This window comes from Balaenoptera musculus, chromosome 13, assembly GCF_009873245.2.
Source record: "Balaenoptera musculus isolate JJ_BM4_2016_0621 chromosome 13, mBalMus1.pri.v3, whole genome shotgun sequence".
Taxonomy (NCBI): Eukaryota; Metazoa; Chordata; class Mammalia; order Artiodactyla; family Balaenopteridae; genus Balaenoptera; species Balaenoptera musculus.
Window position 1 is genome coordinate 82,247,291 of NC_045797.1, and position 208,679 is coordinate 82,455,969.

General features: G+C 47.1%; 3 protein-coding genes across 4 annotated transcripts; 2 read left to right on the plus strand and 1 right to left on the minus strand.

Annotated features, from left to right (window-relative positions):
• Positions 1-6,572: 6,572 nt before the first annotated feature.
• On the plus strand, positions 6,573-15,690 carry NTSR2 (neurotensin receptor 2). Its single transcript, XM_036873483.1, has 4 exons — positions 6,573-7,204; positions 12,248-12,498; positions 14,115-14,204; positions 15,191-15,690. The coding sequence occupies exons 1-3, from the start codon at positions 6,581-6,583 to the stop codon at positions 14,143-14,145; spliced, it is 906 nt and encodes a 301-aa protein (XP_036729378.1). The 5' UTR covers positions 6,573-6,580; the 3' UTR covers positions 14,146-14,204; positions 15,191-15,690.
• Positions 15,691-24,764: 9,074 nt separating this feature from the next.
• Positions 24,765-106,528, minus strand: GREB1 (growth regulating estrogen receptor binding 1). The gene is given in 34 exon segments (XM_036874090.1): positions 24,765-26,346; positions 27,497-27,635; positions 28,067-28,267; positions 29,483-29,618; positions 30,923-31,141; positions 32,755-32,929; positions 33,809-34,013; positions 36,437-36,598; positions 38,824-38,966; positions 40,321-40,479; positions 42,734-42,791; positions 42,793-42,837; positions 45,620-46,242; positions 49,105-49,194; positions 50,789-50,988; positions 52,286-52,401; positions 54,021-54,360; positions 60,118-60,254; positions 61,707-61,902; positions 63,278-63,458; positions 64,183-64,380; positions 65,050-65,178; positions 65,890-66,018; positions 67,097-67,447; positions 70,062-70,247; positions 72,820-72,963; positions 73,441-73,554; positions 77,235-77,363; positions 78,765-78,908; positions 81,202-81,384; positions 86,762-86,938; positions 89,359-89,475; positions 94,186-94,342; positions 106,429-106,528. Coding segments are annotated over 33 exon segments (5,847 nt in total). The 5' UTR covers positions 106,429-106,528; the 3' UTR covers positions 24,765-26,182.
• A 62,588-nt stretch (positions 106,529-169,116) lies between these two features.
• On the plus strand, positions 169,117-189,237 carry E2F6 (E2F transcription factor 6). Of its 2 annotated transcripts, none has more exons than XM_036873172.1 (7): positions 169,117-169,483; positions 177,956-178,010; positions 180,842-181,055; positions 182,925-183,080; positions 184,161-184,275; positions 186,616-186,769; positions 187,231-189,237. In XM_036873172.1, exons 1-7 carry the CDS (start codon positions 169,376-169,378, stop codon positions 187,278-187,280), a joined length of 852 nt encoding a protein of 283 aa, XP_036729067.1. In that variant the 5' UTR covers positions 169,117-169,375; the 3' UTR covers positions 187,281-189,237. The 2 variants fall into 2 exon arrangements, with proteins under 2 accessions (XP_036729067.1, XP_036729066.1); XM_036873171.1 differs by having other exon boundaries at positions 169,119-169,483; positions 180,839-181,055.
• Positions 189,238-208,679: the final 19,442 nt, after the last annotated feature.

Consider the following 208,679-nt stretch of genomic DNA (forward strand, 5'->3'; position numbering starts at 1 on the left):
GATGGGTATAATGACCTCCCTTTACAGGCTGGGGCCAGTGGCTGTCCCGGCGCTGCATCTAGGAGGGAGCAGGGCGGTCCTCAGCCCCCGGCTTCCGCACTCCCAGGTCACCACGCTCCTGGCCACACTGTACCGCTGGCCCTCCTCCCACTGGGGAAGAGCAGAAAAGGTAGGGAGACCCCCACCAGCCCAGCCCTGGAATGGCTCCCACATGTCCTCAACGGAAGGGAGAAGGTAACACTTTAAGACATCTATACTGAGCTGGGTCCCCACCACTCTTACTAGTTTTAATTCATCCTGTGGGGATATTTTGAAAACTTCATGACTGACGAGGGATAAGACCGTAATTACACCTGGTCGCAGTGAACATTTAGCCTAGATGCACACAGCCACACAGGAGCAGTCACTCTGCACACAGCACACCGGCGTCACTGCATCCATCCTGAGGCGCCGTCACGTGGCGCCTCGGGATGAACAAGGCGGGAGAGGCGTGGTCCTCGGGGCTCTGGGCCCAGGCGGGTGTCTCAACCCGGCTGGCAGGGAGGTCAGGCTGATGGGTGTCCTGCTGCTATGTCAGGCCGCTGACAGCCAACACTGGCTTGGCTGGCGTGCCTAGAGATGGGGACGTGAGTGTTGACGTGGCTCCCGGAAGCTCCATGTGATGACTGAACCTCATCACCTGAGTCACACAGACCTGGGCCCTGGGGCTGACTCGGCCCCTGGAAGCTGTTCTGACTCAGGCCTTTAAGAACCTTTGTTTCCTTATCTGGGAAACACAGGGATAAAGATAGTCTCTCCACCATAGGGCTGTTGTGGGGATACTGAGTCCAGGCACGGAGAGCCCTTGACACAACGCCTGGCGCGTATCAGACCCTCAAAAAGCCGTAACAACTATTAATCCTCACAGTAACTTTGAGGTGGGTATTAATAGCTCCATTTTACAGGTAAAGAAGTGGAGGCTCTGTTTTATTTTGTACTTCTGTTGGCCACACTCTCCAACAACTTGTCCTCCACTGGAGCTTCTGAGGACTCCCTCGCTGCCCCAAGGGACCACGGCCAGGACCATGCTGGACTGCCCCTGAAACACTGCCCCTGCATGCTCCTGGCTGCAGGAATCCACAGGGCACTCCTTTCTCCCAGACTGCCAGGCCCAGGGTCTGGGAGTCTCCTGCGAGGCCCCACAAGAGCACCTTGGATGTTCCCATTGCTAAACCTTAGCTCGTGCTATGACCCCTTCCTGGAATGCCTTTCCAAAAGTGTCCACTTTCTAGGCCCAGGTCAAACTGAATTCTTCCTCCACGGAGCCTTCCCTGATCTCTCCACTCCATAAGGACGTTTCCATGCTCTGACCTTCGAGATAAAGGATGCAAGGTCGGGACTGACATTTCAAGCATCTTCCATGAGCCAAGTGCTTTCCTCACACGTATCATCTCGAAGTCCCAGGGTTAGGTGTTGTCATTTCCCAGATGAAACAGACTCAGAGGGGCTCACCTGGCCAGGAAGAGGTGGAGCTCAGAATTCTCACCATCCACTCCCCTTATCCGACACTTAGCGTGTGCTGGGGCAGGTGAGTTACCTGTGAGTTTATGTCTCATTATCTCAACCACTGTAGGCACAGGGTCCAGGCCTGACTCATCTTTAGCTCCACTAGTACCTCACACAGTAGGGTGACACAGCATGTGAAAAAGTCACATCTGCTTTTTTTAAATTAATAAACAATTTTTTAGAGCGGTTTAGGTTCACAGCAAAATTGAGCTGAAAATACAGTTTCCATGTAGTCCCTGTTCCCACACATGTACAACCTTCCCCACTATCAAAATCCCACACCAGGGGGGTACATTTTTTACAATCAGCGAACCTGTACTGACAGATCATTATCCCTCAAAGTCCATAAGTTACATTAAGGTTCACTCCTGGTATTTCACATTCTATGGTTTTGACAAATGTCTAATGACATGTATCCACCACTGGAATCATACAGAGGAGTTTCACTGCCATGAATGTCCTCTGTCCTCAGCTGTCACCTCTCCCTCCCTCCATGTCTTTTCATGACTTGAGAGTTCTTTTATTTTTAGTGCTGCATAATATTCCAGTGTCTGGATGTACCACAGTTTATCCACTCACCTACTGAAGGTCATCTTGGTTGCTTCTAAGTTTTGCAACTATAAATAAAGCTTCTATAAACATCTCTGTGAGGGTTTTTGTGTGGACACAAATTTTCAGCTCCTTTGGATAAATGCCAAGGAGCACAATTGCTGGCTTGTATGGTAGGAGGAAGTTTAGTTTTGTAAGAAACCACCAAACTGTCTTCCAAAGTGGCTGCACCATTTTGCATTTCCCACGAGCAATGAATGAGCATTCCCGTTGCTCCACACCCTCACCAGCATTTGGTGTTGTCAGTGTCCCAGATTTTGGCCTTTCTAATAGGTGTCTGATGGTAGCTCATGTTTGTTTTCACTTGCATTTCCCTGATGACACATGATGTGGAGCAACTTTTTATGTTTATTTGCCATCTGTATATCTTCTTTGGTGAGGTGTCTGTTGAGGTCTTTGGCGCATTTTTAATCTAACTGAGCGTTAAGAATTCTGTGTATATTTTGGATAACAGTCTTTTATCATGCACATACACTAGATTTGTCAAGGTCGTAGCTGAGAACAGATGGGAGACTGGAGCTGGGTCAAGGCCTGACAAGGCAGCTGTTTACAAGGATATGGGGAGGGGTGAAGAAGACTGGCAGGGGGTGGTGGCGGGACCTAGGCCAGCCAGGGGAGGGGCTGAGGCCAGGCTTGGGTTGAGGCGAAAAGAGGGGAGTCAGTGACCTGAGGTGTATGAGGCAGGATATCGGCCTCCAAAGTGTCCAGGTCCTAATCCCCCAAACCTGCGGATATGTCACACTACACAGGATATGTTACATCTTCTGCCTCCCTCTCTCTCTCTCTGTCCCTGTCTCTCTGTATCTCTCTGTCTCTCTGTGTCGCTCTCTCTCTCATAGACACACACACACACACACACACACACACACACACAATGACTCTCTGTTGTTCTCATGAAAGTAAACTCTGTTTCTCTGAGTCAGAAAACCCCACCATGACTCACTCCTGGAGTGAGGGAAACAGGGAATTAACTGTCTTTTTTTCAAGGTTGAAGCAGCAAATAATCTCTCCGGGTTATTTGTTGGCATCAATAACCATCAGGTTATTTGTCGGCTGATTAGGGATCGGAAATTGTCTTAGTCGGCTCAAGCTACAGAACAGCGTACCATAGGCTGGGTGGCTTAAACAGCAGAAATTTATTTTCTCACAGTACTGGAGGCTGCAAGTCCAAGATTTAGGTGCCAACAGATTTGGCTCCTGGTGCGAGCTCTCTTCCTGGCTTGCAGAATATCTCCTCCTCACTGTGTCCTCATGTGGCAGAAAGACAGAAAGAGACAGAGAGAGAGGGAGGGAGGCAGCTCTCTGATGTCTCCTCTTATACGGACACTAATCACCCTCATGACCTCGTTTAACCCTAATTACTTCCTCACTCCACATACAGTCACTAAGGCTTCAACAATTGGGGAGGGGCGACACAGTTCAATCCATAGCAGAAGCCCCCAGGATGGGATCCTACAAGCAACAGGCAAGAAAGTCAGGAACCTGAGCACACAAAGCAAGCAGAAAACCCCGATTCCTGGCCTCAGAGACCCCCTTGCCTGGCCAGGAAGCCTTGTCAATACTTGACACTACTGCCCGGACAGCCCAAAGCAGGGCAACATTCCACCTCTGGCATCCCTGCACTCAGAACTGCTGCCCTTCCATAACTGCCCACCCCTGGCAGCGCCCTCCAGCTCTGAGTGGTTCTGAATTATTTGCTGCACAATTAGAGATGGAGGAATTTAGCCTGGTCTGTGGCTAAACAGGAAAGCCAAGATTTTGATTCTTTTTTTTTTTTTTTTAAGTCAGCAGGGAGCTTTCTTTTATTTATTTTTATTTTTTATTTATTTATTTTTGGCTGCGTTGGGTCTTCGTTGCTGCGCGCGGGCTTTCTCTAGTTGTGGCGATCGGGGGCTGCTCTTCGTTGCGGTGCGTGGGCTTCTCGTGGCGGTGGCTTCTCTTGTTGTGGATCACGGGTTCTAGGCACGCGGGCTTCAGCAGTTGTAGCTCACGGGCTCTAGAGCGCAGGCTCAGTAGTTGTGGCACACGGGCTTAGTTGCTCCGCAGCATGTGGGATCTTCCCAGACCAGGGCTCGAACCCGTGTCCCCTGCATTGGCAGGCGGATTCTTAACCACTGCGCCACCAGGGAAGCCCCAAGATTTTGATTCTAACATAGACAGTGGGGGTTATCAAGGATCAGAGTCTTCCAATACAGGCTGAAACCAATCTTGACACAAGTGATGTTTGTATTCAGAGGCAAAAGTAAGTTCTTGTGGGTATTGAAGAAGCAAGCGCTAGTCTCAGAGCATCTATGCACAGATACACTCTCTAGGAAGAGTTTCAGGTTAGCGGGACCATGCATGAGATTTACAACCAGAGGGCACATCAGTCATTCTCCTCTGTCCCCCTGGGTGAAGATAGAAACTCCAAGTCCTCTGCACACATCTGTAAGGGGAACCGACTGGGTGCGTCATTGGTGCTGAATCTTCCTCCTCACTCAGTAACTGCATTTCACTATCCTCCTCTGACCTGGCTGGAGAGGCCCAACCACAGAAGATACAAAGGAAATTCTCCTCTTTCTACATGACACAGGATGCTTACTGTCCTTAAAAGGCAACAATACCTCTTCATGTCTTTGATGGTGTGTCCTGGAGAATGGACTCACCCCCAATAGCACCACAAATGAAAAACCAGAGACTGCCCCCTTTTTGTTGGAGCTTCTCTACCTCAAAAGTGTTAAGAATTTAACTCCTTGAAGTGACAGCCTGGGAACTCCAGCCCTGAAGATTCCTATCTGCTCTGTGCTCTAACCCAAAGAGGTAAGAAAAACAGATCATAGTATTTTTCATTCCTCATTTTCAGAGAGTAAACTAGGCTAAGAGAGATAGGTGGCCTGTCCAAGACACACAACCAGTGAACAGCAGAGATGAGACTTGGACCCACCTCTTCCAACTCCACCCCGGGGTCTCTCCACTCTTCCAGACTAGACCTTGGGAGACTAAGACCTTGGAGAATTCGTCCAAAGGGAAGCAGGAACTTGCCCGTTCTCAGGTCCTACAGGCCTGATTGAGCTACGTGAAACCCAGTAAAAAGTTAAAAATTTATTAATATTGGTTAGTTGCTTTAAAGAAAATTTGTCTAAAACTCATATGTATGGAATCCTTGTGATGGACTGAATTGTGTCCACTCAAAACATATATGTTGGGACTTCCCTGGTGGCACAGTGGATAAGACTCGTGCTCCCAATGCAGGGGACCTGGGTTCGATCCCTGGTCAGGGAACTAGATCCCACATGCATGCCATAACTAAGAGTTCTCATGCCACAACTAAGGAGCCACATGCTGCAATTAAGGAGCTGGTGAGCTGCAACTAAGCAGCCGTGGAGCTGCAACTAAGGAGCCCACCTGCCACAACTAAGACCCCATGCAACCAAATAAATAAATATTTTAAAAATTTAAAATATATATATATATATATATATATATATATATATATATATATATATATGTTGAAGCCCTAGCCCCCAAAGTGACTGTAAGGTTATATATCCAAATGGAAGAATCAAATATCACTGGGCCATAACAACTTTGCTGAAGACAAAAAATCAGGAGACCTGGTTCTGGCCCTAAATGTCCGGGGATCTAAGGGTGAGATAAGAAAGCCTCCACAAGGCCCTTTCAGTTCTAAAGTTCTGGTGTTCTGGAAGGGCTTAGGAAAGAGACCAATGGAAGGTTTTGAAACATGCTAAACATACTTCTTTTCCCTTCCTGACACTGCTCCATGAGAATACATTCTTGAAGGACCGGGGAAGCGTGATATCATGAGGAGGCATCTGACAGTGACAAAGGAGTCCTTGAGGTTATTAGTGTGGCACTGAAACAGCCTTTAACAAGAAGATGAAAGAGTGCTTTAGCAAGAAGAATGACAGCTGCAAAATGCTGAACTGCAGGCAAGTTCTTGATCAGTTGTCCTTGGGACTATACACACAGACAGTAGCACAGCACAGGGGCACGCAGTGCATGTGGGATGCCTACTTATGCTGCAGTGCAGAGTTTCACACAGATTCACCCACTTCATCTTCACAGAGATTCTGCAATGTAGATAATATTTTTTAAATGCAGAAATGGATTGAGAGAGGGTTAAAAAATAACTTGCCCAAGGTCACACAGCTAGTACGTGAAGGCGTCTGGCCCAACGCATGTCTCTCAGGTCCCAAAAGGAGCCGACCGTCCACCCAGCGCGTGTTTCCCTGCGTGGAACTGAACTGAGAAACGTGAGCGCAGCTACCGGGCCTACCCTCGCGGTCCTGCGCTGGCGCAGGGGCGCCCTTCGCGGGGCGTGTCCTCCCGTTCCGGAGGTTCCCAGAGAGGAGGCGGCGCTGGCTCACGGGGCAGCTCGCCCAGTCTCCGGGCAGGGAGAGGGAGGGAGTGCGGCCGCGGGAGCGGGATGGAGACCAGCAGCCCGCGGCCCCCGGGGCCCAGCCCCAGCCCCGCGCCGGGCCTGGACGCCCGGCTGGGCGTGGACACGCGCCTCTGGGCCAAGGTGCTCTTCAGCGCGCTCTACTCGCTCATCTTCGCGCTGGGCACGGCGGGCAATGCGCTGTCCGTGCACGTGGTGCTGAAGGCGCGGGCCGGGCCCCCCGGGCGCCTGCGCTGCCACGTGCTCAGCCTGGCGCTCTCCGCCCTGCTGCTGCTGCTGGTCGGCGTGCCCATGGAGCTCTACAACTTTGTGTGGTTCCACTACCCCTGGGTCTTCGGCGACCTGGGCTGCCGCGCCTACTATTTCGTGCGCGAGCTGTGCGCCTACGCCACGGTGCTCAGCGTGGCCAGCCTGAGCGCCGAGCGCTGCCTGGCCGTCTGCCAGCCGCTGCGCGCCCGAAGCCTGCTGACGCCGCGCAGGACCCGCCGCCTGCTGTCCCTCGTCTGGGCCGCCTCGCTCGGCCTGGCCCTGCCCACGGCAATCGTCATGGGGCAGAAGCACGAGCTGGAGACGGCCGGCGGGCAGCCGGAGCCCGCCTCGCGCGTGTGCACCGTGCTGGTTAGCCGTACCACGCTGCAGGTCTTCATCCAGGTAAGCGGGAGGGGCGACCCTACAGCCTGTGTTTTCATCTCTCATACTGGAGACCAGTCAGAAAGTTGGGTCTCATTGCCCCATTTTACAAAGAACTTGTGGAGAGACTCGGCTAAAGTGAAACACTAAGAGAAGTCCAAACAAGAATGAAATGTTGCCATTTGCAGCAACATGGATGGACCTAGAGATTATCACACTAAATGAAGTAAGTCAGAGAAAGACAAATATTATATGGTATCGCTTATACGTGGAATCTAAAACATAATACAAATGAATATATATACAAAACAGAAACAGACTCTCAGACATAGAAAACAAATTTATGGTTACCAAAGGGGAAAGGGAGGGGAGAGGGATAAATTAGGAGTATGCAATTAACAGATAAAAACTACTATATATAAAATAGGTAAGCAACAAGGATTTGCTGTATAGCACAGGGAACTATATTCAACATCTTGTAATAACCTATATGGAAAATAAAAAAATATATGTATGTATAACTGAATCACTTTGCTGTATACCTCAAACTAACACAGTATTGTAAATCAACTATACCTCAATAAAAAAAATAATGAAGAGAAGTCCAGATTTGAATTCAAAATTAACTCTGAAGTCTTCCCACTCTTGCAGGAGTGGTGAGCAAATGTGACGGGGTATAAGAATTACCCTGAGAGCAGGTAAAAATATAGATTTCAGGACCCACCCTAGGCTTCTGCTTTTTTATTATCAGCAAAACTAGTCATCTTTAGCCCCATGACAAGAACATGAAAGAACAACTAGTTTATTGGGACGTTGTGCAGATATAAGAAGAGGCCTGAACATTCAACATTAATGAAGGGTTTCAAAAGAAATACACATATCCACTGCAGCCTTACTGAGAATATGGAAAAATGTGAAGTTAAACCCAATAAGAAAACATTCCACTTCCTTTCAAAGTGGCTTACTATGGTCCCTATAAGGAGAATAACTCAAAGCTGGCTAGGCAGGATCCCTAATTTTTAGAAAATCCACTTCCTATATCAGACATTTTTGCAAGTTGTCCAATTCCTTACCCCAGTCTGGACCTGATGATAAAGGAGACCAAAACAACAAACACCAAAACCCACCAACAGTAACCATACTAATGGAACTGGTCCTGCAGGGAATCAAGGCAGCCGTCAGAATAAGGGAGCCCACTGACAACAGTGGGAGTGGCTCCTCCTAGCGCTGCACCAGGTGGACTAATTGTGACCTCAGACCTCAGCGGTCTGCCCACATGCTGCCTGCCCCAGCCCTGGCCCAAGCACCTCCTGGCCACAGGGCAGCACGGGGCAGCACTCATCTACCTCCCAGCAGCTCAGCTGCCTCCGGATTGTGAGCTGCAGGGAATCAGTCAGCAGAACAGTCAGTGCACTACTGCTCCTGCCCGAGGCCTGACCGCCCGGCTCCCGCTGCACACTGCTGTGGCCCCGCCAATGGACTAACAGCCCCAGGCTCAAAAGACCTGGTTGTCAAGTTCCACCACGCTTCACAGACTGGGGCAGTGGCTTCCAGGCTGTACTTATTTTGGAGTTAGGCCTGAGAGAGGAAAAAGTGTCAAGCAATGTTTGTGCTGCAGATATGCTACTTTCAACGTTTACTTTACTGGTACGGACCAACCAATGAGATGAAAGCCATGAAGTGTTCGTGGGCCAAGCTTTTGACATTATATGTAGTGAATTCTTTCAGTGTACCAGTGTTGTTTGACAAATGGTATATGTCAAAAATGTTTCACTTGAGATGTACAGTCTGTGTTAACGAAATAACCAGACTCAAATTATTTTGGCCCACCTTTCTTTTTAGTGTCTTATCAGTGAGTTGATTCATTATCCACATGAATCAATGCTTTTTGACCAAGGAAACTGCTCAGAGTTTTTGAAAGTAGAAAAAGCTGCAAGGGCATACCTTGTTTTACTGCTCTTAGCTTTACTGTGTTTTTTTACAAATTGAAGGTTTGTGGCAACCCTGAGTTGAGCAAGTCTATCAGCACCATTCTTCCAGCAGCGTTTGCTCATTTCATGTCTGTGTCATATTTTGGTAATTCTCGCAATATTTCAAATAAAGGTTACAACAGCAATAAAGATTATGACACACTGAAGGCTCAGGTAATGGTTAGCAATTTTTAGCAACAGAGTGTTTTTACATTAATGTATGTACATTGGTTTTTTTAGACATAATGCTATTCCACACTTAATAGACTACAGTATAGGGTAAACATAACTTTCATATGCACTAGGAAACAAAAAAATTCGTGTGACTTGAATTTATTGCAATATTCACTTTATTGCAGTGGTCTGGAACCAAACCCGCAATATCTCCAGGTATGCCTTGATAGTTCTTCTAGAAAGATCTCAAAGGTCCCAAAGATTAATTACTAACTTATGAATATATGTTTTACCTTCAATTTCTGTCTTGACTGGTACTAAAGTTACAGCTTGATAGTAAGTATATTGTCAATAAAAACCTGTTTGGTTCCACAACAAACTTAAAATGATCGTCATGTACAGTGTTTTATTTTTCTCTAGGTGTTGCTGACTTGTGAGCGTGCATTAAGATGAAAAAAGCCTGAATGATAACTCCTTACAAAGGTGCAGCACCCAACTGAGACATTTTGTGATGAATTTTTTTTTTTGTCGTGGCCATACACTTGCGGGATCTTAGTTCCCTGATCGGGATGGAACCCATGCCCCCTGCGGTGGAAGCGCAGAGTCCTAACCGCTGGACTGCCAGGGAAGTCCCCATTTTTTTTGCACTGATTTTAAAGTGCTATTAAAATGTTTCATTTTTTTTCAGTGTTTGCAGAGGGAAAGAACTGAGGAGGAGAAAACCCTATAACACATGTATTTTGAATTTGAAAAATTAAACATTTAAAACACAAGGTATATAAACTTGTTTTTCATAAATCAAACAACATCAAATAATAACACAAGACCTATACTGTACAACGGCTGCTCCCTCCCTGCTCCTCCCTGCTCTGACTTCTAGTCTCTGCCTATACTGTAAAACGGCTGCTCCCTCCCTGCTCCTCCCTGCTCTGACTTCTAGCCTCTGCCTATACTGTACAACGGCTGCTCCCTCCCTGCTCCTCCCTGCTCCTCCCTGCTCCTCCCTGCTCCCTCCCTGCTCCTCCCTGCTCCTCCCTGCTCTGACTTCTAGTCTCTGCCTATACTGTACAACGGCTGCTCCCTCCCTGCTCCCTCCCTGCTCCCTCCCTGCTCCTCCCTGCTCCCTCCCTGCTCCTCCCTGCTCCTCCCTGCTCTGACTTCTAGTCTCTGCCTATACTGTACAACGGCTGCTCCCTCCCTGCTCCTCCCTGCTCCCTCCCTGCTCCCTCCCTGCTCCTCCCTGCTCCCTCCCTGCTCCTCCCTGCTTCCTCCCTGCTCCTCCCTGCTCCCTCCCTGCTCCTCCCTGCTCCTCCCTGCTCCCTCCCTGCTCCTCCCCGCTCCTCCCTGCTCCTCCCCGCTCCCTCCCTGCTCCTCCCTGCTCCTCCCCGCTCCCTCCCTGCTCCTCCCTGCTCCTCCCTGCTCCCTCCCTGCTCCTCCCTGCTCCTCCCTGCTCCCTCCCTGCTCCTCCCTGCTCCCTCCCTGCTCCTCCCTGCTCCTCCCTGCTCTGACTTCTAGCCTCTGGTCTGGAGGCACCGTCCACTCTGACGTAACTCCCGCTACCTTTTGCCTACATCTTCCAAAGAATACGCCTGCTTTATCTGTCAGCCTTAAATTTATCCACTGACTTCTACCTGTAGAAAATGAATACGTCATTCTTTTACATTCCCATCCCTGCCCTCCACACCCCACATTCACACACACTTCCTCTCACCGTCCTTTCAGTATAATTATGTCATGGTATTTGGTTAGATTCATGGTCAATATTTATTTTATTGTGACTATGTAAAATTCTTCACTGATGAGCCAGGTTGTATATTTTTGGGTTTTGCCCTTTCCGATATTACAATATTATCTCCAGTATTCGTTTTCCTTGCAGTTAATGATGAATAGCCTTTTTTCCCTCTCATTTGCTTAGTTTCCTATCTATTGCTAACTCATTTTTCCTTCTCTACCAGAAGTATAAATACTATTTCAATATGTTCAGACCCATGAGGTAATCTACCAGCTTCATCTTGTATTCTTCAGTCATCCCTGGAGCCCTATCTTCTGCTCCAGCCTCACTGGGTGCACAGCTGGCACCTTGCCAATGCCACCCCATCTCTCTGCTCCTCTGTGGGACACTGATTTGGGGATCCCAGCTCTCCCTCTGTATTTGTTCATAACCTTATTTTGATGGAACATATGCTCTTGTAACCTCCTGCGACCTGAGAGAAAGTTCATAGAGGGTAAAAAAATTTTTAAGAATTTGCATGTCTGAAAATGTTTCATTTTATCCTTGCGTTTCTCATAATATGGCTGGGCAGAAAGTTATAAGATGGAAATCATTTTCCTCACACATTGTGAAGCATCACTATTATTTTCTAGCTTCTTCCACTGTTGCTTTGAGTGAGTCTAATGCCATTCTGGTTCCCCATCCTTTGTATGTGCCATCTTATCCCTTTGGAAGCTTTCAAGACTTTCTCTTTGTCTCCAGGTGCTAAAATTCATAAGAACATGCCTTGACGTGGATTTATTTTCATTCATTGTTCTGAGTAGCCAAGCGCTTTTCAGTCTAGAAGCTCATATTCCTCCATTTTGGGAAATCTTTCTTAAACGTGGTTTTGGTTGTGTGTTTTTTTGTTGTTGTTATAATTTCCTCCCCCCTGTTTTCTCTATTCTTTTTCTTTCTAGAATGGCTATTATTTAGATGGTGAGCATCCTAAACATTCCAAATTTTCTTATCTTTTCTATTTTCATTGCTCTCTCCTTACTTTCTGAGAATTTTCTTGACTTCCTCTTGTAAACCTGCTGTCACCACACCCCTGCCACACACCCCCTCTCCTGCTGCTACAGATTCCTGGGCCCTTGAGCCCGGCCTGATGACCAGAGTATCACTGAGCCTTGGTGATACCTCCATAACCTTTGGAATTACCTTTTCCAGGTGAATGTGCTGGTGTCCTTTGTGCTCCCCTTGGCATTAACTGCTTTCCTCAGCGGGGTCACCGTGAGCCACCTGGAGGCCCTGTGCTCCCAGGGGCCATCCCCTTCTGCCCCCGGCAGCTCTGCCCCCAGCCACCTGAAGCTAATGAGCAAGGAGAGGAGGACACTGGCCCTGGGAGGCCAGGCCGCCCTGGTGAGACACAAGGACTCCGGCCGGACCCGTGGCCTCCGGCGCAGCATCCAAGTTCTCAGTTAAGTGCCCGGTAACACCGCCCAGAGAGGGAGGGCCAGATCCAGGGCTGCCTCCACCAATACCTGGCCACGTGACCTTGAGCAAGTTACTGCCTCCCTCTAGCACTCAGTTTTCTCTTTGCCCCGGGGAGTTATATAGTCACCAATAGGCTTCTGTGAGGTACAGCAGTAGAATTAAAGGAAAGAATGGGAATTGTGCACGTGAACCCCCCATCTGCTCCAGGGAGTGGCGCACAGAGACAAGCAGATGCCTGGCTGCTTTTCAGGGCGTCTGGCCATACAGATGGACGCAAGGAGCAAATGTAGTTAAGGACCCACAGACCAGCAACAGTGGACTCAGACCAGCTGGGTCTCCAAATCCAGCTCTCCACTAACTCTCTACTGTTCCTAAAGTGACATCGATCAGTGTGTTTGCTTTTCTAAGTATCTGGGCAAACTTGGCTTTGTAAGGGCAACTTTAAAGGCACAGGAAAACAGAGGTCTTTCCAAGCACCTGCTGTGACCCAGGAACTCACGACGGTCTGGGAGGATGGAGTAAGGGAGAGGGTCTCCTCTGTCATCAATGCCACGGTCTTGTGGGCAGGACCAAAATATAAGAGCCAAGTGCAATGTGATGTGACAAGTAACAAAGGCAGCACATGAAGGGCCTGGATTTCCTTCCATAGACAACGGGCTGTCATGGAAAGAGCTGGTGTCCAGAATTGCTCTTGAGATATATGTGCTCAGCAGTCTTAGAGGACAGGCTATCCAAGTTTGAGAAGTTTGCTTCTCAAACTTCTGTGTGCACAAGAATGATGTGAACAGTTGTAAGACGCAGACCACTGGCCCCCAGCCCAGAGATTCTGATTCAGCCGGTCTGAGATGTGCCTGAGATTTTACGTTTCTAACAAGCTCCCCGCTGAGGTGGACACTGCTGGTCCAGGGGCCACAGTGGAGTAGAGAGAGAATGGGTTTGCCACTCAGGGTAGGAGTAGAAGAAAGGAAGGGAAGAGGGAGAAGGTTGGGGACACTGGGGCCACTTAGGAGACTGCTGTCAGAGTCCAGTGGAGGGAAGACACGGGCCCCTTAGGGTGGGCACAGGGGAAGTGAGGAGGAAGGAATGGAGAGGGAGATGTTAGGGAGAAGCTGTTTAATAGATTGGATCTTGGGGGTAATGGAAAAAGAAGAAGACTCTGTGGCTTATGACGTGAGTGCCAGTTGGATGGTGGTGCCATCAGTCAATCAGGAAAAGGGATAGAAGAGGGAGGGGCCTTATAAGGCGGAAGGACATTTGAGTTCTGTTGTCCACGCAGTCAGACAACCAAGTGGGAATATCTAGCCCTGAGTTGGGAGTATTTTCTAGTGGCCAGGAGCTTATAGATATTGTAGCAGTTTCTAGAAGCATGTCAGTGGACAGGTCAGGATTAAAGACATTCACTCAGAGGACAGGGTAACACCAGGTTGGGGGACAGAGCCAGGTAAGGGTGTGTCAGATAACCTCAAAGTCCCCTTCCAACCCCTAGACTCCAGGAGCAAGTTCAAGGGAAATGCTCTCGTCACCTTGGGCAGCTTCCTCCCCAGAGATGGCATAACTGCTACGTGCTTCCTGTCTGTCTGTCTCTCCCCGGTCATGCGGCAGCCGTCCTGGCTGTGCATGTCGTCTGCTAGATGCCGTACCGTGCCCGCAGGCTCATGTACCGCTATGTCCCCGACAACGGGTGGACAGAGTGAGTGAGGGGAGGAGCCCCGGCACACAGGGAGGGGCCGCCGGGCGGGGCCAGGGCTGCCTCTGCTCTCCGCAGGGACCCCCAGTTGCTGGGTTCCCCAGAACTCTGGCCTCCTTTCTATCTGGTCCTGCCCAGTCTGTTATCCCAAAGGCTCCCAGCTCAGGGTGGGGAACAGAGCATGATCCAGAAACCTCTCTGAACTGGTCAGGCCACGTGAGTGGTAGTCAGGGTTATGGGCATCCTGACTTCAGGACGGAGAGCGGCCTACAGGTAGGGAGTGGGGGAAAGGCCATGTTCGTACAAGGAGAGAGGGAAGAAGCCTCAGAGCTGTGATTCCATGAGCTAACAGAGGCCCCTTAGAGACCAGACCATGCACACCCTTTTTACGACACGACTGGAGAAAAGCAAAGCAGAGAATCCCTTATCTTCCTTTTGGAAATCACTATGCCTCGATCATAAGGGAAAGTCAAACATCTGAGAGGACAGCGATCCCATGTGGCCTCCAAGGAGATAGCTGTGTCAACAGATGGCTCCTTCTCGAGAGCTGCTAGTGTCCCCCCCCGACCCCCACGTGCACACACATGCACACACGCAGCCGCTCCCACGGCGACAAGGGGCGCAGCTTCTCAGAAGGACTTTCTCCTCTTAGTGAAGCCGCATCTCCTTGACCGCACCCAGCAGCACGAGGCTCCCAGTGTCTCAGCGGGCCGGCCAGTGGCCCCCGTCCACCAGCAGGTGTGCCCTTCACTGTGCAGGTGACCGGGCCGGGCGGCCAGGAACAGGGACTCAAAGGCTGGGCGGAGCAAGTCAGCCAAGGGCAGCTGGTGTGATGGAACGTCTCTTGCATTCACACTGAGCTTCCCGATAGCAGGAAGCAGGCCTTCCTCACCCAGCCGTGTGGAAGGGGAGACACTCCCAGCAGGAAGGGGAGGATGCCACGGGCAGGCGGCAGGCCCCCTAACCTGCCTTCCGGGTTTCTCTTCCAGCAAGCTCTACGATTTCTATCACTACTTCTACCTGGTGACAAACACGCTTTTCTACGTCAGCTCGGCGGTGACCCCTGTGCTGTACAATGCTGTGTCCTCCTCCTTCAGAAAACTCTTCCTGGAAGCCCTCAGCTCCCTGTATCGAGAGCACCAGCCCATGAAGCCATTCCCCCCGGGGGCCCCGGAGCCCCGCCCTAGTGGACACAGCCTCCGGCTCTGGGGCTCCCCCAGGAACCCTGGCCTGGATGAAATCGAAGAATGAGCAGAGTAACACTGGCTGCACCGCCATCTAGCATTCAGATGAGCAATTCCATCACTAATAACTCAAGCCCTGCCGTCAGGCGGACCTGCAGGGACCCCCAGCTCTGCCACTTACCAGCTGCATACCTGCAGGCAAGTCACTTACACCTCTCAGCCTCAGTCTCCTCATCTGTATGATGGAAATGAACAGTACCCATCTTTCCTGTTGTCTGAAGATTAAACGCTTAGCACAGTGCCTGGTGCATAATAAAGAATATATTTTCACTGGCATTATTTTTGTTGCTATTGTTATTACTATTATTACTATAGTTATTGCTGTTTTTCTGCTCTCCTGAATTTCCGCAAATGACAAATCAACAGTGCCCAGAGCTGACTGCCTTGTTAGATCACATGAGCTGTAGTAAAATCGTCCAGTCGCTCCAAGTAAGGGAGCAGCCGTTCACCCCAGCAGGAGCGTTCTGTGGGCTCTAGAGAGCCTGGAGTCACCAGCTGCCCTCTCTGGCCTCGGGCCTGTGTGTCTGCCTGACGTGAGGCGGCCGGTGCAGCCGTGGGACGACGGCAGGGCTGCCTGCTCTGGAGAACAGCCCCACAGACGTGCTCTGGCCAGCAGTGTTCGGAAAGGTTGCATTTCCATTCTTCTTGTCAGAGCAGGCTCCCTCCATTTCCCCGCAGGCCTCAGACCCTCTCCTGCCTGCACAGGGCCCAGTCCTGCTTGACGCGGCCGGCCTTGCCCCCGAAGGCTTGTGAGGCCTGAGCCCAGAGAGAAAGGGTGGTTTTCCTGTCTGTTGCCATTGAAGCCACAGATCTGCAAAGGGGCAGGAAGAGAAAAGTGAAGCGCAGAGCAGAAGGGCCAAGAAAAGGTTTCTGGGGCTTCCCTGGTGGCGCAGTGGTTAAGAATCCGCCTGCCAATGCAGGGGACACGGGTTCGAGCCCTGGTCTGGGAAGATCCCACATGCTGCGGAGCAACTAAGCCCGTGCGCCACAGCTACTGAGCCTGCGCTCTAGAGCCCGCGAGACACAACTACTGAAGCCCGCAAGCCACAACTACTGAAGCCCATGCGCCTAGAGCCCGTGCTCCGCAACAAGAGAAGCCACCGCCATGAGAAGCCCGCGCATCGCAACGAAGAGCAGCCCCCGCTCACCACAACTAGAGAAAAGTCCGCGCCGCAGCAACGAAGACCCAATGCAGCCAAAAATAAATAAATAAATAAAATTTAAAAAGATAAAAAGATTCTTTCTGATTAACTGTGCTGACGTTTCCCTGAACTCCGCCCATCACTCACCCTGGTCCCCAGTCCTGGAACCAGCACCTGTGCACACACATCACAGGCAAACGTCACACAGATACATCCCACACACATCACGCACACACACATACACGCACACGTATCACACCACACACCTCACGCACACTACACGCACACACGCCTGGGCGAGTACCCTGTTGGAGGTGGAAGCTAGAGCAGGCAAAGGAAGACAGGAAAGGTGGCCAGGAGGAAGGCCCAGCCCGGGCACACGGCCTGGGGTGCTGTGCAGTGGCCACTGCATGACCGGGAGGTGACCGTCCCGGCCCCCAGCCCCCAAGCCCTTGAGAAAAGGCCAGAGGCGATGACAACACACTTCAGAGAGAGCCTACACAGAGCCCACCACCCTCCTTGTCAGGGAGAGGAAGGGCCACCTGGAAAGAAGGAGCCACACCGTGCTGGTCTTGGGAACCTCTCGTCAGGCGGCTCTGAGGGTCGGGCACGAGATCGCCCGGTGGATGGAAGAGGACGGACTCCAGACCGACACGTGGAGGGTGGGCGCCCCTTCTCTGCCCCGTGTGCCTGGGCTCCGCCGCACTGGCTGAGGATCCCTGTGGGCTGACCTTAAAGGCCCATCTCTGGAGCTCCTTAGTGAAGGCGGGGGAGGGCACCCTCCTTCATTCTAGCGAAAGCTCACAGAGCACCGTGAAGTAGGAAAGAGCAATAAGCGGCTCAAAATACAAACTTTGGTGCAGCTCCATTAGGGGGTACAGAAGCAATTGAATCAGCAGGGTCCAGTCGGCCCAGGACTCGGGCCCCGGCCTGGGGCAGACCTGGTTTGGGGCCTGGCCTCATCACTTGGATGAGCCCACCCTGGGCAGAGGAATTTCCCTGAGCCTGTTTTTTCATCTATAAAACTGGTGGAGCAAAAGCCCTTAAATCCAGTTTTTAAAAATAATTTAGATCAGCAAAAACTGACTTGGATTTGAAGCAATGTGCAGCCCTTAGTTATCCTTCTTCATAGAAGTATATGTACATTTTGCTGCAGAAACGTGAATGTGTCTGATTACGGGATGCTCCCAGTTCCTGCGTGTCAGCTCGGGCTGCCATCACCAAACAACACAGACTGGGGGACTTACACAACAGACGTTTATTTTCTCCCAGCTTTGGAGGCTGCAAAGATCAAGGTGCTGACAAGTTTATATTTCATTCTGAGGCTTCTCCTGGCTAGTGGGCAGCGGCCATCTCGCTGTGTGTCCACATGACCTTTGTGCGTGTGTCGGGGGAGAGAGAGAGCCCTCAGGCGTCTCTTCTTACAAGGACACTAATCCTGCTGGATCAGGGCCCCATCTTTATGACCTCATTATGATGAACTTACTTCATCAGTAATAAACCTGAATTACTTCCTTAGAGGCCCCATGTCCAGATACAGCCATAGTGGGGGTTATGCCTTCAACATATGAATTTTGAGGGATGCCAACATTAAGTCCATAACACCCTGTTCGGGTTGCTGTGGTCAGTGGTATATGAACCATGTTACTTTTCAAAAAGTCAAATACTCTGAATTGCAAAATATTGATACATCTGATCCCAAGGGTTTCAGATCAGAGATTATGCATATATAGTACCTAATAATCAATTCGTAATGATGAAATGAGAAAGAATGAAAAGCTCCAATCACAGTGCCTGGCATACAGTAAATGCCCAATAAATACTAGTTGTCACTATTGTCATTGTCATCACTCTAGACCTCAAACTGGGTAAAACCTGGTAACTGGGTAAACCCTTACAGGAGGCCCTGTGAATAGCAAAGAACAGCAGGACCAAAATTTAAAGAAAAACATATCGAGAAAACAATTTAAGAAAACATGAACGATACATAAGGAGTGACTTTACATGTTATCCAAAGATCTCATGCAAATCATTAAGGAAAACACCAAGACCTCAAAGGCCAAGAAACACAACAGAGGAAATACGTTCAGCCTCAAAAGTTCCTAAAGAAACAACGATCTAAACAATAGTGATGCAACATTTTATGGCGAATACATTCATTTCAAAATGTCAATGACAACAGCCCATATTGCCACCAGAAACCAGGTGTGACCGATGTGCTCAGACAGTGGAGGGAGAGAAAATCAGAGTGCCCTCCTAGAAAGGAAACAGACAAGAAACTTTGGAAGCTAGAGAAATGTTCAAAAACTTAGAGCCTATGTTTCACCTGCTGGAATTTTCCTTTAAGGCAGTTTGCCAAGGAAGAAAAGCCCCTCTGTGGGCACACAGGTGTGTTGCCATGCTCTTCATGGGGCATTTACCAGCAGGCTCTGGACCAAGCAGGTTAATCACTCATGATGCCTGCCCCTTACATCCTGCCTGGAAACGCTGTTATTACTTTTGTCATTTCACATGTGGGGAAATGGAAGCAAAGAGAGGTTAAGACAAGTCTTGCCCCATTACTTGGAAACTCAGACTCAGGACAGGTACGCCCCGCTGCATCACACTGCTTCCCAAGAGTCTGATGACAAAAGATGATAAGAAACTAAAGGCTCAGCCTTAAGGAATCGAATGATTCATGATCATCTATTCAAACAAATCCTATGTGTTAGGCCACCATAAACAAATAATAAGACGTACTTAGCAATATAAACATATTGTGGTTTTACTATTAACTAAACAGGGAAACAGAATGCAAAATTATAGTATGCACAAGTCACTCCGATTCAGAGAAAAGGTCCAGAATGAGGCACTTAGAAGATGGTGAGCTTGCTATGGAGGCATGAGTGACCTAAGAATAAGGGTGGTTTCTGCCACCTTCATCCCAGGATCTGAGTTTAGTGCCTGGCACGCAGCAGACACTCAGAAATGTCTGGTAGAAAAAGGACTATAAAACTTTTTTTTTTTTTTCCTAATTTGTTGGCATAATGTTGTTTGTATAATATCTAAATAACAAATTTCAAATAGAAATCAAATTCCCCTTGCTGGGGCCCCAGGTAGAAGCACTGGGCATTGACTAAAGCACCTGCAGTCCAGGCTCACACAGGCCTGGAGATGAATCCTGCCTCTGTCACTTGTCAGCAAATTCCTTCACCTGCTGGGGCCTCCTGCCCACATCTGTGAAACAGACATGATAACAACTATCCTCTGGATGTGAAGAATTAAATGACATCAAACATATGAAAAAATGCTTGGAAAAGTGTGTACGTAGCACTTAAAGAGCTCAATGGGTAGTAGCCGTTATTAATATAAAGGGAAGCTCTTGGCTCCTGAATGCAGCCTATCTTTACAATCCTGTATTTTTTAAATTTATTTATTTAACTTATTTATTTTTGGCTGCGTTGGGTCTTCGTTGCTGCACGCGGGCTTTCTCTAGTTGCGGTGAGGAGGGGCTACTCTTCGTTGCAGTGCGCGGGCTTCTCACTGCGGTGGCTTCTCTTGTTGTGGAGCGTGGGCTCTAGGCGCGTGGGCTTCAGTAGTTGCAGCACGGAGGCTCAGTAGTTGTGGCTCGTGGGCTCTAGAGCACAGGCTCAGTAGTTGTGGCGCATGGGCTTAGTTGCTCCGCGTCATGTGGGATCTTCCCGGACGAGGGATTGAACCCGTGTCCCCTGCATTGGCGGGCGGATTCTTAACCACTGCGCCCCCAACCAGGGAAGTCCTACAATTCTGTGTTTTAAAAAAATAAGCTATATCTATTTGTGTGGTTGTTTGGTCTACTTGTTTGCCTGCTTGGCCAAGATCAAGAGACCCCAAAAGTGTTCCTTTCCTAAGTCTTAGTCTTATAGCCACGACAACCTCATACCAGGATCCTAGGAAGCCTTTGCCAAACTTTGCCAAACTTTGAAAGATGAAGTATGCATTGCCCACCTGTGTTGATTTCCTAGGGCTTGCATGTAACAAAGTGCCACAAGGTAGTGGGCTTAAAACAACAGAAATTTATCCTCTCACAGTTCTGGAAGCTACAAGCTCAATATCAAGGTGTCAGCCGGCTATGCCCTCCTAAGGCTCTAGTGAAGAATCCTTCCTTGTCTCCCAGCTTCTGTTGGTTCCCAGCAATCCCTGGAATTCTTTAGTTTGTAGATTGATCACTCCAGTCTCTGTCTCCACGGCCCCATGGCGTTCTCCCTCTGTTTCTCTTTATTGTCTTCTTATAAAGACACCAGTCACACTGGATTAGGGCCCCACTTCACTCCAATATGACCTCATCTCAACTAATTACATCACAACAACCCTATTTCCAATTAAACTCACATTCTGAACGACTGGGGGTTACAACTTCAGTATATCTTTTTGGGGGACACAATTCAACTCACAACACCACCCAAAGCCCACCCTTCTTGGTAGGGTGGATTGCCACCCCTAGGAAACACCCTTTCATAGAGCAAAAGATCCTAAGAGAGAAAAATTGGTGCTCGCCTGAGTTCTAGAATTGAAAGGCAAAAGGAAACTGGGACAGTCTATTCGGTGAATGACAAATGCAGTCTTAGAATTTCTGTTTCTTCCCTAGACCTGAAGGGCTTGACAACTCTGCACTGGCCTTCCCAACTGGTTTGCTAATTAAAATGCTAATTCCTTCTGAGCTGGAAGTCTGCCTAAGCAAGTAGACTGAAAAAGAAACAGCAGCCGTAGACACTGGACTTGCCCTTGGTTCATGGTTTTCCCTTAAAGAAGAGCTGTCTGCAGAATCTGAAGCCAGACGTGGGAGGTTTGATGCAAACCTCTTTATTGAAAGTGGTTTCTAAACCTTAATGCTGGGATTGCCTAGACTCTGGATGGCACATAATGTGGTGCATTTGGTACATGCTTGAATCCAGCACCACATTCAACAGGCAACCCAGTGAGAAAATTCTGGATCAGTATTTTTTATTGCACACAGAGTCTTAGGAGCCAACAGTGCCTTGTAATATACAGCATTTGGGGGAAGTAAATAACTCAAGATAGCACACAGCTGTGATGTTAGTGAAACCATCCTTACACCTGCAGGCATGAATCTAGATTTGTTCGGTCACTTGAGAGGTGTGTGATCTCAGACAAGTCACTTAGCCTCTCTGAGCCCTAGTTTCTTACTCTGTAAAATGATACCAGTGATATCGACTTCAAGTGTGACTGTGACGACTAAATGAAATAACGGACAAGTAGCCATCTGGTAAAACGCCTAACCATAGTAGATGCTCAACAAAGTTTGCTACTCACTGTTGCTGACTTCACAGCTAACATAGTCTCCAGGGAGCTGGATGACTTGGCAAAGGAGCCAAGGCATGAACCCAAGTCTCCCGATTTCAGATTCCGTGCGCTCTGCCACATCCTGCGTCAAGAACTCAGACATCCATATAAATGTTGCTCTTGTAGCATGATTTCTCCTCCTTTGCTGCAAGAGTCGTAAATTGCTGAAAGTTTTCAGGAAAAAAAGAATCAGTTTTTTGGTGTGTACTTATTATTCTTATCTGGTTTTGGGGTGACTGTTATATCTGGCCTTTCAGAAGTACAGGATTCCATATTTCCCAGTGTTCTGGGAGAGTTTTTATTTTATGGCGGTAAAATACACATACAATTGGCTGTTAGTGACATGTAGCACATTCACTGTTATGCAACCCTCACTGCTATCTAGCTCCAGTCCATTTTCTGGAATTTTTATTACACAAGAATTCTCTCCTCTTTGAAGGTGAATTACTTTAGACCAAACATATTACTGTGTCAACCAACTCTCATTTCTGTGGGTCTTCTTTGTCTGCTTCTGCGACAGACATACTAGTCTCCATTTATGACTACACAGTTTACCCACCTTCTCGTGTTTCTCACAGTTCTTTATATTTCATAGCGATGTTGGCATGTCTACAACATGTCGGGACAGTCGCACCCCTCTGGGTAGAACTTTGAATTTTAACTTAAAATATCTCGTTGCCTATTTTTTTTTTTTTAAACCTGGCTTAATAAAAGACAGGTTGTTTGTTTATTTATTTATGGCTGTGTTGGGTCTTCATTTCTGCGCAAGGGCTTTCTCCAGTTGCGGCGAGCGGGGGCCACTCTTCATCGCAGTGCGCGGGCCTCTCACTGTTACGGCCTCTCTTGTTGCGGAGCACAGGCTCCAGACGCGCAGGCTGAGTAGTTGTGGCTCACGGGCCCAGTTGCTCCGCGGCATGTGGGATCCTCCCAGACCAGGGCTCGAACCCGTGTCCCCTGCATTGGCAGGCAGATTCTCAACCACTGTGCCACCAGGGAAGCCCCCACCTATTTAATTTTTAAACATGGAGTCCTAGTCTGATTAGCTTTCTTGACCCAATCTGAGAGCCTCATCTGTTGTTAGGTGACTTTAATTCATTTATAATTATTTTGATTATTGATAGGTTTGGATGTGTTTCCTATTTACCAAGCTTTCTTGCTGTTTATCCCCTCCCCAGCCTGCTCTTACCTCATACACTTGTCAGTGCTACCTTTCCCTTTAATGTTTTAGATATTGGACATCCTGTTTTTTCCTTCTAGCAGCTTCTCTAAAAGTTTTTAACACATATATTTAAATATTCCTTTTCCATTAACATGTTAATCACTTCTGCCCCATTAAACCAGGAATTTTTGCTCAATTTCACTCATTTTATCAGCTCCTCCATCACTGACCACTCCCATGTTGGGATCAGGTAAGATAGAAGAGATTCATTCGTTCATTCAATGGGCATCTCACGGTCCCTACAGTTTGCTGGGCATCATCAAGGCTCTGGGAACAGAGCAGTGGAATTGTCTCATAAAATTCCTGCTTTGGTGGGGAAAGACCAAAAAAACAAAAGACAGCTAAACAAACTGTGTTCTGTTAGTAGGTACTCTCAATCAGGGATGACCTCACTGAGGAGGTGGCCTTTGAGTAGTAAGGACCCAGTGGAAGCGAGGGAGGGACCCAAGCGGATGTGAGGGGGAGGAGCGCTCCGGGCAGAGGTGGGTGCTGGCCTGGCAGTGGCCAAGGTGGTCCAGGAGGGCCAGGCAGCTGACATGCAGTAAGCAAAGGGAGAAGTTAAGGGTCAGCAGAGATCAGGAACATCCCTTTGTACTGCCGTCTTAAAGACTTTCTCAACTGCACCTTCCAGCTGTCTCTTTCGCTCTTGAGCTGGTCTATTTCATCCGCCTACTGAGGTTTGAATTTCCAAGATCTGTACCTGATCTTGTTTTGTTCTGGATGCAATATATTCTTTTTCCCTGAACTTAATTACACTTGGTTGATGGGATTCCGTCTGCTGTATTGACTCTTCATGGAGCTCATCACCTCTCCCTCTATAACATTTCCTGTATTTTTGTTATGAGTTTTAGTTGTGCGTTTATTTCCGTACTAGGGAGCTCCTGTTTGCTATTTACTGCCTCAAGTGACTGTGGGGACAGGACACTGCGGTGGCGACAGGGTGCCGACAGCTTGGCTTCACAAAGGCCTGGGGACCCGCCCCCTGCTTGGGGCTCCACACTCCGGGCCTGAGCCTCAACCAATCCGCTGCTCAGCCCAGGTTGGTTGCGGGGTGGGGAGCGCGGCAGGGAGGGCTGGGAGGCGACTTCCCCTGTGAACGACCCTGCCAAGCGCCCAGGCCCGCTGCCTGCTTCTTTAGTCACTCGGAAGCTCAGGGCGCCCCTGAAAGCATCCTCCTGTGTGGCAGGCTTCTCTGCACGCTTTGGGCCACTGTTTCTTCCATTTCTGTCTGTCTTTTCTCTTTCAGGGATTCCTCCACATCTTAATATACCCTTATTTTTATGGATTTGTTCTTCTTTCCTTTCCAAAACTGTCCTCCCGTCATTCATTGAGATTTTAAGCAGGTATTAGCCCCCCAGGACCACTGGCCACACACACTACTTCCTCCCAAAACAAGGCAACTCATTCCCAGCAAAGAAACAATCCATGCATCACAGATTCTATTTGTAAGGCTGGAGCAAATACAAATACTCGTTTGGTTTTTTTTCCCCAAGTTTAAATTAACCAATAAAATGGGGAAAGCAGCCCAGAAGCCGCCAGAAGCCACCATTTATAAAAGACAAGTAGAACTAAAGAAGGTAAGTTTTTATTCCAAGATAGGAATAATGACATATACAAAGTGATCATTTTAGAAACACTGATCTAAATCTTTTATACTCATGGACTTTTTTTCTTAGGGAAGAAAAGATTGACGTTAACTCTTTGGCATCATCTCTGAAAAGAATTTCTTCTCGGATTGTTATCCATTAGAGTGCTTTAAACGTCTAAGATGGATGGATGAGAGTGCATCCTGCTGATTCATTTCTGACGACCTTTAAACTCTTCCTTTGGTTACGGGCCACTCCATAAGCAATGTGGTGGGGACATGGACCCCAGAGTCTGCCTCTGCTTCTCTCCGGCTGTGTGATCTTGGTGAGATGCGCTCTCTACATCTCAACTGTCTCATCTTTGAAATGGGAAGAATAATTCCACGCACGTGGGCTGCTGGAAGGGTTAAGCAAGATCGTAACTGTGAAAGCACCTGGCCCAAGGCCCAGCCTCTAGGGGGCCCTCTAACACGCTGGTTTAAAAAACATCCCAGCACAAGCGAGAGCGTGGGCATCACAGAACATCGCTGCTGCCTTGTCTGTCCCCCTTCCTCTCCTGTCAGGGACCAAACATTCGTAAGAGAAGACAAGCGATTCAAGGAACTAAAAACTGAGCTTCAATAAATTAGAGTCAGAAGTCTAGTTCTTATCAACAATTTTCTACATCGCTTTAGTTGTTCTCATTGTTTGTTTCAAGTAAGCCATTTGGTCCTCTTTCCTTTGTAAGGCAAATTCTATTTCTCAAGGTCAATCTCTGTAACCCTAATTTCCTTCCTGAAACCCCTGTAGTTTTTAAAAGTTTCTTTTCACTTTTGCCCTTTCTAAGAGGTAGGGTATTTACCCTATACTATTTTAATAGAATCGTATCTGCTCTGAAGTGAAACTATTTGTTTTACTTTATTAAAGTCGATGCCTTTGGGCTAGCTTCTAAAAGAGTAAACTTACATAATTCTTATGAAGTGAACCTATTTCATTTTTTCTTGTCTCCAGCCTTTACAGTTAAAAGGTTCTTTTGGAATATTACTCTGTAGTAGGTTATAGAGAAACCTACAGAGCCAACATCATATCCATCATCTGAAATGCTGGCACCTGTACAAGATAAGCCAAGGGGGGATCCTTCAGAGCTAAGAGAAAAGTCAAGTCTGTCCATGGAAGCATACGGATGATGTGACAGCAGGCAAAACTTTGTTCTTCACATGATGGACTTTGACACAGGCCAAGGCAATGGGGTCTGCGCCGGAACCTAGGGGCCTTTGGTTTGAGTTCCTGCTCACTGCCCACTCATCCCCGTCGGTCTCAGTAAGTCTCGGTCCATCTCTGGGCCTCGGTTCCCTGGCACCTACCATGAGGGGGTGGCCAACAGACACCTCTGGGTCCCGTCCCAGTCCAGACACTCCGTGGTTCCTATTCTTCCTTTAGCCTCAGCAGCCTGAGGTTCTGAAGACCCCCCCCCTCAGATATGTCTCCCTCAGATGTGTCGTCCGGTCAGAAAGAAGAGGGGTCGGTCCTCCTTGGCATTGGCAGTCTGGAATTCATCTCGCAGCCGAAACTGCCACTCATCTTCCAGCTCCAGGCGGACAACCGTCTGGCGGAGTGAGTTGCGGTCCTGACAGATCACACACAAGGTGGCACCTGTGTGGACAACAGCAGAGGTATGTGAAGAAAACAGGGGAGTTTCTCCAAAGGAAAGGTACCGCCTGGCTGCTATTTGCAAGAACAAAATATGCTGCTGCTTGCAAGGGAAGGACTGATGTCCGCGTGAGCTCTTGTTTCCTTGGGGATGCTTCTTAATTCTTAGCAAGACAGTGAGATTGTGATTTGGCAGGTCTGGCAGATGAGACAACATGGAACCAAGAAACACTGGCAAAGAAGTGAGCAGAGGGGGAGAAGGAGACAGACTCGCAGGATCACAAACCAACATCCTTGGCTCCAGCCCCTGCCGGGAAGCGCCCCACCCTGCCCCTCCAGCCCAACCCTCCCTCTGCACCCATCCCAGCCGGCCACCCGCCCAGGCTCCACGCACCTCCTGACTCTCCCTCTGCTGAGGCAACGTGGATTCTCCCGCCTCTCGACGCCTAGCGTTCATCAGTAATCATGCGCGCTCGTTCTCGCTACCTACCTCCCTACCTACACGTCCTATCCTCCTATTAGACGAAATGTTTCCCAAGAGCAGAGAATGTTGTGGAAACCTCTGACTATTTCCCCAAAGCTTATGCAACGTTGGTGCTCACTAAACACCTGGTAGAGAGGAAGGTCAGAGTCAAGGCCAACCAAGGAAAAGTGAAGCTCGATTAGGGATCCCAGCTGGATTGGAAAGAATGTGTTTAAGTCACACAGAATGAATGTTTCTCACTCTCAACCACTCTAGCACGAAAACACCTACAGAGGGAGAAAGATTAGAAGAAAAGTAAAGATGCATGTGGCATCCCAAGACAAGGAAGAAGAACTCATCCACCAAGAAGGAAAAACGTCTGAGGGGATTTGCATGCTTAGGCTAAGAGCCTGGCTTGAAAAGCAACAGAAAAGTTGAAAATATCTGCTAGTCACCAAAAAGAAAGGGGCTGTGTCTTGTCTCTATGCAAACAGGTAGAGGGGGAAAGAGCTGCCCTGGGATCCCATCCCAGCCTTCTTGTGCTCCCCTGGATGGTCGGGGAAGTCACGCACCCTGAGCCTCAGTTTACCCGTTGGCAAGAAGGACTAGGGCCAGAGGTCACCTCCGCAGAGGTGCCAGGTGACGACAGCCATTCAAGTCAAGATCCACGGTAAGAGTACGGGAAGTTACCTTTCAGAAAATGAAACTTTTTCAAAAAGCCAGCTCCCACAAAAGAGTCACAGAGGTACAGCAGAAGTCCACTAAACAGGAAGTCGGAGCAGCTGATGTTTAAAGAGTGGGGCCTGGAGCTCACATAACACACAGAGATCTGAAAAGAAAGGAACCCAAGAGAAAATGTCATTTTCCATGAAATACTCCATGACATTGTGTTAGGGCTTTGCATCTAGCAAATACTAACTGCCAGGTCAGGCTCAGACTTGGAGGAACAGAAACAATATTTAACGTTATTTCCAAATCTAGATCCTAACACTCAACTCCAAGACTTATCCAGATTTATCTATTCATTAATTCATTTGAGAATCAGAAATGTTTAGCATCAGAAGTGGGTTTGATTCTTAACTTCTTATATCGGGGCCAAACCACTTCGGTCCTCTCAGCCTTTATCTTACCAGCTGTAAAGTGGGGTCATACCGGAGCCGAAGTAGTGGAGTGGTTCTAATTCCAAGTCCTGGGTTCTGACGCACGTGTTTAGGAACTTCCCGGATTTGTGGACTCGACAGCGCCCCCTCTGACAGTTACCTGAGACCCCAGGTTAAGGTAGCCGTCGACGGACAGCACGGGGTGGCCGTGATTCCTCAGGGAGAGCGGGAAGAAGCGGTGGCTGTGGTGCTGCAGGAACTTCTCCAGCAGGAGCTGCGCGGGGGCCGCGAGGAGCGTGTGCTTGCTGTCGGGGGCGCAGATGTACTGGGCCGGCACGATGGCCATGGGGCTGTCAGACACCTGCGCGGGGAAGGGCGGGTGTCAGCCACTCCCAGCCACCCTGAGCAGGGACCCGGGGCGGGTGGCCCCGTCGTGGAAGGCTGTGCCGTGGAGCAGCGATGTGAGAACACATGACTTCCACGGTGAAGTTCTCCATTAAGAAAAATTAGGTTTAACCGAAGTGGGACGTGTGAAAACTGATCACGTGATTGATCAGAATCGTAGACACTGACCATTCCACGCCGAATATTGGCTGCCTGGTCTAGAAAAAAATAAGGGAATCCATGGACCTTGGGAACGTTCCCCCAAATCCAGGGATGCAAACCTCTGGGAACGACCAATCTCCCCTTGACCCCCAGACCCTATCTGCCTCCTGTCCAGCCACATGGCCCCTGCTCTCCACGGCCCAGCCATCTGGGCCCGCCATCTCTCGTTCCATCACCAACATACTTCCCATGCTACAGCCAGAGAGACTGTGGATGTAAATCATGCTAATCAAACCCTCTGCTGGATACCCTTCAGTGGGTTCTTGTTACTCCTACAGAAAAGTCTAGAACCTTCCCACAGCGGATAAGGTCCTGCCTACTTCTCCAGCTCATCTCTGACACTCTGCCCCATGGATCGGAGGGACCTTCAAGGCAGGGGTGTGCCAGCTCCGTATGGGTTCCTGGAAGACACAGATCTCCGAAGGCTCGCTGTGACTTTGCATCTGAAATGCCCAGGTCTGCCCTGCCAGGACCGAAACAATCAGATCACGTCTCTGCCCATCTGGAGGCCGGCTCCAGGACAGATGGCACAGCCACCAAGCTAGCCCGTCAGTGCCATTCAGACAGTGTTTGGCAGCACTGTCCCAGGGGCTCCGAGAAGAGCACGGTACCACACCTGCCCCCCAAGGGGCTCTGTTGGGCAGAAAAGCCGGACAAGTGAACAGCAAAGATGGTGACAGAGATGAGCTCAGGAAACCAATGGGGAGAGAGAGTGCGGGCAGGCAAGGGCGCACAGGAGGGCTGGTGGCGCGTGTGCGCTGGGGGGGACACACGGGAAACCAGTTAGAGTCGGAGATCAGAAGGGAAACCTCACGGAGTCTTTCCCTTCCCAGGGCTCCCAGCCGGAAACCTTTCCTAATACTTCCCAGCAGTCAAGCCCACCCCACTGACTCAAAGGCGCCCGGGTGGCCTCCCTGCCAGCTTTCCCACCACGGACAGCAGCCCCCTCTAGGCACACGGCCACACCCACCTTGGACGTGATGTGGAAGGACCTGTGCCCGCCCACCGCAATCTGCTTCTTCATCACACTGAAGCGGTTGAACCGGCAGAGCAGGAGGCCGGCGCTGTGCACCCGCAGGTTGAAGTCCACATCATCACACATGAACCTGCCCAGAACCAGAGGAGGGGGCGGGTCGGACTGGAGGCAGCTCACACACCCCCAGTCACGCCCCTACCAGACACGTGGAGTGTGCACCCCTGTACTGGGGGCTGGGAAGGCGGAGCAGGCTCGCTCCTGCCCCAAAGACCTTCCTCTGGGAGGCACAGAAGGCAAACCGAGAAGGAAAGCAGGACAAGCTGTGATGCGCCTGCACCAGGAAAGCAGGGTGCACCCCAGGCTTACACTACAGAAGCACTGCCACCTGTGGACCAGGCACGACATGCCAGGCACCGTGAGGGGGACTTGACAAACACCACTTCATCTATTTGCTGAAAAGAAAACAACCGACCTCCCAAAGTAAAAATATTAGCCACTTTTTACAGCTGAAGAAGACAAGACTCAGAGATGGCAAGTCATCTGCCTAAATTGCAAAGCTGACAAGTGGCAGAACCCAAATTCCTAGCAGGTCAGTCTGGCTCCAGAATGGACACTCCTGTCTGGGCCCTCTCGGGGGTGTGCCCACTGCCTGGCAGGTAGAGGGCTCAATAAACATTAGTGATTAGATTCTTCTCGTGATGTGAGCATTTCTGCATACATCTGTAGAGAGTGACACAGGGAAATTACAGTTTCCTTCAGTGCTAACGCTCCTAAAAAGTGATGTGTTCAGAGAAGGAGCCAAAAAAGCAAGAGAGACAACACCCAGTAGCATTTAAGTCATTAAATAAGGTACCATGTGAATTGAGGAAGGAAGTTGAATGGTCTTAGGCAAATCTGCCCTAAAATTATACAACAAAAATACCAAAAAAAAACCATGAGGGGGCTTCCCTGGTGGCGCAGTGGTTGAGAATCTGCCTGCCAATGCAGGGGACACGGGTTCGAGCCCTGGTCTGGGAAGATCCCACATGCTGCGGAGCAACTAGGCCCGTGAGCCACAACTACTGAGCCTGCGCGTCTGGAGCCTGTGCTCCGCAATAAGAGAGGCCGTGACAGTGAGAGGCCCACGCACCGCGATGAAGAGTGGCCCCCGCTTGCCGCAACTGGAGAAAGTCTTCGCACAGAAACGAAGACCCAACGCAGCCAAAAATAAATAAATAAATAAATAAATAATTCCCATTTAAAAAAAAAACACAAAACCCATAAGGGCTGCAAGCAAGGGACCAGGCCAATGCTACGTACGGGTGAAAAGGCTCTGGTTTCGTTGGCCCTGGAGGGCAAGGATGGAGCAGCTACCCGCCAGGAGTAAGGCTGCCCCTCACGGAGGGCCCTGGGACCGTGGGCTGAGCTGACAGCCAAGGTGGCGCAGGAGCTCACCGATTCTGGTTGTACTGCACGTTCTGGGTCAAGTCCACGTTCAGGATGACGAAGTCGTGCACGTGGCAGCGGGAGAAGGGCTCGCGCACCTCGTGGCTCCCGGTCTTGCTGGACCACTTGCGCATGCCGATCAGGGCGTAGTGAGTGATGTTGGGGGAAGTCTCAATGTGCTGCATGATGTGCTTCAGGGAAACATTTCTTTCCGACCAGGAAAATTCCCTGTTCGAAGGAAGGAGACGGACATCCCTCGGTTGGCATGCAGACAACAGCAAGGCCCTCTGGACCAGGCTGGCCAGGATGCTGCTTTGCCCTGAACGTGCCGGGCGGGGTGGTGCAGAAGGAACCCCTCACAACCACCAGGCACCGTGCCCAGCACTTCAGATTCACTGTCATCGATCCTCGCAGCAATCCTATGACACAGGCATATCATCCCCATTTTACAGATGAGGAAAAAGAGGCTCTGGATAACTTGCCCAGTGTCACGTGACAGAGCTTGGCTTGAACGGTGTTGTCTGTCTCCGGAGCCCACAATCTCTGCGTCTGCCAAACCACCTCGCGTTTCCAGTGTCAATTCCAAGTGAGGTGGGGGGAGGGAAGGAGGCAGCGTGTAAACACCTCCCACCCCACCCTGCCGGTGACTGAAGTCCGTGAAGACAGTGAGGGCCACCCGACGACCAGGGAGGGCTGCTGAAGGGGGCAACCCCAGGGCTGGGAGCTGGGGTGACAAGAGCTCTGTCTGTGAGACCCAGGGAAGTGGCTCAACTTCTCTGCATCTCAGCTTCCTTTTCCCCAACTGAGGGGCTTCAACGAAACTCTCTAAGGCCCCAGCCAGCTCTGACACGCCAGGACTTGAACGGCTGCTGCAGAACGAAATTCAGAAAGGCAGAGGGAAAAGCTCGGTTCTCTTCCACATCGCTGCCCTAGCCGAGCTCTTGCCCTCGGACGCGTGACAGTGAGAATACTGAAAGCACGGTGACTGCCGTCCTCATGCGTGTGCAGCTCTATCAGACAGAAAACATTTTTTTCTAGAAGAGCAGTGGTGTTAATGGTAATTGTTACATTAGAACTCACTAACACAGAAGAGGTGGACCAACCTCAAAAGTTGCCTCTCAAAAAAACAAGCCAAAAAATCAAGCTGTTTCTCAAAAAAAAAAAAAAAAAAAAAATCAAGCCAAAAATAAAGGCTAAGTTGCAACACTCATGGTAAAACCACACAGAAATATTTTGCCAATGATGTTCAGATGCAGCTGGATCTCCTGAGCCTTTCCTACACTGTGCTGCTCCACTGCCCACGACCGGGCACACAGTTCATGGTTTAATTAATCCTTGTAACAAACTTCTAGCACAAGTTTAAGTGCCCCTTTGAAAGACGAGGAATCTAGAACCCCAAAACGAGTCATTTCCCTAATGTCACACAACAAATAAAAATAGAGCTTCACGTTAGGAGGCGGCTGGGGGGAGGGAGGAGGGACGGGAAGGTTCTGGGGTGCCAGTGCTGGTCGTTTCTTCATCAGGGAGTTTGTCAGGTGTGTGTGTTCTGTTTGTGAAAATACCTGGGTATGTATTATTCTTTCCTTTTCGCATATATTTGATGTTGAATATATATTGCATTATTTTCTGTATGTATTACACCTCAGTAACGTTTTTTAAATTAAGAACTCAAAGTAAAGCTTGGAACGTGAGCCCACCACACGCAGGGCTCTGTCCACTGCACACCACACCTTCCAGCATGAGGCGCCCTCTGGGGTCCTCGAAGGGCGGACGAGAACCCCCCACCGAGAAGAGAGCGCGTGCACTTGTCTTACTGGTGGGGTGAGCGTGTGGGCTCTCACCTGCTTCTCTCCCCAGCACCGTCGACGTCCACCACGTTCCACATCACGCAGGAGTCATCAGAAATCACGATGAAAGGCCAGATGTCCTGCGGCTTGATCCCCAGCTCCTCCTGCCGGTTCCGTTCCAGCTCCAGGTTGTGGTAAGACAGCTCCTTGATCAGGAAATGGGCGGCGCCTGACACGGGCAAACGACCCCGACTCAGGTCAGTCCCAGGCCGACGACCAGCCAGGACAAAGCCCCAGTGAGGAGAGAACGTGACGGAAGCCCATCGAGGCCCCCGCCCCGCCAGCTCCTGGGGGTCCTGACCTGTAGCCCTCACCCACCCACTGTAGGCTGTTGACTTGGCAGAATTCTAGGGCAGAAAACACTCCTCTCCAATTTGCACACACATCGCCTTCTCCTTGCTTTTCTAACAGCTGAGAACATGAATAAATCAATAACCAAGCATCGAGGACAAAAAGAATAGTCACATCAAAATAGCTTTAAACGCCAAAAAGCTTAATGAGAAAGGTCTTTCATCTCTACGCGGACAAAAACTGTCTCTCGCCATCTGCCTGTACGAGGGTGCGGTCAGCAGCCACGGCGGTCGCTGACCTTCAGCACACGCTGAAGGGAGTTCAGGGTGGCGATCAGGAAGGAGGCAGTCTGTGCTCTGGGAAAAACTGGCAGAACAGGCCTTCAGAGAGTTAGGTATTTTTCAGGAGGCGATTTTATGAGCCCAATTTCTTGCCTCGTCTCCCATGTAGAAAAGCACGAAAACCACTAACAGAGATATCTGCTCCCAGTGACCAGCGGCGTTCCTCTGCCAACAGGCGTGCCTGGCTGCGTGCATCTCCCTTCATCAAAACCCCATATACACTGACCTCCCCCCTTATCTCATTGGAGCAGTTCCTCAGAGCTATCTGACAGGCCGTCTCCCAAGCTCTAGTCTTCATTTTGCCCCAAATAAAACTTAACTCACGACTCTCCCATTGTGCATCGACATCTAGAACATTCTCTCAAGTCTCCATTCACAGAAAGTTTACAGAGTGGGGCACGTTTAAAAAGGCCTACCAACTCCAGCGCTGTTGAAGATACTCGGAAGCACCAGCATGATGTGGTTGGGCCAGTATTTCTTATAAATCGCCATTTCGTACTCCTTGACAACTAGCACGTGCAAATGGTTGGCACCATCCATCGCGTGGTACAGGTTAAAGAGCCCGTGCTCGTGACGGCCAGTTGTGGGAGTGAACGTCGGGCTTTTTATGTATTCGTGACTCTGCAGAGCACGGGCATAAAGAAGCAAGTGTTTGTCAGCATGGCCACAATTATTCCCCTCCCTTTAAAATGTGACTTTGCGGGGCTTCCCTTGTGGCGCAGTGGTTGAGAATCTGCCTGCCAATGCAGGGGACACGGGTTCGATCCCTGGTCCGGGAAGATCCCACATGCCGCGGAGCAACTAAGCCCGTGCACCACAACTACTGAGCCTGCACTCTAGAACCCGTAAGCCACAACTACTGAGCCCGCGGGCCGCAACTACTGAAGCCCGCGCGCCTAGGGCCCGTGCTCCACAACGAGAGAAGCCACCGCAATGAGAAACCCGTGCACTGCAACAAAGAGTAGCCCCCGCTCGCCACAACTCGAGAAAGCCTGTGTGCAGCAACGAAGACCCAACACAGCCAAAAACAAATAAATAAATTAAAAAAAAAAATGTGACTTTGCAGCCTCTTCCATCAAAAGATGGCATCTATTTCCACACTCCTTGCATCTGGCTTAGCCTTGGGACTTGCTTTTATGGATAAGATGCAGTAAAAATGACAGCGTGCCAGTTCCAAGCCTGGCCTCCAGAGGCCTGACACATTCTGCCTTCTCTCTGAACCCTCCCAGGAAGAAGCCCGGGCTAGCCTGCTGGAGAAGGAGAGGCCGCAGGGAACAGACACGGGCATCCCTAGCCCAGCCAGCCCCCCGCCAACCTGGTAACTAACCTCGGACACAAGTGAGAGCAAGCCACCCCAGGATAACCACCCAGCAGAACTGAGTCCAAACTGCTGGCCCACAGAATCAGAAGCTAAGTACATGCTTGTTCGGAAATGGTTTGTTAGGTGAGCAAAACTAACAGGTATATATCGATTACCCAAATTCATTAACCTCTCCTATTAGCACCCAACATCGTGCTCTGAGTACACGTTATTCCTGTATGACTTAAATCCCTCTATTGTAGCCATACAGCCTAGCTACTCATACACTCAGGCTATGAATCTTTTATATAAATAACTGTGTTTTCTTTCACTCTTTTCTCAGCAATAGGTTCCGCTGGCCAAGCTTCCAGCTAGGTCTTCCGTTCCTTCTCGATTCCTCAAAGTACTTGCTACAAAGCTGTGCATACAGCTGATGCTCATAACCAGTTCTTTTTTTTTTTGTAAAGTTATTTATTTATTTATGGCTGTGTTGGGTCTTCATCGCTGCGCGCGGGCTTTCTCTAGTTGCGGTGAGCGGGGGCTGCTCTTCATCGCAGTGCGCGGGCTTCTCATTGCGGTGGCTCATCTTATCGCGGAGCACGGGCTCTAGGCGTGCGGGCTTCAGTAGTTGTGGCATGCGGGCTCAGTAGTTGTGGCATGCGGGCTCAGTAGTTGTGGCTCATGGGCTTAGTTGCTCCGCGGCATGTGGGATCTTCCCTGACCAGGGCTCGAACCTGTGTCCCCTGCATTGGCAGGCGGATTCTTAACCACTGCGCCACCAGGGAAGTCCCTCGTAACCAGTTCTGATGGGAACCACCTGGAAAAGCTAGTGGAGTAACTGATAAAGGCTCAAGCACCTTATAGTAAAGGCCTCACTGCCACTTTACAAATGTTTTCATTCTTGATAATAGCCTGCTGGGTCTGCAAGGCTGGGTTCAGCTCTGGGCATGCCTGGCCCTCTGGAGAAGGAACAGCAGAGCTGTACACAAGGTCCTTGGGGCTGGGGCTGGGGCTGGGGAAGGGGCGGCAGGTTGACTCTGAGGTTGTCAGGCTGGAACTGTCAAACCAAGCGCCCCTAAGAATGGCGGCCAGAGAGACGATGGATTATTAGGAACAATCTCCTCGGAAGAGAGATTTCTCCTTTAGAGATATACGTTGAAATATTTACAAATGAAATGACGCAATGTCTGAGATTCGCTTCCAAGTAACACAGGAAGGCAGGTGAAGAGAGATGGCTTGATGAAGCAAGACTGGCCTTGAGTGAATAACCGCTGAGGTTGGGTAATCAGCCCTGGGGGAATCATTATACTATTCCGCCATCTTAGCCTGTTTCAAATGTTCCACAAGAGACAGCATGAAAGAAAAGATAGTGGAAGGGACGAACATTTACTGGCCCTTGTTATCTTCCAGGTACTGTGCTGGTGCCTGACGTTGTTTATTCCATACAATTCTCACCACAAGCTTTTGCAAGAGTTATTATTGCCCAAAGCTTACAGATGAGGAAACTGAGGCTGAGAGACATCAAGTGACAGCATGACGTCAAACGTGACTCAAATTTGACTCTGAGTGACCACAAAGCCCATGTGCTCCCCAGCCGCCTCCAAGTTCAGTCACCATGTTCGTCTCTCCCCGCCACACCCCACCCCATGTGCCCGACTCATCAAGAACCACAGTCTCTGGGTCTCCAGCTCAGAGGTCCCTTGCAGCCACTTTGATCTGACCCCCGGGGACTCGAAGCCAGTACCTTGTCCGTGACGAGGGGCAGCCGCATGCTCTCCAGCTGGCCTCCGGGTTGGCTGAAGACAAAGTGGTGCTCCTTGGACTTGGGGATGATGAAGTGGAGCTGGATCTCCTCTCCTAGCATGGAGTAAGAGAAGGCAAAGGCGTGCAGGGTGGACTCATAGAGCTGAGGTGCGAGGGGGAAAGCACAGAGCTTGCCATCAGAGTCTGGCCTGACTTCCCAGAAGAACCCAGGCCCGCCGTGGCCATGACTACACAGAGGTCGCTGCCACCTCTGCCCCAGGCTGACGCCAGGACACGGTGTGGACGCCCAGGTCTCGCGAGGGGACAAACACACCTGAGGCCACACCCACTCGGCCAGCGGCTGCTCCCGTCCTGGTGCTGACCGTGCTTCACCCAGCAACGCCACCTCTGCCGCCCAGCCCTACCCGACGCTGGATTCGACCCAGAGGTGCGCTGGGTTACCAACTAAAGCATTCACGTGCCAGATCACATTTTTAATTGTAACAAAGGTTACCTTCCCACCATAGGTAATATGTGTAACAGCATAGTAATAAGACAGTAACTGTGAACTTGTGCGCGTCTATCTCACGCACCACGTCCAGGCCCCCTCCCGTCTCCTTGGCGTTAAAATTAACAATCTATGAAGCAATTAACAACCCTATGTCCTCACCCGCCCTTGGTGGACATGGAAACTGACACCCACGGGTCTTGGGCTCACTCCGATCCCCAGTCTAGCCTCACCTCTAGTCACTTTGTCCAAGGAGCCCTCCCCTCACCCAGTCACCGTGCCCGCACTGCTCTCTGGTGCGACCCCCCAGCCCAGCTTTTCCCAGGCCACGCTTATGCCTCCTTCAGTTCTCAGCTCAGGCGTCCACAGAGGGGTCTTCCCTGACCCTCAGCCTCCATCTGACAGCCCCTCCTGCAGACGTGCAGCTAGCCTGTGCTGTGCCCTCCCAGGAACCACGGGGGCCAGGGGAGGGCCAATGCGGGCTGGGACACACCGGCTGTGAAGTCCTACTGTGGCTCTACTTTGAGAGCAGAGATGAGGGAGAAACAGATTCTGACCTGGGGAGGGAACACAGAGGGTCGTAACTGAGGAATCTCCTAAGACTTCCTCTCAGGGAGCCTTGAGCGATGAAGGAAGAAGAAGAGAACAAGCAGAGGCAGGGAAATGCCAGCAGGGGGCCAGCGTGTACCCCTCAGTGCTCCTCACAGGGCCTGGTTTCATGTCCCCTGAAAGTGTGGCCCTCCAGACCCAAGCGCTTGCACACAGACCTGGCTCGCCGGCCAGAGCTCAAACCCACCCTCGTCCTTCTCCCTCATGCTTCATTCATTCCTTCACTGCAGACCCTGAAGTGACCAGGGACTGAATGAACCCTTTGAGTCTCTCCAGGTCTTTAAATTTCAAAATCAAGACAATGTTTTTCACTTATATGTTTCTCTGCCTTGAAAGAAAAGCTTCATCTCCGAGGGAAAAAATGTTAGGAGAATTATTCTGCAGCAAATAGGATTTCTGATTATTTTAATCCTTTGAAAAACCGCTCATATGTATTTTCTAATTTCGTCTACAGTAAAATTACATCGTTTAAAAAAATCTGTGCTAAAAGAAGACGGGTGCTACTTCAGTGGAAGCTGAGCTCAAGGTCGAGCAGATTCGGGAAAATTAAAGCTACTGTCTGCTGTTTCCCTCTGTAAAGGGGACAGACAGAGCAGGCCAATGCTCTTGCCACCTTTGGGCCTTTCTGGGGCATCCACTCATGTATATATGAGTATGTAAGTCGTATAGAGAAGTATAAATTAACTCATGCTGTGATAGCTATCAGTGTAGGTAAAACAATGTTGTTATCTTTTTGTTATTTCTTGGATGATTATTCATTTGGGTGTAAATCCTGACAGCAGTGGAAGGCCTCCTACTGATAGGACAATAGTGAGAATAAGGGTTGTGATGATGGGTATTTTATTTCATGCGTGTGATAGTGATAATATGGTGCTGGCTGAACCGTAAATAAATCATTATGATATGCATACTGACTGGAATTGATTTGACTTAATGAGCTATGTACAATTAATAAATATATGTACTATGTAATACCAATGATTTAATGTAAATGCTTATAAGCATGGGGTAAATAAAGTACGATTATACATATTATGTATTGTGTACCATATGATGTATATGTACTTGTATACGTGAATATACATATAATGCATGAAGTACGTAACAATTTATGGGGGAAAAGTATGTAAAAACAAAGTTTGCCGCACAGGTGTCTGACTGGCTCCCATCAGCTGCTGCCCCCTCCTCCTCTTTCCCCAATTGGGTCTGAGATGAAAAGAAATACTAAGTGTAAAATGGGAGGTGCCGCTGGAGCGGGGGCTCCGTCCTACCTGGTAGCGGGGGTGGAAGCCCATATACTGGTGGCACTGCTCGCAGTGGTGGTACGTGTTGTATGCCGCGTACTTGGAGAGCCTCATCCGCGCCGTCTGGCGCCGCACGTAGAGGTCCTCCGGCTTCCGGTGTGTCCCTCTGTCTGCACGAAATCCCCAGCATTAAAGAACAGCAGGAGGCACAGCCCACGTTCTCTCCCCTGCTTACTCACAGGGAACCACGGTAACAGGACTTTGTGCGATCACCTCTCACCTATCTGCCCCAAGGTGACTCAGCTGGTCAGAAAGGACAGAGTCTCAGTGGGATAAACTGAAGGCTACGTTCACATGGCGTCTTATGCATGCGCCTATGCATGGTTCATAAACATATTCAAGGATTCGCTACGTGACAATGTAAATCGATCGCCAACATAATATGCAAATACAGTAAACACATGAATCACCTCCAGGTTTTCAAATGACTTAGCAAAATTAAGATTTTAACAGTCAACCTCCATTTGAGAAGGTCTGCTATGTGAAGAAACCTTCAGTAAAAGTGATCTGCTTGGGCTTCCCTGGTGGCGCAGTGGTTAAGAATCCGCCTGCCAATGCAGGGGACATGGGTTTGAGCCCTGGTCCGGGAGGATCCCACATGCCACGGAGCAACTAAGCCCGTGTGCCACAACTACTGAGCCTGCGCTCTCGAGCCCGTGAGCCACAACTACTGAAGCCCGTGTGCCACAACTACTGAAGCCTGCGTGCCTAGAGCCTGTGCTCCACAACAAGAGAAGCCACTGCAATGAAAAACCCTTGCACCGCAACGAAGAGTAGCCCCTGCTTGCTGCAACTAGAGAAAGCCAGCGCACAGCACGGAAGACCCAACGCAGCCAATAAAATAATAAATAAATAAATAATAAATAAAATAATCTTTAAAAAAAAAAGTGATCTGCTCTGAGAACAACGAAGATAAATGGTTGGTTTGACAAGGAGACCGGTGAGTATTTTCCTCTCACGCTGCATTCACCAAACTTCCCTAGTCAGTGCTTATAATCACACCGGCCACTCATGTCCGATGTTTCCTGCCAGTGACCCTGAAACCCAGCAGGGTCATAATACTGTGGAAGTTAGCAGTCCCTGAAGAAGGAGCGAGAAAATGAGAGACCAAGGGCAGAAAGGGAAATAGGTGCATTTTGTTACAATCCAAATTCATAGAGAAACATACAAGTCTTTTTCCTCTATTGACCAGAACCTTCAGAATACTCCGATCATGATAAACCACCAAGAGGGTCCTCACCGTTATTCAGCACCAACCGAGCCGTGAGTCTCCCCTCGTGAGGTCCGTGAAGAGCCCTTCCTGCCAGGTGAGGTGGTGACCTCAGCTCTCCACCAGGCACTGTCGGTTCACTCACCACCACCAGATAGATAAGTTCATCACTAACAAAATTCAGCTCATCCCTTTAAGAGGTTATTCCCACGTGCTCTGGAAGAAGGTGGCAGCAAGAGATTTAAAAATCTGACCTTCGTTCTTTATGCTCTGATGGTGTGAACAGATCAGACTGGCATCCTCATACTTCGGGTCGTGAATAATGTAGTCAAAAGGCAACTTCTTGAACAGCTCCAGGTCCGGCCAGGGGTCACTGAGCTGGAGGTAATGCCAATCTGATTCTTCTCTGAGGTCTACAGGATCAGTAGAAACACAGATATATGACAAAACAGGAAGTGAGAAGGATTTATGTCAAATGTGCACAAGGATGATGGTAGGAGTGGAATTGATACTGAGTCTACAGGTTACCAGGGGAACTCCACTGGATCTCAAATACTCTGACACCCGTCCCATTTTTCAGGATTGTTCTAATTCGCAAGAAGGTGCATTCAGATCTATCTCTATCCAGACAAACAGCCTTATGCTGTGTTTCCTATGGGATGGGGTTGCTCTTCTAACTTACACTGACTTCCACTCCTGGCAGTATACCTACCCCTGGGCTCTGGGCTTCTCCCCAGCACCATCCCCCAAATATACCACACTGGTCCCCACCGCTGGCAGAACTTAATGTAGTTCTCTCTCTTGCTCTTATATCTAAATGCTACCCAGCCAGTAAGGCCCAACTCCTATCACTTCACCTCTAGAAAGCCTCTCCTGAATGCTCAGGTACACTGGTTTCTCCCTTCTGAATGCCACCACTACTCATGGCCCAATCCACATTTTCACATTTGCAGTGTATCACCCTACATTAGAATTGGTGTAGTCTACAGTGCTCACTGAATGCTTGTTGGCTAAAAGGTAAAAAAAATCTAGTTGGTCCAACTCAAACTTATGTAACATATTGATTTACATCAATTGATCAACATCATTTACATCATATTGATTTTACATATTTGATATGACATATATATAGTATAGATGATATTGATATATATCTATATATCTATATCAATGTATCCTACTATATATATATATATATGGGCAGAGTATATGTCCATAAGAAACGGAAAAAATAAGGAAAGAAGAGGGAGAGGAACATTTATTCTGTATTTAATAGGTGCTCAGTGCTTCATATGTGTAACATCCGTTAATCTTCACAACATCCTGTAAAACAGAAATTACACACATTTTGCCAAGGAGAAACCCAAGGCAATAAGAGAGTATTTAAGAAAATGAGGCTTTGAAGTTTAACAAACTGGATTCAAATCCTCTTTATCATTGGTATATCCAACAAAATGAGGAGACAGAAATTCAGACCTGTTGACTTTCATTTGTAAAATGGTTTCAGACTGTGGGGAAACGGTGGAAAGCTCAGAGTTTCGATGAAGAGCCTCTTTGCCTTCTCCTTCAAAGGAAAGAACAAGGACTGGATGGGCTTCCTTGGTTCTAAATTTTCTCCAAGTCAAACACAGCAAGCGTATCTAAAAAAGTTCTGTGTATCCAAATGACAGGATTTCCTTCTTTGTCAAGGCTGAATACATTGCCAGTATATACTCCATCGTTATCCACTCAACTGCTGATGGACTTCTGTTCATTAATGGACAACATATGGTTGTTTCTATATCTTGGCTGTTGTGAATAACGCTGCTGAACACAGTAACTATGTGAGGTGATGAATATGTTCATTAGCGTGATTGCGGTGATTACTTCACAAGGTATACGTGTATCAAATCATCCAGCTGTACAGCTTAAACGTACATAATACAAGTTGCTGTTACAAGCTTACTGGGGCCCCTTCTCTAACACACGACTCCTTACACAAATCTTCATCCCCAAAGCAATGGATTCCTTTACCAGACCAAGTTTCTGAGCCACTGGAGGGGCGTTGGAAGAGGAATGGAGGAGGTATTCTACAATAAGCATGAACAGCTGTTCAAAGAGTCTTACCTTAATCAGGGTAAATTCTGTTCTGTGAATGAGAAGAAAAGGCTATTCCCTGCATAGCATATGTTTCCATTTTGCCCCAAGATGTTGACCTATGCGCTCAGGAGCCTGAGAGGGAAACGTTCCCCTGATGGACAACCCCGCTTTCTAGAGGCAGCAATGAAATCTAGTTTGGTTCCAGCTCTGCCACCTCCCAGCTGGACCCCTGAACATGTTATTCCGGAACCGAATAACAGTATCCATCTCGTGGTGTGGCATAGGAAACGAAACGTGGTGATTTACGTAAACCATCTAGCACAGTGGTTGACGTTTGTAAGGTGCGCAGTAAACAGCAGGTATTTTTAGTATCGTAATTTTATCTCCCACCAAGGCCTCCCAGGCTCTATTCTAGGACTGAGCAAAATGGCTACAAGGTTAAGATAAAAGCAGCCCTACAAGGCCCTTGGGAGGAGTCAGATCATTAATCTGAGAATTCCATCTTCAAAGTAAAAGATACAGCGGAAGTCACTTGAGAAACCGACTAAAGATGATTCCAAGCCCAAGCCTCATCAGCAGGTAACTCACTGATATTGATCTCTTCTTCATCGTAAACATCCACTTCCGTCAGCCGAATGAGCATTCTGGGACAAAATGCTGAGGAATTGCAGGTAGGCGCCTGTCTTCCCGATCTGTAGAGACGGCAAAACAGGAGCCAGCCTCAGTAAGCCCTGCCTACGTGCAGGTGCTGACTGAGCACCTCACATGCCTCCACTCCTCCACCTCTTTTAACCATCTCACCTAATGAAAGGAGGCTGGGGGGATGCAAAGTCATTTGAGGGAAAATGTGGCCTGAAGAAGCATGGCAGGCAGACAGATGAACTCCGTGGGCAGGAGACCCACCTGCTTATAAATCATTGCAAATGTCTTTCCAGATTTTAACTGGCCACGTTGTTTAAGCTGTTAGAAGTAGGACTCCATCAGGAGCCGAACAAAGGTTGCTTCAAAAAAAAATGAACTGACATTTCAATAATGTCTTAAAAGAGTCTTGCGTAATTGCAAATTGCTATCTTATATTAACTGATATAGCTATAGTAAGACAACAAAATTCACTGTGCGGGACATAAAAGGCTGGCATCACACTTCTCTCCTCCTAAGGCCAGGAAAAGAAATAAAATGATTTTTCTCTTCTTCCTTCTCTTTCTTCTTGTTTTAGACAGTCCCCTGCCCCCTCAAGCCCAGCACCAGGCCCGTATACTATTGGTCTGAGTTCACTGAGTTCACAACTGGTTACGTGGGTACCTGTGGGCTATCCTCGCCTCCCTCCACCCTGGTGCGCTAAGAATGTGCTCTCCAAGTTCTTAGCTCAACGCCTGGTTCACAGCAAGTATTCGACAAATGCTGATGAATGTAAATAACTATTTTTATTTTTTTGGCGGTGCGCATGGCATGTGGGATCTTAGCTCCCTGACCAGGGATGGAACCCACACCCCCGGCAGTGGAAGTGCGGAGTCTTAACCACTGGACTGCTAGGGAAGTCCCGGAAATAACTAACCCGTTTAAAAATAAAATATGAAACACAACTGGGGGAGCTTTAGAGAAAATATATGCAATACATATAATTGACAAAGGATTAAAATTTATAATCTAAAGAACAAAGCCAAAGAAGAAGAGTCAAATGGACTGGGCTTCCCTGGTGGCTCAGTGGTTAAGAATCTGCCTGCCAATGCAGGGGACACGGGTTCGAGCCCTGGTCTGGGAGGATCCCACAAGCCACAGAGCAACTAGGCCCGTGAGCCACAACTACTGAGCCTGCGCACCTGGAGACTGTGCTCCGCAACAAGAGAGGCCGAGACAGTGAGAGGCCCGCGCACCACGATGAAGAGGGGCCCCCACTCGCCGCAACTAGAGAAAGCCCTCGCACAGAAACGAAGACCCAACACGGCCATAAATTAATTAATTAATTTAAAAAAAAAAAAGTCAAATGGACTAAAGGAAAAATAAGAGAAACAAAACCAGAAAGTCACTGTAAAAGAAGTACCAATGACCAATAAATATATTAAAATATATTCACCCTTACTATTATACTAGAAATATACTATTTCTCCCCTATCAAAAAGGCAAAAATTTTTAAAGATTGATAACATTCAGTAATGTGAGGGGTATGGAGAAACCAGGAATCCTTTTTAAAAAACATTTTATTTTTTCCTATTTTTTTAACTTACGAAAAGCACTATATACTCATTTAAAAGTTCAAGAAATACAGATCAATAAAAAAGTAGAATGGTCACAAATTCCAGTCCCCCCCGCCCCCAAGCTCTCCTATCAGGGATTTTTTAGATATTTTCACACACGCAGACACATACACACACTGATTTTTTTCATAATTGATATGACACCATGTATATATTATTCTGCAACTTGATCTTTAAAATGTAAATATCTTAGAGAAATTTCAGTGTCAGTATATAAAGATCTACTGAATAGTTCAAACTTTCTGTGGCTGAATTGCATGATATCGTTGTGTTCAAATATATTCAACCAAACTTGACCAATGCAACTTAAGTTGCTTCCAGTCTGTTTTTTAACTACTGTAAACAATATAAAAATGAGCATTCTTATACATATTTTTGTGGGTTTGTGTTTCTTGGGGTAGGTACCTGGCAGGGGAATGAACATTCGGTGTGAAAAGGAAACATGTCCTGAATTGGGACAGTGATGATGGTGGCGACAGTAACAATGCTTTCCAGGGGTCAGGCCACGTTCCAGGTGCCCTACAATTATCCTCTTGTTTAGCACTCCTGTTTTTGTGATAGAGGGGCTATCATCTTCCTCCTTCTCAGATGAGGACAGTGAGGCAGAGAGAAGGCTGGAACCGGCCCAGGGCTCCGGTGATGTTTTAGTCCGAATCCAAGCCCAGGCAGTTCACTGTAGGGCACACCCTCCAGCCCTGCCCTGTCTGGCCGAGCCCCCTCCCAAGACCCCAAACCAACCTCGTGCGTCCTCCTTACACGCTCACGACACCCGACACTCACACCGCCCAGGTTTCTCCACGGTTGACAGGTGAAACGGTCTTTTGTTGTCAGAAAAACACAAAGAGCTGGGAGGTGGAGACAGGTTTTCCTCACCTCCCTGTTCAGTTTCACCAAAATCTTGCAGGGCAGAAACAGGCGTTGGCCTCCATTGTCAGAGTGGGAGGGAACCGCAGACTGGCCATGAGGACCGAATGCAATCACGTGGGAAATGCAGAATCGTTGTCTGAAGGAGCAAGAAGCACCCGCAGAGAACTCCTCCACCCACACACCACGCAGAAGGAAACTGGGGTCAGACGATGGAGGTCACCCAGCCGTCCACCTGCCCACTTAGGGCCATCCGAGATTCTACCGCGGGAAGGCAGGTGTGAATAAGCCCCAAACCTGCCTCTGGGCGCGAACACAAGCCCCGCGGAGCCCGGGCGCACGGGGCGGCACCCACCTGGGGGGGCCCGCTGAGCAGCAGCCGGCGCGGGTGGAAGCCGTCCACGCGGCCCTCGGCGCGGCTGCCGTAGTCCATGTGGCTGGGCCGGGGCACCGTCCACTGCCGGTAGTACAGTGACTGCTCTGTGGACGTCATGGTCTTGCTGAGCAGGGGCCGGAACGAGCTGGCCCACATGACCGAGTGCGAGGGCAGGAGCGAGGAGGCCTTGGGAAGGCCGCTGCCGTCGGTGGACGTGACCATGTCGTACACCAGCTTGGGCAGGAAGACCACAGGCGGCCGCCGGCAGGCCTTGCTCGCGGAGCACTGGGCGGCCTGCAGGACGAGCGGGCCGGCGGCGGGCATCGCGGACGAGGAGGGCGAGCCCGAGGAGGACGATGAGGGCGCTGACACCTGGATGCTCCACTGGCCGGTCTTGAGGCCGGGGGCCGGCTGGGGGCCCGGCCCGGGGCTGCGCCTGCTGATGACCGCCGGCGGCCCCCGCCCGGCCCGGAGCCACTGTCTCTCTCCCGGGGCCCTGCCCTCCTCCGCGGGGCCGCAGGGCTGAGGCGATCGGGCCCGGTCCCCCCGCGAGGGCCCCGCCGGCTGAGCCTGAGCCGGGGACTCGCCGCACCGCGCTGAGCCTGGGGAGAGAGGGTCCCGTCAGTCAGGGCCCCGGACCCGCCGCTCCTGCTTCTGCAGCACTAACTCCCGTTTACCTGCAACGACTGGGAATTTCCGTCAATGCCGTCCCACCTCTGGTTAAATACAGACTCTGTCCTTCTGACAAAGCCAAGAGGCACCGCGGGGAGACAGCCAGCACGGCTCCCTGGCCCCGTACACGTCGCAAAGGCCTCTCCTCTGCACCCCCCGCCCGATCTGTTCCAGAACCCTCACCTGCAGCGCCCAGCCTACACTCCCGCTTCTGTGCAGGTGGGTCCTGGAGCTCCGATCTCCCCTCTGCACAGCACAGTGGTGCTTCTGGTTCAAAGCAGCAAAACTCACAGGACTGAAAAGGCTTGACTCTAACGCTACAACCACTTAACTTCTAGAAGAACTCAAGACGGAAAATGCAGTACGCACAGCCGCTACCCAAACACGGGGTTTCTTTTGCCCTTTTCCCCACGTGGACCATGTTGAAAGGCAAGATGAGTGTGGGTCCCCGGACACCGAGGAGCAGCGTTGTCTTTTGTATCAATCCAGCCACATCTGCCTGGGGCACGCGTGCCAGCTCCGAGCAACCCCGAGGACCTCAGGCGCCACGGGAACCACATCTCTGTCTTAGCTCTGCTGTTTTCCCGGAGACGAGGGGAGCTGCCTCCCAGGCCACCCTCCCCAGACCCCGCCCCACGACACTTGCTTCAGCCTGCCTGCTGCGCACCACACCGCTCAGCCAACCTCCCCACTGGATCCCAGCTCCCCAGCAAGGCTCTGACTCAGCCCCGCGGCCTGCGTCTTGCTTGGTTACAGGCTGCTCGTGGACAGAGGAAATGCAGCAGCGGCCTGTCCCCCTAGGCTAAAGGCCTGACTCCTGCTAAAATGCCTCTTCCCCGGCCAAGCCACCCGAGGTGATCAGCTCAGAGGCAGCGGACGAGCTAAGGACCAGGGTCGGGGAGGCTATGAGGACCTGGGCATCTGGCCCGGGGGAGGGACAGGTGGCCACAAAGGACGTGAAAGGGGCATGAGGTTCCAAAAGTAGACCACGGGGACCCAAATGTTTTCACCCACGTGCTAGGTTGTGAGGCCCAGACTGGGAGGACCCGGAGGACGGAGATCCACAATGATGCTTCTCTCCGTCCACCGGCCCTGACCTCAGTCATTCTGCCCCGGTTGAGTCCAGGGGGACTGTCAGTCTATAAAAGAGCGACCCAGCCCCTCCCAGGCTGACTCGTCTGACCCCGCCCCCCGCTCTTGACTCCTGTGGCCAAGGCTCCCCTCCCTGGACCTCCTGAAATGTGGGAGTTACACCGAAGGCCACAGGAAGCATCTCATCAGCGACACGGGAAGCATCTCATCAGAGACACAGGAAGCATCTCATCAGAGACACGGGAAGCATCTCATCAGAGACCCCTAAGATCCCAGGACCCTCTGAGGAATTATAAAAAGTCACCTCACCGGAAGGGAAGGCTGGCTGGCAGCCTGGGCAATCTACTCCACCTGAAGACACTGCACAGACCTGCGTGTGCCAGAACCTTCTAGAAAGCTGTCAGCCCAGGATCAGAGAAGAACAAAGCACCACATCTCTCTATTCTAACGGCACAGATCATCCACTCCTCAGGTGCCCCCCTGGTACCCTGGGCTCCCTCTAGTGCTTGGGGCAGAAGGATAACAAGCTGCAGCATTTGGCTTTTCTGACCGACTCTAGCCTGTAAATCAGACCTTTCTTCTACCACAGAGACCAGGCTCATGTTAAGGAGGCCTCGTCTCACTCCCTCTGTGCACACCTGTGAGGGAGAGCCCCACCACCGGCCCACTGTTATCCGTGGGCAGGTGGGGAGGGGGAAGGAGAAAGGAAACCAAAGAAGGCCCCAAGCCAAACGCCCGGATGTGCTCCGACCTTTGCAGCCACGCCCTGACCCTGAGCTGTAACCCTGGGACCACTCACTGCACCCAAGCACCACACACGCCTTCAGGCCCCAAGCCTCCTCTACCTGTGAAGTCTCCTCCACCTGGAATACCTTCTCCTGCACTGGAAAGCCTTCTCCTGCAAGGCCCAAAGGCCAGCTGCTCTCTGAAACCTGCAGAGATCACACCCTACCCCTAAATCTGCCCCACCTGAGACAAAATTAATTACTTCCTCATATGCATAACCGTAACACCTCACGGGTGTGAATATGCGTGCAGAAAAAATACAGCAGCCCCTACTGCAACATAACCTGGTCCAAAGGAACAATGGTTTCCTTGAGAGCAGGTCCATATCTAATTGGTCTCTCAATGCCCTGAGCCAGGTAGAGAGTAGGTTCTCCGTAAATGCTTGTGGTGGGAAGACATGCGATATGTCTCACGTGTGCCCGTCCTGACTGCTCCTGAGGCCGAGGCATCCCTCAGAGCAGAGGCCTGGAGCGCTTCATCCACATTCCCCGCTCCCTCCACCAAAGTGTGGTCCAGGTCCAGGGGTCAGTGACACTTGCTAACTTTTGTTATTTCTCCCCCAGTGAAGTCTTCTGTGTCCACTTCTCTCCGCCCTCAGACTCGACAAGAACACTCACCCAGCTCCTCTCCCCTGATTCCCCAAACCAACAGCTGCCTGTAGAGCACAGAGGGAGGGCCCTCTGACACCACCCGGCACAGGCCCTGCGGGGGCAGAGGCCACGACCTCCTCCTGGGAAGGACCTCCCACTCCCCGCCCAAGTCCAGAAAGACGCGTACTCTCTAGAAAGGCCAGTTCTTCGTAGATCCCTTCTCTTTCCAGTTCTCGTAGAAAATAAAGGATCTCTTTTCATTCTTTGAAATCTCAAAAAACTAAAATGGTCCAATTGTGGGATCTTTACCCCTTGGAGACTTACTGGATGCCTTAGAGGAGAGGGATGAAGACGCGGAGTCATGGGAGCAGGAGCGTTCTCTCTTCACGGGGCTCTTCTTCTCTGATGTGGAGCCTGGTTCAAAACACACACACTGAAGAGGCCTCGTAATCACGGTCCTGTACATTCCCCCAGCACTTCACAGTTTACAAAGTGCATTCACACATATCATCTCTGATCTGTCCACCCACCACCCAACCACCCATCCATCCCTCCATCCATCCATCCCTCCATCCATCCCTCCCTCCATCCATCCCTCCATCTGTCCATCCCTCCCTCCATCCCTCCATCCCTCCGTCCATCCCTCCATCCATCCCTCCATCCGTCCATCCGTCCATCCCTCCATCCCTCCCTCCATCCATCCATCCCTCCATCCATCCATCCCTCCACCCATCCCTCCATCCGTCCATCCCTCCATCCGTCCGTCCCTCCCTCCATCTCTCCATCCGTCCATCCCTCCATCCCTCCCTCCATCCATCCATCCATCCCTCCATCCATCCATCCATCCATCCATCCACGTTCCCAGGCATCCTCCTCTGAGGCAGTGCTGAGGAGACAGGTGTACAACACAGAGCAGGCCAGTGAGGCACTGGTGGGTCAGTGAGGCTCCTGCCCAGGGGTCACAGCTACAGGACAGAGTAAGGAGAGCAAAGAGGGAGGAGCCCAGGGGCCAGGTGCCCACCCAGCAGGGAGAAGCAGGAGCAGGGAAACATCCTGGGAAAGGTGACCCTGATCCCGGTTCTGAAGGGCCGGCAGGGATTTCCAGGTGAAGCACGGAGCAGAGGGAACTCGAGTGGCCGGGAGAACGCCTGTGTGGCCCAGAGGTGACAGAGCAGGGCACATTCATGAGATGAGTGTGGCCAAGAGCCCGGGGTGCGGCGTAGGGGCCGGAAGCCAAGAGGAACGAATGGGGAAAGGACGGAGGTGGGTCGGGAGATTCCAGGAGTGTGGATTCACTCCACGGGCAGTTTCATGTCAGGGTCCCATTCACGTCCGTGAAAGGTTCCTACAGCACCAGGCGGGTCTTTCCACCCCACTTTACAGACGAGTCATCTGAGGCTTGGAGAGGTGACGTGACCTGTCCAAAGCCACACAGCCAGAGATGGAGGGGGAAGAGCGTCCTCATCTTCCAGCTCTCCATCTCTCTCTCTGCTACACCAAACCCCACGAATCCCTTGCATATTTGTAGTAGCAGCTTTTTATTTTCTCTCGCTATCCTGTTGACTACAGCCAAATGCCTTGCATTGCTCCGATTTATGTGTCCTATTAAAATACATGGCGTTGAACTCTGATGTCTGCAAACGAAACTAGCCTGTTTTCATAAATCTCAATAAGGGACAGATCCTGTTAATTCACATACAGGAAACAAGCGAGTGAACCTTAAACCAGGCAGTAATTCCGCCAGCAATTCAAACAAGGCATGAACTTAAAGCCTAGGAAATCTCCATTTTTCTTCCTACTCTTTAAGAATTCTAGAGCTACAAAGAACCTGTTGGGATTTCCATCTTCTCACATCACCAAAAATGAGGGGGAGAAAGCAAAATCTGAAATCGTTGAGGGATTTCCCCCAAAGACGTGTCCAGATGGCTCTCATCGGGAGCTGCTGACCAGTAGACGGGCCCAGGGCCGCGCTGCGTGCGGGACAGGTGTCTAGACCGGCCCTCCCCACCTTCCGTCACCAGCTCCTCATCCTCGTTGTCTGTGCTGCTCAGCTTTTCAGCGTCGCTCTCCAAGGCCTCACTCCGGGCCCCCTTCTCCAGGGGAGCCTCGCTGCTCACAAAGTAAGCGGCCAGGCCCAGCTCCTGCTCCAATGCCGTCCTCACCAGGCAGGAGGAGTTTATGAGCCGCAGGTCACAGTACCGCAGAGACCTGGGAGGAAACGGAAGAAGGGCTCGACTGCCTTCTACAGAGGAGGTACCGCTTGCACTGGGGACCAGCACCCTGCCTTCCTCATTAGGCCCCTAGGACTCGTGCAAACGGAGAAGCAAACAGCATCACTGGAACCCCTGAGCAACAACGTCTGTTTGACTGCAAGTCTCTGGGGGCCCCTGCCGTGGATCTAGCCCCGTGCTGCTTGGAATCAAAGGAACACTGACTTTCAGGTCAGACAAAAATGAGGCTTGAACCCCTGCCCTGCCACTTCCTGGTGACAGACCCTCGACAAGCTGGGCACCTTCTTGGAGGCTCAGATGTTTTTCAAACGAAAGATGGCCATGAATATTAATAACCATCTCCGTGCACTGCTGGGAGAAATATATGTAATAAGTGGGTATTTGATTATTCCATCAACATTTAAAATGTGCCCAAGACTATGCCTCATGCAAGGGAGAGGATGGTGATCAAGTCATCGCCATACTGGAAACGAGAGTCTGCCTGGGAAGACATGCCAATGAGTCACGACACACGTGGAGGTGTGGGCACAGAGGGCAGGCTGGGGCAGGGCTCGCAGCTGTGCGGGGGAAACAGCAGAGGGCTTGGAGACAGGCAGATGCGGGGTGCAGTTAGGCTTTTACTAAAGCAAATGACCTTTCATTTGCTCATCTATAAAACAGGGGAGTAATACTATGGTCGTAGGTGCAAATGCTAGATTAAAAGTCTAGCCCAGTGCCTGATACAAAAAGTAAATGCTTGCTCAATGTTAAGAGAGACTAAGACATTGTCTTAGTCCTTATGGAGCTGAGGAATAGAAGACTTGATCCGTGACACGGCAACAACCGAGGTTGAACCCTGTGCGGACACTTTTACCCGGCCTGTGAGTACGCGGCGCGAGGTGGCCCTTGCGTAAGTGTCATGTGGCCAAGCGGCAAGAAGCCGGGCGGCCCTGGAGTCCGCCATGCGGCGCACTGGCTTAATCTCTGTAAGCCTCAGCTTCCTCATCGGCTACAGGGCCTCCACCCACGGAGCCCGGCAAGAGTCCCCACATCCCCCACCACGAGCCTGGGGGGTGCCTGTCTGAGAATTAGGAAAAGCTGCCCAGGCCTCAGACGCATTTCACTGACATTTGCTAGAAAACGGTCACCATAAAGATACACATCTATGATGACTTTGATGTGAAGGCATTCCCAAGAGTCGGGCAGGGGAAGCTTGACCTGGCAAAGCCCCCAGCGGCGAGCCCGGGCAACTGGCTCCTCAGAGACCCCCAGGCGCACAGTCCCTCCCCACTCACCTCGGTAAGGACTCCCCATGTGGGTCCATCCCACTGAAGATCAGGATGCAAGGCAGGCCCTCCAACTCCAAGTATGTCTGAGGCCTCCACTCCGCATCCTCAATTTTCTGCCACATCTGCAGGTAATTAAAAAGAAAGCTGTAAGACTTCTTACTTTCCAACCAGCCCAGCTCCAAGGGAACCTTGATATCCTTCTGCTGATTTAAAGCTCTTGCAATGCCTCGCTGGATTTTTATCAAATTTAAACTGCAAACAAGCATACCATTGGCTTCACCACGGGACTCCCAGCCACACAGAACACTGCCTGGCACTTATCAACTGTCAAGAAATATCTGCCAACTGACTGCCTGATTCTTTGCGAGACAGTGTATATCCTCAACTGTCTAACATTTGGTACTATGTTCTCTCCATTGTGGGGCTGTGCCTTCACAGTTCCTTCCCAATTATTCTCTCAGTATTCTTACCCTAACCCTTTTGCATCCTCCGTCACCTGTACGTTTAGTGAAAGGCGATTACGGTCCAGGCACTGTGCTAGTTTGGGGGGCTGAGATGTGTGGGGCTGTCCTTGCCCTTCTCTGCTGGGGGAGGAGCCAGATGACAGGCAGGTAAAACAGAACTTGCCCCAGGTTGGGGGGGTGCGGGGGGACAAGTAGGGGGAAGGGCAGCTTCCTGAAAGAAGAAAAGACGCTGGGGACTTCCCTGGGGGTGCAGTGGTTAAGAATCCTCCTGCCAGTGCAGGGGACACGGGTTCGAGCCCTGGTCCAGGAAGATCCCACATGCCGTGGAGCAACTAAGCCCGTGTGCCACAACTACTGAGCCTGCGCTCTAGAGCCCATGAGCCACAACTACTGAGCCCACATGCCACAACTACTGAGCCCGCGAGCCACAACTACTGAGCCCGTGAGCCACAACTACTGAAGCCTGCATGCCTAGAGCCCACGCACTGCAACAAAGAGTAGCCCCTGCTCACCGCAACTAGAGAAAGCCCACGCGCAGCAACGAAGACCCAACGCAGTCAAAAATAAATAAATTTTAAAAAATTTAAAAAAAAAAGACACTGAGTTGAATTCTGCAGATTGATAGGCATCAGCTAAATAAACAAGAAGAAGAAGAAATGAGGGCTTCCCTGGTGGCGCAGTGGTTGAGAATCTGCCTGCCAATGCAGGGGACACGGGTTTGAGCCCTGGTCTGGGAAGATGCCACATGCCCGTGGAGCGGCTGGGCCTGTGAGCCACGGCTACTGAGCCTGCGCATCTGGAGCCTGTGCTCCGCAACAGGAGAGGCCGTGACAGTGGGAGGCCCGCGCACCACGATGAAGAGTGGCCCCCCGCTCGCCGCAACTGGCGAAAGCCCTCGCACAGAAACGAAGACCCAACGCACCCAATAAATAAATAAAGAAATAAATTTATAAAAAAAAAAAAAAAAAGAAGAAGAAGAAATGAATCCCCAGAAAGAAATAAAATCAAGCTACAACCCAGAAGTTTGAAAGAGCAGTGTGTTTTGGGGGGGGTGCAGCTTTTATAAGTAATGTGGTACAGCTGCACTGAAAGCTGCAGGTAGGCACGTGGCAAGAGAGGCAGCTGGAGGGGTGGGCCGGTATGCAGAGGCCACGATGGACCGATGGACCGCGATGGGACCTTAAGGAGTTTGTCGCCACCCCACTCCCTCTCCTCCCTTCCCCCTGGTGGTCCCGCCCCACCGCCCTCCCAGGAGTCTCTCCCCACTCCTGTCCCACCTTGAGCTGCTTCAAGAAGTGCTTCCCGATGGTGATGCCAGAGCTGGGGTTGCCCAGGATGATCTCAAAGTGCTCCTCCAGGGCCAGCTGCGCCCGCACGTGGGCCAGCCGTTCGTAGGCCACGGCCGCCAGCGGGGAGCAGGGCACCCGCAGCAGGACCATGAGCCCGTGGCCGCAGGGGCACTGCTTCGGGGAGTTGATGAGGTTCTGCGTGATCTCCAGCGTCTCCACCGATGTGTAGTTCTTCATCTGAGAGAGGCCACTCACGGCCATCATCGCGGCCGTGTAGTGCTGCACGAGAACAAAGGTCCTGATCACCGCGCTGTGCAGGCGGGGGAACCTGCAAGGAACAGAGAGAGACCACGTCGTGACCCAGGGCTGCCACCCCCAAGGATGCCCAGAGAGCTCCGAGAGAGAAAGGCCTTTCCGGGGCAAACAAGTAACCCAGACACCTGCCATCTCGGGCACAGGCAACTCCTGGATCACAAACAAGTGGTGTTGCCTTTTGAAGCTGGTTGTTTACAACCTGAAATTGAAGTCTTCCTTAGAAGTCAAGTCAAAAACTGCTTTATCATTTCCAGCTGAGAAACAAGCAAAGTTTTGCTGTTGCTGCTGGCGCATACTAGCTGCTCAATAAACATCTGTTCAATGACTAGATGAATGAGTAAAATAAATGCCCATCATCAGCTTAATTTATGTTTCCATGAGTTAGGTAATTTGCTCCAGGTTCCCACTGGCAATAAGAGAACCATCAGTAATCAGTATGTAAGTGCAGCTACCACGTACCCCAGATCTGGGGGGGACCATCCTAAAGGCATATCATTCATTTCATGTACAGTGAGTTATTAGAAATGTAACTAATGTGATTTTAATTTGACAGATGAATTACAAATCCAAACACAGGCAGTCAAACCAAGAATCCTAGTTTTTGTTTCAGAAGCTGTGGTCACACGAAGGGGGAGACCCCTCCCACAACCACGTGCACTGCCAGAGCAGCTCTGACCCCTGTGCCAGAGACAGACCCCAGAACACCACGAGAAAAACCCAAGTCACTGTATGTCACTCTGCGTTTCTCAGTAGGAATAGACAAATTGATGTTCCGTTTATAGGCAATGCTCTTGGGAGTTTATTTAGATGGAATGAGTCCCCTGACTCAGTGGCTTTTTGGAGCAAAGATAAAGTAGTTTCTTGACCTACAAAGATAGGAACCTTCCCACGGCCATGTCACCCTGTGAGTTCTATCAGGGCAGCCAGCTCACCTTCCAACAGCATCTCTGATATCTTCTCCTGCCCATCGTTATACTTCTGTTCATTCTTTCGCCTTAGCACTCAACTACTTTATGGCTTCTATGAACAGAAGAGTTGGCCTGGCAAACTTGCCAATACCAGTGCTGTCTTGGGAAGGCATTAAGGGTCTGCAGGTTCTGGCACAAAGGGGACCAGTGGCCCAAGCACTGCTTTACCCTGCCCCTGGTGCACTGGCCAAGTAGTGCCCAGGAAGAAAGAGAGCAGAGTGGAAAATGCATTGTCTCCACTCTCTACAGCACTACCCCAGCTGTGGTGGCCCCTTGTCACCTTGAGCAAGGTAAGAAGAGCAAGATGTCACTTAGGGAGAAGCACACTCTTCTCCCCACCTCCAACATCTGCTTTCAACTCTGCTCAAAGGACAAGCAGAGACTTCTGCTTCTGGCCAAGACAGAGTAACAGGGACTAGATTTATTTTTCCATCAGAAATAACTAAAAATCTGGATAAATAGAAGAACCAACAGTGTTTCAAGACACTGAGCAATGAAAGACAGTGATCCTTCGAAATGGAAAAGAAATTAGGTGAGCCTCCCGTTTCTACCTGGAAAGAGTTCCCAGGATTGCTCGGGAAGGAGGAACCCAGGCAAGCCCCAGTGTCTCCCTGAGTTGAGGAAAGATCTGGAGTCCAGGGAAACCAAGGCAGCCAGAGTTCATGGGGGAAATTACCAAAGAGGAGAGAACTGCACAGATAGAGAACTCAGGAGAGCGGCAGAGGGTCCCATTCAAATCCACAGCTAAGTAGTGATCAGTGCATATATGTGAGAAAACTACCCAAAGCCAAGAAAACGACCATCCAAAAGGATTAGAGGGAACAATACTTCAAACTCACATAGGGCTTGGAATAGTTCCTGTTCCCATCACCAGTGTGGAAGACATCAAAATTCATGAAATATTGTAGAGTACTTAGAGGGTTTCACTTCAGTAGTGAACAAAATTAGCCCTAGACTAAAAACTGCTCAGGTCCTGCCTAACAAAGTTTAAAAGCAAAACCTGAAAGAATTAAACTGTTTCCAAGGAACTTAACTGTATCTCAGAACAAAGCTTAAGAAGATTTATAGGAATACAAATATATCCAGCACCCAATGAGGTAAAATTCACAATGTCTGGCATCCTCTCAAAAATTACCAGATATGTAAAGAAGCAGAAAAACACAACCCTTAATAAGGAGGGGGGAAAATCAACCAATAGAAACTGACCCAGAAACAACACAGATGACAGTATTAGTAGAGAAGAACATTAAAACAATTATTATAACTATATTCCATATGTTTAAGAAGATACAGGAAAAATCGAGCATTTTAAATGGAAACATAAAAAAGACTCAGATTCTAGAGATGAAAACTAAAATGTCTGAGACAGAAAAAAAACTGGATCCTGAATTCTCATGGGAGCTACCATCTTGGTATTTGGCCCAGCCCTGCCAGCTACAATGGATCAGTTCAGGAATGGCTACCTGACCCAGGATGGGTCATCAGGCTTTTCTTGGGATTTTTCAAACTATTTATAAGAATCAGTCCCCTTCTAGAACCTGGACAATATGAAGTTCAGCAGCAGCTAGGGATGATGTTGTCAGCACATGGAAGAAACCAGTGTGTGATGAGATACAATAAAGCTAACACAGAGAAAAATACCAAAGACAAGACAACACAGTCTTGGCAGTGTTTAATACCTAACTTAAGTTGTTCCTGAAACCAGCTGCATCTAGTTCTGTGGTTTATTTATTCAACCTCTCCTTTTATTTCATGACAGTGCATTCCTCTCCCTTTCCTAAAGTAGTTCAAGTTGGGTTTCAGTCACTTGCAAGGAACAGTCCTGATTAATAAACAAACACAAGTAACAATTTATTATCAATTTGTCAGTGTGTACATTCATGGATGTGCTACCTGAAATTGCCTTTCTTCTTCTCTTAGGAACTTTGTTATATGACTATTTTGCTTTTGTGAAAAATAAAAATATAAATATAAATAAACTGGATGTGACTGACAGCAGAAAAAAAACACTAGTAAACTTGAAATCATAACAATAGAAATGATCTAAAATGAAACAGAGGGAAACAGAAAATAATGACTATAGCATCGGAGAGCTATGGAACAACTTCAAGTAGGCTAATATATGTACAGTTGGATTACTCTAAAAGGGGAAAGGAGAGATGTAGAAAAAAATTTTTGAGGAAATAATGACTAAAATTTTTTCGTATTTGATGAAAATTCAATTAACTCAAGAAACATGAAGAAAACCACACCAAGGCCTATCTTAATCAAATTGCTTAAAATCAGTGATAAATTTAAAACATTTTGAAGTAGCCGGGGTTGGGAGGGAGTGGTGGGGAAGAGAGGTCATTACACAGAGAGAAACAAAGGCGATGATGACAGCAGACTTCTGGTTTGAAACAATGTATGTCAGAAGATAGTAGAGCAACATCTTTAATACTTTGAAAGAAAAAAGTCAACCTAAATTTTATACCCAGGGAAAATATCTTTCAAAAATGAGGCAAAATAAAGACTTTTAAAGACATATAAAAGCTGAAAGAATTCATCACCAGCAGACCTTCCTGCCAAGAAATGTTAAGGAATGTCCTTTGGACAGAAGGAAAATGATGCCGGACAAAAATCTGGATCTACACAAATGAATGAAGAGCACTGGAAGTATTAACTATGTGCATAAATAAAAAAGGAGGTTTTAAAAAATATTCTTATTTAAATATCTTTAAAAGATGATCGACTGCCTAAAGCAAATGTGATTTATTGGGAAGTTTATAACATATATAAGTAAAATGTATGATAACAAAAGCACAAAGCCTAGGAGGAGAGAAATGGAAACATACTATTGTAAGAATCTTATACAGTAAGTGGTACAATATCACTTGAAAGTAGACTGTTCAGGCAGGTTCCATGATTTGCCTAAAGTTAAAACTAATAAAGAGTAGAGCCAGGATGTATGGTGCCATGATCACTCTGGCCTTCTACCAGCTGTGAGAGCTCGCTCCATACAGTTTAGTAGGTCTACTGTTTTGGACTTAAGTGACCAGGATTTGGTCTGGCTTCACTACAAACACCCCACATGACTTTGGGCAAGTGACCTAACCCAAGTCGTTGTTTCTTTCTCTATCAAATGGGGGAATAACAGTGTCTCCTATCTCACTGTGCCATTGTGAGGATTATTTTAGGCAATAAATGGAAAATACTGGCCCAACGTCTACAGATCCCTAAGCGCTCAGCACATGTCTGCTGCACGAGGAGAAGCCGGGGAGCCGGGCAGAGAAGCAGAGGCGGGACAAAGGTCAGTTCTCACAGCCTTAGTGTAAAATCTTGGAGCGTGTCTTCCCTCCGCAAGGTTCTGAGAGCTCGGCTGACAGTCCACGAGTTGGAGAAGTGGCCTGACTAAACCCACCAGCATCAGAGCTGAAAGGGATTCAGTTCCCCAAAGGGTGCTCTGGGGAACACTAATCCCATGAGACAATGGAGATGCCACACGCTCTAGCCGTCTCTTGGAGATTTATAGCACACGTGGCACATTGAAGGCTTTGAGAACTCTCATTGGGAGAAGAATCCTTTGTTAAACGTAAGGTTTATCAGACACACATGACCATGGAACCTCTCGTGACGTAACAACTATTAGCATCCAGCAGTGTAGCTTGGGAAGTACATGTCTAATTCAATCCCTTTGTCAGCAAGTGACACAAATGAGGTGCCATGAGGGGAGATGGCAGAGCTCAGTTCAACACCCACAATTGGCGGCAGAGCCATTCATTTTGTTTTGTATTAGACAGTCTGTAAAGCTTGGCCTGGCTTTTCCACGTATAAACGGTGTGGATGTCGGCACTTAACCTCCCTGAGCCTCAGTTTCCTCATCTGTAAAATGGCAGCGCTGATATCCACCTCAGGGGTCTGCTGTGACAGGGTTGAAAAGGTAGCACTGACTCTGGGTTCACACCCAGTTCTGTCACTTGCTAGACGTGTGGCCTGAGAAAGTCATGGGGTCTCCCTGAGTCTCAGTTTATTTGCAAAATGGGAATAAAAATAGCAACTGGGGCTTCCCTGGTGGCGCAGTGGTTGAGAATCTGCCTGCTAATGCAGGGGACACGGGTTTGAGCCCTGGTCTGGGAAGATCCCACATGCCACAGAGCGGCTGGGCCCGTGAGCCACAACTACTGAGCCTGCGCGTCTGGAGCCTGTGCCCCGCAACGGGAGGGGCCACGATAGTGAAAGGCCCGCGCACCGCGATGAAGAGCGGTCCCCGCACCGCGACAAAGAGTGGCCCCCACTTGCCGCAACTAGAGGAAGCCCTCGCACGAACCGAAGACCCAGCACAGCCAAAAATAAATAAATAAATAAAAATAAAAGTAGCTATAAAAAAAAAAAAATAGCAACTGGCTCAGAGAGGTCGGGAGGACTAAATAACATGATGAATGTAAGAAGAGTGACTGGCACAAAATAAGCACACCGTAGATGACATGCAAAGGAAATAAAGACAAAGCCAACTGACCGCCACTCTCTCTTCCTTTACACCTTTTGCTATCTTATCTCCCATTTTCTTGCTCTCCCTTGAGTCTCAGACATGCAATCCCACATTCTAGCATATTTCTGCCCATTCTCATCTCTCAAATTTTCTGGAACAACATCACCGGCCCAAAAAGGCAAGACGAGAAATAAACCAGGATCCCTTTAATGGAGGGACTGAGTCACCCAGGAAGGGAGAGAGGTGGCCCCCTCCCTGGAATTCCCTGGCTGCACATTCCTCACCTTGCACTTGACTACGGAGCATTTTTAGTAACTTCAAGAGAGACGGGTACCTTTTTCCCAATGCGGTGACCATGGCCTCAAAGGAGCTGTCATATCTCAGCAAGGGGAGGCTGTGTCCTGAGAGGGTGGACTCAATGAACTCGGACAGCCCGAAGTACTTCTTATTCTCAGGATACAAGTCCACTCCCTAAAACAGAAGCGCATCGGTCACGCAAACATTGCCTTTGTGGGGACTGAAAGGGTCACACTCCAGGCGCACAGATGACCTGGACGGGCATCTTGATCTGAACCGTGCTGACTGCAATCCCCTGGATGACGTTTTATAATTGTCTTTCCTCTGCGGCCCCAGAGCACGGCGCACTCCACGCGTAAGGGCCGGCGTCTCCCCATCGGTCAAGACTTTTCCATTCAGCTGACCCCAGTGCCTTTGCCAAGAAGAAAATCAGCCTCTTTTTTTTTTTTTAAACACACAACTTCCTTTGTTAAAATTGCTTCTTTCCAACAATTTTCGCTGGTTTTAGGAATAGACAAATCAACTGTTTTGCATTCAGCTGCTATTAAATCAGCAGAAAGAAATGCATTCATCCAACCAATTTTACCCACACTGATATAAAATTCCTCCCAAACTAACATCAGAGCTCATCAAACTTCAGAGCACAGCAAAGTTGGGGGGGGGGGATGCTAAAATTACAAAGGCATGAATTTCATCCTTAAGTAGCACAGCGGTTAAACATGAGGGCCGTGGATTTCACTGGACTGGGTCATATCCTGGCTCCAGAACCTTCTAGCTGCATGGCTTTAGGCAAGCGGCTTCACCCCTCCCCTCTGCCTCATTTTCCCCATTTGTAAATCGGAAATCATCCTAGCACATGTGTCTTATCTGAGTTCATACGATAAAGCACTTGGAACAGTGCCTGCCTGGCTCACGGGAAGCGCTACATAAAAACAAATGCCGTTGCTACCTCTGATTCTGAATCGGCGGGAAGGAAGCCAAGCATCAGCACCTTTAGAAGTTCCTCGGATGATTCCGAGACACTCCGAAAAAGTCCGCAACTTGATGTCTACTTATTGCTTGTGTAATTAGGTGGAATCCAACCACCAGATTTCTCAAATTACCAGAATGACTTCTGTCTTCTATTTTGATGAGAAAATGGCAGGTGATAAGCTGAAATAAAACTCACCAGGGTTTGTGGACATGTGTTCAGTTTGAGGAAGGAGATTTTGAACCTTGCTGCTGAAGGATGCAGGGGTAGGAAAGCCAAGAACATTTCCAGGGCTTCTAGACAAACTTAGGAGTTACCCCATGTGGAGTCCAAATCCCCACAGCCCTAGAGGGCTGTACGTCCAACACCAGGAGAGCAGGTGTTCAGAACGCTGCTCAGAGAGCTTCAGTCGCCAGAGAAACAGTAAACCAACTGTGTTGCATTACATGCTCTAAGACAGGGAGCCAACAAATGCACACAGGAAGGTTTCTAAAGACCAAGAAGGGTTTAAATCTAATCCTGGGGAGAATCAAAGATCCAAGGAGCTGGAACCCACTGACCCTCAACTGGGCTAGTCAGTCAAGTCTTTAGGTGAACGGGATCTCTCCCAACGCAAGGTCATTGCTACAGTGGGCCCAGCAGCCTGGGACACTCACATTACTGTAGGAGGCCGGCCAGTGTATCTCGTTGTAAGGGCTGATGAGGGTGTGCTGCGTCTGCAGTGCGTACGGGAAGGAGGTCACGTGGAGCGTCACGATGTTGGGGGCCTCCTTCACCTCCTTGCAGTTGAGCAATCTGTCCACCAGCCCCACGGACGGGTCACTCTGGGAGTAGAGGTCGTGAACAGCGCTACTGAGGGAGCAAAAGGGGGAGAAGAAACGATAAGCAGAATGGCAAGCACTGTCCTGTCATTTGATGACAATCAAGCAGTTGGATCAATTGACAGTGAGCCTCCCAACGCTGGCAACAATCGAAGCTTAGGGCTCTGCCCATGACTAGGAAAATGAAATCTTTAAATATGACTGCACTTCAGGTACCCTTCAGGGACTCCCCTGAATACTCATGACTTATTAAAAGCTTGGCTGGGGGAACAGTGTCTACAGAGGATTGCTGGCGAGATACACAATCCACCTGCTTCTCTAGCACAGGGATGCTCAGCCAGGAGTTGTCAATGAGTCGCCTTTTCTCCCTTGGCCCCATCTGACTGTACACCTGCCTCCTTAAATTCTTTTCTCCAACAGTCCTACTGATCTTGAAATGACCCAAAGAGGACATAACATGGTAAATTCTATACTAAATTTTAAAGTATAGGATCAGGAATGGGAAGCATTTTGGACAAGGGGCCGAGGAGACAAGTGCGTCTCAGCCTTTCTCAGTGGGTCAATGGTCTCAGCATTCTTGTCTGTAAATCTAGGGGGACAGGAAAAAAATCAGTGCTTCACCTTTTGGGTGGCAGGTAGCCACTCTGAGAAACCTACCCACCAAATGGATATGTACAATTTAGCTTTTTATATACTTCAGAATGTTCAAATTCCCCCACGCCCATACATGGACGCGAGAATGTAAACCCTTTAACTGGGTGAAATTTAAGGCTCTGGCCAGCCCTGAGCTTCTGCCCCTGCGCTAAATCAAAGCCTTCCTCCGATACCCGACCCACAATCTTCTTTCCCACCTCATCCACGTCAGCGGCAGTGTCTAAACACACAACCCCAAGGCCAGTCTCACGGAGATGACCAATCCTGGTAAACACCCAGGAATCCTGCCAGACTCCAGACTTGACACCATCTGAAATTCATCTAGATTTATGTTCATTTGAATTGAGAAAGTAACATCTCCCCTGGGAAGGGCACCAGCTGTGACCCATGGTGTCCAGAGCCAATGGGGCTCCATCAGGAAGGGGCCTGGGCAGAGCTACTCCCATCCGGATCCCTTCCCGGCACCTGTTGCTCTGCCACTGATACCCTCCCTCCCCCACCCCAGCCTGCGACATTGAGCGAGATGCTTCTCTTCTCTAGTTTCCATAATGGTACCTTTCAGAGGCTGCACTAGATGATCCCTCAGGTAACTTCCGGTCCTAAGGTCTGAAATACACCCACAGCATCTGCCTACAAATGCCAAGCCCCCAACACCATTCATCTTTTTAACACTTATACCCACAGTATCATCCATACATATTCATTCAAAGAAGGGAAATGCCAGCCCTGCCATGTGCCGACACCAGGCTAACCTCACGAGATCCCAGTGGGCGTGGTCGTGGATGAGGACGAAGAGCGTGTGTGGATTCTGAAAGGAGTTTTGCAGAAAGGCCTTGAATTTTGTCTGCGCCTCGGCATCTAGCTTCAAAACATACTGCTCGACCCTCTGCTTGGTCATGTGCTCCTTTTCCAAGCCAAGCTCCAGCAAAACCCCTGCAACACAGTGAAAATGCATCCGTAACTCCAAAGATGGTCATGAGTTCTTCACGCAGCAACAGACACTTGAGGAGCATCTCGCATACGGCAGGCTCCTTGCTGGGACCGGAGGCTGCGGGGATGCAGGAGGAACGTGTGAGTCAGGCAGGCCGATGCCCGTGCAAGCGACTGTCGTGTCACCGCCTGCAGGAGCAGGGCCTGGAGGTGGGCCTGCTCCCCAGCGCGGTATGTACACAGCCCACCCAGGGGCACAGCAGAGCTGCCTCCGTGAAGCAGCCGAGCCCAGCATGGGTGACTGAAGGAAAGGGAAAGGTCCCCTCTCACCCACCAAAATCATCTCCAGCCTGAATGCCACCAGGTCTTAGGTTAGAGCACTCAGAGTGAACCCTCCGAGTGAAGACACTGACTCTCTGTGTGGTTCATGTTTAATCCCCTTGAAAGCACAAGGAAAATACATTAAGTTGAAGCCAGATATCGGGACATACTTCACTGACCTGAGTGGGACAGAGGGAACATTCAAGTCATGTTCTACCTTTAACAGATTATAAAATAGTGGACAAGTCGCTTCCTCTGGGCATGAGTTTCATGAGCTATGAAACCGGGGTGTTAATACGGCACCCTCTACTTTAGAAGTAAAGACGGTGTTAGAATCCAAATCTGAATGCAAACAGATCAAAGCTTCTCCACACAGACCTCACACTTGCCCCTGAAAGGCCCGTACCTGAATGCCAGACGTGGAACAGGGTCTGCTGGTAGGTCACTTCTGAGGGTGGAATACAAATCAGAAAGTCCACCTTCTCAAAGGATCCTAAGTCCAGATTCTGGGTGCTGGAATCTGCGATTGAACACACGTGGGAGAGGAGCTTCTGGGCCACGGCCAGCTGGAAGGGCCAGATGCGGTGAGGTTCCAGATGGTAACCTGGAACCAGAGCCCCCATCAAGGTGAGGTGCACGCCAGCAGATGGCTACGGCCCTGGACCTCTGCTAGGGGATCAAGCAGGCGGCCCCCGTCTGGCACACAAAGTGACGAGGGGCCCCCGTCTGGCACACAAAGTGATGAGGGAACGGGGAAAACACCAATACTGACTGAGCGCCTGCTCCGGGCTACCCACCGTGATGGTCATTTCACACCCTTTTCCTAATTTAAAAATAAAAGGATGAATAGCACTCGGGGAGCACAGAGGCTGTGACCTGCTCCACCTGGACGGGACAAGGATGGCATCCCAGGGAAGCTGATGCTGAGATTGGATTTTGGAAGAGGCTACAGGTTCTCTGGAAGAGGAGGAGACCATCACAGCCCTTCAGGAACTCAGAATGAATGAAGTATTTCAACAATGCATCGACAAACTGGAAATCAACAGAGAAATGTGCCGTCTCAGGAAAACTGTACAGATGTACGTTTCAGGGTAAAATGAGACTGTTATCATCAAAGACTAAAATTAAAATTAGACATTAGGTCTACTGGATTCTAAGGAGATGCCCTGCCCGCCGGAGGTGCCTCTACCTTTGCTTCCTTGCAGCCCCTGGGGGCCCTGGAGGCTGCCTCAGCAGCCCAGAGCTTGGCCACCAGCGCCCCGGCGTCACTCACTTGTGCATACTGGTGTCCCGCCGACGTCTAGGGATGCTGATTTGGTGACAGAGGAGGCAGTAAGTGAGGAAGAAATCTGGCCTTGATTTTCCTGATGAAATTTGTCCAGCAAAATATCAATGTCGCCCTCTGCCCAAAACGGAGAGAATAACAGAAATGGGTTTTCCGTCTCAGTGAAACTCGGCAAGCATCTATGGAACACCCCCTGTGTATCAGGCACTGTCCTGGGCCTGGGGCACCAGAGATAGGGTGGCCCATCCTGTCAAGGAGCCCACAGCCCAGGAAGGCAGATGTGCTAAAGAAAATTACATTATGACCCAGAAGGTGCCAGGACAGAAAGAAAGAAGAGCGAGATGCCAAAGGTCAGGAGGTAGGGGTCTGAGCACATCTTGGAGAAGGAGGGGCCGGCAAGAGTTTCTGGGAGGAAATGGGGTGAGTCTGGTAGGGTGAGCGGCCAGGAAAAGAAGGGAGACGGGCACTCAAGGCACAGGACACACAGAATGAGGCACAGAGAATACACTTCTCCAGTGAGAAGCTTTAAGCAACACAGAGCGGGAGGCAGGAGGGTGATGGACAGAGCCGGAGAGGTACGGAGAACCAGGCACAAGGCCCTTGTGTGCCCCCAAAGGACGAAACCACAAAGCCGCCACCTAGAGAACCCACAGCCAGAGCAGGAAACAGCCAGCCAGAGACCCCACAGCTGGAAGGGCCGCCCACACATGTAAACCCAGGCCAGCCTCAGCAGGTCACGGGGGGTGGGCTCCATCCCCCGAGATGACCTTGCCCTTGGTGTCTTTCTCATCAATTTATGAATTTTCACCTGTCTCACTACAAGCCTACCTGGACAGAGGGTGCTAAAAAAGGCTCCCAGAGAGTCCACTTTCCCCGTAACCAGCTCATAATTGACTTCTTTCTGGTACTCGGCTGGGGTGAGAAGGCTCTCAGAAAGAATCCGGGCTTGGTATTTTCCTGGAAAACAAACAACAGTTTGGACTGGGCCCTCCGCTTAGAATTAGCACGTGAGCTCCTCAATGGCAGGGTCTGTGCCTGAATCTCTTTCTCCCTCCATCCCGCAAGCCCAGCGCCATGCCTGGCTAACAGCAGGGCTTCCTGCTGGTGAAATGAATAAAGGGTACACACCCCCCCGGGCCCAGTTTAGTAGTTGGGATAATAAGAGGGAAATCCCTGAGTATGGGCTTTGGAACCTGACTCTCTCCCCACTTAACTCGCTGTGTAACCTAGGCTGACCCAGTTTCCTCATCTGGAATTCGTGGCTAAAAGTATCATCTACTTCACAGGACTATTGTGAGGATAAAACAAGACAATGTTTATAAAATATTCAGCCCAATGCCTGACACAGCAGGGGCTCGAGGTTTATTACTAAAGATATTACTGAAATCAATGGAAAGAATTTATTAAAAACACAGGTGTTTAAGATGAAGGAATGCCAAGAGATCACTGGGACCCTGCATAGTTACTGCAATCCTCCATCCCTCCCCCCTCCCCCCGGGACATTCTGCGCTGTTTGGTGTCTGTCTCCCCACCAGAACGCACGCTCCAGGAAAGCAGGGACATCACTCCTGCGTCCCCAGCCCCCAGAACAGTGACTGCACATAGTAGGGCTTCAATACACGTTTTTATAATTAGCTAATTGGCTCATTAACCCACACAACACAAGAAGGCCATTATTTATTTTTTTTCATCTCCATTAGGTGGTTGAAGAAGCTGAGGGCCAGAGTCATTAAACCACAGACCAGCAGGTGCACGGGGGACCCAGGTTTTCCCTGCATCTATCCAGATCCAAACCTGCCCCCAGTCTCTCTAGAGAAAGGGGAACGGCTCACCTTCTATGCCAGGAGGGATGGAATTTTTCCCGAAGCACACTATTCAGGGCACACCAGGGGCTACTGTGCGCTAACGGCTGTTACTAACCAGCGCAGCTGCAAACCCGGGGCCACGAGAGGCAAAAGGGGGCAACGGCAAAGGAGGGCTTCTGGGCATCACCAGACTGCTCTCCCGGCAGCCCAGCGGCGGGGCCCAGCCTCACCGGTGACGGCGATGCAGGAGTCGATGGCGGCGCTCCGGCAGGCGCAGATGATCACCACGTAGTTGGTCTTGGCCAGCTTGCCCTCGATGAGCAGGCGGAACATCTCAGAGAGGCCCTCGGCCAGGGAGTAGGTGCACTCGATGATGTGCACGCTGTCGTTGCAGGAGCTGGCGGCCAGGCCGGCCAGCCAGGGCAGCTGCGCTGAGGTGACGGGCGCCACGGCCCCAGGCGCCGGCGGGACGGGCTGCGGTGGCACCTGCTGGTACTGCCGGATCTCCGTCAGGTGCGACTCCCGCCAGGAGCGCAGGAAGATCTGCTCCAGGTCCTCCATCAGGGGCACCTGGTCCGCCGCTGGCAATGACAAGGCGGGCGGAAGGGGCCTCAGCACCTGCCCCATGCGGCAGCTTCACACCAACATAACCGGGCCGTGCTGGGGAAATGCGTGTAAACGAACTCTCAAATAACACAACCTAAGTGATTAACGTTAAATGGCATGCGAGACAGCTGGGAAATAGAGGGAGGTGATAAAAGCAGCCCTCATCTCACCATCCTAACAGAACCACTACTATTTTTGTATGTTTCTCCATCTTTTTTTTTCCACGTGCGGGTTTTACATCGTTATAATGCTTGCGGGCCTATGACTTCAAGGCGTGTCTGCCTTCCTCACCATCACGCCACAGTCACGCTTGCATGATGTTTACGGCCTTCATCAACAGCACTGTTAACGGGCACTGGTAACGTGGAGGCACCATCACGGACTGAGCAATGCTGATGTACTGTTGACCCCTGTACTGCTTCCAAATAAGCACATTTATAAATACTTCTGCAATACACAGCTTTATGTATAGGACATTCCTTAGCCTAAATGCTCTAAATTGGGCTTACAGAGCCAACTAATACATATCATCAGACTGTCTCCAGATGGTTTGAATGTCTCAACGTTCCATGACACTAATGACACACGATAACACTGGTTCTCCTGCACCCTTAGCTCCACTGGACAGCATCGTTTGGGTTGTCACCATCAGGTTAGTTGAGAAAAGCACCACTTGTTTCATGTGTTAATTTTGTATCTCTTTGATGACTAGTGAGATTGAGTACCTTCAATGTTTTCTTCCCTACGGGTATTTTCTGGTTGATGTGTCAAAATTTCATATTTGGGTGAGCTGGAGGAAAGAGCACCACGCTTCGATTTAGAAGATGTGTCTCCATCCAGCTCCACCCAGCACCAGCTGTGCAGCCTTGAGCTGTCTTAGCTTGAGCAAGAGTGGTACCCTGGGCAAGGGAGGTGGTGGTGATGGAGAAGGTGGGCGAGGTTGGATTCAGGACGAAGCCGGGCTTACTGATGGATTGGATGTGGATTGCAAGAGTGAGAAAGAGAAACACATCCACATTTTCCCAGATTCCGGACAGCCCTAAGCAGCACGCTCGAGGGTTCCTCCCTACCTGCTCCATCTCTGTCTCCTCCGGGTCCCTGAATGCTGAGTGTCCCAGGGCTCAAACCTTGGCACTTTCCTCCATCCACCACCCCTCCCAGTCTCTCATCCAGCCTCACAGCTCTAATATAGATCATCACTGAGCCCGTGTTTCCTAAATTTGTATCTATAGCTGCAACCTCTCCCTGGGGCTCAAGACCCGCACATCCAAATCCTTGACTTGGCCCACCTGGCTGCCCCATCAGCAGCTCAAACTTGAAATTGCCGAGACAGGACTTCCGCTCATCCTCCAGCGCCACGGCTCACCGGGTTGCTCAGGCCAAAATGCAAGTGCCATCTCTCCCTCACGTCCCTCAGACAGACAGCCCACCATCCTGACCTTCAGAATCTCTCCCCTGTGGCCGTCAGTGGTCCAAGCCACCACCTGCCTTCACTGGGACGACTGCACCATCTGGCCACACATGGCAGCCCATGTGGTCTTCTTGAAATGAAAGTCAGATCATATCTGTCCCCTGCCTAAAACATTGCAGTGGTGCTATGGACTGAATTGTGTCTCCCCCCAAATTCGTATGTTTAAGTATTAGCCCCCAATACGACTTATTTAGTGATAGGGCCTTTAAAGAAGTAGCTAAGTGAGGTCAGAAGGGTGGGGCCCTAAGCCAGTAGGACTGGTGGCCCTGTAAGAAGAGGAGGCGACACCAGAGCTCACCCTCTGTCCCCACACACATGCACAGAGGAGGATACAGGGAGAAGGCAGCCGTCTGCAAGCCAGGAAGAGAGGCCTCACCAGAACCCAACCTTGCTGCCACCCTCATCTTGGATTTCCAGCCTCCAGAACTGTGAGAAGATAAATTTCTGAGGTTTAATCACACAGTCTGTAGCATTTTGTTATGGCAGCCTGAGCAGACAAATACAAAGTGTTTCTCAGTGTGTCTAAAATATGAACCCTTGACCTTAGCCTGAGGCCCTACCCCCTCTCTGACAGCACCCTCACTGTCATGCTCTCACTCTGCAGCCGCCCTGGCTCCCACTGACCTGGGGCTCCATGCTCCAGCCCCGCCTGCCGCCCACCCATCCTCCCCGCTCTGCCTCCCTCAGATCTTCATAAGGCTGGATCCTTCTCATCACTCGGGTCTCGACCCAAACGCCATCTCCTCACGGAGGCCTTTTCTGACAACCTGAAACAACCCCACAATCACATACCCCACCTCCCTCTGCTTACTTTCCACTTGTTTACTGTTTCTCTCTCCCACTAGGATACAGTCTCCTTGAGGGCAAAGCCATTGTTTTATTCCTGCTGTATCTCTGCGCCTAGAAGGGCAGGGAAATCATTTTTGAATTCCCACTGTAGATTTTGACCTACTTTAAGGCCTTTCCAGCCCCTCGGGGTAGAGACCACTGCAGTGACCTGATAGCAGAGGCGGTCTTCACAAGGGTTCCAAGAGAGGGTCAGCGATCAAGGCTTGTGTGGTTCCCGCCTTTAGCGATTATTCCACCAGTGGTTCCCACGAAATGGGAGGGAGACTCACCCAGCTGGACGAGATAGTAGACGGTCAGCAGGAGCTGCATCTCCTCTGAGATGGGCTGTATCGTGGAGGCCCCATACTGTCCATATGCTCTGGAGATAGACTGGGAGTTCTGGTAGCACGTGTACAGGAGAGGGCTCACGACGACATCATTCAGGTTCCCACAGAGGTAAGGGAAGTGCCCGTGGCCTGGGGGAGGAGAAACAGCACCCGCTTGGCCCCTGGCCTCGGGCACAAGGCGTGGTCCCCACATGTGGGGGGATCTCTGAATGCGAGGGCGTGAAAACAGGCAGGCCAGTTGCACCTGGGGTAACTCAAGTGCTCCTTTCCAGGAAATCTTGAACCCCCAGCCCTTGCTGATTTGTGCACCTGCTCTGAGAACAGACAGGGGCTGTAGCATTTGCTTGTTCATTTAGTCCAATCCCCTATTTTACAGCCAAGCAAGCCCAGGCCCAGAGGGAACTGCCAAAGCTGAACAGCCATCGCCTGTGCTGCTCCTTTGGCTCTGACTCTAGAAATTTCACGCAGGCAACACCTACCAGATCTTTGCCAGGCCTGCGCCAGCCCGAGCCTCCCCAACTCCCCGTGTTGGATTCTGCCTCCCAGTCCCCCAGAACTCTCTGACAAGCTGAGTTAGGAAAATAAATCACTGTACAAACCAGAGACTCCAAATACTGACAGAACTTGACAAATGCTTTAGCGAATGTTACAAGATTAATTCTGATGGCAACTCTCAGAGGTGGGACAGCCCAGGCCAGTTCCAAACCGCCTCTGCACCATTTATTAACTATGTGACCCTCAGCAAGAAGCTTAACTTCCCTAAGCCTCAGTCTCCACCTCTGTAGAACAGGGTGGAGAAAATCGAGCCCTCGTGTGGTTGCTGAGATGATCAAGTGTGGTTAAGCGTGTGCGTGGCATCTTGTGTTCAGAAGGTCTCCATTTATTCACCCAACACACACTTGGTGGACGCCTGCCGTGTGCTGTGTACGGGCCTCACACTCGGCTCTGGGGGAAGATCTGGTGACTGGGGCACAGTTCATGTCCTCCAGGAAATTGATTCCCAGACTTGAGGGTGCATGAGGGTCCCCTGAAGGCTTCCTAAAACACAGGTTGCTGGGCCCCACCACAGAGCTTCTGATTCGGATTCCGGGATGGGCCTGGGAATTCACACCTCTACTGAGGTCCCAGGTGATGCTGGTTTTGCTGGTCCAGGGACCACAATTTGGGTAGCATTGTTCACAAACATTATGGTTTATAAGAGGCAATGAAAAGAATTACTATTAAAAGAAGGATGTGAAATTTGTCATGAAAGAGGCACAGAGAAGCTACAACGGGGCCCAGATAAAAGGGAATCTGAGGGGCTTCCCTGGTGGTGCAGTGGTTAAGAATCCGCCTGCCAATGCAGGGGACACGGGTTTGATCTCTGGTCCAGGAAGATCCCACATGCTGTGGAACAACTAAGCCCGTGAGCCACAACTACTGAGCCCGTGTGCCGCAACTACTGAAGCCCACACGCCTAGAGCCCGTGCTCTGCAACAAGAGGAGCCACCACAATGAGAAGCCTGCACACTGCAACAAAGAGTAGCCCCCGCTTGCTGCAACTAGCCTCACGCCCAGTTCAAAACCCAGACCTGCACCCTTCTTCCTGAATACCCTGTCCATTTTTTTTTTAGGATAAAGAAAGGAGTACCCGCTCCTATTTCATAATTAAGAGTAAGATACCTCCCCACTTTCCTACCACCCTCTCTCCTCTGGTCCTACAAACATGATACCAAATAGTGTTCACTCTACTCAATACTATGTAATGGCCTATATGAGAAAAGAATCTAAAAAAGAGTGGATATATGTATACGTACAACTGATTCACTTCGCTGTACACCTAAAACTAACACAACATTGTAAATCAACTATACTCCTATAAACATTTTTTAAAGTTTATGCCATCTAATAATAACAGAAAAAATAAAAATTAAAAAATGAAAAATAAAATAAAAAAATGAAAAAAACCCCACAGTGCGCAGTTATTTAAGAAGGACCTGAATGTGTGAGTGTGTGTGTGTGTGTGAGTGTGTGTGTGTGTGTGTGTGTGTGTGTGTGTGTGAGACTCCGTGCCAGCCCACGGAACTGGCCAGGACCATCATCAAACAAGCCCTGCCGAATCCTCACGTTTCAAGGGCTCCCGCTTCATTAGGAAGGAATTTCCTTAGTTGAGCCACAAATTGACCTCCAACCACGTACATAAGCCCACAGAATAGAGGTCAAATCTGGTCTTGTTTCATGCTTCTGCCTGGTGACCATGGCTATCTTTGCCCAAAGTCAGATTTCATGGCCCAAAAATACTAGCGGTCACAGGACAACCCGCCAGACCAGGGGCCTGACAAATCGGCAAGGGGCTGATGGCCCATCTCTCACCCACGGTGCTCAGCCCTGGGCCTGGTACCATGGCAGGAGCCGAGTGAGGCTGAGAGAGGGACTGATTGAAGGAACAAATGAATAAGCAAACGGTCGTCACGGAACAGGATCGCCTCACTTGGGCTCATTGTAGAAAACCGTGACAAGCTCTGAAACTCTGGGGCCTGATCAGGGGCTACCCCAGGGACCGGGCTGCTTGGTTCTCTCATTGCCCCGGAAAGGATTTGAGAGTTTTCCCAGGAGGACCCCTTGGTGTGGAGCCAGACTGGGAGCACGTGTCATGTTGCCTGTTTCTCGTGCGCCCCCTGGGCTCCCCGACTTCCACCACTCGTCACACTGCTGTACTTGCCTTTAAAGATCACTGGCTTGGCCTTGCATATTTTCAGCAAGTTGTCGGGAATGGACACTGGTTCTCCGGAGGCCACAACGGGAAAGGTGACTGAAGCCGGTCCCACCAAGCCAACCTGGGGCATGCAGGTCACGCCTGTGCTCTCTAGGGACACGCCGAGAGCGTTAGGAAGACACGTCAGACAAATCATCCACCTCTGGCAGACCTGCCGTCAGGCTGGCCAACACGTCTGCTACAGCTTGACCAGTTCTCTGCTTATGGGAGCATCCAAGTCCGGGAATCACAGATTCCTGAGGTCAAAGCATCTTAAAGGTCACTGGGTCCCCCTTCCCCACCAAACAACCCAGTCTCCTCCTCTCGATATCCCTGCCAAGTGACAGGCAAGCCTTTTAAAAAATTCCTCTAGGATCAGAGAACTCAGTACTGTACATGGATCCTGGGCTTTGTTAAGCAAGTCTAATATACGAGAAAGAGAATCTTTTGTTATACCCAAGTCTGCCTCCCTAGAACTTTCTCACCAATACACACAAAAGCACATGTAAACGCACACACACACCACCAGCAGCACCACCACCGCGAGTACCCAAGCCTTGGACTTGGGGCAAGGATTTCGTCACTTACCATACTTAGCTCTGCTCCCACCACCCTGGGGGTAACCACCATCCGCAGCTGATGGAGATTCTGGAGACCATCCTTTGTGGCGTTTTTTGGGGGGCCCGGAGTTTGATAAGATACCTAGACAACATTCAGAGCATGGATTAGGCTGTCACTAGGGATGGGCTTCAATACAACGTTCCCCTGAACTGGAGCACGCTTACTTGTAATTTTTTAAATCACAGTTTCACAATGGGTTTTAGCATCTAGTGAAGTATCTAGGCATAAGGAAATATCCCATCGACCTTCGTAAACGTTTTATCCCAAAGCTGTGCAAGTGTCTAAGCTTTAGCTCTCCGAGCATTACCTCCTTCATCTTTACAGTGGGATAATAAAACCTACTCTGAAAGGTGGTTTGATCAGGACTAAAGAGAATATATGTAAAGCACAGAGTTTGGGTCCAATAAATGATGGCCACCAAGACCCACATCACCATCATCATCTACACATTCCAGTAAATTAATACGTGTTTCTGTAGACAAGCTGCAGCCGCATTCAACTTACCGCCACAGTTTCACCACTTGGGGGCAGTACTGATCCACCTGTGCACCTCTCCCCACCCCCGGCCTCGAAAGCTAATTTCAGACTAACAAAATGATGGGGGACAGAAGCTGGTACCCACTGCTGTTAATGAGTCATCCCGGCCCACGGCAGGGAACAGCATGAGCATGCCTCATGCTCTGTTCTTGGATTATTCAAAATATCAAGAATTGGTTACCGTATTTTTTGGGACCCATCCAACACAAAATTTCCCCTACATTTAAGAGCTCCGCGTTCAACCATGATACATTAAAGTTTAAATTTTAAAACTCTCTATTCCCAGATGCAACCCCATCCCAAGGAAACCAGAACCCCAGCATGTCCAGATGCCTTCTGATGACCCACGAGCTCCTGGTGATTCTAAACCACAACCAGGGTTGAGAACCACCGGTTTAGAGCAATGTTTCTCCAAGTCTGGCCTGAGACAAAGCTGGACAGAACCAGTGGGAGCTTGTTCAAAGTGTCTGCTCCTGGACACCCCTCAACCTACAGAAGCAGACCTCTGGAAGTGAAAGAAAACACTTCGTTCGCAAGCACCCTGGTTATGCTGAGGCGCACTGCAGTCTGAGAACCATTCCTTTAGTCTTTTAAAAGTAATCCAAGGTTATTTTCACCTCTTCTTTAGACCGACTGAAAATGAATGAAATGAAGTGAATAAAATGTTAAAAACGTGAAGTTCTTTGTTTGCAAAGAGCTTTCCAGCAGGTGGGCTCCTCTGATCCCCGCGACCTCTGAGGCAGCTCCTGCTATGTTTGTTCCATTTAGAATCACATCTTCACCTCCCCGAACATCTGTCCTCAAGAGCCGGTAGAAGAGCTCCCACAAAGACTGAGATGCCAGCTCCTCTAAAAACCACGTTAAACTACCAAAGCAGGGAGGGCAGTGGGATTGGGCCTCGGTACTAAGGATGGAAGATCTGCAGGTATTTTCTCCCTTTGGGATGCTAACGCTGTCTCTAGGTGGACTCTGAGCTCATGACCTCTGCCAAAATGATGTCACCAGGAGCCGCCCCTGTGGACCATCTATTTCTGGCCATGTGTCCTGGTAGTGGGGAGGGGGACCCTATTTGGCACTTCGGGGGAGACAAGCCTTCATCATATAGCCCACTTCCTGCAGGCACTGCACATCCGGACCCTGAGCTGGGACAACCAAAGAAAGGATCCTGCACATTTCCTAACTCCCTCCCCCACCCTACCACCCCCCCCAATCCCGCAGGCGCAGCACTTCCGCCGCGAACCACTGAGCGACAGCCCCCAAGCCCTGGTTAAACACTCCTTGTAGCTTCAGAAGCAGTTTCTTAAAACTGATTCCAGCTCTCCCCAGAGCAGGCGTGAGGCACAGGACCTCCGATGCTCCAGCTGTGCCCTTAATGGTGCAACCACACTCCGCCAGCATCCATGGCGCCCTCCGGACCAGGCTCTGCGGAGTATCTGGGCTCCCGGAAAACATGATGACGGCCCTGCTCCCAGGAACTTCATAGGCCCGACAGACACAAATGGCCGCGGAACAGAGCCTGACACCTGAGGGTCACAAGGAGGGAGCGCTCCTACGAGGAGGAGGTGACACCTGAGCTAAGCTCTGAAGGGCAGGTATAGAAGGTGGGTGGTGAGAGCCCTTCAAGGGCATGGATGTGTGACCAGGGCATAGAGACAGGATGCGGAGGCCACTGAGCTGTACCCAATGCAGCCAGGGTACGAGTACTTAAGTAGAAAGAGTGGGGAATGAGCGAGTTCAAAAGGTTGGTTGGGGCCAGATTCCGGAAGTTTCCAGCATCACGCTAGGGAACTGGGGCTCTATTTCCCATGCCCCTCCAAGGAAACACATTCATTCACCACAGAAGGAGCCTCAGGTTGGGTCCCCAGAGCCAACCTCGTAGGGCCCAGGCCGAAGGATGTCCTCTGTCCCTGCTGCCCGGGGCGGATGCACCCAGGCCTCGGTGCAGGGGGGGGAGGTACCAGCAGCACAGTCTCCCGTCACCGTCCCCAGAGGCCCAGTCCTCAGCCACTGGCCGCCCTAAATTTAGCACCTCACCGAGAAGAAACAGTCTTGGGAGGAAAAGTGGGTGCCTGCCTGGGGTTCCTCACACTGGGGAAGTTACGGGGATTTGACTCCAGAATGGACACTCTGGTCAGGACTGGGAAGGCTCAGATCCAAGTCAGAAAAGATATCGTTCCTTCAACTAAGAGGGAGACAATTCCCCCACCAGGGGAGTCCTCCGCCAGCCATGTCACGGAAGCGGGGAAGCCTGTCAAGCAGGCTGGTGTCTCTCTGGGCCACACTTTCCTTCTCTGTAAGGCAGGTCGGACTAGACGGCTTCTGGGCCCTCTTCCAGCGATGCCCTCGGGTCCTAATATTCCATTTAGCTGTGTGCACGCAGGAGGGAGGAGAGAGGTAAGACTGGCCTATCAAATGGCTCCAGGTAAGCACGGAGGGAGAGCGCCGAACGTGGGGTCCCCGGACTGCTCCGACTCTTCCTCAACCCACAGCCTCCACTCCAGCAGGAGGCCTGCTTCACCCCTTCACTCGCTTTTCTCACTCGGACCCTCACCTCCTCATCCCTCTTCCTCACTTCCTCCCATACCGTCTCTAATTAATGCTTCCCCAACTGTCAGCCGCAGCTCAGCTGTCACCTCCGCCAGGAAGCCCTCCCTGAAAAGACCAGCTCAGTGATGGTGTTGATGCAGGTGGCAATAATGGCGCCCCTTAGTGAGCTGCCAGTTGTGCCCTGAATTTCCATACAGCGCCTCATCTAACCTCCTCAACTGCCCTCAGAGCAGAATTCTCATCTCCTGATGAGAGAATGTTTAGCCAGGAGACTTGATCCCCTGACAGAGCTGGGTTTTGAATTCTTGTTCATCTGATTCTGGAGCCCCTGTCTTCCCATGACACCACGTGGCCCCATTTCTCCAGAACTCTCCAGCCCTCACGGCGGGCGGCCCACAATGCGACAGGTCACCCGCCCATACGGGGCTCCCACTGTGTCTTGGCAGACACACCCACCACCCAAGTCGGGGGCCGAAGCCAGGGCCCCCCAGCGCCAGGGCCTGAGCACAGCGCCGTGGACTCAGGAGGTACCTGCTGGCCTGGCCTGACTCTCCTTCCAAGCCCCCCAATTCCAGGAGGCTCAGGGGCCTCAGCACGGGGGCTCCCCCATCCTCCCACCCCGCCACCGTCTCGACCCAGAGCAGAGTAAGGCCCCCGAACGGGACGGGCAAGGCTACCTAAGGCCGAGGGACGCGGCACGGCGGACAGGCTGTGCTTCACCAGCGGCTGGTGCTTCGGGGAATCTTTGCCGTTGAAAACAGCCAGACCCACGGCTGCGGTTAGCGAGGCGTGATCGGAGGCTGGTCCTGACAGCAGAGAGAAAGAGGGGAGAGGGCAGGGCACTCTGTGAGCCCAGCAAGCAGGAAATGACTCTTCCTCCAGTTTACAAATTAGCCTTTCACTGACGCGGCCCATCGGGGGTCAGAACTCTTGCCAGAGTGATTCTGCCCCCCGGAGAAAGCACAGACACACACGGACAGGCACACACGCATATGTGCACACACAGGCACACACACTCCTGCGCGTGCTTTACTGAGCACGCCCAGTGAGAGAAGGGCCAGCGGGGCCCCTGGATTCCGGGAGCACCCCTGCACCTGCTCCACCCCCCTTCCACCTTCTCGCTCACCCTCCTGAGTTCAGGGTCATGTCAAACATGCTCAGGAAAGCAGTCAGGTTTGCCATCGCCCAGATCCAGGCTGCCCACAGGGCCTGGGGCTCCCCGGGCCCGAGGAGAATTCTGGGGGCAACTGGGGGCTGTGGTCTTCTAAGTCACCCACATCAGCCAGAATGATCTGGAAGGTACTCCAGACTCAGGAGTAGCACAAAACGTCTCCTGTGTTGAGGCGGCATGGTGAGGGAGTTAAGGGTGGGTTCTGAAGCCAGACGACCTGTGACTGAGCCCCAGCTCTGCTGCGTACTTGCTGTGCAACCTTCCTTAACTTACGTCACCTCCCATTGTTCTCATCTAGACAATGGAGGTAATAACAGAGCCACTGTGAGGACGACATGAGTTAACAGAAGGTCATAAGCACAAAGTATTTGCTATTACTATCATCACACTCAATTCTCACAATCACCCTGCAAATTAGACAGAAAAGATTTTCTCCATCTGTACGGATGAGGAAATGGAGATTCAAAGAGTTAAAATGAGTGGCCCCAAATCACTTGGCTAGCAGGCAGCAGTGCTGGAACTCACACCAAGGTGTTGTGACAACAAAAACAGTGATCCCTCCAGCTGCCAAGGTGTGACAGGCCCCAGGTGGCCCGGGCACAGTGAGGACAACAGCAGACACCACGTGGAAGGGGGGACACGGTGCCTCTGGAGGAGAGCGTTTTCCCAGCCCAGGTGCAGCCTCTTCGCTATGGATTGTGAGTCACATGGGGCAAGGGCCCGGGTCCCCTCGACAGAGCCCCTGGGCAGGAGGAATAACAACCACCAACCCACCAGAGGGCTTGGGAAGGAGGCTGCTATCTCCTTGATAACAGCTGTCGTGCTTATCAGGTCTGTTCAGCGTGGCAAATGCAGAGTTCATGAACCAGAAATGCCTGTATCGAATCCTACTGCCCGTGAGATCCTATGCAAGCATCTTTGTGCCTCAATTTCCAAGTCAGAACACTGGGGAAACTAAAGCCCACTCCTGGCACCTCCGGCATTGAGGAAACTAAAGCCCACTCCTGGCACCTCCGGCGCTGCCCCATCACCTCACCTGCCTGCGGTGCTCCCAGGGGGATGCTCGGGGTCGTCCCCGGACCAGGCTCGCTGGGGAAGGGAGCTGGCGGCCCAGAGCTCTCCAGCGGTGGGAACAGAGAGCTGGAACACGCACTGGCGGAGGCCTGCCGGCTTCTGAACTCTGCGGGGAAGATGCACACGTGAAAACCAACCCACTGCTCCTCCCCAACAGTGTGAGATGACTTCCTAGACCGGAATCTGTCCTGTAGGAGAGCCAGGTACAGAGACGATCACAATGGTGCCAAGGCCATCCTAGTCTCTTCTTTGCTGTAGCCAGGGGGAAGGAGGGGGTGCGACGTGCCCCAGGCTCAGTGCCAAAGGCAGGGGATCCATCTGAGGGACAGCTCTTCTGCCAGGAGCAGGAGTGATAGTGACCATTTGGGAAAAAGACAGAAACACATGATACAAACAAGACCTTCCATCGCCGCCCTTCAAGTGCAAGGGAAGAACAGAGCCTTACTCAAGGTAAAGGAACAGCTAATACCGTCCTCCAGCCCCTAAATCACTCTCTGTCCGGAAGATTAACTCCCAGGAGTACTTGGTCACAGCAAGTGATCAAAGACTCTTATCTGGTCCCACAAGGGGAAGAAGAACCACTGCCTCCCCAGGACGTAGAAAATGACAGGCATGTACGCAGTAGGAGCTCAAGAAATATTTACTGAGCCATGCAAGAACAGGAGAGGGGCGGGGAGAGGAGTGATGGGAGGGGACAGGGGAAGAACGTCCAGAGCCAGCCCCTCCTGAAGCCCTCTGCTCTACTTGCAGAAGCTGGCTGGGAGATTCCAGGTGACCAGAGTGAACCTACGCAGACAAGTGAGGGACAACAGTCTGGCTCTCCCGGGCACCTCGCGGAGACCGCTCCTAGGACACGTCCCTCCCCAGCTGTTTGTGGGGGGGTGGGGGGGATCTCAGAGAGTACCTGGGCCTGGGAAATCCAGCCCCTCCCTCTGCGCCTATAGCTGACTGCAGCCATGAGAACACGGGGAGACAGAGAAGGGCGGAGTGTGGCCCTTCCCTAAAGCGGGAGCCCACTCACTTCTGCGAGGACCAGCACCGGGAAGCTGGTCTTTCTCTTCACAGTCAACAGGCTGTGGGGCGGGAAGGGGGCCTATTTGAGCTGAATTTTCTCTAAGTCAGGGTTTCTCAACTTTGGCGCCATTGACTCTGGGTTGCACACTTCTTTGGAGGGGTGCTGCCCCGGGCACTGCACAATTTAGCAGCGTCCCTGGCCCCACCCACGAGATGCCAGCGGCCCTCAGCACTCATGATGATCAACAGTGTCTCCACACATTGCCAAATATCCCCTGGGGGACAAAACCACCCCCGGCTGAGAACCTTGCCCCAAATACTTGCCACGAGAAGGCACAGCACAGTGTGGCCCTGTGTCAGCTTTGAAGGCTCCCATAAATTAGGCTGATACTATAAACTAGATGCCCGTAGTGCAAAGTCACGTTGTAATTTCCCAGGACTGTAGCATCTAGTTTATAGTGTCAGCCTAATTGTATGGGCGCTTTCAAGGCTGACACAGGGCCACACTGTGCTGTGCCTTCTTGTGGCAAGTATTTGGGGCAAGGTTCTCAGCCGGGGGTGGTTCTGTCCCCCGGGGTATATTTGGCAATGTCTGGAGACACTGTTGATCATCAGGAGCGCTGAGAGCCGCTGGCATCTCGTGGTTGGGGGCCAGGGATGCTGTTAAATCGTGCAGTGCCCTATTGAGAACAGTACGGAGGGTCCTTAAAAAACTAAAAGTAGAATTACCATATGACCCAGCAATCCCACTACTGGGCATATACCCAGAGAAAACCATAATTCAAAAAGACACTTGCACCCCGATGTTCATTGCAGCACTATTTGCAATAGCCAGGTCATGGAAACAACCTAGATGCCCATTGACAGACGAATGGATAAAGAAGATGTGGTACATATATACAATGGAATATTACTCAGCCATAAAAAGGAAAGAAATTGGGTCATTTGTAGAGACGTGGCTGGATCTAGAGACTGTCATACAGAGTGAAGTAAGTCAGAAAGAGAAAAACAAATATCGTATATTAACACATATGTGGAATCTAGAAAAATGGTACAGATGAACCGTTTTGCAGGGCAGAAATAGAGACACAGATGTAGAGAACAAACGTATGGACACCAAGGGGGGAAAGCAGGCGGAGGGGGGATGGGATGAATTGGGAGACTGGGATTGACACATATACACTAATATGTATAAAATAGATAACTAATAAGAACGTGCTGCATAAAAAAATAAAATTCAAAACAAAAAAAATTTTAACAGGGCTGACGTGTTGCCCGAAACCACGCCCACTGCAGAGCAGTCTCGGCCCAGAGTCCTGCCGACAGGCCCCTGGCTCGCTTGGAGGCGCCCCCTTCTCACGCCCCACCCCCTTAGAGCTGTTCACCTGAGCCTTTCCAGCAAATGAGAGGCCCTTTGGTCAGAGTTCCTTGTGCGTTGCGGATCAGGTAATATTTCAAGTGTTTCTGCTTCTTGGGCTGGGTGGTCACCTTCAGGTTCATGTGACTGGAGAACTCTGTGAAGTAACAGAAGCCTTTCTTCCCACAGCCAACGCAGTTCCCAGAGAAACCTGGGGAGGAAAAAACCATGACCATCCCCATCTTACACCAAAGTCCCTCCAAGTGGTACATCGTCCACTAGGCATTCACAATCTATACCACACCAGCAGGGAAGTCCACGGGGCAAAGGTCCCTGTCAGCTCCTGGTGGCCCAGGGGTCAAGATGACCTTGATGCAAACAGGAGGACCAAGTGGACTTGGTCGTAGAGCTGAGCCCAGGCAAGCTTGGAAGACTGAACTCGCTTAGGGGCCTATTTAAAGCCTCTGCGTCCTATGGCACAGGACAAGAACTGTCCCATTCAACTGTCTACACTGACCGAGCACCTGCAATAATTTGCTGTGTCCGCATCTCCTTCAAGGCTGGCCACAGAATCTCAAAGCAATCAGACCCCTGAGACTGGATGCATTGGGAGTCCTCTTCAGAGTCCAAAGTTCCCTCTGGGAATCAAGTAAGTTGATCCCACGAGTTGCAGAGAAGAAATCAAGAGCTCCACCAGGGCGCTCTTGATGCAAGAGCCAGGGCGGTGGTGAGTGAAATCTATGGCCCCAGCAGCCGCGGAGTGGAGACACTCGGCTAAAACGTGGTGGTCTATGTCAGCGTCCTGCTGCCTGAGGCCAGAGGGGGCCTTTCTGGGAGATGACAGAGTTCAGCTCTGAGGCTCTGGGAAGGCTGGCTTTATAGAGGCAATGACAAAACCACCTCCCGTGAACTATTAAAATCCAGAGAACGTGCTTGAAAGACCTTTACATACTGTAAAGTCTATTCAAACTGGACTCAACAGAACTGTTGGTTAACACCAGAGAAATGTGATGATTTAGGTTTTCTATCTGGTGACCCTTCTGGTTTAAGTTCGCTATCTCACAAAGGCCTTCCCTATGACCTTGCCTCGTCCACTGGTACATCTGGTTTCTAAGGAGCAAGGTCCTTTGGCAGGAGAGACCCTGAAGCTGAGACTAACTTATTTTATCGTATGCTCTGGCTGACAAGTTTACAAAGGGCATTTCAACTTAGGCCAGGAGGACCATGGGGTTCTGTGCGTAAGCTCTGCTTTTAAAGGGGATAATCCAGAGGCCTCTGGCTACTGTCCAAAATAACATCAGTTTGTGAAGGTTCAAAACATCTCTCCACAGAGAAAGAAGACGTCTATATTACAGAAACCTTCTGGATTCTCTGACTGATTTTAAGCAAATTTAATATTCCTTAAAAGGCATTAGAAATAAAGACAAATCTCTTGGTCTAAGAAGGCAGGCACAGGTTAGTTTATCCTTCCAAACTCCTATCCCCTCTGTACCAGAGAAACAGATAAGGTACCGAAGAAATGCCAACACCATGCTCTATGTTTACTTGTTGTTAAAGGGACAGGGAGGAAACTGCCATGCAGAGAAAACCAACAGCCTTCTTGCCATTTACGGTCACCCAGACAGGGCACTCAGCTTAACTGACACAACCACCAGTCAGTCAGGACAGCAAAAGCTTCTTTTGGGAAATGAGAACCAGAGAGGTTAAGTAGTTGTCCAGTGTAGATCCAGAAAGCGATGCACGAATTCTAGCATGAGAATGGAGTGTAGACCCAGAAGCATGGCCTTCAAGGCTGCACCCCAATGGCCCCCATCCTCGCCTCCTGCTTTACCTCCCGTTCCTCCTACTATTGTGCCGAACTCCCAACTGGACTTTATATTGCTGACGGTTCTTATAACTTCTCCCTTAGTGTTAGAGTTACTGAAATTTGTGTATTTTCCTCCATAAATATCGCCATGCTTCCAAAGGACCGGGAGCACGGTATGTCTGTGGGGAGGCATGGGTCGTGTCTGTGTGTGTAAGTGTGTGTATACAAACTAGTGCCTGACACAGGAGAGGCAGCAAATATTGGGAGGGAAGGAGGAGAGAGGAAACAAGATAACTGTCAAAGTGAACACTTAGCATCTCCGCATACATTTTGATAGGCTTTTGTTTTCTAATGTTTTAATGTTTCTAATGTTTTCTAACTTTATCATCTAATGTTTTTATTTATTCTTTGGTCTCCAACCTGGGCACCTTGAGATAAACAGCTCAACTGCCATCTAAGAATGAGGCCCTGAGAAAACCTCCACGCTCCCTGGAAGGGATTCTGACCCTGAGGGTTGAAAAGATGATGAACAAGAAACAGAACTGCACAACCAAGGATGCTCAGAGCACTTCACCAAGGCCAGCACTGCCATCCCTTTCCAGAAATAGTTGAATAGCTTACAGGCCTTTGTCCTATGACAACTGTGGACTGTGGGACCATGGCTCCATTCCAGAAGCAGGGAGGGGGCCACAGACGAGAAGGGGCTCCTCCTTGTGGTTCAGAAATAAAAGTGGAGACCCCGGCCCTTCCAGGACAGTAAGGACAGGCACACCTCGTTCTACTGCCCGTGCCTCTGCTTCTTCATATCTAAATGCTAGGTAGTAACACCTCGCTCACCTAACTCATTTTAACTAGGACACTTTCTCGCACATGAGAAGTGCTCTTACTGTAGCCGCTGTCAGGTTCATTTGCTGCTGCTGCTGCTGTCTTTCTCCAACTGGCAATCCACCCATTTTTCATGACCCAACTCCATCACCACATACTCTGAGATACTCTCCCATCCCTGGGAGTCCGTATGTCCTTTGGGATCCTCTAGCGCCTTAAGCCCTAGGCTGGGACCTGCTGCACAGAGATTTCTGTGGCCATGGGTGCGGATCTCCGAGCTGAGTCCTGGTTGGCCTGTGTCCTCCCACAGGCCCTGAGCTCCCAGGAAGGACCAGGTCCCACTTGGCTTTGGGGCCCTGGGCTGAATTTAAAGTCCACCTTCAGTTTGGGGTTATACATTCCATAAATGCTTAATTATTTGCATTCTGGATGCACAAAGAGCTTGTTTACTCCCATGTCGGAAATGAACAATCTAGCTAGATGTTTTCTTCTCCTATGTCTTAGCTATCAGCCAATTTCGAAGAATTACTATCAGAAAACTGAAACACCCACCTAGGTTTTCATTTTTTCACTTTCTCAGACCAAATCCCTCAGTTGATTCAAACTCACTAAAACAACGCTCCCTTCATTATAAATTATGGGGCGGAGAGGCACCGAAAGCTGTTGCTTCCCCCAAGATATTCCATGGCCTCCACTTTATAGGTCACTAAACAGCGCTGAGCCCCGGCCCCCAGAGGGCTGCAGGGCCACCTTCTCCTGTGCAGCCATCAGGGTTAATTGCAGGAAACCTAAACAGCGCTAAGTGTGCAAGCTGAGAGCATAAAGTTATTTTAAGAGAAGAAAGCGACGGTTATTACCAGCCGGCCCTTGTTACCCACCTCCGATGGCTTTTTGGCAAGCAATTAACAAAGACCCCACTTCCTCTAAGCTCCCCGCCTGAGGGGTTGAAGCTGTTCCTGGGCTGGTGGTGAATGAACTGAAAGATTCTTGTCTCCACATTTCGAGACCCAGAGCCTCCTTGATTTACTACGCTCGCAATTCCTTTACAGTCACAAAGGGGAGGAATTCAGGCAAACCCCCAGCCACGGCCAGATCAAACACGAACCAAGGCACCCGGCCATCTTCCCCACTCATTTTGTCCTAAGCGGCCTTGATAAGCAAATTAAATCTGAGACGCAATGACTGTGGGTTTCCTTGGTAGAGTGAATTTTCTGGATTATTCTTGCTTTCAAAAACTAGTTACGATATCTATTTTACACATGGTAGGGTAGATAGCTAGTGGGAACCTGCTGTATAGCACAGGGAGATCAGCTCCGTGCTCTGTGGTGACCTAGATGGGTGGGATGGGTGGGGGGGAGGGAGGTCCCAGAGGGAGGGTATATATATATATATACATAGAGCTGATTCACTTCATTGTACAGCAGGAACTAACACAACATTGTAAAGCAATTATACTCCAATTAAAAAAAAAAAACAAACCAGTTACGATACAGGCCATTACAGAGTACTGAGTAGAGTTCCCTGTGCTATACAGCAGGTCCTTATTAGTTATCTATTTTATACATAGTAGTGTGTGTATGTCAGTCCCAATCTCCCAATTTATCCCTCCTCCACCTTAAGAATCTAAAAAACAAAAAAAAGAGTGGATATGTGTACATGTATAACTGATTCACTTTGCTGTACACCTGAAACTAACACAACACTGTAAATCAACTATACTCCAATGAAAATTTTAAAAAAACAAAAACCAGTTACGATAAGCCCATGGAGCTGCCTTAAGAGAGTACTGGCCACAACTTTCTCTCCCCCTGGTCGCTGCCCCAGAGCCATGTCCGTCCCTCCAGTGAGCGTCCGTCTGCCGTGTTTCAGAGTTTACGCACCACTGTGTCCCCGCGGCCCTCGTGGCAGGAACCGCTTCTGTTTCTTCTCTGGGTCAATCCTCGCTCTCCCCTCCCCACCTCCACCCTTCGGTCCTTCGCACAGAGCTTCAGACATAATACCTCCTCAATAAATATCCACCGCGGTACGTTTACCTACCCAGCTTTGGGGGCCGTATCAAGCACAAAAGTGAGGTTTAAATGTCTGTACACATGGAAAGTGCAGAAGGAACTGGGGAGCAGGGCGAGCCAGCTTGCTGGGCTCTCGGTCCAAACCTCACGTCTCCCCTGATTTTGCTCCACGAATGGGGGAGTGAGCTGAGCACAGGGCCAGGCACACAGAAGGAGCTCAATAAAAGCCTGAGCAAAGGGGAGCCGGGCTTCATAAGGCTTGCCCTCAACTCTGCACTGCAGCTGGGACCCCCTGGGCCAGCGGTGGCTCCAAAGATCAAAGCCACAGCTTCCCTAGGCTGACCTCGACCAGGTACGGGACCGTGGGGTGCGGTAGTTAGAGGGTACAATCTGGAACCAGGAAGACCTGAGTTTGAATCCTGACGCTGTTCCTTTACTTGTGCGCCCTTGGGCAAGTGCATTAACAGGTCCAAGCACACCTATTAAGCCAGGATAAGAATGACGGGCTGGTGAGAGGTAAAGTGAAGGAGAGAACGGTAGAGGGTGCCCGGCCGTTCCCCAGGACGTGACTGTCCAGGAGGTAGGGCCACGTGCTCGGGCTTCTTCTCCTCCTGCCTCGTGTCTGCTGGCTTCCAAGAGCATCTAGGACAGGGTTTGGATCGCATTCCTGACACAGTAGGCACTTAGGAAAGGTCTGACGAATACGTGTACAAGAAGAATTAGTGCTGATGGGCTTTCTACAGGAAGGTAGTCAGGTTTTCAAAATAACTCTCATCTGCATTCTATTCCACAAAGAAATAGCCCACAGAATGACGAATAAACAGGGTTGTGTGCCATGCTGATGAAGAGGCTCAAAGGTGGCCTGTCCCCCAAGGGGACCAACGGCCCTCCTTGTGCCCACCCGCCATGCGGCCGGAGCCGCAGAGAGGAGCAGGGGAGAAACTCACCAAGAAGGGCGTTGTGTCCATCGTCATCCGGCAAGAACCTCTTGTCAACGGCACACACCAGGAGATGGTCCGGCAGGCTGGGGGACTTGGCGCCCACCAGGAGGAAGCCCGCAGGGACATCGATCGGCTCGCTGGAGATGGAGACGAGACGCAGGTCCTTCCCTGCCTGGCAGAACCCTAGGAGGGACGGACAGGCTCACACGCTGCCCAGCGAGGGGCTCCCACGGAACCAGGATCCACGCGGGCAAAGGGGTGACAAGAGTCTGGACTCGTAATCAGCCACTCTGCCGCTGGGCCTGGCTGACTTTCAGGTTAATTCTGAGAACGCTCTGAAGTACATTACCCTTACATACTTTTCACTTGCCAATCACAACCATTCACAACAATCAAGTGATTGGGAAGAATAAAAAATTTTAAAAATTAATTCATTACTCATGACGCTTAACCACATGCTGTTTTTATGACTCTCGGTGTCACCGTATAATACACATTAATGTAAAATGAAGCTCAGCAGGAAAGAAGGGTAGACCAGTGATGGTAAATTAAAATGTAGACAAGATAAATCCGTAAGGGACTGTAAGCTGATGTCTTCTCCACCCTATATTTTATGTGTATGAGGCAGGGGCACATGGCAGGAATACAGGCTGAGGACCGGGTGACGCTGGTGGCCTCAGAGGGGCCTCATCAGCAGAGGGAGACTTTCACTCTACACACATGAACTTTTGTACTTCAGAGCTTTTAAATATATTTCCTATTTAAAAATTAAGTGTCCAAAAATATTTAGGAAAAAAATGAAGAAGAGGGAAACAGCTGAGATTTATTTGGATGGGCCCTTTCTGGGAATCTCTCTCCCTGAAGGCACACTGAGCCGGATGCCCTCTGGTTTTCCATCTTTAGTTATCGATAGGGACGATGAGAGTTAACGTGAACCCTGATGATCCCAAGGCCTTCCCTGCAAAACTCTATGGTACTTTAAGAAGACTCCCCTCTGGTGTATCTGCTTTACCGTTTACAAGGCACTAGCTCCGAGTTCTCGCATCTGCCCCTGGGCGAAGCAGGAAGAGGCACCCACTGTGTACAGCACCAGGTGGGAGAAGCCCTGGAAAGTTCTCATTTGAGAGGTCAAGTCATTTGCTCACAGCTGCTGGGAGGGGGGGGGTCAGGATGGAGCTTGGGGTGGTTCCCCTGCGTCATCTTGGGGAAGTTAAACCAATTCCCACAGGTGAGGTCAAGGGCCCAGCAGGTCTTTACCTCCATGACCCAGGCCCCTCCCAGTCTGCACAGCATCCCCTTCCTTCTGAAGAGCTGGAGGAAAAAAGGCCGTGGGCAGTCAATGTTCACTGTGTTCACCTGGAAATTCTTTGAAAATCACGGTAGTGACCACCGGAGAGTTTGCCATTCTCTTATTTAATTAGGCGGCCTTTTAGCTCTTGGACACCAGAAGTCCTACATCATGAAGAGCTACTGTATCTGTTTCCCTTTTCCTGGAAGAGCAGCCCCAGGGAGGGCTGACTCCCTCCCCTGCCGGCCATCGTGCACAAGGTCAAGTCCAGGCCCCCAGGCAGGGTGCATGGGGCCTCCACGGCCCGTCTCATCACTTATCCAAGGCCTGCCTGGCCACCCCTCAGGCCCCTACCTACATAAACTAGTAGCAGTTCCCCAGACGGGCGGCGTTCCCACTCCTCTAAGCCTTTGCACCTGCTGTTCCTCTGTCGGGAATATCCCACTCCCCCAGCCCTCCCTCGGTCTCCTGGCTAACTCCTACCGATCCTCCAAAACCCACATAAAGGGCCAGCTCCTCCAGGAGGCCTTTCCCCAAACCCTCCACCAGCATTGGGAGCATCTCCCGTGCTCCCACGGACCCCTGCTGGCCCAGACCACCCCAACCTCCCAGCACTTTCTACACTGGGTGCAGAGGGTCTGCTCACATAGCTTCGCTACACTGGGAGCTCTTGGACCTTTTATCTCCATATTTTCAGAGCAGGGGCTCAATAATTATTTTAATCAATTAACTGACCAACTAAGTAGTGACACCTCTTGACTGGTATGGTGACGGGACAGGTGAACTTCCAACCAGCCAGCGCGTTTGCCAGGCAGGGGAGGAGCAGAACCAAAAGTGCCCTCCAAGACCCTCAAGCGCAGAGCACAGGCTCCCATCGCTGAACAAAGGTGCCACCGCACCCGGCATCTCCAAGCCTCGGGTCCTCAACGGCCAAATGAGGATAATCTTACGGACTGTACAGCGTTCCTGAGACAACGTACTGATATATCTGCCTTTTCAACAGTAAAGTAGCCACAGATGTGAAAGATTATTCCTACTCATCAATGCTGATATAAATACACGGTGGAAGCCGACCTCAGCTGGGATATTCTACTTTTTAAACGGCCGATGGAGAAAAATTAACTTTTGGATCTGAATGCATTTGTAACGGTGAGGCTGTCCCAAGAGTGACTGAGGATGGTCAGCCTGACGGGGCCCCACGCGGTGTAGCCAGTGCTGCTGGGACGGGAGGGCCCGCCTGGCCACGACATGTTGGCGACGCGGGCACGGCTCACACCTCGGGGCCCCTCGGCGCGCAGCCTGGCGGGCATCTCACCGTCCGTGGTGCAACATCCTTCGGGCGGGGGGTGCATCTGGTAGGGGTTTGGGGGGCAGCTCTGTTCCAGCCCCCCTTCCCCCTCCTCTTCTTCTTCATTGTCCACTCGGCTTCCACCTAGACGCGGGAAAGGAGAGCAATGAGCAGGGCGGAAGTGAGTACACAGCCAGTCTCGGCTCGCTGGTAACTAACCAGTCCTCACAGACACGCTATTTAAGGAGGGCGTTACCACCCTTCTTTACTCGCGGTGAAGGCCAAGGCTCACTCAGGCTGGAAGTCCTTCCCAAGGTCACAGACTCGGGCTCCAAGCCTGGCCTTGTGACTCCAAATGCAGGTCCACGTCACCTCCCAGCCCCCAGAGCCACACACGTCTGCGCGAGCAGCAGGGCTCAGTACGGACATTGCTGTCAACAAGGACTGAGCATGAAGCCTGCACACGGTAGGCGCTCCAAAACCATCTGTGCGGGAGGAACCACGGCGTAACATAAGGCCCATTTTGCAGCTAAGGAAACTGAGGTTCAGAGAGACCCAGTGATGCAACAAGCCGTTAAGCAGCACAGCCGGAATGTTCCCAGTTATACCCAACGCCCAAGCTGCTCTTCTTGCCACTAACTGCATCGCTTGGTTTAGAACCCAAAGTCCAGTGTGAACAGCCTTTACATTGAATAAGAGAGGAGTGAAGCTCTATGCTGTTATTTATCCCCAAGGGAAAACTGGATGTATACAAACCAGAAATGCGAACACCCGAACGTACCACACTCACCAAAAAAAGCCATCCCAGAGCAGGCCAAGTGACTTTAAGACTTTAGGAAACTTTTTTTAAGTGAAATAGTATTTTAGGAGCAATGGCAAATGTGGAAACGGCCAGGAGAGCCAGGAATTGGCCAGGAAAATCCCACTCCCCCTGTGTGTGACCTTCATCACAGCAATAAAAGAGTTGGTCTTCCCCACAGGCTCTCAGCTCCTGGAGAGTATGGGCCCTGCCCTTATTCTGTAACCCAGGCACCCAACAGAATGCCTCGCACGGGAAACTACTTCCCAACTGGTCTGAGCACACACAGTTATACCTTATTTACCCAGCCTGCTAGAGAAAGAGGGTTTCACATCAACAAATTTACAAACTCCTTCTAACTTCTTTTAACTTCTTTGGGTAAAAAAATCCTTCTATCTTTAAATGTCATTTAATAAATAGAATCCAGATTTCCTCATGGAATAGGGTCGTTACAAGCATCCTTAGATACACTAGGCCAGGAGACGGTTGCTTCTTCCTGTTTTGTTTCTCTGTATCCTCCTCTAGTGCTGACCCCTTTGCTGCCATTCCTTCTACTCTCATCTTAGTTGGCTCTCACACTCTCCATCCATCCAGTGGGTTACGTGGCTTTAGGTTAATGATGAAATTGTGTGCAGCAGAAAAAGATCGACTAGGAATCTGGGAACTCGAGTTTTAGTCCTTGGGTCTGCCATTGTCTGGGTGGCCACAGAAAAGTTACTTAACCTCTCTGTGCGTCAGATCCTGCATCTTTAAAATGAGGTGGTCATAGAAGGTCACTTTGAGCTGTGACAGTCTATGTGGGGATATATGGCTCTCAGAGTTGCACAGAACATTCCAGGTGTGATTTAATCAGTACAGGGTGCTGGGAGCATAACCTCAGGGTGGTCACCATTCTAAAGGTGCCGGAAGGACAAGAGGCAGAAGAAACTAACATCTTAGGCCGGCCCAGGCCCATGGACCTTGGGGAGGTCACGGCAGGAAGTGAGCAAGAATTCCTAGTGTCTCCATCCCTCCAGGACCAGAGGACACAGAGGTGGCGGGGAGGCTGTAAAAAGATTACCCAGGAAAAACACAAAGGGAGTTGGAGGGATAAACTCCAGAGCCTCCTTCAGACGCTTCCTTCCTGCCATTAAATGCAGGCAGGGATGGTTTCAGCAGAAGGTAGAGTCACGCCCAGACCCCAGGTGCCAGCCATGCAGCTCGGGTCCCCACAGGGACTCAAATCATCCTTTGGCCGTCTATGGAGTACGTGGCTTACAAGGCTGCCTGCCAAATCAAGACTAGTCTGTAAGCCAGAGACTCGGCTCCAGGGGCTCAGGGCGGGGGGACAGCAAAGCACCAACAATTAGAGTGAAAGGGGGAGAGAAAGCCCGGGACTTCGGAGCTCTGAGGGCACACACAGGAATGTCTGCCCGTTATTCCGTTCAACCAAAAAGAAGAGGAATCCAGACTCTCCGAAAGAATGAAAGAAGAGGGTCTTAAGCCTCTGAAAGTCAAAGAAAGGGCTCAAAATCCAGTCGCTGCCAAGAAAGCAGGATTAAAGGTCAAAGGTCTACATCAGACATTCCAGGGTCTTTGATGGAATCCTTCAGTCAGCATCAAGCCCAAGGAGACTTCCTAACCAGGGCCAGACTAAACCAGACTGTTTACCAAGGTCTCCTGGCAGGATGAGAGCTTTATAATGGCCCGAGACAAAACCAACCGGACTGGGAGCTCAGGACCTTAAAACTCAACCACAGGAATCCAGAGGTTCCACAGCTGCACTGCACCCCATACAGTATGAGGGTATTTGTTTTAATGTTTAGAGTAAATTTTGTTTTCTTTCCATGAGAAGAAACCGTATGACATTCTGAGTGGGTGGGATTACAGGAATTTACCTGCATCTTGTTTAATAAATAAATACTTAGCCCCAAATACTGGGTTTGTATTTGTTTTGTTTGGTTGGCCTTCCTTTAAAAAAAAAATAACATGTAAAAGATATTTCCCCTAGAAAGAGGGGGTAATACCCCTAATTCGTAGAACAAAGTAACAAGGGCCCTCTGAATCGCCCTCACAAATACAGAAAATGTTAACAGATCAAGACGTGTTTGGGGTACCAGCACCCTGGTCATTAAAAGCATCCTTAATGTTACTGTCTGAGGAAGGACAGCAGTAAGATAAGAGACCTGATAGAGAGACAGACTGACAAAACAAGCCCTCTGCACCACGTTCTATGATGCAGAAACCAGAGGCTCAAGCCTAGTGCTTGGTTGATGGTGACATTTAGCAAATCGACAAGAGTCTCCCCCTTTTCACCAACCCCCTCCTCCATCCTCCCAGTACTAGAGAAACAAAATCTCGGAGGATTTCTCTATGCTGTTTGCCAGACATATGGGAAAATCATAGAGAGGGCCTGCTCTGGTTTTCATACCAACATGAGGGGCTGACCAAGCCGGCTGACAGCTGGCAGGGAGGCTTTGGCACTCAACATGGGGTCCCAGGCCACTAAAGCCTCCAAGCTGTCCCTGGAAAGCGCCACGTGATGAGGGCAGATGAGGGCATCCCAAGGAATCAATGTTCGGGATGTAGCCTCCCGTTTAGAGGCCAGCAAAGGTTGTCTATAGAGAGCTTCGACCCCAGGAAAAGCTGACTGGGTAACTCCAGGGCTTTCTCCCCACCTGTCCCTAGGTGAACATCCTTCAAAACGTCAAATCCATCTTCCATCTTCCCAAATCATGGGATTTAATTACCGGTGGAGGTAAAAGCACTTTGTTGATTTTAAGGTGCCATTCGAATGTACTAAATTATTTATCATTATATTGTTCACTTATCATTAGCAACAAAGCCTTTCAATACTATAAGAAGTTAAGGATGACCATTTAATACGTATTTCACAAAAGTCTTTCAGCTAGCTGAAAACACAGTCTACAAGAGATCCCCCAGTTATTTCTCAAATGCCCCCAATGTCACAGTAATGCTTCCTGTGCCGGAAAACCTTGGTACTTTCGACGTGAATACCAGAGAATTCTTGGGCTTCCTAATTCGTGCTTTTGATCACAATCTACTTTCACCCAGACCCAGATCCAGTTCCTTTAGGTCCTTAGCGATTGCTATTTGCAAGCTTAATTTTGTAAGGACGTTTTAAATAGTGACACAAGGAATGCCTCCCTGCTAGAAAAAGGGACTATCAGACATCACACGAGGCCCTCTGAGCCTCATTTTCCCTTATGTGCAACCGTCCCCAGCCCACCATCCCCGCCCTGCACGCACACACATATCATGATCACCCCAAGACAGGACCCGGCATACTGCATGCTTCGTTAATTAGTTAACTTTTGTTTTAAACCACAGCCCTCTTTCACTTCAAAAGCTAAGAGAAGCGTGCAGGTAACTTCGTGTGAAAGACAAAGTGACAAAAAGAACTTCCTTTAGCAACAACTCTCATACTTTGGATTGCTGTGGGTTACTTTTGACATGAAAATACATGACTACAAAAAATACAAAGGAAAGATTGAAAAATACAACCAGTTTATTCTCTGGATAATTAAGTAAACCCTAAACTTAACCCCATGCCTGAAGATAATTTATTCCCGGCACATGTTAAATCTATAAGGGTTTGTTCTTGGTTTTTAACAGTTTCTAGAGGGCTCTTGTAACTGCTATGACAAAGAAAAACTACCTGCACTCCTTTACAAAGATATGGCCACAAATCACAAAGAGAAAAAATATATAACTGAGGGTCAAAAGCATGTTAAAATGTCTTACTTATCCAAGTGAGACCATCAAACCTTTTAATACGAGTATAAGTAACAAGCAATTCAGAACAGGCTAACACGGCTCTTTCTTTCTCCTACTAGTCCAATGAATCATTTTATTCCTTGCAACTTCATGGCTGAAACTTATTTTCGTTTTAGCCAAGTAAGGATGGGATGCACGTGCAACGTTCTCTTTCCTAATAATTCTGTGCTTCCAGACCCAACAGTTTCTACAGTTTCCTCAGAAGAGGAAAGAGTTTTCCAGTGCCACTGCTAACATTCTCACACACGGTAAGAGAAAGGCAAGAACGCATCTCCTACCTTCTAGAGCGGAAAGCTGCTGCTCTGCTTCCAAGTACAACTGGGAGAAGACGGGCCTGGGTACCAGGCTGTTGGAACGCAGTGAGGCCTCGATGGAGTTGTGCAGGACCTCCTCAAACCGCGTGGTCTTCAGCTGTCCAGCGTAAGAGTTTCCCATCTCCAAGAGAGGCGAAGCAGTCTTCTGTTTAAAATGGCATTTCAGTTTCAGTTAAAAAGACAGACCCCGAGCATGAAGCCCAAAGGTAGAAAGGATCCCCACTGCAAGGAGGGGAGAGGGCCGCGTGTCCCCCGCTCAGCCAAGACGAGGAGCAGGCAGCTCTCAGCTACAGCTCCTGCCGGGCAATTACAGGAAGTTATATAAGTAACAGCTTTCTCTAATATAGCACTCAGAGAGCAGAGCCTGACACCTCTTAGGAGATTTTACTAGAAACTGGCTCTTAGTCATCTGCAGGTTTCACAGACCCCCCAGCTTTTCCCTGAGTGGTGATCCTGCTTTTTGAGAGACCCCAGACAAATGACGCTTTCTTTTCCTTGACTTGAAGAAGAATAGCCCTGCGCCACTTGATGTGTGTGACGGCGGCTGACAATGCAGCGACCCATGACAACCAGTCCCCAATTTCAGGATTACGGGACTCGGCCTCCCCTCACCTTCTCAGGAGGAAGGCTAGCAAGCAGATTTCCCCTCATTGCCTCCTCTGCTAAAAGGCCAATCGTGAACACTTCCTCTAAAATGTTTTTAGTTTATTATGTTTCCATTAGACAAGTGATGCAGAATTACATCTGGGAATCTGGAAATTACAGAAGAGGGTGGAAAAGCAGGAGGAAAATCACTATGTCCATCCCCCAAGATAACCACTGTGATTTTTTTTTTTTTGGTAGCAGCTTAAGATCTAATTCACATAACACCCCATTCATCCACTATATGTAAAAGAGATAAACAACAAGGTCCTACTGTATAGCATAGGGAACTATATCCTATATCTTGTAATAACCTATAATGGAAAAGAATACAAAAAAGAAGATATATATGTATAACTGAATCACTTTGCTGTACACTAGAAACTAATACATGGTAAATCAACTATGCCTCAATTTTTTAAAAAAAGGTACAACTCAGTGGTTTTTAGTATATTCCCATCACACAATTGATTTTAGAACATCTGTCATCACCCCCAAAAGAAATCTCATACCCTTTGGCCGTCACCCCTAAGTCCCCAATCCTGCAGCCATAGGCAGCCACTGATTTACTTTATGTCTATAGACATGTTAACAGAATCATACAGTATGTGGTCCTTCCTTCCGTTAGCGCAACGTCTTTACCACTCCTCTGTGTTAAGCGCGCGTCAGTACTCCATTCTCTCTGACACTTTGATGCATTCTTTCCAGACTTAATTCTCTGGGGGGCAGGAGGGAGCTGGGAGACTGTATCCACATGGTTCTAATCCCTTTATGATACAATTTTTGATTCTGCTCTTTTCATCTGACATAAACATTTCACCCAAACCTCTTACAAATGCTGTTAGAACCATTTTAATGGCTGCATCGCATTCCATTGAGCGAAGGTTCAGGTATTTGCTAAGACATTTCTCTGGGATCAGACATACGGTTAAATCCCTATATTTAGTGCTTCCTAAGAACTGGCATTTAAATGTATATTCCTTCCTAACGTTTGCTGTTTATTTTCTATTTCATTTCGTTTTTTGTTTAGATCTCCCTTTTTTTATTTCCTTTTGGTTTAATTTGTTGTACTTTTACCAAACTTCTTAAAATGACTACTTTATCATCATCTTTATTTTCCATCTTACTGCTTTGATAACGAAGATATTTAGGGCTATACATTTTCCTCTGGGTACCTCTTGTGCTGTGGCCCCTAGGTTTAGTGTGAAGTGTTCCCCTTTCCATCTCTTTTTAGACAGTTTATGATCTCCCTTTTGAGTAGGTTTAATTTCTAAATAGTCAGAATTTGGGAGGAAGAAGGATTAGCCTTATATTATTTATTTATTTCTAATTTGTATTGGATAATCACGACTGTGGCGTTTAAAAACTCTACTTTTAAAATTTGTTAAGGGTTTCTTTTTGACAGGTGCCAGATGGATTTTTACAAATATGCTGTCATATGAGAAAAGATTAAACTCTCTTCAAGGTATGAAAGTAGACTATTCAACTTTTCTACATCCTCATATATTTCATGCCTCCTCTACTATTAATGCCCAAAGTGGCATTTGACTTCAAAATAGCACAAGGTGGGGAATTCCCTGGTGGTCCAGAGGTTAGGACTCCACGCTTCCACTGTAGGGGGCCCAGGTTCAATCCCTGGTCGGGGAACTAAGATCCTGCAAGTTGCATGGCGCAGCCAAAAAAAAAAAACAAAAATAGCACAAATGCCATCCTCGACATGACCACAGGACACTGGCTTCCTGCTTCATTACAGTGACACACACACACTCGGTCACCCAAGTTGTGAGACTGGCTTCACATCCCAGGCACCTCCTTACACATCACTTTGACTTAAGATGTATATAAGAAATTCCCCTTGTCCTTGTTCTGTAGGTGGCTAAGCAATTTCAAGATGGGACCGTTGGTGCCCTAAGGAGCTCTGGTTTCCCTCCTGAGGGTAAAATGGGCCGGTGTCATCAGGTTGATTTTCTGCCTTCTGTTGTAAGAAAGGTTCAGAAGGTTCAGGCTTCCTTCTTCCAACTAAAAGTAAATGGAAACCATTAAACACTTCCTGCTTGGGGCAATAACTCCTGAGCACAGGGCCTCCCCTCGGTCAGCCCCTGCTTACAGCCTGGGGAAATGAGCTGGTGGGAGGATTGCTTCAGGAATTAGCCCAAACAAAAAGAAAGCGCTCCTGAAAGGGAGAGGGGAGCGGCTGGAGCCACCTAATAGCCTGAGTCAGAGGCGGCTCCCGGGCCCTCTGCCTTTTCTCTTGACCCACAGCCTCCTTCAGTACATAAATGAGGGATTACGGGCCACACGTGGGGACGCCTGTGTCCGTTTCCATTCAGGGTGGTCCATGGAAAGCTGCCGCCAATTAATAACATCACGAATGCCTCCTGTTTCTATAGATCTTTGTCTGAAGAGCTTAACGCACACAGGAAGCAGCTTTACTTCTGGCCCATTTTACCTGGAGCCCCTGCAGAATGATGCTCAGTGGTTGAAAGAAATGCTCAGGGCATCCAGACCCTCCCTTCCCAAGGTCCTGGGCCGCTCACCTGGCAGCTGATGGGCACCCTGAGCCCAGAGGACTCCAGCGGTTAAGGCAGAGCAATGCCTGGTGTGGACAGAGCAGTAAAGAGGAAGAAAGAAAACAAATATCGTCCGGCTCCCGTGTGCCAGGCACCTTGCTCAATACACTTGGTAGCCGCGTGAGGGATATTATGAAGCCCATCATAAGGATGGCAAATCCAAGTCTCAGAGATGATAAGTAACCTGAAAGAACTCTTGTTGAAAGAAAATAGAATTGGGGGTGGGGGGAAGGAGAAGGGGAAGGGGAGGGAAAGAGGGAAGGAGGGAAGGAGAAACACAGAAGGGACAAGGGCGTAGATAGAAGAATGCTCACACTCAAAAAACTGGAAATTGTATTTTACAACCCTAAGCAAACATCAAAGCTTTAATGCCTAGAAGCAAATAGTGAGAGAGACAGTGACCCCACTCCCGATCTAATGAGGCATTTGAAATCCTAAGTAAATGCTGGTAACTGAGGATGGGGAAGGAAACTGAGAATCATATGACAATGCTCTGGCCCTTGTTGTTAGTCCTACTGGACCACAATCGAATGGTGTGGAAAATTCCTACCTACACCTGGCAGTGCACCAGCTCACAGACAAGACCACCTGCCAGTGAGGAGTTAGGGCTCAGGGGGCAGACAGAGCAGGCTGAGATGGAGGCCCAGCTGGGGCTCGCTGGCGTGCTAGGATCCCACAACTGTCACACGGGGAACTAAAGAGCCAGAGAGAGGACAGCCTCGCTCAGGGTCAAACACCAAAGCCAAACTCCTCCCCAAAGCCTCGTGGATCCAGGGCGACACCTGTGACCTCCCGGGACTGGGTTCTACCACTCGCTCCCTGGGAACGGCCTCTTTGCTCGTCTCCTGTTGCAGTTACTCAAGTCTGCAAACTGCGGGGATTCCTTTCCCACCCTGACACGTCACACTCTGCTGCCTGCCTTCCAAGGCCTGGCCCAGCCCCTCCCAATGCTGGTGTGTGATGCTCTTCAACCACAGAATCTGAAGCAGTGCCCATCACCGCAGCGACGACGGTCAAACCACGGGCTTCACCTTAATGCACAGGAGACTGGTATAGTAGACGAAGAGAGCATGTGTGGCTCACCGGGCCTCAGTATTCTCATCTGTAAAATGGGCTCTTTGAAGGACTCACTGGTCATCACAGACAGCAGAAGACACAGAGTGTGAAAGTGCCTAGCAGAGCACCTGGTAGTCAGTGCATGACCATTCATTTCTAGCTAAATCTGAACAGGCATGTGAAAAGATAAGAACTTCAAATCATAAGTGACAAGGGACAAAAAGTGCTATAGTCCATAATTCCTACAACGTAAGGTGGGGGCAGGGGTCTTGGGGAGAATCAGTGAGAACTCAGGCGGTCCAAAGGGGCTGGTACCCAAAGTGGGCCAAAAAGGAAGAGTAGGATATTTTTGGCCAAAAATTGGGACTAGCATTTGGGAAAGAAACAGGAGGGTACACAGGCAGGAAAGCTCCACGAATACACACATGCTCTAGAAAAAGAAAATAAGTGCATTTGATGAGTAGTAAAGGTGGCACCATGATAGGAAAAAAACCAAAGCTGAGTGTAAAAATTAGACATTGTTTTAGTAGGCAACAGCCCTGAAGCTTCAGAACTAGGGATTTATGTTGATAAAGGTGATGTTTTAAGCAGGTCAGCTGGACAGGGATGTTTGGAAGAAAATTGGAGGGAAGACCCGGAGGCAGGAGGCCTGGTGGAGATAAATTAGGAGCTTGGGATTAACATACACACACTACTGTATATAAAAGAGACAAATAACAAGGACCTACTGCAGAGCACAGGGAACTCGATAGTCAATATCTCGTAATAACCTATGATGGAAAAGAATCTGAAAAGAATAGATATATATAAATATGTATAACTGAATCACTTTGCTGTACACTTGAAACAACATTGTACATTAACTATACTTCAATAAAGAAATAAAAATAAAAACAGCCTTTGCTCACTTCCTGTCTCTGTGTCACATGTTGGTAATTCTCACTATATTTCCAACCCTCCGCCAGCAAAAATATTATGACTCACTGAAGGCTCAGATGATGGTTCGCATTTTTTAGCAATAAAGTACTTTTTAATTGGGGTACATACATTGTTTTAGACACAATGCTATTGCACACTTAATAGACTACAGTATAAACATAACATTTATATGCACTAAGGAACCAAAAAATTCATGTGATTCACTTTATTGCAGTGGCCTGGAACTGAACCTGCAATATCTCCAAGGTGTGCCTATAACTATTTTGGAAGATGGGGAAAGGAAAAAGGTGGGTACACACATGTGTTTGGCGGGGAGGAGGAAAGAGGTGTGAGAACCCTCAGTTCTCATTCCATGGTAAGAATGAAAAGATGGTCGAGGAATAATCAAGAAAGTGCAACATCAGTTATTATTTGTAAATAAAGCGGTAAATTCCAGAAAATTAAAGAAAAAGAAAGAATTAAGAGATGGTTGCCTCTAGGTAGCAGGAATTGGAGTGGAAATAGGTGAGAAGGAGATCACTGGTTTTCAGTTTAAAGTTTATAACATTTAACTTTTTAGACTGTGTGCATTTTTACGTTTATTAAAAGCTGAAGGTTACATTTTTTAAAATTAGTGAAATGCAGGCTTTATGTATATCCATTTTTATAATGGATGATGGGCATTGCACAGCACCTCAGTAGGAGAGCAACTGAAGATCTTGGTGAACTACAGACCTACAGCAAAGGCAGGCCACCCTGCTAAGCATCTCCACAAGCATCACTGAATTTAATCCTAGCAACAATCCTTTCTGGTCATTATTTCTCTCCCTACTTGTATCCCTATTTTACAGATGAAGAAACTAAGGCTCAGGGAGGTTGGGAGACCTGTCTAATGACACACAGCTAGTGCCTGGTCTGGAATTAAAAGCCCATCTCCAAGAATCTCTTCCATGAAAAGTAGTATTTAAGAAGTTTGAACTAGCAGAATTGAAAAATCTCAGACATCCTCAGTTTAAAGGTTATAAACTTGTATTACCATTACCTTCTAGTGTTTTTTTCCAGTCGTGTCAAGACATTTCCCAGTTTTACAGAATGCTATGGCATTCCTCAAAACTTCTAGAGGCTAGCACTGGAGAGTCGGTCTCACGACACTAAGCATGCACACACATCCAGAACTGGACATCCTTCCAGGCTGTGTTCTCGTTGGTACTCTGGGAGCCCATAAAACCCTGTAATTATTCATAGGAGAAGGTTCTTCCTATACTCACTGAACCCCATGACCGACCTTATAAAAGTCCCGATTATAGTACTTACATACATAGTACAGCATTACATCCAAAGTGAACAAAAAAAGAAAATATAAAAACCTCTGTTCATATCTATTTTACCTAATCATTATATTATTTTTCAGTGTATGTTTTATAATGTAAATAATATACAGGATATACTGCAGTCCACGTATGCAATTTATAAATCAACAGACAGATATATACATATATATGAGGGGCAACCCGAGTTTGAATGAAAGAATAAGAAAACCAATATTTGTTTAGTATCTCTTTTGCGCCAGCAGTTCTGTGACAAAAGTACTATTGTCTTCATTTTGCAGGTGAAGAGACTGTGTCTGGGATTTAAAAGCATTTATTGTCTTCACATCTTTATTATTTCCTTTAGCAACAGAAACCCCAAGAACATTTTAAGTAATAATCAAAATAATAGTCATCATAACTTACTAGGGCCACTTTGTGCAGACACCTTTCTTAGTTTACATTTATCACTTATTCCATCTTCACCATGGCCCTAAAATGCACATAGCATGGTTCTCATTTTATATATTAGGAAACTGAGGCAGGATGAGATTAAGTGACTTGTGCAAGGTCTCACATTTGGGACAATTTTAGAATGTCGAATGATGGCCCAAAGCAAGGGAATCTTTGCTTTCAATGACATCGGTGACTTCAGAAAAGGGAGCATTTTTTAAAGTTCTTGTTTTTGTTTTTTTAATGGTGTCCACTTGTCCAGCCATGCCAAAACTTTTGATTAGAAGAGGACTGCCTTAGGTTCTTCCTTAGTGGTACTCTACCAAGAGGGGAGCTGCCATGACGAGAAAACACAGCATCAGCAGCTGAAAGGCCCCATTTAAAAAGACACATTTCTAGCCAGACAAAGAAACCCAAGAGCATTCTAAGAATGCTACCTGAAGACAGGTCTCCCCGAGGGAGAAGGGCGAGCAGGCTCGGTGCTGCTTCAAGACACAGGCAGAACAAACAAGTAATCAGCGGGCCGGCCAGCCAGGGCCTGGACAGTGTCCGCCTCTCTGACAGCCCGAATGGCCCTTTCCTGGAGATTAAAGCAGGGATTAAACTAGACTCCAGTCCTTTCAAAGAAAAACATTCTCGTTCCGGCCTCTCCTTGAAGTGACCTTTTTCCTTTTCCTTTCTTTTTTTTAAAGAATAGACTATCAAAAGTTTTGGGGAATACCCTGGCGGTCCAGTGGTTAGGACTCCGCGCTTCCACTGCAGGGGGCACAGGTTCCATCCCTGGTCGGGGAACGAAGATCCCACAAGCCGCGCAGTGTGGCAAAAAAAAAAAAGAACATCAAAAGTTTTGCCCAAGAGACAGAAAATCCATTTCACTTAAAAAGCTCACTGACACTTACTGGGAACCCTGAAGAGCTTCCGTGTCCAGCTAAACTCTGGGTCCACAAAGATTTGCCTGTTCCTTTCTGAGCACCTTTCCACTTTGCCTTTTGTCAGTCAAGTAACGAGGCACCTCTGCTTAAGCCCAGAGCTCGCACCTGTCAACAACAGTTATTGGCTCCTGGAATGGCTGGAACTCACTTCCTAAGGATGACACCCAGCTCTGTGCACCCCTGGCTACTGCACACTGGTCATTCTGCTCATAAAAATAAAGCTACCACCTCCCCCTGCTGCTCGCCCATCGGGGCCGGCTCTCCCCCTTCCCCAGAGGGATCCTCACCCTCATCCCGTTTCCTCCAGACGTCCAGAGGCGCACATCGTCGGCTGGGTCCCTCTGTGTGTGGAGACTGAGGCCAGCGATGTGCTGGGGGAAAGCTCTTGGGTTCTCAGCCATGGTGTCGACTTAGATCAAAACCAGCAGGACTCTCAGAGAGGGCCCTGCAGGTCCCTTTGAGTTATAAGATAATAAACCCCTCAGTAAAGTTGGACTTTACCAACTTCAAACAATTTTTCAAACGCAAAAGCGTTCATAATCTGCCTGCTGGATAGTAAAAAGCATGTACTTTGGAATAAGGCCACCAGGGGCTTCATTTATGACTATGCTTCTTTTGAGCTGTGTGGCCTTGGGCAAGTTACCTAACCTCTCTGAACCTCCATTTCTTCATTTGTAAAATGAGGATAATACGAACCACCTCCCAGAGTTGTAATGAGGGTTAAATGAACTAACATATATAGAGTTGTTGGCACATAGTAGGTGTTAATAAATTCTAGTTTTCTCTCTTAAATTGGAATTAACTGCTCCTAATTCTAATTTCTAGATGCTAACCAGAGATCTTAACTTGATTCACTGTACTCCGATAGCAATAATTAAACTGGCTTCCTTTAGGGGTACACCAATTGCAATGTGCCTATGCAAGTAGATGGCATTTCCACACTGCTTATCCCCCTTCCTCTCAAGACTTGAAGCCACTTGACAACAGAAACTATGCTAGTCAATTCTTTATTTCCCATAAATACTGCAGGTCCCGGATAATAACTCCTAAAAGGAGGCAGAGGGAGACGGAAAGGGAGAGGGAGACCACCTGTTCAAGGTTATAGTGAGGACGGCAAAGAAACGGAGCGTGGTCCTGTGTGAGAGCATCACATGGAGACTCAGAAGCCCCAGGTGTACCAAGCAGACGCATCTGAGGTTTTCATTTCAGACCCCAGGATGCCATCACTGTTACAGTTCCAGAAAGTGTATTAGCTAATGCCTCCCTGCCTGTTCAGGTACTACCTGAACTCACCTGATTGTTTTCCATCCCAAGCAGGGTCAGAGGGGAGCCCTTCCCGTGAGCATCAAAGTTCAAGATGTGCACTTCTGTTCTTTCCTCATGAACACTCTGCTACCCCATGGGCCCTGTTTGTGCCTGTTCTTCCCCGGGCTCACACTGCGGCCAGCATTCATGGCTTCCTCTCCTCCACCCCCAGCACTCTGCACACACCTCACCTCACTGGGCTCCGGGTTTCTCCCCCTAAAGCCACACAGAGTGTGTCTGCGTTTCCCCCGCCTCCTCGGGGGCTTGAACTGCTGGATGGAGCAACCAAGCTCACTCATTCCCCACGGAGCCCAGAACAGTTTCTTTGGAGCAGATCTGGCAAAGGATCAGCTATTGACTCTGCTCATTACCCCAGGCGGCCAGAGACCCCACTCGCCCTCCACCCGGGCCACCCCAGGCTCAAAGAGAAGACACAGCTGGAGGCCTTCAAGGTCTCAGAACCAAGTTCAGACAGCCAGGTCTGTCCTAAGCCACAAATCGACAACGCCGAGCCTGTTCTCTGCTTCATGAGAAACAGTGAGCCTTCCCCTTAGATTCATGGTTTTGCCCTAAAGTTAAATGCTTAAATAGTCTAATTTGGATACATGGCAGTCATATTTCATTCCTACTTGGAGCTAAGGGTGAAAGTGAAAGACACAGAGTCCCTGACCTGGAGAAACTCACGGGTAGGGAGGAAGTGCAGGTAAACAAGGCAGTGTGACCGTTGCCTTAGCAGGGATTTAGGCAAGAGGGCAGCTCAAAAGGAAACAGAGATGGGCATGGAAGGTTCTATCTCAAGTCAATCTCAGGGTAACTCCCAGAAAAGCTGAATCTGGGGGATAAGCACAGGTTTGCCAGCTGAATATAAGAAAGGGCATTCGGGCAGGAGGAGGGCAACACACCCAGGCTTGACCCGGGGGTGACACCCACGTGTGATTGGGGAACACAGGTCCTTCCAGATGCTGCAGCGTGGTAGGGAGCGGGGGGGGGGGGGGGGGGGCGGGGTATAGAAGGGTGATGAGGGCCAGTCTAGACTAAGCCCTGTGAACACACATTCAGATTTAACCCTGTAGAGTCAGGCAAGGACTTTAAGCTGGCTGGATCAGACTGTGAGAGAGATTACCTAGGCTTCCTAAGGAGGAATATAGGAGAATATTGCAATACACTGAGACTCAAGGAGGACACAAAGACTGGCTCATGTGGAGGCTGAGGAAGAGGGGAGACTAGGCTTTAGAAAGAGGAGGAAGTCGGTGGTGTCACCATTGCAATGCAGAAGGACAGGGGCCGCGGGAGGTCTGAGGAGCCCAGGGCGCCAGGTGTTCAGGACCCTCCAGCCATCCCCTTGCTTGCGATCTGTTCCCTCACAAGCATCTGCTGAGCTACGTGCAAAATGGGGCTGGTACCCACTTGTCTTTGTCCTCTGTCTCCTCTCAGCCTCGCCTGGAGAGGTGACCAAGGGCAGAGAAGAAAGCGTCCGTGCCCTGGAGTCAAAGCCGGAGTTCAAGTCCATGAAAGAGAAGACCCATCCACAGCCGCCGTCAGGCCTCTCTTCCCCTCCCTTTGCCATCTGCCTCCGTTCTGAATCACATCCAAAACACACCTGTGGTCCTCAGACCCTCTCACCTGTCCCTCTCTGGAGACAGCCCTCCCCCGGAATCCCTGCTGACCTCAGGGCCTCCCGGAAGGTAACCATCAATGCCCCAAATTCCAGCTCAGATCTGAGCTGCCACTAACCCCTGTTCCTTCCTTCTCCCACATCCCTACAGCAAAAGTTAAGAATTCTTCAGCCAGGGCTTCCCTGGTGGCGCAGTGGTTGAGAATCTGCCTGCCAATGCAGGGGACACAGGTTCGAGCCCTGGTCTGGGAAGATCCCACATGCCGCGGAGCAACTAGGCCCGTGAGCCACAACTACTGAGCCTGTGTGTCTGGAGCCTGTGCTCCGCAACAAGAGAGGCTGCGACAGTGAGAGGCCCGCGCACCGCGATGAAGAGTGGCCCCCGTTCTCCGCAACTGGAGAAAGCCCTCGCACAGAAACGAAGACCCAACACAGCCAAAAATAAATAAATAATTAATTAATTTTAAAAAAAAGAATCCTTCAGCCGACACACAAGTATGGTGATTTATTTCTTATGAGACCAAAGTTTCGGAAAACAAAACAAAAGCAAAGCCCTCTCAAGACTGCATTTCCAACCTCCTCCTGTACCTCCCGCGGCACGGTGGGCCCTCGCGCATGAGGAATGGCTGTGATGCTCTAGGAGAGGAGGAAGAGTCAGCCCCGAATATACGATGTGGCCATAAACGCATCCAGACGGCAGGATGGTCTCCTACAAACTCTTTGAGGTCCTCCTGGCAGGAAACAGCATTCTAATGTAGATTTCTGCGATTTTCCCTGGAGGAACTCATAAACTCCGCAGGTGCTGTTTGATGACCAAAAGCCGGGCTAAGGGCTTGACTGCTGTCTAATCTGCTTGTCTCTCTGACCGGGACTGTCCTGTCTCCGCCGCCAGAGCAGCACGCCACCCAGACATCTGTCCACACAAGGTCAGATGGCGCCTTCCTCTGGGACCCTGCTTCAGCTCTCTGGAATGGAACGACAAAGCAAACGCGATGTCCCCACCCCCAGTTGCAGGGAGAACGGAATGGGAGAGAAGCAGCTTCTGAATAAAGCCAGGGAAGATTCTCAGGGAAGAAGAAACCATGGAAAAACTTCTCTCCAGAACCCACCAGGCAGGATCTGGAGAGTATTTCCTTAGCACATCATTTATAACTAGACTCGCCGCTGCTTGGTGTCTACCTTGTGCAAAACTAATTAGTTCTAACCCCTTTAGATACCATTTTCAACAGCAAAATCAGGAAATGAGTTCATTAGGTGGATTCCACTCGGCTTACTGAAAAGGCAAATGCTTTGCCGTTATTCCACTTGACACGGGCCAGTGCCGTCTCTATCATCAGCCAAAACGCCAACGCCAACCTCTCCAACCCCCCAAAGCGGGTGCTCCGCTCCCCACGTCGAGCACACCGTACCTTACAAGAAGCTGGTCATTTCAGGCAGCCAGAAGCCAACCAGGCAGGAGCAGGCTGAGCCCAGTGAAGGGCGAGCGCTTGCTGAGCCCCTGCCTCCCGGGCTGTGCCTTTGATCGTGCGGGGAGCCCTTAATGCCCCCAAGAACCGTGCCAAGCGCTCGGTCAGCCTGACACCCTGGCTCCGTGGCCCCCGCCCTGGGAGGCAGTGGCAGTCAAGCCAGCCAGGGGAAAGGTTTCAAAGGCAGTATCTGCTCCCGAGGCTACAACAACAACCAGGAGGGAAAGAAAAAAAAAAAAAAAAAAAAAAAACAAGCCAGCAGCAGACTTTCCAAGCTGAGCTCCCTCTGCCCCAGGCTCCTGCTGGGTCAGACGGCAAATGCCATGGTTTTTCCATCTTCTTAGCGCTGAAGTGTTTTACTGGGTCAAAGTGCTCACCATGCAGGTACATACCAATCTGTCGGTCTAACCACCAGCAGTTAAACCGAGTCTTTTCAAACATGAAAGTTCTGTACTTGGCCTGGAACCCGCGTCCTCTTGAGCAGAGAACAAAGGGTCAGGGAAGAGCACGGGCTTTGCCATGGGAATCGGGCAGTCCGCTTGGCCACGGGAGGACCGCAGGTGTGGCACTGACCCCGAGAAGCACGTGCCCCTCCAAACAACCGCCTCCGTGAATAGCGAGGAACACAACCCGGCCAGGAGAAGTCCCCTGAGGGTCACAGTGGCTCGTTCTTAAACTTATTGTATTTAAGTCATTTCCACCACGCTGGAAATCATGAAAACACCAGCTCTTGTCCGGACCTTCCTACACATCCCTGTTGCAACTAACATTTGGAAATCCAGGAATCCTGCTCAAATCCTAACTGAAAAAGGGAAGACAAGAAATCATGGGAGCCCCCTTCTTTTGTGCTAAATCCCTCTAACTTTGATTTTTATCTTCTTTCCACGGTCTTTTATTTGCCCACCAAGAGGACATGGATAGGACCCAGGGGGATCCATGTCATCTGCCTTTTGTGCCAAAGCCCAAAGGACTGTATTATTCTTGTTGGTGCCCCAGTCAGCAAAGAGAGTTCTCAGCTGTTTCGAGGCCCCGTCCTCAAAACCACCATGCGGTGGAAGGAAGAGCCCCATGTCTCGGACCTACTCCTCCCCAGGCTGAGCCCCATCTCCCTAGCAAGGCAAGTGGAGACCCCACCTGCCCCCAGGCCTTCACAGAGGGGCAGGGCCACGCCCCCTGGTGGCTCTGCTTGAATGAGGCTGCAGGAGTCGAAGCAAAGCCTGGCGCGGCTTCACTCACGGCAGGGGGGGGAGCAGCTCAGGTCTGAGGACGCTTGGGGACTGGAGAGGGGGTGACCCTGCATGGAGTGCCTACCACCGTCCACCGCTCAGAGCACTGTCTGTAATGGTGGGAAACTGGACACCCCAGACATGTCCAACAGGAAAGGGAGGTTTAATGCAGCCTCTGATATCCACATGCATGTGGCTTTGTGCATGAAGTTTTTAAACCATATGGATATCCTTAGGGTACAACATGCAGCAAGAAAAAGATTTTAACTTGTTATAGAAATATAAAGAGAGGAATACATGTATACACATACATGTAATACAATGTACTGATAAATGATATCTTATTATATAGAGATCCATCAAGAGAGATATATCCTGGGTCTGGCCCAGGCTTGGGTTTGAATCCTGAGTTACTGGACATTTTACCCTGAGCAACTTACCTAACCTTTATGTGCCTCAGTTTCCCCGATCTGATAAAAGGGATAAAAGTACCTGTTTCTTAGTGTTGTTGTGTGGATTCCATGAATGAATATGCAGAGGGTACTTGGAACACTGAATGGCACATATACAATACTTACTATATAGGCCATGATAATAGTAACAACTATTATCATTGCTAAGCTTTCGGCCTGTAAATAAATAAATAAAATGCTTAAGAGAGATTGAAAAAAAAATGTCTACAGTGGTTGCCTCTAAGTGAAAGAATTCAAGATTTTTTAATGCTTCTTTAATCTTTTCCATAGTTTGCTAATTTTAAATTGCCATAAATTATCATCATCACGAGGAGAAAATGAGCAAAGAAAGAACTGCCTTCATCAGGCCTGTATTACAATACCTTTGAACTGACCGTGCTTTCCCATTGCTGTCAAAATAGGCTTCGGATGTGAAAATAACATTGGGGTGCCTGCACAGGAGAGAGAGCTCGCCCCAGTGGCAGCTCTGATGGTGTTTCTGGTGTGAGTCTTCCTGCTGAATTTACATCTGCAAATCTGTGCTCAATGCCAATATATCTCCTTGCCATATATATCTATCTCCCTCTCTTCTGTTCCATATCAAATGCTGTTCTCCCCCACCCACCCCTCGGCCAAGTCCCTTCCACCTTCCATGACGTGACAAGCATGGACAGATTCACTGTACCAGCAGCCAACTGTGTTGGCTTTTTCTCTGTGACCACAAAGGCTTGAAGCGATTACCTTCAAAAAGCAAAAACTCTCTACCTGTCCAACAAAGTGTCCTGGAGACTGTGATAACCACCATTAACAAACAGATAGGCCTTGGCTTTTACAAAATGTTTCCCTGAGAGTTTTTCAGATCACTTTAGGTCTCCTTTACTTGTACAGACTGTGAGGGGCTGGTTCTGCCCGATGCCGATTGCTCATGCCTCCGGTGCTTTGTGCAGGCTGTGTGTTCTGTCTGCCTGGGAAGCCCTTACCCCTCATTCATGATATGAACTCCTATTCATACTTCAAAACCTAGTTCATACATCTCTTCTGTTGTGTGATGGACCTGACTTCCCTAAACAGACCTGAGCACTTCTGCCTTTGTTCAGGTTTAACGAAACTCCAGAAGCCAGACTAAAGAGAGGACTTGTGGCTAATACAAGGCAAGTAACTAGAGGAAGCCAGTCGGCCCTACAGAAACCCAGACTCGGGCCTCTGGCATGTGTTAGTTGAAAACAGGGGACTTCTTTGAAATATTGTGTACAGAGCATTTGACCCCTCCACCTCCCACCCGACGGCCACATGCAGCGTTCCAGGACTCAGGTGTGCACCACTGGCAAAACACATGAAATCAATTAAATTGAATCAACAGAGAAGAACTAGGGCCACTAACATAGACACAGTCTGGCATTTAGAGACCTCCAAAATACGAGTTGATGCTGTCCTGAGCACCCAAAAAGCAACACCTATGGACACAAAACTCCCAGCCGACTGTCTCTTTCTTAAACCCACATGAAAATCCAAGGGTCACCTGGCATCTGAAGAAGGACTGAAGCATGAAAGAACATCCAGGAGAAGGAACGATACTAAAGCAACCTGAGAAAAAAACAAGGCTACATAAAGAATTTTTTTAAAAACTCTAATTATTATCCTCTGAGAGACTGGGGGGAGACACACTGTGTCACCGAGTCCATTCACTGAGAGACCCAAAAATCACAGAGGAAGAGTTCTTAGAGATACCCCAGTCCATCCTCTGGTTTAGAGCTGACGGACAGTCTTAGTCCACTCAGGCTGCTGTAACAAAAATACCGCAGACTGCATGGCTCAAACAGCAAACATTTATTTCTCCAGTTCTGGAGGCTGGGAAGTCCAAGACCAAGGTGCCAGCAGATCTGGTATCTGGTGAGAGCCCATTTCTTGGTTCACAGATGGACCATCTTCTCCCTGTGGCAGAAGGGACAAGAGAGCTCTCTGGGGTCTCTTTTAAAAGGGCACTAATCCAGACTTCCCTGGTGGTGCAGTGGTTAAGAATCCACCTGCCAATGCAGGGGACACAGGTTCGATCCCTGGTCTGGGAAGATCCCATATGCCACGGAGCAACTAAGCCCGTGCGTCACAACTATTGAGCCCACATGCCACAACTACTGAGCCCGTGTGCCGCAACTATTGAGCCTGCGTGCCACAACTACTGAAGGCTGTGTGCTCTAGGGCCCACGTGCCGCAACTACTGAGTCCGCATGCTACAACTACTGAAGCCCACGCACCTAGAGCCCATGCTCTGCAACAAGAGAAGCCACCGCAATGAGAAGCCCGCGCACCGCAACAAAGAGTAGTGCCCGCTCGCCACAACTGGAGAAAGCCTGCGCAGCAAGGAAGACCCAATGCAGCCAAAAATAAAAACAAATAAATAAAAGGGCACTAATCTCATTCCTGAGGGCTCCACCCTCATGACCTAATCACCTCCCAAAGGCCCCACCTCCCAATACCATCACATTGGAGGATAGGTTTCAACATATGAATTTGGGAGGGACACATACATTTAGTCTCTAGTAGGGACCCTAACTAGAGAGCTGAGTGGAAAAGCTACAGGTATGGAAGCCACACACATTTTGATATGTAAGAGTTTGCATATTCTGCTATGTTGTCCTACATACAGTCAGTTCTGCTATGACACTTGTTTTTAAACCACAAATCTGTACCAACGGATTAATATTTTGTGAATTTTGTGTGCCCTTAGGTGTGATTTCCTCTGCAAGAAACACTAAGGTGAATGCAGAAAAAAGGTGCCCGGCTGAAGTGAGCTGCTTAGGAATACACAAAACCACACACCTCAAACACCTACCAGCCACCTCCAAGCTCTGCGTGTATTACGAGCCACGCCCATCCACAGCTGGTGTTAGAACTTTCTATATGATTCCACATCTCCCTCCTTCCTCTACTTCACAGTAACTCACAGCTGCAACCCTTCCAATGCCCATTTCCACACAAAACTCTATTTATCTTGCACTTCTAGGTAAAGTTCCATATTTATTGCACCATTTGTGTATTTCTTAACCATTTCTCATATGTAAAACTGTGCTTCCCTTTTCTATTAGGCGTTTACCTCTTTTTCTTTCAATATGTCATTGATGAAATTTTTTTGAGTCCTGTGCCTGTAATCCCATCTTTCCCACGAATCCTGTGGTTTTTATTGTGCGATTTTTCATGATTCAGTGATTTTTAGAAACATATGTCTCATTATATCAGAACTGACCATATGACTGTATTTCTGCATCCCAACTACATTTGCAGGAGTTCCTCTGATACTTGGGGTGGGGCGGGGTTGGGGGGAAAACAAAGAGCATGGCATGCCGATTCTGGTTTGGAAAATTTGGTCACCACCACTGAATTGCACACCAGTCACGCCAAGCTCATTCTTTCTGGCAACCCCAGAACTTTCATCAGCTGCTTGGCCTTTTCCCTGCACTGACCAAACTGGAGTCTCTCCCTGGGGTAGAGCCAGTTGCTGGGTTTTGTCAGTATAAAAGAAATGTGTATATCATACGGGTTTTTTCTCTCCATCAAATACAAAATAAAATTCAAGCATAATTAATGAAATCTCCATTCCTGGCTTTTGATTATGGGGAAGCAGCTATGCAGCTGGTGCCTGGGTTCCCATCCCGGCCCCTCACCGGCCTGTTGCTGTGTGACCTCAGGCAGCTCCTGAACTCTCTGAGTTCGCTTCCTCCCCCATAAATGGAGATTAACGAGGCTTACTTCAAAGGGGTTTTGTGAGTTTCAAATAAGATAATGTAGTGAAGTATTTAGCACAGTGGCTGACACTTCATTGTTTTTCCTCCTTTTTTTTTTTTTTTGTCACGGTCAAGCTGATCTTTTTGCTGATCACAAACTTATTCCCTCATCCATGTCTTATGTTATTTGCCTACATTGAAATCCTCTCGCCTCCCTCACTGCTACTCAAATTTGGAGCTTAAAAATTGCAAAAAATGAATAACTGGGTGGTACACAATCTCAAGTTTTGGGCTCATACTGGCCATGTTCTCGCCTCTGCTTTTCCCCTCCATGAGCTTGGAGTAATCATGCATTCACTCACTCAACATTTGCCAGATGCCTACCTTACATACACACTGGGTATTTGAGTGACTTAATTTTCCAGAGCCTATTTTCTCAGCAAAATGAGGATAATAATACCTATATCATAAGATTGTTGGAAGGCTTAAATGACACAAGGACCATAAAGCACGTTTTACACTGTCTAGCACACAATCGGTGCTCAAAAATGGTAGCTTTTATTGGCATCACCATGATGAAAATGACTAAGCCACAGCCCTGCTCTGAGGGAGCTTAAACCCTGATAACGTGAAGACCCCTCCCTGCTGTACTGGTGCAGCCGAGCAGATCCTACGCTGGGAAGATCCGCAAACTTCTCTCCTCCTACAGACCCAAACAAGCTGGAGCAAATGTTCCACTGGCGACGAAACAATGAGTCTGATTATGAGCGCATGTGACTGAAAAGGCAGCAAGCTAGCTTAGGTATGATTCATCATCGTCTGCCGCAGTAATTAGAAGTATTTTGGTTGGTTCTAGGTCAGAATGACCCAGTTACTGCACTTTTTTTTTTTTTTCACTGCTAAAGTTTGTGGTGAACCTTAAAACAAAAACTAAAGACTTAGGAAAAGATAGCTCCTTTGTGGCTTTTGCTCGGAGTCAGGACATTATCAGCTCTGCCTTTCAGAAGCAAGCCCCCATCGGGGAAGCCATTAACGCTCCATCTTTAATTTTACTAGACACAAGAATAATTTTCATGGATGCTGGAGCTCCTGGAAACCTATCCTGCCCATCTGTTTCCCAAGCTCCTAGCACAAAATAACAACCATGAGAGTATTTAGTGATGAGGTGCTCCTATAGGCAGTAAGAAAAAAGAGAATTAATGACCCTAAATATCTGATGGTTGCTAAACTCTCCAGGAGTTAATGAACCTTTCCCACTTTATTCTGGCTAATGTTGACTCATTAGCAAGAGAGTTCCTTACATACTTAATATGAGACATTTAAATGACAAAAAGCATGAAAAAATGATAGAAAGCAGAGAAAGTATATTACATCCTTAGTACCTACTACAGTTGCGGGTTTTAAACTGCATAGAAAAAAGACTGGAAGGAAATACACTGAAATGTTAACAGTGGATGTTTTCCCTGGTGGGGGTAAGGGAACTCTTCCATCTTCAAAGGTCTAATACAGATTTGGCAATTTCATTATTTTTTAGAGTTTCTTCCCTTTATTTTCAAATGAAAAAGATCCTCTGAATCTTGGCAAATGGGAATTTTCAAAGTCATTGTGCAAAACAAACATATAAAGTAGGAGAAAATAAAAATATTTAGAGTCTTCTGATTATTTTTGAAGGTAATAACTATACTGCAAGACAATTCTGTACTTCTAGTGACCAAAGTCACATTTTAGTAATGTTAAGAATTGTCCAAGCCAGTTGAAAAAAATTGCCAAGGGCTAATTCTTCATCCAACCAAATTACCGAATCTAATTACTTCCAATCTAAAAGAAGCTATCTGGTCATTCTTTTAGAATAAATATCTATAGCTAGCAAAGAAAAAAGTGAAATTTGACAAACGTATATAATTTCATATGAGTATTGGTGTTAAGGATTTCTCCCCAAAATACAGACTTAGTAGCACTTAATGCTTGCAGACAGAGCATTGCTTGGCAAAGAACTATATAAAATATTCTATGATCACAGGTTTTACAGTTGGAGGGTACTTAAAACTATCACCCAGTCCAACCTTCTGCCTTATAATAAGAAACTTATATCATTTTAAAAGCAAGGAATAGAACATTTAATCCAAACAAATAATTCTGCTACTTTCAACTAGGGTGCTTGCATTTTATAAATTCTTGCCTTTTATGGATGGATTTGAAAGAGATTTCTGCCACTCATTAACTTTGATGTAAATGTGAATTCGAAGTAGATGTAAAGTGACAGGTCTGCAACCTTGAAAAGTCATCATTCTTCTGTTCTACCAGAGTAGTGACCCCTGGATTTTTGTGATCCATTCCTCACACACAACAGCACGCTCATGAATTCAGGGCCCTTTCCCAGTGTGGAGAGCTGCAACTGGTGTGTCCAACCCCATCTCTGCTGCACTGTTTCCTTGAGCAAGTTCTGGATTGGATAAAGGTTGACTTTATAGCCTGAGAAAGACTGATTCTGAAATCTTGTGGGTTTACTCCACTCCATAGCTGTTTGCGTGTCAATGCAGAAAAGAGATAAGCCTTCAAAACAGTTAAAGGAAAGGGAAACTAAGAGATTTGGGGAATCCTTATCAGCAGAACTATCAAGCTGGCAGACTTTGTTCAACTACTGATGGAATTGGGATTAGGTGACACATCCTGCCTTTTTCTTTCACAACACTCATGACACCAACAATGCACGCTGCGGTATCTGTCTTCCCACAGGACCGTGAACTCCATGAGAGCAAAGACCACGTCTGTTTTGTTGATTACAGACTCTCCAGAGCCCAGCCCATGTCTGGCTGTCTAACTGAATGAATGAGTGCAGTCCTGCTATTTAGAGAGGCTGACCAGCAGAAAAGATAGGTCAGGAGACATGCCGTCCATCCAACCTACCAGGTGCCCAAGTTTACTCTTGGATCAAGTTTCACCACAAGACATTTTCAACCCAATTAACTTGGTCCCTCATGGAGTCATCTGCCCAGAGTTGCACTGTGACATTGTAACTTTGGCTTTTTTTCAACACCATCGTGGAAAACAGCCATATGGAACTGGCTTTGGCATTTGCTATCAAATTAAGTCCACTGTGTCATAATATCATTTATATGAGGTCCCACAGTAGAAATTGATTTAAGAATTTAATGGGGGAGGGGAGATCTTTCCCCTGAAAAAGTGGCATGTCTCTTCTTTTCTCATAATATGCCTACTACCATTTACCACTTCCCCATTTTACACTGATCACCAGATAAACAGTGATAAATGCATACAAAAAAAATAAGCAATGGCTAATTTTAGGGAAAACAAAAGCTATGCAGGAAAAAGATAAAACTAATAGTAGTACATACCTGGCTCAGCCGTCAAACTGTTTACATGGCCATATTCATGCATACATTGAATTGAGCTATCAAACACTATAAATAACTATATTGGAATAGAGGGCAAGATGTGTGTATCTGTATGGGAAGAATGGGGCATATATGCAAGAGGGCAAAGTCCTTATCTTCCACACTGGGAAGTTAATAAATATTATTTAAAATTCAAGAATCAAGAAGTAGCAAAGAGGCTTCCCTGGTGGCGCAGTGGTTGAGAATCTGCCTGCCAATGCAGGGGACACGGGTTCGAGCCCTGGTCTGGGAAGATCCCACATGCCGCGGAGCAACTAGGCCCGTGAGCCACAATTTACTGAGCCTGCGCGTCTGGAGCCTGTGCTCCGCAACAAGAGAGGCCACGACAGTGAGAGGCCCGCGCACCGCGATGAAGAGTGGCCCCCACTTGCCGCAATTAGAGAAAGCCCTCGCGCAGAGACGAAGACCCAACAGAGCCATAAATAAATAAATAAATAAACCCAAAAGAAGTTAAAAAAAAAAAAAAAGTAAATGCTATTTAAAAAAAAAAAAAGAAGTAGCAAAGTATGTTCTTTAGAAATGGCAAAAGAGTTACTAAAAGAATCATTTAAAAGGATTGAAAGTTATTGCCTCCCAAGAATAAGATAAGGAGGAAGGAGCGGGCAGTTGCGGAGAATAAGACTGCCATTAGTATTCGACGTACAATATCTTATTTAATCTCCACTAAAATTCTTACCTTACTAATGAGAAAACTAAGGCTTGTAGACATTAACCAAGATCGCATAGCTAGTAAGTGAAGCTCAGATTTTAATGCAGGTTTCCTGATATCCAAAACTCATGATCTCTCCACTACATTATGTTCTCTCTCTTATTCTCCTATTAAAGGAACTTGTGACATAAAGGAAGAAAGCTTAGAGTCATGTGGTGTCATAAAATGCCATATGATGCAAAGAAAGAAAAAAAGGTGGCAAAGATGAGGAAGAGTGAAGGACAATGCTTAAAACCATTCATAAAACTAGTTACGGGCTTCCCTGGTGGCACAGTGGTTAAGAATCCTCCTGCCAATGCAGGCGACATGGGTTCGAGCCCTGGTCCGGAAAGATCCCACATGCTGCGGAGCAACCAAGCCCGTGCACCACAACTACTGAGCCCATGTGCCACAACTACTGAGCCTGCGCTCTAGAGCCCGTGGGCCACAACCACTGAGCCCGCGTGCCTAGAGCCCGTGCTCCTCAACAAGAGAAGCCACTGCCATGAGAAGCCCACACACTGCAACGAAGAGTAGCCCCCACTCTCTGCAACTACAGAAAGCCCGTGTGCAGCAATGAAGACCCAACACAGCCAACAATAAATAAATTAAATAAATAAATTTAAAAAAAAACAACTAGTTACATTAGTAATTAATCCACATGAACTCAAGCCCTCAATGGATCTTTTTTTCACTAGAGCAAACTAAGTTGGCATTGATAAAAGTGAGTCTTTGATAAAACCCTGGCAAGTGTCCGACCCCTCTATGTGACTTGGTGCCAGGCCTCCATCTCATGCCACATCCTATGGGGCTGGCCTGTGCCCGGCTGGGCAGTCCTGGCCTGAGGAGAGGTGGTTGTACCCCAGCAGGTGCTTCCTCTCAGCACTAGAGACAGGATTTCTGTCTGAACACAGCCTCCTGTGTCTTTGCCAAATGGCTAATGAAAGAAGCCCGAGTAGACCTACAGGGTATGTCATTCCAGAAGGAAATAGTCACAAGAAAGAGAATGTGACCAAGACAACTTTAAAAAAGGTCACACGAAACACATTTACATGGACAGAGTCATGTCAGTGTGACCTCAGGGAAGCACCTCACATACCCATCATGATATTTCATTGCCTGTTACAGAAACCCAACCACAGTGGCTCAACCCAAGAGGAGCTCACTCTTCCCATGTAACTAGAAGCCTGCAGGGAGCTAGTCCAGAGCTGGGGTGGCCTTCTGACAATGACATTCAATACCAGAGCTCCTTCTGCCTTGGAAGGCAGCCACTGAAGTTCACAATCCAGACTGGAGGAAAGGAGATAAAGCAAAAGATAAAAGGAGCAGGGCTTCTTCACCAGGAAAACAACTGTTTTCCAAGGAGTCCCACCCAATAGATTTCTGCTGATAAAACACTGGCTGGAACTTGGCCTTAGGGCCACCTACACTGCAATGGAGCCTGAGAAATTGGGTTTTTAGCCAGGCGCTTTGCTATCCTGAACAAAATCAGGGTTTCCATTAGTCAGGAATAAGGAAAGGGATGGACAGAACCGTCTGCCACGGGCTGCAATGAGTCCAGCGTCTGTTCAGCCAGTGACAAGAAGATGTGTGATGTGTTTTGGAAAGCACAGCATGAAAAGTAGTGATAAGACCAAAACAGAGCAAGGCCAAATCTGTCCCAGACAATGAGGTCATGCTGACCTTCCGGGGAGAAGAAGATGTTCAGACAGGACATGGTACTGCAAGGCAAATGCAAAAACATCAAAGTGCTATTTTACAAGCCTGCAGAGGTGGCTATTTTAAGTATTGATTCTCCACCTGATAAGGCGGGCACACGAACTGCCCCCAGAGGATCCTTCTGCTGGGCATCTGACACATCACTTCACTTCATCCTCATGCAGTCCTATGAGACCAACAGGAGAGGAAACAGGAGGGCCAGAGAGACGGATGTCTTGCCCAAGGAAACACACACCAGTAAGAGGCAGAGGTGGGATCTGAAAGCAGATCGATCATGCTCCCGAGCCTGTGGTCTCTCCACCTTTCCTCTGGTCCAGTATAACCTTTGGATACTGGACACCAGCCTGCGGAGCTGGGCGAGATTCTGCCACTGTTGTGCTCCACCCAGACGTCTGGGTACCGAGCCAGACAGAGCTTCAGATCACCTGTGAGTCTAAAGTGAGTTGTTTCCGTAGGTTTTAGCCTTGGTGAAATAAAGGACACCGGCCAAAGGGCGGACCGGATAGATGACCCGCATTAATCGACACCCCTGCCACTTCCCAGCTGCAGCGTGGACGAACCTCATCTTGTCCGATGCCCTAACCCTGGGCTTCTGAAACTCTCAACTCAATGTCTGAGCACAAATGAGGAGCCCCAGAAAGAAGAGAGACTTCACCCTACTGAAAAGAAAGGAAATCGCCGCCACTTACCCGGACAATCCAAATTTACCTTTAAATGAGCATGACTTTCTCCTCTCCTGAATTTATTTTTAAGTGTTCATTTTCAACTCTCAATGACTGTAAAGTCATAAACTCCCACCTAACCGGACTCTCCGGTTCCTGATGACCTTGACATGAGACACCTATCTGGAAAGAGGCCCCCGTGCTTCCTGGGCAGGTCATCTACCCCTGTTTGCAGGAGATAAAAGAGCGCCATGGCCAGTGATTAAATATGCATGTACCATTTTGTTAGAGTGACCGGTTCCTTTTTTTCCTTTGCTCTTGAAGAAAAAGCACTAAATCGCTTTCTCTAGTAAAATGCCCACAGGCAAGGAAAAGAAAAACAACCACTCCTAGGAAAACTCTCTGGGTCCTGTGAAGTTCTCAGCAGCTTTTAATTACTCCTCAGTGTTTTGCTACCAGTTGTTAAAGGTAACAGAAACAAGAATTACATTAGCACATTAAAACAAGAGGATCTAGCCCTGCACTAGACGGAGACTAACATATAAAACGAGATGAGTATGTGGGAAGGTCCCTTTGAACAATGACTATAAAGGCAGGAAGCCAACTTATACTGGGTGATAATAAACTACCAAGAATTGTGTTTTTTTTTAAATGGTGCTGTTTTATCATTCTGACTTTATTTATTTATTTATTAAATATTTGTTTATTTATTTATTTGGTTGTGCCGGGTCTTAGTTGCAGCAGGCGGGCTCCTTAGTTGCGGCACATGGGCTCCTTAGTTGCGGCATGCATGTGGGATCTCGTTCCCTGACCAGGGATCGAACCTGGGCCCCCTGCATTGGGAGCTCGGAGTCTTAACCACTGCGCCACCAGCGAAGTCCCCACCAAGCACTTTAATTTAGTCTTCAATAACTGAGTGGGGAAGGCGGCTTTTTTCTATAATCATTGTCGCCCTTTTTCACAGATAGAGAAGCTGAGCCTGGCCACCACAGGAACACACAGGAAATGATAGTAGAACCAAGGGTGTAACTGACTCCATACTCTGGCACACCTGCTCCACCGTCGGTTTAAAAAAAATTCACAAAATGGACATGTCCGGGACTGTTCATTTATAATAGCATATTTTCCAAATGCCTGAAAGTTTCCAATAAATTGCTCTCTTATAGGTATTTTGTAAGAGTTTTCAGGGAGCCATGACCTTTTGGGGACTTCCAAAAGGAGAAGCAAGTGGAAAAGTGTTTGCAAACACAAGAAGGACGTGTTGGAAAAGTCACTCACCCACTGAACGACATCAGTCATGAGCCAGAAAAGAAGAACATCGTACATGCATAGATTTTTGTTAATCTGATGATTTCTTGAAGAACAGACTTTTAAAAATGGACGAGCGAATATGCTATAATTCCTTATAATGTCTTAGTAAAGGGCTCCATGCTGTTCCAAAACACATGTTGCCTTGGTGATGCCTGTGACAGTAGCCTGGGGCCCCCAGGAGGACAGAGGGAGCCCTGCCGGGACAGGTAGAGGGACCACCTGAGGAAAGTGCCACAATGGGGATTATTCTACAGGTGAGGAGCTAAAACTCAGAAATGTACCAGGGACCCCCTAGTGGTGGACTGTCTGAGCCCCACATCAAGCCCAGTTTCCAGGGAAAACTGCCATGAGGACGCGCCAGTGAAAGGGGTGAAAGATGGGTGTGTGCTCACCAGGCTGACAAGAGCAGGAAAAATGGGGCAAAGTGACTGAGGTGTCACAGACCCGGGGTCCTGGGAGAAAAGTGCGAACCCGTGGCCACAGGAGCCCAGGAGGCTGGGAAGCGAACATAGTAGGCACACAGGGCCATGCCCAGAGCCACACGCATCCTCTCTGAGGGCGAGGGGCAGGGTGTGGCCCACCATGTCTGTCCACAACCCACAACACGTGAACAGCTCCACTGACCAGCTCACTCTCCATTCAGGCAAATGATCTCAACTATGCCGGCACCACTCCTAAAAAAATCTGCTCCCAGTAGCATGGGCATTTGATTATATCCTCTTGGTTTGATCAACAGAGACGGTCAGTTCAGAATGTAGAGCCAACACAAAATCCAAGTTGAAGCCAAGCATCTCCTACCAGTGAATGGGTGGGTCATTCAATTACCATGTTTCCAACCCCATTTATGCTGCCCACATGCAATTTGGGGAGGTCCTTAGGTCCAGCTGAGGAGGCAGGGCGAAGACCCATAAATCTGAAGTCATATATGTAATTATGATGCCCAAGTTTATCCCGGGGACAAGCTTCTCTGCAGGATGAAGTAAACCGCAGATCAAGTACAAGGTGGTTGACCGCCTTGGGAGAAAGAGAAGAAGCGCCCCTCCCACCTCCGTGCTTTCGCCACTGATGTCCACGCCCCACCCCAGGAAGGCCCTTCTTCCATGTCACTGCCTATTAAAGTCCTAAGCACCTTTCAAGTCAAGAAGGTAACTGTCATGAGATGAATTGTGTCTTCTAAAATCCATAACCCTCAACACCTCAGAGTGTGACCTTATTAGGAAATAGGGTTATTGCAGATGTAATTCGTTAAGATGAGGTCATCCTGGAGGAGGGGAGCCCCTAGTGTAATCTGACTGGTGTCCTTATAAAAGGGGAAATTTGGACACAGACATGCACACACGGAGAATACCGTGTTAATACTGGAGTTATGCCATCACAAGCCAAGGAATTACCAGAAGCTAGAAGTGGGGCCTGGAACAGATCCTTCCCTAGTGCTCCAGAGGGAACTCAGGTGCCACCCTGAAATTGGACTTCCAGAGATACTGCATTTTTGTGTTTCAAGCCACTCAGTTGTGGTACCCTGTTACGGCAGCCCAGGGAAGCTAGTACAGTGAGACTGTGTTAGTCCACTCAGGCTCCTATAACAAAATACCACAGATCGGGTGGCTTATAAACAATAAATTTACTTCTGTCAGTTCTGGAGGCTGGGAGTCCAAGATCAGGGTGCCAGCAGGGTTGGGCTCTGGTGAGAGCTCTCGTCTAGGTTGAAGACTGCCGTCTTCTCACTGTGTCCTCATACAGCAGAAGGGACAAGGGAGCTCTCTGGGGTCTCCTTTATAAGGGCACTGATCCCCTTCATGAAAGCTCCACCCTCACGCCCAAATTCCCCCCCAAAGTTCCCGCCACAATACCATCACATTGGGGTTAGGTTTCAACATACGAATTTCGGGGAACACAGAAATTCAGTCCATAGCAATGGCTTAAACCTTATCTTCACCAAGAGGACTTTTCAGATTCTACTGACCAAGCTCCCAAAAGAAGGGGGTCTCCTGCCCTGCCTTTGCTGTAGGATTTCCATTTCAAATAAGAGACTCCACCTCCCCTGCAGAGTGGGGAGAAGGAACTTGCACGGAATGACTCAAAAGGAGTAATTGGGCCAAATCTCTCTCTTATTAGTTTGAACCGAGAGATGCAGAGGGAGAACAGAACCGGAAGGAGGAGGCACGTGGTCTGCTGCCGAGACACAGCTCCCTAGACACCCCCAGTGTGAAGCTCTCCCTTACACAGGGCCACCCACTCCAAGGTCTAGCCAGGGGCGGGGTGGGCCGGGAGAATCAGCCAGGCCTTCGGCTCACACCTTAACCAGACAGGCCAACAGCCCCGGCAGAAATGAAGGTGAGACTCTGGTCTCCGTCCGCCTGATTCTCCATCCATTGCAGCTGGAAGCTGGGTAAGGAAAAGAAGGTGGCATCAGCCCCTGAGTCCCGACGGGAAAGCACAGCAGGGCTTGAAGCCCACGAGTGATGAGACTGGACTCGTGTTTTGGATGCACTGGGCATGCATTGGTGGGAATGTGACCCACCATGGAGACCTGACCAGAGAAGAGAAACCGAGGACCTGCCCCAGAGCAGTCACAGGGAGAGAGAGAACAGGTCCCTCCCCAAAAGACATGCACAGAGGATTACAGGGAAACCTACAGCATGCCGTACCCACCAGTGGTGGAGGCAAGGAAGGACGCCCAAGTTCTGGGGATGGAATCAGCGCATTCAGGAGGAGCCGGGACAGGGAGACCATGAGGAGGTCGTCGTGGACGGCACGCATCTGGGGACACCAGAAGGGAGTGGGACACCCAAGTCTGAAAACAGCCAGCACTGGTCGTGCTGTTGTCAGGAAACCCACCAAGTCCTGCAAGATAGGTCACCCCGCTTTTCCACCTAAAACACCCAGGTGACGGATTTGCCAGGATAGTTTGAAAATAATAGACCACTGAGCTGTGACTAGGCTTCTCTGGGGCTGTGTTCCAAAGCGTACCCGATGCATGGTCGTCCGAGGCTAACTAAGCGTCTCCACGTGGCCTCGCAATCACAAAGGCTGGAGAAGGTGAGCAAACGTCCTCTGCCCCGCAGGAGTCTGAAGTGTTTCACAAAACGCTAGTAGGATGGATGAATTAAGAATAATGTCAGAGGATTTCGCCTCTGCTCTCAGATAAATGTGCTGTCACCCCCTGTTCCCAGAGGAGGGGCTGATGAATGATCACTCTGCCCAGAGAACATCTGCTCTGTCCTTTTAGGCAGCATTCCTCTCGGGGAGACACAGGAGGGGACGGCGATATGGCCACCTTGAAGCCGCCAGATCAGTGCCCCCTGCCCTGCCCTCTGCACGGAGCTCCTATGGAGATCCTCACGTCTCAAAGGGCTTCCAGCAGAGCAAGAGCCGAGATGGTGCCAGAGAAAACCTCACAGGGGCTGAGATACAAGGGAAAAGGGATAGAGAGGGAGACGTTGCCTCGTTCATATCTCTGTCATTTAAGATAAAGAAGCAACCTATTATCTTCTTGGAAAGTCCCAGGCTTGGAGATAATATGGTCTTCATTCAGTCATTTTTTTCCCTACTTGCCACATTTTCTTCTCATTATCCTTAGACTCTTGAGCTCTTTGAGAGCATGGTCTGTATCTGACTCAATCTCTTGTTACCTCAGCACTGGCCATAATACCAGGCACATTGTACTCTTCAGAGAACACCTAATGGAGGACTGAGTGAGCGAGTGGATTGGTGTATGGGTCAGTGAATGGAAGGATAAATAAGTGGATGGATGGATGGATGGATGGATGGATGGATGGATGGATGGGCAGTTGAATGGATGGCTGTGTGGGTAGGTAGATGGGTACATGGATGGATGGGTGGATGGGCAGATGGATGGATGTGTGGATAGGTCAGTGAACGGATGGATAAATAAGTGGATGGGTGGATGGATGGATGGATAGATAGACGATGGATGGATGGATGTGTGGGTTGGTGGATGGATGGGTGGATAAATGGTTGAATGAATGGATGGATAATGGAGAGGCAGATGCGTGAACGCGTTAAGAGAGTGGGTGGGTAGATAGGTGGCTGGCTGGCTGGATGGATGGGATGAATGGATCAATGGATGAGTGGGTAGATAGATGGATGGATGAATGGATGGATGGCTGGATGGATTGGTAGATGTATGGATGATGAACAAATGGATGGTTGGATAGATGGTTGAGTGGGTAGAGGGATAGATTCAACAAGCAGCTCTAAAGTACCTACTCTGTGCCAAGCACAGTGCTAGGCACTGGACACATAGAGATGGACGGCACCTGCTCTCAACTTCAAAGGAACTCACAACCCAATAGGGCAAAATGCCATATTACTAAATCAATACATGATAAGTGCTATGACAAAGGGAAGGAGTAATGGTCTCAGCATAGAGATCAGCTGTACAGATTGAGTCCTGAAAGATACACAAGTGTCTCTTGGTCACTGTATTCAGCACCTGATTTCCCAAAACTTCAGTGGCATTCCTTCGGCCCAACTGAAATCTCCAAAGAGTTCATTCCAGTTCTTCCCCTCTAACGAGCTCCCTGCAATCAATCAATACCCCTTCCCTTTTCCTTGACAAGCATTTCTGTGGGCCAACCCCCTCCTGGAAAAAGCAGTTAAACAGCACATACATCTGAAGACACAACACTGACATTTGATAATAGAAATATGGCCGTGGTATGTGAGCAAAGAGGTGGACACCCACTGGACGGGTGTTAAGATTTGGAGTCAGAGTCTCCAGCTGGTGAATTATAAGCTCAACAAAGCCATAGAACTTGGGAAAATAACTTATTTTCTCTAATTCTCAGGTTTCCCCAATTCAAAATAGGTTAACATGGTAACAGCTACACAATAGGATTGATGAAAGGATTACACGAGAACTATAGTAAACAAGCCTAGCCCGGAAGGCAGCACGTACACATTTGGCCCTCAGTGTCCACTGCTTATCATCTGTGTCCCGGGATTTGGAGACACCATTCATTTCCCGTCGTCTTTGGACGTATAGATCCAACTCTACACCATCTGGCCCAGGCTCCCGATCAGAAACATTCTTTCCTCCACCCATCCCCACTGATCCAACTGAACCTTCCAGAGTTATTCTCACTCCTGTTCTGTCAGAGTTAGAAGGAGATCTGTCTTCCCCGCTCTAGTCTACGAGCTCCTAAGGGCAGAGACCAGAACCCATTCGGCTCCTCAGCTCCTGAGCACGGTTCAGTACCTGGCACAGGCTACTATTCAGAAAATACGGGCTGAATGAAACCACAAACGTGCCGTTGCCACCAGTCCTGCTATAGCCCACGTGACGGCAGCGGGACATACCAAGCCAGAATGCCCACCAACACGTCACACTCAGTACCAAGAAGAGCCAGGCCTGGGAAGTTACTTCACAAACACTGGTTTATTTCATAAAAGCTAAGTAAGTGTGAAGTACTACAAAGAAGCCACTGTTCCTATTTTTGTAAAGCAAGACCAAGAACCCTCAATGAATTGGAAATCTTGGGAAATAGGATGTTCCTATTCATTTAGGTTTCTGGTGAATCCGAACAAAACTCCAACCCAGGGCTACAGAAGTTCAGGAAAGGGAGAAAATTCTATCAGCTAAGGGGACCAGGCAAGGCATCCTGAAGGAAGTGGGCCTTGAAGGGTGACTAAGAGGTTCCCTAGGAGCCCAGGTCTGTGCTGGGGACTCAGAGAGCCCAATTTGTGGCAGAGATCTTGAATGTTGCTCCTGGAAAAACTAGTCCCAATGGCCGAGCTACTTAAAACTTCCTTCCCTGAGAAGGCCATCCTTCGATTCTGGGACCGAAATCCCTCAAGGGTGACATAGAGGCCCTTACTCTTCCCACACTGGGACCAAATTAAAGAGACCCAGCACTCTGTCAGGGAGATTAGCTGTGGGTCCCTAATCGACCCCCAGGATGGGTGAAAAAATAGCCTTCCTTGGGAAATTAAACAGAAAAGATATACCTGAAACTAACACAACACTGTAAATCAAATATACTTCAATAAAAAATTTTAATCCTATATATGAAGCTGTAAATTGCAACCATATAACTTAGCAAAACTTTAGGACATAAGAAATCAAATAAAAATGACATAAGTATATTTAAAAAAAAAGATTTGATGAATCTGCAGAGCTTTCTGGAACCATACCCTGCCTACCTACACAGTCTCGTTTATGAAAAACAAACAGGAAAACGATCAGGTCCAATTAAGCCTATTATTTTTAAACTTTTCCATTCCGCTCAAGAACAGGGAAGCCCTGACTTTATCAAAAAGTCCGTTCCCAGGCAGATGGAGTGATGAAAGAACCCACAGCCATCTTCCCACAGCCCCTGGGTTCCTTTACCCAAGCTGCTCCAGCAACTGAAGGAGGGTCATTTTGACCCGATTATCTTTGTGTATAAAACTTAAATCATATTCACTCAAGTAAAGCATAAAACTAGCTAAACTGTGCAAAATGTCTGGGGAGTTGTTCGGAAGAGGCATTTCTTTCATTCTGTTCTCGAGAGGACCCTTCAGATCCAACGTCAGGTCATTAATCACATAGGGAAAGAGGTTCAGGGGTAGATACATTGCTCCTATGACAGCTGATGGGACAAACAACCCGACCCAGGTTATCGACTCTCACCTCACTGCGCCTCCCATCAAAACTAGGGGCTCTTCTACTGGGTTGCCCAAAAAGTTCATTCCGGTTTTTCCTCTACTTTCCCCAGTATTTATTTTGGGAAAGAACAAAGAATCGTTTTTTCCATATGCCTATTTACATATGCCCCCACCATGATCTCCATGGAGAGGAAAAAGAAAGATAAATATCTCCCTCCAGGAACACAAATAAGCATGCCCTGGATAAAGAAGATGCAACGCCTCCCTTCCACCCACCTCACCTCCCCACCCTCCTCCCCCCTCCCCCCTCCCCCCCAGCACACAATGGAATACTGCTCACCACCGCCCCCCAAGAAAAAAGATTATGCTAAGAGAAATAAGTCTGACAAAAAGACAGATCCCATATGATATCACTTCTATGTGGAATCTAAAAAATGACAGCAACGTAGTGAATATATACACAACAGAGGACAAGTTAGTGGGTTGCCAGTGGGCAGCACCTTGCAGAAAAACCTGAAGGAACTTTTTGGCCAACCCAATACAATACTGGGGCCTAGAAGCTCAAGACTAATTTTGTTCTAAAGCCTTAGGAAACCAGCAAATCTCCCCGTGCCCTGGTGTCGCCAAGAAAATCCTGGCAGGAGTCACATCTGTTTAATGCATCACTAAATGCCCAGGGCTGGGCTTCCCTGGTGGCGCAGTGGTTGAGAGTCTGCCTGCCAATGCAGGGGACACGGGTTCGAGCCCTGGTCTGGGAAGATCCCACATGCCGTGGAGCAACTGGGCCCGTGAGCCACAACTACTGAGCCTGCGCGTCTGGAGCCTGTGCTCCGCTAGAAGAGACGCCGCGACAGTGAGAGGCCCGCGCACCGCGATGAAGAGTGGCCCCCACTTGCCGCAACTAGAGAAAGCCCTCGCACAGAAACGAAGACCCAACGCAGCCATAAATAAATAAATAAATTTATTTTAAAAAAAAAATGTCTAAATGCCCAGGGCTTAGCCCATAGTAAGCACTCAATAAATATTTGTTGAGTGAATCAATTTGTATTTATAGGGAGAGTTGCTTCTTTCATTTTTAAAAAAAATTTTCCACTTCAGCCCCATAAAAAATGATAGTTTCTTTCTTCGAGTTCTACTTACCTGAAGGATGGTTCTAAGAAACGAGCTCTTCCACAGGAGCCAGGGGTCGACGGCGCGCCTCGGGCGGGGCGGGGCGGGGCCTAAACGCCTTGTAACGTGGACAGAATGTTATTCAAAATAGTGGTCGCAAAGCAAAGGGCGGTCAGCCCCCCGAGGCGGAAAAAACAGTGGGTAGAAAAAAATATAAAAATACGAAAGTCTGGGGACTTCCCTGGTGGTCCAGTTGCTAAGACTCAGCGCTCCCAAGGCAGGGGGGGGGGGGCCCGGGTTCGATCCCTGGTCGGGGAACTAGATCCCGCATACGTGCCGCAACTAAAAGATCCCGCGTGCCCCAGCTAAGACCCAGCGCAGGCAAAAAAAAAAATACAGAAGTTTCATTCTGATCCATAGAAATGTAGCATCTGTGTCCCTCCCAAAACTTCTAAAAATGAAAATAAAAGAAGTTAAAGACGCTGTTGCTAGAGATGGCAGAGGCAAAGAGCCCTTTTTCAAATGAAGGTACCGAATGCCACTAAACCCTTCAATTGAAAAAGGGGCCACTTTATGTCATATAATGTTCACCTCAATTTAAAAAAAAAAAAAAAGCCTTTACATTTCCGACATTGTTTTCACGTACAACTCCATCGCCTTGTGCCATGGAAATTCCACCAGCCGCGGGCTAGAAATTCCCTGGTGACGGAGAGCGAGTGAGACTGAAGCAAGATTTTTCTTCTAGGAACACAGGTGCCAAAGTGACGGGCAGGGAGAAAAGTCTCACTGACGGTAACAGAGGCCACGTCTATGGAGGTCCTCACTGCAGACCAGTGCTGGGCCACTACCTGAGGTGTATTATCTCATTTAATCCCCACAACAATCCTAAGAGAAGGGACTATGGTTATTACCCCAGCTTGGAGCTGAGAATACTTATCTAAGAGACTTGGGGCATCTACGAGGAGCGTCTGCGTTAGGACAGGTGTGGGCTCACTGTTTAATTAGGAATGGGTCCTGTTCCCAAGAAGCTCAGGAAGCAGAGGAGACAATGGACGCGGGGGAGGAAGCCCCACGGGGGAGAGTATTAGGCGTACAGGTGAGACTAGGAGCTGCTCGCCTGTGTGAACCCCCAGCCGCCCCTCCCGCACCCAAGTGGCCTTCAGATTTTGTCTGATCCCTCCTCAGAAAGGCATCCAGCTTCTCCTGAGACCTAGCTCCTCTTGCCATTTCCACTCCACACTCAATGTGCCCCTCTTTGAGCTGGCCTCGCCCTGAATTCACCCTCCTGTCTTTCCCTGCCTTTCCCCTGCACCTGGAACGCCATCCCCCGACCTGTTCTCATGCCCTCCTTGATTTTCAGGGTTCCATCTTTACTGGCTACGTCATCTTGGGGAAAACTTCACTTCCGTGAGCCTCAGCTCAGATGGGGATGATGGTGTAACATTAAGAAAGCTCTGCCCCCTGGAAAAATGTTTGATGGGAAGCGGAGAGGGTGATCTTCTGCTGCCCCTTCATTGAAATCTCGCTCCCAAGGCCATCCACCAGGGAGAAGCTCTGCTCTCAGAGAGACTGCTGTGGGGAGGTGAGCCCCATACCTGGGCCATTGGCCAGAGGAGGGCAATTTGAGCACCAAAAAGAATAATTACTTCTCAGAACTGAGCCCACTGACTATGCTAAAAAGCCATACCTTCATAACAATACTAAAAAAATACTCATTGGTTGGCTTTGGAGGATGCGAGGGAACCAACTCATTATCCAGAAAACCGGTAGTTGAAGAGCCAAGCGCTTCTGCTGCCTTTCCTGTGTGATCTGTGTTCCAGGGTAGCCAAGTAGCTGATAATGAAGAGTCCTTTATAAAAGAATTCCAGCAAATAAGTGAAGAAGGAATTCCAAATTAGCGTATCATCATTTTGCAATCCCTCATGAATTGGCAGTGACTGTCACTTGTGGCTAAATCCAGTGCTGAAAGGCTGATGGGGAATTTATAAATGGGTAGATCAGGCTGACAATCCCTGAACCCACTGGCCAATCCTAACGTCAGAAAGGGGGACACTCAAGACGCGATGTGCCTCCCAGTGAGATGCAGTGTAAGGTACACACCATCACTCGGACACCTCTGGCCAAACACTGAACCTGAATCTGATCAAGCGTCTATATCAAACCACCAATTTACTGATTATACAGGGACAAAGTTACATACTAAACAACAGCCCAGTGATGCAATCAGCAAAATCCAGAAAGAAGGGAAATGCAAAAGGTCAGTGACCTGCTGGTTTCAACAAATAAATGGCAAGGAAAAAGGAAAAACTGTTATCAATCAAAAGAGTCCTAAGAGACTTATCAATAAAATGCAACACATGGACCTCATTTGGATCCTGATTCCAAAAAACAAATCAACTGCAAAAGCATGTCAATGAAACATCAGGCGAAATTGAATACTAACTGGATATTTGGGATAATAAGGAACTACTGTTAATTTTTTATTTCATGTGAAACGGTTTCTTGAAAAGAGAATAACCTTTCGAGATAACACACAAAAATATTTTTGGGTGAGAACAGTTTTACCTGGGATTTGCTTAAAAATAATCCAGCAGGGAAAAGAAAACTGTTGGTAGGACAGACAAAACAAAATTGTCCATGTGTTGCTAATTTTTAAGGTGGAAATTCATACAATTGTCCCTTGGTATGCAGAGGGGATGGGTTCCAGGACCCCTGTCAGATACCAAAATCCACAGATGCTCAAGTCCCCTCATATAAAAATGGCATAATATTTGCACGTAACCTATGCACACCCTCCCGAATACTTTAAGTCATCTCTAGATTACTTATGATCCTAATACAATGTAAGTACTATGGAAATAGTTGCCAAGCAGCAAAATCTAGCTTTGTTTTTTGGAGCTTTCTGGAATTCTTTTCCAAATATTTTCAGTCCACGCTTGGTTGAATCCTAGGAAGGTGGAATCTGAGGATATGGAGGACAGACTGTATGTAAGGCGTTCATTATAATAGTCTTGTTTCTTTTTGTGTATGTTAAAATTGTCCATAATAAAAGATGGAAAGGGGAAAAAAGCAGATTTGGCCCTGAAACTTTGGACTTAAGGGAAATGGTTATTTTCTGGCAAATCAAAGGGAAAGGGAAAAAGTTTGGATTTACCTTTCAGGCAGAGAGTCTCTGGGTACAGAAGACAACCTCAAAGGACATTTTGGGCGGGCAACAGAAAGATTAACCTGGCAAATGATGATGTAAAAGGTGTAGATCTAGAAAGAAATGGTCTTCAACACGTATTGAAGCCAAATCTCTATAGTTTATGTTGGCTTTGAAAGGATGTTTTGTTGTTTTGTTTTCTTCCATTCTAAATACGGGTTTAGTCTACACTGTCCTGGAAAGTGACTGTTTGTTCCTGGAAGGATTGTGTGTTCTTGTTCAGGCACATAAAAGTGGGAGTGGTCATCAAAGATGTCAGGAAGGGCGGGAAAACAAGTCTTCCCCAGGCAAGGTGAAGGACGGAGGGGAGACCATGCTCAGAAAGCCTCTTCTGTTGAAGAGCCCGTGGGGTGCTGTTGTCTGCTGGAAAACAAAGACTCTGGGAAACGTTTCCCATGCAGGGAGTGGGGAGGGGCAGCTGAGGGCAAGGCCAGCCCTGGTTGTAAGGGGTGGGGTTTTCCCTCCCAAAGGAAATAGAAACTCCGACTGCCAAGAATCTCTGGAGAAGGAAGATCTACGGGTGGAAAGTGGCCTAGGAGAGCAGGCCTGGGACTTGGGACAGTGGGGACAGTGGGGACAGTGGGGACAGTGGGGCAGCCTGGGGGGCCTGCTTGTGGTCATTCTCTCTCTCTACCCCTCTCTCTCCCTCTCTCTCCTCCCCCCTCCACTTGCTGGAGAAGAGGGCAAACCTTCACCACTGGAGAAACGGCCTAGAAACCGTCTAGGAGTCTCTGAAAACATATCTCATACATGGTTTTGTGTTTTCCAGACTACAATGCCCTCCTGGGATAATTTCTTCAATACGTTACTGGAAAGCAATACAGCCCTGGTTTAGATGAGTTAAATGAAAAGAATTAAAGGGCCAGAATCCCCACTTAGAAGAATTTCAGAAAGGAGAAAATAGACTTTTTCCTGCCCACTCCAAGGCCAGCATGATGACAGCGGCAACAAGTCAACAGTTCCGTGGTCTCAGGACCCCAGCCTCAAGTGGAGGCAGCCAAAGGACAGGCTCGGCGTGGACCACTGCTGATGTGGGGCTCGACCCGGCTCTCAGAGGGGGCAGGGACTTTGAGAAGCAGAGCCTCTGCCTGTATAGCTGGGAGCTCCATGCCCGGGGACTCCTGGATCAGAAATCATGATACCCATTTCACAGAACAGCAAGTTCTGGGCAACTTCTTTAAAATAGTAGAACACGGTATGCATACTCACTATCATCGTTTCTTAGTATCAAATGTAAGGCAGCTGATCCAGCACCTAGAACAGAGTAGACAGTCACTTTTGCTGCTATTACTATGCTTTTGTTGTTACTATGGACTCATCAAGAGGAAATGTCAATGCTTGTTATATCACCTACTCAGCAAAACTGGTATAGTATATTTTTAATTTCTTGATTCAATGAGTTATTAATTATTGTGCAATTTTGTATCAAAATCAGTAGATTTAATTCACACAAGACACATAAAGTGACATAAATACTTTGCATTTAAGACAATGGCTCGGGGGGATAAATTGGGAATTTGGGATTAACAGATACACACCACTATATGTAAAATAGATAAATGACAAGGATCTACTGTATAGCACAGGGAACTATATTCAATACCTTGTAATAACCTATAATGGAAATGAATCTGAAAAAGAATAGATATATACATATGTGTGTGTGTACATGTGTGTGTACATGTGTGTGTGTATATATATGTATGTGTGTGTGTGTGTATATATATATGTATATATATATATATATATAAAACTGAACCACTTTGCTGTACACCTGAAACATTGTTAATCAACTATACTTCAAAAATAAAAAATAGGGACTTCCCTGGTGGTGCAGTGGTTAAGAGTCCGCCTGCCAGTGCAGGGGACACGGGTTTGATCCCTGGTCCAGGAAGATCCCATGTGCCGCGGAGCAACTAAGCCTGCGAGTCACAACTCCTGAGCCCACGTGCCACAACTACTGAAGCCCGCGCGCCTAGAGCCTGTGCTCTGCAACAAGAGAAGCCACCGCGATGAGAAGCCCACAAATCACAACGAAGAGTAGCCCCCGCTCGCCACAACTAGAGAAAGCTCACGCACAGCAATGAAGACCCAACGCAGCCAAAAATAATAAATAAATACATAAATACATAAGTAACAAAAATAAATAAAAATAAAAAGACAATGGCTACTGTGGGTGACTCTCTGATCCTTAAAGTTCTGAAAACCAAAGTGTTATATCCCCAGCACATTCCGCCACAGCGCACGGCCGTGTGTCTGGAATATTGGAACCGTCCACACCAAAGCAAAGGATGCAGAGTCAGGAGCCCTGGATTCAGACCTGCTGCACGTACTCTGTGTCCTCGAGCCAGTTACTTAACCTCTCCAGGTTTCCCTTACCTCTCCTGGAAAATAGGGCTGATAGAGGCCTGTCGCAAGTTTTTTGTCAGGAGTAGAACGAGCGATCAGGAGGTGCTCAGAGCCATGCCTGGCTCACATCAGGAACCAAACACCAGGAGCTGGGAGGGGCGGCGGCGGCGGCAGGGCTGGTCTTCTCCTCCTCGCTCTACCTGCTCTGTCTCAGGACGGACACCTGCCCTGAGATGACACCTTCCTCATCTCCAAGTCCAGCCGCCTCATTTGTATGGAAAATGAGACCCCAGAGGACTTCTTCACTGTTAACACTGGCTGTAAACTAAACTGAAGATATTCAGTTAACACGTAATTCTTTTTAAAAAATTGGACCTCCACCAGGAATGTCCTTTCCCCTTCACATAACCCAAGAGTACGTCTCTTTAAAGTATTAACTCAGGTGACCTTTCTCCACGAAGCTCTTTGAGACATTTCCACCCAAAAGGGCCCCTTCTTACCCCCGCATCTGCATGTTACCCCTTATGGTACTTTGCCCCCTTCTCCTACCAGCCAAGCTGCAAGCCCCAGGCCACATTCTTTCTTTCCTCCCAGCACACGTCACAGCATCTAAGCATAACGAACTTTTAATAAATGAATAAAGGAAAGAGAGGGAGAACTATAAGATTATTTCTATTTGTACACTTTGGGGAAAGCCACCACCAATTCCTAGCTAATTGTAAAGGCATCTGGTCTACTGGAAAAATAATAAATACACCACACGACACCCTAATGTCCTCCATTGGCCACAGTAGGTTTCTCATAACCTAATTAACAAAATACCACGGATCTGGGGAGGATGTGCAAAAAGGCCTGCCATCAGTCGTGGGAAGAGAAGCTTAGATTCATGGGCCGGAGGGGCCGTCATCACTGGCCTTACTGATGAGAAAGTGTGGCTGGTTCCCCTTAGGCCATTAACACAGGCTCGGTCCCCAGAGAAGCCATCTGCACACAGCCCGGCAGTTCCCCCCCTGGCTCAGCCGCTTGTTCACCACCTGCTTACACAGCCGGCTCCCTTCCGAAGGATAGGAAATCCCAGCATCTTCACTCAAGCAAAGACTGAGGGAAGAATGCATCATGGTTAGAAACAACCCTCCCACGCCACGAGGGATGGTATCGCTGAACGGGACCGACATTACCTCGTCCCATCTCCTCGCTTTCCAGGTGAGGAAATCCCGTCCAAAGAGCTTCCCTGGGAAGCCCAAGGAAGTCAGTGACTAAATCTTGCCTAAGGCCTGATTCCCATCCCTGCCACTTTAAGGAAACAAACATATAAGAACATCCACAGTACACATGTTCATGTTATACTTTCAGAAAATATTCTCTTCCATGTATATGATGTACATGGCACACGTTCATATATACAAGGACATTTCTAAATTTCTTTTTAAACACACCACAGCCATCCCAGGCTTGTGGAGAAAGGAGGGCCCTTATGTGTGGGCATAGACGCCTCTCCTACTTGACCTTTTCAGGATTAAATGAATTTAATCTACCAAGTGACCCCAAAGGTGAGGGCACAGAGGTATATCTTCTAATTATCCATCCATCTTGAGATGTCTGTGCCCAGAGATCAAGGCCCTGAAACTCACCTGGGAACAGGATTCAGGAAGTGAATGATGTGAACCCCTGTTCCATTTGCCTCTGCTCATGGGAGGGAGAGCCAGACTGCCCTCTTTCAGGGACTCTACAGATGTCCCCCCACCTCCCCCTACCCATCACACACACACACACACACATACACACACATACACACACACACACACACACAACAGGGAAGGAAGAAGACAGGGAGGAAAGAGGCTCCTTCCCTTGTCGAACTGGATGGAAAAATCAGAAAATCTGAATCTAGTTGCAGCATCTATGAACGTCAGACCCTCTGATTTGGTCCCTTGACTCATCAAAGAAGCGGAAGTCAGGAGACCTGGAGTTGAGGAAAGCAAAGGAAGAAGCAGGTGCTGGCTTCTCTCCAGCTGTGTGTGTAACACAACAGATGCTTGCCAGGTGCTTTGGGTCCCAGGTGTGCTGAGCTGGGAAGTGCAGAGTAAATCCTTCCTCCCCTGCCATCAAAGACCTAGGGCTCACTTGTGTTGATGTGGTTACACTTAATACTACCTTTCCCCCAAATCATCGGGTCGACAATAAGCCTCAAACAGCGTAGAAAAGAGAGATCAGTGAGTATCTGCAAACATAGGGGAAGTTTCTTGGAAGACTGGGACTCTGTTGGATTTTCACACGGGGAGGGTGTGGACAAGGAAGAGGGCATCATCCCATTAACGGTCCTCAGTGCCTCAAATTCTCGCGATGTTACAGGTCTTGCAATAGAGGAAAGACATAGTGGAAATACCAATCATGGCTACTGTCTGAAAAAGCTCACCGCTGACTCCCAATCCCTGTGGCTAAATCTCCACTGGAGGTCCCCCGGAAGACCACCTGGAGGCCAGCTCAGAAAACTGAAGGCTAGACCGCCCCCCAGCCCCCTTCAGCTCCATCTGCTGTCACATTCAAAGGCCTGGAAGAAAGCTTCATGGAGAACATCAAGTTTTCAGAGGCAGCTTGCAAAGGACACAGAGTCGGGGGACAGCCCACTGACCTGGCCACGGCTCCCCACACCCGCCCCAGCCCCTGAAGCCCCGGCAGCAGCTTCCCATCGCTCTGTGGTTAACCTCTCTCATCTTTAACAAACCCCAAAAGGTTGTCCGGGCAGGTCCCCGCCTGCCCAGCAGGCTGCACACCTCTGCCCTCCAGACATCCACCCCACCGCCTCCATCGCAGGCACGGGCCGCAGGGCTGAGCCCTGCAATGCTCACATTGCTTCCTGGGTCAGGACAAACCTCCTCCACACCCACCGCCACACCCCCTAGTCCTGCAGTTATTGCCAAGTCCTCTTCAGATCAAGTTCCAATCTAGGTCACGTTTCTTTGCTCTCTGCTCTCTGGAACTTTCTTCCTATCTGAGTGCATCCCTCCTCATTCATTCAGGGATCGTGTGATAAAGTCTGTCTCCCCCAGCTCAGCTGAACAGACACACACACACAGGCGCCACGGCGGGGTTGGCCCACCAGTCTGTCCCCGGCGCCTGACACACGGCGGGCGTTCGATAAATAATTGTTGCAGCAATAAGCAAACGTGGCAGCTTTGATGCCAGCCTGTCACTTCTTCATCACAGAACTACAAGTAAATTGCTCTGTCTCTCTGCCCCCTTGCACCACCCCTGAATGTCTGCCAACACTAAACATTATCATCTCCCCCCATTTAATAGTTATTAGTAGCATACTTTACTACTGCTTTCCTCCCAACGTCTGTTTACAGGTGAGTTCAACCACTTTCATCATGTGTCATAATTCATCGATTTGTTATTATTGGATTTCCTCAAGGACAAAATCAATATTCTGGTGCTGTGTCTATTCTTGATCGTGATCTTGGTGAATGTGTGCCTTTCTCTAAACTCATTATATATAATACAGAGATTTGGAAATGTTTTTGTTACATCACTGCAAAAAGAATATCGTATCAATATTAGAAGTTGGAAAGAAATATTGTCATTCCACTAAAGTATATCAAGATCTAAAGAGGGCTTCCCTGGTGGCGCAGTGGTTGAGAATCTGCCTGCCAATGCAGGGGACACGGGTTCGAGCCCTGGTCTGGGAGGATACCACATGCCGCGGAGCAACTGGGCCCGTGAGCCACAACTACTGAGCCTGCGCGTCTGGAGCCTGTGCTCTGCAACAAGAGAGGCCGCGATAGTGAGAGGCCCGCGCACCGCGATGAAGAGTGGCCCCCGCTTGCCGCAATTGGAGAAAGCCCTCGCACAGAAACGAAGACCCAACACAGCCATAAATTAATCAATTAATTAATTAATTAAATTTTTTAAAAAAGGATCTAAAGAGAATTTTAAGATAATAAGTAGCAGCTGCTGCTACACTAACGTTCTGGCTGGCTGATGAGTCTCTGTTTCTACCACATCAGGAATTACTAAGGTTAGGAAGTAGCCCCCTTTTTTTTTTTTAATTATTTTTTCCCCACAGAAGTACCTCGCGAGAATTTCTGAGGAAACCAATAAAACAGTAAATGACATCGTCCAACAGCTTTAGGACTACAAGGGTGTCTGTGCTGGGAGGTCATCTCTGACCTCGGGCATGTGTGAAACCTCTATCCAAGCTGGGGCTGAGATGAGGCCCCTACAACCACAACGTGGTCCCTTAACCCTCTGGAAAGCTCTTGTATCAGTCGGCCCCACTGCCCCTCCTTTTCCAGCTCTGTCTATGAAGCCTGCACGCCCCCCGCCCCAGAGACTGGACAACCCAGTGGCACCAACACAGCCTTGAGGCTGCATAGACTTCAATTTGAATCCCAGTTGACCCCTTCAAGCTGCATGACCCTGTCCTTGGGGCTTTCTCAGCCTCTGGTCCTCAACTCTGAAGTAGAGACAATAAAACTTACCTCTGCGGGCTTGTTAGGAGCATTAAATCATGCATCCTTTCTATAAGCCCTATAGAACCCCCTATAAGCCTTCACTATATGAAGTGCTACAGATGAAATGATGCATAAAGTAGATGGAGATACAGATGAAGTACTTGATACAATGTTTGTGGCCAGTAAATATTTTCATCCTCTTTGTTATTATTGCCTTTATTCAGATTCACTAATAAAGGAGCAAACAGCTGAACTGAGGGAGGCGCCAAGTTGTACTGGTTCTGTAAACTTACAAGGAAATCCAGGCTCTAATGAGTAAAAAAAAAAAAAAAAAAAAAAAAAAATCAGTTCCACCCAAACATAAATAGAAAAGGAACCCTAAGAGTATGATTCCTGGGAATTCCCTGGCAGTCCAAGGGTTAGGACTCTGCACTCTCACTGCCGAGGACCCGGGTTTGATCCCTGGTCGGGGAACTAAGATCCCACAAGCCACACAGCATGGCCAAAAAAAAAAAAAATTATGATTCCTGAAAACAAAATAAAGCAAACCTAACAGGAAGCATCTCAAAATTATCTCTTCCTTTGGTAAAAGTATAATATAAAATAGTATCTAAAAGCACCTTCCCTTAGTAATGAACTGGGTTACAGTAATTCAGGAAACCTGTCTAAAATTCTTCACATCCCATCATGGAAAGAATCCCATAGAGGAAACAAGACGCCGTCCTCTCAGTCACATCCTTTTGCCTCTCAGCTCCCACCACCACCGCGGCAATTTACTCTAAAGAACTTGGGACCTATGTGAATAACTGCAAAGTCTTAGGGCACACCACTGAATTAAAGGGGTTGAACGTGTTCATTGGCCAGGAGACTGCAGCACTCAGCTGGGGTCCCATGGGTGCCGAGTGATGGAGCCCGGTTTCCTGCCTTCAAAATCTGGGCAATCCATGCAGGGAAGGTGCAGGTAAACAGGAGATGACATTCAGTGTGGTCAGGACAAAGAGCCTGGCACAGCGCTTGACCGAGGACTCTAAGATGGGACCAAAAACCTGAGCCCGGCATCACGGCCAAGTCACATCATAGATGAAAATGTGGAGTAAAATGGTATCTCATGATCTGTTACATTTACATCGCAGGCTAACACCAAAATCAAACTAGTTTGCCAGGACTCTCTACACTTTCTCTCTCAATGTTTCTTAGCCAAAAGTTGGCCTAGGAAAATGCACCGGGGACCGATCTGCTGTCCCCCTCGTGAGCCTTTCCGCCACAGAGGTGCCCGTGTGTTCAGAAGCCTGACCAGGATCCCTTCCCTGCTGTAAAGATGTCAAGCATCCACTATTTGTTCAGCAAAACTGAGTCAGTCTCAGCGGTTCCCTTATTCCAAGCGGCCAGAACCATTTGAACTAGCAAAGTAACCATCTATTACTTGAACATACCTTTACAAAGTTCCTACAATAAACAAAAGCAGGTAATTTTATACACAATGTTTTAGTTGCTACAATAAGAATTGTTTGCTAAGCAACAAAGGTAACAATACCATCTTAATATTTTTAAGCAACAATTCTAAAATGTAAAGAAATTATGTAAAAATGACATGATAGAATACTCTGCAGATATCAAAATTTGTGCAGTAGAATGTTTACAGCAATGACATGGTTGACAAGTCCTAGCACACCTACAGGGAAACTGTATGCACAGGAGGATAGCATTTTTTTGTAAAATTTCTATTGTATGTGAACATGAAAAAGACAAGAAGAACTTCCCAAAAGGCAAACAATGGTTATTTCTAGGTGGAGGAATTACAGTTTTGGGTTTTGTATTTTTCTGTGTTTTATAACTTTTCTGCAATTAACACACATAACGTAAAGAAATATAAAGAAAATGCTTTTAATCTTTTAATTAGGTAAGTAAACAAATTTTTTCTCAGAACAAAACAGAGAGACGGATGTACATGGCTAATGCAAATACTACTGATCCGCTCTTACGTGGAATTAATAGTGGGACGGAAGGCAGGGGCTCTGCTCTCCAGGGCTTCCTGTGGGGAGACCCCTTCCACAGTCAGGGCAAAGGATAGGGCCAGACAACAGTGTTTAAACATGTCTTTGATGTCCCCAGCCATGATCCTGGACAGCTGAGCAGCGGAAATAAAAGATCATTCTGGCAGCTCTGGTCCCACCGGCCTTGGTACCCCACCTTTGGGTGCGGCTGCATTTGCCAGCGCTGACCTGGGCCCTCACACACACAGGCCTCATCTGCGGCACGATCCGCAGTGTCAAAACCTCTCTCCAGATGCAGCCAATGAGAGAACAATTTCTTTTTTTCTTTTCTTTTTTTTCCAAACCAGCTTTGTGTCTTGATGGTCCAGCTGGTGAAAGAAATGAGAAAAAAAAAAAAAATCTTCCTTCCAAAATTAATAATTTTGTGTTCACAGGGATTATCTCAGGGTATGGGGATTACAGATAAATTTTGCTGAACTGTGCTATCTAGTTTTTTCTCCAGTGAACACCTGTGTGTAATAGAAAACATTTAAAAATAATCACAAATTTTTCAGTGCAAACCCACACTCCTAAGATGGCACTAGAGTCCTGCGTGCTCTAGATACAAGTTTTGAAACCGCCAGCTGCTGGAGGCTGCACTGGGGGTCGGGGTGGGGGAAACCTCACAGGAGCTGACAGCTGAGATCACCAGGGATCAGGCAGGGCTGCAGATGACGGGTGAGACGAAGTGGGAACCTAACCCGGTCATGCCCATGCCTTCCACAGGGTCAAGTCCACCAGCAGGTCAGCGTGCCCCAGGCCGATCCAGAACACCCGGTGTCACCACCCCTGCCTGGAAGAGGAAGCAGCCCAGCTGCCCAGCAGCAGCAAAACTCCAGAGAAGCTCAGCCTCCCATCCAGAGTCCCCGGGCCCTGACTCTCACTCCCCCAACAGCTGCCATCAAGTCCTGACCCTCAGGGTCCCTCAGCTGAACTGTCCTTGTGGATGTCCTGACTATAATTAGCTACACGAGCAGCTCAAATTTACTGTACAAACCGTAGGCGCTTATGTGGCCCAGTATATTTGCCTTGATAAGAAAAAGCATCAATTCTTAAAATCTTAAAAGAAATCAATGCAAATGCAACTCGATGGAGGAGAAAGAGCTTTTTCAACAGACGGTGCTGGAACAATTGGATACCCATAGGCAAAGAAATGAATCTTAACCCAAACCTTTGCACCTTACACAAAAATCAAATCAAAATAGATCACAGGCTTAATGTAAAACAAAACTATAAAACCTCTAGGGAAAAAAAAAAAACAAACACCAAGAACAGTCAAAAATCTTCATGATCTAGGGCTAGGCAAAAAGTTTTTAGATTTGACACCAAAAGCACAATCCTTAAATTGATAAGTTGACACACTGGATTTCATCAAAATTTAAAAGTTTTGCTCTGCAAAAGACCCTGTTAAGAAAAGAAAAGACAAACTACAGAATGGAAGAAGATATTTGCGAACCACATATCCAACAAAGACTAGCACCTGTAATATTTTTTTAACTCTTAAACTCAACAGTTAAAAAAAATCCAATTAGAGGGCTTCCCTGGTGGCGCAGTGGTTGAGAGTCTGCCTACCAATGCAGGGGACATGGGTTCGAGCCCTGGTCTGGGAAGATCCCACATGCCGCAGAGCAACTAGGTCCGTGAGCCACAACTACTGAGCCTGCGCATCTGGAGCCTGTGCTCCGCAACAAGAGAGGCCACGATAGTGAGAGGCCCGCGCACCGCGATGAAGAGTGGCCCCCGCTCGCCGCAACTAAAGAAAGTCCTCGCACAGAAACGAAGACCCAACACAGCCAAAAATAAATTAAATAAATTAATTTAAAAAAAAATCCAATTAGAAAATGGGCAAGAGACATAAAAGAGACATTTTGCCAAAGAGGATAAACAGAAAGCACATAAGTCATGAAAAGATGTTCAGCTTCATTAGCCCAATAGGAAAATACAAATTAAACCCAACATAAGATATCACTATACACCCAGCAGAACGTCTAAAACAGAAAACAGTGACAATACCAAATGCTGTCAAGAATGCAGAGAACCTGGATCTTCATGCATTGCTGGTGGGAATGTAAAATGGTACAGATACTCTGGAAAACTGTTTTGCAGGTTCTTATAAAATTAAGACATTCAACTACCATAAGACCCAGCCATTGCACTCTTGGATATTTATACCATAGAAATTAAAACTTATGTTTACACAAAACCCTGTACACAAATGTCAATACCAGCTTTATTCATAATAGCCAAAAACCGGAAACAATTTGGATATTCTTCAACAGGTTAATGGTTACACTGTGGCACAGCCATAGCGTGGAATACAGCTCAACAATAAAAAGGAATAAATTATTTTTTTGAATTTATTGTATTCAAGAATGGTTAATTTACAATGTTAATTTCTGCTGTACAGCAAAGTGATTTAGTTATACATATATATACATTCTTTTTCATATTCTTTTGTTATGGTTTATCACAGGATATTGAATATAGTTCCCTGTGTTATATAGTAGGACACCTTGTTGTTTATCCATTCTATATATAATAATTTGCATCAACTAATCCCAAACTCCCAGTCCATCCCTCCCCCACCCCCCCTTCCCCTTGGCAATCACAAGTCTGTTCTCTATGTCTGTCTGTTTCATAGATAGGTTCATTTGTGTCATATTTTAGATTCCACATATAAGTAATATCACATGGTATTTGTCTTTCTCTTTCTGACTTACTTCACTTAGTATGATAATCTCTAGGTCCATCCGTGCATGTTGATGCAAATGGCATTATTTCATGCTTTTCTATGGCTGAGTAGTATTCCATGGTATATATATATATCACATCTTCTTTATCCATTCATCTGTTGATGGGCATTTAGGTTGTTTCCATGTCTTGGCTATTGTGGCTAGTGCTGCTACAAACATAGGGGTGCATGTATCTTTTTGAATTGTAGCTTTGTCCAGGTATATGCCCAGAAGTGGGATTGCTGGATCACACAGCAACTCTATTTTTAGCTTTTTTGAGGACCCTCCATACTGTTTTCCATAGTGATTGCACCAATTTAAAAAAAATGAATTATTAATACTCAAAAGAACTCAGATGAATCTCCAGGGAATTATGCTGGGGCGGGGGGGAGGGGAGGGACAATCTCAGGAGATCACATTCTATATAATTCTCTTTATATAACATCCTTGAATCAACAAAATTATAGAACTAGAGAACAGATCAGTGATTGCCAGGGGGCAGGGATAGGGGATGGCAGGAGTGAAAGGGAAGCGGCCATGTCTCTGAAAGAGCAGCATGAGGGATGGCTGTGGTGATGGAACAATTCTGTATCTTGACTGTATCAGTGTTGTGATATCGTACTATAGAGTTTCAAGATGTTACCCTTGGGAGAAACTGAGTAGAAGGTACATGAGAGCTCTGTATTATTTCTTACAACTGCCTGTGAATCTATAAATACCTCAAAATTAAAATGTTAATTAAAAATAAATAATATCTCTCAGCATTTTTAAAAAGATAGTCTTGCTAGCGAGTTGCCATAACACTGCTACCTGAGCAGGAGAGAAAGCTCTTGTCCAGACTGCTTGCTTTGTTACTAAGACATTGGAGTGTGGCCACAGGCTGGAGAAGATGCACTGCTGCTCCTTACCATTGTCTCCACGTGAGAAATCTCTCTGGGAATTTGCAGGCTTTATCCAATGTTAATGGGGATTAGAAGGGCACGTCCAAGGGCCCCGTCTGATTCTATTCATTTTCACCCATGTAAATGAACCCAAATACGTATAAAATCCCAACAAGGCACTTTTGCGCCCTACCATGATGATCCAGTCATTTAAAGAAGACCCCACTGGCGACCCGAATCCCAGTCTGAGAGTTGAGAGCAGTGCAGTGGCCAGGGCTGGCTCTCAACAGAGCAAGAGCAGGAGGTTGAGAAACCGGATTCCTGACGGTAATTCCACCACAGGAGTGAAAGGAGAGGGAAGCAGCACCCAGCACAAGGACAGACAGAGCTCTGCAGTCAGACACCAGGAGGCTTGAAATCCGACTGGTTTTCGTCACCTGTAAGATGGAGGTGAGGAAAACATCACGAGTCTCCTGCTAAAATTAGATGAGAGGGTACACAGAGCACCTAACACAGGTTCCCGGAGGTGCTCAGGGAGGCCCGTGCCCTTCCTTCCCCCACTTGTCCAAAGTCCACAGCAGCAAAAATGCTGCTTACTCGAGAAAAAGCCCCTTACCCCAAGATTCAGGAGGCTTAGAGCTCAGGGTCCGGGCCCAGACTGCTTGTGTCCACGTTGTGTTTCTGCCACCTCTTGGCGTGTGGCCTTGGACAAGCTCCTTAATGTCTCTGTGCCTTGGCTCCCCATCTGTAAAAAGAGGGTGCCGATAATAGCACCCACCTCATAAGGCTGTTGTGAGGACATAGTTACATTGTGAAGTGCTTGGAAAAGTGCATGACCACAGTTTTTTTTTTTTTGCAGGAATGCCTTTTTTATTTGTTTATTTATTTATTTATTTTATTTATGGCTGTGTTGGGTCTTCGTTTCTCTGCGAGGGCTTTCTCTAGCTGCGGCAAGCGGGGGCCACTCTTCATCGCGGTGCGCGGACCTCTCACTATTGCGGCCTCTCTTTTTGCGGAGCACAGGCTCCAGATGCGCAAGCTCAGTAATTGTGGCTCACGGGCCCAGTTGCTCCGCGGCGTGTGGGATCCTCCCAGACCAGGACTCGAACCCGTGTCCCCTGCATTGGCAGGCGGACTCTCAACCACTGCGCCACCAGGGAAGCCCCAACCACAGTTTTTTTAATGCGTCCTTTCAGGTAATATTCTGGTTAGAAGAAATAAGAAAATATCCTTTCTGGCTGAGCCGCATGGCTTGTAGGATCTTAGTTCCCTGTCGGGAATTGAACCCAGGGCCTCAGCAGTGAAAGCGCCAAGTCCTAACCACTGGACCGCCAGGGAATTCCCAGGACCATTTTTTTAAGTGTGTGAAAAACAGTTATGTGGTATGATGAAAGTATTAGGTTAAACCATTCGAAATTGCCATTATACTATTTCGATCTACAAAAATAGCAATTTCCTATGGTTCTACCCAGCAGGTAAACCTCTGGGCCTCAGTTTACACAGCTGTAGAATGTGTATCGCAGACCCTACATTCTGAGGCTGTGCTGAGGCTCAGGGACAACGTAAAATGCTGGCACGACGTAGGAGGTTCACAAACCACAGCAGCCAGTTGTGCAAAACTACCAACTGCTTCCCAGTTACGACGCTCAAAGAACACCACTCACAGGCAACAGCGCTAAAGGAAAATAGGTGAGATAAGCAGATGATGGTACAGGCCCAGTTCCCCATGCAAATGGGTCCGTGTCACGTGGGGGGAGCCTAGAGGTCACAGGATGACCCGGCAGCATCACCACAGGAACTGAGCAAGGGGTGTGGACGGCAGTGGAAAGTGAGCAGCATTGTGTTCAGACCCAGAGGCAGGATGTGAGTGATAATATCGTCACCATCATCATCATCACAATGAAGAGGAAGAGGAAGAAGTGGTGGAAGAAGGGGAGGAGGAGTTGTAATAGTAGTAGCAGGAGGAGAAGGAGAAGGAGGGGGAGGGGGAAGGCGTTTGGACTCTTTCTATGTAGAAGGCAATGTTCTAACACCTGACATGTAACACGCTGAATTCTTGCCACTGCTCTACAAGGTGTTTATTATCACTGACCCCATTTTACAGATGAAGAAACAGACCTAGAGAAGATGAGGTCACTCGCCCAAGTGTAGCCGAGTTCACATTTGACCCTGGGTCTGCATGACTCCAGATACCAGCTCTTAACTACACCCTCATTAGCGTAACCACTCAGATCACCGCCATGTAAACAGATACAGGATCACCATCATCTAACGGCAAGTCTGACGGAGGAAGCTGTGTCAGGATGGGCTCCAGCTTTCTAGACCAAAGAGCCCTTCCAATGACCTCTTGCCAGGGCAGTGCTAGAGCAGCTTCATAGAGCAGTGTTTCTTACCCTTCAGCATGCATAAGACTCACTTGGAGAGTTTTTGAAATACAGATTCATCAAAGATTCTAATTCATAAGGTCTGGGTGGGACCCAAGAATCCTGAAGGTATCTTACAACGCTAAAGTCTTCGCAGTCTGTGTGGTGAGAAGTCGGGGAAATGGCTTGGTGTTGGGGTGCCCTCAGACCACACCGCCCCCCACAAGCCCATCTCATCAGCCTCGCTCTATCCAGGCCTCACTCCCACTTTGGAGTCAGATAAAAATGGGTTTTCCACCACTTGTTGCCCATGTAACCTTGAGCAAGTCCATTGGCTTTTCCACACCTCCGTGTCCTCATGTCTACAAGGGGTCCAATCCTCCACCTCACGAAGTAAGGATTAGTGATATGGCCCATGTAAGGTAACCGAGCTTAGGTCAAAGTCTACCTGCTCCTTTCTCCTCTCACCTGCTGTCAATCAGATTCACTTCCTCTCTGTCCACAAACACACCAGCCCAAATACTACTTTTTCTAAACTTGTATCATGTCTGTAGCCATTCGTAAGGATAGCAGCAATACTTCATATGTCTGTAGTTTACAAACTGCCCCTTGAAGGCAAGGTCTGCGCTGCCCCTGTGTGTCCCTTGCCACACCTAATGCAATACGATGTACAATGACACAGAGTGAGCATTTAATATGGATTTATTGATCAAGCACACTGACTGAATTTGCTCTCAAACTAACATTTTGAGAAGACAATTTAAACTTCAGAGATGTGAGCTCATAGTAGTTCTGGTTTTCTGTTCAACCAAGAATCTCTCTCCTCTACTCGCTTCTAAGAGATGCTGTGAACAGCCATGAATGAACAGAAGAAAGATTGTAATTAGAAGATGAAAGTAAAATCAAGCCAGCATCCTGGATACAGTCAGGCAAAGGTATCTCTCTTAGAGCTACACAAATCATAATGCCTAATTCTCTAGACAAAACCAACAAATATCTTAGTAAAAGAGAGGGCCAAATGAAGATTTTTTTTAGGCTAACACCCCATAAAAGCCTGTGAAAAAATGCAGGTTCTCAGAAAGAAACAGGGAAGATGATAGAAAGGATAAAGGCAGAATGTTTATCCTGAGATATGGCTGTTACTCTGACCAGCCCTGGGGCCAGGGCCAAGAGAAGGGAGACTGAATGACAGACAAATGAAAAGTACAAGTAGAAATTAACTTGAAACAGATGACAGTTTGGACAGGTGACAGAATGGACAGAGACTTTTTGGGTGGGGCTAAGATTTGGCTTCACAGTTGTATAGCTTTGTGGTCAGACAGATGTGCATTCAAATCCTGGTACAGCATCTCACCTCTACATGACCTGGATCGAGTTCCTGAACTTCTCTGGACTTTAGTTTTCCCACATATAAAATGGGAATGATAATACCTACACCTCATAGGTGCTATCAGTCCAACTCAGAACCTGGCCAGAATAGCCATGTAATGTTTGTTCCCATTGCCTTTACTCCACTTAAAATCATAAGAGAGGAGGAACTGGGTTTTACTTCCATGTATCTAACTAAATAACTGCAAAGTTATATTCCTATCACAACTGAAAAAATTTACCCTACTAAAATGAAAACTTTGTGAAACTCTTACAATGTGAAAATACAACCAAACTCAGTGGAGCCCATAATGAAGGTAACTAACTTTGCAGGACCCTGTTATTTAAATGCCTTCGAGTAGTTAAATGGTATTTAATTTTTAAATCTTACTAGATGCGCCAGAATTAGCTACTCAAATCAGTTCCCAGGTTTCCTCTTTGGGCTTCCATTTTCTTATTTCTAACCCCTGACTCACAGGCTCAAACTGAAAAAGCAATGCAATAGGATGGCCACCTGCAGAATCACCTTCAGAGTGAATGTGGGTGAAAAGAAAGGCACAGAAATGCACAAAGACCATCCCTCACTACCTAGGAGATAGAGTTTGAGGATCAGGTCCCACTTTTGCGATTGACCAGTTTTGTGATAGCTTCTCAATCTAAAACATGGGAATGATGGATTCCAAAGAGCAAGGAAGCCCTAGTAGATCCAAGGTCCAGATGGGTCTCATGATATATTACTCCTAAATTGAGTCACATTCAAGTCCAACAAGACAAGAATGTCAGCAGGAAGCAGAGGCACAGTAAATGAACAGAATCGTTTGTCAAGCCAGAAGCAGAGAGGGCCAAACGGAATCCTTTGTAAAGGGTGGTCTGTACATGTGCCTTCAACATCAAAATAAACCAGGACATTTAAGAAATGTGTGAATAATGGTGGTAGATCTTATTAGCACGGCAGGGAATTCATCTGATGGCTCAGATCCAGAAGTACTTGCTCTCTGAAGGACTTAGCAATTTTTGTGTGCTGTTTCCAGTCCAGAACTGTCTACCAACAACCCACAAACACCTACAGGTAAGTACCCTGTCATGTGTTGCCCCGGGCTGCACAGGGGTATACACACTCAGTCTCCCTGGCAGGTACAAAAAAGATCACCGACAATAACGGTGTCACCTGTGTGTGCTCCAGCCTCACACACTTCAGAAGAAGAGTCTCGCTCCTCCTCTAAACCCCCCAAACCAGTGCTAGGAGCCCCTGTGTGCTCTTGCAAACCAACCCTAAAACTGCAGGCTCCAAAACTGAGCATGCTCACCTAAGGGGGCAATCTTTGGAGTGTGCCATAGACCGAAGACTTGTGTCCCCCCAAAATTCATATGTTGAAGCCCTAACTCCCAGTGTGTTGAATTTGAAGACAGAGTCTAAAAGGAGGTAATTAAGATTAAGTGAGGTCATAAGGGTGGGGCCCTGATCAACAGAGTTAGTGTCCTTATTAGACGAGACAGCAGAGGGCTCCACATCTCTCTCTCTCTCTCTCTCTCTCTCTCTCTCTCTCTCTCTCTCTATCTCTCCCCACCCCTCTCTCCATGCTCCTGTGGGAGAAGGTGAGGAATGGCCAGGTGAGGACACAGCAAGAATGTGGCCACCTGCAAGCCAGGAAGAGAGCTTTTCACCAGAAACCAAATCAACCAGAACCTTGATCTTGAATTTCTAGCCTCCAGAATCGTGAGAACTAAATTTCTGCTGCTTAAGCTGCTTGGTCTATGGTATTTTGTTACGACAGCCCAAGCTAATACAGGGCAGTGCAAGAAGGCAATATTGGATCTTTCTTATTATGTATCTCTTACTTTAAAAATCATAAATACTTTAAGCCTTGGTAATGGATCGACCCTGGCACTCCCCACCTCCAATGCATGTGTCACATAGGGTAGGAAAGGTATCATGAGGAAAGAGTGGGCATCTCACAGCTCAGAGGGGTTGGCAGGAATGCCCACACCTGTCTGCTTGGTCTCTATGGATTGCAATATATTACAGCTTATATATGGCCAGATTGTGATCTTAGATAATAGAATCTTTACCATATTTTCTATGAAAATGAAAATCACTTACAGCACAGAGGTTCACTGCCAATCTTACCACTAGAATGTAAGTTCCAGGAGGGCAGGAATTGCCTGGTTTGTTCACTGCTGTATCTCCAGCACTTAGACAAATACTTGGTACATGGTACATACTCAATAAATAGGTATGTATTAAATAAATGATGCTAAAACTCGTGTTACCTTTACAGACCATGATGTCTGCAGATTTTTAAATTTTGGAAACAACTTTCTAACCTCGTTTTTAATTTTTACAAATGAAGGTATCAATGAGTTTTTATTTTGTTAAAATACAAAATTTCAAAACTTACCAATAAGCTCATGTCAGGGAACAGATATTTAGGCGATTCTCATAAAATACTTTTTACATGGTAGATGCCCAAGGATTGCGGTGGCTCTAATAATTATTATTATTTGGCTAACTCTTGTGCCTGAAAGCACTGGAATGCAAGGTAGTTACCAACCAATGAAATAGTCGTATTAGCACAAGCTCCTTGTTTTACTCTTTTCTTGTATTGCCTTCCATACTTCTCCCCAGAGGCCAAGATATTACTAAGCACATAATAGATACTTTTATGTGACAAATATAAAACTAACTGAACTTTTGGCTCAAATTCTCCTACACTGTAGTCAAGACCTCAAAATAGAACCCTTAACTGTTCTCTAATTGTTTCTACCAGTATTAGGCTTGGCTCTGTCCAGAGTTCTGTAAGTTCCCTAAAGAACAAAGCTCATTCGTTCCTCAAATATTTACTAAACACATACTATGGACCAGCCATTGTCCTGGGTGCTGGGGCAGGACGGTGAGCAAAGCAGACTTGACCCTTCACAGCACTTACCATGTGCCATGGGGGAGATAAGACATCAAACAAATAAATATGTAATTACAAATGTGGTGTGTCCCATGAAGTGGTTCTCGACCTTTTTTTTTTTAATGAAAATTGCCTACCTATACTTCAGTTCAGAAACATTTTATCTAATCATTTCTTTCCCAAATCTTTTTGAGTCAAGAACTGTAACTATCAGTCAGAGTTCCTGATCAACAAAAGATCTCACAGTCACTCCACCACTGGTCTCATTCTGCACAAAGGGAAGAAGCTGACATTGTACTGACTTACCGAACTCGATGATGGGTAAACGCACAATTTCCAGTAGGGTTTCCTTCTTTTTTTTTTTTTTTAATTTATTTATTTTTTGGCTGTGTCGGGTCTTAGTTGCGGCACGCGGGATCTTCGTTACAGCGTGAGGGCTTCTCTCTAGCTGTGGAGTGTGGGTTTTCTCTCTCTAGTTGTGGCGTGCAGGCTCCAGGGCGCATGGGCTCTACAGTTTGCAGCGTGTGAGCTCAGTAGTTGTGGCATGCAGGCTGAGTTGCCCTGCCACACATAGGATCTTAGTTCCCTGACCAGGGATCGAACCCTTGTCCCCTGAATTGTAAGGCAGATTCTTTACCACTGGACCACCAGGGAAGCCCCCCGTTTGTTTGATTTTTTAAAGAGCTTATAGACCTCTTGTCTACTTTCACAGATTAGTGGTTCTCAAGCTTGGCTGTTCATCAGAATCACCTGGAGGGCTTATTAAACCACAAATTATTGGCAAATCTCCCCCTTCCCAGAGCTTCTGAGTAGGGCTGGGTACGGGGCCTGAGAATCTGCATTTTGTGCAAGTTCCCTGGTGATGCCAAAGCTGCTGGTCCAGCAACTACAATTTGAGAACTACCACATTAGACTAAAAGGCAGACCTGAGCTTGAACAAAGTAAAAGTTGGAAGGAAGCTCATGGATTACCTAGGCCAAGCTCCTCAGGTAATAGATAGGTGAGCCAGAGAGCCAACCTGCTCAAGGTCAAAGCAGAACAAGGCAGGCAGGTCACTGGCATATCTGTTACACAGCTTCCCAGCAAGCCCAGCTTCCTGAAAACATGCCCTTTTTGGTGGATTTGGAGGTAAACTCATCATCAAAAATCCAAGGGTATGAAATGCTGTAATGTCTTGGACTTACTTCAGGGTAATCCAGGAGGGTTGCAGTGTGGGGAGGGAGGAGGAAGAAGAGGCAAAATTGATAAAGTGTTCACAATTGTTGAATTGGATGAGATCACACAGCAGCTCAGCATATGATCTTTCCACTTTTGTAGACGTTTGAAGTTTTCCACTATAAAAGGGTAATGGGAGTCAGTTGCATCAAGATTTGTCATTGCACATCTCTGAGAGGACCTGGGTTCCCACACAGCCCCTGAAATATACTCCCCCCCGCACCAAAGGAGTATTTTGAACATCTGTGACATGCCAAGTCTTGGCTGGCCACTAGAGGGAGTCAAACAAAATTAAGGCACAAATGGCTATCCTCAAGAAGCCCATAATTTGGTGGTGTAAAGAAAATGCAAATTATTGTGTTACAGAGACAAATAAATGGCATAAAAGATGATGAAGAAGGGGCTAAGAGACTGAGAGGACTAAGGCAAGGCTGCATCTTTTCCCACTGTATATCCTTGAAGTAAAACTTTTTGTGCCATTTTCTAAGGGTGGTCAAGTTTCAGAAATGTGTTTTACCATCAATCAGTGATGTTTTATCAAAGTGGAAAGAACATCAAAAGCACAAATAAAAGGAAAAGCCCAAGAGTCTGCTAGGGTAATAGTTAAATTATAATTTATCCACACAAGAGAATACAAAATTGTAATTTAAAATGACAATATCGCTTTGCGGTTCCAACATGGCGGAGGTGACAGTGGAGATTCTCGGCTCCAACGGGGCTTTCGACAAGGGATTTATCAAAGATGTTCATGAAGACTCCCTCACAGTTGTTTTTGAGAACAACTGGCAACCGGAACGCCAGGTTCCATTTAATGAAGTTATATTACCACCACCACCTGATATAAAAAATGAAATTAGTGAAGGAGATGAAGTAGAGGTGTATTCAAGAGCAAATGATCAAGAACCATGCGGATGGTGGTTGGCTAAAGTTCGAATGATGACAGGAGAATTTTATGTCATTGAATGTGCTGCTTGTGATGCCACTTACAATGAAATGGTCCCATTTGAATGACTTCGGCCTGTCAATCAAAATAAAACTGTCAAAAAAAATACCTTCTTTAAATGCACAGTGGATGTTCCCGAGGATTTGAGAGAGGCGTGTGCTAGTGAAAATGCACATAAAGATTTTAAGAAAGCAGTAGGAGCAGGCAGAATTTTTTACCATCCAGAAACCACACAGCTAATGATACTGTCTGCCAGTGAAGCAACTGTGAAGAGGGTAAATATTTTGAATGACATGCATTTGCGAAGTATTCGTACGAAGTTGACGCTTATGTCCAGACATGCAGAGGCCACTAAGCACTTAGAATGCACAAAACAACTTGCAGCAGCTTTTCATGAGGAATTTGTTGTGAGAGAAGATTTGATGGGCCTGGCAATAGGAACACATGGCAGTAACATACAGCAAGCTAGAAAGGTTCCTGGAGTTACAGCTATTGAGCTAGATGAAGATACTGGAACATTTAAAGTCTACGGAGAGAGTGATGATGCTGTAAAAAGGGCTAGAGGTTTTTTGGAATTTGTGGAGGATTTTATTCAGGTTCCTAGGAATCTTGTAGCGTCAAGGATGGAGTTGCTGCTTGAGCTTCACTGTGCTAACATGGAGGTTGCTTTTACATGCTGCTGCTAGGGCTGCTCAGAGAAGCCATGCATCAGGTGAATTCCCTGTCCTACTCCTTTGTTTTTTTCTTTTTACCTGTTCAGTTGCTGCTGCTTTTAAATTTAGGGTTATTGGGCAAGGAGGTTTGAAAATCCTCTAATAGTGTCTGCTGTATTGATCAGCTTATTGTTGCCATTGTTCCCTTATTTATTCCCCTCCCCCCTTATTTATTCTTCACTGGGAACTGTTCTCTCAAGCATGCAATAGAAGAAACTTACATTTTAACCTCTTTCAACCAAAATTAATTTATTGTGGAAATAGATTGCTGATATAGTATAAAATTTTAATTAATTGAGGATTTGGACTTAACAAATAAGATGTTGCTGTTAACTTAGGATACATCTATTCCATAAAGTGATAGTTACCTGAACATCTACTTCTGTTACCAGGTAACACGAGCCAGTGTTGCTTTGTTACTTTATGGGTGTATGTTAGCTTTATAACAAGTGAGTTCCTATGGGGAAGAGCATCTTCATGTCCTCCCTTTACTTTCTCCTCTAATTACTGGATACTCAATAACTGCTATTGGACAGACTTACAAGTTAAGTGTGGAGAAGGTAAATAATTTGAATTTTATGTCATTTTACAGTAGTTCATATCTAGGAAGACAGCAAACCATATACATGTTGTATGTAGTTGTACAGTTCTGCAGTACTTTAAAAACTTACAGGTGTAAAATGTGATACTTGTTAAATGTCAACTTTTTATTTCGGTGAAGAGAATATTCATTTTAAAAGAATCTTCAAGTCCCAGGTGTCTTTTGAACAAATAGGAGCTTGAAAATAAAAGCCAGATTGATGACTTTGTTAGTTATTTGAATAATAATATATGTAACATGTCATAAATGTAAACAAATTGATGTGATTAATGCCAAAATAAAAGTTTTCTTTCTGTCTTCAAAAAAAAAAACAGTATCAATGAAATAATAAGTATATTCATAATACAACTTTTATATTTAAAAGATACAAAATGACATATATTTTATATATATATAATTTGGGCCAATGTTTAGAAGCATATAGAACTTAATTTTAAGACCAGAAAAAACATGCCAAAGTATTAACAGTAATTATATCTGGATCATAGATTTCCAGTTTTCCTTTTTTTTTTTTTTAACTCTTCTGCAGGTTTTTAAATTTTATGTCACAGATACAACTTCTACAACAGTCTTCCTCATTCTGTTGTTTTTGTTTTTAAGGGCAATTAGCTTTAAAGTACTATAATTTATCTGTATATTCAGAAACTGAACCAAAAAGACAAGCGTGCCCATTAAGCAGTGCACAAACTGCAGAGATTAAGTGGAATCTTTTGAAGGGATTAGGGGGCTATGGACCCTCTGGCATGGCCAGATCAGGGCTCCACGAGCTGCCCTCAGCCAGCCCCAATGGCCAGTTACTCCCACAAAAGCCCTACAGGCTTCCTAGGGGAAACAGAACAGAACCACTGAAGCATGCTGGACAGGGAAATGTGGATTATTAAAAGCAAGCTCCCCTTACCCACTTAATGCATGAAGCGTCCATATCACAGCCTTTGTTTAAATGTCCTGGTCCCGCTCATTTATGAGGACTGTGCTTGGGCATGGAACGGGGTGCAGGGGGTCTGCCTCTCTCTTTAAGTTATAGTCGATTTTCTTTTCATTCTGAATGAATGAACCTTTTATTAGCTCTACTTTGAGATTGCCTCTGAACACTCTGGAATCACTAAATAATTCAAATGTTGAATCCACAAACTAGACACGATTTTCTTAAAATGGGGGTTTCTGATGTCAAATAAAATGGTAGTAGTAGAATGAACATCTGTAATGCCGTAGGAGTTCAGGCACTTGCTTACTAAACGAACCAACTTTATACTAAGCATAGAAACCTTTAGACAGGCTCTACATTATAAACTCTCCTATTAAAAATGACAAGACAAAAATACAGATATGAAAGTGTAGCTTCAAATTACCCACCCACTAAGAGAGTACATGTATTGGTGCAAGTGGCTATTTTCACTGATTAAAAACATCTTAAACCACAAATAAGCCATTTGTTAATCAATAACAAGAAAGGCTAGGATGGAATTTCAACTTCAACCTGAACTTATTACTTCTTATTCTTTGAAGAATACTTGTTCCAAAAAACACTAATTCTAAAAGATACATGCACCCAGTGTTCACAGCAGCATTATTTACAATAGCCAAGACACGGAAGCAACCTAAGTGTCCATCAACAGATGAATAGATAAAGAAGATGTGGTACACACACACACACACACACACACACACACACACACAATGGAGTACTACTCACCCATAAAAAAGAATGAAATTTTGCCATTTGCAGTAACATGGATGGACTTGGAGGGTATTATGCTAAGTGAAATAAGTCAGACAGAGAAAGACAAATACTGTATGATATCACTTATATGTGCTCTAAAAAAATACAACAAACTAGTGAATATAACAAACAAGAAGCAGACTCACAGATACAGAGAACAAACTAGTGGTTACCAGTGGGGAGAGTCGTGGGGGGAGGGGCACAATAGGGGTAGGGGATTAAGAGATACAAACTATTAGGTATAAAATAAGCTACAAGGATATTGTACAACTCAGGGAATATACCCCATATTTTATAATAACTATAAATGCAGTATAACCTTTAAAAATTATGAGTCACCACATTGTACACCTGTAACTTATATAATATTGTACATCAACTGTACTTAAATTAAAAAAAAAAAAATTGCTCCAGAATGAACAGCAGACCACCTCATCCACTGCTGTGGGGATGGAAAAGTTACAGATCACAATGCAAACTTTAAATGAACCAGATTTCAGTATGAAAAGACTTGTAGAAACATCTCCTCACCTGTGTTTCATTTAATTGTTTCACATTTTTAATCTGATTTTTGTTTCCTAGAAACAAACTTTCCTGAGCAAACCCAAAAACAGTACTCTCGAAGCAATGGATTGCATACAAGGAATTCTTCAAATCTGCCCAGAAATTTAAGACATTCTAAGACAGGGGTAGGAGTCTAATTGGCCTTTAAAACTTCCAGTTATGTTTTCCTACAAAGTGCTGCAAACCAGGTGACATTAAAACAACGCTTTAGGTAAGATGAAGCTCAGAACCGTCCCAGACCTCCACCTTTCCCCATGTCTAACACGCAGTGCTAATCGGAGAAATTAAAATGCTCTCGCTAGGAATAAAAGTTTTTATCAAGTTAAAATGCACATATTGTTTAAAAGAGATACTAAAAAAATCTTCCAAGTCCTGAGTAACACTTAACTCTACAATAAAAGTTTCTTAAAGAAAAGCTTCAGTATACAAATTAAGTAGTTCCTCTTTTTTTTTTTTGCTGGTCTTCATGACCAGGGATCAAAAGAGGCTTGACAGCAAAATGGCCCAACAGCCTTCTCCATGAATGGCCATCATCGCCTCCACCCCGCCTGGCGCCCTGGCGGCCACACACACACATACACACACGCACACACACACACACGCACCTTCTTGGACTTCAGGGAAGCAGCCTTTGTTCCCAAGACCCAAAACTGGGATCCAGCTACTAAGCCTCCTCCTCCCCCGAACCAGCCTTCCCAAGGGTCGGAGCCCCTCAGAGACAGTCCCAGGGCGGTTCTGGAAAGAAGCCCCATTTTCTCCCGTGTTCCAGGTGCTGGGGAGTTGGGGCCGCCACCGCCGGCTCCAGCTTCTCTAAACACACAGACATGGACACGCATGCACGCACGCGTGCACACCCTCAAAACAGTGATTATTACCATCATTGTCATTTTTATTAGCTCTCACCTACGAAGCGCTCACCATGTGCCAAGCGCTCAGCGCGCGTTCCAAGTCCATCTAAGTCCAACTCTGCCGGCCCCTCTTTTTCTCTCTTTTTCACACTCACACACACACAATCCCACGCGCGCACGCACACGAGGCAGCGGCACCCACACCCCCAGGCGCCCTCGAGGCTGAACCCCGACACTTCCGTAGCCTCCCGGCGGGTCCCGACCTCAAAGGTACCCACGTCCGCCCGCGCGCTCCCCGGGCCGCGCTTCCCCGCGCGCTGCGCTGCGAGACGTTCCCCCGGCGCGCCCGGCGGCCGCTCCTACCTCGGCCCTTTGTCCTCGCGCCGCCGCGGCCCCGCTCCGGTGCGCCCGCCGCCGTCGGAGGGCCGGCCCAGCCGCCTGCGCGCTCACTCCCCCAGCGCCCGGGCTCGGCCGGCCGGGGGGCGCGCGGCAAAGCCCGGATCTGCGGAGCGCGGAGCGCGGCCCGCGCCCGGGACTGACCCCTGACCCCGGCCGCCCCCTGGAGTCCGCTTCTCCGGGTCTTCCGGCCGACCGCGGAGAAGGGCCGGCGGTGGGCTCGGCCGACCCGGGACCCCGCTGGGAAAGGGTCGCGGCGAGGGCGGCGCCGGGGCCGGACCGGGCGGCGTCGGGCGAGGGGAGGAGGCTCGAGGGCCGGAGCCGAGCCCCGCGCCCGCCCGCCGCCCTGGGTTTTCGCGCCGCGTGCCCGGTCCCCTCGCCCTGCCCCTGCGCCCCCCTCGCCAAAGTCCGACCTCCTCACCCGAAAGGCGCGGCACCGGGCTCGGGGCGCCGCCTGCTCTCGGGAAACGTCGCTCTCTTCTCTGACCTCCCCGAGGGATTCCTCCCCCAGCTTGCCCGTCCCGCCCCCCGGCACACCTCCCCACCTTCCCGCAGGGCCACGCGGGGAGCCCCTCCAGCCAACGGAGACTCAGCGGGGGAGGGAGTCTGGACAGACGTTGGAAGAACCCTCGGAGAACAGAGGTCATTTTGTCGCTTGGGACGCAGACGCCCAGAGGGGACAAGGCAGGTCTGCGAGGCAGCAGGAGCGCAGCCCAGGCTTCCCGAAGGCTCCACGCCAAGGGCCCCGGAACGCCCACCCCTGGACGCACGGGCTGAACCCTGTGGAGGGCCGCGTCGGCGGGGCGCTCTTCTCCGGCCCCCAGAGACCGGCTCAAGCAAGGGGGGATAGGGGGACCCGGGTCCCCAGCAGCCGGGGTCGGCCAGTGGCCCACCAGGGAGCCTGTCTGAGGCCAACAGAGGAGAAAGATTCTGGAACGGTGGGCACCTGCGGGGAGAACCCAGCCATCTCCCCCTGGCCCCGGTGTCGGGAAGAATCCGTGAGGAACGGAACGAACCAAAGAATCTCCGATAAATCTTTGCAGACCTCGCAGGAGGCTGGTGCAGAGCTAGACCGAGCAAGCAGTGAGCACAGGGCAGGAGTACTTCTTTTTTTTTAAGCAAGAGAGGAGCCCCTGTGATTTCAGGAACCTGCGAGGCGCAGAGCTGGAATCGGGCGACCAGCCCGGCACCCTCACTGCCACTCACCCCCATGACTCGCATTGTGGCCTTGGGCCAGTCTGACAGTGTCCTTGAGGATGAGGGAGACAGTCACAGTTGAGTGAGCTGGGCAGTTAAATGAGGGAATGAGGGCCTGGCCCCCAGCAAGTGTCACCACACAACAGGTCCTGGGTAAAAATGTTGCCTGAATCAATCTCCGTAGATTTCCTGTACTCTGATTGGCAGTACCATCATTTTCCTTTTCTTATAATGAAATATTTGAAACGCACACAGGAGACAGTAACGTCACGAGCCCCTCTCTGTGTGCCCAAGAACCAGCCAATCCTAACCTCTTGCCATACTTACTTCGGATATTCACATAAGAAATAAATATCACCATACAGTTAAAGCCCCCAGACAGCCCTCTCTGATCCCAATTCTTCCCCCACCACCGCCTTCCCAACCCCCAGTACTTTCCTAAAACATCCCATCAATGTTTTCATACTATTACTACATATGCATGTGTTCATGTTACTACACATGCCTGAGTTGAACTATAGCATGTTTTCCAATTTTACCACTTTCTGTGTGTTATCATATTCTGTGTTTTGTTCTGTAACCCAGTCATTTGTTTTATGTTGTTTTGCTCAATATGATGTTTGTAAGAGCGATCTCATCATACATATAGCCCTAGGTTATTCATTTTAACTGCTAAATAGTATTCCATTGTATGAATGGCACAACTTGTACAGACATCCTTCTGTTGATGGACCTTTGAGTTGATCTGTTTTTCATGATTAGAAACAAGACCACAGTGAACATTCTTGACTGCATTTGTGTTTCTAGGGAATACACAGTTTTTCAACCACTCCAGTAAACACACGTACAGAATAGCTGTGTTGAATTCACATTTACCAATACGTTGGTTCTATGGTTTAGATTAGTTACTGCAATTGCTAAACCAATAATCACGGTGCTTACTTTTTTTTCCCTTACATTTTGACAGCTTACACTTTATCAAGCAAATAAAATCCTACAGAACAGGGTCAGCAAACTTTTTCTTAAAGGTTTAAAAGAAATATTTTAGGCTTTGTCAGCCAAGAGGCAAAACCACACTTTTCGATTATAAAAGTACTTATATAACCATTTAAAGTATAAATGTATAACCATTTATATTAAAGTATAAATATTTTTTAAAATATGAAAACCATTCTTACCTCATGGGCCATAAAAAAGGATACTCCCCCCCCCAAAAAAAAAAAAAAACTAGATAGCTGAACAGATTTGGCCCATGGGCCATAGTTAGCCTGCCTAACCCCCGTTATACGAAAGACATTCCAAAAATTAATTCCTTTCCTTGAAACCCAACATTAAAAAGGAAGTCACTTTTAATAAAGGCAAAAATACAATTTGATTCACCAGACGAATCAAAGTGAATATGTGGTTCCTGCTAGGGAAACATTCTTAGGAAACTGTCCCATGCCTTAGCTAATTGATACAGTGACTTTGGGGAAACCATTTAATCCCATTTTTTAATCTATAATAAATTTTAGAAATGCACAGACTCCTATCAATTAAGAATTAATAAGACAAGAAATGAAATTCAGTGAAAAAGTTGTATAGTATTTTCCTGCTTGATGAATCATCTCTCTGCTCCTAGTTCATTGATTTAAATACCGGCACGCAAATACGAATGATTAGCTTTTTTCTTCCTGAACTGAACCTGACCCACTCATTTTATGTCTTTACTGAACTTGAACCAAAACTTGAAAAAGTAATTTCAAGATATTTTCTTAAATGAGGGGAATCAAGCTAGTTTAAAATGTTGTTGACAAATATGGGACTGAACTAAAAACTGTGGTGGCCAACCTCAGACCTACAAAGGAGCTGTCAATCTCTAAGTTCATTCAGTAAGCAGGGTTCGCAGGGGCCATGGGGTCAGGAAGGCAATTAGACACGGCTTCTGGGCACATTTGTTTCTTTGACCAGCATTATCCTAAAGAATCACACGCATGTACTTCTCCTCACACGCTTACACACACACATTCTTCTCTCCTTCTCACACACACATCCTCACACATACGTCCCCCCCTTACACGTCTAGGCATGTGCTGCGCACACGTATTCCTTACACACATATCTGCCTCCTTAAATGCACACACACTTCAAACATACATGTGACTCTTCTTCACATACATACACGTTTCCTTCTCACACGTTTCTCTCCACCGACAGAAACACCGAATGTCTCTCTCTCTCACACACACACACACTCACACACACACCTTGTCACGCAAACATTTCTCCCCTTGGTACATACATTCTGCTTACACCCATATTTCTGTTTCTTGCAAATCCAACTCTTCTCATACCTTTTTCTTTCTAACATACACACGTTTTCACATGACTACACCCAGACACAAACTCATCCTCTCACGCACTTTCATTTTTATGTATACTTGTTTATCTCGTCACACATACCAGTAGATACGCCATCTCCTTCCTTTGTGCCTGAGCAAAACAGCTTACTCTTTTCACATCCATCACAGCGCCCAATTAAAATGCGGTAGAGTGGAATCGGCTGAAGCCTTTAAAAGCTCCCTTTTGTGCGTGTCAAGCAGTTTAGAGTCATTTGTTATCAGCGTACCACTTGTTTCTATGTGAGACGGTTTCTGAATGGCTTAAGGGTACTTCGTTTATTCGCTTATAATAAATATCTCTAAACTATAACCCAGTTTCTGTTATTAGCTATCACTTTGTGTGGAGGAAATGTTTCTCTAGCCTAGTAAATGCTTAAACCCAGCTTACTTAAATTCTCCCAGAATGTGAGTGGGTAGGTATATTGGTTTGCTCAGGCTGCCATGACAAAGCACCACAGGCTGGTGGGCTTAAACAACAGAAATGTATCGTCCATAGTTCTGGAGGCTAGAAGCCCCAGATCAAGGCGTCAGTGGGCTGGTTCCTTCTGAAGGCTGCGAGGGAAGGATCTGTCTGTCCCAGGCCTTTCTCTTCGACTTGCATGCCTGTCTTCTCCCTGTCTCTTCACATCCTCTTCCCTCTCTGTGTGTCAGTGTCCAAAATTTCCTTTCTTATAAAGACACCAGTCATATTGGATTAGGGCCCACCTCAGCGACCTCATTTTAGTTTGACTGCCTCTGTAGAGACCCTCTCCCCAAATAAGGTCACATTCTGAGGTGCTGGGGGTTGGAACTTCAATGTATGAATGTGGAAGGAGGCAGGGATGGGGAACACAAAGCAACCCCGAATGGTAGGACTTGACTTGTTTCTACAGGTGGTTCAGACCAGAGATACTAAACTTCACCTGGATCACTAATACATCTGAGGCCTAGATGTGCCACATCCTCGTTTGAAACCTTAAATTCAACTCCAACTGCATTCCACTCTACTTCACTCCACCTCCATATCACCAGGAATATTGACCACCCCAAATTCAGCGGCCCTACTCAATGCGCTCCCTAAGGTGAAACTGCTCCACCTGGTGGAGAGTCAAGATGCTACACTTCAGCAAACGGTAAGTGGGCTTGTAACCCGGCTGCCAGCATCGTATCGTCTGGTATCAAATATTAGATAAACAAAGGAAAGAGTGAGAGGGGCAAAACAAATTTGGTGCAACTGATGTATTTCCTGGGGGTAGTGCGTGGGAGGTGAACATTTAAGTAGGACACATTTAACAATCAGTAACACGTTAGCAAACAAACTAAATTGTGCTTGTATAGAATTCAAGTGGAATAAAATGATGCAGTTCAACTTTAAAGGCCAAGTGAAAATTGATTTATCATATTTTTCCCACCTTGCTAAAGGGGAGGTAAATTGATTCAACTTCTTTGAAGGATAATTTGACAATATCTATTAAAGTCACCTCTGGCCTCGTAATTCACTGCTAGCCACTTATTTTTTAGATATACGCATACCTGGGTGAAAGGTAGGCTGAATGAGATTGTTCTGTTTGGTGTTGTTTATGGTTGCAAAATATTGGAAATAACCCAAGTGTCCAGACTTGGAGAGGGCATGGGTGATTTATGGTACATACACACAATGCAATACTGTGTAGACATAAAAAAGAGTGAGAAAAACTTTTATTGCACTGTTAGGGAACAATCTGCAAGATATTTTGCTAGGTTAAAAAAAATCGAAATAGTATGATTATTAGTGTGCAAGCAAGGGTTGGGGAAATAACATAGAGGACTATTTGTGCATAAAATATCTCTGCAAGAATCCATACAAAACCAGTGCAATGTGAGCTTCAAAGAGAGGACTTTAGACTTCACTGCTGAGAGACAGGCGTGGGAGGGACATTTTTCACTGTTTACTCTGGTACCTTTTGAATTTTGAGCCATATAAATGAACCTCTTCAAAAAATTAACAGTTTTCTTGCTTAATTTTCATTGTCCAAAATTTCTCAGAGGTCTAATGATATTTTTGTACTGTTGGTATCAGAAGTCTGAAACCAACATGGTTATCCTCCAATATTTGGCAACTTTCTTTCTTTTAGGGGAAGGTATTATAATTTATCTTTTTCATTATAAAAATGATGTGTAACTACCTTACAAAGAAAACAAAAGGTTTCAAGTTTGCTGATTGTGAGTCTCCTTTCCACACAATTAATACAAATGGATTTTATAATAGCACAATTAATAACACAATAACACAATTAATAAAATGGATTTTCTTTTCCCAAAATGAAACTAACGTAAACCTACAATATTTAAGAAATACTAAGAACATTAGTATCATTCATCATAAAATTCAGTCAGAGGAAAAATAAAAGTTGCTAAACGTATCAATCATCTGATAATGCTGAATTAAAACAAAATCCAGCATAAGGTGTGCTTCAAAGATTTAAGACAAACTATTACCTCTATAATTTGGGTTGTCATGTTTTGCTTTAGAATTTACATTTCGAAGTCAACATAGTAAAGAGTTTATTTTTTTTCAAATGCTATTTATTTATAATGTAATGTGTCTATGGATGGTGAAAGGTTACTGGGGGCATCAGTCCAGGTTGTGGGGCTCATTAGACAACACGTGGGAAGGAGGCTGGGGCGCTAGCCTCATCTGGGAGTTCAGAGAAGCCTTTCTGGCGGGGGGGGGGGGGGGGTGGCGGAATGTGCAAAATAAGGATGAGGCATCTGCTAGGGGAGGTGTCAAAGGGTTAACGTCCTAGCAAAGAAAACAAGATGTGAGAAGACTCAGCAGTGAGGGAAAGCTTTTGAGGAATTGAATGAAGATTAATGTGACTGAGAGAAAGTGATGCATCCAATGGCTCTGATAAGGTGGTAGGGGCCCCTGCGTGCCCGGGACCCAGCCCCTGCCCTCCCTCCAAAAGTGTGATGCGGCAGACAGCCAGGCAGGCAAGTGACCAGTGCCCAGGGGAAACTACTAACCTCGAGCATAATACAGACAAAGTACACTGACAGCTTTTAAGCAGAGGAGTGATGAGATCAGACCCACGCTTTAGAAAGATTTCTCCTGCAATGAAAGGTCAACAGCCACCCCCCAAAAGGCAGTTGTTTAATTTGACAGTGATAGTATAGAGTCCCTTGTAAATGGCAGGACAGGCGAATGAATTAGGAAGCAGTTAAAATAGTCCAGGAACAATGACAATGAGGGCAGTCGTGGGGCAGTGGGAATCAGGAGGAGGGAAGGGCTGAAACCCTTTGGGGGGCTGGAACTGACAAGCCCCTGTGCCCATCCTCCCTCCCCTTTGTGGCTTCCTCATTGGAGTTCACCCAGGCGTATAGCAATAGCTCATCTTTCCCACAGCTCTTTTTTGACAGGCTTTCATGGGGATTTGCCCTTGTGGGTGTATTTAACTGCAGGCTTACTTTTTTGTTTCCCTTTCTGAAGCAGGAGGCAAATACTGTTGCTAAGTGGAGAGACTGAATCCATGCATCTGGACCAATGACAACTTTCGTGGGCTAGCATCTTCTTGGGAGCTCTCAGGAAAGCTTGTCAAGTTCTGAACAAAACCTCAGAACAAAGAGTCAGCCGCCCGGCTCTTTGTTCCATTTGATGTCATTTTAGAACCATTTTTAGTCACTGGGGTAGGGAGCTTTGAGACTTGGTTAGAAACAGCCCCTGTGAAGCTAGGAAGTTTGTGTTACCACTGAAGATGGATTCAATGCACCAGGGACGTGACGTCCATTGTCTCTAATAGAGCAGAATTGCAGGTATGTTTACCCTCAGTTTACAAACAGAGAAACTGAGGATCCTAAGGGTTAAGATGCTTGCCAGTGAGGCTAATAAGGGTGGATGCAGGACTCGCTCCAGTCCAGGTTTGTCTGTTCCTTCCTGCATGCCACCGCTCCTCTTTCTGCATCCTTCCATCTCTACGACACTCCTTTCCCGCCAAGTGTTTGTCCGTGCGCCTCATCACCTTCCTACAAAGGGTACTGACCTAGAGAGTAAAAGACCAGAATTTGGATTGCAGCTCTGCTAGAAACCATCTTTTTATTATTATTATTAATGAAGACTGTTTAAATTCTATAGTGCTTTACAATTTTCAAAAGTTTCACACACATGATTTCCTCTAGTCCCATAATAACCCTTTTTTTAATCCTCTACCCCTATACTGCCTCTCCCCTCTCCCCACTGGTAGCCACTAGTTTGTTCTCCGTATCTGAGTCTGCTTCCTGTTTGTTATATTCACTAGTTTGCTGTATTTTTTAGATTCCACATATAACTGATATCATACAGTATTTGTCTTTCTCTTTCTGACTTACTTCACTTAGTATGATAACCTCGAGGTCCATCTATGTTGCTGCAAATGGCAATATTTCATTATTTTTATGGCTGAGTAGTATTCCATTGTGCATGTGTGTGTGTGTGTATATATATACATGGACATATCCACGGCATCTTCTTTATCTATTCTTCTGTTGATGGACACTTAGGTTGCTTCCATACCTTAGCAATTGTAAATAAAACTGCTCTGAACATTGCGGTGCTTGTACCTTTTTGAAGTAGTGTTGTCATTTTTTTCAGATATATACCCAGGAGTGGAATCGCTGGGTCATATTTACTGAGTGCCTGGTATGTCTACCAAATCTCCACTTCTACCATCTCCCCTGACCCTCAGCAGATGACCTTGGCTTCAACAGAGCATGAACTCCTTCAACTTCCTGCTAAAAATACCTTATAAGGTTGTCTGCCTCTGTCCTTGCACTTTCCTCCTGTCACTGTGGAGGTGGAGCCCTCCTCTTGTTTCCAATTTCCTCCTCCCCTGGAGCTCTGTATGGAATCCCTGACAGCATTCTCAGGGTTATCCCCTTTCTCTGTTGCATCTTCAAGCTTTCCCTTTCTACTAGCTCCTTCTCATCAACATTAAAAAACTTAGGTCTCTGCTATCTTAAAAAAGTAAAAGGGGGGGTGGTGGAGAGGAAGGAAACAAGTAGGAAAGAAAGAATAAAAGAGAAAAGAGAAGGAATGAAGGGAGGGAGGGAGGAAGAAGGAAGGAAGGAAGGGAGGAAAGAAGGGAGGGAGGGAAGAGGAAGGAAGGAAGGAAGGGAGGAAGGAAGGAAGGAAAGAAGGAAGGAAGGGAGGAAGGAAGGAAGGAAAGAGGGAAGGAACGAAGGGAGGAAAGAAGGGAGGGAGGGAGGAAGGAAGGAAAGAAGGAAGGAAGGGAGGAAAGAAGGGAGGGAGGGAGGGAGGAAGGAAGGAAAGAAGGAAGGAAGGGAGGAAAGAAGGGAGGGAGGGAGGAAGAAGGAAGGAAGGGAGGGAGGGAGGGAGGAAAGAAGGAAGGAGGGGAGGGAGGAAGGAAGGAAGGAAAGAAGGAAGGGAGGAAAGAAGGGAGGGAGGGAGGAAAAAGGAAGGGAGGGAAGAAAGGCAGAAAACATCCCTTCTTTTAACCTCTAAGGCACCCATAGCCTAGATTCACCTTCTATTCCCCTAGCTACTCCCTCTTAATTACCTTTGTTGTTGCTTAGTTTAAAAACAAAAGCAAGACTGCTTATTGTAAACAATGTGACAGTATCTGCCAGCCCTTTCACACTGGCTGCCCTCTTGCTCTGCCCTCTGGCCCTGCCCCATCTTGCCCTTACTCCTGCCCTTGTCAAATCTCACCTGTGCCTGGACTTCAAGTACCCAAAGCGCCACCTGGGGTCCAAGTCTTCCCTTAAACTTCATCAACCCCCAAGCTCTGTTCCTTCTACATCTGTCTTCTAGCTCTTGAATCTGTCCTTTGCTCTCCACTTTCACTGGCACTGCCCAGTTCTGGCCATCATCAGCTGTCCTTTCGGTGACTGACAGCCTCCTAACCATTCTCCTTGCCTCCCATTTGACCTCTCCTGTTGCTGAAGATCTGAGAATGCCTATGCCGGCGTGACAGGTATATGCAGAAAGCTGTAACACCTAGCAAATAGTAGGTTAGAGTGGCGACCATTGGATTTGCTCCAAGCCCTCAATCCCAAAACACTGCATTAGAAAAGTTAACGTGGCTTCAATTTAGCTGGTTTATCATCCCTTGGAGAGGGGATGAGGATCAGTTTCCTCACCTGGAAAAGAAGGGGCTGGGCTAGACCGGTGCCTGGCAGCGTACACCCAAATCCTCGGAGTTTCTGATTCTGTAGGGTCTGGGGTAGACCCAGAAAGTCTGCATTCCTAACAAGCTCGCTGGTGATGGCAATGCTGAGGTCCACAGACCACACGTAGAATCTCACCAGACTAGGTGATACCACATTTTTGTATCTTCACCCGTGCTATCCAATATGGTAGCCACTAGTTACCTGGCTATTAAAATTCAAGTTAAAATAAATGAAAATTCAGTTCCTTGCTAGCCATACTTCAAGTGCTCAACAGCTACACGTGGCTAGTGGCTACCATATTGAACAGTGTAAAACATTTCCATTTTTCCCTATTGGACGTGGCCATTTCCTCACAGATTTCTGGGGAAGAAATTTTACCGTAGAAGGAAGGTAAAATATCCCTTGACAAATAAGGCCTCTCAGCATTCCTCCAGCGCACCTGGGCCCTCGGCCTATACCTCAGGCCTAATTTTAAAGTCTCAAAGCCCACACCCTATTTTGCCCTAGCACCATTTTGCCCCAAGAAGAACACACAAAAGCAGGGCTGGAAATGGAAATACTAGAATTTCTGTGCTGGGAACTGGGTCTGGGCACCGCAGTGGGACTTGATGGACAAAGCTGAGGATCTGGTGGCTGAAGTCCTGCATTTGAGCCCCCTGAGGAGGTGGCCTTGGGCAAGTCACTTAACTTCTCTGAGCCTCTGTATCCTCATCCGTAAAGTATTCTAGAAGTATCTACCTCACAGGAAGATGTGTGAAAAAGCACCTGTGATTTACACCAAGTCCACTTATTTTTTTTTTCTTCCTTCTCTGCACTTCCATAGCATGTTATACACATTCTAAGTTAGTACTTACGCATTCTGGTTACGTGGGGGCCACTGGAGCACAGGGTAAGGACCCCTCAGACTTAGTTCTCTCCTCAGCACATACTCCTGCCAGGCACAGGCTCAAAAAAATGTGCGAATGATTAAGTCTCAGGGGAAAGCCAAGTCACAGGTATTGTAAGCGTCTGGAGGGCAGGGTCACGGGTCTGACTCTCTACAGCTGTGCTCATGCTGGGCCTTCAGCCTGCAGCGCCCGGTGAACAAAGCCTCAGGACAAAGAGTCACCTGCCCCCGGACTCACCCACCTTCACCCCCCCAACCCCACCTCTGGCTCTAGAAAATCCAGTCACCCTTCAAGAGTCTTCCCGAGGATCCACATACTAAATCAATCAGCTATGAGGTCAAATCCTGCCTCTGCCACTGCCTAGCCAGGACCTCGGGTAATTTTTGTAAATCTTGCTAATATTTATTTTCCTGATCTGTAAATTGGGCAGAAAAATACCTATCTTTCAGTTTTGATATAAGGTTTACATAAGAAAATGTGTACAGAACATTTAGCAGAATGTTAAACAGACCTCAAATGCTGGGTTATGTCTTTTTTTTTTAAAAAAAACCCAGCCATTTCTGGTCTCCAGAGCTTGCCTTCTCAGGGGACTCTGGTTGGTAAAGGTGTCACTTAACCGCTCTGGGAAATTCTCCATTCTGCAACATAATCCAATCTTTTAGAGACTTCTCCTAGATTATCCTTTATTTCAAGTCATTTGTTTAGCAAACACTTATGGGGCACTTACTATTTGTCAGGAACTGTGCTAGATGCTGGAGATCACAGATTAAAGAATGCCTCTGACCTCAAGAAATTTCTAGTCTAGTGGGAACCCACCTTCCACCTTATGCTGGGTAGAAGCTCTTGGTCTACAGCTCAGTAGCTACCCTCCACCCTGCACTTATCACATGGTATTACCTTTTTATATCAAACACGTGCTATTCCCAGTTCTAAGTAGGCTACATTCATTAATTCATTTAATCCTCACAACAATCTTATGAGGTAAGTAGTCATTAGTCCCATTTAACAGATGAGGAAACTGAGGCACGGAGCGATTAAGCAGCTTGCTTCAGGTCTTGTAAACTTCTAAGTAGGGGGAGCCAGGATCTGAAAACAGACCGTCTGGCTCCAGCTTTATTTTTTATTTTATTTTATTTTATCTCATTTTATTTTATTTATTTGGCATTTAAACTCCCCCTTTTATTACCTGCTTAGTGGATTTTTGGCACACGTAACCTTCGTTATTGAAACACTCTCCTTTCTTTTCATTTTTTAACTTTAGTTGATTTACGATGTTGTGTTAATTACTGCTGTACAGCAAAGTGGCTCCAGCTTTAAATGTTCCTTTACTTATCTGTCTCCTCCACCGGAATCTGAGACTATGCCAAATTCAAACGAATATCTCCTGTGCGCACCACGATTTCTGACACCTAGGGAATCAATAGTTTATTCCTCAAAAGAAAAGAAGGAAGAAAAGGGAAAGGAGGAAAGATGCATGTAAGTAAACAATTCCACGACGGTTTGGTTACCAACATTTACTAAGCATCGACACTGGGCAAGGGCCTGAGACGTGCGGAGGGCCTAAAGCGTAAACTAACATCCCTGCGAGCTCAGAACTTTCCGTTATTAGTACCTTTAGCGTCGAGAATTCCGAGGCGACCACTGCGTTGTCCCGGCTGCCTCCTTCCTCTCGTCCCGCTCCCTTCGTCTGCAATTCCTGCTCCACGTCTTCCTTTTCCTTCGCCATCCTTTCCGTGGTCTCCGCTCTCCGGGATTTCCCGGGCTCCGGCCTCCGGGAGCGGGTCTGTGTTTGAGAGCGCTCCGGCCGCGCCGGGCATGCGCACTGGGGGCGGCGCAGTGCGCATGCGGGAAGATGGCGGGCCTGGCGTCCTGAGAGCCGTGGGTCACCGTGCTCTCCTCCCGCCCGCGTTCCAGCTCCCGGGGTCGTGGGGCAGCGGCGCGCCCGTCAGCGGGCCGGCCTAGCCAGGCGGCGCCTCCGGGCAGGCCAGGAGTCCAGTTCGTGCTTGGCCCCCGGGAGCCGGCGGGTCGGGGGCGGCGCCCGACCCGAGCGGGAGAAGGCGGGAGAGCTCGCGGGGTGCGAGGCGAGGGGCGGCCGGCTGGGCAGCATGAGTCAGCAGCGGCCGGCGCGGAAGCTGCCCAGCCTGCTCGTGGACCCGGCGGAGGAGACGGTGCGCCGCCGCTGCCGAGACCCCATCAACGTGGAGGGCCTGCTGGTAAGCCCCGGGGACGGCGTGTGTCCCAGCGGCGGGGCCGGGGCGCGGGGTGGGGGTTCCCAGGCCCGCGGGGAGGCCGGACTGGCCGTCGTCTCGGTCGTGCGCTCCTCGAGGTGCCCCGGGGCTGCTCCTCGGTCTCCCCGGCTCTCGCACTGCCCATCGCGTCCAGTGAAGCAGACAGGTCGTTCGCTGAAGCTCTCGCCTTCTTGTTTGCGTTTGCTCGCAAATGTGTTGTCAGCCTCCTGGGCTCTTACGTCGGCTGCAGAGTAGTGTTGGAGAAAACTGCCCGGCTTTGCCTGAGACAGTCATGCTTTTCCGTCTCCACTGGACTCAGGGGATCTCCGCAAGCTCTCTCTCGTGTGTTCTTCTCTGCAGCCACTTCTCCCATTCTCCTCCTTCAGGGCAGCCACTTAAAACCGTGTCCACACCCCACACTTCCCACTCCACAGCTACCCATTCAGCAAGTTACCTTCGGTCCTCTTTGACAGAGCAAGTGGGAGATTGGCCTCCCTGCCGGAGGTCGGTTTCCTCTGTTGTTCTGGACTAGATGCGATATATTCTCCTCGAGTCTCAGGACCCTCGATGAACCCATCGTTTTCCATTTCTCCGCATATTTTCGACTTCTCTGCTGGTTTCTTCCCATTGCTAGTAAATAAACATTTCCTGAGGTCCGTCTGCCCAGACGCCAGGAGGACTCAGGGCTCAAAAATAGTTGATGAGCATCATCTCATTTAATTCCGCCCAGCAGTCAGTCCTCAGGGATTATTTTTCTTGTTTTGCAGTTGCCAAAATAGACGTGGAGCTGTTAAGTGGTTTGCCTGTCGTTAGTGAGTAGACAGGCCTGGGTTTAACCTCGCAGTGTCTGACTCCAGATGGTAAATTCTCGACTACTTAAAACGCATCCTAAATCCATTTCCATTGTGAAAGATCCATCCCTCCCTTAAATTCCGTATGCCCTCCCACCTACTGTATCTCTTCCCCTTCGAGGCCAAGCTTTCTGAAAAAGTTGTCAGCACTCCTGGGTCTGCTTGCTCACCTGTCATTACCACCTGCTGGGGGACCTCTGCCCTAAGCACAGCTCTGAGACGTTCTAACCAAGGTCGCCAGTCACGTCCAGCAGATGTCTCACTCGGTACCTTCTGTAGTTTCCACACGATCGACCACTCACTCTTGTTGGACACTCGCCCTTGAACGGCCCCCTGGACGCGTCCTCTCAGCGCTCCGTCTGCTTATCTGGCCTCTCCTGTCCTCTTTTGTAAACCCCTCTTCCTTTTCCCATTCCTACCATGTGGGTTTTATTCAGATCTTCTACCTTCTCCACCGTTTCTTCCTGCGGGGTGTCATTCACCACTCTCGTGACTTGTTACTATTGGTATTGGCGGTCTTAATCTTTGAGAATTTGATAAAAGCTCCGAACTCTTACTATGGAAAAACCACTTTATTTTGCATTTAATGTCGGAAGATGCACATATCCCTTGAAGTTGTAGATAGTCTTATTCACTCTGGTAGTTTCAGTTACCATGTCGTGACTCCCAAATCTATAAATCTGGCTCAGAGCTTTGCAACTGTCTACTAGACATTTCTACTTAGATTTCAAGCGCACGTATCTAAAGTGGAATTCATTATCTTCTTGCCTAAGCAAGCAGCAACTCGCTGTCTCCTATTGCAGTAAATGGTACCACACCCACCGTATTGCCCAAGCTAGTATCCTAGGCATCAGTCATCCTTGCCTTTTCCAAACGGATCTCTTCCATTCTATCTAATTAAAATTAATCACCAACACTTGCCACTTCTAGCCATCGTCTATCTTTTGGACTGTAATCTTCTTAACCAGTTTTCCTGCCTCCCATCTTGCCCTTGATTTTTCTATATATTCTCCACATAGTAACTAACCATAATGGTCCTTTTAAAACATATTTCCGATCAACGTCATCTGACTTAGAGAATCTGTCATGGTTCCCTAGTGCTCTCAGGAGAGAGGAGAAACTTCTTTATGTAATCAGACCCCTGGATTTATCTTTCCTGAACTGCTTATAGTTGCTAAATTTTCCATATCTCCATATTCTCTTGGACCCCTGTATATCTGCACTCCCCCTTTTAAAAAAACCTTTAAAGCACACTTTTCCTTGTCACGTCGCGTGGTTCTTCAGGCCTAGATTTATAGGTCACTTGTCGGAAGCCTTCCTGACTTCCCAGGACTCGGTCAAGTGCCCCTTTTGCGCTCCCAGAGCGCCCTGTGCCTACTCCTCTCTTCGCACCGTGTGGCCCTTCGGTCCCTGAGTGCAGCGACTCTGTTCATTTCATTGTTACGTCCCCAGCACATTTGGTGCTTCTTGCAAAAATATTTGGTAAACAGCTTTTGGATGAATGAAGTAGGTACTCTGTAAATGTTTGACTGTATGAGTGTTTATTTTCCTGGCTGTAAAATGCTGATTTAAACACCTATCTCAGCATTTTTTAATTGGCTAATGGCTGGCAGTATTTAGTAAACTGTGTATTATTAAACACTGTGCAAAAAATAGTTATGTGTACAGCTGAGTGTCTGATGTTCCCTGGGCAAATGGCTTGAAAACTGGAATTCTGTGAAGGCATAACATGGTACTGATTAAAGATGGAACTTAGTGTGCACATTGAAAAACAAGGAAAATTTGAGTGTGTGACAAGAATGCAGTCACCGTGGGAAAAGGTATATGTTCAGAGAGCTCTTAAAGGGATATTACTCCCTCAAACAGGCAATTGGTACAAAGAAGCATCTGTGTAGAGAAATTTTTAACCAATTTAGAGGCAGTGTTTAAGATTTTAGTCCCTAAAACTCACCTTTTATTCTATTCTTTCTCCTTTGAGATGACAAGTTGAAAAGTGTGGGGTTTTAGATGTGGGACTTGGAGCGCTAGTGAAATAACTTGGAACGTGCCGCCTTGCCCATCAGGAGCTGCTGGTGCCTAGACAGCCGTGTGCGCGGAGAGCAGCCTTAGTGCTTTCAGTTTGCGGGCTCTGCCTCTTCCCGGCTAAGGTGCAGACAGGCTAAGAGACTTGAGCAAGTGAGAGAGAGAGAAGCAGTTTGCGGATTGAACGGGAAGGTTTCCTAGGACGTCCAGCCTTGAGGCTTGGCTGTTACTGGGCTGTCCCTTGGCATGTCTTGGGGAAACACCTGAGCGTAGCCCCTCAGTGTGACTTCCTTAAAGGAGCAGAAGTGTTGGCATGCCTCCACAGGGCTGGGTTCTCAGAACGAAAAGCAGCAGCGTCTCTGCTGGCGCCTGGGCAGGTTAGTGCCGTAGAAGTTTGAGGGAGCATTCCTCTGAGGACTGCCGTCCTAAAGATGCTGAGAAGGTCAAAAATAAGTGTCCTGTGCAGGAACCACTTTGAAAAGGCTCCCATTGGCCTAATCTGGGACAGTGTGAGCCTCAAAGTAACAGATTTTGCACTCACAGAATGAGGTAAGAATTCAGGCTCCTTGGGTGTAGTTCTTTAAGTACAGTTCCTCAAGTACAGTTCCTCCAGATCTTTAGGCCTGTGAAACTGAAAAGACAAGTTATCTGACCCCTGCCCCCCCCACACCCCCGGCATACGTCGTACACTAGTGGGACAGACGGGATAACTGCTGTAGACAGTCCTGTCCATAAAGGAGAAAAAGGGGGGTCACAGAGGAGTATCTGGTCTGGAGCAGTTCTGAAATGCCACCTGGTAAATGTGGGAAGTTTTTTGATTAGGTCTCAACGTCTGGGAACAATTCTCCCTGTTCCCACCTCTCCCTCTGGGCTCTTGGTTCCACCATCTGAGCCTGTCTGTCTTTTTCATGAAAGGTCATATCTCTTCAGTATTTGTAGCTGAGTCCTTTTTTCAGCCTGCTTCCTGTAGGCATAATTTGGGGGTGTCCAGTGGCCTCTTTTCACTTTGAACTGTCTTTATCTCTTTTAGACCAAGCTGGCAGTGATTTTGCCAATGTAATTCTCTCGAAATCCATGTGGGTGTCCTGTGAATCTTGTGGTTCACTCAGTAGACAGGCGTCCCACCCACAGATTTCTTCGAAATAAACTCTTCTGTGCCTTGGGCTCCTGCTGGGGTGGCCGAGGACAGTGCCCTGCAGCTTCCCAGAGGCCCTGTCCTTAGGCTGCGAGGATCTGTGAGGCTCATTCTTGGTCTCCTTCAGGGGCCTTTTGTGTGACCGAATGGCACTCTGAAATACCATCTTTGACCTCTGAGGACTTCACCAAGAATTGCTCAGTCTCACCTTCCCCTTTAGATTCGGTTTTTCTGGCGGTGCCTTTGATTTGGTCTTTCTCAGAAGTCTTCGCTTAATTTTTAGCTTCTTGAGAGGCTGAGAATTTTTTAAGGCTACCAAGTCGTAGCTTCTTTTTCTTTGAACAGTCCTTTCCTCTCGCTGTCTCTCTCTGTCTCTTCTCCGTCTGTCTCTCTCTCCCTCCCTCTCTCCCTCCCCCCCACCCAATCCCCGTTAACACTGTGTGGAAATCTCGGTTAGGTTACCCGGTTCATTACCATCTGCTTTGCATGGATCTGCAGTTGACAGAGTTGCTAAGTGCTCTGTCTTAGCATAACGGGGATCCCCCTTCTTGAAGTTTCTAACAAGTCCCCCTTCCTTTTGAACCCTTACTGGCAAAGTCCAGATTTCTACTGACAAACTTTTTCAAGACTGCTTAGTCTTGAACAGACTTCTTGGTAGTTATACTCTGGTTGTCTAAGAGAATGTCCTTGAGATACACACTGAATTATTTAGGGGTCTGCAATTTACCCTCAGATGATTCAGAAAAAATAAATTATGTGTGTGTATAGAAAAAAAAAGATAAAGCGAATGTAGTAAAACGTTAGCATTTGAAGGATTTGGGTGAAGGGTGTATGGCAATTCTTGGTACTATTTCTGTACCTTTTCTGAAGGCTGAGATTATTTCAAAATAAAAGGAAAATGGGTATCCCTGAAAGGTGCTCACACGATCCGTCTCCTGTTGGGAACGGCCTGGGTCGTTCCTCACCTTGACCGGGGGCCCTCTGCTCACCTTCTCTCCAGTGTCCTCGTCCCCGCAGGGGTGTCCTCGTCCCCGCAGGGGTGTCCTCGTCCCCGCAGGGGTGTCGAGCCTCAGCATTCTCCAGGGCAGGGTGCCTTGCTCTGCTCTGAGGGACCAAGTGCAGGGGTGCATTTCATTTACTTTTTTTTTTTTGGATAGCTCACTAACTTTTGTGTGAGAAAACCTGTATTCTGATTTTAAAGCCATTTAAAAAGAAGAACTCCTATCTAGTCCCCTTTCCTCCCAGAAAAGCTCCTAGCTTACCTGTTGGGTGTGGTTCCCCAAAGTTAGAGTAGTTGGGAAGGCTTGCCAGGATTGTCAGATTGAGTCTCTCCAGATGATAAATTTGTATTAGAAAACAGAAACTGAGGCTTCATAGTCTCGCAGTGGTCCTTATTGATGGTGTACCAAAGAGGGAGTCTTCACCCTGTGTCCCTGTGTCTGTAAATACTCCTTGTTTGTCAGTTGAAGTCATCCAGACAAGGTCCTATTTCACTCTTCTGTTCATTAGTTTAACAAATATTTACCAAGTGCCTGAATGTGCCAGGCACTGTTCTGGTTCAAAAAGGAAAACAATAGTCTCTTATGCTTTCATAGGATCTTTACAGTTTACAAAATTTGTCATTTAATCTTCACAATAGCTTGGAAAGTGGGCGGTAGAGTTATATCCCTACACTGTGTTACAGATGAGGGTGGGATCTCCCAGCATCTAGGAGGTTCCGGTAGTCCTGAACCCAATCTTAAGCCAAGAACTATTTTGAGTATAAATGAGATGAATGTGTCATCACTATGGGCACTTTGGAAATCTCCAGAATTGTAGGTCTGTAGGATTTATACGATCTTTATTTGGGATGTCTGCCCCTGAGGGGCCATGATGCTATTGTGATTCCTCCAAAATAAAGAGATAGTGCTTTTATATTCAAAGGGATAAAAACGAATGGGTGCTGTTAGGGTCTGTTTTCCCACAGATCTCAATAGAGCCAATATGTGGTTTAGAGCAAAGAATGTAGGGGAAAGGAAGTCATACTTTCTCGTGTTACTAACTGAGGTATTATCCCTGTGCCAAGCTGTGAATAGCAGCAGTCTAGATAAGGAGACCAGAGGGAGGGCGTGTAGAGCAGGAAAGGTGCCCTTGCAGAATGTGTAGAGAGCAGATAGGGAGACAGCCTGTTTGGAAACCCTTAAGTACTGTGTGCAGGACTCGCCCTGCTGCTCTAAGCTAAGAACAGAAGCCTGTTTGCAGCAAGGCACCTATGAGTGCTGCTCTGTTAACCCTGTCTGTGTGCATTCTCAGGGTTTATTCAGACATTATAGTAATTGAAGTAGTATGCTGCAGGTACATAAGTAACAGATCGTAGACTGAATAGAAAACTGTAGACAGACCATGATATTTACAACAACTTAGGATATTTGTTGATGTGTGTTTCAAATTAGTGTGATAAGGATGGATTTTTTTTCACTTAAGAATCTTGCATCAGTAGTTCAGCTCCATCTCATACTGTTTTAGCAGAAGGGTTGAAAGTAAAAATAGCAGTGACAGTTGGTCCTGTTGGTCTGATATTTGCCTTGAATAGGACTGCCCTTCAGCGTGGCACTGTTGGATGCTGTCTTCACAAGTCTGTTAGCACTGTGCTGAGAGCTAGCGGGGCAGAGTCCCTGCCCAAGACGGGCCCTCCCGACTGGTTTTGCACCCAGCAGGCTTACGTGTAACAGCTGAGTTAATGTTACAGTGGAATCCTGTTTCAGGGGAATTATTCCGTATCAAGTTAGCTTGCTGACAGGTGCTGTCACCTTGTCATAGATGGTAAGGGAATCATTGTGCCGAGGATCGTAACACTGCCAGCAAAGAGCTTCTTAGCTGCTCACCTCACCTTCAGGCTTCCGCACCTTCAGTCTTTTTGCCGCATTGCCAGCACACTTAGATTTCTAAACCATGGACGACGAGCTGGACGACGTCATATCTTGTTCGGAAATCTGTGGTGATTCAGCACTGGTTACAGCAGCAAGTCCAAAGTCTGTAGCATGACTTTCACGGTCCTCCGTGTCGAGCGTGGTGCTAGCATTCCCGTCCAGCCTTAGTATCAAGCTGGTTTTGCACTGGCCACCCAGGTGGCTTCTCAAAAGGTGCCAGGTGATTTATATTTCCATACCTTTGTTCATTTCACTTCCTGCCCCAGGAATTCTGTCTTTTTCCTCCCTCCTTAACCTCCCACAGGTTGCGGCAAATTCTGGCTTGTCTTCCAAGGCTCAGCTAGGGGTCCCCTTGCCTGTGAATCCTTGTGATTTCCCTCGCTGGGTGCATCCAGAGCACTGTTGTTTCCCTTCTTAGAGCACCTTATGAAATTCACTTATCCCAGTTTTGCTACGGCCCATTTGGGGGCCAGTTTTTTCACTTACACGGGAGCTAAACCTGCTCACAGCTTGTCTGGAGACACATGGCATCATTATACGTACTTTGTTCTAAGCAAGAGGCCAATATGGATTTCTGTTTATTAGCCTTAGCTTAGGTTTTATTTATTTTTTTGCAAAACCAATTTTTAAATATATTGCAAACGTTACTACAAGTTTATATAAACTTTCATAGCCTGCAAATAGCTGGTAAAATGGTGAGCGTTGATATTGGAGCTACTACTACTTTCCTGGTCATCTCAGGAATTTAAAAGAATTTTTTTATGAATCTTAATACCAAAGTTTCTAGTTATGTAGCATGCATTATTTTCCATGATTAGAAATGCTGTTTTTACATTAATTATCATGGGAATGCATGGCTGCCTGTGAAAGTTTGTGAGCACGTTTCTTGGAGCCACTCTCACTTAATTAGCAAGGAGTGAGCATTTGTCAGTTTGGACGTCTCTTAGATCTCTGCTGCGCTTTCCAGAGTCAGGGACGGTGTCCTGATCATCCCTGTATTGCTCTTTATCCTCAGTACCTGATACAGTTGATAGGTGAATGTCTATTTAGTAATAAAGTCTCATATTCCCTCCCTCCCCCCTGCACCATTCCTCCCTCCCCACCCCCCCCACCCCCCCGCCATCTCTTTAACTACTACTTCCATACTTATGGAGGCCTATGCAGTTTCAGAAATTCAAATCGATGAACACTGTCAGATGTGATTACAGTTAGAGTAGATATAGTTTAGAAGGAGGACTGGTTTTCTCACACCAAAATTATTACCCCAGGGTGAAAAAAAAGACAAACTTTTATATTATCCAGAAAAATGTTCATTTGCATTGTTTCTGCTTTTTTTTTTTTTTGACCCTTTTTGGCCCCCTTAATCTGTAAGCAAGGCCCCTTATGCACACACGTTAGTTCATATAAAGAAGATTAACCACTGTGCCTCTATAAATAAGAGATGGGCAATAATTATTAACAATTCTGCTTTTATTTTTTGCTATTCATTTGCTTGTATTTAAATTACTAAGTTTAAATTTCTGTATCTTCTTTTTTCTAGCCATCAAAAATAAGGATTAATTTAGAAGATAATGTACAATATGTGTCCATGAGAAGTAAGTTGATTCAATTCCTGAATCGGTTTTAGGTTTTGTAGTTTGAACTTCATATGATTTAAGTGATTTATTTTAAATGTACACGAGTTGATGAGTAACTTAAAATGCATAATTTGTACACTGAAATGTAAAGCTTGGAATTTCAGCAAAAACTCCTGAGGTTGTGGGCTGTTAATGTGCACAAATGCCAGTTTATTCTCCATTGCTTTGGAAATGTCATTTTTAAAACAGAATGGTCTCTGTTGGGGTATTTTCCCAGAGTTCTGTGAGAGCAGTTGTCACCGCAAGCAGAGCTGAAGGCAGTTTGGCAGCAAGCGTGTGGACAGTCTTTGGCCCTCCTGGTTTCCTTTGATTCCCTGTGCCCTTCCCATCTACTTCTGCCGTGGATCAGTGTTCAGAGTCAGTCAGGTAGTTCCCTGTCTTTCTGAAAATTGTTACGACAAATGGCCCCACCCCCGTTTCTTCTTAGTTTGGTGCTAATCTCGGTGGGTAGGTGGTGCATAGGTGCCCACGAGGAACCATAACCTCAGCCTTCATTTCTCCCCGGCCCTGCCACAGTCCCACCCGTATCTGGCCCCCAGGTTTGGCCAGTTTTACTCTGGAAGCGTTCCCTTCGTCTGCCGCATACCACTCATGTCTCAATTTATTGAGCTCGTACAGTGCCTGGCCTGTATTAAGGTCTTTGCGTGGATTATCACAGCAGCCTTTCAGAATTCAGGTTTGGATGATTATTCCCATTTGATAGACGAGTAAACTGATGCCCAGAGATTAAGTGACTTGCTCCGTCGGGATTCAACCCCAGGCTCAGGCTTGAGCCCACGGTCTTACCCGCGGGTCAGGCTGCTGCTTCTTGTGCAGGAAGCAGTGGTCTCGCCATCTAAGTCGTCATCGGCTCCAGGCTCTTCCAGCCCCTCACCTCTTCCGTTCTACTGCCCGTGTGATCTTCCTAATACAGAAATCAGGTGATGGTATCACTCAACCTAAAATTCTTCAGTGACGCTCTGTTACACATGGAGAAAACCCTGACCCCTCATTTATTTACTTCTATTAAATTCTATTAAGAAACAAGGCAGAGAACGGACAGACAGATGGACACGGCCCTTGGTGGCCGTTTCTCTCTCCACCTTGCAGCCTCACCTGCCAGTACTCTGCACCTCCCCCCATCGCGAACGCTGTACAGCTGTGGATTCCCTGCAGACGCCGTGTTCTCACGCGGGGCTCTGCTGTTTCCTCTGCCTCACTCGCCCCCTCACCCTCCACCTTCCTGTCCCTCTTTCTATGCTCTGTTCCCAGCACATGCCCGTGAGGGGGCCTCCCCTGTTTCCCACTCCAGTTAAGGTTTTATTTCATCTCACGTAACCTTGAATCCCTCTGGCACACTCATCTCAGGGTTTCGGGTAGAGTTCCTGCTAGACTGTGGAACATGGGACGCCTTTGTTTTGGAGACCATTTTAATCGTGTTTATATCCCTTCAGCAACTGTCACGTTATAGGTGTTCAATTAATATCTGTTCTTTATAAAATGACTAGCATGGTAGGAATATACTTATCCTGAACTTATAAGGCCATGTTTTGTTAGTAATATAGTATCATTACAGTTGACCCTTGAATAACAGGGTTTGAACTGTGCAGGTCCACTTAGATGAGGATATTTTTCAGAAGTACAGGCTGCAGTACTAAATGGTCTGGTTGATTGAATCCGTAGATACGGAGGGCCACAGTAAATTATACGCAGGTTAACTCCTGCGTTGTTCAAGGGTCAAATGTAAATGTTTTTAAAGTCAGAGTTTCTCATTTGTAATCTTCCAAGGTATGTTGTAGAATTGTGACTATCTTCTGCTTCCATTTTTTAAAAAAGTTTAATTCCTCTTTAATCCTGTTTAATCTTAAGTATAGGAGTAGTCTCCACATGGAAGACATTTACATTATAAAATATGTACTTTTGTTTCTTGCAGTAACAACCAGGGGTCTCTAAACTGAATATGACATTGTAGAGGTTCTGGATAAGGGCATTTTTGATTGAAGATAGGATGACTGTTTCTTTTGAAGCATACTGTGGTGTGCCATGAAGTAGAAATAAAGAGTAATCATATACTCCACACCAGAAGGACAACTAAATGATTCATAAAAGTATTTCCTCTGCACACTAAGCCATAAGAACTTTTTTTCCTAGTATCAGATTGGGAAAGATGAAAAGAATGATAATATTCAGTTTTCCCCCTTCATTTACTTATGTTAAGTTAATACAGGGTAGTGAATATTTTAAAAAATAGTTATGCCACTTTTCCTCAAGGTATAATATCATAATCATCCTAATTAGAAGACTAATTTGAGCTCTTTCTGAACTTCATCAGACAGGGTAACACTATGATGTGCATAGGAACATTTTAAACATTTTTTATTTTAAAGCCAAGTCTCTAACTTTGCTTTATAAAGAATTTCTTAACTTGAAGACCAAATGAGAAACTTAATTTTAAAAATCATTTCTAATCCTATTCCAGATAGTGGTGTGGATACAAGTGCAGACGCACCATTTCGTGTCTGATATGGTGCCATGATGCCTTTTAAATTCACATACTCAGTGGAAACTGGTTGCATATTTCAAACACTCCTTTAAGTCTAAAGCCTTTGTTTACCTGCAATAGGCTAATAAATTTTTATCCAGTTTGAGAAATCGATTTCGTAAAAATTAGCTATGATTTGGTCAGTGTGTAGAATATCTGTAGGTGTCTCTGCTTACTGATCAAGAATAAATAAATGGTTTTTTTAATGAGTTGAGAAAGAAATGCTGTTTTAAATTTTATGAATTGTGTTTGTTTTGTTTCCCAGAAGCTCTGAAAGTGAAGAGACCTCGTTTTGATGTATCACTGGTTTATTTAACTCGAAAATTTATGGATCTTGTCAGATCTGCTCCTGGGGGTATTCTTGACTTAAACAAGGTTGCAACAAAACTAGGAGTACGAAAACGAAGAGTGTATGACATCACCAATGTTTTGGATGGAATTGATCTTGTTGAAAAAAAGTCTAAGAACCATATTCGATGGATGTGAGTTGTTTTCAAACTTTTCTTCTTTTTTTTTTTCCCCCCTTCTTATTAAGTGACAATACTATGCTTAAAACAAACCAGTTACTAGTAATGTTTTTTTACTACTTGGTACCAATTAAAAGCCATAGACATAGAATATCATTCCAATATTATGGAAAAGTTAAATGGAGTCATGATTAGTTTTAAGAATTTCACTTTTCGAGATAAGGGGACATCTGATTTGGATAGGAATTTAAAAAAAAATATTTCTTAAGTTCTAATTGATTATTAACATCAGGGGGAAATCAGTTAAGGCTGTAAAACAGTGGTTCTTGCACTGTAGTGTAATAAACACTTAGATGCCTCCCTCCCCAGGGGTTGTAATTCAGTTGTGGGAGAAGACAGATACCTACCTTCTTAACAACTACCCCAAGTGATTATGGTGTATATCATACTTCGAAATACAATGCCCTGAATGTAAAAAAAAAATCAGGAGACTTAATATCTAAAAGTCAATAGCTAAAGACTTAACATATGATTAGGAGGGATCTCATGGAAAGAAGACTTTATGGTATAAATGTATGGGGGTGTGTGTGTGTGTGTCCACGCATGCACACGTGCGGGGAACCCACACAGGAAGAAGGCTGTTACACTCACAATAGGCAAGTATTTTGGATCAGTAAGAAACAGTTCCAGGGCTTCCCTGGTCTCGCAGTGGTTGAGAATCTGCCTGCTAATGCAGGGGACACGGGTTCGAGCCCTGGTCTGGGAGGATCCCACATGCCACGGAGCAACTGGGCCCGTGAGCCACAGCTACTGAGCCTGCGCGTCTGGAGCCTGTGCTCTGCAACAAGAGAGGCCACGATAGTGAGAGGCCCACGCACCGCGATGAAGAGTGGCCCCGCTTGCCGCAACTAGAGAAAGCCCTCGCACAGAAACGAAGACCCAACATAGCAATCAATCAATCAATAAATCTTTAAAAAAAAAAAAAAAAAAGAAACAGTTCCAGCATATAAGTACATAAAGACCTTTCAGGCAAGTGAAAAATCTACGAACAAAGATCATTAAATGATTCTAAGTAATTAACTTAGCTATTAGAGGAAAGGGATTCATAAAGGACATTATTTTTTCAATATTATGGAAATGCAAATTGGATTCTAATTTGAACATGTTTGCTAAATGACATTAACAGTTTAGGGGTTAATATCAGATTGTGTTCTGAACCACTAATTAGAATTAGATTTGAGAACTAGCAAGTGAAAGAAAGGTAAAGTGGTAACAGCCTTTTTTCACTTTTCATTTTCTATAAAAATTGAAGAAAAGAATGAATATTGGTTGTTGCTCAGGTCATGTCATATTGGGGTAAACAGTAATAAAGAAAATATATCTTTAAAAAATGATCATTATATTCAGATAGAACTGGATAGAATATGCACAGTGGGGAAAAAATAAAGACTTATAGAATTTTAGCAGGGGAACTATCATTTGGCCAATACATCTTGTTTTTCATATGTAAGCATTAAAGGATTAAAAGATCATAACTTGTCAAAAGTCATGTGAGAAGTAGAGCTGGGCTGAAACTGGGTGTTACTGACTCAGTTCACTGCTCATTAAACTTCATTACGCTTTCCCTACTACTACTAATTTCCACAGGGTTATGGTGTTGGTTTTGTTTTTCAAGTCTCTGTGTAAAGGAATAGAAATGGGGACAAAAACCAGGAGAAATAATGGTTGTCTAGAATAATGGGCGGGAAGGACTGGAGTTCAGTACCTGGTTTCTGTCATTGTGGGAAACACCTGGTGTAAACGTTTGGAGAAATTCCAGTGACCTAACTTGTATTTTTTTGTAATCTCCTAGATGTTATTGATGGTGATCTTTTTCTTTTAAAGAGGATCTGATCTTAGCAGTTTTGGAGCGGTGCCCCAACAGAAGAAGCTGCAGGAGGAACTTTCTGATTTATCGGCGATGGAAGATGCTCTGGATGCGTTAATTAAGGATTGTGCCCAGCAGTTGTTCAAGTTAACAGACGACAAAGAAAATGAAAGATATCCTTTAACTCTGTGCCTTTAAAAAAATTCTCCTTCCAAAGCAGATTACTTTAGATGGTAGGGTCAGCTTGGGGATTAATTCATATATTTAAGATACAAAATGAGACCTTTAGAAGTGAGTGAATTGCCATAGAAATGGTACTTAAACTGCCATTCTAGTCCACAAAGCATAACACGCAGCTGAATGTCGTATTGCTCCTAAGTTCAGTGTCTCTGGGACCAGAGGGGGAGATTTGTCTTTGGTACTGATCTCCTCCCGGGTCTCCTAGACTTTTTTGCCGCCCTGTTCCCCACGCGGAATGGGTGAACACCTTTCTGAGGTGTCGCTGATTCTGAGCTGTTCCGTGCTTCAAGTTTACTTAGACTTTCCCCCAGTCAAAACTTCTGTTTCCACAATACGGTGATTAGAAGGAAGGTAAATGCTGTTACTACACTCAATCGAAAGATGTGTGGAGTAAGAAAAAAAAAAAAAAGAATGCTGGGGAAACCCAGTAAATCATGTAACGTAAAAATTTCAGGCAACACAATAAAAGAAGATGAGAAAAATTCAGGTAGCGAGATAGAAAATAATTTTGGATGAGGGAAATCCCATGAGTACATGATAGTCCTGAAAAACTGGTTCTCTAAGTTGTGTCTACTTCTTACCGATTCTTTCCACCTTACATTTTAGGAGATTCTCATCAAAACTCTGAATATTTTTTCCCAAAGGTTCTCATAGTAGTATCTCGCAATGCATAGGGAAGGGCCAGGGGAGGTTTGATAGCTTCATGGGTTGTATGTGTTTTAGAGGTCCAGACTTCATTAATCTTTTTCTCCAGAAAGTGTCGTCATCACAATAGTATAGTTTAAAGGGATTCTTCAAGTTACAAATATTGTAAAACACTTTATAAAATCTTAAGAATTGTTTATGAAATAGTAAGAATTATATATGAAATAATTTTTTCCTGACTGCTTTCCTTAATTGTGAGTTTGGATCCCATAAAAACTAAAGATATTCTAAGATTACACTTGGATTCATGTATTATAAGAGATAAATTATCTCCCCACTCTACTTAGAGACCCTTGACTGATTTTCACACTAGCATACGTGACGTATCAAGATATTCATAGCATTCAAGCCTTCCATGAACAGATTGTAATTGCAGTTAAGGCTCCGGCAGAAACCAGATTGGATGTTCCAGCGCCCAGAGAAGTAGGTAGCCCTGCATTTTTAAGAAGGCTTAAAGGGAGGCAGGTCAGCTGCTTAGGCTGCGCTTTATTGCGGTCCCAGCACCTTATCACCAGTGTGTGCGTGGTAGCTGCATACCTGATACAGCTTGAGGCACTTTACACATTCTGAGTTGTTTTGCATAACACAACAAACGCGGTAGTCATGATTATTATCCTTTTAAAGATGAGGAATCTGAAGCACAGAAAGTTTAGTTAACTTCCTCACCATCGCATAGTAAGTGACAGAACCACAATTCAAACCCAGATAGTTTGGGTTCAGAGTTTGTTCTTAACCGTTGTACTCTCATGCCTCTTAGAGGAATCACCGAGGACTGCCTCAGTGTTAAGATCCGGTGTCAGCGAGGGCTCTAGGGAATTAGCTCACTAACCAAATTCATAAAAGACTATGAATAAAAGAGAACACTAAATTATACATTTAAAATGAAAAGTAAAATTGCTTTGTAAATGAAAAGACTGTCAGCTGTCAGCTGCTTGCAGGAAAGTTTGTACTGAAAGATACGTGTCATCAGAAGGTTGCGTGGTAAAGGTGGAATCAGAACAAAGAGGCATGATCATTCTTAGGACAGATCACGTGCTGACAGCCTGATAGAACTGTCAGTGCTGAAGTCATCACTTCATTGCGACAGGGACTTACCTCCCTCCTCGTGAAGAAATTCTCACCACCCACCTTTCCTTTTGTCCCCAGAAGACCACTGTCCGTGTGAGACCCCAGTTGCCACTTGACAGTGTATTACAGATGGATTAAGGAACAGCTTTCGTGTATTCCAGTCACACTCAAATTGTGACTTCTTGGTGATGCTTCCTAGTTGTTTTATTTAGATTTAGATATATTCCGAGTCTCCTAAGTAACATTTATATTTAATGTGAATCATTTCACATATTCACATTCACACATAATCACTAATCTTTCAATGCATCCTTCCTTTGGGGCATGATAATCCATTCTGCAGTGGCTGACGGGTTTTTGGTTTTTTCCCTGTGCTGTGAGCTGCTTCAGGCTGTAATTGCCAAATCTTGCCGAGCCTTCGATCATGCCCAAGATGTCTCTTAGATCCCATTTAAAAGCTGAGGAACGTGGGCCCTCTTGGCAGCCATTCTCAGCAATAAGGAAAGACAGTGGGACCGATACACACAGAGTCCGATTCCAGGGAGATCTGGGGATCTCGTCCCGGTGGAGATGGACTGGCCTTTGAGTCACATCCAGCCTGCTGGGTTTTTGTAAATAATTGTTTCGGGACACAGCCACGTGCCCATTCGTTTAGATTGTGTCTCTGACTGCTTTCACTCTAGAATGGCAGTTGTGTGGTTGTGAGAAGGATGGCATGGCCCACAGAGTCCACAGTATCACCTCGCCCTGCACGAGGCGCGGGCGGCCCCTGACTGAGTGGACCGCGAGGTCCCCAGCTGCCTCTTCTGGGCAGCTCAGTGGTTTCCGTTATTGCTCAGAAGTATCTGTCGAATTGCACAGCGTGTACCATTCAAACCAGACCTGGCCCGCCCGTCTAGGAGCTGAGCAGATGTTCTTCAGTGTACCTGCCTTGCCTGCCTGCTACCGGGAAGCTGTGGAAGGTGGCGCTTGAGGTTGGGAGCCCCTCTGCTGTGAGATCGCAGGGTGGTGTAGAGCAGGGGCATCTGGTACCAAGCCCAGGCCTAACCGCAGGAGAGGGAGAAAACAGCCTTGACTTTACAGTTGAACCCACTCGCATCAAAACAACAAAGAATCATCTGTAACCGGAACTGTTCCTTACGAATGTAGCATAATTCTCAGTAGGAGTACCCAATTTCCTGATATCTTTTGGGTTTTAATGTTTTAAATTACAAGAGGTATATTTTGTCTTGATCTCATCCTCTTTTTCAAGTGGATGGAAGAATGGTCCTTTCCTTTAGCTCAGTTACCTCTTCAGTGGTCTGAAATCTTAACACAGCCTTATCATTTGAGTCTGCGGGGTGTTTTAGATTTCTTTGTCATCAAAATACTGATTTTTGAGTCTCAAGTACAGACTCCTTAAAGGGGTCAAGTCTTGAGTAGAGAAAGATGGGCTCCTGAGTACTGAGGTCCCCTCCTGGCTCTGAAACCATTGCTGCACCATCAAGTAGCTGTGTTAACTGTGTGAATTGGCCAGTGGTTTCCTGTGACTCAAGCTAACAAATACATGATTTTCTCAAATATATGATAGAAAGGAAACTACCTGAATGAGAATTTTCAAAAGTGTCCCTTGAAACTTTTACAGTTCTAGTAAGTGAAAAAATACAATTAGTGAATTCTCTCATTCATCTTGATGTTTTCTGTGTCTCTTGCTAGGATTCTATCACAGTACATATCAGGAGCACTAAAGGGCCTATTGATGTTTATTTATGTGAAGTGGAGCAGGATCACTCAGGTCACAGAGTGTCGGACGGTGTAGGGGCCTCTTCGTCTGAAAGCAGACATCCAGAGCGCACTCCCGCTGAGAAAGGTAAGTGCACCAGTTCTGTGGTTAGGAAAATGTAAGATTTTAATGATTTTTAAAATACATACAGTTTTATAAATGAATATTATGGCCTTATAGGTATTTTTACTCTTCCTAGCTACAAAAACATGAGTTAAAAAATTACAAGGTAATTCTTAACTGTAGTTTAGACTGTTTCTGTGTAGTTTTGATAGCCGTGAAAACTTAGAATTGTAGCTGGTCCTAGAGTGTGGTCTCTGTAGAGAAGGCTGTTTGCATCCTCTGACCCGGCCTCTCAGGCACATGCTTGAGTTGTAGTTTATTCTTGTGAGACTCAAAACATTAGCCTCATGCCATTAACGTAAGAATATGGTTCTTGACTGAGGTCTTCCTATTTTTTTTTAAGCACTTGAATTGTATGTTCTATTACCTGTCTGCCTTTCATACCTTCACTTAGGAGGGTTTCTCTTGTGCTTGTTATTTTTCAGAAGAAGATCCTCCACAGCAAAGTGAAGAACTGCTTGAAGTGAGCAATTGATGGCATTTGAGGATTCGTGCATTGAGTCTTTTGGGGACATCCTGTGTGGATGAATTATGCATTAGATGTGATTCTCAGAGCAATAAATCATCCCAGACATTTTCTCATTCTCAGTAGCAGCCGTAAGGCCAGGAGTACCTTCGAGTAGTTCACTACTTAGATTACTGGATAATTATGCTTTCTGCATTTGAAAACAACTCTTTTTATAATTATTCACTGCTTTTTGTCAGTGAAATAGACATCTTGCCTACTGAAATTACTAAATCACCCAGAGTATCACTGAAACAGACAGGCAGGCTGGATGGACAGTTCTTAGTGGACCCTGCCCTTTGCTGCATGGATCATGTGTCATTATCACAAAAGAAATTGCCTTACACGGGTTCATGTCTGCAATGGATGGGTGTACGCACGCATCTGGACATGATGTCTTTGTATATATTTGTATAATGTTTAGATCACTTATGAAATATGTCTAAGTGAAACTTTTCACCTTTGTACAGCCAAAATAATGTATATATGGAAAGTAACACATATTCTCTAATTTCTGTGGTATCTATAACTTATTAGAATCCTCTGAATGAGGGTTAGAGGAGAGTTTTTTCCAAACTTCTACATGTAGAAGTATCATAAATATGCTATACATTTAAAGTTCGTAGATTTAATGAAGGTATTTCAATACGGTTCCCAGCGCTAAACTTGGACTTCAAGCTCCCTACAGAGTCATTGTGTCTGAACAGACTGGTGGCACGCCCCAAGCCTTAGGGGCAAGTGTACAAATGCCATCAGGTCATGGCCTAATTCCTTGCAAGACATGAATACAATCATGATGAGAATTGGAAACTATTTTAACCTTTTTTGCAATCAGGTTTTGTCATATGTTTCTGTATGCAGCCTTGCTCTTCAGTCAAAGGGGTTTACTTACGATGAGTTAGTGGTACCCTGCCCTCTCTCCAGCTCTAGTCCCACGTTTCCAAGTACCTAGCTATTTCTACCTCATTGGGTAAGTCATTACCACTCTGTGCCTCAGTTTACTCAGTAGTTAACCATTAGACTGTGAGCTCCTTGAGGGACTTTGTCTTAATCATTGTTAAACCCAGCGACTTGCACCACGCCTAGCACATAAAAAGTGCTCAGTAAATGTTTGAACAAATCAGTGAGTGAGTGAGTGAGTGAATGGTAAAATTAGACTAATAATACTTGGCTTATATAACATACAAGGTTCTTGTGTCATTCAAATTCATATTTTAAACTTCTCTTGCTTTCAAAGAAAGAATTGAAGCAACGTGAAATTAAGACCATGTATATAGAGCTAGCATAGGAATCAGAAATCAAAGTACTGAAAAATAATGCTGAGTATGTAGGACTGGCACACCTCTGGGCTCCAGCGGCTTTTGCCAGTCCCGTCCCGCTGCCGAGCACCAGCCTCTTCCCTCCTCACGGTCCGCGCCGGCTGCCTCTTGTCGGCCCGGGACTGCTTGCCGTGCTCCTCCTCTTGGGCACGTGCGGTGAACCTGAGGGTCCAGGCAGAAGGTGTGTGTAGAGATCAGGTGCTCCGTGGAGAGGTCCAGGCTCTGCCTTGTAGAGTTGGCAGCTGTCGGTCATATGTGACGGCTAAACATGAGAGTGGATGAAGTCACCTAATGAGAGGGTACAGCAGAAGAGGGAGAGGCCCATTAACATTTATTTTAAGGGGAAATACAGAAGAAAAGGCTTTTCCTGAGAAGGAATAATGAGAGGAAGGGAAAATAAACAACTAAAGAAGGCGGTGCCCCCAAAACCAACAAAGAAAGCATGGCCGCAGGTGATAGCATCGTTTCTAAGCAGCAGCTCCTTACTTGTGAAATGTGATAAATGTTCTACTTTGCAAATTGCTCTGAGAGTAAAATGAGATCATGTAAACGAAAGTCCTTTGTAACTGTAGACGTGTTACATAAATGCATCTCTCTCCTGTCACTCCGGCTTCCGGTGTTGGTTTCTTCTTTTTACAGCTGCTAAGGTGCGCATCCCCAGAACTAGCGTCCAGGGTCCTTCCTCCCCCACTCTGCCCTGAACATTACTACCCATCTCTCTGTGTGTACAGGCGTACCTCATTTTATTGTGCTTCGCAGATGCTGTGATTTTTAAAAATTGAAGGTTTGTGGCCACCCTGTGTCCAGCAAGTCTGTAGGCGCTATTTTCCCAGTAGCGTTTGCTCATTTCATGTCTCTGTGTCGCATTTTGGTAATTCTTGTAATATTTCAAATGTTTTCGTTATTATTATGTTTGTTATAAATATAAAACTTGAACAGATGAGGAGTTGCTTCTTATTGATGAACCAAGAAAGTGGTGTCTTGAGTTGGAATCTAATCCCGGTGAAGATGCCGTGAGGATTGTTGAAATGACAGCAGAGGATTGAGAATACGACAGACGTAGCTGACGAAGCAGCAGCAGGGTTTCAGAGGCTTGATGCCAATTTTGAAAGACGTTCTGCTGTGGGTAAAATGCTAGCAAACAGCGTTGCAGGCTACAGAAGAATCATCCGTGAAAGGAGCAGTCTACTTCATTGTTGTCTGATTTTAGGAAATTGCCACAGCCTTTGTCTGCTAATCTAAAGCCGTGTCTCCAGTCAGCTTTATTAATAATGGTAGAGGTACTTTATTAATATCTGATGTCCATCTCTCAGACCTCTGTGTCTATCAGTTAATTCTGAACGTGGAAGGGGAAGAGGGATGTTACTTACTGGGAAAAGAAACCGTAACAGACTTTGCAATGGGGCACCCATATGAGCAAGGATTAAATTCAGCTGCAAGTAGCAGAAAAACCCCAATATAACAGCAGCTTAAAAAAGATACAGGTTCATCTGTCATATACAGGAAATCTGCAGATAGTGCAGAGTTGGTATGGCTCTCCAAGGGGTCAGGGACCAAGTTTCCTTCCAGGTAGTTCTTCATTCAGGCTTGGCTTCCATTTCCGAGTTCACTTCAAAGTCCAGGAGAGCTGCTGGAGCCCCAGCTGTTGTGTCTACGTACTAGCCAGCAGGCAGGATGAAGAAAGAGAAGAAAGGTACACTTCTCCTTGAGGACACTTCCTGCAGTTCACTTTACATCCATTGGCCACAATTTAGCCACTTAGCTTTAGAAATGTAATCTTGGGTAGGGGGACAGCCACGTGCCCAGCTATCACCTGGAGCTCTAGTGCTGCTGAAGAAGAGTAGATACAAGGTGTTGTTAGACATTACTAGATCCTATTCTCCTCCCCTCTGGGCAGGAAGATGACCTCTAGTGAGACCACATGACTAGTTCTAGCCAGTTGGCTATGAAAGGAAGTGACATGTGAAAAGACTACATGCAGTTCTGCAGTAGCTCTTCCTGCCCCAATAACCAAGAAAGCCACAGGTTGTAGGTGATGCAGCTATAAGATCCTGGAGCCTCCATCAGCCTGGATCCCCGAGAGACTGTGTGGAATTGCCCTGCCCATCTGCATGCAGTGTGAAATGTGTCAAATCATTGGGATTTGTTTGGAACTAACTTGTTACTGCAACGTAACCCAGCCTGTGCTAACTAGTATGTTTGGGGACAGCTAGCAATCTCTGCCCCAAGTCAGTGAGTGAAAGACTCAGAAACAGCCTCGCACCAAACCAGTGTCATACCTTAGGCACACTCCCAACTTGTCAGTTGCTTGTGATCAATAAAATCTGACTATTAATACATTTGTTGGCCACTAGCGTCATGGGAGTCTAACACAAATTTGTGTAATGATTGCCATCTAGTGGAGAGTTCAGAGTTTCCAGATTTCTTCACTTACATCCAATGAAGCAGATGCTGCTAGAGAATAGCATTGACTTTAAATTTCCAGATCCTGTTCTTGTTGATAAAGTGAATTCACACTAATTCTCACATATTAAAATCTAAACAGTAACTGGGGAGGAAAGAAGTCACAACTGTTAAGAGATCAGCCTTATATTCTAGCTGTGTCCATTTTCCTGTTCTTGCCATGATCGAGTCTGCAGAGATCTTGAGTGTCTTCACTCCCCTCAGAACATCACATTGGCCCATGACATTGGATCTGTTGAGCAGGAAGTAGTAAATGCCTTAGATGTTTCAGTAAGACATACGTGTTCCAAAGACGGTATGACAAACACTCTTAATACGAAGTACTGTATCAGGCAGGGTCCAGTAAGAAAACCATGGTGGGTACCACATCAGAGGTGAGTTAATGCAAGAAGGCTGAAGTAGCAAAAAAGGACCTTGAGGTAGCAGATATTAATAATTCAGGAAGCAGCTACCACCCCTAGGATAAAGTAGCGTTCCCATAACCTGGGAGCCGAGAGGTGAGGTCCTCACATCTCTGGAGGAGATGCCACACCAGTGCTCTGCTGGGGAAGGAGACACCCACCTAATGGTTAGTACTCAAACCTCTGGTTGGGGTGGGACACAGGCATGCACACCACTAAGGGGGTTACAGCCACTAGTGCTGGCACTTCTGAGGGGACACCGTGGCCGGTGCTGGGGCTACCAAAGGGGTCTGGAAAGTGGAGCCACGCAGTCCTCTGTGGCTGCCGGGACACTGACAGGAGCTAGAAAAAGGAAGAAAGTCACTTCTGTCCTCTTCCTGCATTCCATTCTCCCACCACTGCCTGCTTATCAGCACCCAACTGGCCAGCAGGGGAGGATAGGCCACGGGGTTTGCAGGGCCCAGTCCCAGCGTGACAGAACAGAGCATAGAAGGGTGGAATGGATCTGAGAGAAAGGAAACACCCAGCACGTCCTTCCTACCCATAACGGCCGCATGGTGTAGGCAGCCCAACTCTGCCCTTCGCTAAGTATGACATTAGAGAAATCACCCTGTTTTCCCACCTGTAGGCTAATTGTAAAATTCCATTGTACAGTTGACCCTTGAATAACACGGGTTCGAACTGCACAAGTCCAGTTATATGTGGACTTTTTTTTTCAAAAAATACTATAGGATCACACGATCCCAGCTTGGTGGAACCCGCAGATGCGGAACCCGCGGGTACAGAGGAACCGCGAATAGGAGGACGGACTGTAAAATTAAATGTGGCTTTTCAGCTGCGCCAGGTGGGCGCCCCTAAGTCCCGCGTTGTTCAAGGGGTAACTGTAGTTCTATCGTCTCTGATTCTAAATTGATTCCTGGGTCCAAGATGACCCTCCGTCTAAGTGGATGGCTGTGATATGGGTTGTTTCTTGGAGTTTTGCCTTCTGATGGTACGTGTTGTAATACAGTTTGAACTGCATAAATGCAAACCAACCTCATTGGGAGCTGTCATCTCCCTTCCTCCTTCATCTCCACTCTCCTTTACTGTGATGAGGACGAGGATTTGCTGCAGTAATTCAAGGCTCTTATTCCAAGGTTACCTTACATTCTCTTTGACCTTTTGCCAGTGCACGAGCTGTGGGGAAAGCAGGTACCTAGTTCTCTACGTATAGCCTGAAACTCTGGTGAGAGGAGGTAAAACCTTAGTCTTTTTAAAACCTGGGAGTGGTATCTACAAAGGTGGCCACTTCAACTGTTTACACTGCTCTGAAATGTGGGCCCAGGAACGCAGCCCACAGGTCTGTAAGCTGAGCATGTGCCAACACAGAACCTCTCCACTCATGAATGGAGTGGTTATGCGGCTGGGCTGGAAAGCACTGCCCAGCGTTTTTGCAGCATTTCAGTCCTGAAGCATAGGCTGCTGTGTAAGCAGAAAGAAAAATAAACCATCCACCCTACATCAGATTGGTAACCGAGCTCCTTTGCACATTTCTTCTAGAATTTATTCTAGTTGCCCCAAAGGCAGCTGTTGTAATGGAAAAATAAAGAACATATGTGAAATTGATGGGGGAAAATTATTTTCAGGTTTAACCAGAGTCCTATGAGGCTTGTTTCCTTTAAGTGTCTTTCGTTTCCCATAATCAACTTATTTATAAAGAGAGAAATTCTATTTGAATTCCGAAGTGTAAGTTTTACTAATCTTTTTGTTCTGCTTTATTCCTCCAGAGTCAATCAGCCTCTTTTTGATCACGGTTTCTTTACGCTAATGTATGGGTCTTCTGAAATCTGCCCCGATGGCATTCTTAATTTAAATGGGGTCGCATCAATGTTGGGAGTAGGGGAAAAAAAGAGCAGATAACATCACCAGCGTGTTACGTGGTACTCACCTCGTTCAAGACAAATCTAAGAATCACAGTGGATGTGAGTTGTCTTCAAACTTTTCATTATTTTTAAGCTTTAGTTATAGAGGAATTATATTGCTGTTAAAAGCTGAATATGGGATTTCCCTGGTGGTCCAGCGGTTAAGACTCCACGCTGCCAATGCAGGGGGCCTGGGTTTGATCCCTGGTCAGGAAACTAAGATCCCACATACCACAACTAAGCCCGCACGCCACAACTACTGAGCCCGCATGCTCTAGATGACTTGCACCACAACCGGAGAGCCCGTATGCCGAAACTAGAGAAGCCCGTGCACTGCAACAAAGAGCCCACATGCCACAACGAAGACCCAGCGCAGCTGAAACAAACAAATAAATAATAAATAAATTTTTGTAAAAAGCTGAGTATGACAATAATGGGAAATTATAAGGCATATCAAGAAATAACTTGATGTTCAATAAGGATTAACTGCAAGCAAAGGTCTATAAAAGAGTGAACGTAACAGAGTCCTTTCTGAGACAAGCTCTGTTACAGGCATTCGAAAGATAAAAACAAACACAGGGGTCTTTCCTGGCAGTCCAGTGGTTAAGACTCCGAGCTTCCACTGCAGGGTGTGTGGGTTCGATCTCTGGTTGGGGAATTAAGATCCCGCATGCTGCACAGTGCAGCCAAAAAATTATTTTTAATTAAAAAAAAGAAAAAAAGAAACTCGAAACATGACGTGGTCCTTGCCTTTACCCACAGCACTAGGAGAGACCAGCAAACAAGTAACTACCACCGAGGAAACAGAGGAAGGGACGAGAATTAAATGGCTGAGAATGGAGTGGCTGATGCATTTAAACTGGGACTTGAAGCATAGCTAGAGGTCCCCAGGCAGAGCAAGGGAAGAACATTCCAGATGAAGAAACAATATGTGCAAAGGCAGAGAGAGGTCAAAGGGCAGCGAGGATGACTTTTTAAATGTCCAGCACACACACAGATGTTTCCCAAACAATACTTTCCTCACTCCCTTGCGATACACTCTTCCATGGATTCCATTTCACTTTTTAAAGACTTCATCAGTCACAAGCCACAGTTTGAAAAACATTGTGATAGAGCTTTCAGGGCTCTCCAGTTCCTGTAGGATAAAGGGTTGCCGCTCTTTACCAGTCAGTGGTAAGGTCAGATTTGTATTTTAGAAAGACGACTGCACAGTAATCCTAGGGAAAACCACCTAGAGTCAGGAAGATTGGAATGTGTTCCTTCATTCCTTCATTCATTCCACAAATGTACATTGTACATTGTGTCAGTGCTGGATACGCAGACAAACAGGCAAGGTCCCCACCTTCAAAAAGGGGGACGAAGAGGGCTTGAATCCTGGATCTTCCACTTAATAGCATAAGCCTATATGTCCTTTACTTAACCTCTCTGAGCTCAGGGTGATTACCCATTAAAGCGGTCAGTCTGAGAGAGGGAAACGTGGTATCCAGCTTAAAATAAGTGTTCAGTAAATATCAGGTTTCTCCCTCTTGTTGTGGAGGGGGCTTGAGGAGAGAAGTGACTACTGGCAAGGAGAAAAGATTTTTTTTTAATTTATTTTATTGAAGTGTCGTTGATTTACAACGTTGTGTTAATTTCTGCTGTACAGCAAAGTGATTCGGTTATACATGTATATACATTCTTTTTCATATTCTTTTCCATTAGGCTTATCATAGGATATTGAATATAGTTCCCTGTGCTATATAGTAGGACCTTGTTGTTTATCCATTCTATATATAATAATTTGCAACTGCTCATTCCAAACTCCTAATCCATCCCTACCCCAACCCCTGCCCCCTTGGCAACCACAAGTCTGTTCTCTATGTCTGTGAGTCTGTTTCTGTTTCATAGATAAGTTCATCTATGTCATATTTTAGATTCCACATATGTGATATCATGTGGTATTTGTCTTTCTCTGTCTGACTTACTTAATATGATAATCTCTAGGTCCATCCATGTTGCTGCAAATGGTATTATTTCATTCTTTTTTATGACTGAGTAGTATTACATTGTATATACGTACCACATCTTCTTTATCCATTCATCTGTTGATGGACATTTAGATTGAAACAAGATTATTTTTATTTTCTGCTTCAGCCATTTTAGAAAATGTATAGGTTATATTGAAGTTATGGACTAGGGTGTTTTGCTTTTAACAACTTTGATTAAATTTCCAAAAGTGGCTTGGAATTGCATTGGAACACAGATGTTTGTTTAGTTTGGGTTCCTGGTTTGGTCCTAGTATCCGATGGGAACTGGACTGGGGAGATGAAAAGGAGATGTATCTACTGTGTATCCAAAAAAGCAATCAAATGCTTAGGGTTGTTACATGAGGATTAAATGAATTAATGTTTCTAAGTACTTACTTTTGAAGTATTTTTAATGTACAGGGTCGGCACACAGTAAATACTATATAAGTATTTGATACATTTAAAAAATCTAATAGAAATGAGGCTGATCCGAATTCTGCTTTGAGGCTGTAACTAAACAGATATTTATACTTTGAATTTTCATCCATCCATCAGAGGGGCTTCTGACATGGTAGGGGGCACATTGCTGCTTTTAACGGACGCTTGTCTGACCCGTGTGCTAGCAGAGTGATGGATCAAGGAATCCAGAGCATTCCAGCCTTCCACGATCAGATCGTTGTTGCAACGAAAGGTCCAGCTGCAGCCAAATGAGTTCCAACTCCCAGAGAAATAGATGGGGAGTCACAGATTTTATCTTCCATTAAGAAAGTGAGAAATTATAACACTTGCGCTGTTAATTTCCTAAGGTCGCCACAGTGCTGTTGTCTTCAGGACTAAGTGTCCAGATCCTAGCTGTCCTTACCTGTGTATCAGCTGTGGGAAGCCCAAGAGCTGCAGAGTTTGGAGGCAGTTGTGGTTAATTAATACAGTCGGCTGTGACTGTTCTGTCCCCGAGGGCACGTCTTTATGCGCTGAGCCTCCCGTGGCTGTCCTCGCAGTCCTGCCAAGGAGAGGGAGCGGCTCCACAGTGTGGAGGCTTCTGATCACGCCCAGGGCTTTCTCAGTCCCGTTTGAAGTGTGTGCACGCGGCCCTCCTGGCCAGCCATTCTCCGGAGCAGGGAAAGCCACAGAGCGGGTGGCACTGGTTCAGTTGTCTTGGTCCACAAGGTCTGGGAGGACCTGGCTGGATGCAAAGTCATCAGTGGACTGTCTTCAGAAATCTCCACGGGAAAACGTGCTCCTTTGGGGAAGGAGAACCATTCAGAGTAGACCTAGACCTGTTGTCAAGAAGGTGAGCTGATCGCGGATGTTCTTAGGTCTAAATGGGGAGCCCATGAGTGGAAGGACGAGTAAGGACCTGAGAATGTCATTCTTCATCTCACTGCCAGTGACTCATGAGAGATGGTGGAGGTACGGAGCTGGCAGGGTCGTGGGGTCCTGGGTGAAGTCGGATCTGCCAGCCCGGACGTAAAGCAACAGGGGCCGGAGGGCATGGTGGGGTAGGGTTTCATATCCAAGGGCCACAAGGCTGCTTGGGGCTTATAACACTGTCCTCTTGATAATGATGCAAAGCCAGCCTTTCCACAAAGCTGTTTCCGTGCCTGGAATGGAGAATAAGACAGAAAACACGGGACAGAATGGTCAAATTTCATGAAGAAAATGATGAAAGGAAACTTCCCATTAAGAAGAGATGGTGCAGGACTTCCCTGGTAGCGCAGTGGGTAAGAATCTGCCTGCCAATGCAGGGGACACAGGTTTGAGCCCTGGTCCGGGAAGATCCCACCTGCCATGGAGCAACTGAGCCCGTGCACCACTACTACTGAGCCTGTGCTCCAGAGCCCGCAAGTACAACTACTGAGCCCACGCGCCACAACTACTGAGCCCACGTGCCACAACTACTGAGCCCACGTGCCACAACTACTGAGCCCACGTGCCACAACTACTGAGCCCACGTGCCTAGAGCCTGTGCTCTGCAACAAGAGAAGCCACCGCAATGAGAAGCCTGAGCACTGCAATGAAGAGTAGCCCCCACTCGCCGCAACTAGAGAAAGCCCACACGCAGCAGCAAAGACCCAAAGCAGCCAAAAATTAATAAATAAAAATAAAAAAATCTATAAAAAAAAAAAGAAGAAGAGATGGTGCAACCTTTCTCAGTAATGTAAGGAGAAGACATACTTCATGTTTTTAAAAATTATTTACAAGGAAATGAACATCTGACACCAGAACACATGAATACTCATCCTAGTGATCATGTTCAGGCCATGTTAAGCTAATAATAACTTACAAATACATGGGAGTTAAAGCAGTATGAATTATACTGACTTGATCTCTTCCTTTTATATCAGGAAAGGAATCTGTTCTTGGTTGGTCTGATGTGTCCATAAATCACATTAAGATGAAAACAGTCGTCATTTTGGTTCTTTGGTCTCAGCAGACCTCTTGTTTCTCACAAAGTTATGAATTTCAGTGATAGAGACAGAATTTCCCAATTCATACAGGACAAACAACTGTATGCAGTAGGAGCTGAATTTTATCTTGGTTTGAGCCTCACTCTTTAAAACTTCACCATCCAGGGACTTCCCTGGTGGTGCAGTGGTTAAGAATCCTCCTTATCCTCCCCGCCAATGCAGGGGACACGGGTTCCAGCCCTGGGCTGGGAAGATCCCACATACCGCGGAGCAACTAAGCCCGTGCGCCACAACTACTGAGCCCACGAGCCACAACTACTGAAGCCCACGCACCTAGAGCCCGTGCTCCACAACAAGAGAAGCCACCGCAATGAGAAGCCCATGCACCACAACAGAGTAGCCCCCGCTCGCTGCAACTAGAGAAAGCCCGCGCGCAGCAACGAAGACCCAACACAGCCAAAAAAAAAAAGCAAAAAAACCCTCACCATCCAAACAGTAGCCACTGGCCACATGGGGCTATTTAAATCTAAATTGTAATTAGTTTAAAATCAAATAAAATGGAATCAATTCTTGAGTCACACCAGCCACATCTCAAGGGCTCAATGGTCACGTGTGGCTGGTATCTTGCACATTAGGCAGCACAGAGATCATTTCTGTCACACAGAAAGTTCTAGTGAACAATGCTGCTCTAAACTTTTATTATAGCACCCCCCCAAAAAAGGTTAATAGACTGTAACTAAGCTTAACCAATTATATTTCTTTATTTAAATTGTTTAATCAAGAAATATTTTAGGGGGCTTGCCTAGTGGCTCAGTGGTTAAGAATCCACCTGCCAGTGCAGGGGACACGGGTTCAAGCCCTGGACTGGGAAGATCCCACACGCTATGGAGCAACTGAGCCCGTGCGCCACAACTACTGAGGCCCTCGCGCCTAGAGCCCGTGCTCCACAACGAGAGAAGCCACCGCAATGAGAAGCCCGCGCACCGCAATGAAGACCCAATACAGCCAGAAATAAAAACAAATAAAAAAAAAAGAAATGTTTTATTGTCAAAGATTAATTATAGTCGTTCTAATAAGAATAAAGCTATTAAAGCAGTTAAGCTGATTTATCTCGTGGCATAGTTATCAATAAAGCATTTTAGCATGAATTTTATGGTATCAACAAATATGGAATGCATATAAATGAAATATAAACTCAACACCTAGCTTGCTTGAAGCGTGATTGATTAGCAGCTGTGAGGCCTCAGGGTTTTGAGTATTCACAGCCAGGTAAATCCAGCCCAGCACATGTATCATGACCATTTCACTAAACTCACATTGTTTTTTAAATCTCTACTCATTTTTCTTCAAAAAAGAGGGAAAAAGAAATTATAGGATCCCTATGTATTATCAGCTGGAAAGAATGTAAATTAAAACTTTGAGAAACAGAACTTTGCCTATTCCTGTAAGTAAAACAAACCTGGTTAATAATTTCTCTTATCGATAATGGTATCTTTTATCTTTCCCAGAATGTGTCGTAGTCCGTATAAAAGCACCAAGGAGCCAATTAACGTTTGTGTGAGAAGAAACAGGACAAGTGCCACAGTTGAAGATCTTGGGGCCTCCCTCTGAAATAAAAACATTTCTCTGACACTTTAACCAAAGTAAATATAAAGGGATTCAACATGATTATTAAAAAAATACATTTTACATGGATGTTATTGCGTTATTCTAAGAGCAGTGTATGCTTGCAGCAAAAAAATTTGGAAAATGCAGAGACATGTAAGAATCATCCACATTTCTTCCTAGTTTCACTTCTATCCATCTATCTTTACACATATAGTTGAAACAGCCAAAATAAAATTTTCTATCAGAATAATGAACTTTCAAATTCAAGGTTCGAAATGGAAAAAAATTTTATCACTTTAATTATACTCTTACAAGAAAATGTTTTTAAATCTTCATTAAGAAATATTTTTTGAACAAGGCCATAAATATCTTAATTGACATCAATATCTCATTCTTCCAATATAAGTGGTTGCAGATATCAGACAGTCACCATTATGTGGGACAATCTAACCTAAGATGATATAAAATTCCATGTATTAAACTTTAGCCCTAGGGAAAAAATGAGAAGCCATTGTGGGGTAAGTATGAGAATTTGGGATCAGTAACTGATGGGAAAGAGGTACAAGGAATGTTGGAAATTTTTTGTGGTGACAGAAATGTCCTCTATGTTGTATTAGTGGTGACGGTGTATACAGTTGCTAAATTTAGCAACTGTATACAACTGCTAAAACTCATTGAACTGCACATTTAAGATCTGTGCATTTTGTTGTTATTAATAACTTGATTTTTAAAAATTCTTAGCCTTTCTACAATTTATGATTTACTCCAAAGAAAATTAAATACTTGGGATATACACTTAAAATATGTACAGGATCTGTATGCAGAAAATTACAAAATGCTGATGAAAAAAATCAAAGAAGACCTAAATAAATAAAGCTTCAAATACTCTTCCTAAATGGCAGGATTTGCACCTGGATTCTACCCATGCCCAAGCAGGGGATAAAGGCAAATGAGTCGGCCACAGACCACATGGGAGGAGAGAACCCAATCCCGGGAGACAAGCTCATGCTGACATTCACGGAGTTTGGAATCCATGCATTGAACTGCTTTCCCATTTTGTAAGATAGTTTTACATTTGTCTATTTCTTAAACAACCTCTGGTTGACTTAGGTAGTAATGTTAGGAGAGTTAAAAATGTATTTGTACTGGTCAGAATGGCCATCATCAAAAAATCTACAAACAAAAAATGCTGGAGAGGGTGTGAAGAAAAGGGAACCCTCCTACATTGCTGGTGGGAATGTAAATTGATATATGGATATCATGGACACCATGGATATATGTATATGTATAACTGATTCACTTTGCTGTACAGCAGAAACTAACACAACATTGTAAATCAACTATACACCAATAAAAATTAATTTAAAAACGTATTTGGGGTGGAAAAAATCAGACTTAGAAGAAAGATGGAAATGTTGCATAGTTAAAAGCCTTTAAAAATTTGTTTCCACTTAACATATGGCAACTTAGTCAATCATATAATCTGGTGAACAAGAGACAAGATTGTGACACTGACTTGTTATTTATAACAAGGCAATATATTGATTAGGACTTGTCAGCTTTCGAAGTAGCTGAGCATCATGTCCAGTACTCTGCAAAATTCTTTCAGCTCCTCTAAAGACAGCTTCAGTAGAAACGTCATCACAAGCCTACTCAGTTGTCTATAGACAGGCTCTCATGTCATTTTTCACTTTGAGAATATATTTACAATCCTTGCAAAGAATCATTCTTCTCTGTCGCACTGCAGTATTTAATTTGGTGCAGAAGGAAAATTGGGTTGCAGGTAAAAGTTGAATCTTGTTTGGGCAGTGAATTGTAGCAATTTCAGCTACATCTAGATCTGTTGTGCTTTTATGAATCATTTTACATTTCATGACTGTTTTAATTATTATCTAGGCATAATAATGACTACTTTTATTGAGCCCTTGTCACATGCCAGTCACTGGCGTAAGAGATATAAATAGTTGAATCGTCACATTATCTTGTCAGATAGGTATCATTACCCTCATTTTAGAAATGAGAGAGCTGGGGCTTGAGAGGGTAAGTTGCCCAGGGCTACACTGGGCAGGGCTCCTCCCTGCCTAGGGGTACACTGCTAGTTAATATGAGAACCAGGAGTTGGACCCGAGACAGCAGAATTCACAGTCCCAGACTCCCTTTAGAGACAGAGGTGACTCCCTTGCTAGGCTATGTGTTTTGAGGCTCTAACATTCTTTTCGTTCATGCTGTAGCCGTGAGAAAATGTCTTAATTTTTGGACAGCTCTTTAGAAGTTGGGGCAAGTGTTAACTTGCGACCATATTGCGACAACCATACTACTACCTGGTTCCATTTCTTCGACTATTGATTAATTCTTTTTTCCCTTGACCAGTACATACGGGTATGAAAACATACAGTATAATGATACCAGGTGAAAAGAAGCAATCTGACTAAAGCAGTAGGGCTGGTTTTTGAGTTTGGTGTCATAATTCACTAATAAGGCTATTTTAGCTGGGCAGTGAACCCCTGGAACTGTAGCTGAAAGTTTGTGTTAAAGTCTCATTCTATATATATATATATATATATATATATATATATGATCTGAAATCAATATATATCTGAATATATATAAATGCATATGTATTCTGAGGTAACTGCTTAGCTCTTGATTTCAGAAATCTGGAATATTTATTTTATATTCAATTAGGGAATTTGATTTGAGCTATTTTAAGCAGACTCACCTAAAATAATCTGTCACAAGAAATTTATAGTTATTAATACTTTGAAATATGACATTTTTACTTATTAGCACCTTACATTGTATTAACGTTCCAACATCTTATAAAAACATGCAATACAGGATTTAAAAAAAAAGAGTTAAGGAAATTGGGGCAAAGGGCAAATAAGGGTAGAAAAAATAAATGAAACCAGGGGAGAGGTTAGTACACAGAATGCCTGCTGTAAAGTGTGTGTCATTTATGGCATCTCATTTTAAAAATAAAACAGTACAGCTCACTTTCCTAAAAATGTGGCTCCTTGATCAGGAATCTCCATCTATTTTTTTTTTTTCAGCAGTGGAACTTCCTGTCCTTTTTGATATGTTGTTCTTTCTACCCTGCCTTAGGAAATATCCCACTTGATTTTTGTTTTTTTTTTTTCTTTTGGTGATAGGCAACCTTCCACAGCAGTTGAGACAATGAAAAAATCACTTGAGCTTTTTTAAACAAGTGATCATTAGGAGCATTGGAGGATTCATTTGTCAAGTTAGTTGGAACCTCTTACGTGGGCAAAGCTCATGTTTCCAATTTGGGACTCAGAGCAAGCTATCAGCTGTGTAGAATTCTCATAGCCGCTTGGCATCAGCCCTGAGACCGTGGTATCTTTAGCAGCTCACCGTGTAGGATGACGTCAACTGGATGAGCCGTCCCCGGGGAAAACAGCTCACTCGGCATATGTTTATGAAGCTACAATTTGGCAGTAGTATCAAGACCTTTCTTCTAGAAATCGCTATGACCAGTACACATAGTGGAAAGATCTGAAAGAGAGGATTCAAGTTTTCCGACTCTCCCTTTCCTGTGCAGATTATGGGGTATACACTACGTAAAACCATGACTTGCAAAGTGAAAGCATTGATAGCATTCTTTACTCAATATTTTAAGTAGATGAGTTGAAAATGATAAAGTGAAATGTAAACACCTCTATATAGAACTGCAAAACATTTTAGATAAAATGTGAAGTGTGCATTATTTTCACTTTGTGCCATTATAAATATGAAAAGAAATCATCAAATACACGAGGCAGAATTTTGAGGGGACAAATGAATGAATTCTTCCACATGTCCTACCTGGTATTTGCAGCAGCTACCCCTGAAATAGTTTATTATTGCCACAATAATGCTGTATAACAATTTCCCCACCCACCCACCCCCAATCTCGGTGGCTTAAAATGTTAATAATTGATCCTCAAGCTCACAGGTCTGTGGATTGGACAGTCTCGTTTAGGAACCCAGGCTGGAGGGATGGTGCTGGCCACCTGGTACAGGTAGAAACATGCGATGCCTCTTAAACACAAGGTTTCTGCCCATATCTATTGGCCAAAGCAGGTCATATGGCCAACCAAGCCCAACATCAGTGGGGCAGGAAAATACATTTCCCCCATAGAGATTGATGGAAAGGGAGTAACTATTTGTCGGACAACTGTATGAGGAACCACATAGTAATTTGAAAAAGCAGAGTTTAATATAAAGAATTATTAACTATAACAGGAGATTGGAGTAACAAAGGATTGGCTAAAAAGAAGTAAAGAAAATGCTAAAGAATACAGGAATAGCAGATACAAGGAGCAGTCGTTCCACCTAGGACTGAGACAAGAGTCCAAGGTACAGACCCCATCCACCCCCAGGGCTGAGATCCAGATCATAGGGTAGGGCCAGCCTTGGCCCACTGGATAGCACAGAAGTCACTGTGGTACTGTGGAACTCACTGGAAATCTGCACTCTGGAATTTGTCAGAAATCACCCTCTTAGTTCCCCGGGGAAAGCTGTTCACAGGAGGTGTCTCTCTAGAGGCTCTCTGCTACAAAGCTGCCCCAGAGGGGCTGCCCGGGAAAACTGCTGGCTACTAGGTGCTGCTGGCCACTGTGCCCTGTAGGAGCCAGACTCTGGGGAAGCTGCACATGCTGCAGGAGCCTTATGCTGGAGAAGCTGCAAACTGCAGGAGCCTGCCCAGCAAGCACACCAGAACCGGAAAGCACAACCTTTTTCCTCCTGCAACCTCTCTCTAGCGCCCTCTACTGACAAAGCTTAATATTGTGCCAGCTGGTAAAATATTTTTAAAGGGCCCAGAGGAGTTTTCGCAGAGCAGGCAAAAAGGATGATTTTGAAGCTCACTCTCTGAACAAAACTGCTTGCTCTGCTGGACCCATGAGTCTCAAAGTGCCCTCCTCTGTTATCCCAGAACCACCCAAGGGGCTTGTTACAGTGCGGATTCCTGGGCTCTCAATGGAACTGACAAACTGAATTAGGATGGAGGAAGGGAGACAGGGATCTGTATTTGAAAATTCTACCCCAGCTAGCTTTACATACATAAAGTTTAAGATCCAGGAGCTCCTTGAGGATGGACACATTTTTGATTCACTGTTGTTTCCTTGGCTCTTAGCTCAGTGTCTGCCACTTATTAGGTGTTGCTTTAGACAGGTTGGTTCCTGGGTTGGCTGGTTGGCTGGTTGAGAGAACCGATTCAAGCTTGATCAGCTGTAATTGGCCATAAGCCGTATACCCAACCATACTTCAATGATGTTTGGTTGATACGTTTGTCCCTTCACTATTGTTGGTGAAACCCAAAGACAACATATCCTCACTAGAATGGCAGGTAATTTTTTTCCAAAGGTGGCTGCAACAATATCTTCCATCCTACACGTTCCCCTACAATGTGACCTTGCCACCCCTCCATCAAGAGACAGGGTCTATGTCCCCTGCCCTTGAATCTAGGCAGGCTTGTGACTTGCTTGTAACCAACAAGATGTAAAAAAGTGGTGACGCATGACTTCTGAGGCTAAATTAAAAAGGCAATGCAGCTTCTTCCTTGTTCTCTGGGAAACTCACTTTTGGAGCAGAGTTTCCATGTAAGAAGTTTCCACGCCGTGAGGAAGCCCAAGTCACATGGAAAGGCCACACGTGGATTCTCCAATCAACAGCCCCATCTGAGGTTCCACCCAACAGCTAGATCGACCACCAGACATGTTAGTGTCCAGCCCGTAGCTGCTGAGTCACCTTTCCAGACGTCATGAGGCTCCAGAGCCATCCCACTACCTTGCTGAAATGCCTGACCACAGAATCGGTGAGAGTAGTAAATGGTTATTTTAATCTTATTTGGGGGATAATTTGTTATGCAGCAACAGTAATCGCAACAAATTGTAGAGTTCTTCTGGATCAGAATCACCTGACTGTCTCATTCTACAACTCATACGCACTGAAATGCATGAACTTATATTTAAATCTTCCCTCTTACTATTGCTGTGGTCTTCCCTCCCTTCTGCTGAATATCATTATGGAAGAGAAAGCCCAATACTTCTAAACTTGCTGCACTGCCTAATGGTTCTATTTGAAGTACTTAAGAAAAAACTATTTCAGAATTGTGTCACAGGTCTTGATACATTAGCAATGTAAGGAGAACTTAATAAAGCAGCATGAAAACCTAAACCAAGGTCATTTAAAATTTCATTCCAATCTAAAAAGGAAAGCACTAAATAATTGTGCCATAGCAGTATCAGGAATTTGGTCGAGTAATCTTTACCAAGCCTCTCAGTTTGGAAAGTCAAATGGAATAATGATAAGAGGAAAGAATTAGGGATCCGTAAGGCCTGAGTTCAAAAATAAGTTCATCCCTCTATTGTCTTTGCAGTCTTGAACATGTTACTTAACCTCTCTGACCTTCAGTTTCTTCATCTCTGAAACAAGATTAGATAATAACCTTCCTAGCCCACAGGACCGTTTTGCTGTTCAAGCGAGGGGGTGAGAGATGTGACAGCACTTTGTAAAGCTGTATGACACTAAGGACTCCTTCAGAAAAATGAGACAAAAATTAAACTGAAATTGTATCCAGGCAATTTAGGACAGTATGGGGAAAAAATAAAGCAAAAACCAAAACCAGAAATCCTCTCGACATTTTCTGTCTTGAACTGCAGTGCCCCTCGCAGACACAGGTGTCCAATGGTACTGGTCATGGTGATAAGGGGGGAGCGGGGGGGCTGTGACGGCAGCACCACTTCACTGCCCTTCCCCACAGATCCTGTTTATACCGGATGTTTCACTGCTTTGCTTTGAGCAAGTTCACCCTGTGCTGCTGAAGTGTTTCCTTCCCCCACTTTCGAAACAAGCAGCGGCTATGGTTGCTTTGCAAAGACGCATTTCCAATTCCAGTTCCTAAGATAAGCTGTGGGTCTTATACCTCTTTTTGGTTTTATGTCCCAACTGCAGCAGCCTAACCCACGCTGCTGCTCCCTGAATTTAAAGCTAATGCTCTGTTTTACACTTGCCTATCGGAAAGGACGCTTAGAGACCGGCCAAGCCCACCATTTCACAAATAAGAAAACCGAGACCCAGGAGAGGAGCAGCCTCCCAACCCAGTGTCACGACATCTTGCAGAACGGAGCTCCTCTTTCCAGAAATAGCTTCTCCCAGTTATTCCTGCGTTGAGCATGTGTTCCAGACTCGTGTATCCAGCTGCCACCTCGACATCTCCAGATGGATGACTAAGAAGTTTCTTCAACTTAACTTGTCCAAGCAGAACTCCTGATTCCACCCACCGCCTCCAGTGGGTGCCACCCCCAGTCTACCAAGCTCAGCTAATTGCCCAGCTGCCCAGACCAAAACCCCAGGAGTATACTTAATATCTTTCTCTCACTTCCCGCACCCAGTTCACCAGCAAGTCCTAAGGCTCTACCCTCAAAATACATCCAGAATGTATCCATTTCTTCCCACTACGATGACTAACAGTGAGCCTCCAACACCTCTTATTAAGCTTCTACAGTGGCCACCTGACTAGATTCTCTGGCTCCACACGTGTTCTCCTTGAGTCTTTCCTCCTCACAGTAGCCAGCGTGAAGTTTTCAAACTATAAATCAGATCGCATTGCTCCACTACTCCCAGGACTCCAATGGCTTCTCATCTCTCAATAAATCCCAACCCCTCACCATAGTCTATAAGATCCTACATAATGAATCCTGCCCACTCCCCTACTTCTTAGACCCCATCTCCTATTACTGTCTCCTTAACTCTCTCTATTCTAGGCCTTCCTGCTGTTCCTGGCACACACCAAGCTCATTCCTGCCCCTGGGCATTTGTACTTGCTGTTTCCGCCGCTGCAAGGCTCTTCACCCACATCTTGACCCACTTTATCTGGGTTCTGATTGAACCGAGCTTGACCACTCTCTAGAAAAGAGTAAACCCCGCCAGTCACTCCAACCCTTTATCCTGTTTTATTTTCTTTATAGCTCTATCTCCGCATGAAATTATACATTTGTTCATGTCCTTGTTTATTGTGTGTCTTCCACACTGGTACTTAAGCTCCATGAGGCCAGGATTAGTCTGTCTTGGTCCTCACTTTATCCAGGTGCCTAAAACAAGATCTGTCACATATCGGTCACGTGTAAGAATGCCTGTCACAATATTTATTGAATGAATGAATGGATCAGCAAACTAACATTTAAAATTTGGGACAGTCCAAAACTTCTTGAAAAAAAACTTGTGGACTTAACACGCCATGGGTACGTATGTCACTTGTTAGCCCAAGGTTCTCACAGAGGCAATTTTAGCTGTGATGAATCTACCAAACGGTCATGGTGCTTGCAAAGGAAAGAGATAAGAGAATATTTAAAAATGCATTTTGTTCAGGGAACTCACTACCTGGGCCCTGGAATTCCTGTTTGAGTCTGTGTGCTCCTGTGGCATATATATGTTCTTATAGGCTCAGACCCAGCTGCTTCCCCAGGATGTGCAGCTCCCAGCAGAAAGATGGGTCAATTCCAACCAGTTGAAGTGTTCCATCTGTGAAACATGACTGATTCTCTCTCCTGAATCCATTTTCACAGCGGACCTCCAGGAATTCCCTGGCAGGAAAGACTCAGACCTGCAGGGGGAGCTGATGGCACTTCTCCATTCTGGAAAGACTTGGAAAACTGAGGTTCAGAAATTAAACAGAAATTAAACGATGAAAGAGGTCATTGAATTTTATAAATATTCAGGACATTCTCTTACTCCTGCCAGAGTCTGAGAAATTGAAAGATTCTTTAGCCTCAAAATATCAAGTGGTCCAACTGGGTTCATACAGCCCATCTAACTCTGGGACCACTTCCTCTTCATGCATAGATTTGGATGCCCCTTACCACCTCGTCCACGAACATGGCCAAGGTGATGCCTCCAAACGATGGTTAAGAATGCCCAACACTCTATTGAAATTCTGCCAGCTCTCTTCATACAGAAACCGTTATGGGTTTATTGAGAAAACCCCAGAACTTTGCTTCAAGCACCTGGAGAGCAAAACAATGTGACCTTCCTGTCAGCGATCTAAAATTACTAAACAAAATTGAAATGATTCTATTAATAGTTTATTTATGGTGGTATCACTAGGTCAGAATGAAGTCTCAACTGTTGCTTCTAATTTCACAACAGCAACCTCACTTTCATCAAGCTAGTCCTTTTTGTGGATTATAAACCCTCAGCTTGTTCTCGGATTACAATCTGTCAGGGCAAACCTTGAAAATGGAAGCAAGTCATATTCTCTCTCT

Excerpts from the sequence above, each read along its gene's own strand:
- NTSR2 (XM_036873483.1), top strand. The coding sequence starts at position 6,581 with ATGGAGACCAGCAGCCCGCGGCCCCCGGGGCCCAGCCCCAGCCCCGCG. Across the intron at positions 7,205-12,247 it reads CGCTGCAGGTCTTCATCCAG|GTGAATGTGCTGGTGTCCTT; the intron begins GTAAGCGGGAGG and ends TACCTTTTCCAG. Across the intron at positions 12,499-14,114 it reads CGCAGCATCCAAGTTCTCAG|AGCCGTCCTGGCTGTGCATG; the intron begins TTAAGTGCCCGG and ends CGGTCATGCGGC.
- E2F6 (XM_036873171.1), top strand. The coding sequence starts at position 169,376 with ATGAGTCAGCAGCGGCCGGCGCGGAAGCTGCCCAGCCTGCTCGTGGAC. Across the intron at positions 184,276-186,615 it reads ATGTTCCAGCGCCCAGAGAA|GATTCTATCACAGTACATAT; the intron begins GTAGGTAGCCCT and ends GTCTCTTGCTAG. Across the intron at positions 186,770-187,230 it reads GCGCACTCCCGCTGAGAAAG|AAGAAGATCCTCCACAGCAA; the intron begins GTAAGTGCACCA and ends GTTATTTTTCAG.